The sequence below is a fragment of the Brassica rapa genome, chromosome A02 (assembly GCF_000309985.2).
Source record: "Brassica rapa cultivar Chiifu-401-42 chromosome A02, CAAS_Brap_v3.01, whole genome shotgun sequence".
Classification (NCBI taxonomy): Eukaryota; Viridiplantae; Streptophyta; class Magnoliopsida; order Brassicales; family Brassicaceae; genus Brassica; species Brassica rapa.
Window position 1 is genome coordinate 2,788,378 of NC_024796.2, and position 263,788 is coordinate 3,052,165.

General features: G+C 36.1%; 57 protein-coding genes, 2 long non-coding RNA genes, 5 other non-coding genes and 2 pseudogenes across 88 annotated transcripts in view; 36 read left to right on the plus strand and 30 right to left on the minus strand.

The window, feature by feature from the left end:
* Positions 1-3,940: 3,940 nt before the first annotated feature.
* Positions 3,941-6,600, minus strand: LOC103850971. 2 transcript variants are annotated; one of them, XR_629726.3, is made up of 4 exons: positions 5,250-6,596; positions 5,038-5,170; positions 4,386-4,760; positions 3,941-4,132 (listed from the first exon to the last, which is right to left on the minus strand). It is a non-coding gene; the product is annotated as an uncharacterized LOC103850971 (long non-coding RNA). The 2 variants fall into 2 exon arrangements; XR_004455635.1 differs by having other exon boundaries at positions 4,386-5,170; positions 5,250-6,600.
* A 4,778-nt stretch (positions 6,601-11,378) lies between these two features.
* On the minus strand, positions 11,379-12,737 carry LOC103850972 (transcription factor PRE2). The gene is made up of 2 exons (XM_009127787.3): positions 12,424-12,737; positions 11,379-11,758 (listed from the first exon to the last, which is right to left on the minus strand). The coding sequence occupies exons 1-2, from the start codon at positions 12,547-12,549 to the stop codon at positions 11,603-11,605; spliced, it is 282 nt and encodes a 93-aa protein (XP_009126035.1). The 5' UTR covers positions 12,550-12,737; the 3' UTR covers positions 11,379-11,602.
* Positions 12,738-15,769: 3,032 nt separating this feature from the next.
* TRNAV-CAC lies at positions 15,770-15,843 on the plus strand. Its single transcript has one exon. It is a non-coding gene; the product is annotated as a tRNA-Val (tRNA).
* Positions 15,844-19,907: 4,064 nt separating this feature from the next.
* LOC103850973 (peroxidase 56) lies at positions 19,908-22,221 on the plus strand. Its single transcript, XM_009127788.3, has 4 exons — positions 19,908-20,725; positions 20,811-20,996; positions 21,134-21,299; positions 21,633-22,221. Exons 1-4 carry the CDS (start codon positions 20,492-20,494, stop codon positions 22,037-22,039), a joined length of 993 nt encoding a protein of 330 aa, XP_009126036.1. The 5' UTR covers positions 19,908-20,491; the 3' UTR covers positions 22,040-22,221.
* Positions 22,222-22,780: 559 nt separating this feature from the next.
* Positions 22,781-23,255, minus strand: LOC103850974. The gene is made up of 2 exons (XM_009127789.2): positions 22,897-23,255; positions 22,781-22,784 (listed from the first exon to the last, which is right to left on the minus strand). The coding sequence occupies exons 1-2, from the start codon at positions 23,253-23,255 to the stop codon at positions 22,781-22,783; spliced, it is 363 nt and encodes a 120-aa protein (XP_009126037.2).
* Positions 23,256-24,819: 1,564 nt separating this feature from the next.
* Positions 24,820-26,078, minus strand: LOC103850975 (40S ribosomal protein S9-1). Its single transcript, XM_009127790.3, has 3 exons — positions 25,872-26,078; positions 25,265-25,646; positions 24,820-25,177 (listed from the first exon to the last, which is right to left on the minus strand). Exons 1-3 carry the CDS (start codon positions 25,897-25,899, stop codon positions 24,994-24,996), a joined length of 594 nt encoding a protein of 197 aa, XP_009126038.2. The 5' UTR covers positions 25,900-26,078; the 3' UTR covers positions 24,820-24,993.
* A 2,144-nt stretch (positions 26,079-28,222) lies between these two features.
* Positions 28,223-31,516, minus strand: LOC103850976 (50S ribosomal protein L27). 2 transcript variants are annotated; one of them, XM_033285777.1, is made up of 4 exons: positions 29,049-31,516; positions 28,870-28,981; positions 28,660-28,784; positions 28,223-28,590 (listed from the first exon to the last, which is right to left on the minus strand). In XM_033285777.1, the coding sequence occupies exons 2-4, from the start codon at positions 28,964-28,966 to the stop codon at positions 28,342-28,344; spliced, it is 471 nt and encodes a 156-aa protein (XP_033141668.1). In that variant the 5' UTR covers positions 28,967-28,981; positions 29,049-31,516; the 3' UTR covers positions 28,223-28,341. The 2 variants fall into 2 exon arrangements, with proteins under 2 accessions (XP_033141668.1, XP_009126039.1); XM_009127791.3 differs by having other exon boundaries at positions 28,870-31,516.
* A 224-nt stretch (positions 31,517-31,740) lies between these two features.
* On the plus strand, positions 31,741-33,120 carry LOC103850977 (gibberellin-regulated protein 4). Its single transcript, XM_009127792.3, has 4 exons — positions 31,741-31,991; positions 32,161-32,199; positions 32,297-32,330; positions 32,710-33,120. Exons 1-4 carry the CDS (start codon positions 31,926-31,928, stop codon positions 32,889-32,891), a joined length of 321 nt encoding a protein of 106 aa, XP_009126040.1. The 5' UTR covers positions 31,741-31,925; the 3' UTR covers positions 32,892-33,120.
* Positions 33,121-34,346: 1,226 nt separating this feature from the next.
* Positions 34,347-38,813, plus strand: LOC103850978 (amino acid transporter AVT1J). Its single transcript, XM_009127794.3, has 3 exons — positions 34,347-36,265; positions 37,354-37,964; positions 38,179-38,813. The coding sequence occupies exons 1-3, from the start codon at positions 36,106-36,108 to the stop codon at positions 38,698-38,700; spliced, it is 1,293 nt and encodes a 430-aa protein (XP_009126042.1). The 5' UTR covers positions 34,347-36,105; the 3' UTR covers positions 38,701-38,813.
* A 714-nt stretch (positions 38,814-39,527) lies between these two features.
* LOC103850979 (pentatricopeptide repeat-containing protein At5g15280, mitochondrial) lies at positions 39,528-43,238 on the plus strand. The gene has a single exon (XM_009127795.3). The coding sequence runs from the start codon at positions 39,528-39,530 to the stop codon at positions 43,017-43,019; it is 3,492 nt and encodes a 1,163-aa protein (XP_009126043.1). The 3' UTR covers positions 43,020-43,238.
* Positions 43,239-45,591: 2,353 nt separating this feature from the next.
* LOC103850980 (transcription factor MYB16) lies at positions 45,592-47,528 on the plus strand. Its single transcript, XM_009127796.3, has 4 exons — positions 45,592-46,146; positions 46,228-46,357; positions 46,437-46,744; positions 47,003-47,528. Exons 1-4 carry the CDS (start codon positions 46,014-46,016, stop codon positions 47,362-47,364), a joined length of 933 nt encoding a protein of 310 aa, XP_009126044.1. The 5' UTR covers positions 45,592-46,013; the 3' UTR covers positions 47,365-47,528.
* A 523-nt stretch (positions 47,529-48,051) lies between these two features.
* LOC103850982 (probable ubiquitin conjugation factor E4) lies at positions 48,052-53,364 on the minus strand. The gene is made up of 15 exons (XM_009127798.3): positions 52,321-53,364; positions 51,688-51,892; positions 51,391-51,542; positions 51,032-51,299; positions 50,655-50,807; positions 50,352-50,555; positions 50,159-50,271; positions 49,943-50,057; positions 49,738-49,827; positions 49,445-49,648; positions 49,149-49,367; positions 48,972-49,064; positions 48,727-48,891; positions 48,554-48,643; positions 48,052-48,450 (listed from the first exon to the last, which is right to left on the minus strand). The coding sequence occupies exons 1-15, from the start codon at positions 53,190-53,192 to the stop codon at positions 48,271-48,273; spliced, it is 3,123 nt and encodes a 1,040-aa protein (XP_009126046.1). The 5' UTR covers positions 53,193-53,364; the 3' UTR covers positions 48,052-48,270.
* Positions 53,365-53,607: 243 nt separating this feature from the next.
* LOC103850981 lies at positions 53,608-55,818 on the plus strand. Of its 2 annotated transcripts, XM_009127797.3 has the most exons (3): positions 53,608-53,811; positions 54,079-54,125; positions 54,213-55,818. In XM_009127797.3, exon 3 carries the CDS (start codon positions 54,220-54,222, stop codon positions 55,483-55,485), a length of 1,266 nt encoding a protein of 421 aa, XP_009126045.1. In that variant the 5' UTR covers positions 53,608-53,811; positions 54,079-54,125; positions 54,213-54,219; the 3' UTR covers positions 55,486-55,818. The 2 variants fall into 2 exon arrangements, with proteins under 2 accessions (XP_009126045.1, XP_033141670.1); XM_033285779.1 differs by having other exon boundaries at positions 54,079-55,818.
* A 1,086-nt stretch (positions 55,819-56,904) lies between these two features.
* LOC103850983 (chaperone protein ClpB3, chloroplastic) lies at positions 56,905-61,286 on the minus strand. 2 transcript variants are annotated; one of them, XM_033285778.1, is made up of 9 exons: positions 61,043-61,286; positions 60,763-61,011; positions 60,473-60,691; positions 60,167-60,404; positions 59,902-60,097; positions 59,780-59,834; positions 59,555-59,705; positions 59,169-59,477; positions 56,905-58,649 (listed from the first exon to the last, which is right to left on the minus strand). In XM_033285778.1, exons 2-9 carry the CDS (start codon positions 60,976-60,978, stop codon positions 57,142-57,144), a joined length of 2,892 nt encoding a protein of 963 aa, XP_033141669.1. In that variant the 5' UTR covers positions 60,979-61,011; positions 61,043-61,286; the 3' UTR covers positions 56,905-57,141. The 2 variants fall into 2 exon arrangements, with proteins under 2 accessions (XP_033141669.1, XP_009126047.1); XM_009127799.3 differs by having other exon boundaries at positions 60,763-61,232.
* A 3,205-nt stretch (positions 61,287-64,491) lies between these two features.
* On the minus strand, positions 64,492-68,454 carry LOC103850984 (probable galacturonosyltransferase 14). 4 transcript variants are annotated; one of them, XM_033284193.1, is made up of 6 exons: positions 67,523-67,808; positions 67,149-67,204; positions 66,918-67,073; positions 66,241-66,831; positions 65,423-65,725; positions 64,492-65,350 (listed from the first exon to the last, which is right to left on the minus strand). In XM_033284193.1, exons 1-6 carry the CDS (start codon positions 67,554-67,556, stop codon positions 65,069-65,071), a joined length of 1,422 nt encoding a protein of 473 aa, XP_033140084.1. In that variant the 5' UTR covers positions 67,557-67,808; the 3' UTR covers positions 64,492-65,068. The 4 variants fall into 4 exon arrangements, with proteins under 4 accessions (XP_033140084.1, XP_033140083.1, XP_009126049.1 ...); XM_033284192.1 differs by lacking the exon at positions 67,523-67,808 and adding an exon at positions 67,366-67,504; XM_009127801.3 differs by lacking the exon at positions 67,523-67,808 and adding an exon at positions 67,855-68,454 and having other exon boundaries at positions 64,508-65,350.
* Positions 68,455-69,690: 1,236 nt separating this feature from the next.
* On the minus strand, positions 69,691-72,250 carry LOC103850986 (UDP-glucose 6-dehydrogenase 3). Of its 3 annotated transcripts, XM_018656903.2 has the most exons (3): positions 72,028-72,186; positions 71,849-71,917; positions 69,691-71,386 (listed from the first exon to the last, which is right to left on the minus strand). In XM_018656903.2, the coding sequence occupies exon 3, from the start codon at positions 71,363-71,365 to the stop codon at positions 69,923-69,925; it is 1,443 nt and encodes a 480-aa protein (XP_018512419.2). In that variant the 5' UTR covers positions 71,366-71,386; positions 71,849-71,917; positions 72,028-72,186; the 3' UTR covers positions 69,691-69,922. The 3 variants fall into 3 exon arrangements, with proteins under 3 accessions (XP_018512419.2, XP_009126050.2, XP_009126051.2); XM_009127802.3 differs by lacking the exon at positions 71,849-71,917 and having other exon boundaries at positions 72,028-72,250; XM_009127803.3 differs by lacking the exon at positions 71,849-71,917 and having other exon boundaries at positions 69,691-71,396; positions 72,028-72,197.
* A 245-nt stretch (positions 72,251-72,495) lies between these two features.
* LOC103850987 lies at positions 72,496-77,563 on the plus strand. Its single transcript, XM_009127804.3, has 8 exons — positions 72,496-75,881; positions 75,963-76,008; positions 76,091-76,183; positions 76,269-76,388; positions 76,626-76,724; positions 76,924-76,983; positions 77,068-77,162; positions 77,295-77,563. The coding sequence occupies exons 1-8, from the start codon at positions 75,064-75,066 to the stop codon at positions 77,428-77,430; spliced, it is 1,467 nt and encodes a 488-aa protein (XP_009126052.1). The 5' UTR covers positions 72,496-75,063; the 3' UTR covers positions 77,431-77,563.
* A 405-nt stretch (positions 77,564-77,968) lies between these two features.
* Positions 77,969-87,806, minus strand: LOC103850988 (sister chromatid cohesion protein SCC2). The gene is made up of 28 exons (XM_009127806.3): positions 87,314-87,806; positions 86,691-86,800; positions 86,147-86,397; positions 85,976-86,072; positions 85,640-85,893; positions 85,255-85,362; positions 85,022-85,133; positions 84,733-84,829; positions 84,470-84,656; positions 83,927-84,358; positions 83,346-83,851; positions 83,064-83,274; positions 82,939-82,989; positions 82,670-82,828; positions 82,411-82,578; positions 82,000-82,299; positions 81,774-81,923; positions 81,405-81,574; positions 81,117-81,225; positions 80,665-80,826; positions 80,477-80,581; positions 80,154-80,387; positions 79,939-80,072; positions 79,568-79,852; positions 79,079-79,490; positions 78,864-78,956; positions 78,640-78,765; positions 77,969-78,543 (listed from the first exon to the last, which is right to left on the minus strand). Exons 1-28 carry the CDS (start codon positions 87,580-87,582, stop codon positions 78,310-78,312), a joined length of 5,526 nt encoding a protein of 1,841 aa, XP_009126054.1. The 5' UTR covers positions 87,583-87,806; the 3' UTR covers positions 77,969-78,309.
* Positions 87,807-89,225: 1,419 nt separating this feature from the next.
* Positions 89,226-90,017, plus strand: LOC103851241. The gene has a single exon (XM_033284105.1). It carries the CDS (start codon positions 89,226-89,228, stop codon positions 90,015-90,017), a length of 792 nt encoding a protein of 263 aa, XP_033139996.1.
* Positions 90,018-90,741: 724 nt separating this feature from the next.
* LOC103850989 (expansin-A23) lies at positions 90,742-93,088 on the plus strand. The gene is made up of 2 exons (XM_009127807.2): positions 90,742-91,809; positions 92,283-93,088. The coding sequence occupies exons 1-2, from the start codon at positions 91,662-91,664 to the stop codon at positions 92,894-92,896; spliced, it is 762 nt and encodes a 253-aa protein (XP_009126055.1). The 5' UTR covers positions 90,742-91,661; the 3' UTR covers positions 92,897-93,088.
* A 252-nt stretch (positions 93,089-93,340) lies between these two features.
* On the minus strand, positions 93,341-96,661 carry LOC103850990 (ribosome biogenesis protein WDR12 homolog). 2 transcript variants are annotated; one of them, XM_009127808.3, is made up of 13 exons: positions 96,414-96,661; positions 96,215-96,303; positions 96,009-96,115; positions 95,682-95,717; positions 95,516-95,601; positions 95,352-95,410; positions 95,159-95,269; positions 94,938-95,060; positions 94,246-94,498; positions 94,020-94,156; positions 93,891-93,926; positions 93,709-93,807; positions 93,349-93,572 (listed from the first exon to the last, which is right to left on the minus strand). In XM_009127808.3, the coding sequence occupies exons 1-12, from the start codon at positions 96,568-96,570 to the stop codon at positions 93,715-93,717; spliced, it is 1,287 nt and encodes a 428-aa protein (XP_009126056.1). In that variant the 5' UTR covers positions 96,571-96,661; the 3' UTR covers positions 93,349-93,572; positions 93,709-93,714. The 2 variants fall into 2 exon arrangements, with proteins under 2 accessions (XP_033140086.1, XP_009126056.1); XM_033284195.1 differs by having other exon boundaries at positions 93,341-93,807.
* Positions 96,662-96,885: 224 nt separating this feature from the next.
* LOC103850993 (transcription initiation factor TFIID subunit 8) lies at positions 96,886-98,880 on the plus strand. Its single transcript, XM_009127810.3, has 2 exons — positions 96,886-97,238; positions 97,438-98,880. Exon 2 carries the CDS (start codon positions 97,549-97,551, stop codon positions 98,680-98,682), a length of 1,134 nt encoding a protein of 377 aa, XP_009126058.1. The 5' UTR covers positions 96,886-97,238; positions 97,438-97,548; the 3' UTR covers positions 98,683-98,880.
* Positions 98,881-98,997: 117 nt separating this feature from the next.
* Positions 98,998-108,205, minus strand: LOC103850992 (protein LONGIFOLIA 1). The gene is given in 6 exon segments (XM_009127809.3): positions 98,998-99,914; positions 99,993-100,134; positions 100,216-100,710; positions 100,713-101,726; positions 101,809-101,861; positions 102,088-108,205. Coding segments are annotated over 6 exon segments (2,649 nt in total). The 5' UTR covers positions 102,245-108,205; the 3' UTR covers positions 98,998-99,126.
* Positions 108,206-109,695: 1,490 nt separating this feature from the next.
* LOC103850994 (protein SPIRAL1-like 4) lies at positions 109,696-110,623 on the plus strand. The gene is made up of 3 exons (XM_009127811.3): positions 109,696-109,872; positions 109,969-110,243; positions 110,349-110,623. Exons 2-3 carry the CDS (start codon positions 110,007-110,009, stop codon positions 110,430-110,432), a joined length of 321 nt encoding a protein of 106 aa, XP_009126059.1. The 5' UTR covers positions 109,696-109,872; positions 109,969-110,006; the 3' UTR covers positions 110,433-110,623.
* Positions 110,624-111,307: 684 nt separating this feature from the next.
* Positions 111,308-113,830, plus strand: LOC103850996 (COBRA-like protein 4). Its single transcript, XM_009127812.3, has 6 exons — positions 111,308-111,594; positions 111,669-111,748; positions 111,830-112,286; positions 112,756-112,903; positions 112,995-113,272; positions 113,367-113,830. Exons 1-6 carry the CDS (start codon positions 111,540-111,542, stop codon positions 113,651-113,653), a joined length of 1,305 nt encoding a protein of 434 aa, XP_009126060.1. The 5' UTR covers positions 111,308-111,539; the 3' UTR covers positions 113,654-113,830.
* Positions 113,831-117,584: 3,754 nt separating this feature from the next.
* Positions 117,585-119,876, plus strand: LOC103850997 (solute carrier family 25 member 44). Its single transcript, XM_009127813.3, has 6 exons — positions 117,585-117,864; positions 118,243-118,624; positions 118,700-118,896; positions 119,024-119,171; positions 119,303-119,459; positions 119,568-119,876. Exons 1-6 carry the CDS (start codon positions 117,803-117,805, stop codon positions 119,591-119,593), a joined length of 972 nt encoding a protein of 323 aa, XP_009126061.1. The 5' UTR covers positions 117,585-117,802; the 3' UTR covers positions 119,594-119,876.
* Positions 119,877-122,234: 2,358 nt separating this feature from the next.
* On the plus strand, positions 122,235-124,380 carry LOC103850998 (UDP-arabinopyranose mutase 2). The gene is made up of 3 exons (XM_018656977.2): positions 122,235-122,672; positions 123,350-123,769; positions 123,842-124,380. The coding sequence occupies exons 1-3, from the start codon at positions 122,331-122,333 to the stop codon at positions 124,169-124,171; spliced, it is 1,092 nt and encodes a 363-aa protein (XP_018512493.2). The 5' UTR covers positions 122,235-122,330; the 3' UTR covers positions 124,172-124,380.
* A 2,843-nt stretch (positions 124,381-127,223) lies between these two features.
* Positions 127,224-136,748, minus strand: LOC103850999 (protein furry homolog). The gene is made up of 17 exons (XM_009127815.3): positions 136,236-136,748; positions 136,049-136,167; positions 135,620-135,665; positions 135,365-135,437; positions 135,217-135,274; positions 135,029-135,124; positions 134,793-134,910; positions 134,461-134,727; positions 134,282-134,383; positions 133,764-134,121; positions 133,562-133,675; positions 132,805-133,436; positions 132,478-132,674; positions 131,839-132,061; positions 131,563-131,682; positions 130,590-131,366; positions 127,224-130,439 (listed from the first exon to the last, which is right to left on the minus strand). Exons 1-17 carry the CDS (start codon positions 136,329-136,331, stop codon positions 127,380-127,382), a joined length of 6,456 nt encoding a protein of 2,151 aa, XP_009126063.1. The 5' UTR covers positions 136,332-136,748; the 3' UTR covers positions 127,224-127,379.
* A 438-nt stretch (positions 136,749-137,186) lies between these two features.
* On the minus strand, positions 137,187-142,879 carry LOC103851000 (DNA-directed RNA polymerase 2, chloroplastic/mitochondrial). Its single transcript, XM_009127816.2, has 19 exons — positions 141,782-142,879; positions 141,462-141,677; positions 141,243-141,376; positions 141,092-141,158; positions 140,840-140,898; positions 140,487-140,604; positions 140,292-140,405; positions 140,097-140,228; positions 139,589-140,005; positions 139,435-139,485; positions 139,264-139,334; positions 139,100-139,184; positions 138,806-138,958; positions 138,564-138,638; positions 138,379-138,468; positions 138,243-138,290; positions 138,009-138,123; positions 137,814-137,917; positions 137,187-137,730 (listed from the first exon to the last, which is right to left on the minus strand). The coding sequence occupies exons 1-19, from the start codon at positions 142,652-142,654 to the stop codon at positions 137,620-137,622; spliced, it is 3,033 nt and encodes a 1,010-aa protein (XP_009126064.1). The 5' UTR covers positions 142,655-142,879; the 3' UTR covers positions 137,187-137,619.
* A 1,111-nt stretch (positions 142,880-143,990) lies between these two features.
* LOC103851001 (GDSL esterase/lipase 7) lies at positions 143,991-152,447 on the minus strand. 2 transcript variants are annotated; one of them, XM_033284196.1, is made up of 6 exons: positions 151,045-152,447; positions 145,137-145,264; positions 144,807-145,055; positions 144,468-144,729; positions 144,153-144,380; positions 143,991-144,103 (listed from the first exon to the last, which is right to left on the minus strand). In XM_033284196.1, exons 1-5 carry the CDS (start codon positions 151,430-151,432, stop codon positions 144,160-144,162), a joined length of 1,248 nt encoding a protein of 415 aa, XP_033140087.1. In that variant the 5' UTR covers positions 151,433-152,447; the 3' UTR covers positions 143,991-144,103; positions 144,153-144,159. The 2 variants fall into 2 exon arrangements, with proteins under 2 accessions (XP_033140087.1, XP_009126065.3); XM_009127817.3 differs by having other exon boundaries at positions 143,991-144,380.
* Positions 152,448-152,667: 220 nt separating this feature from the next.
* LOC103851003 (U3 small nucleolar ribonucleoprotein protein IMP3) lies at positions 152,668-154,165 on the plus strand. Its single transcript, XM_009127819.3, has 4 exons — positions 152,668-152,939; positions 153,030-153,137; positions 153,624-153,698; positions 153,788-154,165. Exons 1-4 carry the CDS (start codon positions 152,806-152,808, stop codon positions 154,017-154,019), a joined length of 549 nt encoding a protein of 182 aa, XP_009126067.1. The 5' UTR covers positions 152,668-152,805; the 3' UTR covers positions 154,020-154,165.
* Positions 154,058-154,976, minus strand: LOC103851002 (glucosamine 6-phosphate N-acetyltransferase-like). The gene has a single exon (XM_009127818.3). It carries the CDS (start codon positions 154,626-154,628, stop codon positions 154,149-154,151), a length of 480 nt encoding a protein of 159 aa, XP_009126066.1. The 5' UTR covers positions 154,629-154,976; the 3' UTR covers positions 154,058-154,148.
* A 241-nt stretch (positions 154,977-155,217) lies between these two features.
* On the minus strand, positions 155,218-156,693 carry LOC103851004 (proline-rich extensin-like protein EPR1). Of its 2 annotated transcripts, none has more exons than XM_033284199.1 (2): positions 156,252-156,693; positions 155,218-156,144 (listed from the first exon to the last, which is right to left on the minus strand). In XM_033284199.1, the coding sequence occupies exons 1-2, from the start codon at positions 156,445-156,447 to the stop codon at positions 155,315-155,317; spliced, it is 1,026 nt and encodes a 341-aa protein (XP_033140090.1). In that variant the 5' UTR covers positions 156,448-156,693; the 3' UTR covers positions 155,218-155,314. The 2 variants fall into 2 exon arrangements, with proteins under 2 accessions (XP_033140090.1, XP_009126068.1); XM_009127820.3 differs by having other exon boundaries at positions 155,218-156,132; positions 156,252-156,613.
* Positions 156,694-157,427: 734 nt separating this feature from the next.
* On the plus strand, positions 157,428-157,501 carry TRNAI-AAU. Its single transcript has one exon. It is a non-coding gene; the product is annotated as a tRNA-Ile (tRNA).
* Positions 157,502-157,578: 77 nt separating this feature from the next.
* On the plus strand, positions 157,579-157,652 carry TRNAI-AAU. The gene has a single exon. It is a non-coding gene; the product is annotated as a tRNA-Ile (tRNA).
* A 646-nt stretch (positions 157,653-158,298) lies between these two features.
* Positions 158,299-158,370, plus strand: TRNAD-GUC. Its single transcript has one exon. It is a non-coding gene; the product is annotated as a tRNA-Asp (tRNA).
* LOC103851005 (E3 ubiquitin-protein ligase RNF12) lies at positions 158,303-159,978 on the plus strand. 2 transcript variants are annotated; one of them, XM_033284197.1, is made up of 2 exons: positions 158,303-159,128; positions 159,213-159,978. In XM_033284197.1, exons 1-2 carry the CDS (start codon positions 158,570-158,572, stop codon positions 159,782-159,784), a joined length of 1,131 nt encoding a protein of 376 aa, XP_033140088.1. In that variant the 5' UTR covers positions 158,303-158,569; the 3' UTR covers positions 159,785-159,978. The 2 variants fall into 2 exon arrangements, with proteins under 2 accessions (XP_033140088.1, XP_009126069.2); XM_009127821.3 differs by having other exon boundaries at positions 158,303-159,978.
* Positions 159,979-163,086: 3,108 nt separating this feature from the next.
* LOC103851007 (transcription factor TGA3) lies at positions 163,087-172,662 on the plus strand. Its single transcript, XM_033284201.1, has one exon. It carries the CDS (start codon positions 171,652-171,654, stop codon positions 172,378-172,380), a length of 729 nt encoding a protein of 242 aa, XP_033140092.1. The 5' UTR covers positions 163,087-171,651; the 3' UTR covers positions 172,381-172,662.
* Positions 172,663-174,871: 2,209 nt separating this feature from the next.
* Positions 174,872-176,635, minus strand: LOC103851008 (zinc finger protein CONSTANS-LIKE 1). The gene has a single exon (XM_009127823.3). It carries the CDS (start codon positions 175,951-175,953, stop codon positions 175,006-175,008), a length of 948 nt encoding a protein of 315 aa, XP_009126071.1. The 5' UTR covers positions 175,954-176,635; the 3' UTR covers positions 174,872-175,005.
* A 266-nt stretch (positions 176,636-176,901) lies between these two features.
* LOC103851010 (isoprenylcysteine alpha-carbonyl methylesterase ICME) lies at positions 176,902-180,223 on the minus strand. The gene is made up of 11 exons (XM_009127825.3): positions 179,559-180,223; positions 179,133-179,209; positions 178,939-179,008; positions 178,719-178,799; positions 178,376-178,450; positions 178,088-178,189; positions 177,864-178,001; positions 177,727-177,792; positions 177,516-177,659; positions 177,343-177,433; positions 176,902-177,250 (listed from the first exon to the last, which is right to left on the minus strand). Exons 1-11 carry the CDS (start codon positions 179,846-179,848, stop codon positions 177,089-177,091), a joined length of 1,296 nt encoding a protein of 431 aa, XP_009126073.2. The 5' UTR covers positions 179,849-180,223; the 3' UTR covers positions 176,902-177,088.
* Positions 179,833-180,441, plus strand: LOC103851009. Its single transcript, XR_629730.2, has 2 exons — positions 179,833-179,973; positions 180,223-180,441. It is a non-coding gene; the product is annotated as an uncharacterized LOC103851009 (long non-coding RNA).
* Positions 180,442-180,861: 420 nt separating this feature from the next.
* Positions 180,862-183,413, minus strand: LOC103851011 (annotated as a pseudogene).
* Positions 183,414-183,668: 255 nt separating this feature from the next.
* LOC103851012 (probable endo-1,3(4)-beta-glucanase ARB_01444) lies at positions 183,669-187,223 on the minus strand. Its single transcript, XM_009127826.3, has 2 exons — positions 184,796-187,223; positions 183,669-184,235 (listed from the first exon to the last, which is right to left on the minus strand). The coding sequence occupies exons 1-2, from the start codon at positions 186,401-186,403 to the stop codon at positions 183,837-183,839; spliced, it is 2,007 nt and encodes a 668-aa protein (XP_009126074.2). The 5' UTR covers positions 186,404-187,223; the 3' UTR covers positions 183,669-183,836.
* A 247-nt stretch (positions 187,224-187,470) lies between these two features.
* Positions 187,471-189,581, plus strand: LOC103851013 (uncharacterized protein At1g32220, chloroplastic). Its single transcript, XM_009127827.3, has 10 exons — positions 187,471-187,725; positions 187,968-188,034; positions 188,120-188,208; positions 188,284-188,339; positions 188,443-188,498; positions 188,578-188,671; positions 188,764-188,843; positions 188,927-188,969; positions 189,070-189,161; positions 189,243-189,581. Exons 1-10 carry the CDS (start codon positions 187,667-187,669, stop codon positions 189,420-189,422), a joined length of 816 nt encoding a protein of 271 aa, XP_009126075.1. The 5' UTR covers positions 187,471-187,666; the 3' UTR covers positions 189,423-189,581.
* Positions 189,582-189,727: 146 nt separating this feature from the next.
* On the plus strand, positions 189,728-192,375 carry LOC103851015 (TBC1 domain family member 10B). The gene is made up of 8 exons (XM_033284198.1): positions 189,728-189,818; positions 189,860-189,988; positions 190,368-190,513; positions 190,573-190,768; positions 190,847-191,134; positions 191,428-191,625; positions 191,764-191,922; positions 192,034-192,375. The coding sequence occupies exons 3-8, from the start codon at positions 190,377-190,379 to the stop codon at positions 192,118-192,120; spliced, it is 1,065 nt and encodes a 354-aa protein (XP_033140089.1). The 5' UTR covers positions 189,728-189,818; positions 189,860-189,988; positions 190,368-190,376; the 3' UTR covers positions 192,121-192,375.
* A 245-nt stretch (positions 192,376-192,620) lies between these two features.
* Positions 192,621-194,850, plus strand: LOC103851014 (dehydrogenase/reductase SDR family member on chromosome X). Its single transcript, XM_018656983.2, has 10 exons — positions 192,621-192,694; positions 192,785-192,985; positions 193,098-193,164; positions 193,249-193,277; positions 193,350-193,558; positions 193,638-193,756; positions 193,837-193,932; positions 194,010-194,085; positions 194,205-194,358; positions 194,596-194,850. Exons 2-10 carry the CDS (start codon positions 192,788-192,790, stop codon positions 194,734-194,736), a joined length of 1,089 nt encoding a protein of 362 aa, XP_018512499.1. The 5' UTR covers positions 192,621-192,694; positions 192,785-192,787; the 3' UTR covers positions 194,737-194,850.
* Positions 194,851-195,889: 1,039 nt separating this feature from the next.
* Positions 195,890-196,715, plus strand: LOC103851016 (stress-induced protein KIN2). The gene is made up of 3 exons (XM_009127831.3): positions 195,890-196,054; positions 196,241-196,309; positions 196,423-196,715. The coding sequence occupies exons 1-3, from the start codon at positions 196,001-196,003 to the stop codon at positions 196,495-196,497; spliced, it is 198 nt and encodes a 65-aa protein (XP_009126079.1). The 5' UTR covers positions 195,890-196,000; the 3' UTR covers positions 196,498-196,715.
* Positions 196,716-197,456: 741 nt separating this feature from the next.
* Positions 197,457-199,382, plus strand: LOC103851018 (steroid 5-alpha-reductase DET2). Of its 4 annotated transcripts, none has more exons than XM_009127835.3 (4): positions 197,457-197,585; positions 197,940-198,099; positions 198,187-198,623; positions 198,687-199,382. In XM_009127835.3, exons 3-4 carry the CDS (start codon positions 198,282-198,284, stop codon positions 199,167-199,169), a joined length of 825 nt encoding a protein of 274 aa, XP_009126083.1. In that variant the 5' UTR covers positions 197,457-197,585; positions 197,940-198,099; positions 198,187-198,281; the 3' UTR covers positions 199,170-199,382. The 4 variants fall into 4 exon arrangements, with proteins under 4 accessions (XP_009126083.1, XP_018511760.1, XP_018511761.1 ...); XM_018656244.2 differs by having other exon boundaries at positions 197,940-198,088; XM_033284200.1 differs by having other exon boundaries at positions 197,503-197,585; positions 197,990-198,088.
* LOC103851019 lies at positions 199,115-206,873 on the minus strand. The gene has a single exon (XM_033284204.1). It carries the CDS (start codon positions 200,361-200,363, stop codon positions 200,211-200,213), a length of 153 nt encoding a protein of 50 aa, XP_033140095.1. The 5' UTR covers positions 200,364-206,873; the 3' UTR covers positions 199,115-200,210.
* Positions 206,874-207,110: 237 nt separating this feature from the next.
* LOC103851020 (mental retardation GTPase activating protein homolog 4) lies at positions 207,111-210,512 on the plus strand. 3 transcript variants are annotated; one of them, XM_009127841.3, is made up of 5 exons: positions 207,111-207,523; positions 207,612-207,653; positions 207,742-208,059; positions 208,185-208,366; positions 210,001-210,512. In XM_009127841.3, the coding sequence occupies exons 1-5, from the start codon at positions 207,319-207,321 to the stop codon at positions 210,280-210,282; spliced, it is 1,029 nt and encodes a 342-aa protein (XP_009126089.1). In that variant the 5' UTR covers positions 207,111-207,318; the 3' UTR covers positions 210,283-210,512. The 3 variants fall into 3 exon arrangements, with proteins under 3 accessions (XP_009126089.1, XP_009126087.1, XP_009126088.1); XM_009127839.3 differs by having other exon boundaries at positions 207,129-207,523; positions 207,609-207,653; XM_009127840.3 differs by having other exon boundaries at positions 207,142-207,523; positions 207,609-207,653; positions 208,188-208,366.
* Positions 210,513-211,259: 747 nt separating this feature from the next.
* LOC103851022 (E3 ubiquitin-protein ligase RING1-like) lies at positions 211,260-212,688 on the plus strand. The gene has a single exon (XM_009127842.3). The coding sequence runs from the start codon at positions 211,956-211,958 to the stop codon at positions 212,199-212,201; it is 246 nt and encodes an 81-aa protein (XP_009126090.1). The 5' UTR covers positions 211,260-211,955; the 3' UTR covers positions 212,202-212,688.
* A 298-nt stretch (positions 212,689-212,986) lies between these two features.
* On the minus strand, positions 212,987-217,989 carry LOC103851025. Its single transcript, XM_009127843.2, has 6 exons — positions 217,770-217,989; positions 217,609-217,675; positions 215,670-217,473; positions 215,210-215,586; positions 214,772-214,921; positions 212,987-214,666 (listed from the first exon to the last, which is right to left on the minus strand). The coding sequence occupies exons 3-6, from the start codon at positions 216,214-216,216 to the stop codon at positions 214,526-214,528; spliced, it is 1,215 nt and encodes a 404-aa protein (XP_009126091.1). The 5' UTR covers positions 216,217-217,473; positions 217,609-217,675; positions 217,770-217,989; the 3' UTR covers positions 212,987-214,525.
* A 158-nt stretch (positions 217,990-218,147) lies between these two features.
* On the minus strand, positions 218,148-221,511 carry LOC117131758. Its single transcript, XM_033284203.1, has 6 exons — positions 221,230-221,511; positions 220,757-220,953; positions 220,559-220,675; positions 220,413-220,469; positions 218,849-219,092; positions 218,148-218,438 (listed from the first exon to the last, which is right to left on the minus strand). The coding sequence occupies exons 2-5, from the start codon at positions 220,943-220,945 to the stop codon at positions 219,066-219,068; spliced, it is 390 nt and encodes a 129-aa protein (XP_033140094.1). The 5' UTR covers positions 220,946-220,953; positions 221,230-221,511; the 3' UTR covers positions 218,148-218,438; positions 218,849-219,065.
* Positions 221,512-221,734: 223 nt separating this feature from the next.
* On the plus strand, positions 221,735-223,879 carry LOC103851027 (caffeoylshikimate esterase). Of its 2 annotated transcripts, none has more exons than XM_009127845.3 (9): positions 221,735-221,958; positions 222,056-222,240; positions 222,378-222,407; positions 222,500-222,626; positions 222,700-222,846; positions 222,917-223,047; positions 223,122-223,259; positions 223,340-223,438; positions 223,527-223,873. In XM_009127845.3, exons 1-9 carry the CDS (start codon positions 221,877-221,879, stop codon positions 223,770-223,772), a joined length of 1,185 nt encoding a protein of 394 aa, XP_009126093.2. In that variant the 5' UTR covers positions 221,735-221,876; the 3' UTR covers positions 223,773-223,873. The 2 variants fall into 2 exon arrangements, with proteins under 2 accessions (XP_009126093.2, XP_009126094.2); XM_009127846.3 differs by having other exon boundaries at positions 221,861-221,928; positions 223,527-223,879.
* A 77-nt stretch (positions 223,880-223,956) lies between these two features.
* LOC103851029 (40S ribosomal protein S7-3) lies at positions 223,957-225,385 on the plus strand. Of its 2 annotated transcripts, none has more exons than XM_009127849.3 (4): positions 223,957-224,140; positions 224,442-224,601; positions 224,691-224,814; positions 224,889-225,372. In XM_009127849.3, the coding sequence occupies exons 2-4, from the start codon at positions 224,453-224,455 to the stop codon at positions 225,186-225,188; spliced, it is 573 nt and encodes a 190-aa protein (XP_009126097.1). In that variant the 5' UTR covers positions 223,957-224,140; positions 224,442-224,452; the 3' UTR covers positions 225,189-225,372. The 2 variants fall into 2 exon arrangements, with proteins under 2 accessions (XP_009126097.1, XP_033140093.1); XM_033284202.1 differs by lacking the exon at positions 223,957-224,140 and adding an exon at positions 224,298-224,319 and having other exon boundaries at positions 224,889-225,385.
* On the minus strand, positions 225,376-226,963 carry LOC103851028. The gene is made up of 3 exons (XM_009127848.2): positions 226,001-226,963; positions 225,667-225,860; positions 225,376-225,579 (listed from the first exon to the last, which is right to left on the minus strand). Exons 1-3 carry the CDS (start codon positions 226,163-226,165, stop codon positions 225,537-225,539), a joined length of 402 nt encoding a protein of 133 aa, XP_009126096.1. The 5' UTR covers positions 226,166-226,963; the 3' UTR covers positions 225,376-225,536.
* Positions 226,964-227,037: 74 nt separating this feature from the next.
* LOC103851030 (glycosyltransferase BC10) lies at positions 227,038-229,305 on the plus strand. Its single transcript, XM_009127850.3, has 2 exons — positions 227,038-227,598; positions 228,507-229,305. The coding sequence occupies exons 1-2, from the start codon at positions 227,038-227,040 to the stop codon at positions 229,164-229,166; spliced, it is 1,221 nt and encodes a 406-aa protein (XP_009126098.2). The 3' UTR covers positions 229,167-229,305.
* Positions 229,306-229,986: 681 nt separating this feature from the next.
* On the plus strand, positions 229,987-233,179 carry LOC103851031 (chloroplastic group IIA intron splicing facilitator CRS1, chloroplastic). Its single transcript, XM_009127851.3, has 6 exons — positions 229,987-230,934; positions 231,009-231,354; positions 231,438-231,568; positions 231,652-231,996; positions 232,315-232,767; positions 232,852-233,179. Exons 1-6 carry the CDS (start codon positions 230,242-230,244, stop codon positions 232,945-232,947), a joined length of 2,064 nt encoding a protein of 687 aa, XP_009126099.1. The 5' UTR covers positions 229,987-230,241; the 3' UTR covers positions 232,948-233,179.
* A 22-nt stretch (positions 233,180-233,201) lies between these two features.
* Positions 233,202-239,329, minus strand: LOC103851032 (RAB11-binding protein RELCH homolog). Of its 3 annotated transcripts, none has more exons than XM_009127852.3 (19): positions 239,131-239,329; positions 238,854-239,006; positions 238,308-238,486; positions 238,092-238,199; positions 237,575-237,745; positions 236,956-237,483; positions 236,642-236,716; positions 236,432-236,560; positions 236,267-236,341; positions 235,964-236,173; positions 235,605-235,757; positions 235,305-235,519; positions 235,079-235,196; positions 234,851-234,986; positions 234,570-234,771; positions 234,382-234,487; positions 234,164-234,304; positions 233,843-234,083; positions 233,202-233,753 (listed from the first exon to the last, which is right to left on the minus strand). In XM_009127852.3, exons 1-19 carry the CDS (start codon positions 239,327-239,329, stop codon positions 233,344-233,346), a joined length of 3,549 nt encoding a protein of 1,182 aa, XP_009126100.1. In that variant the 3' UTR covers positions 233,202-233,343. The 3 variants fall into 3 exon arrangements, with proteins under 3 accessions (XP_009126100.1, XP_033140085.1, XP_009126101.1); XM_033284194.1 differs by having other exon boundaries at positions 239,079-239,301; XM_009127853.2 differs by lacking the exons at positions 238,854-239,006; positions 239,131-239,329 and having other exon boundaries at positions 236,956-237,490; positions 238,308-238,458.
* Positions 239,330-242,318: 2,989 nt separating this feature from the next.
* LOC103851033 (sister chromatid cohesion 1 protein 4) lies at positions 242,319-248,322 on the plus strand. Of its 3 annotated transcripts, XM_009127856.3 has the most exons (17): positions 242,319-242,517; positions 243,169-243,245; positions 243,427-243,576; positions 243,655-243,916; positions 243,988-244,088; positions 244,179-244,228; positions 244,442-244,494; positions 244,599-244,698; positions 244,776-245,250; positions 245,349-245,741; positions 245,856-245,997; positions 246,211-246,347; positions 246,427-247,190; positions 247,276-247,309; positions 247,471-247,585; positions 247,669-247,801; positions 247,910-248,306. In XM_009127856.3, exons 3-17 carry the CDS (start codon positions 243,453-243,455, stop codon positions 248,006-248,008), a joined length of 2,982 nt encoding a protein of 993 aa, XP_009126104.1. In that variant the 5' UTR covers positions 242,319-242,517; positions 243,169-243,245; positions 243,427-243,452; the 3' UTR covers positions 248,009-248,306. The 3 variants fall into 3 exon arrangements, with proteins under 3 accessions (XP_009126104.1, XP_009126102.1, XP_009126105.1); XM_009127854.3 differs by lacking the exon at positions 242,319-242,517 and having other exon boundaries at positions 242,728-243,245; positions 247,910-248,322; XM_009127857.3 differs by lacking the exon at positions 242,319-242,517 and having other exon boundaries at positions 242,734-243,245; positions 243,991-244,088; positions 247,910-248,322.
* A 1,715-nt stretch (positions 248,323-250,037) lies between these two features.
* Positions 250,038-254,095, plus strand: LOC103851035 (acetolactate synthase small subunit 1, chloroplastic). Its single transcript, XM_009127858.3, has 13 exons — positions 250,038-250,364; positions 250,677-250,890; positions 250,970-251,053; positions 251,379-251,447; positions 251,511-251,594; positions 251,994-252,149; positions 252,237-252,317; positions 252,386-252,490; positions 252,580-252,702; positions 253,304-253,456; positions 253,531-253,596; positions 253,687-253,778; positions 253,864-254,095. Exons 1-12 carry the CDS (start codon positions 250,156-250,158, stop codon positions 253,768-253,770), a joined length of 1,428 nt encoding a protein of 475 aa, XP_009126106.1. The 5' UTR covers positions 250,038-250,155; the 3' UTR covers positions 253,771-253,778; positions 253,864-254,095.
* Positions 254,096-254,189: 94 nt separating this feature from the next.
* Positions 254,190-255,437, minus strand: LOC103851036. Its single transcript, XM_009127859.3, has 2 exons — positions 255,195-255,437; positions 254,190-255,094 (listed from the first exon to the last, which is right to left on the minus strand). The coding sequence occupies exons 1-2, from the start codon at positions 255,283-255,285 to the stop codon at positions 254,313-254,315; spliced, it is 873 nt and encodes a 290-aa protein (XP_009126107.1). The 5' UTR covers positions 255,286-255,437; the 3' UTR covers positions 254,190-254,312.
* Positions 255,438-255,755: 318 nt separating this feature from the next.
* LOC103851037 lies at positions 255,756-256,939 on the minus strand. The gene is made up of 2 exons (XM_009127860.3): positions 256,543-256,939; positions 255,756-256,455 (listed from the first exon to the last, which is right to left on the minus strand). Exons 1-2 carry the CDS (start codon positions 256,637-256,639, stop codon positions 255,767-255,769), a joined length of 786 nt encoding a protein of 261 aa, XP_009126108.1. The 5' UTR covers positions 256,640-256,939; the 3' UTR covers positions 255,756-255,766.
* A 223-nt stretch (positions 256,940-257,162) lies between these two features.
* Positions 257,163-259,467, minus strand: LOC103851038 (annotated as a pseudogene).
* A 2,748-nt stretch (positions 259,468-262,215) lies between these two features.
* TRNAS-AGA lies at positions 262,216-262,297 on the plus strand. The gene has a single exon. It is a non-coding gene; the product is annotated as a tRNA-Ser (tRNA).
* A 410-nt stretch (positions 262,298-262,707) lies between these two features.
* LOC103851039 (biotin carboxyl carrier protein of acetyl-CoA carboxylase 1, chloroplastic) overlaps positions 262,708-263,788 on the minus strand; it is a 2,160-nt gene continuing 1,079 nt past the window's right edge. Inside the window, exons 4-7 of the mRNA XM_009127861.3 lie at positions 263,713-263,788; positions 263,313-263,384; positions 263,135-263,200; positions 262,708-263,007 (exon numbers count right to left, since the gene is read on the minus strand). The exon at positions 263,713-263,788 is cut by the window's right edge and continues 237 nt beyond it. Coding sequence (XP_009126109.1) covers positions 262,984-263,007; positions 263,135-263,200; positions 263,313-263,384; positions 263,713-263,788 — 238 coding nt within the window. The 3' untranslated portion in view covers positions 262,708-262,983. The remainder of the gene's footprint in view (positions 263,008-263,134; positions 263,201-263,312; positions 263,385-263,712) is intronic.

Sequence of the window (263,788 nt, forward strand, 5' to 3'; positions counted from 1 at the left end):
AGGAGAGGTTGCCTCAGATGTGTTCAATCTAGGATGCACCGATAGAGGAGGAGAGATTGCCTCAGATGAGTTCAACCTATCTTGTGAAGAAGATTGGGTTGAAGCTATGGAAGACGAGTTGGAGTCTATCACAAGAAACAAGATATGGGAGCTTGTAGATAGACCGACTGGTTATGAGAAGAAAAGAGAAGAGGATCGAGTGTGTGTGTTACACAAGACGTTGCATGTGTTACGCCAGGCATCCAGAGCATGGAGTGTGAAACTTGATCAGGTTCTCAAGGAGATGAGATTTGAGAAGTGCACGAAGGAACCATCAGTGTACTGCAAGACTGAAGGAGGAGACGTCTTGATCATAGCCATCTACGTTGATGATCTATTTGTGACAGGAACTTCGCTTAAGATGATTAGGCAATTCAAGGAGGAGATGTCTAAGAAGTTCGAGATGTCAGATTTAGGTAAGCTGACGTACTACCTTGGCATAGAGGTGATTCAAGGAGCAGACAGAATCAGAATAAAGCAAGAGAGGTATGCTCAAGGAATCCTGTGTGACACAAAGATGGAAGTGTGTAACACGACTCACGTAGGAGTGTGCAACACGACTCAAGGAATCCTGTGTGACACAAAGATGGAAGTGTGTAACACGACTCACGTAGGAGTGTGGAACACGACTCACGGAGGAGTGTGTGACACAAAGGTGGAAGCGTGTGACACAACGCACGTACCAATGGAGTCAAGGTTCTCAAAGGCTGAAGATGAACCAGAGATAAATCAGTTGGGTGTTGAGCAGAAGGCCGACATCCTTTCCAGAGCTCACGTACGCAAGATGGCGGATGTGACCAGAGTTATCATTGCAGTGAACTTCAGCCACAAGACTCATCGCAACTTAAGTGAAGAGGTCATGAGAAGGTTCTACAAGAACTGGGCCGATTCTAAGAAGGAGCGGTACGGAAGCAAGGAGAGCATCCGGTCTAACCTTGAGAAAGATGTGAATTCTATGGGTGGATTCACACACCATGGTGTGGTGGAGGATGATTACTTGATGATTGAGTTCAAGCAAATGAGGAGCTTAATCGGAGTTCAAGAAATTGATCTCCCTAATTCAAGTTGGAATTAAGGGGGTGAATGTTGGATAATTCCAAGCTTGTGGAAACTTAACATATTATTAGATGTTTAATATATTAAGATAAACACAATAAGGAAACCTAGAAATAGGAAAAGGAAGTTTCTATTTAGGTTAGGTTTGTGTTTTCCATATCCCACATGTTAAAGGGAATTGTCTTTCATATAAATATAGGTCTAATGGAGAGGTGTTCCATATGATCTAAGTGAAACATATTGAGAGCTTTAGTTTTGAGTAGTTTCTAAAGCTAATAAGAAAAGTTGTTCTTATAACTCTTTGTGTTTCTAAGAGATCTGAATTATTGGGGTGCTCTTTCTTTGTCAAGATAGTATCCTCTTATATGATTTGGACTTGTGATTGGCAAAATGATGATTGAGATGCTCTTTCTTTCACTCTACTATATTTTGTTGGTAAGAGTTTTATGAGTATCCAAGGTAGATGTGAAAGATAGAGAGACCCACCACTAGTGTTTCCCAATTGTCATATCTATGTGGTGGCTTTCTCAGTATCAAACATATAAACAAATACTAATACATATGCTTTTTAATTTGTTAGTATATGGAATACTATATTATAATATAGCATTTTGAATATACAATTTAAGAATGGGTCCTACATTATAGTGCCACAGACCTGTCCTACAACAAGGTCTTTCACATGCTTGTATTGGGAAGATTTGAAAGAGTATTAACACCTATCTATCTATCCTCTTTGGCAATATGCTTTTGTTGCAGAAAATTATTGAATGTTTCTAGATATAATATACAGAAATATAAATACATGATCTGAACCTTCTCCAACTAGCTCCACTGCTCCCATGTGCTCTGCTTCCTTTCCTTCTCTCTGCCTGTTTCTTGGGATACTTCAACTCTTCACTCTTTTTTATTTTTAAAATATTTAATATTTAATGGGTTCATTTATTTTCTTATATAGAAGTATAGAACGTTTAATCCTCTTTTCTTTTATGTTATACTAGAGATTTTTTCCGGGCTACGCCCGGGGTTTTCCCCTATATTGTAATTTTATTTAGTTTATTATGGAGTTTGGATTTGACTACATATTTTATACTTAGACTGAATATACTATATAAATCATTTTAAAAATTTGCAATTATTTGTATTGATTTTGTTGACTAAATTTTAAAATCATTAAAATTTAATTTTTTTCTTTCAATATTAAAATACATATAAGTTGGTAACCAAACTGAATTAAAAAAATTATTTCAAACTCAATTATTCGTTTATCTTGTTTATTTGAATTTTATGAAAATATGGTCAAAATTAGCATATAATTCGAACATTTTTTAACGTTAAAATCAACCAATATATATTTTAAAATTTTAAAATTGATTATTTATTATTTGATGATAAGAAAATCTATATTAATTTGTTATTAAGTGTTAAAGAAGTGAAGAAATGAAGAACTATTGAAATCTAAAAGTGATGTACATTAAAAGAATCCTTAAATTATGTCAAATACTTTTGTTTCCATGCAGCAAAACAACATATTAAAAAATAAAAATTATAATAATATTCTCTAAGAGCTATTTTTATGTTTTCCATAAGAAAATCAAAAGAATGTAGTTGATTTTTTTTTAAAAGATTGACAATTTATGTTTTTTTAATCGAGGTGCACTGATTGCCTTCATGCTCACTAATAAAAATTCCGGTTCTAATAATTAGTCTTGGGCTGTTGAGAGGGGGGTTCACAGTGTGCCACGTATAAACCTCAGTATAACTCATATAATCTCTATGGTTCATCATATCGAAGTATCATATTATTATCTATTTTACCTTGCAACAAAAAATCAGCGTTTCTGTACGTAGAGACTCTCTAGTAGAGAGTGAACCATCCATAAGTATTATGTTTGGTAAAATAACTGAAATCAATTATTATATGTAACTTGTACTTGCAATAGTAGAGACTTACAAAATAGAAGTAATTATTGATAACTTAGGTAGAATTCTCTAATTCTAAATCATTGAACAAAATTACACTGTTTAACTTTCAGAACTCCAAGTCTCCTACCAATTACGTACAGGAAAAAGAAAGATTAAAGACGCTTTACAAAGTTCTGAAAAACTCTCATTTGTTCTTTTCTTTCTGTAAACATCAAAATGTTTCCTTGTTGAGCCTATACAACGTCACTTCTTGCTGCTTAAGTAACAACGGATCCTCTTCGTCCACCAGACACAAGATTCAGATAATTCTTGACATTGAATTTGTTGTTGATGTTCTGAGAATCTAGTGTCTTTTCCTGCAAAAACAAAATCTAACCCGTGAACTTTGTAATCTACATCACCGAACTGCACCGGACTTCCTTCTTCACTCGTGATTAAAGCCCTCTGTTCAACTGCTTCTTGGAAAAACCCATGAATAGCAAGCATTAGATATGTGCACATAAGCACAAGTTTTGTCTAGATCCAGCTTCATCAAACACTTTACTACTCGTTCAGCCATCTCAACGTTACTAGTTTTCCTGCAAGTAGAAAGAAAAGAGCTCCATTTAATAGTGGCTTCTTCCACTGTTATATATGTTCTTTATTATTGCTCCGGCTTTCTCCAATAGCTCTGCTTCACCCAACACGTTAACCATGCAAGCGTAGTGTTTTATCGATGGTTTTATAAAATGCTTTTAACTCATCACTAAACTGATAAAAAAACCAGCTGTCTTCTCTAATTCAGGAAAAATTCAAATTTACAGTTATCAAATATCTAATCACCTTCCTAGCAAGTCACAAAATTTAAATAATGACAGAACCAATACATCATATGTGTGTATTGGTAGATGCAATATTTTTCCAATATGAGACTTGTCAATCTCCACAAACTGTTATTTTAATTATAAAAACCAACGAATAAGTTCTTCCTGCAACTCATTTACAAATTACAATATCTTCATTCACCAATACTTTCTTCCTTTTTCAGTTTACAGCTTCCCGTAACCATATGTTCTTTTCATGTTGGTTTGCAGCTTCACCGACTCTGTTTGAGCTCCTCTTCCGCACATGCCTGATCCCATACAACACAGCAACATGAATCCCATATGGAAGACCACAAATTCGAATTTTGGAATCAAACAAAGAGAAGACAGGTGATAAATTATTTCAAGACTATTGTCTAATTAAAAATGATTATATTTGAATACACTAACATCCACGGTTGAACTAAAGAGCAATTAGATTAACTGAACAACCCAGTTAGTATGGTCTAAATTTCTAGTAAGTAAGTAAAGATCAAAAGGAAGCATCACAAAAAGGCCTACCTTTTCTTTATTGCTAAGATATCAGAACATGGGCTTACCTTCCAGATGTGTCAATATTGAGGTACCTGATAACAAACCAAAGTATGAGCAACATTAGTTGAAGAAATGCACGGAAAAATCCTAAAAACTTATTCAGAGCTAAATATAGTACACCTGAACCATATAAGCAAATAAACAAACACAATACACTTTGGCATGCAAACAAAGACGTTTCAGTGAATATATATTTCTCCAGCTGCTGAGATGTAAAACACAGAACACCACCATAGTTTAGATGTATAAATCTCCGAATATCCTTTTCTACTCAAGCTATTGGAGATGGCAGTGGAGTGACCAGTTCAATAATATCGATGCAGTCATACATATACATTTCTCCTACAAAAAACAATCACAGACATGAGTGAGTGCGCCCATTTATTATATATACAGGCGCAGATGGTTTCTAACTGTCCGAAAAAGGTTTGAACAAAAGACGCAGAGACCATTTATTAACATAGAAAATTTGGTAGACGAACCAGAAAACACATACAAAATTTGATAAAAGACCTAAGTAATAGAAAAAATAAAAAAATGAAAGGAATTTTGACCAAAAAAAAAAAAAGAAAGGAATCAGAAAGTGAAAAGTAAACTAATTAGCGTTTAAGCATGCTACCATGAAATCACGTTGCTACTTCCTTGTGTTGTAAACATTTTTTTTCTTTCTCGGCGGTGCAATCTACACATCAAGCTACCGTACGTCGTTCTCAACACAAACTTTCTCACCGCAACATAGCCTCCTCGCAAAACTTACAAATGTAAACATGAAAATCAGCGTTTCTTTGACTATATACTTATATGAATCTACAATGAAGGAATAATACAAACCTGGAGTTATTTTGCTCTGAGAAGTCATAAGGATGGTTCCTAAAGTGGGACGATATGATGAGGTCTGTATGGGACCTGGATCATGCCATCGGTTTATATAGTGGTAAAATCTCTTTGGTTGTTGATTTTTTCTGTACAAATGAGTAATGAGACTTTATGACGTTAAGAGGTGGGTCGCCAACGTTAGGGAGAATCAGAAAAGGTTGCAACGGCTGGGTTATGCAGATGGGGGTGAGGAAGATGAAGAGTGTGAGTGTTAAAGTTCAAGAAATAGAAAAAGATGAACAATGGACTTCAATGGGATAAAAAAGTGTGTGGCAATGAACGATAGGGTTTTCGTTGAGATCAATTCAGGATCAGGATATGGGTTTCAATGGGATAAAAAGTCCCACTTGTTTTCTTCACTCTACGAGTAGTAAGAATGTGGCATAATAACTTCTTTTTATTGGTTGATTTAATATGCAGATGTGGAAGCCCTGAACTTTGAGCTTATTCTCTTTTTAGTGTCGCAAGATTGCAACATTTATTCTCCCACATACGCATCTTTTATTCAAGTTGGTATCAACATGATTTTGGAAAGATTTTACCTACTTCCATTGAATATCAGATCTCTTATAAATATATGATCCATCCATCCTATAGATTTTTCAAAACTAAAATCGCCAAAAGATTTGTGTTTTTTTTTTCAATTACCTTTATTTATGTTTTTTTTTCCTCTTCCTGAACGGTCACATTAGATTATCAATATTTCAAAAGGGGCTGGATGAGGATATGTGATTATTTTGTGGATCATGAGAGCTCAACTTAATTCACAATTTTTTTGGGCTTCACCGTGTAATATAACTGGCTGATATCAAAGCCTAATTTAATTTCCTTTCAAAACCACTTTAATTAGTATGTTTTATGTAATTATGTGTCAAAAATGTGATGTAGTTCTATAACACCAAACGAACATCAAACATACAGCATAGATAAGAAATACTGAATTTTGTATTTTTGTTTTGCTAATTATATTAAAAAATCTGAACATCAAACATATTATATGTTTATTCTAAATTTATTGATAAGAAAATTTATCCTACTTAGCTAAATTTAAGTCTTGCATCAATTCCAAGTTCAGCTTTACAAACACTATTCAATATACTAGAGATTTTTTCCGCGCTTCGCGCGGATTGTGTCTTATAAATTTATTTTATTTATAATATTATTTGTCGGTTTGTTTCTTTTACATTAATTTTTTGTTTTTCCAATGTTAGTTTTTCTTAATTTAAATTTATATGTTTATAGTTTTTCTTTTTTCTGGTTGTAGATGGAGAATTATATTTTTTATTGATAGTTTTTGAATGTGACATAAACTTTTTGAAATTTTAAAATAATGTTATATATAGTACAATTAACACATTAAAGAAGAGAAACATATTTAAGCACATTTTATACAGGTTTTATATACATAATTTTAAACATTATATATGTATATATTATAAGTTTGAAACATGTAAATGCTTTCTAAAGTTAAATACTTGTTCTGAGTTTACATAACTTATCGAAAATTTTATTTTTTTTTAAATTTAAATCACAGAAAAAAATCAAAAAGTCAGTATAGCTGGGTTTTCTTGGGCTTTTAAATCAACACTGAAAATTTACATGAATCATATAACAACAGTTTTATAAACAACTCGATAAAATTTGACCGAGCCAAAGATTTTCACACAATATGTTCTTTCTTCTTCAAATTGCGAAGAGCCTATAGGCACAAGAAAAAAATCATAATTTTTGTTTTCACTTATTTAACATTTTTTTTCCTTTACACACGGAATTTATTACACTGCTATAAGCAATTGAGAACTCTATTCATATAAGATTCACATCTATGCATTTTGACAAAGAAGAATTTTAGCCATTTTTAGTTTCAGAATGAATCAACTTCAGTCATATACACTATATTTTCTCTATGATTCAAATCTTACAATTTTAATATATGTGCAGATTTCCATGTGAAAAAACACGCACGCCATCTATCGTTCAACCTATTACTTTTTCCAAAGTAAACACTATAATCCTCGTTTGGTTAGCTCCACAAACTAATCTCTTTGGATCAGTGTAACCTTTCAGAAAATGATAATCTTAACATCTTACAAAGAAAAAACAACAAATATTGACTTATTTATATGAATATATATTATTTTAAATCATTATAGTGGACGAAGAAAGCACCATAATTTGTACAACAAATTTTTTTAGATTCACTTCATCATATTCACCATTTTACCATTTTAATTACATAATTTTATATGAGCTTCTTCACCTTTCCCGGTTATTTTCTCTTTATTTATAACTACAATATAAAGTTATAAACTATATATATATTATAAATTAATAATTTATTTACTCTTAAAGTAACGATTAAAAATAGAACATAATTCAATATAGATATATGATTCTATTAATAAATTAGCAGTTACAAATTTAAAATTTTTAGAAATATCAAAAGTTTTATATTAGTTAATTATCTTCTAAATGACATTTATTTTTAATTCTTTTTGGATGAGAATATTTTGGCTGAGGTGGATAGCCTCAAAAGCCTTGAATTTAGTCCCTTTTATATAGTAGGATATTGACCCAGTCATGTAGGAATTTTATATTTATACCTATTAAAACTGTAGTAACATAATTAATAGTATCATAATTATTAGTTATAGATATAGTAAAGGTTTTTTAGGAAAAATATATAATAAGAGTTTTATGGGCCTACCACAAAACATAAGCAGCAGCAATAAACAAGGCCACGAACCGATGCAGTAGAAGAATTGGAGATGGGATGAGTGCAAGTCTACGGAGGGTTGAGTGGTTGATCAGATTTTGATGAAAAGAAAGATATGAGAACTTTATCGGAGCATCTACGGTGATGTTGCAAGTTGTCGTTAGCCACATTCAAAGAGAAGATGGTTTCGGCTTTCACAGGAGGACCTTCGGGCCGGTTCGATTCACCGTAGTGTAATCAATCATCTTGTTTCTCATCTTAACTAAACAAGCCAAATGTATGCATAAGTTCTTCACAAATACATGATTATCAGGCGGTTTTTTAAACTCATGAAGCTAAAGATAGGGGAAGAGAAAATTTTAAAATTCATGAAGCTAAAGTAATTTAACTAATGGGCTCACTTGTTTGCGGATATGGGCCGCCACTTTCGGTACCTCCGTGCTTTAGCTGCAAGACCCATAGAATTTGTTTAGTGTTTACCCTCACTCCTCAGTTATGCGCGTCAAGGGATAATACTCTGTGATGCGCGCGTTTTCTTTTTGCTCGCAAGTACTTTTGAATTTACGCGCGTGAAGCTTTGTGGGCCTAATTATTTGGGTCCTTAAAACCCATACAACTATTTTAACCGTATTAAATTAACCGGCTTCCCATTCTTTGTGGGCCTAATTATTTGAGCCCTTAAAACCCCTAGAACTATTTGCATTTGCTGTTTTCGGGAAAAGTTAATAATTTACCTGGACGATTTGTCCAAACAATTTTTTCTTTATTTAACTATTTTATTTTAAATTATTTATACTTATAAGAACGAGAATGAACCAATAGTCTCTAGATTAAATGATAATCTGTATGTTTTAACATATTGATTTCCTAGCTCTTTCACACAAATTGGAGTATTTCTAATGCAGTATATCAAAATTAAATTGTAGAGGTAGATTTGTAAAAACTAATTAGGTTTTAAAATGTCAATAACGCGGGATGAAAATGCTGGAAAGAACAAATACAAATAGGTTATAGGGACGACATTGACTGGTCTTTTTACAACACCTTTAAACAGTGATAACGACCTTAACCGTGATGTAAAATTCTATTCATCTCTTTTTTCTTGTCTACTTCAGAGTTTTCACTTTTATTTATTTTATCTAAATCAAAGGGGAAATCACAAAAAAGAAACAAGTGGCAAATTATATGTTTCCTACGTCCAACGGTGAGAACAGTTATGTCGGTAGTTACAATAAAAATGTAGGGCAAAGCAATATTCACTGACGTATACATTTGTTTTGGAATTTTCTTGCCCAGGTTTTTAATCTAAATACCCTCGTAATTTTCCTTGTTGCTTGACCAGAATAAGGAAAGTAGTTCCGAGTTAATCTGAGACTGGAGTTGGCCTACCATAGTATATATTAGAATTTGTTTGGACAAAAGTTTTTTTTTGCTAAGAATGTAAATATTCATAAAATGAAAGAGTCAGATTTACAATAATTAAGAAAACCTAAAAGCAGGATCACTTTTGGCAAAAAAAAAGAATTAAAAACAAAGCAGGCCTAAGATATAATCAAACTGGGCAAACCTATTACAACCAAAGAGACATGAGAGCAGAGAAATGCTTTCTCTGCCTTCGGGATGTGATGATGGATCTAATGTCACTCTATGAGTCTAAAAACTTCAGCTGCAGTGATGGATCATGGTTATGGAGAATATTGTTCCTCATATCTTATGACAAAAGTCTTATTTATATCTTTAGCTCCAAATTAATATTCAAATTGTGTAGTCGCCAATCGCCATCTTATATATTAAAACAGAAGTCACAATTTTGATTCATGTGTGATTTTTTTTAAAAATGGACCTAATAGATATATTCTTAGAAAGTCATGTTACGTTTAATATTTAATCTTATCATTTAAATTTTAGACTTAACATAAATTTTTATTGGTCTATCAATAATTGGATTTAAAAAATAGATGATAAATATAATTTAATGTTGTAATACTATACCTCCATATGTTAAATATTTAAATATCTATCGATGTTTACTTTTAAAATTATAAAAAAAATTACAATAATAAAATCATATTATCTAACAATGATTAATCTTTACTACCTTAAATCAATGAAAACAAATTTTAAACTATATAGTTTATTTTAAAAATTAAACAAAAACTAAATGTTTAATTATTTACTCGATAATATAAATCTATGAAGCGAAAAGTTTAATTTTTTAAAAACTTTCTAAATTTGTGAAATGTTACAATATCTTTGAATATGACAATAAAATAATATTTTACTAATCTTTATATATATAGTTACGATTTTAATAATGAAATAATTATCCAAAAATATATATATAGAAGAAAATACAAATACATGTGAAAGTTTAAAACAATCTATTCAATGAAAAAAGTATACCGTAAACTTATTATGTTTTAAAAATTAATAGATACATACATTATAATATATACCAATTTAGAATTGAAAATAAAATATTTATATAAAAATAAATGAAAATAAAAATCTGCGCGGTTGCGCGGATCGAGATCTAGTTGTAAGTTAAATGTGATCATTCTCGACCTTCTACCGGCCTATTCTAAATCAAGTGTTCATACATTTATAAGTTATATATATATATATATAACTTATAAATGTTCTTATTAATATACGTATATATAGGTATGGAATTTAATGTAGGTTTCAGTTGAAAGTGACCATATAGGAATCCATCCCTATTTCCTACGAACCACCAACTTCACTGTAGGAATTTATAATTTTGGTTCGAATATCAGTTACGACGATTGCAAATATATTCACTGTCTTTTACATGCATATAACAAACCATATTTACAATAAATACAAATAGAAAGATAAAAACAAGTAATACGAAATATAGAGTAAAGAGCAATCGAATCGATATTAGTATATTGCTTTTTGTGAACAGTAGGAAATCGTTTTAGGTTTAGCTACTTCGAACTATTAAGTTTAGTTCGACTACATTGTGACGATTGAGGAACTATTAGTGTGATCAAAAAGTTGATATATACAGAATACATAATATATTATATATCAGTGGCCAGTGGGTAGTACGTACTCTCAACTTTAGGTCGAAATCCATAACTTTTTAGATGATAAAATTTGCAATTTATCTCTTTACAAATAATTAAACAAAATTAACTTTAGCCATAACTTTCTGGAGTAGTTTTCACTAACCTAAAAAGTCAAAAGTTCATTCTCATCAGAAGCTCTTCATTTACAATATTATCTTGGTGAAGTTTCTCGTTATCTACATACTACTTTAACTACTTTATTTACAGTTGCATATCCCGTAAATTACCATAAATTAACTTCAACTACGAGTCTAAGACTGATACGCATAAATGTAATATAAAAGGATCTCAACTTAATAAGCTGAAATATAATTTATTGTAATTAAAGCTTATTAGTTGCATAGCAAAAGATTATCGAATATGAACCCTATCTAGCTCAACTTGTAATCAATATATAAGAAACATGAATGATAATTAAGTAGAAACCCTGATGGATCAACCTCTCGCAGGAGATTGTAAATGATATATAAAGCACAACTAGCCAACATATATCTTAGTTATTCATTAATCAAGCTCCTAATAATGGCTGCTTGTGGGCTATTAGGATCAATGGTCTCCAGAAGCTGAGACAACCGATCACTAAGGTCATCGGCTTCTTTGTGCAAGTTTCTTATGTAGTTGCAAGTCTCTTGTAACACTTTCGATGCTGATACCTATACATTTTAAAGAATGTACATTTTATAGTCAGACCCCAAATTATATATCCAAACAGTATTAGCATGGAATAATTATGTGACTTATGTAATATGTCAAAAAGATCGAGATGCATACTGCTATAGACATATACACTACAATATTATGCATTGTTATGATTTATGAATATAAAGCTTAAGATTAGTGCTCGTTACTTGCAAAATTAAAGAAACCGGCATATTTCTTATTTTTGTGAAGCTCGTCCTTTTCTTGTTTCATACTAGAAACTAAGATAACTAAATCCAAATACGAAAAGATTAAGTCGGTGTTGTACATAAATGTATTGAATTGATAGTCCGTGAAGCAACATAGTCATCTCACATTCGATGCAATTAATCAATTATATAAGTGAAATTAGTTATAATTAGCTTAATGCTGAAGTTAGGGGAAATATGTTCCCCTCTCCTCAAAGTCCGGTTAATGGTCAAACGTCTTTTAGAAACTTTAAACTGCAATCTCCCATACATAATTACTATATGACTATAACGCATTATGCTCCAACATGTTGTATATGTGAATTTTTCATCAAACATAGTAACTAACCCTGAGTAAATATCTTATCATAAAATTCAAACTTAAGTATACATAGAAGCTTATACATATATGTATTTTTAAAAACATTTACCGTGCTGGAACGACGGTTCTGACGAATCTCTGGAATGGACTGTCGGAGCTTAGAGATAAGATCAGTGATCTGATCATCGCTAATCCTTGACGATGAGCTTGCTTGTCTCGACCTTCTGCTAGACATTTTTTGAATTTTTTATATAGAGATTGTATATATATCCAGTAGAGTACTCTCTCTTTTTTTGTTATCTCTTGTGGGTTAGAAAAGAAGTAAAATTGTTTGTGCTTGTCGAAAGAAAGAGAGAATTAAGAAGAAAATGGTGTAATTATATAGAGGGCAAGGACCACTTCTAGAGAGAGATACATAGAATACAATAAATTTAAATATGGATGTTGGATATGGCGAAGACAAGTGCATAAGAGAGAGCAGTGGTTTGGCATTGGAGTTCTGGATACAAGACACGTGAATTACCATAAATCAGATTGTGATGTATATATATATATATATATGATAATACATGTGTGTAACTAGGATTAAAATATTTGTCGTACATGAAAAGGTTAAATAGAACCATTGCTTTGAGCAACGGTTAAATAGAACCAATTCTGAATTCCCCTCTTGGTAATGACATATATGAGGATGTACTATTAAATTTTAAGACCTAACGAAACGACCACAAGATCCAAAAATAAGGAGATTAATTTCCACAATTTGTAAATTGTTATCTGAAATATGTTATATAAGCATAGAAAACAAATATTTGCATTGGGGATCCATTTCTGATTTCAACCAATAAAACAAAGAACATTAAAATATTGTCACTTGACTTTATAATATAAGGATATAATACTAGTGTAAAGTTTGTCATCTAGAGTATGGGAGAGGGAGAGAATCAATTATATATCCGATCGATGATACGTAAAACCAAGAAGATTTTGTGTATCAGTTATAGTCATATGGGTAAATAAAAACAATGACTTCACTTAGGTCATTTGAGACCACTAGGGAGCATACACTATCCTATAATAAATCACAGGGGAGGGGCCGGTTTTTGTCCAATCGATATCACGTGTATGTGTAACTCGATAGATTGTGTATGCTTACGATATTTATTTGCATATAATATATACCAATATAAACTATATCATATCACCAAACCCAGTTACTTCGACCATTTTCTAAGAGAGGTAAAATTTAAACTCGTATTCCTCATATGATTCTGCTAAATATATATACGCCATGGTGATGATATGCAAACATATAAATGAAAGATTATGATAATAAGTAGATGCATGTATATATTTAGAAAACAAGGAGATGGTGTGATGAAGTGTGCATCAAAGAAAAATGTTTGTTGATGAGCACACAAAGGTGGGACTATTTATGTTTTTTAAATTTCGAAGTTAATTTTGTTGTAAACAAAAAAAATTTTTAACCTCCCATGTGATGATATGACACTCATTTCTCCCTCTAATCAGGGAGCATCCATATACTTTAAGCTCCTCCTCCCACATGACATTTTTTGTGTCTCTATACTTCTATCTAACTGTAGCAAGTTAAACCTTTGGTTTAAGAAGTTTAAGAAGTTTGTTGTGCTACAAATTATACATAATTAGTTATATATTACAAAACTGTTATAGTATTTATACTGAATATTTACATCTGAAATGTGTAAATACTGTAGAACTTTTATACAATTTCAACATCTCAATTCCTTTTATCCAATAGGAGAGTAGGGGGAGTCAGAGTCACGACCCCCCACTATATATCCACAACTTACCGCAATAGTTTTTGTTTTGGGGGTACAATAAACCTGTAAATGTCTATGTTGTTACTGTAAAAAGAAGAAAATCAGAATGATGCATGCTAGGAATCTCGTGTATGAATTACGATAGATCTGGATGTAATTTATAACTAAATGTATGACTAATCCACTTATCATTGAGTAATTTAAAATTGAATATTTATATATTTAGCGTTGTATTAAGGTTTAAATATTGTTGATTTGGATTTTTTTTTTAAATTGATATATATTGTTCATCTTGGAGTGTGGTTAGATGAGCCTCAAATTCTCTATTATCATTTTTTTTTCTTACAAATAAGACAAAGGAAAACATTTGAAATTATAACATTATTTCATGTCTTCTACTGTAGAGAGATGAATTTTTTCATTCCTTGCATTGACAAGGTGTATATGCCCGGAATATGAGAATTAATTCAAGCTATGAAATGTGAAGACAACTTACACTTTAAAAATATTTGGTGATACTGTATCATTTTTCTAGACACTACCGATATCCTAAGGCTCAAGGCACTCTACAAAATTATCCAAACTTCTGGAAATTGACATGGCAAGCTGTGAATGGCCCGAACATAGCAGAAGGGTCTTATTCTTAACCAATATATAAATTACGATTAGCTTTTATCAAAATCGGAGGACTAATTTAGCATGTCAAATAGCAATTGACTTATGAATCTTATTATCCTAACTAATTATGCCTTTTTGTCTTACATTTTTGATAGATATGATATAAGCAAATCATCGAGGAGAGGGACGGGTGTTGTTGGAAATGTAGACATTGATTGTGAATGCTTGTCTTCGTCTATTTGTATTATAAATGTCTATCGAATATGTACCACAATAATGTTGTCTCGAATTTAAATCTTAGGTTTCTTGTAACCAACGACACACTTCTGTCATAATAATATGAAATACTTACGACTCCATTTTCCCTGTCGATATTTGGTGTTTGTAGTTCGTAGAGATCACCCTATGCTAATTAATCGTGTCTGAATTCTATAAATGTATATAGATGTATATAAGTTTTTGTGTTGCTCAAAAAAAAAGTATATAAGTTTAAGGGTTTTTCATTAAAAAAAGAAAGAGTTTAAGGGTTTTAATGGGCTTGCTAGGTTAAGCTACCACTTGCTCTATCAGGAGTTCTTTACTTTGAAAAATTTACTCAAAGCAAAATAGGATAACAAATGAATTACAAATTACCAAGAATAGCCGTGTCTGCTTTAAGGCTACTAAACTAATGATGTATAGCTTGCAAACTGAACAAATAGATTAGAATATATGCCCAAGAATGACGCGTACAAATCTAAAAACAGTCTAAATTTCTATTGTAAGTATTTTGTTTACATCCGAACAAACAATACATTAAGAATTCCGACATAAAGAATGACTAACACTTTAATCCAAATATAGCATCAATGAATCACAGTATATGATTTCTTTATCTATATTTCGATACAATTTTTATCCAAATTATGCAATGAAGTGCACTGAGGAAGAAGAAGATAAACGTAACGCGGCATGTGGGGGAACTCTCACCACCACATCAGCAATAGCATTTAACATTTTGATATGTAGCGTGACGCAGACATTTTTACCATGAAAGTCTGGGTGGTGTAGTCGGTTATCACGCTTGTCTCACACACTAGAGGTCCCCGGTTCGAACCCGGGCTCAGACAATTTTAATTTTCTTATTTTCGTAATTTTTAAAGTACTCTCACATTGACACGTTTCTTCAACAAATTAGTTTGGCCATAGCAGGACTAGGAATGCCTTTGCGTCATCTGTATGTGGTTTTATTGGGCTTTATATATTATCAGCCTAGATATGACCACTCTAATGGACCATTCATTCCCGTCTAATATAACTGCATTAATATTTGGATCAAAGACTTCAAAGCATTACGTTGATATGTTACTATCAAGTGTGACTGGACACTATAGTTGAGTCCAAATAGTTCGTCAAATCTCTACTAATAAAAGGGAGCTTTTGAGGCTCCATAGGGCGTCCACATCAGCGGAAAAAATTCCTCCCGAAAGATGACACGTGGCATAAAATATAGTTTTACATTTTAATATTACTTATTTTCGAAAATTGTAAAAAAATATGTAAACATACAGCATAAAAAAATGGAAAAACTACATTAAACATATGTAAGATTACTATTTTTCACTTAAAAAAAAGATGGCTTATCTCCATAATGTAACATTACCGTTTTATAAAAAACATTATATATAATTTCGAAAATAATATATATATGTAAAACATACAACATAAAAATGGAAATACTACATTAAACATATGTAGACGCCATTTTACATTTAAAAATAAAAATAATATGTAAATATACAACATAAAAAAATGGAAAATTTACATTTAACATATGTAAGATTACCATTGTTCACTAAAAAACGGTTTATCTTCATAATGTAACATTACCATTTTATATAAAAAAAGAAAAAAAAAACATAATATAACTATTTGACTATTTGTCCAAGTTCTTCTATTAAACATTGCCGTTTTACATTAAAAATGAAAAAATACGTAAAGATTTAAACATCTATCTTAAAATATAAAATATAGACATTAACTAAATATAAAGTATAAGAAAGCAAAATACTCAATCTCTACTAATAAAAGGGAGCTTTTGAGGCTCCATAGGGCGTCCACATCAGCGGAAAAAATTCCTCCCGAAAGATGACACGTGGCATAAAATATAGTTTTACATTTTAATATTACTTATTTTCGAAAATTGTAAAAAAATATGTAAACATACAGCATAAAAAAATGGAAAAACTACATTAAACATATGTAAGATTACTATTTTTCACTTAAAAAAAAGATGGTTTATCTCCATAATGTAACATTACCGTTTTATAAAAAACATTATATATAATTTCGAAAATAATATATATATGTAAAACATACAACATAAAAATGGAAATACTACATTAAACATATGTAGACGCCATTTTACATTTAAAAATAAAAATAATATGTAAATATACAACATAAAAAAATGGAAAATTTACATTTAACATATGTAAGATTACCATTGTTCACTAAAAAACGGTTTATCTTCATAATGTAACATTACCATTTTATATAAAAAAAAGAAAAAAAAACATAATATAACTATTTGACTATTTGTCCAAGTTCTTCTATTAAACATTGCCGTTTTACATTAAAAATGAAAAAATACGTAAAGATTTAAACATCTATCTTAAAATATAAAATATAGACATTAACTAAATATAAAGTATAAGAAAGCAAAATACTCAATATATAGAAAAATAAATAATAATTAAATATTATAAATATATAAATATACGAATTATATATACAATAATAAGTAAATGCATAATTTTTAAAAAATGGAAAGAGTACATTAAATATTAAACATCTATCTTAAAATGTAAAATATAGATATTAAGTAAATAGAAAGTATAAGAAAAAGTACATTAGTATTTAAACATCTATCTTAAAATGTAAATCAATCTTAAAATATAAAATTATTAGTAAATAGAAAGTATAAGAAATAGAAATACACAATATAAAGAAAAATAAATAATAGGTAAATATATAATATAAGTAAATACCAAATTTAAAAAATGGGAAATTACATTAAGATTTAAAATATATATATTAAAATTTAAAATATAGATATTACGTAAATAGAAAGTATAACAAATGGAAATATACAATTTAAAAAAAAAATGGAAAACGTACATTAAGATTTAAACATCTATCTTAAAATGTAAAATAGAGATATTAAGTAAATGAAAGTACAATAAATGGAAATACATATACACGAAAATAAATAATAAGTAAATAATGTAAATATATAATATATGAATTATATATGTAATAATAAGTAAATACACAATTTTTTAAAAATGGAAAAAGTTCATCAAGCATTAAGCATCTATCTTAAAATGTAAAATATATAATATAAGTAAATACACAATTTAAAAAATGGAAAAAAGTACATTAATATTTAAATATCTATTTTCAAATATAAAATATAGATATTACGTAAATAAAAATATAAGAAATAGAAATAAACATTTTAAAAAATGAAAAAAGTATATTAAGATTTAAGCATCTATCTTAAAATGTACTTCTATCTTAAAATGGTAGTAAATTATATAAAAAATGGAAATACCACATTAAACAAAAAAAATGTATAGTGTTACATCAAGAAAGTCCCTATAAAATTTATTATTCCATCCACATCAACCTCACACTATTAAGGAAAATTTCAAAGCACTCGAGCAAAAAAATGGTTTCACCATCAACTCTTGCCGTCCCAGAAACCTTTAATGACCTTGAATGATATTTTTTTATAACAACAAACTTTTTGTAAGGTGGATTCATTGTTGGGAAACCCGCAACTTCCAAAAGTCAAACTTATTCATGGGAATTGAATTGCTTTTCATAGACTCAAAGGTATTCTTACAAATTTAAATTAATCTAATCCATAATTTTATTGTTAATACTCATACTAACTCTTTCATGATCAAACCATTTCAGTTAATAACCATTCAAGCGTTTATCCCGAAACACTTCCTTCCTCGCCGAATCAGGTATTGGTTCATGTTGGTTTAATATCGTTTTTGGTTTACTAACCGGTTTAGGATGGTCCTATTGTAAATATAATTTAAGTTGGTTTAGCATATATTATGTTTAAAATAACTTAAATTAAATAATAATAATATTATGCTTAAAATATAATTTTAGAGAGTTTTCAAATATAGTTTACAGAACATTATAGGTGATGAATTTAATTTATTAAATTCGTTTATTACTTAAAACTAAGTTTTTTAAAAAACATACTGAGTTATAAATATCAATGATGGATTGGTGAGTATAACATGAAAACAAAAATATAAATATCTGATTTTCAAGATAAGAAATTTAGTTTTTATTCAGATACTCAATATATAATATCTTAAACTATTTTTTGAAAAATATACATAATTTATATATATAGATTAATCTTCCAAACTTAAACTATTATATTATATATGAATAATGTTTTTAAATAAAAATAATATCTGATTTAAAATAAAAATAAAAACAACAAATGGTTATTTTCAAATAATGGATGTAATTTACATTATACTATCATTTAACAAGTATTCGATGCGTTTTGATATATCATTATTTTATATTTTCAGAAAACAATAAATTGTTAAACATCAATATCATCTAGGTTAAGTATACGAACAACACAAATTCAAACATCACAAAAAATATTTACATAACCATTATAATACAATAATTTAATCAAAAAATACAATAAAAAAAATATTAAAAAGAATAGTTATATACTTAATATTTGAAAATAAAAGATATTTTTGCTAAAACTGTACTTACCTGGCCAAGGAGATCGACCATCCTTTTAAGGATCGATCGAATGTTGAGCATGTGGTCGATCCGAAAATACTCTGCAGTTTAATAAAATCTCTAAAACATTTATTCCAACACTCAAAAGATAGTTTTGCTAAATATGATAACTAGATAGCCAATAAAATTACAAAAAAAATATTTAAATAGTAAAAAATATGTTAATTTAACGTGTTAAAATTTAAAAATAAATTTTAATTATGACAGGCATTTTAACATTTATATAAATATATATCATAGCCTAAATATAAATAATTTAACAACTTAAATTAGAAAAAAATAAAAATCCCGGGCGTAGCCCGGGTTAATCCCTAGTATTGTCAAAAGGATATTAATTAACTACGTCAAGACTCAAAACTGTTAAGCTGTATATTTTATACTCCTACCGTATTATTGTCGGCTTAGAAGTTCAATTTCACAAGCAAAAGTTGTTTCATTTTTAGTCCTCTTACCTACCAGCCATCGTATACAACTCGGGACGGCTCATGTTGCATTTACTAAACATAATATATCTTTTTGTGGTTTACTTGTCAGTTTCAAGTTAGTTATCGACAAAATCAAGCAACTCATATTCATTTTGAACACCTAATGGACGAAAAGGTCTGAAATTATCAGTTGTCCGAAACTCCAGTCTCTGTTTGTTAGCTTCTTTTTTTTAATATTGCATTAGGCCGCCTTTATATTGTGTACATGAAGCAACCCAATAAACCCATAAACAAACGAAAACTAGATATATTCCACAAACAATTATTGATAACTGAACAAAATAACAAAACATTATACTCGGTCACATCTGTTAATAACGTAAAATATAGTATTCAGAACCACACCTCCCGTGTTAGTATAAATAACAACATTAGTCTTTATCAAAATTATTGTCATCGATCATTGATCAAAAGAGAAGTTAATTAGTAACAAATGGCTGATTTGAAGATGAATATCTCTTGTTTCTTCTTCATTCAAGTACTATTGTTGTTGTTGCTCTCTTCCTTTCCTCCAACCAATGCTCAAGGGTTGAAAGTTGGGTTCTACGACAAGACATGCCCCAAAGCCGAGGCTATTGTTAAGAAGTCCGTCTCCGATGCCATGAAGAATGACCCGACAATTGGAGCTCCTTTGCTCCGAATGTTCTTCCACGACTGTTTCGTTCGGGTAACGTTCTTTCTTGACAACCCTAATGTAGAAATCGTTTTTTTTTTGTACTTTATCGATCTAATGAACGTACCATGATGTTTAGGGTTGTGATGGGTCGGTCTTGCTAGAGCTAAAGAACAAAAAGGACGAGAAGAATGCGCCTCCTAACCTCAGCCTTCGAGGGTTTGAGGTCATAGATAATGTCAAGGCAGCTGTAGAAGAAGAGTGTCCGGGAGTTGTTTCTTGCTCTGATGTCTTGGCCCTTGTAGCTAGAGACGCAGTTGTTGAGGTACGTATAAAATTTATTTAAGTTATATATAGTGGTCTAGTATATATTTGCTCGGCTTCACGGAATCTTCGTCTATTACAAGTATCACTTGACTACGATCTGAAGAGACCATGAATATACTAATCAATACATTTCAGCTCGATGGACTGTCGTGGGGAGTTGAAACGGGAAGAAGAGACGGTAGGGTTACAAACATCAACGAGGCCAGATCGAACTTACCATCACCTTTGAATAATATTACAAGCCTTATCACCCAGTTTAGTTCTAAAGGCCTCGACAAGAAAGACCTCGCCGTGCTCTCAGGTATGTTATAGAGTCAAATATTCATAAAAACTATATTAGAACAACGTATCAAATAATTAATATTGCATATTAAACAAGAAAAATATTTGTCATCAAGTCTTACTTAATTTTCTAAAAGACCACCAGAAAATCTCAAAACTATATTTTCATTCTCAATTTACTTTTGTTCAACTATGGTTGGTTATTCTATACAATTTTTGTCTTCTAGAAGGCTCTGAAGATTAGTCTTAACTTCGGTCTAATATCTCTCATATAAAATGAGTTCCAAAAAAAAAAAAAAAATCTCCCATATAAAATAAAATCAGGCTGAATATATATAATACATTTTGATAGGTGGACACACGGTCGGGCAGGGACATTGTCCTTTAATCCTAAACCGGCTGTACAATTTCACCGGGAAAGGAGACAGCGATCCGGACTTAGACACGGAATATGCAGCCACCCTCAGAAAAAAATGCAAGCCCACGGATACCACGACGGCTCTAGAAATGGATCCAGGAAGCTTTAAAACATTCGATGAAAGCTACTTCAAGCTCGTGTCTCAAAGAAGAGGGTTCTTTCAATCTGATGCAGCTCTTTTAAACAATAAAGAAACTAAGTCTTACGTTCTCAAGCAAATGAACAGTCAGGGATCTACTTTCTCTGGGGATTTTGGTGTCTCTATGGTGAAGATGGGTCGGATTGGAGTTTTAACCGGTAAGGCCGGGGAAGTTCGGAAGAAGTGCAGAATGGTTAACTAAGTATAGATCTTCTTGTGAGATTGTGATTATTTGCATTGTGATTGTTTGTGTATTTTCTCTTGAAGAATTATGAGTGAAATAAACGTATCAATTGTCTAAAATGGAAAGTAAAATTGTAAAACAAACTATGTCAAGTTTTTTTTGCACAAAAATTAATATGGAGGATGTATTTTTCTTTCAAATGAACTAGTATCATATAAATTCCCACAGGATGTTATTTTATATTTTGATTTTTAAGGCATTCATCTTAATTAGACGGTATATGATACATATCAAACTTAAAAAAATTGGTGTTTCTGAATATGCTAAAGATTTAGAAAACACTCAATATACTATTTTTCGTCTTGTAGTTAACGTTGTTGTTTTGTATCATTAGTGGCAAACTATAATATTAATTTGCTTTATAAGGAGGAGTCTACTTTTTGACTAGTATTTTTGCATTAATCAGATGATTCAGATCTTATCTTTAATTCAAAGTATATTTTGAATTTTAACTCTAGCATATGGCGATATACATACGTATTACATAATTAATAGTTTTACATGCATATATAGAGAAACAGAGATTATATATGTAAGAAAAAGTCGAGCATAAAATTTCATGAGCTCATGTATATATACATTGACGGTTTATATACACATGACATTATGACAAGAAAAAAGACTCTCTAAAGAGTTCTTCCAGAAATAAAACCAACAAGAAAAACAGAAACATTAGAAGAGAAAACGCAGAGGACCAAATCACCTGCACAATACAAAAACGATCAACCAAAGTTAATATCATCATCAGATGCACACAGTTTGATTGATCGATCGAGAAACAGAGAGATAAACCTTTGATCGATGAGAATCATCACTGGACAGCGTTAACGGATCTCACTTTTCCACTAAGAGGTGAACATGGCAGACTCGGCCTCGAGATCAGGAACAGACCGAGACGAGGTGGATGATGAACGTATCGTCTATTCTCTAGACTCGCAGCTCTGGCTTCCACGAGAACACAGAGATCTTCCTCCCTGATCTTCAAAACCTGGCTGTGTACTCGCTCCTTAGCCGTCTTCCCCGTGACCGTAGGAGCTGCTCCCCAACGTCCGACAGATCTTGGAGACTCAGTCTCAGCTTCAGATGATCCGCTGCTCTCTGTTTCAACCTCTTCCACCATCTTCCTAGCTACTGCCTCCATCTCCGACCAAGCTTCAGCTTCTCGTCTCGTCATCGTTTAAAAAAAAAAGATTTGAATCTTCGGAAGTTAAAATTTATTGTGAACTGTGACAGACATGTGAAACAGAGCTTCTTAATTTATATACACGGGATGAAAAACGGTTATTGTTGACGTGTCGGTATTGATGACGTCATTTGATATGTGTACCATAGAGGTTTTGACACGTGGATAATTAGCTGAGCCTGTCGGAAAGAGAAATCGTGTGGACCGGATCTCTCTGTTGTGTTGTTTGACCAGATGAAATGAGACGTGTGGAAGAAGTGGAAATCGGATCTGAAAACGACCAGATCCGAAACCGTTTTGTTCGGCATTTTTCCAACACTAGTTCGATAACTTACAATTTTACAAAGACTATAGGCCATGTCATCTCCATAATAATCCCTCTTAGATTTGGTTTTAAGAGCTACTCCCTCCGTTTTTTATTATAAGTCGTTTTGAAGCTATGCACATAGATTAAGAAAATCATTAATTTCTTATATTTTCGAAACAAAAACATCATTAATTATTTACCTAACCACAATTTAACCAATAGAAAAATAGAAGATATATTATCATTGGTCAGACAACATTAATTACTAATAAATATTACATAAAAAACCGAAAACGACATATAATTTGAAACAAAAAAGTTTCTCTAAAACGACTTATATTAAAAAACGGAGGGAGTAACATTTTCTAAGCTATGTTTTTATTTTGGGGACAGATGTAGGTTATTTTTCATATTTTATTTATTGATATCAGTTTTTTGCATCTCGTATCATATCATTAAATTGCGTATTATTGTCAATAGATTTTTGAAAGAAAAAAGTAATTAGCAGATATATATATATATATATATATATATATACATAAATTATAACAGTTGCGTTAATGTGATAGTAGATGGAATCCAATTGGAACATTTAACATTTTTGAAAATGTTTTAACATATACTACTAAAGTTATGTGGTTATTGTAGATATATTTTCTTAATATTAACAACAATAAAATTATAATGGTCGCATGATTGGTAATGGAAAGGCAGGGTAGGGTCATATCCATCGGCAGATATTCAAAATTATAAAAAATCAGAGTATCTCATTTCCAAAATTATAAAAAAATTAGAGTATCTCATTTTCTTAACTACGTGGAGAAATGGGATTTGTATCATGGCTTACATCGAGTGATAAGTCATACTACTATCTTCATTTACGTGTCTGACTAACCTACAGCAGCTTGAATCTTTCAAGCATAAAAACAATTATTAGTATGATGAGATGGTTTCCACGTAATCCGCATGTAACGCGTGTGCTAAGTAAACACCAAGTGTTAGTAAGCAACTGTACTGTGCATTATATAATCACGGACGGCGATATCACTAAGAATTTTTTTTTTTTTTTGATCAACAATATCACTAAGAATTTAAGAATAATAAAATAGGACTTAAATAAAATAAACTAGTGTTAACAAGGCCGAAGGAAAACAACTAATGTTATATACTTATAGGGTGCTAAAGATAAGGACATAGCATGAGCATCCATTAGAGCCAAGAAATTATTTTCGGGTTTAAGCTTTTGCAAAAAGATGAGTATAATTTTTGTGGGTCTGAAAATAAAAATATAACTCAAAGAAAGGTTCTGACACACAAAGAAACCACGAAACAATCGTCTGAAAATGAAGAACAAAGTTCAAGACTAAAAATATCAAAAAGCAGATCGCTTCATAGCTAAAAAGCTGCGGTAAGAGTTAAGATTTACTCTTCGTCATCACCGTCTGCGTCGCCACCAGAAGCTTTCTTGGAGGCAGACTTCTCATTCCTTCTCTTCACTCTTCCTGGACGGCCACCACCGAAGGGACTGGTCAACGCAAAGTCGATATGCTTCTGCGAGTCAAGTCTCACCATGAACGAAGGAATGTTCACCAATTGCTTCCCAACCCTTAGACAAAAAAAACAAATCAATATGAGTAACAAAGCCCATTAAGACATTTAAGCCCATTACGACATTTAAGCCCATTAGTAATACCTGATATGCCTCTGCCTGATGAGGACACGGGAGTGATGGATAGACTTAGCCATACCAGACTTGAACACAATGGTCTGAAGACGACGCTCGAGGAAGTTCTCAACGGTCAAGGCCAAGACGTAATCGAGCTTGTTCTGGCTCTCATCCAAAAGCCCGTAACGGTTCATCTTACGGAGAAGGGCTTCACCTTCGAAGATCCTCTTGGGATTCTTCTCATCAAGAGTAAGAAGATCTCTAGCCGCGTTACGGATGCGGCTAAGAGAGTATTGGACTCTCCAGAGCTCACGCTTGTTGCGGAGACCGTACTCGCCGACTAGCTTCAGCTCGGAGTCGAGACGCTCCTTCTCGAAAGGACGTCGTGGGCCCTTGAAGGTCTTTCCATCTAATTAAACACAACACAGATTATCAGCAATAAGACACGATCTTCGGACAGGATCTATGTCAATGTCTCTAAAATGGATTCCATCTTAGAAGCTACCGAATCACAAACGCAATGATATAGAACATAAGTTTTCTTATTCTAAATCTAAGTATACAGTAATCCTAGGTAGTTTGAATTGAAGATGATTGATAAGATAAATGGCAATGGAAGGAGGGAGAGACTTACAGTTACGGTAGTAGCAAACGTGCACCATGTTTTGGTCTTCTTAGTGAGAAGCGGCGGTCTTGAGAGCTAAGGCACGTAGAGAGGTTAAGAAGGAGACGAGTTCCTGCTTTATATGATTGTTTAAAACCCTAAGTCTCGTGGATTTAATGGGCCTTTCTGGATATAGTGGCCCGTTTTAATTGGAATGTAACTCTATTGGGCCTTTCCCTTGGGTTCACTATATGCTTCATTTTTCAGCTTACTATATATAGTATATTAACTTGTTTGAACCCAAAAAAATTGTGATTTTACTTTTTCATTTGTGGATTAGTTTTGTACCAAAGGATGTTATTTTGCACATGTCTTAATGTTAGATCAATATAAAAAGAAAAATTTACATTGAGGGACACATTTTGTCTTTTCAATTACAGTATAAGACACAATGCACATGTGACACACTTATTATGGTTGATTTGTCCATTTTATCCTTCTATATATATTATACAGTTATATGTGTTTTAATTTATTTATCTTTATTGTTCTTTTATGTTCAATTTCTTCACCGACAACAAGTACTAAATTAAAACACAATTGAAACAAAGAATATCTCACCTCGATATAATTTCACTTTACCATCTAAATGTAATTATCAACAGTTTCAATCAAGTTATGGATCCATCATTCCAACTTGTCCACAATCCATGTTTCTTATTTTTTTATTCATGCCGTTTAACCCTCCACCGTTTCCGACTTCTTCCTCAGCCCAGAAAATGATGTCTGTCACAGTCCTTCCATCAACTTCACCAGATTTGAAGGTTCAAAGACCATCAGATTCGGATCTCCGCCGAACACGTTAACGAAGCTTGTATTTAAGTTTATGATTACCAAAAAATCGAAAAAAGTCCCAAATATACTTCAATTCACGAACCCTAATTCCACCTTTTTCTAGATTTTTCTGGTTGCAATTCCTTGTCATGTTTTACTCAAATCCATTTCAGTCCCCTTCTCCATGAATCAGAATCATTTTCTTTTATTTCGTGGCCATCATCTCTTCTGAGTCACCATTGAACAAGATCCACAAATGTTCCTGCTCCCCGTAAGCAGGTCCGAGCTCCGGTGTGGAGGGGACGACGCGACAGCGAGCAGGTCCGAGCTTCGTTGTGGAGAAGAAAATGGCAAGCTCTCGTGGTCTCATCCACATCGACAAAATTACATTGTCTGCAATTCATTTTCTTTGAGATCCAGATTTCTTGAAGCAACAAAATTATACCATCCACAATTCATTTGTCTAAGTTTTGTCTAAGTTTTGTTGTCCATATTCATATCATCCATATTTTAGTGTCTATATCCACTTTTTTTTTCTGTATGTATGTTAAAATATATGAAAATGGATGTTGAAAAATAGAGAATTTTATATATAAATTAATGTAGCAATTATTTTTTGTTTTATATATTTTAGAAATTAAGATAGATCTAAATGAAATCATAAAGTAAGGTAAGAAAAGAATAACATAAAATATAGATAGAATAACCAGAAAAATAACTAGACCAAAACTAAAGTTACGATTTGTAATTACCCCAAAGACACTAAACGACAATTTTGTTTCTTGTCTCACTAAGGGTATATATGTCAAGAAAGAGCTAGCTGTTCAGAGAAAGTGTCTCACCATCACAAAGTGTCGTAAGGTGTAAAAAAAAATAAAAAAGTGTCCCAGTAGGTAATGCGCTCATATAAAAAATGATAATTGCAATATTAAAGATGACATACTGTATAATTTATTTTCTACCAAACGAAATAACTTTTGTTTAAAAATGAGGTTTGCACTAATGAAAAGAAAATGCAAAATAGAGGGAAATAATTCAAAAATTGATGTGGGTGACAAGTGACAACTTGAGAAGAAATGGGAGGAAACTGCTTTTAATGAGTAAAACAAGTTGGCTCTTGATTGCACATTATGCCCGAAAACAAAGCTGGCTCGCCATACTCATATACTGTATATGATTACTACTAAAATTGAAAGCGATAAGGTATCGTTGTCTTACTTTCGGATATACATACAGCCGCAGACTAACGTATCTAACATAGAAAAATAAGATAAGGTCAGTAACCAGTTTTCTTACTGGAGTTCTATTAACAACCTTTGATTGGGTACACTCCGGTTCTTGTAACGAGGATTGTTTTGTCTTTAGTTTTGAACTGAGAGAGTGGAGCTCCTATTAAGTTTCAATCTATTACAATATGTTAGTAGATAGTGTTGTGCTTCTTGTTTAGCTCGCATTGGAGGTAGAGTCAGGGACGTATACAAGAGCCTGATGCTTGTACTTTTATGGGGTCAATATTTGATAATCTTTTGGACAATTGAGCTTATGCATTGGCGTAAACAGCATATGTTATTGAATTGAGTATTGTTATACCATCGTCTTTTTTGTCAAGAGATAGTATTATCTAACAAAAGAAAGGCACATTTAGATTGTTGAATCAATGTCTTTTTCACGACGACGAAGAAGCTGTCTCCAATTCCATCTTAGTCGAAGCAGCTTTTGTGTAGATAGGGTGAAGAACATGACCTCCCTTAGGATCAACGTGGATCCATTTGCGACCAGTGATCTTGTTTTTCTCGAACCTGACTCGTCCTTCCTTCAAAGCAAACAGAGTATGGTCCTTCCCGATGCCAACATAGTCTCCAGGATGAAACCGAGTTCCACGTTGTCGGATTATTATGTTTCCCGGTATCACATTCTGCAAAAACCACACACACATATTGATTTGGTTCTCTTCATCCTAATTAGCTCACTGTTGTAAAGTTACCTCTCCTCCGAACTTCTTGACACCGAGATTCTTGGGTTTAGAGTCACGACCGTTCTTGGTGGAACCAGCGGTTTTCTTAGTAGCCCAACGCTTAAACACCAAACTCAACCCACTTGATGAACCATCTTAAACAAACAACAACAACAACACAAGTTAGTTAACCAGGAAAGCTGATCAAACACACACAGAGAGATTGATAAGTATATATACCGGAGATGCCACTGCCATTGTAAGCAGGGACCTCTGTGATTAGTTCCCTCAAACTAACTCTTCTGCATATGGATGCTGCTGAGTTCAAGAAATTCATTTTTTTTAGCAGAATCTGCTAGCAACAAAGAGCATAAAAAGTACCCAAAAGAGAATCAAATTCAATACTAAGTTACAAATACCTTAACTCGAAAGCGCGAGTGAGAAGACGGCCAAGGAGAGAAAAGCCTTAACTCGAAAGCTCTATTTTGCAAGTTGTCGATTATACACACATAGGGTCTTCACGTTTCAGTTTTTTACATTATGACCCCTACATTTTCATTTGGATCAAAGATAATAATTTTTTTTTCGAAATTAAATTTGCCTTTGTCGTTTCCGATTTAATATTTCACAAGATCATAATTATTTTTGACAACATTGTAACACAGAATGTTTCATTCCGTTTTCAAATTTGAGTTTTTTTGGAAGGAAACCAACAGTACTCCCTAGGTATGAAAATTATCTCAAATGTCTTGCAACTTTGGTTTGTATGTGTGAACAAGTTGACATGAGGATCACTATCTCTTATTTCTTGTTAACACAAATTGGTATGAAAAGTTATATTTTCATCATCTGTACTGTATGCATCCATGTGTTTGAACAACTTGACATGATCTATAAACTTTTTTCGACAGTAATCAATATCCATGTGATCCATCACATGCTTTGAAGTCCTTACTATACAATTTTTTTGAAATGTATATCCAAATGGTTTCTTTTAAAGGGTCCTACGGTCCGTGCTTTGCCGTGCCGTTCCCCGACCCTACATGTTTCTTATAATAACCCTCGTAATAATTTTTTTGCCACACCAATTATTTTCATTAGTTATTTATTTATTTTCTAAATGTATACAGTGTAAGTCAAAATATGAAAGAAAATAGCTGAAAATATCTTCCATGTAATATATATATATATACATTTTGTAGCCATATTGCAAAACCAACCTGGTAATTTTCTCATATGTTCTCTATTTAACCGGATCCAAAAAAAACTGAAAACTTATTAACAAAACCAAATTTTCTATTCATTTCATAGTTTACAAATCAATATACTAAAAAATTGAGCAGACCTACGTTATAAAGTTATCCTCGGTGAGGTTAATATCCGTTGTCATTTCTTACAAGTTTTTAATTTTTTGTACACTTTGGGTATATTCATTTTTCATTTACTATTTTTTTTCGGTCATGTATCATTAAGTATATTTATTTCTGGTAAATAATGATTTCATACGTTATTACTAAAAAGATAATATATCCTAAAATCAAAAATATCCCCTATGTTCCCTCCTTTTCTCCGAGCACAGTGGCTTAAAACAATAATTGGCGAGAGAGCATGTGGAACTGAGTGAATGCACATGCCTTCTCTTTATCTTCTTTTTCAATTTTTTTAGTATTTTTACGGAAAAACAACTTTACATGAATTGATATTTTACGCAGTACACAAGTCGGTATGTGCGTGCATGTGTATTTACGGTTTTGTTGTTGCATATGTCTTTCAAGTTGCATAAATCGTAATGTTCTTGCATTTACGAACAGGTATATCTAGTGGTGGAATTAGTACTACTACTACCTATGTGTTTAAGGTTCACTTTTATAAGATCTCAAAACAGATTTAAGAAGAAGAAAAAGTGTTATCGAGGTAGTTTAGCAAAAAAAAAAAAGCAGTAACTCTAAAGGAATAATCATTCTCCTACCAGTTCACTCTACCAAGAATTTGTTCATCTATAGATTTTTTTTTTTTTGGTAGGTTTGAATGCCTTGAATGAAATCTGCTAAGCAATCAACCTGACAATCCTGATTATATCAGGTGATCTAGATCCGGTTTATCTTTTAAAAACATAACAATAATTAGTGTTAACTTATACGATTGAGTAACGAATTTATCTTCACTATATACTAAAATATTTAATTAATCATCATTCCTCAACAAGCAATGATATTACTAGTGTTGTAAGATTTTAGTTACATTTTACAGTTGGGACCGTTGGTCAGATACTCCAGATCTAACTCCCTTTTCCTTCTTCAATGCACCGTCCCTTTTTTCTTTGTTTTTTAAAACAAGATAAACAATATATTTCTTCCCAAAAATATCATATAACATCAATACAAAGTTACAAACTAAGGATTCATACTGTATCTCTTCAAAAATGAAGTTTGAATTGAAAATTCAAACGTATATCCCTGATATCATAGTTTAAAACATCAGAAACCACATAATGTGCTTTACTCTTTACCAAACAACTATAAGGGATCTAAATACAATACTAAAGAAGTTTTAAACTAACTACATGAGCGATAGAATCTTTAAACCAAACTAATTTATCCCGATATGTGGAACCAAAATTTTGATCCCCACATTTTTCTTCATACATACACATGCAGTGAAATGAAACTGGAGAAAGCTCATCCACACGTGAGAGCTTACACAAATGACTATCCAGGGTTTGAAATTACTCAACCCAGTTGAAAAATAGAGATGAAATTCAATAGCGATGCAAAATAAGTTTTAGTTTGGTTTTCTTTAATTAAAATGAATGTAAAAATATGTAGTCACTGAAAAAGTGAAAAGTATACTACAATCCGTGAGAGTGAAAACATATGAGTAATAGCAAAAAAAAAAATACAATGTATAGTATCTTTCTTAGATTTTAAAAACTTTAGTTCATAAGATATTACAAAAGTATCGAATTCAAGATATATTTAACCTTTCTGGCGTCATTAAAAAAAAAGCTTTTCTTAAACCATGTGCAACCATCAACCACAGTTACCAATAGCAAGTGACTAACACCGTAGGAAAACGTGGCCGACTATAATTGGAAGGATGCGGTATTTACGATACGTATTGCCGCATGGAATAATTTAATGGTAACCACTGAGTGTATATATAGCTTATATGCAACATCAGAGGGTCCTCAACCAATACTCCTCTCTCAGGACACATCTTTTAAAAGCTCAAACAAAAAGAGACCAACCTAATTTGAGTAGATCTAGAGGAGTGTTTGGTTCTTTAACAAAACAAAAATGGCTAAGTCATGTGGAGCTCTCTTCCTCTTGGCCCTCGTTGTCTTCTCCTTGCTTCAAACCATGGTAACATCTCATGTCTAAACTTCTTACATTGTTTCTTATTAACGATTAAAAACCCATATATTTAATCTGTCCTCTATAGCAGAAGATAATGTTGTTCTATCATTGTACCTTTGGTTATAATATTTAAGACTACCTTAGCTAAATGTACTTGTACTGTTTTGGTCTTTAGGTAATGGCCTCAAGTGGATCTGGAGGGAAGTATAACCCAGTAAGTTTTCTTGATAAATGATTTTTTACATATTAATCTATTAACAAGTGTTTTTGATTATTTACTAATGATTTTTAACCTTTGGGTTAATTTTCAGAAACGTTATGGACCAGGAAGCCTGAAACGTTCCCGTAAGTGTTTTCTTCACTACTATCTTGTTATATAATCTGGTTTAAATTTTATATATTGATCCCCAAAAAGCCAAATCCATGATTAAGTAAAGGAACTGTGAAGTAAAGAAGTTCAGCAAAACTGTTGAACAAGTTGAGAGTGGAGGAGTGTTGAGTGGACTGTTTGGTCAGATCCGTAGACTATCAATTAATTAAAATATTGACTAATTTACCCCTAAATAATGGTCAAAGTAACCAACTGTCTTGGGACACACAGACGGTCAAAACACATGATTATGTCCTTTCTTTTTCATCATTTTACCTTTCTTTTCCCTAGATTCAGTCATTTAAATATCTAAAATGTCGACTAATTTCAAATTTGATTATGTGAAATGGCCAGAATGCCCAAAGGAGTGTGATAGGAGGTGTAGCCAGACACAGTACCACAACGCCTGCATTTTGTTCTGCAACAAATGCTGCAGAAAGTGTTTGTGTGTGCCTCCGGGTTACTATGGGAACAAACAAGTTTGCTCTTGCTACAACAACTGGAAAACTCAACAGGGTGGACCAAAATGCCCTTGAAAATCTCCCAACCGTTTTAACATTATCGTTCCTTTTTTATAATAAAAGTTTTCGATGATGGTTATGTTTCACTTTGATCAACTGTTATTTCTCTTTTTGTTTCTCGTTATTTTATTCCTAAGGTTGTAATGTTATGTCACTCCTTTGGGATTTTGTTTGTTTTAAATCCTTAAAAGAATATGAGAGTGGCCTATGAATTAATGATATTTTCATAAATATTTTGTGTGTTTAAAGTATGTTTTCGAAAAAGAAAATACACAATTACCGACATTTTCAAAAGTAGAAAATAAAAGAAAGAGAGCATACGAAATGGGAGACGTACTTAGCATTGACCCCTTAGCCTAATCCTTAAGGCCCATCATTGGTTTATAGAGCCTAATATTGAGAAGCCCATTATTGTTCTTTTGCACGATGCCAAAAGCTACGCGGTTGCGTTTGTCGCTATCATCTCCATGACGACGAAGCGGGCAGAACGTCCTTGATACTCTTTTTAAAGAGAGTCGCAATAAATTAGGACAACAATCGGTGCGTTCATATGAACCACAAACTTACCAACAGTCTATCAGCTTTGTGCTTTCATCATCACCCCACGTTACAATAAGTACTTTTTTTGTTCAAAACAACAAGTACTTCAAGGGATAAATTTAAAGAGCAGGTAGGCTTATTGCTATTTAAATACGACAATAATGTTAAATACTTAATTGAGATATGTAACTGCTTTTGGTACTTGCATAATAAACAATTAGATATAAACAAAAGCAACTAAGCAAGTACTGTTGTGTGGACAAATGAAACGAGTTTGATGTTGTGGTTTGCACATAATAAAGTAACTAATCAAAGGCCAAAACTTAAACTGTCGTTGCGACAAATGAAACGGCTTCGCGAAATTCTATATCGTACTAAGCAATAACCATAAATATTCTAGGAATACTATAAATTACTCCATTCTTCTATTGGTAATAATTTAACATTTCTTTCAGCCCACGCGTCACTTTAATTTGGGGTCTACCACTCACGAACGCAACTTTTGTGACTATGGTAGCGGTTAACAATGTTTCGAAATAATCATACAAACTTTTACAAATCATTTTAAACCATTTCAAACTTCTTAAAATAAAAAACTGATTCCAGCTAGTGTTTACGTTGCAAACGGTTCCATGTAGATAAATAAATATAAAAATTAAAATTTTAAAATAGAAATATTATAAAAAATATACACACATTTTATATAATTAATTTAAATTCACAAACAGTATCCTAAATAAACATAATATTATTATAAATTATATTATATTAATAATCATTATATTTTATCACAATAGTATACTTTATATTTTTATAATATTATAATATGTTAATATTAGTAATTTATTATTAAATTGCTGCAATATTTCATAATCAACCAGTCACAAATATTTTGCAAACGTAAAATTTTCAAACGTTATGCCAGTCTATAAAACGTTTAATAACACTTAGAACCGCAACCATCTGCATCCGTAACTACAACCGATGCGTTTGAACCATTCGAACTTTTAGTGTAGAGCTAGAAACATCTCCATCGCTCAATTATCTCGTGGATTTTTAAAACCAAATAAAATATATTTTAATTATTAAGTTAAATTAAATTATTTAAAATTTAATCCATTTATAAACTAAAAAGTGTAAGAAATATGTTAGTTAAACATGAGAAACTATTTTCTGTCACTACCCCCTTTTTCTATATTGGTAAAATACTCTTTCTCCAGTCAATCGCACTTACGTTATTTTATTGTGATATTTTCCCGTACAGTTGTTAACAATCTTTTTTTTTTCATTTGACTGAACTATTAATAAATTATTTTCTTGATTAGCATACCAAACTCACTCTGAATTTAGCTTATATTAATTTGGTCCTCGTTTATATTCTACATTTGTACGATATATTAACTTGATAAAATATAATAGTTTCGTCATATCCTAAAGATGATTCGACACAAATGTAGATAATAGATAGACGACTGATAGGTGTATTTGGTTAGAGTCTCTAATACAAATTGCATATTTTTTTAGTTGAATTTGAAGTTTAATTATTATTGGAAATGATTAGGAACATTCTTAAATTTTAAACATGAAAATTTAATACTTGAAACAAATAGAAACTTGCATTGAAGATTTCATATAAGTAAGAGTTAAAAAAGTGATATTCTCAAATCGGACGCATTATATACACCTGCTGTATTATGATCCTAGAAATATAAGTTTAGATTAAAAAGATCTAGAAAAACGATAAAACAACGAAATTGTTTATTTTTAAGTTATATTTGTTATTTTATACATTTGTATACATGATTACATACGACTATTTATACCAAGCAAAAAATGACTGACATTTTCTAGATTTATAAATATAAAAGATCTCAAATATACGAACTAATATGCAAAAATGACGGTTTGGGTAACACAAGATTTTGTTGAGAACTATATATAACTCACTATCAGAACATTCTTTATAAGAGAACTAATTAAACCATTCATTTTAAAAGTACATTAATATTTTGCCTTTCATTTTCAAAATGTTTTCAGATTTGTTGCTATGAAAAGCATGACATTTTGTGGACACTAACTCAAAATAAAGAGAAAGAATAGGAAAGTAATCCGGATTGTCATTTATATATGTTAAGAAATCACAGAAAATACAAACGAGTGATCTATGATAAAACAACAAACATGTAGGAGTAATTAGGTAAGTTTCCATATTAAAAAGAGAGAAAAAAATGATTTGGGAAAGCATGAATTTAAAGAGAGATGAAATGTGGTCATCAAGTCACTTACGCTGAAAATAACTGGGGGCAATTTTAAATACGTAACGTGAGAAAAGCATAGGTTTGTAAATTTTACCGGGGACCTCTTAATCATAAGAATCCCATATAGAAGTTGCGGTCAATGTATTGTGAAAATTAAATAGAACCCCCCACTTCTCACACATCTTGTATACATCACAAGATAACATATTGAAGTTAGATTAATAATGTTTATTATTTAAAGCTAAAAATATTGTCGACCAAAGAGTAAAATTAATGAAAAATATTAGGCATTAACGTCGGCTCTACCAGTACTATATATTGCCTTTTGAGTTTATATTCATTGCAAATTCTCTATCTCCTTCCTCTCTCGACCTCTTTCTCTTTATTTGTCACGCCGACATCGAAGGACCAGAGTGTCGAAGATTAAACAAATGATGAACGAGAAGGAAGATATCATGTCGGAGCCATTCATCGTCAAGACGATTAATGATGAAGAAGCGACGCTTCATGATTATGAACGCTACAATAATAATCCACAGGGCAATACCTCTTTCTCCAAAACTTGTTTCCATGGCATTAACGCTTTATCAGGTTTGTTTTTTACTTTTTTCTAAATTTAATTTTTCACGTTGATTTATTCAACACGTTTTATTCTTATCTCCAAATTCTATAACTCACGGCCAAGGTTCCAACACTTAGCTTATCAAGTTATCCACATGTGTGGATATATGGTCTGTTTTCATTATAACCATCTTATTCTTTTGATAATTTGATACAAAAAAAACTAAATTTAGCTACATCCCAGATGCTCTTATTACTCAAGCATTTGACTTTATCTACATCCCAGATGCTCTTATAACTCAAGCTTTTGACTTTATCTTGTATTTAGATTTAGATTGCTGCGTAGAAGTTCAATCTTATTTTTGCCTCATATTTTAAAATTCATTAACTAGCCTTGGTTTATATCATTTGAACCAAATTTAAACCAAATGTAAATCAATCCGAACTTTTGTTTCGTCAAGATTCAGTATTATAATTTTTGATAACTATATATAGGAAGAATAAAGCAAACAAACCAAACATTTGTTTGACTTCCAGTCATGTTTTGATTAGGTTATTTCGGTTTAAAATAAAAATAGAAAGCGTCTAAACCATTCGGCTGAGTTTTCAATGGAGTATTGCATGTTATTAGCAGTGTGGTTATGTGCCTATCAAACAGGTCGTTATCACAGTATCATTGTGCGTTTAATGATTATAGATCAAACTAGGTTTTGGTTTTACACATGTTTGGCCAGACAATAATAAAGCCATCTTTGCTATCTCTATCCATATATGAATATGCATACAAACAAAAAAACACCAACAAGTGATTAAAAAGAAAGCAGTAGTCCCACTTCTCTTCCAATATCTTAACACAACGTGTCCCTTAGCAAGCCTAACACACTAACAACACTTCTTCCTTATTCCATTTGTGTTCTTCTTCCTCTACAAGGTTCTTAAATCCTATCATATCTTGAAGATAACGATCTTGTTTCTTTGAGTGACGTCTATTTTACGTTTAAAAACAAAACATCTAAAAGATTACAATATTTTTTGACATATGAACACAAACAAAATAACATTTTCATTTGCACTTTGAACAATCAGTTCTTTATTAAACTTTTTGTCTTTGTTTTTAGGTGTTGGTATATTATCAGTCCCATATGCACTAGCATCCGGAGGGTGGCTAAGTTTGATCATACTCTTCATCATAGCCATCACAACTTTCTATTGTGCCATTCTTATTAAAAGATGCATGGACATGGATCCACTTCTCAGAACTTACCCGGACATTGGCCACAAAGCCTTTGGAAACACAGGACGTGTCATCGTCTCAATCTTCATGAACCTTGAGCTTTACCTTGTGGCTACTAGTTTCTTGATCTTAGAAGGTGACAACCTTAATAAACTCTTCTCAAACGTTGGATTCGACTTCATGGGTATAGAATTTGGAGGGAAGCAAATGTTCATCGTCCTTGTAGCTCTTATTATACTTCCCTCGGTTTGGTTAGATGATATGAGGATTCTTTCTTATATTTCGGCGAGTGGTGTCTTTGCTTCCGGGTTGATTCTTGCTTCTATCTGTTGGGTTGGTGCATTTGATGGAGTAGGATTCAAGAACAATGACTCAAAGATGTTTCGTACTAATGGAGTCACTACCTCCGTGAGCTTATACATGTTTTGTTACTGCGCTCATCCGGTTTTCCCAACTCTATATACTTCCATGAAGAACAAACACCAATTCTCTAACGTAAGTTTTATCAAAACATATCGTTTAATTCGAGTTTATTATGTGTTCCAATTTAAAACTAATTGACGATAAATGGATTGATTCAAATCTTTTTTATATATTATCTACTCCCGATGTTCTGGAGCTTTATATTCTCACACGTGCCATCTTTTTTTTTGGTTCGAAGCTTAAACTAATGAGTTTGCATGTTTTATTGTTGGTTTCATTTTTGTAGGTTATGGTTATATGTTTCACAATATGCACATTCATATACGCATCGGTGGCGATATTGGGCTACTTAATGTATGGATCAAATGTTGACTCACAAATAACACTTAATCTCCCAACTGATAAGCTTAGTTCAAAAGTGGCGATATGCACTACATTGGTGAATCCGATTGCTAAGTTCGCCCTCATGGTTATGCCTATTCTCGACGCATTGAGAAGCCGGTTTATGCGTAACAAAAAAGCAGGCGGCCTAGTCCTTGGTACGATGTTGGTTGCTAGCAATGTGGTTGTGGCAATGCTTCTTCCGTTTTTTGGTGAACTAATGAGTTTGGTCGGAGCATTCTTGAGTGCAACTGCTTCGGTTATATTGCCTTGTTTGTGTTATCTAAAGATCTCTGGCAAATACCGAAGACTCGGGCCGGAGACACTGGTTCTCATTGGTATTGTACTAATCGGTATCGTGGTTATGATAACCGGAACATACAAGGCGGTCAAGGACATTTTTGGCCAGGTTTTGAAGTCTCAATAGGTGAAAATCTAGCTAGTTTCTTGAGTTTATTGTGTAGAAGAAAATTTGTAATACCAATACAATAGACCATAGTATTATTCTTTAATGAAAGAAGCAGTTCTTAAACTTTTAAACATAATAGTCAAAGTGTATTCATCATCATCATTCATCATAACATGTGCTCCTTGTTTGTGATGACTGATGAGAATGATATGATGGGTTGGACATGATCGGAGATTGACTTGAAACATACTATCACTGGACTTGTCTTTCTCTAGGCTTCATACTCTTATATTGTTAGAGCATCCTGATTCTCTCGTGTATCGAAAAAATATAAAATTATTATTTTATCACAATCTTACTATAAATTTTAAGAAAATAGAAAAATCAAGTAAATTATAATAAGATAAATGTACAATAGTCAGATTTACTTGGATTAATAGAGGTGCAAATAGCGTGGCTGACAAGTTAGCGAAGCAAAGGATATTGAATGACAATTTTTTTTATGTTTCACCACTTTGATTATGTAACTTTTAAACTTTTTTCAAGGTGAGAGTTTCGTGAAAAAAAATAATAATATAGATTAATAAGTTCGAACAAGCCACTATAAAAAGGCCCAAAACTAATTATAGAAGCCCAATCGTAAGCCCACTTTTGTATTATTTCGTTAAACACTAGGCCTTTTTACGAGCAAGTATACGACGAAACGCTGCCGTTTCAATGGAATTCGATCCTTCACTGATTTTACTCGACCTTCCTCTTCGTGCGTGGTGGAATGTTCGAAAGCTCAAATTGCAGCAGATGATTAAGAAGAAGACCAACAAACGTCTACCACTTTCCTCAATCGCATGCTTAATCTCCTCTCCTCCAGATACTCTACTCGGCTTAAGGCTTCTCTTCTCTCACGCCGTCACTCTTTCGCGTCGTCCTCCTCCACTACCTCACCAGCTTCGTCCTCTCCAAGAAAGTATGTATCTTCCTCACTCTCCGGAGGTATACTGGATCGATACTCGCTTTCTCTTGGTGGGTCAGCGAAGGCTTCATCTTCTCCTCTAAAGGGCTTGCTTTTGGACCTGTCCGATGCGGTTCCCGACATCACCCGCAGATTCAGAAGATTCCACGGCCTAAAACCCGAACAAGTCCTCGAACTGCTTCTGGGTTTCGAATCCGAGCTTCAGAGATGCGGAAAGGTCCAACCTTTATGGAATATTTTCAGATGGGCTAGTAAGCAGCACAAAGGGTTTAAGCACCATCCCAAGTCTTACGAGATCATGGCGTCGTTGCTTATCAGAGAAGGAATGGTTAAGGAAGCTGAGCTCTTGCTGTTGGAAATGGAGAAGGACGGAGAGACGTTGGATAACGAGGTGGTTTTCTGCGATTTGATTCAGAAGTATTTAGATGGTTTTGATTCGAGGAAGGCGGTTATGTTGTTTGATTGGATGAGGGGTAAGGGTTTAGTGCCTTTGAGTTCGTGTTATGAGTCTCTGATTGATCATTTGGTTGGAGTTTGTAAAACGGAATCAGCTTATAGAGTTTGTTTAGATTGGGTTGAGGCAAAGGATGAATCATTTGATAGATTTGATAAAGTTATTGAGTTACTCTGCTTGGATCAGAGGGTTCAGGAAGCTAGAGTTCTGGCGAGTAAGCTTAGTAACCAAACTAGCTCTATATATAGTAAGATTTGTTTAGGGTATAACGAGAAGCAGGACTTTGAGGATCTGCTGAGTTTCATCCGTGAGGTTAAGTACAAACCTGATGTGTTCGTTGGGAACAGGATAGTGCATTCTCTCTGCAAGAGGTTTGGCTCGGAGAGAGCTTATGTATACACGGAGGAGCTTCAAAGCTTGGGGTTCAAACCCGATGAGGCCACGTTCGGGATCTTGATCGGCTGGTGCTGTCACGAAGGAGATCTCAAAAGAGCGTTTCTTTACTTATCCGAGATTGCGTCAAAGGGTTTAAAGCCTGATGTGTATAGCTACAACGCTGTCTTAAGCGGGCTTTTTAGAAAAGGACTGTGGGAGCATACCGGTTGTATTGTGGAGGAGATGAAGGAGAACGGAGTGTTGCTGGGGTCGTCGACGGTTAAGGTAATGGTGGCTGGATACTGCAAAGCGAGACGGTTTGAAGAAGCTAAGAAGATTGTTAAGGAAGCATCTAAAGTTGAAGAAGCTTTTAGTTTAGTGGGGTTTGATCCTTTAGCCGTTAGATTGAAGAGAGACAATGGTAATGGACTCTCAAAAGCAGAGTTCTTCGATGAGCTTGGGAATGGACTATACTTGGATACTGACTTGGATGCTTACGAGGAGAAGGTGAACATGGTTCTTGACAGATCCGTCTTACCTGAGTTTAACTTGCTTATCGTTGGAGCTTGTGAAGACGGTGATTTACACAGAGCGTTGAGTCTTCTTGATGAGATGCCTTGTTGGGGTCAGAAGCTATCTCGTAGAGGCTTCACTGTTTTGATGAAGAGTCTCTGCGTGTCCCGTTCTTATGTGAGAGTGAGTGTTAGCCTAATGAGGAAATGGCCGAAGCTGGCTAATCAGTTAGACGGAGAGACTCTCAACTTTCTTGTCCGAGAGTATTGCAAGAAGGGACTTAGTCGCCAGAGCAAACTCATTTTCCATAGAATGTCTCATCAAACGCATCTTCCTATCGATAACGAAACTTACACATCTCTGATAAGTTGTTTCTGCAAGAAAGAATCACTCAAGGATCTACTCAATGTGTTGGACGCTGCAAAAAAGGCTAACTGGTTACCTGATTTGGAAACTTGCGGAACTCTATGGGAATGTCTCCTCCAGAAAGGACTTGTGAAGGAAGCGGTTAAGCTCTTTGACCGTGTATTCACATCGCAGTCAGAAGCTTGTAGGATTTTTATGGAGAAGCTCACTGTTTTAGGGTATTCTCGTGTGGCTTACTCTGTTGTGGAGAGACTTGAAGGAGAAGGTTACGTTGTGGAGGAAGAGGTTTACAACCTTCTCATCAAGGGACTATGTAAAGATAGGAATGATTCAGCTGCATTTGCTGTACTAGACAAAATGCTAGAGAAGAAACACGTTCCTAGCTTGTTAGATTCATATGCTTTGATAGAAGGACTATGCTTAGCTGGGAAGATGTCTGACGCAGAGAATCAGTTAAGAACAAGATTATCAAATGGTGTTTCCTTAGATAACGATATCTACAGTTTGATGTTTGGAGGTTACTGTAAAGGTAACAACTTGAGGAGAGTTGAGGAAGTACTAGGAATCATTGTGAGGAAGAACGTGATCGTTTCTGTGAAGAGTTACAGAGAATACATTCAGAGAATGTGTTCAGAGCGGAAGTTTCTTTTTGCAATGAGTCTGTTGTTGCTAGGAGAAAGCAATCCTCACGGTGTAATCATCTACAATCTATTAATTTTCTATCTGTTTAGGGATAAGAATCATAAGGAGGTTGAGAAAGTTTTGCTTGGAATGCAAGGAAGAGGATTGTTGCCTGATGAAGCAACGTTTAACTTTCTTGTTTACGGATACTATTCCTGTGGAGACTATTTGAATTCTCTGAGATATCTCTCGGCTATGATCTCTGAAGGGATGAAACCGAATAAGCGGAGCTTAAGAGTGGTTATCAGTTCTCTGTGTGAGAGTGGAGATGTGAAGAAAGCTATGGACTTGTGGGAGGTGATGGAGTCAAAAGGATGGAGCTTTGTTTCTTCTGTTGTTCAAACCAAGATTGCTGAATCCTTAATTTCGAGAGGTGATGTGGCAAAAGCTGAAGACTTTCTGACTTGTGCGACACGCAATGGTTGCATGATGGCTCCCAGCTACGATAACGTCATCAAGAAGCTATCTGGTTTAGGGAGTCTCGGCGTAGCGGTTCAACTCTTGAACATAATGCTAAAGAACCGGAAGATTCCGGATTCTTCGAGCTATGATTCAGTCATCAATGGGTTGTTGAGATGCAGCAGCAACAAGTTGGATGAAGCTAGGGACTTTCATACGGAGATGTTGGAGCTAGGTCTGAGTCCAAGCGTAAGTACGTGGAGTGGTCTTGTTCATAAGTATTGCGAAGCGTGTCAAGTGTTGGAATCAGAGAGACTTATCAAATCAATGTTTGCGTTAGGTGAAACGCCGAGTCAGGAGATGTTTAAGGTTGTGATTGATCGGTTTAGAGTTGAGAATAATACGGTGAAAGCTTCGGAGATGGTGGAGATGATGCAGAAGTGTGGCTATGAAGTTGATTTTGAGACTCATTGGTCTTTGATAAGTAACATGAGCTCTTGTAAGGAGAAGAAGACAGAAGCTGGCCAAGGGTTCTTGTCTAGGCTTCTCTCTGGGAATGGGTTTTCTTGGAAGCGATAACAAATTTTGAAACTCAAGTTAAGATCTTGTACAGTAGCTGCTCTTTGTTGGTGATGGAACATTAATGTATGTTTTATCTTAGTTACTACTACTTGTCGTCTTTGGTTCAAGTTGTCTCAATTGTTAATTTACTCTTTTGAAGGTGACTTTTCAAGGGATTTGATCCGTCACTCACTACTCAACCTCATATATTAAGTTTATAGTCCTTTTGACAATTGATTGATCTGTTTGTACAAAGTTTGCTTGATTGTTTCTCTCTACGTACTTCTTCTAGTGAGATTTTCTTAGTTGATTGTTTGATGCCAAATTAACTTCTCACAAGTAATGCTTGTGTTTTGGCTTTTGTGGGTTAACAGGATTGTTATGTTGTTTGGTCTCTTTTTTGTTTGTTTGTTTCTTGACTTTGTAGCTGTATGGTTTATTGGTCATGATTAAAGACAATGGATGAGAGGTTAATTACTAAGAGATGATGTGACTGAGACCAGCACGATTAGGCTTATAAAAGACAGTTTTTATCAAGAAACCAAGAAGTTCACTGGTTATTGGTTTTTATTTTCAAAGAAGCAGACGTAGAGAGTTTGAAATGATTGGATATAATATAACTTTCATGAATTTCAAGATTAGACTTATAAAGAGAGTTCTTATCAAGAAACCAAGAAGTTCTGTAGTTAGTGATTTTTCTTTTCAAAGAGGGAGAGAAAGTTGGAAATAATTGGATATAAGTTATAACTATCATGAAGTTCAGTATTAAAGGAAGCAAGTTTGTTATCTGGTTCTTTTCCATTGAAAGAGTTGCTTAAGATAGTTGATTAAAGACTTGTTTTCCACTCCTTAATTGCTATTATTTTTATCAGGGTGATACCATTGTTTAACATCAATCTAAGCAGATTTGACTATTCTAATGCTTCTTCTCTGATTATGTCGAAAGTGAACCTTGTTTATATCCGAGTTTTTGTATTATATATCTTCTATTTTTGTCAGCTTGTATTATATATCTATATATGATAGTTTTTAATGTAAATGTGTTCTTATGTACAACCTGAAAAAGCTTCAGGAACCAAGCTAGAAGTGTTAAGACTTTTTTCAGTCTGATGAATCAGATTGAGCTTGATGCAGAGTAGCGTCTTCTCACATGACATGATTTTAAAAGCTCAGTTGATGACTTTCTTGATTATTGCAATGTCTGATCAAGTACACTAATTGCAGGAGATTTGTAGCATTCATCAAATGTGGGAAGCGGTGGTGGATCGACAGAATACCAACAAGTGGCATCATTTATGAATAGGCAAATATTGAAGTAATGTTAGGAGTTAGGACCATAACAGAGTGTCAATATGGAGTCAGCAATGTCATTTATAGAGGTTTGTCCCCATTGTCCTTTACATCATTTGTAGCAGCCATTTAAAATTTTTCTTTGATCCATGCAGATTTCATATTCACATTTATTCATTTTCCTTTTTATTTTCTTAATAAATCTGATTTCTTTTTGTTTTTATTTGTGCAAATCTTTATGGTTTTGTCTTCTCTGATTCGATGAAGATACGTCTTATATTATACCCCACAAGTTGAAGTTGGGATCCCACCTCAATAAATCCCATTTTTTTGCCTTTATGCATGGAACACATCAAGCTACTCTTCTTTGTTTGGTCTTGTAAAAATCTCTTTAATGTCACCGTTTGCCTCCATAAATCATCTACCTTTCTTGGCAGCAAAATTATACCTTGCTGATTATTACATTTGTACACCTGCAAGATACCATAACCTTATAAGATCAGGTCAAGGTAAGACAGACCAGCTTCCGTACCAGTGCTTAAAATGAATCCAAGCAGATTTGGATGAGAATGTCTAAACTGTAAACTGAATTGATTAAAATTTATGATAGTATTGTGTTCTGTTCCCCTAGGATTCCCAAATGATTCTGAATATATTGTTTGTTTTTGTTTTGTATAAAGTAAAATTTTTTATACTCAATGACTCACTGAGTTGACACCAAGAACAGTGTAGCAGCCAATCATTCAATGTAGTTACAAAAAGTACTTTATCTCTCCACAACCACAAAATGTATCCTAAACCTTGTTTAAGGTTAGAGAGTTATCCTTAACTTCTTGCTAAACAAATAGTTCCATGTGTTGTGGAAGATATATATCTTTCAACGCAGCTACATTTAAACCAAGACCATTATTGTACATGCTAGAGTAGGGATTATATAGAGCTTTCCTTAAAAAATATTGTTGCTTGGGAGTTCCATTGTATTTGTAGTCATCATGTTTGTAAACATGATAGAAATTTTACCGCTTTCAGAGAAATGAAACACTGGAGTAAAGAAGAAAGTCTTTGCGCAATTATGATCTATGTCTCACTGATATGCAACTGTAGTGCCAGTTTCCTACTAGTCATCGCCTTTTAACAGCATTTACTATCTACTCTTTTAACTGAAGGTTACTGAGAGAAAAAAATAAAGTGAATTTCAAAGTGATGAGGGAATTTATTATATATCTAAGATCAACAAAGTGATGAGGGCTAATAGGATAGATAGTAGCTAGTGACCTAAATTTACTTCTAGCACAAGAAATAACCGCTTTAATATTGTGATCTAAAGAAGTAGCAGGTAATAAAAGATCACCGTTTTTCTTTTTGCTGTTGTGTGTGTTATCTCTCTCTGTCTCTCGCCTCTCTTAGAGGGAGACTTGCTTTTCCAGGTCTTTAAGCCACAAAAAGGTAATAAATTCTCGAGACCCCATTGTTAATAAATGCTCTCATCCATGTGAGAGAGCCGGGAAAAAAGGGGATTCATTTCATTTTCTTGTTGTCTGTCTTTCTCTAATCGCTCTATATATCATCTTTCATCACTCATACATGCTTCACTTGTTAATATTTCTACAACTGGTAGCCAAAAACACCATTCCTTTGTTCCTCTGATGATGACCATGTGATGAATGATATATTCTCTTACTAGCTTCTCCTTCATTCTGTAATAAGATTTTAGAGAGAAAAATGGGTAGATCACCGTGCTATGACAAGATGGGTTTGAAGAAAGGGCCATGGACATCAGAAGAAGATCAGAAACTTTTGGCTTATATTGACGAACATGGTCATGGAAGTTGGCGTTCATTGCCTGAGAAAGCTGGTGAACCTCTATCATCTTTGTGCTCTTAAATATTTAAAAACATTCTTCTCATCTATCTTCCTTCTTCTCAAATCTCTTCAGGTCTCCATAGATGCGGCAAAAGCTGCAGACTAAGATGGACTAACTACCTAAGACCAGACATCAAAAGAGGCAAATTCAACTTGCAAGAAGAACAAACCATTATTCAACTCCACGCTCTCTTAGGAAACAGGTCTTCAAACAAACAAACTAACTAACTAACAATCAATCTTGGCCTTTATCTGAAGCTCTTGTTGTTGTTATTCTACTAGGTGGTCGGCGATAGCGACTCATTTGCCAAAGAGAACAGATAACGAGATCAAGAACTACTGGAACACTCATTTGAAGAAACGGTTAGTTAAAATGGGGATAGATCCAGTGACTCATAAACCCAAAAACGAGACTCCTCTGTCCTCTCTTGGTGGTTTATCAAAGAACGCAGCCACACTTAGCCACATGGCTCAATGGGAAAGTGCTAGGCTTGAAGCTGAAGCAAGGCTAGCTAGAGAATCAAAGCTTCTTCATTACCAAACCAAAGTTTCATCATCTCATCATGATCATCTAAACATCATCTCTTCAGGTAAACAAAATACTTGTCTAAAGCCAAACCGATACTTGCTGTTCGGGTAGTTCGGATAATTTGGTTTGGGTAATTCGGTTCAACTAAAATCTCGCCAAATTGACCCGTAAAATTGGTTCGGTATTCGGGTAGTTCGTTTTTAAAGTTTTTTTACCAAAACTAACGGAAGTTTTTTGTTTCAATTACATTTCGGTTAAAAATTTGGATAGAATCGGTTAATTTCGGTTCGAAATTTTGGTTAATTCGGTTTAAATGCAGATAAACAAAAACAACAACAGCTTGAATCTCCGACATCTACAGTGTCATTCTCGGAAGGAAAGACAGAGTTTGTAGGATCATCATCAACGTGTCTAAATATGATCAAAGAAACAGAAAACGATTGGATCAGTTCAACGATTCACGAGTTTGAAGGAGTCGAAGAAGGGCTCACGGGTCTCTTGCTAGGTGGTGGCGGTTCACTAGGCCTGAGTTTCTCCGCTGATAAAAACGAGACGGCCGGCGAAAGTAGTGGTGGTGGTGGTGGTGAGTGCAACGATTACTACGAGGATAACAAGAACTATTTGGAAAGCATTTTCAGCTTTGTTGATCCTTCGCCGTCCGATTCAACGCCTATGTTCTGAATCAAGGGCCGATATCTCTCGGGGAATGTTTTTGATTCTTTTAGTTTCTACTTTATATTAGACTTGATCCGATTTTTGCACTTTTACCTTAAATTACTGTTTAATTACTATTATTATTAATTTATTACTATGGTCTTATGGCATTTATTTGGATGAATGTTCCATGAAATGAACAGTAAATAAGGCATGTGACTACTGCTACTACTACCACTTAGACCAATATCACTGGACAAACTATGCAAGCGATATGAAAGATTAATAGTAGTGATAATGTGAGTGTTATAATTACCTAATACGTTGACATGTCGATTACTATAAGATTAAAAATTAAATGTTGGTGGTTTCATGTCATTTTCTGCCTTTGTTTTTGAACATCTTGAATTCATTTTCCATTTTTCCAATTAAATGTAAGAAACAGTGAAACACCAAAGCCGAAAAAGACCAAACCAATCTATAACGTAATGAAATCATAAATATGATCGTGTTCATGATTGGATTCTATTTATTTGGATAGGACCCCATGAATGTGGACCTAGAAAAATATCCGAGGACCCAAAGTTTCAGAAAGATATTAATTATTGTATTGTCACTAAAACAATAATGTGATGGTTTTACAATAAAATTTAAATAATTCTGGATATGTTTACTTTGTCCAAACTAAATTTGATTACTTTTATGCTGATATAATAATAAATTTGGAAATCATTTGAAGTGAAAAAAATACAGGACCTCAGATATGAGGATAAACCAAGTCTTCTTTCCATGACATCAAATCAAATGGCATTTGGAAACAATCATCCCTAAATAAACATATTTAAGAGCGCAAAATAAGTCACAATCCTAAGAATAAGGAAAGGCCTAACCAAAAGTAATAAAAGAGGGTTGTTATTTTTGTTTGATACATGACTAATCGATTAACATATCACTACTCGTAGTCTGTATCCTCTCCTTGTTGCTGCTGCCATCTTCACCACTCGCCCGTTTCTTAGACTGATGCGACCTCACAAACTCATCTATTCTCGCTTTCAACTCCACGTCCGGTATTAACATATCCGATGTCAAATGTGCCCGGTTAAACGGATCGTGCTGCCGCCACAAGCAACATTCATCAGATCAACTGTGAATATATATATATATATATATATATATATATATATAAATGAATAATCAATGTGTTAGATTTGCTTACATTGTCACTGAGAAGATGACGTTGAATAATGGCACGATCAACAGTGGTTTTTGAGCTTGGAAGTATCACTGGATCTCTCATTAGCGTGTACTGCAAAAAGAAACAAGAACATACATTAGGGTATGTTACTGAAACAAGATAATGTTTTCTGTTAGATAAAGACAGAAAAATACCTGAATTGGGTCGAGGAACTCTTCTGGTATTTCACCAAGTGCAGCTTCAGCATCCATAGCTTCGGAAGCAGCAGCTTTGGCCTTTGTTCCCAACTCCATAAACTCCTGAATGATTCTTCCATCTTCGCCTATTCTCCTAAGCACATCTGCTCCTGCGTTGAACAGCTGCAAACACAAGCACTTGTTTTGTTCAGTAGAGAGAGAGAGAGACGTATAAAATACGATGAAAGAAGATCCGGTTTGACCTGTTCGTTATACGATCGTCCATCACTGGATATGGCACCGGGGAATATGTTTTCCGAGTCTCCTCTTGCGAGATTAACATATATACGAACAATCTTCAAAGTTCAACAAAAGGTTCGGTCAGTTTCTTTTTTTAACACATTTGGCGAGGAGGCCGAGTAAGAATAGTAATCACTAACCTGTTTAAGTAACTGTCGTGGACGGAACTCATACTTCTCAGGATCTTTCAAGCTTAAAGACTTACGTTGTGGACCCACGAGTTGTAGCAAGAAGTAATTAAGCATATTCGCAACCCTCTCAACCATCTCAGGGAGTAGAAAAGGGGCTGTGATCTCTTCGGATGTAAACGCAAGCATAGTCACATCTTCATTAGCCAGCTTCATGTCGATTCTAACAATCTGCAGAGCAAAATAAAATTCTTTGAGGCGTCATGAATCGAGTTGGAAACATGGTATAGGAAGTGTAGTCCACTAACGTTCTCCTGAGAATGGAAGAGTCTCGTTCTATCCTGTCTCTCTTGCGCTGGTCTCTGCTCCCACTCTGCAGTATTCGACATCTCTGCCTCGATTTTTTTAATCTCAAGAATTTTGTTAAGACTTTCGTCCAGAAGATAGATGCTATCATTGACTAAGAAGTTTAAGAAGTTCAAGTACACGCCCTTCTCTTCCTCTTTTGCAATCTGTAACCCATCAAATTTGATAATAACATTTTACAACAGGCAAATGATGGTGGAAACTCAAAGCCATGGTAAGGTCACTAAGAATTTACCCGTCTCCACGCATTTCGGTGACTAGGTACTTGCCAGAGATACTCTAGAAGCTCGGCAATGTTGTGGCGAATGTTGAACTTGTCATAAAACTGCATTTGGATCACTCGATTTCAGTCACGTAAAAAGCAAGAGAAAATGACCATTAAGTCTTCCAAAGTTACTCCACGAACATTATAGCCCCTAAACAAAGTTTCTAACAATCACCTGAGTATGAGAACCCGTGAACTCAATGTCAACATATAGTTTCAGTAAATTCCTGACAAGATACTCGAGTGATAACTGATGGCCTTCAAAGAGAGTTGATGTAGCAGAAGAACCACTACAAAAAAAATTTGAAATACCGCGTTAATGCAATTATTATTACACACTAGCAGCACAAAGTGAGGATTTTAAAGCTTTCTACCATGGGAAGGAAAATACCTTGAACGAGGCATCCAGCAGTTCAGAACTTCAACCATCTTTGCTCTGAGATACGGGTTTCTAACATATTCAGGACTTGCCATGAACATTATTATGAAGTTCATAAAATCGTCCTTCAGAAAAGAGAACAACCATCATCAATGCATGTACAAAAGCAAATTTCTACAGACATATGAGATAAGACTAAGCATACCAGCTGCACCCCATCCAAAGCTTTGGGGATTCTTGAAGCAAATATCAGTAACTCCATTGCATCTTCAACAAAATGCTCAGGCATACAGGAGAATTCCATAGGACAAGTTGATGGTAAAGGCATCTTAAAGCCACCAACAAGTCCAACTAACCAAACAACCACTAATCGATAGAAAGAGAGGGCTCGCTGAATAAAATCTCCATCCTTCAAAACAATTTAAAGATAAAATAGCTATTACTATCAAGTCCTCGGTCCAGAGAAAACGGGAAAGATGTTATAAGAGCAGAGAATATGATTACAAACCCTTAATAGTTGAGCCTCATGACAAAGCTTTTCTTGGGAATACAGCTCTAATTCCTTTTCCATTCTGGTTATGTCAAGTTCTAACTGTGGGGAAGGTGACTGGTCTCTCATGGCTTTTAATGTTGCAAGATTGTCTTCACCTCTCGAGATGTCCTACGTCATGCGAAAAAAGAAGAGAAAAGTAAAGAACATTACAATAACTATCTTCCACATCCAGGCATCAAGGACTCCTACACAATCTAACTGCAATGCCTTGTTGGAATTACTGACAAATGCTTTGTCCATCTGTCAGCAATCAAGGTTAAATATATGCAAGACAATTAAACATAATCATTCCTCCTAATATTTCAAATTCGGGAAAAAATAATGATGATTACCTGAGCAAGATGTTTAAAGTCCGAGAGTGCTTTTAGGAGACCCAAATTGAGGACCCTTGCAGTCATAAAAAAGCATTCAGAAATGAACGTGTATTTAGTTGTTGACTTTGCATTTTGCCCAGAAGCATTACTACTTGAACTTGTCGCTTCTTTCGATTGTAACAAGCGACTTTCGTTCTCGTTTCTAGCGTCAGTTGCTTTTGCCGTATTATCCTTGTCAATCCACTCAGAAACTTCCTCGGATGATGCATGGAGAGCAGTCAAGTCGCTGTTGTAGATCATTAAAAATTATTATCACGCATCATGAATATATAGAATCCAGTAAGGAGATACCCTTGCAATTATTTCGAGGCCCATACCTTAATTTCAAGCGATGTCCATAGAACACATATTTTGGATCAATCTTATCTCTTTTGGTTAAATGCGGGTCCAAAAATGGTTCACAGAGCCGGAGCATGACTGCACTGAGGTTACAGAACATGCCTGAGCTAGCACAAGAAACTGGATCAACCTGTCATACAAGATATACATGTTAGTATATTATAGAATGGCGGATTGAGCAGAAAAGGCAAATACCAACTTAACGAAACCGAGAGGAGAAATATAATAAGGCATAAAGATCTGAAGCAAATATCCATCTTATTGGGAATGATCACCTGTATATGACCTCTTGACGCATTTGCATTGATCACCTCAGCAAGAAACTGCAGAACACACTCACGTGTATCGGTACTTTTAAGTAAAATCATCAGTACATCATGCAGCCCACTGTACAAAATGTTCATAAAGTTTTTGATCGTAGAGAAAGATGATAACAAATCTGCAGGACGACGTTCCGATGCTTGAGAGAAACACTGCTGCCTGACATTCACAAAAACAATATAGACATATATTAGCATCCTCTTACCAGGTTAAGAATATGATCTGATGTGTACCAGGAGAACCCTTTCATTTTACACAATTTGTCCTTTTCAAACAATGTCAGTGTTCAATAAACAGTCAAGATTCTTCAGTACATACAAGAAGAAAATCTTCAGAATAGACAACTTCATCAATAGTATTCTAAACCTAAAGAGAGCTAACTATTATTTCTGTAACTATGCTGGATTTGTCTAATCATGCTTAAAAAGACATCACCTAACAGTGTAGTCTTATCTGCTACTTTCCTTTTTTGATCAAGTCTATACTTCGAGTAGAGCTAAACAACACTTCTTTTATCTTAATTATCTCAATAAATACACAACCGCAGAAGTCTCAGCAACAGAAACTCCCCAAATAAATTCACTCACCCAACATCAGGTTGACTCTTGAAGAGCGTGTTATCAGGCAATGCACTAATATGAAAGAAAGGTCCAAGAATACTCGTCAACTCCATAGCACGACCGTTCATATAAGCCCCACGCGGAACCCACCACTCATGACTAACCAAAGACTTAGCTCCCACAGGTAAGCTAACAAGATACTTAAGCGCCCTCAACGGCGGCTGGAAATCACCAAGCACCGACACGTTAATAACCGTAGACCTCAAATCCTCATACAACTCCTTGAGAATCACATCCAAGTTATCAAAATCCGAATCCTTAAAAAACTCATCCAAAAAACCAGGAGGATACTGAACGCCACCGCCGCTACTACTCCCACCGAACATATCCAACGAGCCAGAACCAACCTCCGAGAAAATCAACGGAAGCAAAGGAGAGACGCTCCTCTTCTTCATCCCCACTCCAATTGGCTTATCATCCGAGCTCCCAAACATATCGGGATTCGCCAGGTGGATCCTGCAGTACGAAACGGCGAGCCTCTTCGCCTCTCTGGTGACGATCTCCATCTCCGATCTGAGATTCTTATCCTTCATCGACTGGATCTTCCTCGACTCGTCGTGCGCGCGGCGGTAGCAGCCGACGAGGTAAGGGAAAGGCTGTTCGGCGGCGGGGAAGGTGCCGGAGAGGCGGTCGATGAGGACTCTCTCCATCAAGTCGCGGGAGAGGAGGAGGTCTTTGCCTTCGCTGAGAATCTCCGCGGCTGTCATCTCCAAGTAGACGACTCGAGGATCGGGAGGAGCGGCGGTGGTGGTGGAGTCCGTTAGGGTTACGTGGAGTATCTTGCGGAGGATTATGTCCTCGATTTCCGCCGGCGATCTCTGGGGCTTGCTCGTCGACATCGGAGCAGAAACGGTTAGGTAACTATCAATTGAGTTTAATCGAATTAAAGTATTTAATTAAAATTCACGAAGCCATCGGTGAGTGATAAGAAGAAACTTCTGGAGAGAGTTCTCTAAGACAAAACTCCGATGACACGATACTCGATCTGTGCAGCGCCGTGTACGTGGTGTCAAACGACGTCGTTCGTGATTTTATATCTAGTTGGGCTTTGGGCCTTTGGCCCGATTATCATTATTCCTGGCAGTTATCCATGAACGTTACAATAATTTGCTAGCATTGTTCAGAATAATGATTGATTTACATATGGTTTTGTCATTTTGAATCAGGCCCATTAAATAAGTGGTCACACCATAACACCTATATATGAATTTACCCGCGTGTTTTCAAATGATTTTTTTTGTTATTTTCTCTCATCCGAAAGTTTTAACAAAAAGGATTTACTCAAAAAGCAAAAAAAAACGGATAACCCCTTTCCCAAGAAATCTGCTAAAAATGCGGGCGAATAGGAAAGAAACTGGTTTCTTCTCATTCTTGCCTTGGTGGTATGAAACAGAAACCTCAGAGAAATAATGAATGGCTTCTTTTACTTCCTCAAAGCTCTCTGCAGAAACCAAACAGGTTAGAGTTTTTCTTCTAGCTTTACGTGTGGAATGCTTTATCCTGAAACGCTTATTATGTCTTTCAATGTCTCTTGCACTGGTAAATAAAGAAAATATTTTTATTTGTATATATGATGATGATGAATTGATGATGATGGTGGTGGGTATAAGGCTCTTGATTATTTTTGATTGAATCTAAAATAGGTTTGGTTAATGTTCAAAATATTCGTAATCACAATCACATTAGCAATGTTCTCACCTAATTAAGATTAAATCTCTTAATCAGGTCGAGGATCGTCTCTAGCATAGATGTGTAGTTAACAACATCAAAAGGTTAGAGTTCTTTTACTTTCCTGAATCAAACATTCTCCTCTTCCTTTGTGTCTGCTTATACATCTGTATGATCCTTGAACTCTCTAGATTACTAATGGCTGAAGAGACCGTACATCTGCCTGATTCACCATATGTAAACAGATCATGGAGAAGGATTTCTACTAGAAAACTGAGTTTCTTATACACTGAAGAGAAGATTCTCCCTAACTATCTCAAATCTACTGGTTCTTGTCATGACGTCTGCAAGTACGGAACACAACAACATGAGCCTAAAGACAAGCCTAGTAAAGTTTCACCTCTCAAAAGAGTTAACAGAAGCTTTTCTGGAACCCTAAGCTTTGATAATTCACCTTTAAAGAAGAAGAAGAAGGCATTGACCAAATCGGTGTTGAATCCTTCTCTTGGCTCTGGTAAGAGAAAGAAGACGGTTTCACACACTTTCAAAACGGTTGTTGTGTCAAGGAGAAGAGAGTTAGAGAGGGTTGAACATAACAAGCGCGTCACTGCTCTGAAGCTGAAGTCTGTTGCAATAACAGCAGCCATGGCTCTTCGTCGCAGTACCGTGAATAGAAAGAAGACTAATGGTGGAACTAAAGCTGAAGAACCAAAGAAATCAGTTGTGCCTTTAAGAGCTACAATGTCTTTAAAGAAGGAGAGTAATGTTTGTCTAGCGGATGAGACGTGTGAAGACTTGGCAGAGGAGAAAACTCTCTATGTTATCAAGATGGGAACAGGGAATGAGACTGTTGAATCTGATGATCAGAACCAAAGGTGTGTCGTGGATTCGCCAATTGATTATCCAAAGAGCCAAGAGGAAGGTGAGTGTATTGTGACTGAAACTGATGATGAATCTTCTCAAGAAGAGGAAGAACAAGAGGAAGATGAGAACACACCAAGGCAAGGAAAAAGCAAAGCCCTCTCTGTAAATAGCAAGTCAATGAAGCTGAGATTCAAAAGAGGAAAGTATAGTGATGTTGGATCACAAGACAACACTCCAAGAAAACTCAAGTTCAAGAGAGGAAAAATCATTACTGGAGTTGACACAAACACAAAATCTGGTGGTCCAAGAAGGTTAAAGACCAAAGGAACCAACTTAAGCAACGACAAGGAACAAGAACATAAAGCTAGATCGTTCAAAGTTGTCCTAAAACACCAAGAGACACAGAAGAAGGGAGACTCAAGAGTGTTGTTGTTCAACAAGGTGATCAAGAAAACAGCTATCAAGCTTGTGGAGACTCGCAAGAGTAAAGTCAAGGCTTTAGTGGGTGCTTTTGAGTCTGTCATATCTCTCCAAGAAAAAGAAAAACTCTTATCCAACAGCATAACACTCAAAAGTGATTATTCTCAGACCATTCACTAACTACTATATAATCTGTTTTTCTTTATGTATGTATGTAAACATTGGTATATATGTATAAGATTGTAATTACTCACATAATGTTATATACAATTTATGAGTGTTATAAAGAGTTTTCACAAATCTTTTGATTGCATACATGATAAAAGTTAGAAAAAGGGTTATGTATAAATATTCTGTAACTAGGTACTGAAAAAGATAATACAAAACCGAGCCCCACGCCATGCCTTTCTTTAAAACCATTGACCATCCAGATTCTATAGCAAACATGTCACATTCCTATTGGTTAACTGTCTTGGTTCTGATGTGCAGTAGCAAGCCTATTGCCTCCGCAGTGTAGAGCCGATGTGCTTTATGTGAGCGATCCGTGTGAGCATCTTGATCAGGGAGAAGAAGGCGATGACGGGTTTGTTCCGCGGGATTCTCAAGGCGTTTCCGACGTCTAGAGTGAGGAAAGTTATTATCAGCAAGGGTGTTCCGTTTCATCCGTCTGAGGTTTGTCCGTATTGTAAAGCTAGAGTGTGGAGTATGCTCCAAGCTAAGATATAGCTCATAGTGCTTGCGTTCGTTTGGAAGCTTATGAAGATTGCATTGAGTATTCTTTTTGCCTTAATGGTCGTTTGGTTGGTATATGTACTTTGGCGCCTTTGTCTGATTCTGAGGACGCTGTTCCAAGCGAGGATAGCAATCTCATAGAGAAGAAACAAGGTATTCTACAAAACCTACTACTCTCTTACTTAGGCCTAGGGGTAGTTCGGTTTTCGGTTAGTTCAGTTCAACTTCAACATATAAATCTTACCGAATTAATCCGAAATAAAGTTTGGTTCAGTATTTAGTTATTTCGGTTTTTGAAAATACCACCAAATTTTTTATTTAATTTTGTTAAAAGTTTTGCTTAAATTCGGTTAGTTCATTTTAAAATTTGATTAGTTCGGTTTGTATTTTTGGTAAGGTTCGGTTATAATTTTTTTCTTTCCGAAAACCGAATTCCTAACCAAAATATCCGGTTTAGTTCGGTTCAAATCCCAGCCCTATTCTTACTGGTATACAACAAGACAAGCTTCTTTCACCTGACAAAATATTTTTGATTTAATTTTTTCAAAACTTTCGGATAAATTCGGTTAATTAATTCCATTTAATTTCGGTTAGTTCAGTTGGACTTTTGGTATAGTTTGGTTATAGTTTTTTTCTTTACGAAAACCAAACTCCTAACCAAAATTTTGGTTCGGTATTTAGGTTCAGTTCAAAATTTGAGTCCTACTCTTACAACAAGACAAGCTTCTTTCACCTGACAACAGCCGTAAAACTTTTTTTTTTTTTTGTGTGCAGACAATGGCATTGCTAAAGAAAACGTATTGAAAAGGAGACATTCTTTGTTTGGTGGAAGTGAAAATGGAATTTCCTCTCAAAAACTACTAACAAATTCGAATCAATGTAACATTGATGTGTGAAAACATCTGTAAATTTGACAATTTGTGTAATTCTGCCAAGTGTACCGCATCTCTAGAGATTCATTCATATACAGGATTTTGAGACATCAGCACTTATATAACTCACATTGACATAAAAAAAACTGTTTTAACATTGTGTTCTGTCACAAGTGACTCACTAAAAGTTCTGTACTAAAAAGTAAGAAACTTGTTGAGCTTCAAAAGGTATCTATTTTGAGAAAGCTTCTTCTTTTCCAGCATCAGCTGTTTCCGACTCGATCTTCTTGAAAATGAGCTTCTGCTGAGGTAACTGACCATTGGAGAACGCAGTGACCTCCGTATCAATCAAAATGCCATCTTCTTCCTTGAAATCTCCTCTCAAGATACCTTTAGCCAGCTCGTTCTCAATGTTCTGCTGTATCACACGCTTCACAGGTCTAGCTCCATAGTTAGGATCATACCCAAGGCTCCCAAGAAGATCCACCGCCGCATCTGTGACCTCTATCTTCATCTTCCTGTCCGCAATCCTCTTCTGCACACGAGCAAGCTGTAACCGGACAATGCTGTTGATCTGGTCGCGGTCGAGAGGCTGGAAGACTATATACTCATCAACCCTGTTCATAAACTCGGGACGAAAAATCGATCTAGCAGCATCCATCACTCTCTGTTTAATCGTCTCGTACGCGAGCTCCTTCGCATCATCATCAGTGTTGTTCAGGATAAACTGCGAGCCGACGTTCGATGTCATGATAATCACCGTATTGGTGAAACTCACCGTACGTCCCTGAGAGTCGGTGACCCTCCCATCGTCCAGGATCTGGAGAAACACATTGAACACGTCTCCGTGAGCCTTCTCAATCTCGTCGAAGAGGATCACCGAGTAAGGCCTTCTCCTAACCGTCTCAGTTAACTGCCCTCCTTCCTCGTACCCGACGTATCCAGGAGGAGCTCCGATGAGTCTGGAAACAGCGTGTTTCTCCATGTACTCGCTCATGTCGATTCTCACCAAAGCTTCCTCCGTGTTGAAGAGGTAAGACGCGAGGGCCTTAGCCAGCTCGGTTTTACCGACACCGGTCGGTCCCATGAACATGAAGGAAGCTATCGGACGGCCAGGATCAGATAGCCCGGCTCTCGACCGTTGGATCGCTTCAGCTACTGCAGTCACTGCAGGGTTCTGACCCACTACACGCTTATGCAACTCTTCTTCCAAATGTAAGAGTTTATCTCTCTCTGACTGTTGGAGCTTCGAGACAGGTATGCCAGTCCATTTACTCACAATCTCAGCTATGTCGCTTCCCAACACCTCTTCTCTAAACATCGACTTGCCCGAGCTTAAGTACTCGTCAAGCTCCTTCTCAGCTTCGTTTAGCTGACGCTGGAGCGAGTTCAAGCTTCCGTATTTGAGCTCTGCCGCGCGGTTTAGATCGTACTCGCGCTCAGCCTGCTGGATCTCGAGGTTTACTCTGTCGATCTCTTCTTTGATGGACTGGAGACGGGACATGACGGACCTCTCGTGCTCCCACTGTTGTGTTAACTCGGCTTGCTTCTCTTTTAGTGATAATAGCTCGGTTTCGATACGGCTCAGCCTTTCTCTGGAAGCTTTGTCTGTGTCGTTGGTTAGTGACAGCCTCTCCATTTCGAGCTTTATCACTGCACGGTCGAGCTCGTCGAGAGCTGTGGGTTTTGAGGTGATTTCCATTTTTAGTTTGGCTGCTGCTTCATCGACCAAGTCAATTGCTGGAAAAACAGTTAACCAAATCAGTTAGTAACACTGTCTGTTAATGAAGACATATGATAAGATTAGGCATGGGGACATTTATCCAGAATCTAAAAAAGAGGTTTGGTTTGGGTTTAGATCCTATCAGTTGCCCAAGCGGATCCTATATCTCTAGATATTAACTATATTTAGTTTTAAATTAATCAGATAATTTAAAAATATTATTTGCGGAAAAAAAATTAAAAATATTATTTAGAAACCAAAATACCAAAAAAATTGAATTACTAGAGTATTTTTCATCCAAAATTTTATCCGAAAACCCAAAAAAATCTGATATATAATTCGAAAATTTTGAATTTTCTGACATTTAACCCTAGTTAACCAAACAACCAGAACTGAACTACGAATACTAACCGGTTCCTAACTTTGTTAACCAAACCAAAACCGAACCAAACTTTCTAAATACTCAAACAGATCCTAAACCTCGAGGAACAAAAAATGCCCATGGCTAGATAAGATTGTAGCAACAAAGTACCAACCTTTGTCAGGTAGAAACCGGCCACTGATATAACGGTCAGAGAGGATAGCAGCTTCCACTAGAGCACTGTCCGAGATGCGAACTCCATGATGAAGCTCATACCTTTCCCGCAAACCACGGAGAATTGAAATAGTGTCTTCAACGGTGGGCTGATCTACATAAACCTGTTGAAACCTACGTTCCAAGGCTGGATCTTTCTCTATGTACTTCCTGTACTCATCAAGCGTTGTTGCACCTATACATCTTAGCTCGCCTCGACCAAGCATTGGCTTTAGTAGATTACCAGCATCCATTGCCCCATTAGTTGCACCTAAAAGAATGAAAAACAAAACAAACTTACTTCAAAACCATTGCAAGAAAAAAAAAAAGTAAAATTGCTTTGCATACCTGCACCAACAACTGTGTGGATCTCATCGATGAACAAAATGATTTGGCCTTCCGAGTCTGTGACTTCCTTGAGAACAGCCTTTAGTCTATCTTCGAACTCTCCTCTATACTTTGCTCCAGCTATAAGTGCACCCATGTCTAGAGATATCAACTGAAAAGAAACCAAAGGACTATTGAGACACCTGTAAGAAAAAAAGTTTGGTTTTTATTGTTGAATTTGAATACCTTTCTATTCATCAAAGCTTGAGGTACATCTCCTTGCACAATCCTCTGAGCAAGTCTGTTTCAAAAATTTGAATCAGCATTACATAGACATAAGCTTAAGTATTTGATAACTTAGTGTTTACCCTTCTGAAATTGCGGTTTTACCAACACCAGGTTCACCAATCAACACAGGGTTGTTCTTTGTCCTCCTGGACAGAATCTGAATGCATCTACGGATCTCATCATCTCTTCCAATCACAGGATCAAGCTTTCCTTCTCTCGCCATTGCTGTCAAGTCTTTACCATACTTCTCCAACGCCTCATACTTCCCTTCCGGATCTGTGTCAACATAAAACATTAAAGTCTCTTACCCCATTAAAACACATTGCTAGTGAGATTACCACCAACCTTGGTCAATGACTGATTGTTTCCCTCTAATGGACTCAATAGCAGTTTTCAAACTCTTCTCAGATATCTGAAAATCCTTAAACAACTGTTTACCAAACCGCTTGTCCTGAGCAAAAGCAAGAACCAAATGCTCCACTGAGACGTAAGAGTCTCCCAAGTCTTTCTTATACTTTCTAGCTCTCTCAAACAGACCTTCAAGGTCACGTCCCAACATCGAACCAGCAGATTCTCCATACACCTGGAAGTCGCTAACTAAATTCACACTAGCCTCCAAAAACATTTAAAGAGACATTCATTGTTTGTTACCTTTGGTTGGCGTTGAATGAACTTCTCTGTTGCTTCTAGAACCTTAGTGTTATCCACACCGATCTTAGAGAAGATCCTCCTCGCTAAACCGTTCTTCTGCTCCAAGAGAGCTTTCATTAAATGCTCTGTCTCCACAATCTGTTGCTTATTCTCTTTAGCCACGTCTGGTGAAGAAACTATCGATTGCCACGCCATCTCTGTGAACTCTTGCTGTGTCAGCTGTAAACAACCAAACAAACAGAGTGTTCACCTTCACAGTAGAATTAAAACTCAAAGTTTGAAACTTTTACCCTTCCGTTGGAAGAAGCTTCGCATCGGACGACGAAGGGCCGATGCTCGAGCCTCCGCGTGAGCCTCGCGCTGTGCTTTAGTTTCAGCGATTTGAAGGAACTGGGCTTCGCCGGAAAAGCTACAGATGGTTGGAGATGAGAGAAAGTAGAAACCTTTCGGGACTCCGATCCTACGCCGATCACGCCACTAAACGCCGACGTAGCAGTCGTCGCCATTTGGTCGGAGAATTTTAAAAACGGCAAACTGTTCAGATAGGAGGATGTGAGACGACAGGCGGTTTAGTACGAATTCGCCGAAACGGCGAGGTGTTTACTTGAGAATTCAGCAAAGGTTAACGCTTTTTGTTATTTTTTCTTCCGTCTTCGCGTGGTTTAGCGAGAAGTAGGAGAAGGCGAAGGAAGGTGATGATAAGAAGGGTGGAAGGTGCTAAACGACGCCGGAGGCTTCGTGAACCCGCGGGATGAGGTGCTCAACTACGCACGTAGATCTTCTTCTGACACGTGTTTCCTCACGGGAACATATGATTTTTCCATGTAGACATAATATAAAGTTGGGCTAAAAAGAAAAAAAAGGTTGGCTTAAGATGTCGGCCCAGTAACACTGTAGGGAGAAACTAAACAATGTAAAGCACTTGCAGTTATAGAGCGTGGTTTGTACTTTCCAATAGAAAAGACACTTTTAGTTTTTTTTTTTTTGTGCAACATACACTTTTAGTTTTACTCACGGATAAGTAGCTCATGGAGCGCGTTATATAACTGTACATTTATTTGTAATTTTTTGTTTACTTAAAGATATGATTATTTGAACTAATTGGAAGACATATTGTAAAACATAATACATTACAGCTATAAATCTTAGTTGCAACACATTTTTTTCAAAAAAAAGTTACAACTCATATACATTTTGCCCCTTTAAACTCCTTCCAATTGTACTCGAAATAGTACAATTAAGCTAATTTTATTATGTTCACGTAATTGGTTGTAATCGATCCATATATGCTAACTTATTTTTCAACGTATAGAGATATTTATATAATAAACTAATTTGAGAAACCATAGTTAAATATAATATATGAGTTGATGAAAACTTCCTTTTCCATTATCATAAGTTTGAAAGGCCTATAATCTTGGTGTGGAGACAAAGTTTAATATTCAAATGTCAATTATAAGTTTTCCTAATATGTGTATTATCATAAATAAGAAGACATTAATGCAATGATTTATGCAGTCACTCTAATGAAAATAAAAGCAGTGTTAAGACCTAAGACTTAAGACCTCTGAATACAATTTGTCGCATAAACCAAATATATTACAAACTGTAAGACATTACTTGAGAAAAAGTAAAATTCAATAGTTGCTTATCTTCTTGAAAATGTATAATAATGATTTTTTGTTGATAATCAAAAAATTAGGAGGTTTCATTTTTTCCTAATCTAAAATTAGGAAGTTTCTAGATAATAAATCACTATCATAATCTAATTTTGATAATCAATTAATAACTGAATCTTTCATAGCCTTCAAATCCACAATTTTTCTTCTAAAATACTTTTTTTTCTTTAGGTTTGCTTTTATTTTGCTTTTGTTTTGTTTTGTTTTTACTTCTACTAGATTCTTTCTCCGCGCTACGCGCGGATAATATATTTAAATTTGTTACATTTATCATTTTTATTTGTATGTGAATTTTGTATATTAAATTATATATAACTAATTTTTAAATTGGATTTTTAATATATTTTTAGTTTGAAGTAAGTATTTCTATTATATGTAACACAATTAACTAATAAAATATGAAGAATCAAGTCCGAGATTTTAGAGTTATGTAAAAAAAATATAATTATGTATAGAACATAAATTATCTTAGTTTAAAAGATCGGAAACTCATCTCGAATAAATTCACGAAAAGAAATAGTAAAATATTTTTTTACGTGTAATAGTTGAAAACTGACAATTGAATATCAATCTAGAATATTATTTTAATATGTCTAATGGTAAAATATTAATTGTAATAAACAAATTTTAGAATTTTGTAATATTACATGAATTAGAAGTCTTTAAAATCTAAAATCTATTTTATTAACATAATATATTTTAATTCATTTATTATTTTGACGTTACAAAATATTGCTTTAATTTTATTTGTATATTAATTTTTTATAATTTAGTTTCTTTTTAAGTAATTTTAAAATTAGCAAGAATATAATATATTTAAAATTATTTATTTAAATATATCCAAATATGATGTCTCATTTTTATGTGTGTTTGCGTTGAGCATATTTAATTTGTAGTTTGTATATTTAATAACACATTGTTGCATGTCGTTCTATGGTTTTAATATGTGTTGTCATTTCATTTCTATTACTATTAACATGATTTTTTAGTGATCAGTGATAATGCATTTTTAAGGTTATGTATTATATTTTATCGTATATTTTTGAACTCTTCATGCTGGCACTTTTTTTAGAATCATTTTAATTAGATAATAGGTTTAAAGATGTAAATAAAACTGTGTATGTTGTAAATTTAGACTTTTAGTGTAATTGAGCAATATCAGTATATAAATTTAATCAATTACACAATAATTTACATAATTTAATTAGCCACACAATATCCAATAAGTATAAAGTTACATTGATATATAAAAAATAATTTATATAGTGAAACAAAAAATACTTTTTAACCATTATATTATAAAGCAAAGAGAATATTCAAATTATATTGAAACATTAAAATGTAAGAATCAGAAAAGCTGAAATCTCAACGTCGATCATTTACGTCGGCCATGCCTTAGACCATCTCCAATGTATTTCTCTATTTTTTTCTCTAAAATAGAGAAATTTCATAATAGAGATGAATTTGTCTCCGATGTATTTTTTTATTTTCTCTCCTGAAAAATAATATTCTTGATATATTCTTTTCTAAGTTTACAAATAATACTTTTTATTTGTGAAACTTGGAAACTAACCCAATTTATTTTAGTATTTTATAAAATTATGATATTATTACACTAAATATTTCTTTACAAACTATTATGTAAATAAATAATATAATTATATAAATAATATATTTCACTAAAAAATATTTTTGGTTATAATTGTTTAAGTAAAAAGTTAAAGGATCATTTTGTAAAAACAAATAGAGGAGGTGACATGGCAAAAATATAGTTTCTCATTGGCCGATTATTTTCGCCTACGTGGACACTCTATCTAGGGCTTATATCCTCCTTTTATTACTTGTTTGATTTATCAAAATATTTGTTTTGATCAAAGTTGTTAGAATGTTTTTTTATACATTATTATTATGAGATTTGTTGCACCATGCACATAAATAATAATATTATTTTATTTTAAAATTATAATTTACATCTGAATATTATCTTTTATATACTAAGTACAAGTCAATTTACCAATTAAATGCTGCCACATTCATGTTTACAAAATTAAAAAAAAAACAATTAAAATAAAACAATGTTGAAAAATAACTGTAGCCACCGGCTTCTTAAAACAATCCACTAGGACAACTACCCATGTGCTGAGGTGACTAGCCTAAGAATAGAACAAAATTCTACTATTATAATATAGATTTCTTCATAACTCACTCTTGTCTGCAAGTTTGAAATGTTATCTAATGATTCCACTGTGTGATACGAATAAGAACTACATTTGAAACCAAACCTCAAGCTATCAAAAAGCCAATCTTGTCAAAAAAACTACAGGAGTTAAAGAAAGAAGATACATTTCTAAATTTATCTTGTATAACCTCCACAGATTACATTGCAAATCATAGCTTCACATCACTATGAAGCTAGCTAAGAAAGAAGATACATCTCTAAAGAGAAAATCTATGAACCCATACGAACCCAAATGATAAATAAAAAGAAATGTAGAGCAAATACAACAAGTGTATAAATGTTCTTCAGTTATCAACAACTGTTCTTTCTGGTCATGACACCTTAATAACCAAAAACAAATCCAATCTTTTATATTCTTATAAAAAGATTCAAGAACTGGATTCTCCAATTGAAACCCAAACAATTTCAAAAAGGCTACCTTCTATTTTACAGAAAGAATGAATCTTTATCTCTCTCTTCTCTTTCTCTCTCTTTTTCTTATGTAGCATGCAGCAGCTTCCCTTTTAGCTGCAACAAGTTTCTTATGTATATGGGCAAACTAATACTTCTGAATCTTTAAAGTGAGTAAAAACCTGCAGTGCTTGTGTTTTTTTATCTCCATTTCTACTTCCTAATATCTTCCCTCTGTCTTCTACACCCGCAGTACCTTTAATATATATCTGAAAGTGTCGTTGTTTGCTACTCCAATATGTGACAGTTCCTGATGAAATCATTGGAGTAGTTAACATATTTTGTCCAGAACGGCCGGAGATGCTCAAAGCCAATCTCCAGCCACGGCTTCGATTGCCCATTGTAGTGTATCACCGCAGCTTTCCTCACAGTCTCTACGTTGGTCTTGTTCTGATATCCTAATCCTAGCATATGCCATGACGAGTCTATTACGTGAACATGACCCTTAAACGCGATTAGAGCAGGAGGCAAGGTTCCAAGCTTCCACATTGCCAGATTCAACCTTAGATTCTGCACAAAAACCAAACAGAGTATGAGAGTGAGGTAATAATATAAAGAGTGTAGGCTTCTTTAATAGTTTACCTCTCTAAGCCAAGAGTGATACGTTTCTCTGATATTTGTCTTCCTCCAAGCTTTTAGATCGAAGACATTCATACCATACGCCCAAGCGCATTCTTCAGGGTTTAAATGCTTTGCAATGAGCGGGTGAGAGAAGTTGAAGTAGTTCCTTAGACGCTTTGACATCACCCACTCATCTTCACCCCGGCAGGTTTCTACTGCTCCATTGACCTTACCACCAAGGTCAAGGTCCCAAAGTGGAGCCAAGTCTCTCTGTACAACTATATCATCGTCTAAGAAGACCACCTTGTCCAAGTTTGGGAAAAGCTATAACAAAAAGATAAGAGAGAGGACATTAGCATATGATTTTAAGAGAAGATTAGCATATAGCACTAGTCCTGGGCATATTATCCGAAACTCGAAAACCAAACCGGAACCGAACCCGATCCAAATTTACAAAATCCTGAATGGTTCTTATTTTCCTAAACCCGAAAAACCGAAACCGAAAACCAAACGGATGCTCAAATATTCAAAATATAATAAAAATATTTATTTTATTTTATATATTAAATTATCATTTTTAAATAAAAGATATGAAAAAACCCCGATTTTTTTTTGTTTTTTCGGGTTTAACTCGGGTTTTTGTGTTTTTTTGGCTTTAGACCCGAACCAACCCTGAACTATTTCTCATTCGGTTCCATTTCTGGTTTTATATAAAAATAGAAACCAGACCCAAACCGATCCGAACAACCCAACCCGAATAACCCAAAAACCGAACCGACCAAATGGCCACCACTATATAGCACAGGTGAAAGTTGAACAATGGGGAGGTATAAGATTACCTCCGGTATATATATCCTAAGATGATTGAGCAAAGATATATATTTTGGACTTCTAGACTGCAACTTCGAAGCAAATCTCCTCGGAGTTGTCTCAGTAAGGTTCGCCCCAGCGACATGATTCCCATGGTAATAGTTCCTGACACCATTATGGCTCTCAGCAGCTTCCAGAACCGGAACATTCTCTTTTGTCAGCCAGTCAAACTGATGAACACCTTTAACTTCCACAATAGCAGGCGCAACACTATTGAGAGCAAACCAAGAATGCATACCCGCGTACGTTTTCTTGTCTGTGATGATGTGAAAGACGATTTTCTCCGGGTTCGAAGATGACTGCACGGCGGACGAGACCACGACGGATGCAGCGAGTATATTGTCTGTGGAGAGAATGAAATGGTGGTAAGAGTTGTTTAAGAGAAGAGGGAGAAGCTCTGGCGATGGGAGCTGACGGCGAGCGTGAGCGTTGGAGGAGTATTCGTCTGTGAGTTTTAGAGAGAGACAGTGGATGCCTTTGGGGATGGAGCTCGCTGCGAAGTGCTTGTTCGTGAGTTCGGCGAATTTGGATTCTCTGATGTCTTGTTCGAACTTCTCCATCTGATTTTAAGACAAGAGATAAACAAATCACATTAAGATAACGTTCTTAGTTTAGATGGATAACTTTAGTGAAAGAACATACGTACCATGGCTCGTAAGACAAGAGCAAAGGTTTTTGCATCGTAGTGGTTGTTCTTTATATCGGAAACAAGATGGCGAAATGAATCTGGAAGTTTTAAACCATGTGGAATCTCTTGAGTGCTTGCTTCGTTTAGGATTGTATAGAAGTCTCTAGCTAGTCTCTGCAGTAAGAGAACACACAAAGGAAATATTATTTAAGGACATGAAAAGTAGTGAAAAATTAGCAAACAACTCACCTCTGAATCATCTACTCTACCAAGAAGACGTGGACCTAACCGCCTCCCTAAACAATCTGAAAGTAAGAAAAAATAAAAGAGAAACTTAAACAAGAGCATCACAAGTACATAAAACGAAATCATCATATCATTGCAAAAAAAAAAAACACCAATCTAGAATGGAGAAACTCAGGCAATGAAATGAACATCCTAAACCATAACATATGAATGTCTAAACCTAGTAAGGAGGGATGAATCTGTAGATTCAACTCCATACAAATAAAAGATCCTACAAAATTAATGTGAGAAAATAGATAGTGGCATTATATCTAACCACTAACATGTAAAAGATCATTAGTGGGGGACCTAACAAGAAAAATCCAAAAATGCTCAACTGAACACTAAAAGTCCCATGCTCAAATGCCACATGCTAGAGACACTGAACACCAAAAAGATGCTAACTTTTTTGTCAACCTGCCAAAGTCCAGCTGATAAAGAATATCACAATCATTGCACGAAACTAAAAATATAATCCTAAATTAATCTTTTTTTTTTGTTCAAATATAATCCTAAATTAATCTAATCCAGATAAAAAAAACCAGTAAAGACAAAGAACACAACACAATCAGAAACTAAAGATTCAGTGAAGACAAAGGAAGGAACAAAAGAGGTTTGTTTTTTGTTTTTTCTTTTTTTTGTTTACCAATGGAGGAGCACTTGTTGGCACCTTCGAGGGTAACAAGAGCGGTTAAGATGAAAACAAAAGGCAACAAGAAGGCGAGGATCAAGATGGTGTGGAAGAGAGTGCGGTAAGAGATGTGGCGAGCTGCGAGTTTGATCTTCATCAAGTCAGAAGTAGTGAACTCATTGCTGCTGCTCGATATCGTGATGCTTCTCATGCTAGGCGATACGTGAAGCTGCATCCTTTTTTGTAAACCCCCAATCCCAACATCAGATCCGCCGATCAGGTTCTCGAACTATCCTCCAAACCCGTCTCTGTTTGGCTCCTTGTCCTTTATTCTTTGTGGTCTTCTCGTAGACCGCCGCATTGGTGTTTTCCGACCACCAGATCCGAATTTGAGATTCCCGCCACCTCCTCCTCTGGAGATTGCTTTAAACCGAAATTGGATACGGGAATTCAAATGGGTTTGCCGCAAAATCACGTCTTGAGCAGACCTTGACAGAGATCAAGATTCCAAATCAAAGAGCTGAGGATGAGGAAGAAGAAATGAATAATTGAGAGCTCAGTGAGTTTTGCCGGTGGATCCCAAATAAAAAGAAAAAGAATATCCCCGAAAACAAAAAGAAAAATGATAATTAATTGAAGATTTAAAATTATATAATGGGAGTTAATTGGGTGACTTGAGCTTGAGTTTAGGGATTGTTTTATAGAGAGCTATAATTAAGCAATTGTCTCCTCCTACCTATTTTCATGGCTAAGCCAATAGTTTTGCTTTCTCATCATCTGTCCTTCCTCCTCTTTAATGATTTGATATAGTACTATAAACTAATCGTAATCAATTAAAATTGACAATTTAGTTGATATAAAACATTATAAATTTCATTCAGGATAATTAGACATTAATTTACTCCATCTTCCTAACCTCTTAGTTAGATGCTAATATTTATTCATAATCGTTAGATTAAGGCCACCAGCAAGAGTAAATTGGCATCGTCCACATGAAAACTGGGTGGATCATTACACTAATGATTTTGAAGTTTTTGTTTTTTTTTTTTTAACTTGAGATGATTTTGAAGTTGTTCTAGCTGGTAGGGATTTTCTCAAATTTATTACAAGAACTCGTACAATTCTCTGTCGTTTTCGTTTAGCATGTTACCAAAAAAGTAGTTTATTTAATTTCATTTATTATATGTTCAAAAGTTTTGTTGTTGAATACCATAGGCATAGACCAACCGACACATTCAATTATGACTTTTCTAATCTAAAAGAACAGAGCAAAAAAGTCTTAAAATTTGACTACCATATTCAAATTCTACTCGAGAAAACAGAGTTTCAGTAAAACTTGACCCCAACAGTAAAAGGAACAGCACTGAGAAGCCCCAAACCCTCATCATTGCTCTGTTTACGAGTAATCAGTAGATGCTCAACATTCCTCTTATCACATTCAGTAACAAACTCAGTGTCCCCAGATTCAAGTTCACACTTGAGTCCCAAGAAACTCGCTGATTCTTCATCACTACTAATATCTTGTTCCACAAGTATCAGCTCATTCATCAAAACCCTAGATTCAGATTCACCAGCTCTTCTTCGTTTCTGCTGATCGAATTTATCCTTGTCTCCCAAAAAACTAGCTGGTTCGTTCGATGTTTCACATCTACTAACCCATTCTTCCTCAAGATTTTGATCACTACTCACAAACCCAAACTCAAACTCAGCAGCTTTTCTCACTTTCTTGTGTCTCAGGAAACCGCTAGGCCTTTCATGCACAGCATCCATTGCTTCACCAGCAAGTTTCACTCCGTCTACTACAAACTTGGGACTACTCTTATACAAAAGAATCAAACTGGAGAAAACTTTATTTATTTTTTTTGGTCAAACAACTAGAGAAAACTTTTATATTAAGAAAATAATACTTGAAAAGAGCTTACAATATATGATAACCCAAAGATACATAATTACCAACAAAAACCAAAGCTAAACATCTCTGTTGGACTTTCATAAAAGCGACAATTATTGATCAAAGCAGAGTAAAAAGGAACAAAAGTATATGATAATTCGAGAAAAAAACATGAAATTAAAAAGCTAAAGGAAGAGGTTTGTTTGGTTTAACCGTTTAGGCAAGAGCAGGCATGTCCTTGAGCCACTGGTCCAACGGCTTACCAATAGAGTAAACAATAAACCCAATCTTCCTCAGCTTCTCAGCATCCACCACGTTCCTCCCGTCAAAAACAAACGCCGGCTTCTGCATATTCTCAAAGATCTTCTCGTAATCCAGCTTCTTGAACTCATCCCACTCCGTCAAGATACAGATACCGTGAGCGTCCTTGGTCGCGGCGTACGCGTCCCAAGCCACCGAGACTTGCTTCACAGTAGTGGGGCTCATTGGCTGGAGGTGAAGCGGGTGGTCCCAGTCGAATTTGTTCATGGTCAAGTCTCTCTGGATCTGCTCCTCGGTGACCTGCGGGTCGTAGATGCTGATACGAGCCTTGTCACCTATAAGGCCTTTGCAGACATCGATGGCGGGTGTCTCTCTAGTGTCTCCAGTGTCTTTCTTGAAGGCGAAACCGAGAACCGCGATCTTTTTGTTGGAGACGGTGTTGAACATCGAGGAGACGATGCGGTTGACGAATCTTGTTTTCTGGTAGTCGTTGATCTTGATGACTTGTTTCCAGTACTCGGCCACTTCTGGTAAGCCGTTGCATTCACAGATGTAGACTAAGTTGAGAATGTCCTTCTGGAAACATGACCCGCCGAAGCCTACGCTCGAGTTCAAGAACTTAGGACCGATTCTTGAGTCTTTACCCACGGCGTAGGACACCTCAGTGACGTTTGCGCCTGTTGCTTCGCAGAGAGCTGACATAGCGTTCACCGAAGAGATCCTCTGAGCTAAGAAGGCGTTAGCCGCGAGCTTCGAAAGCTCTGCGGACCAGAGATTAGTGGTGAGGATCCTCTCCTCGGGTACCCACTGGGAATAAATGTCTTTCAAGGCTTTCACGGCCGCGAACCCTTCTGGGGTTTCGCGGCCGCCGATGAGCACACGGTCCGGTTTGAAAAGGTCCTCGATGGCGGTTCCTTCGGCGAGGAACTCGGGGTTGGAGAGGATCTGGAACTTGATCCCTTTGCTGTTGTGGGTGAGGATCTTCTCGATGGCCTCAGCAGTTTTGACAGGGACGGTCGATTTCTCGACCACGATCTTGTCGGAAACCGAGACGTCAGCGATCATGCGCGCCGCGCTCTCCCAGTAAGTCAAGTCCGCGGCCTTGCCTGCTCCAAGGCCGCGGGTCTTGGTGGGGGTGTTGACGGAGACGAAGACAATGTCGGCCTCTCTGACGTGTTTCTCAACGTCGGTGCTGAAGAAGAGGTTTTTTCCGCGGCACTGTTTGACGACGTCGTCGAGACCGGGCTCGTAGATGGGGAGCTGGTCGCTGTTCCAGGCGGTGATTCTTGGGACGGAGATGTCGACGACAGCTACTTCAACGGATGGGCATTTTAGTGCAATGACGGCCATGGTTGGACCACCGACGTATCCAGCTCCAATGCAGCATATCTTCACCATTTTTTTTTTTGCTTGTAAAATCTGAATTTACCTCAAAGAAAAAAGGTTAGATCCATAAGTAATCAATGCCATAAATAAATCACCAATATTAAGAGATGAAGTTCAGTATGAACAGCACACAAGTTCTTAAATATTCGATTATAACAACTAAAAAGAACACTGGAGCAAAAGAAAACATAAATAAAGAACTAAACTTTGACAGTTATTTTTTTGTTTTTTTTTTAAATCAGATCAGGTTCGGTAAGAATTAGAAGATGTCCATAGAATGCATTTACGTAAAACACTAAACATTAACAGAATATTATGTGCAGCTACCACCAATTCATATCAACCCATATTCGTGATAATGATTAACAATGAGCAGCTTCAAAGCTAAATTCAATGGAAAAAAAATACAAATTCAAATCAAAATATCAGATCTGATACATGCAAAAGTACATGGTGAAAAAAAAACGTAAAATGAGAAATGAGAAATGAAATTACGTGAATTTTCTGCGGATCACCGACACGGATCGAACGTGAATGCACAAAATTCTCAACACTCAACAGAAACTAAGAAGATTCAAAACCAAATAGATGTGAAAAAAGCAGCTAATTAGATCAAAATCGAAACGAGATTGGATCTCGAAAACAGAGAGGGAGAAGATACAATTGATTCATACCTTTGTGCAAGCCTCTGGTGTCTACACACTAACGAAGAAGATGGAGCTGAGATTGGTGGGGGAAAGCTAAATCAGATGACGATGGAGGAAGAAGAGCGGGTGTGTAGCGGAGTTTATATAGGTGATGCGATCACCCCCTTGAAACCGTCAAAGCTAAACTCCGGTTTAATTATTAAACTTTCAGTTAAAGAAAAAACATTAAATGCGAAAAACGATGGGCCTCACAATGTTTGGCAGGTTTTAATTAACTCACGTTAAAACATTTTAGTTTTTACCATACCTCGAAGGATTGAATTTGGACCAGCTTCAATAGACTGTGTCGTATAAGTCAACAAAACAATTGTCGTGTTATGTGTTCAGTTAGTTAAATAAATATGCATCTACTTTTTTTTTCTTATTGCTGGATTTGGTTACCTATTTTAGAGATAGATATTTGATATATGTAAGAAACAAAATAAATCATTTATCGTTCTGCCTAACCTTTTTTCCTATAAATTTAGTGTTTGGACCAACATAAATGCAAATACTTAATCCAAAGTATATTTTATATTCAGAAATTATGGAAACAAATTGAAAAATGTATGACTGCTTGCCTAATCTCCACAATATATATAGAATGCTGAATAACTTCCTATTACTTTGATGTTTTACTTTTGAAACACGACCCGATATATTTGTAAAATCAGATATATACATCAAATTTGGTGTAAAGATTTATTCAAAAAAAGTGGTATATGCATATTGTTATTTTTAGAGAAAATAGTAGTATATGTATATTGCTCTCAGTTTACACTTACATTTAATGATCCCCTTATATTTTCTATATTTTTTTCTTTGGCCAATTAATATATTTCTTTCAAAGTAATAGTATTACACCTTTTTTTTATAGTATTACACTATTACATCGTGTATATATGTATATATTACAAACTAATGTTGTTATTTTAATTTGAGAAATATGAAGATGAAGACAAAAACTATATAACGAAGTTTGTTAATATGTTGTTAGTAAAAGAAATGTTAATGAAGTGTTATGAAAACATATTTTGAGTAACTTAAAATTCCATAATACATCATTGGTTTTCAATACTTTAATGTGCGTCACTGCCCAGTTTTCAGTCTAGAATATACTTCCCAAAGGTTGGTGTTTAGTTTCAATAATGTACATCTTAATCTATTATTATTAAAACCAATTTGTAACAGTAGTTAAGAGATTGTGCGGTGGAGTCTGCAGGACAAACTTGAAATAGAAGACTAATTGCACTTTGCTTAAAAACTCAGTCACACTTTCTGAAGTGCATCTCAAGCTATAAATGAATAGTTTTATAAATAAAATAAACAAGAAGAGTGTGGTTGAAAATATATAATTTTAAATTAATCAATACTGAAACCAAATCTTTTGGAAAAATGCGAATATATAACATGGTTTGTATACGTTGACCACCCAAAAAGATGATTCGAATACAACTCGATTTGGTTTGCCATGTTACTTAAACTGGATGACTATATACCCCCAAAATCATAATTTATATATTATATTACTATATAGTTTATCTTTGAATTCGAATGCGGTTATAGGGTCACTTTTCACTTTCAGCAATATATACTCCAGTTAAAATATAGTTGTTAAATACGGTAATATACTACTTAATTACGTGTCATCTTTATTCTTCACATATTTTACAATATTTTTTTATTCGACCATACATATTTTACAATTGATATATATTTTTGTTTCGTATAATATTGTCGTATCGTTAAAACAAAGTTAAAGCATATATACATAAAAAAAATATTTCATATTATTTAAATCAAAAATTTATTTATGATAATTTACATAATAAAGATCAATATATTTTTCACATTGTTTTTCGAGCGTATGTATATTTTTTTTCATATAATATATATGATTATTTTTCGAGCGTATATATATTTTTTGTCAATATTTTCCGGTGTATACATATATATTTTTGAATGACCATAAAGAATTATATGCAAAAGTCCGTACATTAATCTAAGGTGAATCTCAAGCTATTTTAAATTTTTGTTCCGTATTCTTTTTCTAACAAAAATAAAAAAAATTAACCTATTGAACTTATATTCAATGAAGAAAATACTTATATTCATTAAACCAAATTTTCGTTGGTGTATATTTACAGAACTTAGTAAAAATATTAGACAAAAATAAAATCATTATATGCATGCTCTTTAGGCGCAACACCTCTAGCTGTGATCCAACGAAGTGAAACATTCCCACACAATGGTTAGTTTTTTTTTTGATAAGTCTTATCGACTGATCCAGTCAGTCTCGGAAAAAAATACACTTAATAGTACAGACTAATCCAAAAACGTACCACATTGCATGACTCAAATTTGAAATATTTTCCGATTAGTATCAGGAGCGAATCAAAAATCAATCATCTGTTATGTTTCACCATGTAAATCACTTAGATCGAAGCCCAAGCCTAGACTAGACAAACAGTGATGTCACACGATGGTTGTTACAAAAAAAAAACTTCTTACACCAGTCTACTCTTTGCTCCACGCACCTTGGCTTACCATATGATAGACTGCAGCCACTCCCAAAACCGGACCATTAAACCGCAAACACACATGATTTTAACCTTACACCAACTGTATGCATCATCTAATAATTATTTTTCTTCTGCTACATCCACTGGCATTTACACCAATGCATCTGACCAAAAGTTTGATCCGACGGCTAATATTACATGGAGTAAAACTATTTGCTGGAAAATTTGAAATGACGTGGCATTAAAACTCATCATTATTATTCAACGGACAAGATTATAGATTATAGAAATAAATAATTTATTTCTATAAACTTATTTTAAAAAACAGCAACAAGAGAAGAAGACTAGCCGTTATCAAGAGCGTCCAAAAGAGCGCCGCAACGGTCACATTATTTTCCCCCGATCTATCTATCTATCTATCTTCTACACAACTCCATTACCAACACAAAACTCAATAACGAATCGCTCTTATTCGATTCCAGATCTGTACTTATCATCTCCCATGGAATCGTTAATTTCGAAGAATGTTAAACCGGGGACTCCGGTTAAGGATCGGAGCAAGTCGTCTCATCTGGAGAACGCCAACCCTAACCTCTCTCACGCTAAGTCCCCCCTCGCGAAATCGTCATCATCATCGCCGATCGTGAAGAGATCGGCGCCGAAGAAGAATCAGAGTCCGAATCCGAATCCGAAGCCTAGCCAGGCGGTTTTCTCGCCGCGGAATCGGATCAGGGAGAGGAGGTTCGTGGTGGTGGCGAAGAAGAACTCGAGGAAAGGGAAGAAGGATCCGTCGTCGCCAGCCGCGGAGACTAGTACTGTTCGTGAGATCGATTGTAGATGCGGAGAGAGGAAGAGAGGGAACATGAAGTGCGTTTGCGTCGCGTACGAGACGCTGCGTGCTTCTCAGGAGGAGTTTCTCAAGAAACGAAGCGAGTCCGAGGAGAAGGAGAAGGAGGAAGGATGTGATCTTGAAGAGGGAGAAGGTGGAGGAGAGTCCTTGGAGCCGGAGGTGATAGGCGCTTTGAAGAGGACGAGGGGTAAAGTGGTGGAGGAGTCGAGGAGGAGCGTGCCTGAATCTGGTAAAGTGATGAATCTTGTTGAAGCATTTGAGAAACTCACTTGCTTCAGTACCAAAAAGGACGAAGAGGAGCAAACCGTTGGGGATGTGAGAGAGCAATCTAAGTTGTGGGAGGGAGAGAAAGAGACACACAACACATGGAGTTCTGCGTTTTGTCCAAATGAATTGGTCTTGACGGCTAAGAATCTTGGGTTAGACCCCAAGGCCTCGGTCTCGTCGTCCTGGGACAGTAGCCACAAGAGGTTAGCTCGTTGGTGGCTTAGTCTCTGTTAGTTTTATAATATTGCCACGTTCTGACTTGTTTGATCTGAGTGATGTTTCAGTGTTTTGAGTGGGATGTCAAATGCTGGGAGGAGAAGCAGAAGAAATGTATGTGTCTTGGATAGTATATGCTAATAACGCTTAGGGATTGTGAGAATTGACATACATTTGATGTTTTTGTGTGTGGCAGAGCTTGGACTCGTCGACTACAATGGGAAGCAGAAAATCGAAGAAGAAGCAGGTTAAGGTTACTTCATTGAAGCCTTTCAAACTTAGAACTGAGGTATGAGCTTCTTAGATTTATAAATATTGCAAGTTTCTGGATTTATGGTAGAAACTGAGTCTTTGACTGTTTTGTTTATCTGCAGCAAAGAGGTAAGGTGAAAGAGGAAGAGTTTGCCAAGAAGCTCCAAGAGATAACAATGGTGGAAGAAAAGATGAGAATCCCCATTGCTCAAGGTCTTCCATGGACAACTGATGAACCTGAGGTAAGATCTTGCAAGCTCTAGTGAGAACCAGTAACATGGTATTTTGCAGTGTTTTAGAGGCCAAACTATAACTGTCTTTTTATGGATCTTACCTCCCAGAGAATTCAAATTTAAAATTGTGTAGTTGAATATGATTGTACAATGTCTTGATGAAGAGATAGGCGAGCTTAAGTGCGAAGTGAAAGCAGGTGATATCTTGATGAAGCAGCATTCTAATGTTGTTGTTTGCTGTTGCAGTGTCTGGTTAAGCCTCATGTGAAAGATATTACAATACCAGTTGACTTGACGCTCCACTCAGATGTTCGGGCAGTAGAACGCGCAGAATTTGATCAGCAGGTAAACCTAATGCATTGATTAAATCTACATTTTGTAAAGTTTGAAGTCAACACCATAGAGAGTTGTTCCCTCACTTTTTCAAGATACCGTAAATGTTGATAATGCCATTCCATTGTCGGCATATTTGCTTATCATCCTTGAGTTGTTTGCATCATTTCAATAAACTTCTCCATGTTAAAGTGTGAATATGCTGTTCTAGGTTGCAGTGAAGATGAGTTTCATCGAGCAATACAAAATGGAAAGAGAGAGAGAACAGAAGGTAAAATTTTATTGGGGGCCGTATCCAATATAAGAGGAGTGTCTTGCTTGAGTTGATTTCGATAATCCTTTTTCTTTTTTTCAGCTGGCGGAGGAAGAAGAGATAAGAAGGCTGAGGAAAGAATTGGTCCCAAAGGCGCAACCAATGCCATACTTTGATCGACCATTCATTCCAAGAAGGTAAAAGAGACTTCTGTTCTCTTCAAATTCCCTTCTTGCATATATACATCACAGAAAGAGATAGTTCTTGTCTGCAATAAGCTGACACAGAGTTTTGCTTATTGATGTTTTCCTTATTTTACCATTAAACAGGTCGAACAAACATCCAACTGCGCCAAGAGATCCCAAGTTTCACATACCGCAACACAAGAAGATCAGATGCTGCAGTTCATCTTCTTGCAGTGAAACTGGCTCTTACCTGAGCGATTTCAATTATCAATTTCTCTAGTTTTTGGTTACACTTGCGTTGGTTTTGGTTCTTTCTTTAGAACTGTCACAATATGTATGTTTTTAAAAATAAAGTCTCCAAAAATATTCTTTTGTGTACGCTTATATAAACATTCACCAATCCTTACTAGCTACATTAATTACAGTGTAATACATCAGTGTAACTCATGGTTGTAAATGCTTTTTCTTATAAACTATCTCGACCCTGTTCAATTGACAGTCACTGGGACCTTGCAACTGCTATCACAAGTCACAGTTTATGTGCGAGTGGTTATTAATTAACTACAAGTCGTTAATTCAGATCACTAAGCGATTAACCCTTTTAATTTGTGCAAGCTCAGATTGATTGTTGCAATAAAGTCGCAAAATGATGAAAAATGGTTGCAGGTCGATTAGTTACAAACATGGTCTACGTTTTAACCTTTTCTCACAAAAAACCATGTTATATATACTCTTCACCACCAACAGATTGCAACACCTCAATTCGTAGTAGTATCTCAATACAGTTCTCAAACAATAACAAACAAATAAATTTTATAAAAACAATATATGGGGTGGGCATCCTAAAAATTGTGAGGAATAAAAAAAGACCAGTGTGTGTGAACAAAACAATAGCAACAAGTGAATGAATACCAACCAAAGATCAAAACATCCATTACTCCCCAATTCTGGTCTTCTTCTCTACTTAGATTTTTTTTCTTCTTTTCATTCTAACAAAAGGTTACATATAACGGTTCCAATTCGTTCGTGGTCTTCCTAAACCATACTGTACATTGGTTAAGATATCCTAAAAAAAACAGCGGTTTTGAATTTTCTTTTTGTTTGCTGCTTTATGTACACAGTAATAATGTATGACATGAGCAAAAGTGCCATCTGACTTTTACCTTCTGTTGCTATTTCTGGTGCTGTAATTTAGTCTCCGAGCAGTCATACCCCTTCCTCCTCCTCCATTCCAACCTCTGTCATCATCATCCTCGTCATCATCATCATCATTGTAGGCCACTGCTTTTTTTGCAGATCTTGAGCTTTTTCTTGGCGTTGGGCGTTTTCTCTTGACGTTTGATGAGTAAATGGTGTAGTCAAGTGTATCTTCTCTCATCGCGTTCTTAAACTCCTGCAAAGAGTTTATTAACGGATATGGTTATTTATGGATTTAGATTTTAGAGACATGAATAAAAATATAACGGTGAAATCTTAGTAGGGTTTTGACCTGATATCTCAGAACCAAGTCTTGATAGGTTGAAGGTAAGTCAGTGCGCGTATCGCTGAGGTCAAAGGCAACGTTTTGTCTGGACAGAGGATCTCCTGGCTTCAAGGGTTCCGTTGGAGAATAGGCCTGAGATATATTTTTTTAATCACGTTTTAGGTGAACAAGTTGAAGGAGAAAAAGAGAGTTATATCTAAAAAGGAGGAGAGGAGAGACAGAATTTGTACTTGGCACCGTTCATCATTTAAGCTGTACGTGACTTTTAAGTATCTCTTGAGCTTCAAAAGTAGTTGTAAAGCTATTGCTGATAAGCAATCAACCTGAAAGTGTACCAAAAGAAAGACTTTCATTAGAACACAAAACGCCATATGTAAAATTCAAACAAAAAGAACCCGAATTTTAGCACTCTAAGCATCAATAGCGAAAGAGATATGAAGGCTACCTTAATTTTCTGCAAATCATCGGTGGATAATTCAGGAGGATCAGATGAGGTCATCTTGTGCACATTTGCTTCGCCATAATGGGTTTGATATGAAATAAACTGATCCCTGGGATCTTGGTACACTACTCCATTAAGATCAATTGGAGTCGAATGGCCATAGGAATTCCAATGCGTATGTTCTTCTTGAATTCTTGTGTTCAAATCCATCATGTGAATATTTGCAGGAGTCGAATCTTGTTGGTACGTTCCATTTCCATGCTGAGTCTTTGCGGAATCTTTATGTAACAGAGCCTTCAAATTTGACTCGATTGCACCAGCCCTGACTTGTATAACTCGGTTTATGGAATACACGAGATAGAGCGGCTCATCAGGTGTTGTGAATGGAAGTAAAGCAAGGGTTTCAGTGCAATACCTGTATAGAGAGACAGACAATTTTAGTGTTTATTTACCACAGAGACGGTGAAGTTTTTCATAGCAGCGTATACTTACATCAGGAAGGATATAACCGAGCCGCTCCAGGTTGGATTATCAAACTTGCGAACGATAGAAGTCATAAATTTGTTTCGAGAAATCCTGTTGCCACGGATAAGCTTGTAGATCCTAGAGACTCCAAGTCTAGCTTGTGTGAGAGAGCTACTAGTATGATCATTCTTCCCCGAACACTTCTGCTGAGGATTTTGATTTGATTCTGAATAGACCTGGCTGATGGATTGCATGAAGATAAACGACATTTGAAGTCCGTCACCGAGACGGCTTTCGAAAAAAGCCGGATACCTGATGGAAATGTCTAGAGGTGTTAGTGCGCCAACACTTGATGAACGAAAAATGTAAAAAATGCTAATATCTAGTCAGAGGATTACTTCTCATGCATATTCATTAGTAAATGATGGGCCAGCTTTTGGTTGGCCTCGAGCGGATCTGTCTCGAGGGCAATCAAATAAGGAACACATGTAATAGGATGAACAAGACCTTGACGTAGCACGACTTCCACTATCTGCGGGACATATATATCTCATTACTTCACACAATAGCTAAGAGAGACAAGCAAATATTACCTAATGTAAAAAAGGCAAACCTTGAGAGCAATCTGGCGAATTTGATCATCACAGTCCAAGCATCTACCTAATATCTTATCCCAATACAACTGCACAATACCTCCGCAAATGTTGGTGTCACCTGCACCAGCGGCCACGGGTACAGTATGTCCACCTTGCTCAACTGGGTTAACCGTGATATCAACAGATTTATCTGATCCCAATTGTTTTTCCGCATCGATAAGGTAATCATACATGTTCTGTAATCCTTGCATCTGGATCATGAGCATCAAAAAAAGATGTAACCATATGCAAGCGTAGAACAAAACATGTAGACAAACGCAAATATATGGGCCACGTTTACCTTCATACGTCCGTTTGCTTCATCTGATAATGTATTCTCGATTATTTTTCCAATGTCTTCTTCCAACATGTATTCAGGCCGTGCAATCAGAATGAAACCTAAAGCCTGCAGGAAGTTTCAGGTCACCATTATTCTAGCAAAATAAAATACTGAGAATGTGCAACAGACTAGCACTGTATGTACTATACCTGCAGGGACCTGACTTTCAAAGCAAAATCTTCCATGCGGAGGTGTCGTTTGAATAAATTGAGACAGCCAGAGAGATTGAAACTCCTACTACCGGAGGTGCTAATAAGAGAGTTACCATGGCGAATAAGCAACCCAAGACAAAAAAGGGACCGCCCAGCAATCTGAAATAGACAAGAAATTGTAAAAAATATTTAGCTTAAGGATAATCTGTCGCTAGATGCATCTTGTAAAGAATAACAGATATCTGAACTCGTTCAACACTCACTCTCAAGTGAAATATATGTGAAATCTAAATATTACTATCAGTAAGCAGTAAAACCACAACGGAGACCAGTGTCAGTAGAGAATAATGATCTTATAAGTACGAGGAAAATGACAGTCAGTTTTGTATCTAATTAACGATAAGCAATAACAAAATTTCTGATGCATGATCTTTTCAAAGAAAAGCCACCTGGTTGTTATCAGCCCCCTGGGACTCCAACCGCTTAAAAAAGAACTGAAGAAGATGCTCGACCACGCTAACACCTTTTCCCATCAATTTACTCACAGAACAGAGACACCTGAGAATTTGAAGAGTTGCACTAATCAAATAGAAGGCAGTTTCATAAAAAAATGAGTGATGTTTTTGACTGCATCTTCCATCAAGACATGTGATCATCCAAATAAAAATGAACGTATGTGAAAGCTAAGACGCTGTATAGAGCAATGAATGATGTTAAATGAGTAATATATATGGTACCTAACGCAAGCATGGACAACAGTTAGAAATGAATGCCGAACAATCATATGCTTTAGATCTTGCTCCAGGTCTTCAGTGACACTAATAGGCAGCTTGCGGATCAAGGGCAGGACAGAATCGATTATGAATATAATACTCTCTAGTAACTGTGCTCCTATTCTACTATCAACCTGCAACAAATACAAGATGAATGGAGGTTAGCAACAGTGAAAAGTTTGAGATACTATTGCGAACACACCTCTCATTCAGATGATTTCTTCTCAGGATTAGTACCACAATTTTTCAAAAAAAAATAAAGCATAGCTCCTAACAGAATCTTTCCTTTACAAAACTTAAGAGAATCTTGAGCAGATTAGCTATATATATAACCTGACTCTTCAGATATGGTTGTAGGGTGATAACAAACTTAGTAGGGTCTGAAGACGGTGTACACAGCCCAGGATCCACCAGACAGAAAGCATGCAAAAGAAGTACATAAGGAAGCACTTGAACCTCTCCTTCACGGCTCATTTCTTCTACCTGACAGAACAAAGGATGGTATATATTGGTATTCGACCAGCCAATCAATGCACAGACATAAAACATTAATGTTGACCTGCAATATTTTTTCCAGTAAGCACTTGCACATCAGCTCACAGCGCCTGCGTACTGATGCAAGGGCAACTGGGTTGATACCAGCAGCTTTGGTTGCTTGAGGGAAAAAATCAAGGGCCAGGGCACGCTTAATAATTGTTACAAGAAGCTGGTGATTTGGAGTCGTCCTTAACAACCCAACCATTTGCTTAGTTTTCTTTTCCACTTCCACTGGAATGGAGCTAGCATCACTGGTAAATTGAGTATGATGCCCTGGAGGTTCCTCAAACCAAAATTCATAGAAAGTTTTGCATACAAGATCCTGCGAGTGACAAAACATCGAATATAGACCGTGTATTTAAGTATAATATCACACTAAATAATAAGCACAAGACAGATCAAAGAGCAATGCAAATTGAAGTACAAGGATTACCTGGATGCTAGATTCATCATCACTGATTCGAGATAATATCTCGGCACATGCACTTGTAAATTCAGAGAAGTTGGGATTTGAAGTACACATGTCACGTATGATCTTTATGGCTCGTTTTCGAACACTCACTCCAGTATCTTTAATCCTCTCGGCGACCTTCTCAAAATACTGCAAAAATAAATTACTTGGGTCAGCGAAGAAACAGCATGAGTAGGGAATGTGATAATGTCAATAATGATATGGGGAAAGGTAAATTTACCTTTGAACCAACATCAGGATGTGAGGCAATATGCCTACCAACAAGTTCAAGTGCTGCTTCTCTAACAGATATAGCAGAATCACAAAACCTTCCTTCAACAGCCAACTGAACACGCTTATCGCACAGTACCTCTGGATCAGCTTCAACAATTGTACTAACCTGTTATGATCAATACCAGAATGTATTATCATCGCTAGAATAGCATATCTGTATTCTGATTTTACCCACAAACAGTAATGATTATGTGTAATAACACTTTGCTCACTTACTGCTCGCATAGCTTTAGCCCTAATAATGGGAGAGTTCTCTCTTAAACTAGCCTGAAAAAAACACACAGTTAGAAAACGAGGGAAACTCGAATAAAGGTAAAATGCGTATAAAACCTTTCACTAACCAGGAGCATGTGTAGAATCTTATCAAATCCTCTGGAAAAGGAACTATTTCGTCCAAGAGCTAAAGTAATCTTCTTTATAGCATCTCTTGTCAAGAACGACGTAGTTGCTCCAGAGTTACGGATTATTGACTTTGCTTTCAATCTAGCAATGTAATATTTGAATTTTTCCTGAGATTTTGGAACATCTTTATACGAAAGGCACAGATGAAACCTGCACAAAGTTCCTTCCATATAAAACCCACATATATTACAAAATTAGTGTGAAAGGAGTCAGGAACAAACCAGCAAATGAAAGTATGCGCATCATCAGCAGATCCAGCATCCTGAAGATAATTCAGGAGCATCTGTTGCACAACTTCTGTCTGTGTAATCATATTTGGATCTTCTTCTGACTCAACCTTACCACTCTTGGTGTCCGTCTTACAGTAAGACTGCAGTACAAGAAGTTGCCTCTTGTATACGCAAAACGGACAGTGCCAATTTCGACTTGGGATGTCTACTTCCTTTAAACCCAAACAGCCAGCATGAAACCGCCTTGGACAAATTTGACAGATCAATAAGTTCCCAGCCCTTTTACCTAAACAAAGAGCGCAATCTTTTGTGCCAACTTGGTCAACTCTACCTTCACTTTCTGATTCTAGTAATGTCCAAAATCTGTCTTCACTGCAGAGGACAGCATCTTGTTTCAACCTGGTAGCAATTATACCTAGTAAGTCAATGGCCATTGACCGGGCAGAGACATCTTTTGATTTCAACCCTGCATTGTGCAGCAGTATGACACAGAGAACCTGCAAGAGTTTACCTGTCAGAGTGGAAATATGCACCGACTAACTAAAGCAAACAAAGTAACACAATACATTTACCTCAAGAATAAGAGAAACTGATGGATATTCAGGAAGATTCAATGCAGTCAGTAGATCATTAACAATGTTCTCAGTCATCACTTTTATCTCAGAAGCATCCTGAGCCTTTAAACTGGCAAGTCGTCCAAGGACACGAGTCCAGAAAAGGCAACATGTTTCTGTAGCCGCCTCATGACATTTAGTTAGGTAGCCGACATCAACTGGATTCTCCAGTATGGCGTTTGCACTGGAAGCCTGTCTCAGGGTTTCAGGAAGGCTTGTGCTGTTGTGAACCAACTGAATGAGCAAAGCAGTGACCATTTGAATCTGCTTTTGTTCTTCATCAGGTAGATGGTAGGCTCTCAACACTCGTTTTGAGGAAGGTAGCTTCCAGAGCAATTGAGATAACTCATCTATCACATATGTTCGGTGTTGAGGATATGAATTATATATCTGCAATAAAGTTGACATTTAACAACATTCAAAGACCATTCCTGACGTGAAGACGCCGATCTTTTAAAACAAAATACACAGCAAAGATGTGGAGTACGTGGAAAGTCTTACACCACCGATTAAGCTAATTGCTTTAAGCTGCAGAAGTTGGATATTTTCCACCATAAATGTTGTCACACTTGTCTTCAACAGTTGTAAAATGCAACTGTCAGACAACCTTTCTACCAACAACAGCTCCTTGAGTAAGCCAAGAATAGTGCAAAGTTTCTGTAGTGCGGTATTCACTGTTCCAGTGATCCTACGAAACAAAGATATCAGATGTGAACATGCGTGCAACTAATATACAAAAAATGGTGGGGTATTAATCAGTAAACCTGTTCACTGCCGACTTCTTCACTTTGCCACTTTTTCCTGTGCGCCGCCTTTTACTGGCTGAGCCCATGTCAGGATCAAGATCATCATCATCATCCCCTAGAAAAGCATGTGGCATATACTTCTATGTCAAGATTGTGTAATTAGAATAACCTGTGCAGTCGCAATGGACAATCTTTATGCTAACAAACCAGGATGATACTAAAGTTTCAGATATTGTGAATGACATGCCATGCATTCGAACAGAATAAGCACAGAAAATCCAACTTCCAAAGTAATTCGGAAAACAACCTTCAAATGCAACATTATCTGCGGGTTTACTTGCGCTGCGGTATGATGGATCATAAGCAGACATAACAGCCATCATTTGATGCCTAGAAAACTCCAGAATTCTCTCAATCACCTGATTGAAAAGAATACAGAAATAGAAATTGAGTCACTTAAAATGGTGAAACGTAGCAGTGTCCAGAGAAGCATAAAGATAAACAGATTCCCGCGAAAAAAAACACTTAAGAAGCAATCACCTCTTCCTTGTAGAGCTGCTTTGGCATATCACTGTTGGCCATCACTGCAAGCGATACATGGATCGACTCAAGGGCACCAAGAACCAACTCCAATGAATCTGAATCTGACTGAAATGTTTTTGCACCAGGAAATGTTAGCTAAAAAGAAAAATACATATTTGCCACTTTCATAAAACTAAACGTGATAACTTAACAGAGAAAAAGAGCTAGACATTAATGCATTCTTGCAAGTCCAAGAAAATATACTTCAAACACAGAAAGAACACCTTTGATTGAAAGCTAAATTGTTCGATAAAATAGTCCATGCGTCGAGCGCAACATGAAATCGATCCCATGTAAAGCAAGAGAGGCGCATATAGAGAGATCCGAACAGAAAATTACTCACATGCTCACTATTAATGGACAAGCCTTCGGCCCTATGTATCTGATGATCCAGAGTGTGCAATAACCTCGATAGAATATCAACAGGTACCACATGCAAAAGCATTTTTGACCTTATAGTCATCAATTCAGTTACAAGAACACGAATTTCATCAACAGGCACTGACGACCACTCTGCTTCATTCCTATCATCACCAGGGACTTCAGCTTTGCCACAGAAGTCCTCCAGCATCTCACAAAAGCTATTTACGATGGACTCTAAACAAGCATTAGAAAACTATTATTATTTAGTTGGTAGGGGTAACTGCAAAGAAAACAAGGAAAAAGGGACAAAACAGACCTTGAAGCACAGATGAATCTGGCTGAACTGAAGACGCACCAGGGCCAGCGCCATCTTTACGTTTCTTCTTGCCCGTTGACTTTTTGGAAGCAGAATCCTGCAAGTTAATTCAGTTATGTCCACGGCACAGAAGAAACCCACTATAGAGGAAGATTGTGATGACGATCTTACATTCATGGTGATCGTTTCAGGTCGAGAGTCATGAGTTGCAATATCATCTCGTGGTGACTGGTTTATCAAAGGTTCAGGATGCCAACTATGATTTTCAACATGTTTTGATCGTAATACCCTTTTCACAGGTTCAGGCTGGATACTCCTAGGTAAATGATGATCTGCCTGTCGTTGAATCTTGACAGGAACACTTGGCTCGGAAGTTCTCTGTTGAGGCTCTTCACTGGTACAGACTGGATCACAGGTCGGACCTGATAAACTTGAAAGTTAGAGCAAATAATAAACACAAACATATTAATTCTATCAAACACTGGCGCAATAACAAGTTTTCCCAGAGCAACCAAACAACTATTAAAGCTCAGTACAAGTTAAGCCTAGCATAGAGGTTCACTACCAGCTGAATGGGGTGGAAAAGGAAGGAAGATACTGCTAGCATCAAGCACTAAAGGTATCTTTCCCAAAACATTTTCAATATTTTTTCTCAAAATCTGTAACACCCTACAGTTCAGACAAAAAAGGGAAAAAATGAGAAGATTTCATTTACCAGGGATAGCATACTCAAATGCTCCAGGATTGCATCGTAAAACTTGGTCATATAACTGAAAAGGCTCCTCAGAATTACAGTTGAGCTCCCTAGCCTCGTTCCTAAGATCCCTGCAAAATTAAATCACAGAGAAATACGTTGGTGAGCTCTACTACAATCATGAAAAGAACTTTACCTTGGCAGAATTCTCCACAAACCTAAAATAAGCACATTTTCTCCACACAACTACTCTACCACATTTGAGGGAAAGATACTTAAATCAAGTTTAGCCGTGAATTTAACCCGCACATAACCAAATGTTACTGCTCGCTTCACTAGAAAAATTGCCAAAACCTGTAGATGCAAACTTATCCAATTCATCAAAGCAACAAGGGCCAACGAAACAACAAGATGATTCATTGCAGTCACAATTACTTTTCATAAATTATCTGATCTAATACCTTCTAAATCCAGATGCGAACACACAAGACAGTCTACTTACAATATCAGCAACGAATCATTACTTTCACATCTAAGATTCCCAGCCAAATCGCACATGATTTCACCAATCCAATCGAGGAATCGCTCTAACTAGTTTCCGATTTTCGAGTCTGAAGGAATGAAGACGAGATAGATTCACTTACAGGTAAGAAACGTCAGTTTCTTCAAGCATCTTCGCGATTCTCCTAGATTGCGAGAGAATCTCAGCGCGATTCAACGACCTGTAGCCACTACCTTCGGCAACCTCATCGAAGAGCTTGAGCTCGCCAGGTTGAGCCGCGCCGCAGAATATGGGGAGGGAAGGTAGCGGCAAGTGAGAAGCAACATCCGACTGCGCCGTATTAGCCAAACCGATCCCGAACTGAGTCAAACTCGAAGTTGAACCCAATCCGGAGCTGCTGGGATTGCTCATCTTCGGATCGAGGTGGATTCGAAAATTAGGGTTTGTAGATATCAGATTTCGAGGACGTTGCGAGGATGAACGGTGGATTTTGAGGGGATTTGGAGGAAGTTTTATCAGTCATAAGAGAGATTTTGAGCCCTAGATTGTATTAAAAAAAAGAATTAGGGGAGATAGAGAGAGAGAGAGAGAGAGAGAGAGATGCAATTGGCGGGGAAAGTAAGAAGACATCTTCGCACTGTAATTTTTCCTGATTTAATAAATTACTAAATTTTGATCCGCATTTTTAAAAAGCGGGATTATCTTTTTTTACAAAACTTAGTTTATTATAAATTATAATTTCTATCTATAGTTATATATTTTAAGTTTTTATATAATTTTATTTAAATAAGCATTGACATATCTTTCATTTGTTTTAGTTTATTTTAAAAAGTTAAAAACTGAAACAAAGTAATACATTGTCTATGTCTTGCTTTGGTCAAATTTTGTTTTTACAATTTTTTTTATCATAAATGATAGAGCAGAGCAAAATATTAAGATCCAAAAAACCGAATCGAACCTGATCGGAAGAGTATTACTGAAGCTAAACCAAAATTGATCAATATGTGATTAGATATACAATTTAATATAGGAAGAAGTAGATTCAAACCCGACTCGAACCAAATATTTCGGATACCCTAAAATACTCAAAACACCGGAAATATTTAAAAACATGTTTTCTGTCATAATTTCCAAATAAATCCAATTTTCTTTTATTTTAGTTTTAAATATTTATTTTTGCATTATTTAAATATAAATTTTTATATTATTTAAGTTTTGGATTTTTAGAATTTAAGATATATTTTAAATTTTCGATTGCTTACATAATTTAAATGGATATCCAAACCAAACCCGCAATGTTAAGAATAAGGTTTAAATTTATAAGCTTTAAAATCTGAAATTTGAATAGACTCAAATCAAAGTCGAACGAATCCCGATTAAGATATATAAGATTATGTGTTTTATTTATTTAATAATAATATAAGATTATGTGTTTAGTTTTTCTCCTAGTATATTTAAAGTTTATATTGGTTTATATATGAACTGCTTTTTTAACAAACCAACATAGTAGGATAGAGTTGCTATCCTAAATATTTCATCTTCCGATCAAAACTTGGTTTGATTATATGAATAGTTGACTAAATTTTTTTTTTGCAAAATAGCATTCGTTAAAATTTAAAAGATATGTATACAATTTAGCTTAATGTTAAGTGGTTAAATTTTGGGTCTATTATCTATGGGTCAGGATTGAAATTTGGAATATATGATAATTTATTAATAAAAACTATTTTAAAAAATTTCTTTGAATGCTATCTTTTGACAGAAACTAAAAATAAAATATTTATGAGATTTGCCATGTAATATTTGAAAGATAATTAGTTCCATTTACTTTCCTGAATTAGGCTTTATGTGAAAGATGATGAATTGCCAATAGAGATCCTACATGTAATATGTGTAATTTACGAGTTTTATAATGGTATGGACTTGCTACTTCTTTTTGCCCTGATACATTTCATAATATAATATATATATAAGAAAGATATAATGTTTAAAACTCATAGCATATAACAAAAGATCAGTGTGATTAAACTGGCTGGTTTGATGATTGGCTGCAGATGGGCAGGCTTATTGATATTACTGGCGCTGTAGGTACTTGTTACCTTGGAGTAGCTCGGAATGCTCGAGTTATTGATGCAGTTGCTCAATCTCGCTGGAACATTCGAGGCCAGCGTAGTCGTCACTTTCATGCTTTATATGAGAGTATCCAGAATATTCAGGTGCCGCAGGAAGATCAGGGGAGGGATAAGGTTCTTTGGAAACATGCAGAGGACACTTATAAAGCGCAGTTCTCATCGGTTCGAACATGGGATCAGATACGTGTGAGAAAGGCCACTGTACCTTGGAGTAAATGTGTCTGGTTCACTCAAGGAGTCCCTAGATACTCCTTCATTGTCTGGCTGGCTGTTAAGAACATACTTTCTACAGGAGACCGTATGCGGACGTGGGGCATTCAGCAAGGGTGTGTGATGTGTGGTGAGTGGGATGAGACAAGGGATCACGTCTTCTTTGCTTGCCCTTACACATACTCTGTTTGGGATAGACTAGCAGGCAGTTTGTGTGGCAGAAGGATCAATCCAGACTGGTCGCTTACTCTGCAGTTTGTTACTAACAATAATCTTCAGCTTATGGATAAGATCCTACTGAAAATGGTGTTCCAGACTTGTGTTTACTATATGTGGAAGGAGAGTAATGAGCGCAGACACCAGAGAGGCTTTCGTACGGTGGACCAAGCTATCCGGATCGTTGATAAAGCCATACGGAACAGGATCAGCTCTCTTCGTTATGGGCCGGTTCACCGGTTTGCTGGACTGCTTCAACATTGGCTTGAAGTATTTGACAGGACATAGGTTTTTTCATAAAGTATTGCTTATTTGTATAGCCTACTCATATAGTTTCCATATTCTTTTGTAAATGCCTATTATTTTACTCTTATCAATAAATTTCACATTTCATCAAAAAAAAACTGATTATGCAACCCAGCGTTATGTTTTATAGTGGCTATGATAAGATTAGTCCATTATAGGCTGATTTTGATTACCTGTTTTAGGGAATGTCTCAGATTTGAGGAAAAACAGTTATTTACACCTCTACTTTTCATTTAACGTCCAAACTAGGTGTTTAGTGCACCATGTGCAGTGATAAATAAACAAGTTTAAATTATATTAATAGATAACAAAATTTTCTTATTATTTTATATTTTATTATGTTCTTTTTAATATTTTGATTTAAGTAAACATAAAATTATGATAAAATAAAAATGTTTAAAAAATTTATATTTAAAAATAGATATGTATATATTTCAAATTATAATCTTAGATAGAATTTTTATCTATTTCTATTGGATAAAATATATTAAATCAAGTTGGATAAAATTAATAAAAAAAATTGATATAAAAGTTGTAAATTTTTTAAAGAGTATAACCAAACAATATTTCTAAAATTTATAGATATATAAGAGAATCTAATAATATTGCGTTTAAAAAAATTCTTTAAAAAAATTGTAACAAAAAAATGAAAATCCTTTTCTAGTAATAAAATTGTATAATTGTAAAAATAGAAATAAATAATATTTCCAATGATGAATAGATTTATTATTATGTTATTTAATGTCATATTTGAATAGATTTACTTTAATGATGATCTATAATTAATACTATATTCTAAAGAGTTTACCATAAATATAAATAATCATTAAATGTGTCCATGTCACATTTAGTTATAAGTCATGTAATCAATTTTAGTATGTTATGTTATATTTATCTAGCGAAAGTGATTGTAAAAATAACATGTGTTAAAATCACTTGGCAAATAATGTTTAGGGGATGGAAAAAAAAGTTGAGGTTTTGCAAGCCAAATTGTTCAAGGAAAGCAAAAATAAGAAACTAGGAAATTGGTTTGTGAAAAAGTACTCCTTAATTAGAAGTAATCAGCAGTAATATTAAGTAGATCTTTGCATGTCCACGTGTACAAAATCTAAATTTAGAACATTCTATTTTTATATATTATATACTTTTGAGATTTTCTAAAACAATACATATTTTTTCTTAAACGAGCTAGATATAATTAAATGGTTTCTACGTTATCATCTTTACATTAGACCATTTCTAACTCACCTCTATTTTTATCTCTATATTTTATTTCAAAATAGAAAAACTCTATTATAAAGTTGGATTTGCTCCAATGTATGCATTTATAATAGAGTTCTTCTATTTATAGAGGAAAATATAAATATATGTTATTTTCACCTTTAGATTTAGAGATAAAAAGTTACTTTCTTCCATATTTTCTCTAAAATAGAGAAATTTTATTATAAAGACATACATTGAATTAATTTTAATTCTAGAATAAAGATGTCTAGTGTAGAGAAAAATATAGAGATATACATTGGAGATGCTCTAAAACACTTCTTTTTACTTTGACATTTTCACATATCTAATATCTTCTCTGTTTGATCGTCTCCTCTATTATACTAGTTACGTTGGCCTACATAAATGGCTCGTAGTTTTACGGTGGTTATAGTGTTATTGACCATCGTGTGTCACCAACTCATGAGCACCAGTGCTGCCACTAATGCCGAAAACGGATGGGTCGATGCTCATGCCACTTTTTACGGGGGCAGGAAGGGTGAAGAAACTATGCGTATGTCTTTTTTATTTATCGAAATTTCTTTACTTCAGTTTCTTTTCACTTGTTAGAAATGCTAGTGAGTAATTCAAAATTAAAATATATGGTTTAGAAGAAGAAAAACTGAATTTGTTGAAGGGGTATGTTTTATAAATCAAGCAACTTAAGAGCATATACAATGTATCATTTCATTTTTCGCATTTAAAAGAATAGTTCCATAATGGAACTGATAAGAATAAAATAGAGTAAAAATAAAATAATTATTTCATTTTTTGAGTAATTTCATTTTTTACCACATTATGAAATGGAGAATGGAGTAGGATTGTAAGAGATTTTGTTCAAAATTTTATTTTAGAGTAAAAATAGAATATAGTTGGAGATACAATCATTCGTGATTTGTGTGTGTGCATGCAGTTATTTTATTATTAATATAACATATGGTATTTCATTGGTCATTGGTCTGTTTATGTATCAACCAACGTAACCAGAAGGAGCGTGTGGATACGGCAGTCTCTTCGAGCAATCCTACGGCTTAGCGACAGCGGCTCTAAGCACAGCTTTGTTCAACAACGGAACCACGTGCGGTGCATGCTATGAGATCATATGCGTCAACGCTCCACAGTCATGCATCAAAGGAGCAAGACCTATACGCGTTACAGCTACTAACTGGTGCCCACCGAACTACAGAGATGGTAGTTGGTGCAATCCACCACGGAAACATTTCGATCTTTCGCTACCGATCTTTCTCAAGATCGCTAAGTACAAAGCAGGGATCGTTCCGGTGAAGTACAGGCGAGTTATGTGTCCGAAAAAGAGTGGTGTCAAGTTTCAGTTAGCTGGAAATCCTTATTTCTTGATGGTTACTGTTTTCAACGTTGGACGTGTGGGTGTTGTGGTTGAGGTTAAGGTGAAAGGTTCGAAGACTGGTTGGATTCAGATGACGAGGAATTGGGGACAGGTTTGGGATACGAATACGGTGTTAACCGGACAGAGTTTGTCGTTTTTGGTTGCTACAAGTGATGGGAAACGTTTAAAGTTTAATAATGTTGCTCCATCTAATTGGCAGTTTGATAAAACTTATGATGGCAAGATTAATTTTTAGTTGGAAAACTCCTTTGTTTTTAGTGTCTATCTTTAGGAAAAAATATTGTATCTTTAATGGTTTTAAATAGTGACTAAAATAATTAATAAGAATAATTAATTTATTTCCAGTCTTTACAATGTACACCATTCACAAAGAATATTTTATACATACGGTTCCTTACAATAAGATTTTACTAGTCCATTATATGTTAATTAATTATTAATTATGACTACATGCTTGAAAAAGTTTTAAATGATATTTAAAATGGTTGTTTTGTATTTTGTTTTTTTCCCGAAACGTCAAAATGAAATAAAAGTCTTTTATGCAACAAATTGGTGCCAATTTGTCCAAGAATAAAAAGTTATAAATAGTAAATAGATGTCGCATGGACAAGTATTCCTTACAATAAGATTAGTAGTCCTAATTTTCTTCTTCTTTCTCGTCTTATATTCAGCTGATGCATCAATTTATAACTTAACTGCTATTCATATGGCATACAAAACAAGTAAATTCAATTTAAAAAATAATAATAATCAGTACTCTTAAACAATACAAAATAACATTAATTCCCACCAGAATCAAACATTTCAAAACATGAAAAGAGTATACAAAATCTTCAGTAAGCTTTCTCTAGCAGAACTTACAACAGTCTCATTCCAGGATCGGAATCCTTTGATCCATCATCTTGCTCTTTCTTTACCACATTAGATATAAGAAAACAAATAGTCGAAAGCTTTTAGAATTCACACCTTTATAAGAAACTGAGTACAGTTTTGTTTCAACAACATTCCATGTAAGAAAATAGTCGAAAGATTTCGGGGTTTTCAGACCTTTTATTAAGAAATTGAGATTCCGGAAGAGATTCGAAGGTTAGAGTCAGCTCCTCCGCTCACTACACTGTCTCCTTTCCACCAGTCCGCACATAAAACCTTAACAAAACCAATATTTTGCACTGTTTGAGTAACGAAAAAGAAGTTAGGAGAGAGAAGAAAAGATCGTGTGCTGCTTTTACCTTATCCTTATGTGTGTCGATCACTGACAAAGGCCACTGCAAAATCAAGGAAGAATATTAGTTTCAAAGAAGGAAAACATCACATTATTAGGGAAAGGAGTGTATGCGTGTGTGTGTGTGTGTTATTACAGCGGTTCTGAGATCCCAGAGCATGATTTTGCCATCATAGGAAGCTGAGAGCAAGTGAAACCAAGAGCTTTCGTGCCATTTACAGGCGGATATCCACGACGAATGTGAAGAGAACTGAAACACGGGAGCAGATGTTCCTACAGAAACGCAGAGAGTTAAATCAACCGTGTAATTAAATTGTTAGAGTTTATGAATCTTGTGTATGTTCTTATTATAGATTTCTCACCAGGCTTACGAGGATCCCATACTCTAAGAACTGGATCTGAACCACCACCAGCTACAAGTGCAGAACCTTCACCGCCAACATCAACCGTGTTGAGCGCTTTTCCACAGTACAAGTTCAGAGTATCTTTCCCTGTTGGAACATCCCATCTCCTTACAGAATGGTCCCATGAACAGGAATAAATCACATCTTCCTCTGGCCAAACAACTGATGAGACACACTGTGTGTGTCCAATAAATGTAGTCACCGCCTCTCCCTGTAACAAAATTTCAATATCCAAAATTGCAATTAGATACTTCAACTGAGAGAAACACACAACAGTTTCTTCCTCTTGATCTGAAGAGGAGACAAAAGAGTGCATAATTAGGCCTGCGGTTTGGTTTATTCGGTTAGTTCAGATCGATCGAAATCTCACCAAAGTGAACCAAAAAGAAATTTGGTTCTGTTTTTGGGTTAGTTTGGTTTCACAAAATTTTACCCAAGTTTTTGGCTGTGCGGTTAGTTTTGGTTAATTTGGGTTATTTCATTTCGGATTTCTGTTAGTTCACTTCCGAATTTCGGTTAGGATTGGTACTGTTTGGAATTTTTTTTTCAAACCAAACTAACCGACTACCGAAAACCGAACCGAACTGTTCGGGTCAGTTCCGCAGTTCTGCAGGCCTAATGCATATCATCCAGAATTTTATTGAGGGTACCTCTAATTGAGCCTCCTCGGCCTGATTATTCCCTTTTCTTTTCTTCCCTGATACTGACAACTCTGACTCAGACTCATCAGTGTTCCATAAATTGATCGTGCAATCCCATGAACTTGAGCAAACCTAAATTACAATATACAGCAGGTGAGTATGATAAAAATAAAAAAGTACTTTCACTATCAAGAAAACACAAGTTAAGCGCAAGGGGGGAAAGAGCAAACCATGTTCCCGTGTTTCTCCGCTACAACACTTTGCACTGACGCCTTGTGCCCACGCAATATCTTGTAAGCCCTGACTCTTGTAGTAGAGTCACCAGATTCAGCTGTATCAACCTTTATTTATACAAAAAGAAGAGACGACTTCAGTTAACCGGAACATTTACATTTGGTTATATATTTATCATCCATGTTATACCTTAAACAATCTCAATGTCCGATCTTTAGAGGCGGTTGCTACAGTAACACTTTCTCCACCTGGATGGGACAAATAATAAGATAAACTATTAAATGCAAGGAAGTGATATTATATGAGCGATTAAGGTGAACTCAAAGTATAGATTTCTAATGCTGTGCTCATACCTTGGGAGTTAACAAAAGCAACAGAGGAGATTGCACCAGTGTGGCCTTCTAAAATGTGTGTACACGATCCAGGAGAGCTCCATATCCTTATCAGAAGAAAAGCTTAAAAATATAAGATTCTTGCAAATGTTGACAGCAATATGAAAAGACATAAGCAGATGCATACCTTCCTAAACCATCATAGCATCCAGTCAAAATGAACCTACAAAATGACAAGAACAGAGGTCAGGACATCCACTTACATAATGTTTACAGACAATAACAAATGATTAATATCCTTTAAATTCATAACAATTAATGGATGACCCTAATTTATTTAATTTTAAGCAAAAAAAAATAAGCAGCAGGTGAATAATAATCCCAACAACAGCGATATGGCATTCTAAACTAAATTATTGATATAAAAGAGAGAGGAAAAAAATCGTAAAACATGTAGGAGGACCCTCCTACATCACATTAGTAATTGCAGTAGACACATAGCAAAAGAAGTTACCTGGGAGAAGAACCATCAACGGCACTGACCCAATCATCATGCAATGAAGGTTTCTCCTCCTTGCGTGGTGCAACAGCCCTTATGTACTCGATTTCAAGAGTTCGTTCCTGCAAGAACAACCCACGTTTAAATCAAGTACGAAAGATTATCAAACACCAACTCGCTGTGTTTAGTGGCTACGTGATTAGGAATTAAAAATACATTACCGCTGAGATTCCCTTGGCGAGAAGAAACTGTTCAAGCGACATTCGAATAAGCTCCCCATCGATCAAGAAGTCAAATGCCTCAGGTTTCTCTGTTCATACCACAAACCAAATTTGGATTTGATTAAACAAAGTTTAAAAGACAAGACCAACGAACCACAAGTAATCAACAAAGTGCATAGAGAGAGAGAGAGAAGTCTACCGAGAGTGAGGAGAGAGTTGACGATGGAAGAGAGACCGAGACGAGTGACATTTGAAGGGATGACGACGGAGCTAACCGGAGCTTTGAACGGAGGGTAAAGCTTCGTCACGAACTTCACGTGAATTACTTTCGATGCATCTTCTCCTTCTCCATCCATCTTCGCCTCTAAAATTCTACAGTAGCAGACAAGGAAGAAGAAGGGAGACAAAACTAGTGTTTCTAATTCGACAAGGGTTTAAGCAAACTGACTAAAATTCCGAAACTAACCTCTGTTCGACGAGTATCGATTTTGGGCCTTGGATATTTAAAATGGGCCTTACTCAGGCTTCTGTATTTTCAATTTAGATCTTTAACGTGGGCCCACTCTTCTTATTTTGGTTGGTTTCATTTACATTGGATCTGGTTTAATATAACTAGACCAAAAGAATGTTAAGAAAAAAATTAAAAAGACACGTGTCAAGGTACTGGAGAGTTGTGACGGGATCTTTACGTGCTCGGCCGTGACTTTATCACTCCCTCTTTCCTTTATTCATCTGCTTCCGCTTATAAAAAGCTAGGACGAAACTCTCTCACACTCCCAATACATCTCTCTCTCTCTCTCTCTCTCTCTCTGGATCGTGAGGTTTAAGCTGGGTTTAATCGCATTCGTAGCCCTACAATTTGGCGCCTTCCCCTCTTCAATTGAGTTTCTTGGTATCTCCATAATCCACAAATCTCCCCCAATTTCGCTAATTCGCTCAGGTTTTGTTCCGAGTCCGTCTGGTGCTTCGTCCTAGTCGATTCTGCTACTCCGGAGGTTTAACGGCGGGGAAGGCTTCTTCTCCGGTAAGTATTTCAATTTCTATTCTTCGAATTCGTTTTTAATCGGCGCCCTTTTCGTGAATTGGACTCGCTCAGTTTCTAGGGTTTTGATTGGTTCTGGTTGGGAAAGAATCGATTTTTATCCTAATTAATGTATTGGGTAGACGGGTTCGTATTCAATTTGAAATCTTTGCTGAAATTTTCTCTCTTTTTATCGTTTAAGGTACCGAGAGGAGAAGTCGTGTGTTTGTGGGGGAATGAGTTAAACAACTTTGACTCAAGAGGATGGTTCTACATGTTACTACTCTGTGCAAAGCTATAAGAAAGGTTGAATATGACCAATGGAGGAGGCGGGGAGGGTGGAGGAAGTGGGAAAGGCAATCTTTTTCGCGGCAATGATTTCGCCTACGCACTCGCTAGGATGGCCGTGGCGCAGATATGCGAGGGGGTCGAGATCACCTCTTATCAGGAGTCGCATGCACGCGAAGGTGCGAGGTTCAGTTCTTTTCATGAGACAGCTCTCGAGACGCTAACAGAGGTGGTGATTCAGTACATTCAGAGCGTTGGGAAGACGACGCAGTTCTATGCTAATATGGCTGGGAGAGTAGAAGGTAATGCGCTGGATATTGTTCAAGCGCTGGAGGATTTGGGGTCTGGTTTGGGTTTCAGCGGTGCTCCTGATGTTGAGCGTTGTCTTGCTGAGTCCGGTGTGGTTAAGGATATTATACGTTATACAGCGGAAGCGGAGGAGGTGCCTTTTGTTTACTCTCTTCCTCGGTTCCCTTTTAACAGAGGGAAAAGACCAGCTCCTAGCTTTGCTGAGGTTGGAGCTGAGCTGCCAGATGAGCATATTCCGGTTTGGCTTCCTGCTTTTCCCCAAACCAAAGTGTCTAACGAGTTGGAGGAAGATACTAGTGTTGAAAAAATACAAGGAGAGGTGCAGAGTAATGAAAACGGATCGTCTTTGCCGAGATTGCAGCAGTCTGTTGAGGTTGATAGGCTAAAAGTTCAGAAATCGATGGATCAAAAGGAAGTTGAGAAACCATCAGAGGAACAACCGGAGTGTAACCCGTTCCTTGCTGCACCAGTTTGGGTTGGAGAAAAGAACGTGCCACGTGTGTTTCGCCCGTCACTGCTTACAAATGAAGAAGTTAGCGCTGGCCACGTTCCTGAAAAACAAACCAACAAGAGCCATCACATGCCGCCCCTTGAGGCGTTTGCTCCATCTGGTATAATCAAAGACAAGAGCAGATTAGGTGAAACCGAGGGAGGAGAGAGAAATGACGATGGGAGAACTCAACGCGCGTTGCTACGTTTCAAGATTGGGACTCGAAAGGCGGCCCCTGTGCGTTGGACGAGAAAGGAGAGCTTAGAGGAAAAGGGTTGGTTTCTAGAGGATGGAGACAAGAGGGAGAAAAATGTAGAACTCGAAGAAGAGCCAGTAACCATTGACACAAATGTAAAATAGGTATTTTGTCATTTTAGAATCTGTAGACGGAATATCATTGTTGCCTCTTGAGTTTAGTGATAGTTTGCAATTGAATACGTGACTCGTTAAGGAAAAGAGATTCTTACTGACTCAAACTGGTGTATGGTCCTTAGCATCATTTGCTGTTGAAACATTCTTTTTCAAAAGGATATATATATCCTATTTTAAGTGAGAACTGATGTTCCTTTAGGTGTGGCAGAGTTGATAGTTCAAACTTAATTCAGAATTGTTGGAAGAAGTGTGGTGTTTGGTCTTCACATCATTGAGCTTTATCTTGAGTTGAGTCTTTTTACATAAACAGTTAAGAAGAGAATACAAGAAAGGATTATACAAGGGTTCACAGAACCAAGAAATCAAATATTTTCTACTCTGTAAAATGGATTATTTAGATCCTTCATTTACAGTTCTAAGTAATTAGGCATATTAGCAATTGAAAAGCTGTCTGGGTTTCCCACTGAGCATTCCTGGAGAAGCAGCAACCTCGCTTGTCACAACTTCACTGATCAAGTCCTTGAAGATTAGCCTCTCAATGTCTAACACCAACCCTGGCGTCTCTCCTTCAATCTCCTTCCAGTTCATGCCTTGACCTTGCAAGTCCTCCCAAATGAGGTCTTCGTCGTCCTCATCCAAGATGCATTTTGAGTTATCTTGTAATCTATCAATCTCTGAACACACAGTTTCCAGAAGTTCATTCCCTTTTGAACTCTTGTTTGTCCTCCTTAGCTGGCTGATTGATGATGTTATGTATGGTTGCTTTGTACACCCTTCTGCTGCGAATTTGCGAGCTAAGATCTCGTTTATGGTGTCAAATACAAGCTTCCTCCTGCTTCGCTCTATCAGGTTCGCCGTCTGTTGTTGTCCGAATCCTATGCCTCTGTGCTTTTTGTCATGTTGAGTCACATTACTGGTCTTGCTCTGTTCCAGGACAAAGAAAAGGCTAGGATTGATTGGTAGGTGTGCTTGGTGCAGCTGAATGCTTAGCATGCTGTAGTCGATATCTCTTAGAAGACCGGATGCTAACAGTATCTCTGAGATGTACTTGTGGTGGTCACCATTGTTGTTTAGTTTCCCACCTTCTTCCATGATACCCTCATTAAGTTCAGCATCTGACTGATCTAGACTCCCGTTACTCTCAGGCCACACGATCGATCTACGTAAGGCTTTGTGCTTGTTCATCCACTGGGACTCTTCAGAACGTAGATGATCATCGTCTGTGGCAATAGAAACAGTAAAGGTGAGAACTATAAACAAATCAATGAAGCTGCAGTTTTAGTTTCTCAGTAACTCACCTTTAAAGACAACGGATATCTTCCTCACAGGGGATGGTGACTCATCTTCGTCAAAGGCTACATCAAGAACTGAAACGGGGCTTGGCTGCTCCACCGTAACTTTCAGAGGTTTTGGCAACGACCTCATTCCCAATTCTGGACTCTGCATTGATAAAACAGATGAAACATGTATTAGTGAATAATTTGAGAAGTGAATTTACGTTAGGGAGAGTAAAGTCTATACCCTTTGTTTTGGTGTGTGCTGCTGCTCCGTGAAGTCGCTGTTCCTTTCGTATCTATATCTGCTTGTAACCTCACTGTCAAGGTTAGAAGCTGAGCTTACGTTGCTGTCAGATCTTAGACTTCTCAAGTCACTGCTTTCGTCACTTAAACGGTCTTCCGATTGCTGCATGCTCCGAGATTTTATTCTTCTTGGGGAGGCTGATTCCTTCTGTTGCCTACTGAGTTGTTGTCTTTGGATCTTGTTCTGTTCTGGTTTTGGAGACGTTGGTCTAGACTGCTTCTCGAACCCCAGCTCCTTCGGCTGTGTTCTTGGGCTGACACTAGGCTTCTGGCTCTTTCCCGACTTGGCCAACGGTCTAGAACCAGTGTTTTTTGTTGGTGAATCTGTCTTGACCTTGTAAACTCCTGGCCTTGGAGTCACATCCATGGCGCTTTGCTTCCTTTGAGAGACTTTCTGGCTTTGCCGCAGGTTTGTAACCTTGACATTTGGTAAAGTATAACACACCGTGGCGAGGAAGAGGCTGAACCATAGTTGCCCGTCTCTTTGAAAACTGGAGCAGATGCTTTCATAACCACGATAGACGAAGATCTGAAACTCTTGGACGAGGGGCTTGTTGCTGCAGATGGAACTAGGCTATTGTTGTCATCATCTTTGCTTATCAACTTCTGTTTCGTCTCCATTGCTTCGAGTATCTGCTTTAGAGCTGTGAGATCTTTCTCGGAGTTTTTGAACTCAAGCTGCGAAAGCCTCTTCTGTATCTCACCATAAACCGTTAGCGTAGTAGCAGCATCAACTCCTTTGACTTGGTTCTTAGCACCATCCACTTGCGTGCGTGCAGCTGCTTTCATAGGAAACTTAGCAGGCATCACATTTTTGATCGGATCAGGACTCCTTGATCTTTGTAGAGTTGGCCTTGGAGAGTCGCAGAAACGGTTCTCTCTGACCTGATCAGTAACACACTCGTCTTGAATGACTTCAAGACCCATCAGCTTGGCAACAACGCTCGAAGTTGTTCTTCTGTGATGGCCCGTGACAAGCTCCTGCGGCTCTGGTGAAGAGCTAGATCTTGCACTCTTAAAGGAATTCGATCTACTGTCTAATGACAACCTCGGCGTCTCCTTGAACTTGGCGCCTGTCTTTCTTGTCTCCCTCTCATCGTAAGAGAACCGAGGACTGTCTTTCAGCTTCACTACTCTCCGAGCTGGTGATGATTCTTTGAGGAGAGACACGTTAGCTCTCTCTGGTTTAGATTCTTCTTCATCTCTGGCTCTGGTCTCCTTGTGAATGGAGTTTCTCACAAGCTCCCTTAAATCACTCGACATCATTAAACCACCTCTTGCCGGATTCTCACCGTTACTCGTTTGCATCAAACCGGGTTGTTCAAACTGAGATTCAGACGAGAAGCTTGAGGAGCTTGGTGAAGAAGAAAAGGACAGCCTAGAGGATGACTCAGAGGAAACTCCTCCCCTTTGTCTCTCCTTTGCAGCCTTCTTCTTCTTCTTACTCTTCTCCTGCAATTCAGGTAGAATTCACTTTTTTAGATCCATTTTTTTCCAGGGAATTATCATTTCTCTACAGGTTACAGACTCTTACCGTTTCCTTGGCCGTTGTAACGTTGGTACCACCGACATTTTCAATTGTTCTCCCTGCAAAATATCAAGTAAAGAGAGTTTAGACATAATGGCCACGTCTATAGATAAGTCAGCTTTGGTTTCTTTCATCATTGTGGTCCTGAATCTTTAGATGTAAGATCTTAGTTAGAAACTAGAATACAAAAACAGTGTTGAGTAACTTTTCTCTGTAACTGTTTTTCAAAAGGTTTTGAGTTGAGAGAACATTGCAAGCAAAGACTTAAAGAGAGAAAAATGTTACCTGAAGGCAGAGACCTGAGTTCATCTCCGGCTACAACAACACGTCTCGCAGGATAATGTTGCCGGTAAAAAACCTGGAAGATCCCATTCATACATCCAAACTGTTTATTTAGATTTGGATTCTCATCTGACAAGTTATACAAAAGCTTTGCCGACATCTTCTTAGCTCTGGTTCGTATAAGGTTTCGTCTTCTTTATTTTCTCATGTACAGTTCTTGAAAATCTTCAGTTTCAGGATTCTCCTTTGTTATGTGTCTCATTGAAAGTAGAAGAAGAGAGAGGAGGACAACGTAGAACCCAGCATTTAGACAACGGTAAAGCTACTTTGTGAAGTTATGACCAGACAAGATATTAGGTTTCTCTGTGTTTGTTCTCTTGGATGGTTTCCTTGAAGAAGAAAGAAGAGGAGGAGAAAATAAAAGTTTTTTTTTTCTTTTCTCCTTTGTGTTGTTTTGAGAGAAATGAATCTGTAAAAGGCTAAAGTACTCTCTACAATTATATGGAGAAGCTCGTGAAAGCTCGTGAAGCATATATAACATCGGTTGTGTGATTTGTATACACATGCGTGTACATGTATACGTGTGTATCCGTAGATTTATACATTGTAAGAGAATGTAATTGAATTTTTTAATATTTAAAATAAAATTTTATGACAAAGCACTGAAAAAAATCTGCTTGGGAATAATGAGGTATGTATTTTCTATGCATCTCTGATGAAAGTGAGGCACATGAAAGCACACAGACCTTTGCTCCAAAAAAAAAAAAGACCAAACTAAGTTCTTTATTTTCTTTTATTTAACAAGACACATGATATTGGATAAATCCACTTATTTTTGAAGATTTATCTGATTATTCAGTTACAGAATTAATATATAAATTTATAGTATTAAATTTATCTTTTTTGTATCAATGGTGAATGTGTATACTCTTATTAATTTTTAAAAGACAAATTAGATGGTCCAGTCACTAACATTATAAATGATAATTAATGGTACAATTACATGACATTATAAATAATAATTAATGAACAGAGAAAGGAAATAGTAAATGAAAAAGAGGTTCCCTTACACATCCATGTGGACAAAATAATGTGGGTGGGTCTCATAAGTCTTTGGTGCCCTTTTACATCTGCATGTGGAGTTTGTCAGAGAGACAGCAGAATTTTTATTTTAAATAAAATGAATAAATATATTTTTTAGTTACAACAACAAATAAATACATTTTTATCAACAACAAATAAATACATAAATTGAAAAGCCTATAGGAAAAAGAAAAAGATAATAGGAAACTACTGGTCAAAGACAAAATTTTATCTAATTGTTTAGCAAGAAGGTGGATTGGTGCACTGGAAGAAAGCTTGCATGGTCTGAGATTGGTGGGTCTTATGAAAGAATAATCTTTTTTTCTTTGCTTTTCTTCGGGCTTCCCAAACAATATAATTTGATTCTTGAAGATGAAAATACTTATTTTAAAGCTGTTAATTTCTCGGGCTATTTTATAATCCTAACTATTTGGAATTACATATAATTATATTTATTTGAATTATCATTTATACAACATAATTATTCTGTATTTCTTGTTCATGGTGTATCATAAATTTTGTTCAAACTTGAAAATGTATGTGTATGACTGTATGCGACAAAGCATGTATTCATGTGTATCCAATGTATCATGATATTATGTAACAACTTTTATATGTGAACTTTGGTGAACATAGCATCTTGATTTTCAAACATTCAACTACTGGCACACCATATAATGAATTCTTACGGCAATGTTATTATTCTTGTTACTTACAACGGGTAATATACTATCGTATTTCCGATTAAACGAAACTTTTATTTATTGACCAAACAGAAAAAAAAACTTTTTTATAAGCAAACACTAGTATAAAAATCTCTGAATAAAATATATACATTTGCACTAGATTGCTTGTTTCTGAAAGGTGTAATAAGTCAATAACTTTGTTCATTTTTTTTTTGGTCAAGTCAATAACTTTGTTCATAAGAATACTAATGTTTGAGGAATTTAAGCTTTGTATTATGAGGTAGAATAACGTCTTTAATTATTGGTTTTTGTTTTATTTAGATTCTATATATTGATGTGAGAGTATACGTCATGAGATGTACTAGTTAAACACCTTTTGGGAGGATCACGTGCCTTTGTTCAACTATGTGCTGTGAATAAGGTGGGGTTTGTTAACTTACTTATTTATTTTATATTTGAAATTTGATTTAGTTTATATAATCATTTTCTAAGAAACTAGCTTGTGGCCTTGGAAGTAACCAAGGAATATGCTTCACATGGGCAATTAGTGAGAGTTTGGAACGAAGAATCATCACATATCTAGAGTTTCGTTAGTCGTTGTCAAGCGTGTTTATGATTCTTCTTCTTGTTTATAGTGATTTTATCGGTTATTTGGAACGCAGAATATCAAATACATATCCAAATACGTACAGCTTCTAATTAAAATAATTAGGTATACATTACTTAAACACATGGAAGACATTTCTTTCTTTTCTTGTATGAAATATACTTTTCGTTTTAGTCAAAAAAAAATATATATATATATACTTATTCGTTTTTCTTGAGGTGTTTTAGAAACTTGAGAAAATGTAGTATGAATTAAGAAGTTGAACATGTACCTTATTTTGTCTTTGTAATAATGCTTTTCCAGGCTGGTTTGTTTGCGCTGGCCGTCAAATCGGTACATTTATCGCACGTTAACCACGCCATGCATCATCTATGACTATGACATAATGTAAAATTATAAACTAAACCATTTAACGAATCAATTATATTAAATAAAAGGACATATGTCAATATATGGCATGACCAACAAAATACAACAATTAAATAACATCCATTACCCAATTTGAAACAAAACAAAGGTAGTGTTGTAATTGGTTATTAAACAAATAATTGGCAAATGCAGTCGAGGATAGAAGGTAAATAAAATCAACTTTAATTGAAAATAGTATACTAATATATAAATTGTGAGTACTTGATTTCAAATAAAAATCAAACCTCATAGTGTGGTTTCTTTTATGATAGGATCAATGTATCCATTTTAATTTTATTTCCACTATCGCCACAGGATTTCACTTACCTAACTTTCCAAAATTTGTATAGTTTTTTTTTTTTTTGAAAAAGGGCATAATTTATATAGTTTCACTATTGATTTAAACTTTAAAGTGTAGGTTTCTTCCCCTTCGATTTTGACGAGCAACATTACATGCACGTATCATTTATGACTTTATGTAATGTGTACTCACATGCACTATACATTTATACTCTTTGTAATGTTGCCTACACATGTATTCACACTCGTGAGACTTTTCTGTAATTAAGTATATCCCTTAGCACAAATTTAATATTTGTTGATCAATCTTAATATTTTTATTCTTTAGAAATAAAATAAGAAAAATAGATTTTGAGGCATGGTATATTTAGTTACTAAGGTGAAGGTGAAAATGGATTAATATTCACATTTTTAATCGATTTATCAAAAAAAAAAAAGATTCTTGATCTAAAATTCAATTAGGATATAATCGTTCATGACGTCTTCATATATTGTAAAGAGCTAACCACACACATACACATATAATACTGCGTATGATCCCTTTATTTCATATGTTATCGAAAGTCCGAGTTTTGTTTTTAATTCTTTCTCCGTCTCTAAAATCTATGTTTTAGAGAATTTTGTTTTAACAAAAAATGACATAACCCTGTTCAATATTCACATGTCATTTCTTGATTAATCTTTAGACTCTAGACTGGGATATCATAGTATTGTATAAGGTTTATTCAAATTAAAACTGGTGAAAACGAAATCCATTTAGATGTGGGTATTAACGTGCGTATGAAAAATGCAACACATCAACTTTAATGAATAGAAAGTGTACTTACTAGGAAAAAAATAGTGGATATGACTTGAATTAAACATAGCTAAATACAAGGGAAAAGTGATACTTGCGTCCTATATGTGTGTGCAAATAGGCAGACAAAGTCATAAATTCTGTCATAGAAATGCATTTGGTGAGACCGTTTTAAAATATTTATCTCTAACTTTTTCGGCATGACTTAGTGATTACTGATTCGATTAAATTTTAACTATATACATATATTTTTCGTTACACAACAATTAGGTCAACCCGTATAAATACTGTGATGAACATCGCCAAGAGGACTTTATGTTCCCAAACAAAACGGAAGGCTAATGTTGGCAAGTAACAACAAAAAAGACGATAAGCTAATTAGTTAATTAACGATTCAAGACAATGCTAGTTCATTTCTTCCTATTCTAACTAAATAGTTTATAACTTCACTTGGCTGGATCTCAGATTATCTTCAATGTTATAAATCTTGACATGGTATATAACAATATAATTTGTTGTTTTTGGCTAGTGTCCATTTGATAAAGGAAATAATACTGGAAATGAAGTATTTACTTACAGATGTTATCAATGTGCATTGGTTGGAAGTTGAACCAAGCCATTACTATTATTATGCACATTATTAATGTTATGGTGCATGGATTAAAAAGGAAACTAAGAAACAAAGTTACCAAATCAATGCATGCAACTTTGGCAACTAGGTTAAAATTTAATGTATAATAGTTCTCATCATATGCATGCACATGGCAATATGATGCTTCCTTCATATATACTCAAAAAGCTTATACTATAAAAAGTTGGTTAAGATATGAGCCAGCATTGAAGTTTTTTGGTGAGCGGGTCTAATGTTCAATTAAAAATATAACCACTTTGGTATTCCCTAAACATATGTCTAATCCACTAGCACCAAACTCTTTTTACGAAGAATGCCTTATTGGAAAGTACTAAAAACAAATCATGATATTTTGCTCGTAACTAACTAAGATTAGATTAAATATTTTAAACCAAACCAGCGATGTGTATCTACATTTTTCGGTCTATGAGATTACGAGGGATTCTATAATGATGTGAAAGCAATCTTTTCCTCTCTTTGTTTTTTTTTTTGCTAAAACAATCTTTTCCACTTTTACGATCTGATTTTGTTTGCTGGGATTTGATCTGCTGAAAATGGATGTCGTATGTGTTTTAATCCACATCACAAGTATTTAATTATATAAAATATATCACATACATCTGTTATTCGTCGTGTGTACAATTGATGTAAAACTACAACTAGTTTTATTCCATAAAATCAACTTTTAATAGTAACTCTATAGAGTGAGTACCAATTAAGATAAGGGTTAGGAATTTATTTGCGTGTCTAGTTGTTAATGAATAAGCTAATTAGCAAATAAGTTACTTTTGTTAATGAATAAATCGTCAAGTTGTTCCAATCATATGGGCTTTCCCTTTTTATCTGCATCTATAAGCAAATTAGAAAGCGCACAAGTTGCTGTTCTTGGGAACTTCTTTAATTAATTAATTAATTAATTAATCTCCTTTGGTTTTCAGTTAATTAATTCATTTAGTTACTTAAGTATTTTTCCCAAAACATGTGAGGAAATGGAACCATACATTAGTAACAAAAAAAAAGTAATCTATATAGTAATACACAATGATGCAATCTAAGCAATATCTAAGCCAACATGATGCAACTCTTCTCTTCTCTTTCTTTTATTATTTTTATTTTTCACTTTGTAGTTTATATTTATATGTAGTTATTAAAATTGATACAAAGATTCAGATTCTTATTTTGTTAAACTTGAGCCATTTGGAAAGTTAAAATCGTTTACTCACTAAAAGGATATTAAATACATCATTCAAATAATGATTGTAACTTGTAAGTTTAAATGATAAAACCATAATTAGCTAGTATCAAGATGCCATTTTCTTATTATTTTCGATTTATCTTAAACTCATTCGATTTGTTCCTAAAAAAGTGTCATCTTTGATTCATTTATCCATAGAGTTAAACAAAAATATAATATCCGAAACGTTAATAAAATAGTATCAATACTATTAAAAGGGGAGGAGTCTTAAAAAATCTACCTATCAAAGTTGTTTGGACTCTTTATTTAATTCATTATTTTTTAGTCTTACCTTAAACTTAGACTAACAATATGTTACCATATATTTCTCTTACAATAATTTATTCAATTCTTTTATTTATTCAAATATTACTCCTAAATCTTAATCATTACTATTATTATATTTACCATTTTGACTTTTAATCGTAAAAACATTGAAACTAATGTTTTATATTATCATTTTCATCATATAATATATAATCCAAAAAATTCGCGCTTTCCAAGCGCGGGTCAAAATCTAGTATTTCTTTTATAAGTGTAGCAAGGAAATTCAGATGTAAAAGTGAGGGTTCCATCAAGTATTTCACATGTCTATTGCCATGCTTCAACGTCACTTAGAGATAGATCTAAGTCAACGAGAAAATCTTGTCCGTATAGGATGATGATGTTCATTATCAAGATCATGATGATTATCGTACACTGTGATGGTCCCTGAAGTCATGGGCTCTCGCAGCCCCTTTCGAGTCCTGTGGCTGGTTACCTTCTTTGTCAGAGTTTTGGGAAACTTTTTTCTCTTTTTGGGTTTATTTATCCGAAACTAAAATGGAATAAAAGTAAGAAATTGAGGAAAAGTTGACAACAACATAAACTTTATCAACTTCAAATTTTATATTCCCTAATTCCTTAAGGTATATATATAGACAAAAACATAAAGAAAGAATAATGAGAAATGTAAGGAATAGCAGGCCAATAAAGTTAAAGAAGCTCAAAAGACCGTTGGGCTTACTTTTGTATGTTTTTAGTGTAGATGCCTGTCACTTTCTCTAGAGCCTTTAGCCCATTCCAACACTTCCAACATTTTTAGTAAATGCGTTCCAAAAAAAGTATTGAGAGGGAAGAAACCATGAGACCATTGTGAGATAAAATGACTGAGGGAGAAGATAACCAGTGAAGAAAATGGTGTTGGTGGGTTTATGGGGTATTCAAACAGATCCATTTGACCGTCCATCAGTGAGCAAAGTCGTTGAAATGTTAGAGGGGAGTGACTCTAGAGGCTTTGCATGTTCATCCTAAGCCTCTCTTGGGTTCACCCACAATAACTGGTTTAAGAATCTATTGAAGAGATTTAAGAGACTTTAAGCTTCTAAACATCAAGCCAATTAGAGAGAGGAACTCTTTCACCTAGCCAAGATACTCTAAGCCTTTTCCAATATATTCTAGATGAAAGTCAATCTCCTTAAACTCATATTTGATATTTTTGATCTTTACCACTGTATACTTACCAATAAGACCTCACTGAACAACTTTTCAAATTTTCATTGCTAAAAATATTCGGAAGATGTCTATTTAGTTGTTGTTGTTTTGTTGGTCAACGTAGAATACATAATCACCACTTGCACATTCTGCTTCTTAGCTGTAAACTTCCATTAAGATATGCAAATAATGTGATGGACACAGAGATGTTAAAGGATAGACTAGCATAAGAAAATATACATGTTGCCTCTATAAGCTACCTAAAACGTAGACAACGTGGGTTGTCATTGTTATTCTGGAGATTCAAGCCTCTTTATATTCATATAAATCAATTAAATATTTAAACATAAACAAAAAAAAGGGTTAATAAACGGCTTTACGTGATGCACCAACGACCCCACACGTGCCTACCATAACTTCATGTCTTCCTCACCACCACACAATGTCTTACACGTGTTTATAAATACATATGTACATGTACGTATCTGTATCTCCTTGTTCCTCTGTTTCTCCCTCTGCCTTGACTTCCGCCTAATCGCAGAAGAAGAGGAAACAAAAACCAGAACACAGGTAAAACTAATGAAACGAATCTACTCTTGAGTGTTTCACAAGTATCCAAATATATTAAAGGTCTCTTTTTTTTAACCTAATGTTACGCATTGCTAGATCTTCGAGTATCGGCGCCGGAATTAGCTCGCCGGGAAATGGGGAAAGCTAGAGGAGTTAACAGCGGCGCTGGAGAGAGCTCGCTAGGTTACCTTTTTGGATCCGTTGAGTCTGTTTCCAAACCGAACATGCCCACCACCACAACACCAACCACCACCACCGGAGATAAAGCCAAGACGGAGGAGGCGGACAAGAAACAGATGTCGGCAGGTGTGAGAGGAAGCCCTAATAATTACATTAGAACAGAGGGACAAAACTGTGGCAACTTCCTCACGGTAATAATAATAGTAAAAAAATCTTTTGTGTTTTGTAAGAATTAGAATTCGAAAACTTAATTAAACAAGAAAATGTGTTTTTTTTATGTTGATTTTGAGAAACAGGAACGACCATCGACGAAGGTTCATGCAGCACCAGGTGGAGGATCTTCTCTTGGTTACTTGTTTGGATCTGGATCTGGCAAATGATTTGTTTCTGCAGCGTTGAAGAAAGTGTAAAAAAATTGTAACTTTATTTCATATCGTGGTGATCAATGTTATGTTCATGAGGATTGTTTTGGATTTGACCATTTTCTTATGTTCTTGCAAAAAGGATTTGTCTATCAATGGTTCAAAGCTAGAAACTTTCTTTAATTTAGACATCTGGAGAATGCGTTTCTATTGTTGCTAGTTAAAACATTCATTGGTTTAGACCTTTTGCTGCTGGATCTGAATCTTTTTTATCCAATATATGGTCTATGATAGAGTAAAGCTTTAGGATTGACCCTCTCATTGACTTATTTAACAGCTTTATGAAACTCACCTCTTTTTGGTTCTCTGTCTGGGACTACTTTAATACTTGTCTTGTCTGAACATGGTTGTTCTTCAAGTCAATAAAAAGTTGAATGAAAAGTTGGTAGATTCATCATAACCAGCTTCTTGGAAAGTTTCTGCTCCTTACAGTACAGAGTCTAGTGATCATAGATAAATTGAGAGCATTAGATCTTCTCATTTGTGAGACAATGATCAGTCTTCACTCTTGCAAAGAGAACTGTGGGTTGTATGCATATGCAACCAAAACAAGAACAGAATGAAAGATTAAGGATGATTCAAAAACGTCTAAAAGGTATTTATGAAGGAAGTTGAATAATTAGTAACATTTGGACAAATGAAATAATTGCTTAGAAAGATAGTTATGGTGAAGTTGGGAGATATGTTTATGTCAGAAGATGACTCATTACCACTTTCTTTTTTGTCTTCAACCCCAAGTTACCTTCTCACTTCTCATCTCTGAATCATTAGAGTTCAGTATCTTAAGATTTTAAAGTCAGTTGAGATGTTGTGTTCGGACAAGAACACGTCACTTTCTGTTGCTGTTATACTATCATTCACCATAAACATTGCTTAAAGTTATGGGAAAACAAGAAAGTATAAATTTGTGGAATTGCAACAACAAGTAGGTAAACAAGCCAATCTTCAGACCCAAAAGACTAATCAATTAGCTTCTGTTTAAATCTACAAACACATCAATTTTCATATTCCTGAAGAAGAAACTGGGGTAAAGAAACACTACCAATAACCAAAAATTTACAGAAGATGAACCTCTTCTTCTGCTCCTGCTTCTTCTTCATGATCATATTTAGCACATCATGTAAGTTCTAGATATTTTATTTTTACCCACATCAACTTATTTCTCTGATCCTCTGATCTTTTCTTTTCCACCAGCTGCTTATGATCCATTGGATCCTAATGGGAACATCACATTAAAATGGGACATCATGTCCTGGACAGCAGATGGTTATGTGGTAAGAACCCTCTCCGCGCTTGTGCACACTGTGTTTGAAACTTCACACAATCTCTCACCATCTCTATACATGCATTTGCAGGCAACTGTAACCATGAACAACTTCCAAATCTACAGACACATACAAAACCCAGGCTGGACATTAGGCTGGGCATGGGCCAAGAAAGAAGTGATTTGGTCAATGGTCGGTGCACAGACAACAGAACAAGGAGACTGTTCCAAGTTCAAAGGAAACGTACCTCATTGCTGTAAGAAAATCCCTACAGTCGTTGATCTCTTGCCGGGTGTTCCTTACAATCAACAGTTCTCAAACTGTTGCAAAGGCGGTGTGGTTGGAGCTTGGGGTCAAGATCCATCATCTGCTGTATCGCAGTTTCAAGTTAGTGTTGGTTTGGCTGGAACTACGAACAAGACTGTTAAGCTTCCTAAGAACTTCACGTTGCTTGGTCCTGGGCCTGGTTACTCTTGCGGTCCTGCCAAAATAGTGCCGTCTACCGTTTTTCTCACTACTGACAAAAGGCGGAAGACACAAGCTTTGAGTAAGTAAAATTAAAAGAGTAAATCCAATGTTCAAAAATTTGTTAGAAATGTAGTTAATGAATTATTTTTGTTTATTATATATATTTATTTAACATATTTTAAGTTTTCTTTGTGTTTGACTAATAAATTTAAATTTGAAAAAGTATTTTGATGTACAAAAAATAATAAAAATAGAGAGAAAATATTCTTCACTTATTTATATACACACTAATGGTAAAGATTTTTTCTTTTGCACTAATGGTAAAGATATAATTAAATTAGTCATAATTGACTTTGAATTTACTTGATTTAACCAATTTAGACCAATTTAGATCGATTTAAAATGATTCAAATAGTCTAGACTGATTTAAACTGATTTGAACAACTTAAATTTAGTTTTTTTTAAGAATTGTTTATTTTACAATATTAGGTAAATAAAAAAAACATCACTGATCTGTAAACATCATCTCAATCTTATTGCCTATGCAGTGACATGGAATGTAACCTGCACATACTCACAGTTTCTAGCCAGAAAGCATCCAAGCTGTTGCGTCTCCTTCTCTTCTTTCTACAACGACACCATAACTCCTTGCCCTTCTTGTGCCTGTGGTTGCGAGAACAAAAAGAGCTGCGTCAAGTGAGCAGAAAGATAACACAAATCACTTTAAATACATACTCCTTTCTTAATCTTCTAAACTGATAAAAATCATCAATAACTTTGCTTGCAGGGCTGATTCTAAGATTCTAACCAAGAAAGGTCTCAACACACCGAGAAAAGACAACGCTCCTTTGCTACAATGCACACACCACATGTGCCCCGTTAGAGTTCACTGGCACGTTAAAACTAACTACAAAGACTATTGGCGTGTGAAGATAGCCATCACAAATTTCAATTACCGGATGAACCATACACTATGGACTTTAGCAGTTCAGCACCCAAATCTCAACAACGTGACTCAAGTTTTCAGCTTCGATTACAAATCAGTTGCTCCTTATGGATCCATAAGTAACTCTTCCTCTTTCTCTCTCTCTCTCTCGAACACTACAACTATTCAGCCAAACATTGAAAGACTGACACGTTATGATATCTGTTTGTGCAGATGATACAGGAATGTTCTTTGGAACTAAGTTTTACAATGATCTTTTGATGGAAGCTGGACCTTCGGGGAATGTTCAGTCAGAGGTGTTGCTGCAGAAAGATGAAAAGACATTTACTTTCAAGCAAGGATGGGCTTTTCCGAGGAAAGTTTACTTCAATGGCGATGAGTGTATGTTGCCTCCACCAGATGCGTACCCTTTTCTTCCTAACTCTGCACGAGGGAACTTGGCTTCTCTCTGGACACTGTCACTCACGGTTCTTCTTGTTGTGTTCATCTCAAGCTTGTGATTTGATCTGATCCTTCTCAGAAACTGTATTTTTGGTTGGTATATTGGGTTTTCAGACAAAGATTTTTTTTAACATTCAGACAAAGATCAAAGACAGAGTTTTGTAAGTGAAAAAAAAATGATAAAAGATGACGCCATCTATTTTAATGGTCAGTACTTGAAAGAAACATTTGACTGAGAAGAAGCGAAGAACGAGAGGTTATAATAGTAATCCAATAACGTTTTCAACAGGGCCACGAAAAGCACACTGTACCATTGGCCCAAATTAGGCCCATCCTAGTTTATATTCGCACGTGTATATTTTCCGCTGGTCCGAAAAGGCGAAAGGTCAAGAACGGCGTTTTGTTTGGGGGTCACTTTTTGTTGGAAGATTTTTTTTTTTTTTTGATAATCCAGATATCCAGATCTTTCACTTAGTTTGACTATCCCACCGCATTCAACCGGAACTGGCGATGAAGGTTCTGAAAGCCAAACGGAAGCCATGTTAAATCCGCTGTAACCGGATCTCGAACTCGTGATAGCGGACACCTCAACCGAGGTTTATTTACTACCGAAGCCTGGTTGTTGGAAGATATTTTATCGAAAAGGCTGTATCAAAGTAATAGTCTAATATAGTTATTTTAAAAAATATATTTTTTTAACATATGTTAATTTAAAAAAAAATTCACGTTAGGAAAAGGTAATTTTAAGGGCTTATTGGCCTGATAGCCATATTTCAAAGACAAATGAAGAGAGTAACAATGATTTTGACGTAATTCATTGTCAGACTTTTTGGCTTGATTCCATCCGGTTATACCCTTCGCCATAACAAGTTGTCGGTTCGTTGTTATAAAGTAAACGACGTGGAGGGTTTGTCTGCCACAGTAACAATCACATGTAATAGGGATCATTGTGCGCAGCTGTCTTGAGCACGTATGAAGGAGGATATAAATCAAGAGTAGTGACGAACAGATGAGAGGGAGATAGAGTCTCTGTTAACATAACGGCGATTTGAAGATGATGACATAAATCCTATTCCGATTGTATTGCTTTCCATACTACGTCACGTACGTGAAATGGTTTATTGTAAGCTCATTTACAATGGAGTGATGGTGTTCTCAATTTTAGAACCGTGATAAGGTGCATGGTGAAAGTAAAATATGAAATGGTTTACATAAAGTCAAGCCGAGTTCAGTAAAACCGTCCAATTTAGACGACGAAACTTTCCGTTTGACATGAGTCAGATGGAATGTAATATATATTATGAACGTAACTAGATACATGTGAAGAATCTTCTTTCCATTCCACATGAACTACATAAAGTAGAATATGTGTATGCACATGACCTAAAATAACCACTTACATAGACGCTAATGTATACGGTTGTGCAGAGATGATGATGTATTTTCTGCAGTAAATGACCACTAATGGATTGCAGCTATTCCATATAAAAGATTAGGAGGAAGCCACGTAAATAGACGGAGTTATTAGAGATGTTTTACTGTGCAGAGTTAAACAAGTGGTGTAAATTAGAACGTGTACCAATAAGTGTTGTATTCCATCTAATTACTACTGTAAGTCCATCTGAAGGAATTGAAAAGCAAGAAGGTGAAGAAAGCAAGGATTACCTAATTTGAGGGAACGACCAAGTAATTTCCATTGCTATTATTCTAATAAATCGAGTTTCCCAATTACACCTCAACCCTTAAATACTAAACCGTAAACTCTAATTAATAAATCTTAAACCCAAATATAAATCATAAATCCAAATATAAAACCAAAACCCAAATAAAATGGAAAAAAAATAAATAACATAGTACATATCAAAAATATTATGATATATCTATAATTACATGAAAGAAGTTAATGCTGACCCCAAACATACTCCTTCACATTCTAAATGCTTAACCAATGTTAACCCCATTTTTTTATAAACTAAACCCAAATTTTTAAAGGCCTGTAAAATGCATTACCATTCTACATGAGGGCATATAGAATAGAAATGACAAAAATGTATTTGCAATGTAAAGATCATCTTAACATATTTTTCAAATGCTAATATAGTCATGCCTTCATGGAAGGTGGTAATGCTTGTCCCAATGCCAACTCTAATCGTACATAAACTAAACCCTATCAACTATCACTAAATCCTACATAAAAATATAAACCCTAATCCAATGTCAACTCCAATGTTCCATAAATTAAACCATATCCACTAATCACTAAACCCTATATGGAAATATAAACCCTAATCCAATGTCAAATCCAATCTTTCATAAACTAAACCCCCAAGTATATGCATTTCCATACTACATGAGCTATAGAATATAAAATGTTACAAACGATATAGCACAGTACATATATATATTGTTCAAATTTTGAAGTGTCTATGATTGTAGGGATAGAGGTAATGCTTACACCAAATTTAGATTGTTGTGGGGAAAGAAACGAAGATTAACGGTATTAGAAAAAAGAGGTGGAAGAGACAACATCATTTATGTATCATTCCCATTCAACATCACATTGTATTTTGTTTTATTTGATGTCATAATAAATATTATTCTATTTACGTTCAATATATTATTTCTCTTTACAAAATCATATACAGACTAATATAAACCACATATAAACACTCTTCCAATTCATCCATGACAAACCTAAAGAACAAAATGAAAATGAAGACACATGTTAGTTTATAAGTTTGAAGGAAATGGCATCATATGAGATATGCTACTAGTATATGCATTACTTTATGCTTAAGTTAAATGTTTAGTTGTGTCAATTCCAAATAGCCTATGCAAGTAAAGAAGTAACATGTGCAACTAGAATTGAACCATCTGATATAATATATAATTTATAGATATGGAATGTAACAGTTGGTCTGATGGAATGAAAAGCGAATAGTATATTACTTCTGATATGATTCTTCAGAAATAGCAGAGGAATGGAATGACACATAACGAGTCTGTAAAACTAAATTTTCCATTTCAAATAGCACATGCTCCATAAGATATTCCATTTCACACAGAACTAAACTTGTTTTATCGCAAAAGAGACTTTTCATTCCAAAATCACTATCCCCCCTTCGTAGTGAGAAAATTTTAACCCTAAATCAATTGTTTTACCTCAGTTTACCAGATCGGGTATGCAACAGAAACAATAAGCTAGATTTATCAACTTAGAATACAGTAGGCCCGAATCTATTCCAACTAGGAGAGCTAACATAGAAATAATAGAATCTATGGCACAAACAGAGAACTTACATAGAAATAATAGAATCTATGGCACAATGATACAGCGTTGTGAAAGATCTGAGAAAGCAGATACTCTGTGAAGTTGGAGATGCCGGCGGTGTTAGTCCTCTCCGCCGAAACTGTCGCGCAAAACCGAACCACGGACGTCCGTAAAGCCGAAGTCGATTAAAAGGGAAGACGACGAAGATGAAAGGTTGATTGCTGTGAGAAGGGAGCCGTATGAGGAGATAAGCACCAGGGTCCTTTGGAATTCCTGAAACAACCGATGAAGAAAGGGAGAAGGAGAAGACACGATTCACTTTGGGCAATAATTTTTTTTATTTTTTTATTTATCTTGTAGCAGGTTACCCGGTTAATTGGAAAGGGCATCATAGTATTATTATGTATATATGACGCCGTCTATACATCCGTTAGGTAAAAACGTTAGTGTGTGAATTACTCTTTTTTTCATAGCTATAGCCCCCAATTTCCCTAATTTTAACATAAGATCAGAAACCTATTTATTAATTAGTCCATTGACTGAACAAAATTTTGTTGATATATTAAAAAGTTGCTCTGCTACAGCAAGTAAAACTGTAAAAAAATGTGTTTTGTAAAACATAAATAGACAGTTGTGACAGTTCGTACGGTGGCCCTTTGATTGGAATCTGAGGGAAGTTCGCGGTTTGACCAAACGCTGAAGTTGGGTTAAAACCGCGTCTGCGTTTTAAAATTCTCCTATGCGCGTGGAAAGTCCTGACGAATCCCAAAGTTAGTTGAATTTGCCTCCACGCAACAAATCTCTGATTAGAAATTACATTTCCGCCGTCATCGTCGTCGTCGTCGTTCACAGATGTCTTCCTGAGTCGTAGGGGAGAGATCGGTTAATTTCGCCTCGCGCTCATTCATCCTCGCCGCCCCCCGCATCGGAGAAAGTCATGAACACGCCGCCGAGTCCTCGCGTCGCGCCTTTTGTACAGACGGAGATTAACTGGGACAAGTACGTTTCCCTCTTTCCCCGTATAAATCGATCCGAAATTGTGTAATTGTCTCGATCCAGATTCTCTCGTGTGATTGCTGGATTTGCTTAGAAACGAATATCGCAATAACATTTGGTGAAAAATGCAATCGAGAAGCTCTATTTCAGATTCTTCACCTATTCATTCACATACAAAGAAGTTGTTAGTAGAACAAATCATTAGTTCTTATTCCATCCGTTTCGATTTAATTGTAGTCGTAGGAAAAAACATTCGTTTCAAAATAAGTGTTTTCGATGCAAAATTTATTAATAAGATTCTCCGCTTCATCTTTCTATTGATTGAAATATGGTTAGGTGTATACGACAATTAAATATTGGTGCTGTTCCATTTACTTTCAGGCTTGACAAGAAGAGGTTTTACGTGGTTGGAGCTGGACTCTTCACTGGCGTTACAGTAGCTCTCTACCCTGTCTCTGTTGTCAAAACACGCCTTCAAGTCGCTTCCAAAGACGTTGCTGAGAGAAGCGCTTTCTCTGTGGTCAAAGGGATTCTCAAGAACGACGGTGTTCCTGGTCTCTACCGAGGCTTCGGCACTGTTATCACAGGTGCAGTACCTGCGAGGATCATATTCCTAACTGCTCTGGAGACCACGAAGATCTCGGCTTTTAAGTTGGTTGCGCCTTTCGAGTTTAGTGAACCTACGCAAGCTGCTATTGCTAATGGCATGGCGGGGATGACCGCGTCTCTTTTCTCGCAGGCCGTGTTTGTTCCTATTGATGTTGTAAGTATTGGGACACCCCACAAGTACTGCTTTTGTGGTAAATGTTAAAGCTAATGTTTTTATGTTTTGCTGCAGGTTAGCCAGAAGTTGATGGTGCAAGGATACTCAGGTCATGCTACGTATACTGGTGGTATTGATGTTGCCACGAAAATCATCAAGTCGTATGGCGTGAGGGGGTTATACAGAGGGTTTGGTCTCTCTGTTATGACTTATTCTCCTTCGAGTGCGGCTTGGTGGGCCAGCTATGGATCAAGCCAGCGTGTTATCTGGAGGTTAGACACTAACTTTGTAGTATATTGATGATGGTTTTCATTTTAGTTTGACTGCAAGAAGTTGGTTTTCGATTTGCTACAAAAGCTACTTGTTTAACTGATCCAATATCTGCTACTGTTTGTGCAGACTCTTAGGCTATGGTAGTGACTCAGAGGCTACTGTTCCTCCTAGCCAGTCAAAAATAGTTCTTGTCCAGGCTTTGGGAGGAATCATCGCCGGTGCAACAGCCTCCTCAATCACAACGCCATTGGATACAATCAAAACGCGGCTACAGGTACCAACTATTCACATTCATAATCAAAAACATCTTTCATGTTGAACAAGCTCTGTGGGTTTCAATTAGAGAACTGCGGGTACATTACATATGTGGGAACTAGAATAATCAAACTGTAAATCTATATTCAGGTAATGGGACACCAAGAAAACAGACCTTCAGCGAAACAAGTGGTGAAGGATCTGATCGCACAAGATGGGTGGAAAGGATTCTATAGGGGTTTGGGTCCAAGATTCTTCAGCATGTCCGCTTGGGGAACGTCCATGATATTGACTTACGAATATCTAAGTAATATACCTTTCCTTTATACCCAAGTATATCATTCGAGATTCTTCTTTTGACAATGCTTACTGCTGCTTCTCTGACATATTCATTCTTGCTTGAATTTTTTTCCAGAGCGTCTGTGTGCAGTAGAAGATTAGAGAAAGCCTCACTACTGTTCGTTGGTTCTTCTCCTTAAGACTAACTCGAATAGTACGCATAAACCCGATTCAATTCTCGGTTATTTGGGAGCTTCCGTGTTCGACAATCGGACCATTCTTTCAGTCTGAGTTCCGTTATTGTAATCATTCTTTCAACTCTGCGTATTTGAGTTCTTTCTTACAGCAGAAGAAATTCTAGATCATGGTCTTCTGCTTTGAGTTAAGAAGCTTCACAACTTTGAATATAGCACTATAATAATAAAATCCCATTTGCGAACAGTTTCAACCAAATATTATAATAATCATTAACATAGTATGTGTGTGTGTGTGGCTGTGTTGTCATACCATCCAAAACTGAGTCTCGTTTTGCTTATAATTGCTTCTCGTTTACACCACCGTCGTCACAATCGTTATCATTATCAAGCACATTTTACCATAACCATTCTTTTGCTGCTACATCGTCCTGATTCATGAGTTATCAATTACTACATTCGTTCTGGAAAATAAGACGTTTAGAGCATTTCACATAGATTAAAAAACAATAAATACATTTTCTTTCTAAGCATTTGTGATTAATGTTTTCTTTATTTATACACCTAGAATGATCGGAATATTTGTTTTTCTTTTTTTTTAGTAGTTGCACTTAATTATTTTGCATATTTCTTCTTAACTGTTCACATTCTTTGAAAAATGAATGTAATTTACTAGAAACCATTGCACTTAATATGATTCGAACATGGAGACAAAATTAATTTCTTTGCAAAACAAAAGTTTTAGAGTGAAACCAAAACTAATTCTTTTGCAAAACAATTTTTTTGGAATTGAGCCAAAACTATTTCTTTGGTTTTCTATTTGTGCTTTTGAAACAACAAAAAAAGCTTAAAAATAAAAAGAAGTTACCAAAAATATTTTTATTTTTTTTTTTTGGTAAAAAAAAAAGGTGTTTTCACTTCTTTGCCGGGAACCCAAGCAATGTAAATAGTCCCTCCCAGCACGAATCGAACCCGGGTGGCGGAAGTTACAGCCGCAACCCCTTTACCAAAAATATTTGTCTTTACCAAAAAAACGTTTAAGTAAGTCATCCTCAATATCAAATGCAAATTAACTGAATTAATTTTTTATAGAAAATATCATTAATGATATTACACAAAATCTTTCTTGGTGGAACAAAGAAAAAATTCAAAATGTCATACTTTCCAGAACGGATGTAGTATCATTAATGTTGTTTTTTTAATAAAAATTAACTCATTTAATTTGCAATTGATATGTAGGATGACTTTCTAAAACAAAAGCAAATCAGAATAGAATCAAATATATAAGAATGCATAATTAATATTAAACTAAAAATTATACACGGCATCACCTACGTGCATGTACTCTCGTTTATAATTGTTACGTGAATTATGCAATAATCATAGACACGAGTCCACGACGTGCATCGACGAGCGGTCCACAACCACAACGTAAGGATTACGGTACACGTCGTTAGGATTACGCTTCAACTTTTATCAAAAAAATGTTTTTTAATTATATATGTTTAGAATGAATGAGAATATGTTTGACAAATTAAAAATTACGGGAAATTTATGATTCGAATCTAAATCAAACCAATAAAGAATTATTGATTATGTACCTTTTCGTTGACAATTTTGATTTATGTCCCTGTACTTGTTACACTACACTTGTACATTATGAATATATACGAACTTTAACTCAAATGGAAGTTAAAATGTTGAACAATTTAAGATGGCACGCCACCATATATATCGCCACACTCGCCCCACATGCAGTCATGCACTATTCCTTCGTTACATAGCAAAGTAAAGCAGAGCATTTATCAAGTTGTCAGTTTACATTTTCATTTTAATTGTTTTTAGTTGTGTACTTGTGTTATAAGACTGAAACCTTCTTTTGCAACCTAAATACAGTCATTACATTGAAGTCAACAAATTTTTTTTATTGTTCAGCTTCTTAGAGCTACGTTCATTTGATTAGCGCAAACGTTTGTAATTCTAAACAAAATACACTTACATACGAATTAATTTGGTAGCAAATGTAGTTCAACTTTTCAATGCATTATATTAAATGCTTCACGGCCCTTCACCGTTTTAATTTTCAACAATAAGTTTCTAAATATTAAAACCCAAATTAAACTGAAACAACAATTCAAATCTGAAATTAAATGACGGAAAAATTAAATGAAACCAAATTTTGTACTAGCCTTGATTAATTTTACAAGTTAATAATATACTGAAATTTAATTTCAGTTTAGAAAACTAAAAATTGTGATTTAACACTAAACTACAATGGATTAAACACACATACATACATTCACCCTTGAAATCTGATAATTAACCTTTTTTGTCAACTAGGAAATAAAATTTCTCAGATTCTCTTCTAATTGTTCTTGATATCATAACATATTAGCTTAATAATTATCTATAAATAATTTATGATAATACCAATATAGTTGACAAAAAAAAACTTAATCACCAAGATTATTACAAAACCGAACTTTAAGGTCATCAAAAGACGGAACAGGAACTTTACAACCCTATCGCTTTTATGACTGGGACACTACGAAACGAGTCTTAATCCAACACGTGTCGAATAGATCTGTATAAATCACAGACACCAGTTTCATTCAATCTATAGTTTCAAAATCTCAAAAAATAAAAACAAAACACATCTAAAATCCACCGACGCGATCCGATCTCATCTCTCTCCCCTTTGAACCATGGTTGACCCGGCGAACACCGTCGGACTCCCGGTGAACCCGACGCCGCTGCTGAAAGACGAGCTCGACATCGTCATTCCCACCATCCGAAACCTCGATTTCCTCGAGATGTGGAGGCCGTTTCTTCAGCCGTACCATCTGATCATCGTCCAGGACGGAGATCCAACGAAGAAGATTCACGTTCCCGAAGGCTACGACTACGAGCTCTACAACAGGAACGACATTAACCGAATCCTCGGACCTAAAGCCTCTTGCATCTCGTTTAAGGACTCTGCTTGTAGGTGCTTTGGGTACATGATGTCTAAGAAGAAGTATATCTTCACCATTGATGATGATTGCTTTGTAAGTTTTCGACTCTTTTTTGGTGTAGATCTTAAAGTAATTAATTTACTAATGTTGACGGATCTTAGGTTTAGTCGATGGCCCTTGTCTGATTAGTTAGGTTGATTGTGCAATTCATTGTTTTATTGCAATGTAGCTACTAGCCAGTTGGTTAATTGGGTTAACGAATTATTGATTTATTTTTATATATTTTATATTTATATTAGATATTTTAGTGTTTTTGTTTAATTGTTAAATCATTTTAATGAATTATAAAATTTAGATATACAAAAAGAAAGAAATTAGACCAGTTTTTGGATTTGATTTAAGATATCTAGATTAATTTATATTGTTTTAAACGGATTTAAATTGTTTTTAACCGATATAGAACGGTTTAAACCGATTTAATCGCATAAATTTGCGCCAAGCTGTCTAGACCAATATTTTTAGAACATTGTTAGTGTATCCCATTGATAAATCTTCATCTGTTTCCAATTGTATTACCAAACATGATCTCTGATGAGTTGACTACATTGCTGTCGATATGATCTCTGTGTCTGAAACTTTTTACTTTCTCACACTGTTTTTTTTTTGTCTTTTTTTTTGAGGTCTTGTGGAGAATTAATGGCTAGAGATGTAGTTGTTTGCCACTTGTCTCGTTCATGCATTTTCATTGATGTGTGTGTATTGTATTATAGGTTGCTAAGGACCCATCAGGGAAAGCAGTGAACGCACTTGAGCAACACATCAAGAACCTTCTCTGTCCATCGACTCCTTTGTTCTTCAACACCTTGTACGATCCTTACCGCGAAGGAGCTGACTTCGTCCGTGGATACCCTTTCAGTCTACGTGAAGGTGTAACCACTGCTGTTTCCCATGGTCTCTGGCTCAACATCCCTGACTACGATGCTCCCACCCAACTCGTCAAGCCTAAGGAGAGGAACACTAGGTATGTGGATGCTGTCATGACCATCCCAAAGGGAACACTCTTCCCAATGTGCGGTATGAACTTGGCTTTCGACCGTGACTTGATTGGACCAGCTATGTACTTTGGTCTCATGGGTGATGGTCAGCCTATTGGTCGCTACGACGATATGTGGGCTGGTTGGTGCATCAAGGTAACTAACTCACTACTAGAACTCAAACCATCTTAATGAATGTTAATGAAGCACATGATCTTTTTGTAATAGGTGATCTGTGACCACTTGGGCTTGGGAGTGAAGACCGGTTTGCCATACATTTACCACAGCAAAGCGAGCAACCCGTTTGTGAACCTGAAGAAGGAATACAAGGGAATCTTCTGGCAGGAGGAGATTATTCCTTTCTTCCAGAACGCAAAGCTATCTAAGGAAGCAACCACTGTTCAGCAGTGCTACATTGAGCTCTCAAAGATGGTCAAGGAGAAGCTGAGTTCCTTAGACCCGTACTTTGACAAGCTTGCAGATGCCATGGTGACATGGATTGAAGCTTGGGATGAGCTTAACCCAACAGCTGCTGCTGCAGCTAATGGCAAAGCTTGAGCAAACTAAAGAAACCGCCACAGTTTTGGTTACTTATTTCTTTAGCTCAAGTTATCTTTTACGTTTCAGTTTCGGATTTAAGAACTCACTTATGAGTAGTTGACACTTATCATTATCATTGCCTTCTCATGTCCACTAAGTTTATTTATAAACCAGTGGTGGATTTTATGTTTTCTTTGTTTCATTAATAAAAGGCTTTTCCCATTACAGATAGTCTCCTATTTATTTAACCAGAGAAATTTTATAATTGAGATATGTTTATTTCTAATGTGTTCCTCTTTTTTTATAGAAATTTTCTTATTAAGCATTTTTTTAATATATCCAAATTTTATTTAAAACTAACATTTTTTGTTCATGAAATTTGAAAATTAGTTTATTAATTTTAGTTTTTGCGATATTTTCACAAAGTTATGATATTATTTAAATTAGATATTTTAGATTATCATGTAATTAAAAATGTGTCTATATGTATTAAAGTTGTATTTCTCTAAATATATATTTATTTAATATAATTTTAAAAAGTAAAAGAATTGAGGAACGATTTTGAAGATATATTTTATCATAATTATAAAATGCAACTGAAATATAAAATATATATTTTTAGAAACAAATGTTTTTTATATAACAATACCGTGGGCATGTTTAGGGTTTCTTTCAAAACGTTTGCCTCCCTATTTATAGTTTTACCACTCCTTGGGAAAGAGCAAAGAGAGTAGACAGACATTTAGGGTTTGGAGACAGTCATGATGGTCACATGCAGCAAAAAGAAGAAATTGAAGAAGTGTAGAAAGAGTAACTCTGATGAAATCCCTCAACACGGAGATTATCAGGAGATTGCCTGCGAAATCGGTAGCTAGGTTTCTTCTAGTATCCAAGTCATGGGCAAATCTCATCACCAATAGAGATTTCATCAAATCATTCGAGACCAGGTCTTGTTCGTCTCAGCCTCGTCTCCTAGTCTGTTTCATTGGTCGAACGAAACCATGCAAACGCCAATATTGCTACTTCTTCTCGTCGTCTTCGTCATCAACGACTTTTCTGTCACGTGTTAAATGTCCCCGTGAAGATCCTGAATGCTTTCCCTGCCTTCCTCATTATGCTAACGGCTTGATAAGGCTTGGATATGGCGAAAAGAAACTCATATGTAACCCTAGCACCGGTAAGTCCATAGATTTACCAAAGGTCAAAAACATCATGAGCGTCTCCAAAAGTTTGTTCGGGTATGATCCAGTTAATGATGAGTACAAAATATTATGCATGACGAAAAAATCGCCTGACGGTATTATAAACCCCATTCACGATATGAATATCAAGTACTCACATTGGGAGCTGATGAACAGTCTTCATGGAGAACAATAGAATGTAGCATTCCACACCGTTATTGCTGTAACGCTTATGTGTGCATAGATGGTGTTGTTTACTTTGTTGCTAAAACAGGCGCTGAGTACTTGTGCTTGATGAAATTCGATTTGAGGTATGAAAAGTGGGATCTTCTTACTAGGTTATCCTCAGACATGTCACGTCTAGGTGAAGATTGCACTCTGATAAACTATGAGGGGAAAGTAGCCATAACCACTACTAATACCACCGGAGATACCTTTAATGTGTGGGTTATAGATCAGGCTGCCCGAGAACCTGGATGGTTGAAGAAAAGTTTTAGTATTGAATCTTGGAAATTTTTATCTAAGTTAAGCATATATGGCTCTACTCACACGGGTGAGTTTATTTTGGCACCAAGGTACTATTCGCATGACTTTAGTGGTATACTTTACAATCCCAACACAAATGGTTTGAGGAAAATTAAGGTTGACGTAAAGGGAAGCGATGAGTTCAAGCATGGTCGGCGTATGAGAACAATGGTTTTTTGGGAGTACTTTCAGAGTATTAGGCTGTTGTAGGAGAGACAGTTTTCATAGTTTGCGTTTATTAGACTTTTTCTGAATATGTTATACTCTTTTTTTAATTCCATAAACTAGTTTGATTCGTCTGCCTGCTAGTCTCCTAAATCTCGAGTTTTTATATATAGTTTTATATAAACATACAATATATATTCTATGAACATTATTCGATACTTTATACTGTTTAGTGCTTTTCTTAAATAATTTATGTTTATTTAAATAAACTGTAGTAATATGTTTTTAACATTAACTGTAGCAATATGTTATAGTAGTAAAAAAACATTTTGTAGTAATTTGTAATACTGCTTCAATGAAAATAGAACTTGAGAAGTACATGAGCCAATAAAACAACAACCACAGTTCATATGTTAACGGTTTCATAAGCATCGATCATGGTCAAAATTAAGATTTCATAAGTAATCCCACTACTGGTCGAGAAAAGTTTGGTCGGATATGATTCAGTTAATGATCAGTATAAATATTATACATTACGAAATTCTATTTGAGGTGTGAAACTTTTTTTTCTTTGTCACGGCGAGGTATGACATTAAGACATACCAAGTGGACCAGTTGGCTCATTAATAAACTACGAGGGTAGAGTAGCCGTATCCTTTCAACTTTAACACACACTACATTTAAAGTGTGATGGATCATGGGTGGTTGAAGAAGTTTTGGTATTGAACATTGTAAGAGTTACCATCATTTGCTGATGGCTGAGAAAAAAAAAGTTTCAAAAAAAAAAAACATTGTAAGAGTTCACTTTAGCACCATCTTATAGACATATAAGAGGTTATACTCAAGCGGGTGAGTTATTTTGGCACCAAGGTTTTGTTCTCCTGGCTATACTCTTGTCCTTTTTTAACAATCCCAACAACACGAATGGTTTTAGAACCATTAAAGTTGAACTAAGCAAAGACAATGAGTTCAAGCGTTGGTGTTTAAGGAGAGTATTTGTTTTTCCGGATTATGTAGTGTTAGCTAGGTTGAACAAAATGTTTGCGTTGATTAAAATTTACTCGAAATAATATATCTTTTATCTTGGCTGCTTTGTCTCCTATCTAGACTATTAAAATTTTCATCTTTTAAACTTCATCTGTCTATGAAATATTATTTGAAAAGATAAATATATGTTACGTTTTGTGATGACTAGAAAATAAACACCAACATATAAAGTAGTAGCATAAAACTCTCGTGGTAATAATGTCTGGAATACACTCAAAGTCTCTATAACACCAAACTATTCACAAACAAAAACATTTTTGCTTCTTAATAAAACTTCCGAAAAACATACAAATACAATTAAAAAAACCTTACATGTTTGCTATCGTTGTGACAAAAGGCACCAATCTTCTGTAATCTCTTCTTCCCAGAGCACAGCTATCAAGAACTCGTCCCAATATCAGCCTTGTGTTCTGCAAAGCCACATCTCTCGGAGGTATCCCTGATTCTCCTGCAGCCGCTCCGAGAGGAAAAGCTTGCGACATTGTTGCCGCCATCATTGTGTACTGGAGAGGTCCGCTTCGAGCTTTGAATGAAGTCTGAGGTACAAGCGTTTTCTCATGATCAGCCCCGTTCTCAAAGTAACCGGAATCCTGAGGATGGCTACCGCCTTGCACCGGGCTACAGCTTTGAAGAAGAGCTTCGAGAACGCTTAACGCTTCCCAGCACAGAGTGCTTTCAACTAGCTGCGAGACGATGGTGTACATGTGGGGACTCTGTGAAGCATCCATGGGAGTGTGTTGGAGCAAAGCCTTGAGCATAAGTAGGATGACTCGTTGGTAGTCCACTGGTCCTTTCTTTAGCAGTCTCAACAAGTGGCCGAAAGCTAAAGCTGAGTGTTTAGGGAACCATTTGTTGCACAGCAGAGGAGAGACGCACGCGAGGAGATTATCAACTCGTTTAATCTCGCCTCGAGAATAAGCAACAAAAACTGTAGCCAGTTCATCTAGTGACTTCGCCCGGCACCAGGTAGCGATGTTAGCCGCTACGGAACATGCCTTTTGGTACTGCTGCTGGAGCGGTAACGCTGAAGCCATGACTTGGTCTTGGCTAAGCTGCAAGCAAAGCCAAGGGAGTAGACCTGTGATGTGCATTAAGAGTCTCGTCTCGGTGTCGCCGAATATAGAATCACATGAAGGCACTGTGATCCTTGATAGGACCTCGATGGAGAACTCGTGGCTAACAGTAGACATCAGTCCTTTAAGGACGAGAGGTTGCACGCCTTCGAACTTGGGCAGAGTTCCACTTGACGGTGGCATCTCGTACCCTCTAGACTCTGTTCTTTGGAAGTCTCCCAAGTCATTAGTGTTGAACTCGTCCCGGGGCATACTCGACAAGAGAACGTTCTCAGTTGTTTTGTCACGGAACGATAGACGGTCGATAATACGTGAGAAGAGCTCGAGGACCTGGCAGTAGACATGGATGAAGTCTGTGTGCATCATGGCTACACAGCCCCAGAAGAGTTGTGGGTAGAGTATGACTTTCTCTGGCTCCATGTTCTCTACCATGACCTGTAGCGTCAGGAGGATTTCCATTATAAAACCCAAAACTGGAGGAATGGGATTGCTAAGACATCGGTGAAGACAGCGTAGAAGTGCGACACATGCATCACTTGTCACGCTTGGACGTAGCGCACGGTATATTTGGTGTGACCGACACGCTAGATGTCTTGAAGTGCATTCCATAGCCCATTTGAGAGCTTCGGTTCCCCAAGTTTCCCGAAGATCTCCTTGAAAGAATATAGCATCGACCATGCTTTGAACAAGCGCAGATAAAAGAGCAGCACTAGGAAGATCTGTTCTCACTACCGTTGGATCTTCATTCTCCCACATCATGCTCCCTCGTTTTGATTGCACATACTTGATTAAACTCACGACCTGTTGTTTGTTCTCTCCATCGCTGTTTTCCACCTCGTATAGCTCCAAGTGGCGACCCGCAAGCGAGTACAGTAAATTCACAAGCAAATGTTGGCAATGCTCTAGCACAATGTCTTCAGAACTATCCATCGAAACAAAAGTGACATGGAAAAGCAACGGCAAATGTTCCCTGAAGTCTTCATCATTCTCATATGCGATCTCTGCAAGTAGAATCAGAGCTATATCGGCATGTGTGAGTGAGTGCTGTTGATGTCCCTGCAAGGCTGATTGGAGTTCCTTTGCATTGACACCGTGCATTGCCATCCCAGAATGCAACAAATCTTCCCCAGAATTTGGTGTATCAATGAGATAATCTCCACTATCACGTGACATATGGCGACTCCTCACAGTTCCTGTTGAACTCCTAACTCCCATTAACGGTCCTGATGAATTCACCAGTGACGGTAGGAGCTGACCAGAACGACCAGTAGCTACGGGAACAATGTTCAACTCAGGAGGCATTGGACTTAAAGGTCCAGAAGCACTTCTCCCACCCACGCCTCCTGTTCTCCAGCTTAGGCTTCCACTTGTATTCCTAAGGGGACCATCAAGGGATCCTCGGACAAGAAGTGGTGACATGTGTGGCTGATTGTCTGCAACTGAAGCAACTTGAGGTGCTGTGGCAGGTCCCTGAGAGAACTCGAGCACAAAATTTCCACTGGAATCACCCCGGTTTACACCATAACCAATGGGTTCTATACTGTCTTCCAGCATCCGTTGTGAAAGTTGGTAAACCAGGTGATCAATAGTACGCTGAGGACATATACGCGCGAGGTACAAACTTACACGTTTAGCAACTGAGAAATATGTAGCAAACGCACCAGTTATTTCGGCAGATGCATTTGAATCACAGTCCTCAATGCCCTTTGTGATCAAAAAATCCAATACAGGGCTAATGTTTCTGGGCTTACTAGCAATAGTACTCCAAAGTTTTTCGATTTCATCAGGGAACTGATCCCCATGTCGCCATGTGACATAGTACAGACTTTTTAGTAATCTTTCACTCCAACCCGAATCCTTGAGTTTCCAGAAATTAAGATTCTCAATCCATGGAGCCATGCATGTCAAGACCTGATGCTGAGCAATTATATCAACAGCATCAAGCTGACGCTGCATAATTTCTTCACAAAGGAGCTGGCTTAACTCGGGATGATCCTTGGCGAGCTTGCAGGAGAGCTTGTACTGGAACTGTTGATAAGAATCCGGAAGATTACCTACAACCGCTGCTCTATAGCCTCCTGAACCTTCTATACCGTCTTCAGCCCACTCACGCATTGAAAGTGTCTCAAGCATTTGAAGAGCATCATCACGAATTTGTCTAGATGGATCGACTACCTTGTACAGAATTAGACTCAAGAGCCTCTGGATTTCACATTTTGGTATTTCTTGTCGCATGTAGACCTCAGCCAACACACTGAAGTACCCATCAGCTATAGCCGCATCAGAGTAGTAACACTAGAAAAAGTACAGCTGTATTAGTTCATCTAGTTTTAAAAGAGTCCAATCAAACCATCGTTGCATGATATATCAGACATTTTATCTAGTACTTACCACACAAAAATTAATGAACACAGCTTCCATACATTCAGTTAGAGAGAACTTTACCTGATCAATGCAGGCAGGGAAGAGATCCAAGTTTGTTAGTAGAAGATTCTTCAAAGCCAATTTGGCCAAAGCGACACGTTGATGACCACCTATATGCCTATCACGGCCTGTAGTCCCTCGTCCACCTTCTCCTGCGTATTTGGAGTACGATGGAGTTCTCGGATCAGCAGGCGAGTAACCAAAAGGGACCCTGGGAGCAGGCTCGATGAACAAACTATTTATCCAAGATATCACACGGCCACTCATTTTCCTTGCATTGTCATCAAAACAAGGTCCATACAGAAGGGAAGCCATTGCGTTCAACGAGGCCCACTGGATGGCTTCAATTTGCTCATTCAGTTCCTTGTCAAAAGAAATCTTGTCTATCGAATCTTTCGACCGGTTATGCTGCGAGGTCTTATAGCGCTCAACTTCCCGGCGATAATCACTAACAACATCCTGTCCCCACGTACTTCCTGTATCATCAGACCAAGAAAGGAGCAGATCGAATAGACGTTTCCTACTTCTAACATCAAATTTCTCTGATTTTGAATCAACAAATTCAGGGGCAAGGAATCTTAGAACAGACGCAAGTGCATAGCGCAGAGGCTGCATTTCCTGAAAGCTTTCAGGAGGTGCCGACAATATGTGTCTTGTTGAATCGTCAATGAACCTCAGATAATGGAGGCGGAAAACTGGTTTACGAGCAAGCATTCCAGGCCAGACATTCTCAGACACTGTTCGATATATATTAGCAACATGAACACGGAGGTCCTCTCTTCGACCTCCTTTTTGGATCTGCATTCATTTCACAAGCATACATTTTTTAACACCTGTAGCAGCCCTTACTGAGACAATACTGAATACTTCCGTTCCCTCAACTCTAATTCAAGATGAAGGGATTACCACAAGCAACTAAACCAACCTAAGGAAATCATTTTGCTTAGCTAGTTTTAGTTCATTCAGCCAAATTACAAACTTCCAATACCCATACCTTCCACTTTGGCTTCGTCTCCGTCTCTAATGAAATGTCGTCCATGAAAGATGCTAGCTCGCTAAACATGATTTCACATGCTTCCAGATGCGAGCGCCCGAGGGCCATAGTTGCAGCATGCTACATGAGAGCAAATATAAAGAAAACATTGTTGAAAATTTTACCTAGGAGAAAAGATTCAACGAAAACCACAGAGAGCGAACAAGACAAGTAAGTTTTAAATAGTGACAAAACAACCCATTTCAAATTTTAAACGCAAGGACAAAAAACACTTACGTTGTGAGTCTCTGACCCAAATCTTAGATAAGGGAAAATAAGGTGGTACATCTCTCTGGTTGACGCAATGCTACCCGCATCTTTTCCATCAGGTGGACACGAACACACAAACATAGCATACAGAAGCCATTGATCCAGTTTGTTATCAGTATCTTGTGACTGACTAGCCTTTCCGCCTAACTCAATCGGTGTAATATAGGCGAGGCGGTGCATAATTTCAGACCTAAGATGAGAAGGGAACCTTAGTTTTCGTCATGTCTATTGATAATAGCAAAAGAGGTATGTCAATAAAATGAAACAAACAGGTTTTATGCGAAAAGCAATAGTGCTTTGCATAAATACTGTCACTAATGTTTTCCTTTCATAGGAGAAAACTCTTAAAATTCCCACACCAAAGTAAAATTTTATCTGCATGTTAAACTAGGACATATCATTGTTTTTTGAGGCCTGTTTTCACGAAGCTTACTCTAGCACTTATAGACTTTACCTGTTTTGAATGATTTAGGTGACAGTTGACGGTCAGAGAAGGTATCAAAAAAACTCCATACAGGAGACAAGAAAACACACTACGGATGATGTAGTTCAAAAAGAGACTAGTAGAAACACACAGAAGATAATTCAGCTAAGAAATATACTTACTTGGCTTCTTGAACAGAGCGTGGGCAGAGCTCAGCAGCATATTTAACAAGCTCGCTGAGACACCGACCCCATCTGTTCTTATCAGGGCTCTCAAATATTATGGATTGAAGAGTCACATCGGGAGGAATCGCATCGGAATCTCGCCTCAAATCAAATGGACGGGCAGAATCCCAGTAGCAGCTTTGAACTATATCATCCTATTATATGAAAAAAGAGAGGATACAATCTCAAATTTCCATAGAGCCATAACATAATATACCATAGCCCGCCTAAAGACTAAAAATGTAAAGCCTCTTAAAGAGTGAGATATACACAGAAGATACTTACCCCATGTTCTTCCAAAACATCGATCATGTATATGGGTTCAGCTTCAAATTTCATAACATGGTCTGGGTGCTCTTGAATCATGAGATCTCGAATATCATTTCTCAATGCACGTACACATCGCAACAATTCTAGGGCAGTATGCCGAATCTGGCTATCGACTGAGCTAAGAAAATGTAGGCCAACAGCATCAATATCAGCGGCACGAAACTCAATTGCATCTGCTGCTTGATGAAAAGATAATTTCTTGAACCTATCATTTCCCTTGTCCGTTTTCTTTTCCTCTTCAGCCTCAGAATCTTGCCTGTCGTCTACTAAACAAGCCCTCCAGAAACGCATGAGTTCCAACAAGCGTCCTAGTGATGTTTGAATGAGGAGTGGGAACTCATCAGGAAGCTTTAAGATGAAGTTCGCCATCCCTCTCATAACTGCAAAACGGCGGTGAGGAAGGTATCTAACAATCCGGTTCAGGACTTGCACTGCTTCCTCTCGAACTCCAGGATCAATACTTATACCATGCTGAGGTATTATTTCCGTGATCTTATCACTCCGTCCAACTTCCTCTATCAGATAAGGTATGCATTTCAGCACAGATCGGAAGAGAGATCCTTGAGACTTTTCTTTATTAATAGCATCTGCATATGTTTTGAAGGTTAGCAATAAATGTTTTCAGGAGGAAGTATTAGCCAGAGAATCCCAGCTAGAAATGAGAAAAAGCAAACACACAAGATTTGCAGTAAGCTTTTTGCTAAAAGTTTACCTATTGTAGTCCTAGATGATGTTAGAAGAGCTTGACTATAGGTCCTGTGGCAGGATCTCAAAATTGACTCAATTGCTGCTTTCACCTTTGGTATGTAATGGCCAATTCCGTGGCCTGTTAAGGAACATTAAGACAAGTTACGTGTACGAAAATACGAGTTTATTGAGACCAACTAACGACCTAATTCAGGTTAACAGGTTACCGTTGAATATTTCCAAGCCAACATACTGGCTTGAAGGTGACATAACGAGGGCAAGCAAAGCACGAATACCAATTATCTTTGCTTCACTTGGACTATCTTGCTTTAACAGTTCTAGCAACATGTGATTCATGGCGAAGTCAAGGTTATGATCAGCTATGGTCACACAAAACTCCACGAGTTTATCTTGTTGGACATCCTGAGTGAGCATTCCTTTTCTCAGAACTGTTAACAGTTGTGATGTCACGCTATCCAAGTAATCCCATATACGATTTGGTGGCTGGGTAGCAGCATAGACACTCAAATAGAACCTCAACACCCGGTGAAGACAATCAAGTGCCATATAACGATGGTTCTTATCCTGCAAAATGTGAAGTATGTAGTATAATGAGTGAAACCAAGACATAGATACTACCAAGAACAGGCTTGGTAGTAATTACAACTGCATCAGGGTGTGTGGACATGAAAATTGCTCTCGTGCATTCTTACTTAATTTAAATTCTGAGTGCAGGCAAACTTACTCTCAGAAGCTTGTACAATTGTTCCATGTGAGAGCTTAAATTATGATGAAATATAAGAGGGTCTCCGAGACAGAGAAGAAGAGTCACAAGCGGATAGCCAACCTATTTGCCAATTGTACGTATTAAGGACTGCATTCACAAGGAAAACATGATAAACTGATATAAAATCAAATACGTACACCAAGATGCTTGCTCTGTTTCTCCATCCAATGAATTAGCTGCACTCTGATGCGTCCAACAGCCTCATACCAAAGTGTCAGCGCAGGCTCTGCAACTGAAGGAGGCCACTGGCTTTTGCCACCATCGGAAAGTGGCGCCAGGATGTTAGAAAGCATATTGCAAAGCGCATGATGAAGCTCACTTTTACGCTTGTGGGGAGCACGGTTAAGAGGGTTTGCTTTAGCTACAAAGGAGGCAGACGCATTTAGCCCACCCTCACTCTTAACCTGGAAATAAACATAATGTCACGTTCGCTTCCTGAACCTGCATTTCCTAGAAAACAGAAACATACCCCAAGCTTTAGGTATCGCATCCCATTAATGATGCTGAGAGTTTCACTTCTTGCAACACTTGTGTCAATCCGGCGGGTATTGAGTTCCATGAAAAACCGTTCAGTGACAGAGCTGAATCTGTTAGTGAAAAATCACATTAATAAAGGATTAGAATGGTCGAGGTTCCAACTTTTTTTCATTTATACTTTAGCATGCTTGGAGGACCGTTAACAACTAACATTACAAAATGAAATACCTAATACGGGATAGTGCACCCAAGAGCTGAGCAACCAAGTCAAGAAGAAGACCCCTCAAATCGACCAGCGATGGGTACTCTACTTGGCTAACAACCCTGCAACAGAGGAGCACCCAGAACTTAACCAAATTAGCTTTTCTTGTGTCAATCATATAAATTTTAGCAGGTCGAGATTCTGAAACCACTACCTGTCAGCGTTAATTAGCCAATCAAAAACAAAATTCTCAAGTCCAGACCATAGCTTCTCTGCCATTCACGCAAAAAAAAAAATTCGTTTAGCAACACGCATTACACACATTTTGTTAGAAATAAACAGAAAAGGAGAAACTAACAAACCGGTGAGCCCTTCCTGCGGGCAACACTCCACAAAGCGAATACAAGCTGAGCAGAAGATGCACTCAACAGCCAGCTGATTCAAGTAACGTAACAAACCATATATCAGAAGAAAAAAAATGAAAACCGAATTTGATAAACTGAATAATCAAAAACCAATGGATAATAGCGTTCTTAAAGAGAAGTAAGAGTACTAAGAAACAGAGAGTTACGAAAACTCGAGAAATTTTTGTCTTGTGAAAGGTCAAAAGAGAATACCTTTCTTTGGAAAGTCGATGCATTATTTGCACCTTTAGGTGATTCACTGCAAGGCAGATAAAAATCCACAAAAAAAAAAAAATAGAAACATTAATAATAGTCCAGAGATCAACGATTCAAGCTAAAAATAATGCAAGAAGAAGATCAAAATGGAACATTGGAATGTATTAGAGATAATCCCACATTGAATTTGGGACATTAACTAATATATAAAGGATTAGGTCAATCCACTAATTACTAATTGGTTTTAAGTTGGAATCCCAAGAAACTTATCATGGCCAGATTCCGAATAAGTAATCCCACATCAGGAATTCAATGTGACATTAACTAATATATAAAGAGTTATGGACAATCCACTAATTGCCAATTGATTTTAAGTTGGAAGCGCATAATTAAACATGAATCTAGCAGAATGAGATGTACACACACCTTTCCCTCCATTTGAGAAGAGCTTCTAAAAGAGGGACAGGAGTGTGACGCGCAATCATAGCCAATGAATCGAGGACCTGCTCATAAGCAGGATCTGACGGGCGAAGGTACTGTCCATCCTGCAAACATATCACCACCAACCAATAAGATATGGAAGGAAGCTTATTGAGAAAGGGAGGAAACGAACCTGAGCTTGAGCTGTCTCGATTCGGCGTCTAGCGAGAGGGAGGAACCGCTGAAGCAGCGCTTCTACTATCAATTTCGCCGCACTCCCGGACTTCATCACTTTTCAACAATGAGTAGATCTGAATCAAATTGAATCTCTCAGTATCACAAAGAAGAGGAGCACAAATCAAGAAACCATTCTAGGGGGACTTGTTAGTTCGATCCAGCGCGCAAAAGAATCGCTTAGCTGATCGATGAGCTGCTTCGTTCCTTTCTTCTTTTTTTGGAAAAATCATTTATTTCTAACGACAACAACAACACCTGGGATCAAATAAAACAAGTTCTTTAAATTAGGAAATATTTAATCAGTCTTTCGATCTTTAATTTGTCTTATAACTATCAGACTTAATTTACCAATTATGAAAACTCCTGATTATTATCGGATGTGGGATTCTATTTAATATTTTTTTATTGTTTGTAATAACATAATTAAAAAATAATAATAATATTTAAAAAATGTTAGACAGTAATTGAACATGAAAATTTTTCTAAGATATTTTTTTTTTAAGTTTTGCACAAAAATAGTTTTCAATGAGAAAATGACCAAATGTTTTTTTATTAAAGAGTAAAAATATATTTATATCATAGATTACTAATCTAAATTTATGTTTAGAGTTAAAGGATAAAGTTTTGAGAATATAGTTTTAAATTTAAAAAAAAAATAAAAAATACTATTTTATTATTTTTTATATTAAAATTATTTTTGTGACAAAACTTTAAAAAGGTTATTCGAGAGAATTGATCATTAAACATTTTGTGATGTAGAAAGAAAAATAAAACATTTTATACAAAATTACTGGTTATTCGAGTATCTGAACTGATTCTTTGACTGAACCTATTTTTCAAAAGATTATTCAAAAAATCCATCTATTTTTATTTTTCATCCAAACTAAACCAATTTTTAGAACACTGATATTAAATATACTTTGTATCTTCTATATCCTGAAAAATTAACTTCCAAATCTGTTTCTCAGTTAATCCATCTCTTATACAAACCCACCCCCATACAAGTGTACCGTAGGAGTACCGACCGGTTTACAACACAGCATCAAATAGAACCTAACCAAGTTACGGTACCCTCAGAAGCTACTACTCTTTATATCTTATGAGTAAAAGCTTCGTCGGCACATTGTGGAAACAAAAGTAACAAACCTTTTTTCTGTTATCTATCTTTCTCTGCGTCTCTGTAAACAAACGCATGAGCTTTTCTCCAGATCTGGTCCTCGCAAGAAGTTTGTCTCCTTTTTACACACAAAGCTCAAGCCTTGGGATGATACTTTGTTCTCTCTCTATCTTGTTTCTTGGAAGATCTCTCAGAGGATCTAGTGAAGCCATTGACTTCTTTATCAGTTGAAAAAATAAGTCGACTCTAACACCACTTTTAAATCCAAATCTCCTCTCTCAGGCAGAGGAGGAAACTCTAAATGAGGAAATGATTTCTCAAAGCTCTCCAGCAACTGTTGATAAAAACAAAACAAAAAACAGCTATGTCATGATCAGACTTCCCCAGGTGAAGATGGAGACGGATGGTGAAGCTTACATTCTCTAGTATCGGTTGTGAATACAGCTCAACAAACTTTTCCCGTAATATCTTGTTTAACTTATCAACGTCGCACGCATGTGTCCAAAACGAGTCATGAACTCCTGTTAGAATAGTTTTTTTTATACAAGTAATGTATTAGTTGACACAAGATCAACGTTTCGAGAGAAAGATCAGGATCCAAAATGATTTTACCTGCAAAACACACGCCTACTCTTTTGCAGGCAACTGCAGTCATCATCATATGAGACCCGTCGAGGGAGTGGATAAAATTTGGAGGAAAAGCTGTCCTTTGTCGCCTGACAATGACCTGCAGAAAAAAAACAATACCCACAAAACTCTCTCTGAGAATAAGCCAGCACCAGACCCTGTTTCTGTACAGTATCTTTTGTTCATAAGCAAAAACCAAGGTAAAAGCTGAGGCCAGACCTTATCAGTTTCACGCTGAAGCGATAAGGTTTGAAGGGATGTCTTTACCTGCATTCATTTCGATTAAAGAGAAAGGCATCCATTACATTTATATTCAACAGACAAGAGCAATGGGATTCGCAAAATGTGGACTTACGAGTTTCGTTCCCATTTGGAGGTAAGGTTGCACAACAGGAAGACCCAATGGTGTTGTCCATCGAACTGTTTCGTTTTCTGACGCAATAATCTGCTTACAGAAAGATAATTAACCCTTGTTTTCATAAAGAAATCTTCAAAGTACAAAAGTAAATATGATAGACGCTGTGAAAAATGGATACACACCTTTGCACATTCACCAAACCAATGCATGATGGCTCGTGCAGCTTCAAACATTTCATCCATAGCAGCCAATGTTACCTACCCAAACATGATAAACCAAAATATTATCCCCTAATAGCATTTTTACTTTCGATAGGTTTCCAAAGTACATGTGAAGTTGAAAGTAGTTTAAACATTTTAAGCACACATTCTTTGAAGAGTAGATGAATCTAATTTCCAAATCAATATCAGCCGCGCTAATATACCTTTGCTGCATAGCAAGCCGCCCCAAAAATTTCTTTGTCATCACTAAATGCACTGCGCTCCTTCAACCTTCTCTTTATTTGATCCCTCGCACCAATGTAAGTGACACCATAGACTGATGTCATAACCGTCTGCTTTACAAGCTTCCGATCCACCTAACAACCATCAAGTAATAACAGCCGATCAAGTTATGTGACTGAGTAAACAATGCCCCCAAAAAAAAAACAAATATCAGGCTACTTGCTCACACGCCTAAACTATATCTATATCAAAACAATGAAAATTAAGAGATGGACCTGGTTGATTAATTTTCTTGCACGCAATGCATCTGGATAAATTTCAGGATCTTTGTCTGCATCTCGGCGCATGATATCAAGAACCCTGTAGCGCATACGCATACGAAATTTAGAGTGCACATTTTAAAATTAAGTCAGCTTTAAGCAGCAGATGCAGAGCTTACCTCGTAGCTATTTCTGAATAAACATCTGCCGGCTTCTCACCTGCAACTAGATTAACAGCTTCTGCTCCTATCTGATAATCATTTAAAGAAAAAAATTAGACAAAAAAAAAGATGACAGGCGGCCAGAGAAAATAAGAACTCCATAGAATATAAAATAACAAAGAGAATTACTGTGTCTCTCCCAAGCGCGGCATAATGCTGTAAGCCATTGCAGGAACCATCCTGGACAGAACCAAAGTGAAAGAAAAGAAATTCGTTTTCAGGCACACACATATTGTAAGAGACATTACAACAAGTCATTAGAAATTTTCAATACTGAAGGTACCTGATGTATAGGAATATGTGAGAGAACTGTCTCCGGGGATGGACTTCTGAGAGCTTCAGTGAGATTTATGCACACAGCCAAGCACTGAAACGGGTCTTCAGCTTGCAGCCACCATCTGTTTCCTTCAAGTGGTCTGTCTGCAGAATCAAATATGTCGTCCAAGTGACTTTCGGTGAAAGCTAGACGTCCCTCATATGATAACTTATCTACACCACCAGCATACAAGTTTGCTAAGTGTATCTTCAGCCATCGCAATCCTGGACTTCCCAGAGGCCTTCCCTCAGCAAACTCCAAAACACCCCGACACAGATCAGAGCCGAGATGATTTAAGTGTGGGGGCATGGGATATGCACGTCCCCGGAAGTCAACATTGTGGGGATAGTAAAAACCTTCCTCATCTTTCATTTTTCGTGCTACCTGTCACATTTTTAATATTTCAATACTTACCAACAGAAACTCTCAAAATGGCACGTTACTTCGATGCCAAGGGGAGGGGAAGAAAGCTCACAGAAAGCTTGAGTTCTATGTCACAGCGCAGAGAATGTCTCTCGCTGTTCTCCTTTTTAGCAGATTTCATTTCCCACTTCCATTTCTTGAGAATGCTCTCATCTTCAGTGTCCGGCTTTTCCGGTAAAGGAACCTGCAGTTTGAAATTCAGGAATAAATAATGCTCTCATCTTATAAGATCAATGTAGTAACTCACATCGCTGCGATCCACCAGATCAGCAGTACAGCCTCCACTGCTCCATATTCTATCTACAACCGTTAAGACTCGCTTATTTACTCTCCATCTAGTACTTCCAAGCGTATCCAGGGCCTAGAAAATATCCATAAGATATATAACAACTGTAACTGATTCCCCTTATTTAAAGCACGTGAAGAAACAGTATTGTCTGACCTCAAAGACTGGTTTTAGTTGTCCTTTGGGAGCACTCTTAATTGCCTCTCGCTGTTGTTTAGCTCCATGAGTTTTCATGATATAAGACGCTAAGAACAAGTAAGCACCTTTATCGTATCTGCAAAATAACACAAAATGAAAATACTTAAGAAAAACTTACTACAATAAAATTCTTCGAAGATCACTATGAAGATATGTTAAACTTTCTCCAAGCTGTGCAAATCGAAATTTTCCTTTTTAGCTTTAACGTTTCTATGTTACTGAAGAATTCATTTTGGAAATGAGTTCTGAAATGCCATGCAAATGCAAGTACTTCACTTAGGGTAAGCATACAGCAAAGAAAGCTCACTTACCCCGACCAATTGAGAGGGGGAACCAGCATTGGCATGTATGGCATCACTGCATATCTCCCCTAAAATAGAAATTAGATGTCTTAGTTATACATTAATCTTTAAATTCCACATATATTCTTCCTATTTACAGGTGGCACCCAAGTCAAACCCTCTTAGATATAACAGTTCTGAAAGATTTTCACAAATTTCTTTTTGTTGATTTTGGGTAAAACTTAATCTGACTAACAAATCAAACGAGAGTCGGTCACCTACAGTTTTCTCCAAGCCTTTGCGGACCAAAGGGTCACACTCGATTACACCATACTTTCTCCCAGATTTCCTGTTGTACAAGAAAGGCCAAAACATGAGCCTATGACAAGAAGTTACAAACTACTTGAAAACCATAGATCAAAAAGTTCCTCACATGCTTCCCTGCGCTACTGTCTTGAAGGTATGCTTAAATGCAGGTCGGACATCAGGCAGATCATTATCCTGCTGATTAGTTGGGGATTGTATATAAGCTGTTCTTACCAACAACTCTATAAGATGACTTCCAACCTGGGATATGAGTTCAAGAAAATATTAAAACTTAAGCAGCCAACAGAAGCTTTCTTTACTAAGCAGTATCGTAGCATACACAAACCTTAGCTCTAGCATCTGCAGACCATGGTTTTGTATAGTCATGTGACTGCAAGATCTTTCTAACTGCTGACAGCTTCTGTTTCTTTATCAAGTCATTGACCTTTTTCCTTAACTTATCTTGTTCTCTCATTGGATTTCCATTTTCAACTTCTCCGCTCTCCTCATTGTCATCCTCTTCTTTCTTCCTGGTCTTATCGAGGAATGTGCATATTCTTATCTATCCAATCAAGAAAAAATAGAACACTATTAGAAGACAAGACATACAAACATCATTTCGCAGATCAATCGTAAGGGAACCAGAGAGAGATCAACTTAACCAACCTCTTGTTCAATGGCATCACCTACAGAACAAGCAGCCTGAACAACCTTAACACAGCCATTATCACCACCGGTCATCAAATGCCCCATCAACTTATGCATTGTGATAACCGCCACCATATCAGCAGGCAACTGATCAATATAATGCGCATAAACCGCTTTACTCTTCCCTAATCTAAACAACTCCTGCTCCTTACTAATAACATCTCTTAACGGTTCAAACCAACCTAAAAACAAAGACTTCACATAAGGCAAATTAGGAGCAAGCTTCTGCTCACACATATCCGCCAGAAGCTCCCTATACTCATTAGCAGCTCTCTCCCATTCCTCCGTCTCGATCTTAACTTGCCTCCTCCACAGATTCCGGTACTTGCTCCGACCCATTCCAACGCTCTCTTGGTTCCTCATCCGCCACGAGCGGTGATCCTCTCTCTTCTTCTCTTTCTTCATCTCCTTCAAGAGCTCCTCAACCTCATCGGCAAGCGAAGGATCTTCCTCCACATCCGTTGACGAGACCTCCTCGGCTACACTCGTGTAGCCTCTAGCAAGAAACCCATTAAGGCAGCTACCGTTATTGGATAATCCAGACCCGACCCGATTAGAAAAACCCAATTCGTGACATTTTGGATCCGGGATGGATCCGAAGAGAGGAAACCGAAAGCTCGAACCTTTCACGATGGGTTCGTGTGAAAACGCGAGAAAGCCACGACCTTTGGAACCGAATCTAGCTTGTGACCTTGTAATGGCGTGTTTAGCGATGTTTCTCCACATAGGGAAGGATTCTGAAACTGGGTCACGACGATAAATCAAGGGTTTACGATGATTGAATACGTTTGTTTGATTTGCCGAGAACAGAGGGGTTTGGGCACTGGACATCAATCGAGCTTACACTGAGTAGAAATCGACGAAGCGGAGCATGAACGATACGGGATTGGAGAGATTCGATCGCGTGAGGAAGTTAACATGGATCGAAATGGGCAAATTGAGGAAGGAGAAGAAAAACAACTGGTGCGTAAAGAGTACACGACGAAGCCGCCTTAAACCCTTTGTTAAAAACCCTTGCTTTCTTACTTCAAAGGATCTCTGTGCTATTCGACCCGAGTAGAAGAATCATGCCCGACCCGGGGAATATCTTACAAAGGCCTTTAATAAGGCCCATACCATAGCCTCTTTACTAAGCAAGAAGGCTTGAGAAAATTTATGGAGGCCAATTAATTAAAATTAAGACAACCTTTTAGTGGAACTAGAATTTAGAGATTAGAGGTTGTTCAGGGTTTAGAGATTAGTTACTGGTTACTTAGGCTTAGAAGGTAGGGGTGGGCACTTTACCCGATATCCGAAGTGGCACCCGAACCCGATCCGAAAAAACCGAACCGAAATCCGAACCGAAGTAGCAAAATACCCGAACGGGTATTGAATAAGGAGAGATTGGATACCCGAACCCGAACGGATAATACCCGAACCCGAATGGATATCCGAAGATAACCGAACATATGTATAATTAACCTTATGTTTCTAGTTTATATCTCTCATTTTATATAAAATATTTATATTGATACTACACATAATTTAAGTTCATATGATATACATACAATTACGGAAAAAATGATTTGCTACTCACTTAAAATGCATGTCAAGTTTTTTATTTCAAAAATTAACAAAAGTTATATCCAAAATTAAAAAAAAATAACTAAATTAGTGTCTTTTTAGTTTTAAAATGTTATGCCCAAATCTATTAACCATTCAATCTATTAAAAATAAAAAATTAGTTAACTAAAAGTTATATTTTTAAATACAATAAACTTGAGAAATGAAAATTTTAATTTTTTTTTTCAAAATCTAAATATCCGAACCCGATCCGAAATAACCGAATCCGAACTAAAAATACCCGAACCCGACCTGAAGTACAGAAATACCCGAACGGGTTCTAGACCTCTATACCGAAATACCCGAAAATCCGAAATACCCGACCCGAGCCCGAACGGGTACCCGAACGCCCACCCCTATTAGAAGGTATTAGGTTTTTTTTTTGAATGAATGTTAAATTTATTCAAGACAAAAAAAAACACTTTTGTAGAATAAATGAGTCTTTGTTTACCGGAATTATAGAAAAGAAAAATTTGGAGGTAAATAAACTTATTTCTAGATGTAATAAGCAGCCACTGGATAAGAAAAATTTATGTATGCCACTTTGTGGCCTTGTTGGCTAACATTTTTAGAAATAAATGCTTACCTTATAACATTGGAATATAGATTATGATCTTGAAGATTTGGGCAATTGTTACATACAAATCTCATATTTAAAGTCTTCTAATTAACTAGAAACTAGAAAACCAAGGTAACCTGATAATGAGAGGAAATCCAGATTTGAGACACATTCCTCACAGCTTAACCAACTCATATAAACTGATAGGGTAAGAGTATTTGGCAGAGTTGCTGAAGGTTTCTCCAGCTATAATTTTGTTGGCAGTTTCTGTTGGATGAAATGCATCCCAAAAGACGTATTGATTCCTTTCCAAGCATGGTTGCTGCAAAGGAAGGCATGTTGAGGCTCCTCCATATCTCCCGCTACCGCAGCATGCTTTGTCTGGTATAACAAGGCCTGCCAAAAAAAATAACGAATACTAAGTTTTGATATTAAAACTAAGGGCAAACCCCTTGTTGAATAGATAGGTTGGTGTCATTTTACCATATCTAGAGGGATTCACAACCATATTATGGAAGAGATCGTAGATGTTTTGATAGATAAAGAAAGATCCTGGAAGAGTTGTGTTGAGAGTGTTTGGTAGATCTTTCAATCGGCTATTGAACAATGAAACCAAGTTATTGATCTTTGTCACACACTTGCTGGTGTTGTTGGTGCCGTTTACCATATATAACTGACTCGGTATGCAACCTAGTGGTCCTGTTCCACCTAACACCATTTTTCTTGCACCTAAGTTGTATAGTCTCTGAAAAAAATATATGTAGAAAAACACACTTTATGCTTTCTGAGTATGAGCTGAGATTATGGGAGAGTTTGATTTACTGTTATTTGAGCTGAGAGAGTCTTGATAAGGAGATTTGCATAGTCTTCTCCACTGTAGGTTTTGCTGCTCGAGTATCTATCCGGCATAAGGTAATTGTTGATGTAATCATTGCTTCCTATATTGATCCCAATAATGGATTTGGCAAGATACTTTCTCAGATCATCAGGGGTTTGAAAGAATGGCCGGAGCTTTAACTCAATTGTCATCTCAAACTGTGATATCTGTTCACTGAATGAAGTTCTTGCTCCCTGGAAAAGAAAAAAATAACAAAGATGAATATATCTGAAAACAATACTTAATTAGAAGGGTATAATATTCTTGATCCTCACAAAATGTTGACCAGTTTCTTCTAAGATCCCAGCTGCTGCAGATGCATAGTTAAGCCCTCTCAAGACGTTTTGCACAATTGATACAGGAGATAAAAATGGTGGCACCAATGGCAAACCGAGGTACATTGCTACATCACAACAAAAATGGTTTTTGAAAATGTAGAAGATTCGACTGGGCTTTGCTTGACTTTAACACGATCTCTCTCCTCGTTGGCTCTCTCTATCTCTCTTGATTCCACAGATACACTCTCGAATGTCTAGATCGCGACTCCTATCACTCGTGTGTTTGCGAAAGCTCAGAAGAAAGAGAAAGAAAGAAAGCGTAAGACACAAGCAAGTTTTAGAGTTCCCTGTCAATAGACTAGGTACATCTCCTTCAGGATCGGGACCTGGTAATCTACTATCTCTCTCAGTGTTTATGTGTTTACAGAAGATCAACTTTCTCTGCTAACAATGGAGATTCCCTTTTGTTGCAGAGTAAAAATCGACTCAAGGAAGAAGGAGAAGGTTGTTACAAAACAACCTTATCCGTTAGCCTATAACGAGTAAGCTTTCTCCTTCTGGGCCCAACTTCATATCACCGAGGCCCATCTGTTGATCACTTCTGCTTTACTGAATTAGGCTGCAGTTCGGGCTTGAGCCCATACAGTATTGTCGAGCTGGATTACTCACCACTTTCTCACAATCTCCACCTTGGTGAGTGACTCCACCGACGACTGCTGATCTAATTCCCTCGGAAACATCAGCTCTGTCTTTCATCTCCGACAAGCTGCTTCAATGACTTCCGATCTTCCCGATCCTGGTACTAGCTACGTTTTGTCCTCACTCCGAGCTAGACTTCTCTCTCCTCTAAAGATTCTGATTCCCTTCAGTTCTGTCTCTCTGACTTCCGAGACCTGTTTCGCCCTCCTCCGTCGTCTTCTCAGTTCCGAAGAACGACCGGCGACTTCCTTCTTATCAAGCTTCCAATACCTTCAGCCGAGTGAGACACCCGCTGAACTTCTCTACTGGTAAGGTTTTAGTCAACATATCTGCTGGATTGATTGACGTATGAATCTTTAGAACCTCTGCTACTCCATCTGCTATTATCTCCCGTATAAAGTTATACTTTACCGCCATGTGCTTTGACCTCTCTCTGTAGATAAAGTTCTTTGATAGATAGATCGCACTCTGAGAATCACAGTGTACCTCAATCTTTCCTGTGCTCAGCTTTAACTCTTCGCAGATGCCTTTTAACCATATACCTTCTCTGATTGCTTCAGATAAGGACATGTACTCAGCTTCAGTAGTTGACAACGCAATGATCTTGAGCAAAGATGATCTCCAGCTTACCGTATTTCCTCCTACGGTGAAGACGTAACCTGCAATTGACCTCCTCTTGTCCAAGTCCGCTGCGTAATCCGAGTCGCAGTATCCTCTGACTTCAAACTTCTCCTCCTTTGTGAAAGTTAAGTTCAAGTCTAATGCCCCTTTTATATATCGCATTATCCACTTGACTGCTAACCAGTGATCCTTTCCAGGTTTGCTCATAAACCGACACACCATTCCGACTGCGTAAGCGAGGTCTGGTCTAGAACCAACCATAGCGTACATTAGACTCCCTACTGCGCTGGTGTAAGGTATGTCCTCCATCCCTCTAGTCTGCTCTGCTTCGTTGTCTCTTGTTAGGGATTTTAGTTTGAACTGTGACCCGAGTGGTGTACTCACCGCTCTACATTCTTCCATCTCAAACGTCTTCAATACTTTCCTCAAGTAGTCATTCTGTGATAGAACTAGGGATGAGTTTTTCCTATCTCTTAGAATGTCCATTCCTAGTATTTTCCTCGCATGACCTAGATCCTTCATCTCGAATTCCGTGCTAAGCTGATCCTTTAGTTTCTGAATCTTGTCCATCTGCTTCGATGCTATCAACATGTCGTCAACGTAAATCAGTAGATAGACCATATCTTTCACTGCTGACCCCTTCAAGTAAACGCAAGGATCATACTCGCTCCTTCTATAATCCTGCTTCATCATGAAGTTATCAAATCTATGATTCCACTCTCTCGGGGATTGCTTGAGTCCGTAGAGTGACTTCTTAAGCAGACATACCATATCCTCCTTTCCCTTTAGGACGTAACCCTCTGGCTGCTCCATATAGATCCTCTCCTTAAGTATGCCGTGTAGAAAAGCTGTCTTTACATCAAGTTGTTCTAGCTCTAGGTCGTAATTGACTACCGCTGAGAGGAGTATTCGAATAGATACGTGTTTCACCACTGGTGCAAACACATCGTTGTAGTCTATTCCCTCTATTTGTGCATAACCTTTAGCCACCAGTCTCCCTTTGTATCTTGGTGGTTCAAGCCCTGGAATCTCAGGTTTCAACTTATAGATCCACTTACATCCAATGACCTTCTGATCCTTTGGTCTCTTTACATATTCCCATGTCTCATTCTTCTCAAGAGATGTCATTTCTTCATCTGAAGCTCCTATCCAGAGTCTCCAATCTTTGCTCTGTCTAGCTTCAGCATAGCTTCTCGGCTCCTCTAGCTCCAAGTCTTCGGCACTTGACAGTGCATATGCTAGATAATCTGCATCTTCAAATTTTGAGGGAGGTTTTATTGTTCTCCTCTCTCTGTCTCTTGCCAATAAGTAGTTGTCTAGCTCCTGCGTTTGTGGATCTTCTGTCTCAGAGTCAGTTTCTGATCTTGTTTCTTCTTCAGTAGTTTCATGAGTCTGTGATGGCTGTGTTTGAACAGCTCCACCTGAATTTGAACTTTCTCCTTCAAATTTCTCTAAGTTGCTGCTGAACGTGACTTTCTTCTTTGTTATCTTCGGCTCTACCTCCTTCTGTAGTGATTCTTGATCTTCCTCCTTCTTAAGGTCTTTGAAGAACCTCTCCTCGTTGAACACTACATCTTTAGAGATGACAACTTTCTCTTCTTCTAAGAGCCATACTCGATAACCCTTTGTTCCTTGTGCATATCCCAAGAAAATTCCTCTCGCAGCTCTGGGATTTATCTTTTCTTTCACTTGATGCACATATGCAATGCATCCAAAACTTCTCAGGTGTCCATACTCTGGATCACTCCCCATCCATCTTGCCTCAGGTACTTCGAACTTTATGGATGCGTTTGGTGACCTGTTGATTATGTACACTGCCGTCGAGGCCGCTTCAGCCCAGTAGCTCTCATCTAAACCTGTCTCGCTCAGCATAGCTCTCACTTTATCCATGATTGACCGATTCATTCTTTCTGACACACCGTTCTGTTGTGGGGTATATGGGCATGTCTTGTGGCGTTTGATTCCTGACTTCTTGCACAATGTATCCATCCTTTGGTTGCAGAACTCCAACCCGTTGTCTGTTCTAACACATTTTATGCTCTTTCCTGTCTGGTTTTCCACTAGCACCTTCCATTCTGCAAAACAATTGAACACTTCGTCTTTAGTTTTAAGGAAAAATATCCAAACCTTTTTAGAATAATCATCAGTTAGAGTTAGGAAGTAATGAGCCCCTGATAAGCTCTCTGTTGTTGTTGGAGATCCCCAAAGGTCTGTGTGAATGTAATCCAACACTCCTTTAGAGATATGCTTTGCCTTCGGGAATCTTTGCTTGTGTGATTTTCCCATTGCACAAGCTTCGCAGAATCCCAACTCTCCAATCTCTTCCTTCTTTACATATCCCTTTTTGGCTAACGTTTCCATCGATCTGTGGTTCATGTGAGCCAGTCTTGTGTGCCATCTTCTGGTGAGATCCACTGTTTCTTTTACCGAGTTCACTTCTGCCTTCCTGACGTTCCCTTGAAGGTAATACAACCCACTTGTATACTTCCCTGATAGAACCTTCTTATCTCCTTTGTAAAAGTGGATCATGAAGCCTTGTCCACTGTAGCGGCACCCTGATTGCTCTAGCTGCCCGTAGGAGATTAGGTTTCTACCCATCTCAGGAATGTATCTCACGTTGCTTAGCGTCACCATCGTTCCATCTAGATTGTCAATTGTTATCTTTCCCATGCCACGAACCATACAGTGAGTATTATTTCCCATCATGACTTTGTTGCCTTCAAACTCTTCAAAGTCTGATAATAGTTCCTTCCTGGGTGTGATGTGAAAAGTGCACCCCGAGTCCAACACCCACTCCTCTTGTGAGACTGTTAGACTTGCAGTGAGAGCAACTGGTCCAGGCAGGTTTGTGGCAACGTTTGCTGAGCTTTGTGATCGGTTGTTCTGTGGGAACTTCTTTCTCTCTGGACAATCCCTCTTCCAGTGACCTTCGCTTCCACAAACCCAACATGTCTTGTCTGTCTTGTTTGCAGTTCTTCCTCTGGATTTAGACCTGAAACTATTCTTCGACTTGTTGTGCCATGGTTTGTTTCCTCCTGACTCGTTTCTTGTTGTTGACCTTCCTCTAGATTCTGTGAATAGTCCTTCTGATGGTCTTCCCTTTGGAGTTATCCCTTTCTGTTTTAACTCCACCTCCTTTGAGTAAGCCGCTGTCATCACTTCATTTACAGTTAGCGTATCTTTTCCTGTCCCGTACTGTAATGTGTGCACTAGCGGTTCGAAAGCTGATGGTAGTCCTGATAGCAGTTGAATTGCTTGATCCTCATCTGAGATGTCAATCTTAATGCTCGCTAGATCCGCAACAAGCTTCAAGAACTGGTCAAAATTTTCTTCCATAGGCTTCTCTTCCTCCATCTTGAAGCATGAGAACTTCTTCTTCAAGTATATCCTATTTGGTAGTGACTTGGTCTGGTAGTCTCTTTCTAGTGCTCTCCACATACCAAGAGCTGTTGGTTCATTCATGATCTTCCTCAAGATCACATCGCTCAGGCAGATGCTGAGCAGGCTACGAACTCGCAAATCCTTCTCTGCCCTCTTAGGTTCTTTCTTGATCTCCTCATCGTCTTCCTGTTTCTCTTCTTTAGGTGTAGACGAATCCTCCTCCTTTAACACTGACAGCAGACCCTGAATCTCGAGCTGTGCTTGCATCTTGAATTTCCAAAGTCCAAAATCTCCTTTTCCATCAAACTTTTCGATCTCAAATTTTCCCCGCGTTGGATCCATCTTGACTTCTGTGGACTTCCTGGTCTCCTGTTACCTGCAGATAACAAGAAGAAACACTCCCACAGCAAACCACGAACAGATCACAGTGACTACGCTTTATTATTATATTGAAAAATTCAAGTTTGAATTAGAGACTTCCTTTATCGCAAACGATCTTGTGATTCTCGATCAAGACTTGTTTCGATCTTGATCTCACTGATGTCGATCACGTTTCCCTTCACCTTCCCGATCTCAGATCTCCTCGGATCTTCTTCTTTCTCGCTCTCACCGAGCTCTGATACCAATTGTAGAAGATTCGACTGGGCTTTGCTTGACTTTAACACGATCTCTCTCCTCATTGGCTCTCTCTATCTCTCTTGATTCCACAGATACACTCTCGAATGTCTAGATCGCGACTCCTATCACTCGTGTGTTTGCGAAAGCTCAGAAGAAAGAGAAAGAAAGAAAGCGTAAGACACAAGCAAGTTTTAGAGTTCCCTGTCAATAGACTAGGTACATCTCCTTCAGGATCGGGACCTGGTAATCTACTATCTCTCTCAGTGTTTATGTGTTTACAGAAGATCAACTTTCTCTGCTAACAATGGAGATTCCCTTTTGTTGCAGAGTAAAAATCGACTCAAGGAAGAAGGAGAAGGTTGTTACAAAACAACCTTATCCGTTAGCCTATAACGAGTAAGCTTTCTCCTTCTGGGCCCAACTTCATATCACCGAGGCCCATCTGTTGATCACTTCTGCTTTACTGAATTAGGCTGCAGTTCGGGCTTGAGCCCATACAGTATTGTCGAGCTGGATTACTCACCACTTTCTCACAGAAAAAGAAGTAAAACTATATCTTATTATCTTTTTATTAGTCTTTAGTTACCTCCATAATCAGCAACTGTACGGCCATTACAGAAACGGCCAGTGGGGAAGCCAAAATCAATTCCATAAGGGAGATAGTTAGCTCGTGCAAGTGTGGGAATGTAGTTGTTGTTTCCACAATCAACCAAGGAATCTCCAAAGACGAAGAAAGCTGGAGCAAGAGGCTGATGATTACTAGATTGTCCATAACCAAACCAGAGAAGCTCTAAGAACACAAGATAAAACAACAAACACTTCATGCTTTTAGTTACTATCTTTCTCTTTCTATTATATGTATGTAGAGGTAAGTAAACTCGTATATGTATGGGGGTATGGATAATGGATGGAAACATGATAAAGTGACATGGTGAGATTGGTTCAGAAGAACTGGTCGTGGTAAATGATGTCATGGAGTGTGGTGGTTAACTGTTACTGTTCTGAAATTTGTTTTTATGTTTTCATTTACTGCATCTTTAAATTTCTTACTATTTTCTTCTTGTTTTCTATAGAGACAGCTTTTAGGACGAGCCAGCAGCTACATCTCCCCAGTTTTGTAAACCTGTTTTCTAGTCATTGATAGCTCCTGATAGAAATAATGTACTTACGTGACGACTTTGTTACTAACGTACAGGATAGGTATAGCTAGCATAATGGGCTTTAAGTTTGTTTGGACCTGAGTCCTTTGGTATGTAGTGAGATTTAATGTCTTATCACACAAAGAAGCGACCACAAAGGGTGTGGATAGTATGTAACATGTGATGTTAGTTAAATGCATAGTAGACGTTTGTGTAGTGCGTACAAGTTCAAGAAGCGATCACAAGGGTGGATAGCATGCATATACATGTTCAAAACTCAAAGGCAAACCAAGCTGGATTTGGTCAAGCCACCAATTGTGAACTTTTGACTAAGCAAATGTCCTTTATATATGATTCTGCGCCACCAACTTGAAGTACAACTTTGAGTTTTATCTTTTACAAATGCCTTTGGGTCATATGCTTCAAGTGCTAAAAGCATTCACCCCAATGAATTAAGGAAAAATAATATATTAAAGTTCAAAGTTTACTGAATATGTCTCGCAAGAACTCTCTAAACTGCATCAAATCTAAAATAAATACTAGATGGACTTACAATGGCACAACAACATTTCTCTCTAACCATGTGGTATTGTGGTAGTAGTCTAGTGGTAATTTATAGGGCTTGGTGTGTATCCACATTATCATACATTTGATTTCTCCTAGAAATAAAATTATCACTACTTGATCAGTTTGGACATGGGTTTAGGTTTATATGATTTACATATTTGGCTGTAATAGATGATCAGTCCATTTTAACGTTAGTCGAAAAGTATTTTAAATTAAGGTCTGACACAGAGTAGTACACTCTTGAACCAATCCACTCTGTATATTATGTACGTTTCTCTCGGGAAAGACCGAATCAGCCGATATGACGTATAATAAAAAAAACATCTCTCTGTAAGATTTTCTTCCAACTTATCAAAATGAGAAAACTGAAAACATTTATGGGCTTATTTGTAACAGAAAGATAAAGGAACTAAAAGCCCAATTTATAAGGATTTGGGCCCTGGAGGGCCTTACAAATTAATCAACGAATGAGAACCGTAGGATTAATCCGCCTTCTTCTTCTTCCTTGATTTTAATCCTCTTTGCGACTTAGGGTTTTAGCATAAACCTCGCCGCACCCTCTCTCTGTTTAAGCCGTCTTACATCTGCGACGAAGAACCCTTAATTTCGCGCTCTTTGCATCACCTTGAGAAGGGTCAGCGATGAGGAAGCTCAAGAACCATGAGAAGAAGGTTCTGAAGAAAGTAAATTTCCTGGAATGGAAAAGAGAAGGCGGCCATCGCGAAACCCTGATCACGGGTCGTTACCACATGGGTGGTCGTGACGACTACAAAAAGTTTGTAACTTTCTCTTCTTTTTGTTCCCTCTCAATGGTTTTTTTTTTTCTGATTCTTATTGAGTCTGTTTTTGTTTGTTTGGGGGTCAGATATTCAGGATTGTGTAGGATGGTGCAGAAGCTGACGAACGTGTTGAAACAGATGGATGCGACTGATCCTTTTAGGATTCAGATGACTGATATGCTCCTCGAGAAGCTGTGAGTTTTACTTACTAGTGTACACAGTTTACGAGTCTTTGTTTCCTCTAGATCTTAGTTAGGTCTTTGAACAAGCTAGTTATCGCGTTTCTGCAGCTGTTACATTTATAATAGGAGCTCTGGTAGGTTATGTTAGAGATCAATGGTGGTTTTTTTCTGGTTACCTTATAATGATTTATCTAACTAGATGACTTCCGAAATTGCGAGATAATATCATTTAAATATTACTTGCTGTAATATATTTGAAATTGTTATAATTTCGATAAATTAAATTTGCTGATAAAAATCGATTGAGTTCGGATTCTTACAAAATCTGTTTTTTTTTTTTAATTTCATTAGCTTCACTGCTGAGCTAAGCTGGTGTATATGGAACTATACCATAGATATAGAATCTGCTTTGGTTCATGTTGCAACGAGAAAGACTTGTTTTTGTATTGTGTTAGTAGTGGCTTATGTGTGTTTCCATGTATTTCAAAATAATGGCAGATACAACATGGGAGTTATACCGACAAGGAAAAGCTTGGCTTTAACTGATCGGTTATCAGTTTCCTCCTTCTGCAGGTACTGGTTTAAATATATATATATATAGGCCGATCCTTTGAGAGCCACCAATGATCTGATTTTGATGTGGTTTTATTAATTATTTGCAGGCGTAGGTTATCGACAGTCCTGGTTCACCTGAAGTACGCAGAGCACTTGACAGAAGCAGTGACATACATAGAGCAAGGACACATTCGTGTAGGACCAGACACGATCACCGATCCAGCCTTCTTAGTAACTCGGAACATGGAAGATTTCATCACCTGGGTGGACTCTTCCAAGATTAAACGCAAGGTGCTTCAGTACAACGACAAATTGGATGACTACGACATGCTTGCTTAAAAGATTTATCTCACTTCTCAAAGTGTAAACCTTTTCTATTACCAAACTATATGTTTCTCATTAATCATCAAACCTTTTGCAATAGATTCAGACCAAAGCTTAGAGTAAGACAAGAAAACAAAGATTCAATCAAAAGTACTTTGACATCTGAATCCCTTTATTAACCAACCCACATTTCTCGTAGAACTCTTTCTTCTCCACGCCACAATCAAGAATCACCTTGTAGCAACCCATCCCTCGACAATGATCCGTTAGAAACTCAACCACTCGCTTCCCGAGACGTTTCCCGCGGAACTCTGTATCCACGACGACGTCCTCTACATGCCCGACTTTGCCGCAGTTTCTCAGGAACTTCTTCTCTATCATCACGCTCCCCGTCGCCGCGATCTTACCTGATGACTCTTCTTCGATGACGCAGATCAAATGGTCGTCTCCGTAGGAGGTGATCTCCTTGAAACGCTGATCGAATTCGTCGTCGGTGACTGATCCTGTGACGGTGAGTTGGCTGAGAAGCTCCATGTATCCATTTCTCTTGTCGGTGATCTCTAGCCTTCGGATCTTGAATGTCTGTTTCTCTCCGGTGATGTCGGAACTAGACGCGTCCGCCATTGCAGATCGGAGAAGACTTGAGTTCGTTGGAACTGATAAAATAATAAAGTACAAAGAAAGTTATATTTACGTTTTAGTATTCGAAGTTTCCGATAATTACAAAAGTAACCCATTCTCTCAATCAAGCTAATCTAGTCCATTTGAGTTTTTTTACCAGATTGGTACTAAACTTACCAGACTTAATGGGTTGATTAAGAAAGTTGACTAAGAGTAACTCCAACGGTGTATATTGAAATGAGCTTTAAGAATTAAAAGTAAAACAAAAAATAAAAAAATACTAAAGAAAAACATGAGAAGTTCTTGTTTCACTATTTTAAAAACTCGGTTCCACCATAGAGTAACAGATGCCACTTTTAAAACATTTTAACTACTTAAAAAAGATAAATACATTATAATATTAATTTTTGTTTATCTTTTAGAAACATTCCTTAGTTTTACCGATGGAGCTGCTCTAAGTTCTTAATCAAACCAAACTATAGTCCATTAAAATTGCATTTGATGTAATTATTTATGTGTAAACTGTTTTATTGGTGTTGTTTTATCTAGTTGAGAATTAGACAATGAATTGAAAATTGAAAAAATAAGATAAAAGTCCTTAGTAAAAATATTTATTGAAATTACAACAAACCAACAAGGGGGAAAAATAACACAGATGATAATGATACATATAGAAATACATTTTAAATCTAGGGTTGAGGGTGACTAGAGAAGGAAGATGAAGCCGGAGGGATTCCAATGAAGATGGGAGGGAGAGAAACTGAGAAAGAAGGTGACGGTTGTGAAGGCGGAGTTATGACCGGAACAGGTGGAAGAGACTTTAGCGGTGGAAGACTTGGGGGAGAAGAAACTAGAGGGATTGGAGGGAGGAGAGGCGTAACCGGGTTTGGAGGGATGATAGATGGCGGGTTTAGCGGATTTGGAGGAAGGAGAGCCTTAACCGGGTTTGGAGGTAAGACGGAATCAGGTTTTAGTACTTTGGTTTTCTTGTCTTCCAAGTAACTGTCTTTCTTGTGATGCAAGGAAGCTGATTTTTGCGATGGTCCTGGAAGAAGAGGAGGAAGTGTTGGAAGCAAGTCCGGAAGAGGAGGAAGGATTGGGAGAATAGGAAGAGGATTATCCGGAACCGGGTCTTGGATCGGTGGAGGGAAAGTAGGATCCGGAAAAAGAGGTTTGGATCCACGGAGATTGATAGGTTTTTGACTACATATCTCTGGTTGGTTCTCAGGTTTGAAAGTGAAGAACCCTGCTGAGAAGACTCGAGTATTTTCTCCGTGTTTGCTCGATCTAAGGCGTTTGAGAGAAGATGAAGTTGCGGAAGCTGCTATAGAACAGTAAGGCTGTGAGCTGCTTAGCAACTTCACGGAGCATCTCTTGATCTTCTTCACATGTTTGCTCACGGAGAACGGTAGATTAGCTTTGAATTCGCCGTGCTCGTCTGTTTTCACTTCTTGTCTGAAACTCGGGTTTGAGTTCTCGTCGATACATTCCACTGCAACTACAGCACCTGTGTAAAGATCCAGCAAAGTGTTAATCAATATTACTTCTAAGATTTTAGTCCACACTGGTACAAATCTTGAATAAGAACCGGTAAAACAAAACCAAGAAAGAGAAAATAAAACAAACCTGAGATCAAGTGGTTGGGTGATTTCGAAAAGGCGCTGTTGAAACAAGTGTCACAGTAGACAGTTCCGACCACAACCGCAACAGAACGTGTCTTCTTCATAAGATGTTGTTGTCCTTGAGACAAACCTCCATTTATAGAGATTCCTAAGAGAGTCATAAGAATAAACCAAACCGAGAAGGTCGTTGTTATCTCCATAGTTATGGATCAACTCAGTCTCCTTATCTCTGTCATGAAACAGATGGATTTATATAGGAGTTATGAAGATGAGTGAGCCAGGAAAAAAAAGGAGATTGTAACAAAAGCTTATCTCTTCACTCTGTTAATGGTAGTCATGGGAAGTATACAAGTCTAGCTTCCAAACTATAAAGCTGCTGTTAATACCTCGTGACTTATATTTCTTCTCTTTGTACAGCTCAAAAAGCTCAAATTATTGTAGTAAAATAGTAAGAGGTGAGAAAAATACACCAAAAATATTTGGATTCACAGTAAAAATAGTTGGTGAATACTTTGACAAAATTAAGTTATCAGGTTCAATGGTAAAACAAGTTGCACACTTAAAATAGCAAGGTTTCCCAAAAGAGACAAATGTCCCCAAGATCATCATGACATTATATATAGCCACACTTATGTCTACGAATCAAAATCTTGTGTCTTTATTTCTTATTTTACATATAACATGCCATTTGTTGGTGAGGTTGATCACATCATTAAAATGATCACATGACTATCAGAGCATCCAGCCTGGGATGTAACCGTTTCCATGCTGCGCCTGAGCTAGTGTTGTTATAGTTATCTGCTCACCACCGTAAGATTTAACAATTAATTTACATTGATGATCCTATTAATACAAAGCTAACCAAATTAATGATCATCCATCATCCGGTTCAGCTAACCAAACTGCCAATCTGGTTGAACTAGCAATTGATCAAGATCTGGAATAAGAGACTTCTCAAAAAGATTTTGACTAGACATGCTTCAACATTACCATTGGACAGATTATGAGAGCGTCAACTTTTGGAGCAGCGATGGTAGCACCAAGAAGTAACAATGTTAAGCTCTGTATCCTCTCTTCTTCCCTTTCTCAGCTCCTTCTCTCCCTCTTCGTAGTTTCATAACGATGTCCTGCACTCAAACTGGTTTTGACAAGTAAGTTTATAATCACTAAATAGCAACTTGGCCTATTAGCTCAGTTGGTTAGAGCGTCGTGCTAATAACGCGAAGGTCACAGGTTCGATCCCTGTATAGGCCATTTCTTTTGATCTTTGATTCTTTTCCTTTTAAGTTTACGTACAGTCATTTTATACAAAGATAAAACCACAAGCACGAGGCCTATTAGCTCAGTTGGTTAGAGCGTCGTGCTAATAACGCGAAGGTCACAGGTTCGATCCCTGTATAGGCCATTTTTTTCTTCTTTTGTTTTATATTTGTCTCTACTTCTCAACCTTTGTGATTTGCCGTTTGGAATACGAATTCACGTTCCTGATTCTGTTGGAATCTTATGCCCCTAAAGAAAAAATCTGAGGTCAGCAATAGAGGTGGTAGATCTAAATGATTATACAGTTATTAAGGAAGGATAAGCTGAGATTCTAATGCACAAAAAGAACCAAGTCTTCTTCAACAAAGCTCCGGACCTCAGGTTTCATGTTTTTGCCTTCTTTTTATTTTAGTTGCTTATTGGATTTAATTTTGCTGCAATGGTTCTTCCTTTTATTAACATTTGGGACAACCATATGACTTGTCAAGTTTAGTGTTTTTACTTCTAATGAAATACCAGTTAACTGTTATGGGTTAGTTTCTAATTCTATGATAGTGTTTTCGTTTGTGAGCTAGACAATTTGATTATTGTTGTATGCTTTAGGTCAACAACAGGACATGTCTCTTGCTGTGTCCTAAGGGAGTTTATATCCAAACGCAAGCAAAAGCATAAGGCTATGCTATCTAAAAGAGCTAGATCATCTGGTAAAGTTGATGAGAAGGATATCTTTGAAGTTATAATGACAGGAACTTATAAAAGCAATTTACAGATAATACAAACACAAGCATCAAGTCGTTGTAGTATAGTGGTAAGTATTCCCGCCTGTCACGCGGGTGACCCGGGTTCGATCCCCGGCAACGGCGTTTTTTAAATTTAAATAACTTTTTTTTTCCCTTTTATAGTTATTACGTGGCACAACCTTCCCCAACAAGGTTTCTAACTTCTAACCACATATATATATATACACCGTCGAATCCCTTGTGTATAAGATACGAATCTTTTTTATTTTCCTTGACAATTTCTATTGATTTTCTCGCCAATTTTCTCAGAAACTCCTCAGCAATGGCGAAACTCTTCGGCTACCCAATCAACGTGAAAGCAGAGGAAGAAGACGACGACGGTGGTAGCTCAATCGCCGCAGAGTTTTACCGATCTGGTAACCAGCCGGACTACGAAGCTATAAGGGAAACCAATCCGTACATCCGTTTCCTGGAGTCGATTTCAGATCCCGGATCGGTTTCGATGGAATCAGAACCCGATCGGCATCACTCCTTCATCGATTTCTTCGGTCGAGAGTCGTACGTAGGCTCGAATCAGAGGCTAAGCACTTCGCGTGCTTTCGATATCTGGGGGATTCAAGACATGGAGGAGGAGGAGGTAGAATTAGGGCTCCGAATCGGGTCCGGATCCGGGTCGGATCATTCAGGCGAGTTAGGGCTTCAAGTTACCAGGAGTTTTGAAATCGATACGCGTATGATCGAAATCGGGTCGAGTCGGGTCGAAATCGGGTCGGGTCGGGTCGAGATTGGTTCGGGTCGGGTCGAAATTAATACGGGTCGGGTCGGAAATAATACGGGTCGGGTCGAAATTGGTACGGGTCTGGTCGAAATTGGTACGGGTCTGGTAGAAATTGGTACGGGTCTGGTAGAAATTGGTACGGGTCTGGTAGAAATTGGTACGGGTATTGCTTTTGTTGGGGACGATATCTTGGTTGGTCACGTGGAGCCGCAGAACGAGATCACGTGGGTTGTTCCGGAACCTGTCGAACCCCAAGAAGAAGTAGGAGGAGTAAGCTTATCTCAAGAGCCCATGGAGGAATATAATCAAGAATGGCATGGTGGTTTATTTGATGGGTTCTTTGAAGAATCTGTAGATTTAGTGATGGAGGATTTTTTCGACACCCTTTTTCCGGATATAGATGTATACGCTGCGAACAACAGAGACTACGAGGATGTTATAGCACGAACGTTCCATGAGTCTGGAACCAAAGGAAGTCCACCAGCTTCCAAGAGGATGGTGGATGAGCTTCCTGATGTGGGAATCACCTCTGAAGAGTTGAGCATTGGCTGCGCGATCTGCAAAGATGAGATTGTGGTGGAGGAGAAAGTTAAGAGGCTTCCTTGTAGGCATTACTATCATAAAGAGTGCATTGTGCCTTGGTTAGGGATAAGGAATACATGTCCGGTTTGTCGGTATGAGCTGCCTACTGATGATCTTGAGTACGAAAGGAATAAGAGATCACGAAGGGGTTTGGGGAGAGACTTGATGTCAGAGTAGGTGAAGTTAATGTTTGCTGATTGGTTTGATGTACATATTTGGCTGGAAACAGATTAAAGGGGGAAATAAAATTTTTGCAGCTATATTTTGGTGTTCAAGTTATTTAGGTTCATTAATCTTTTAGGTTTTGCTGAGAATTGTTGTTCATTAGTTCTAAATATGATTTTTTGGAATGTGAGTTTTTGCTTGCTCAAGTCTTCTTTTTAAACGATCAAGATTATAGAAGTACCACTGCAAGTTTACATATAGTTTAGATTTTTGTTAGAGATGCTGGTCCGGTCATGACTCTACGGCCAGCTAGTGGTTAACCAAATATAATATGAAAAATGATGGATTTGGTCCGGTTTAACGTCGTCTTAGTGGACCAGATCTAATTCAGCAGTTGGGCTTTTTAATCCACTAGAGAATCCATGATTATTTTTTTTATTTTTTTTCGCCGTAATCTGGATTTAGATTCACATGGAAGTAGGGCCGTTCAATATGGTAAAACCGAACTGTATCGAACCGAACCGAACCGAAATAGACAATATGGTTTGGATTTGGTATATACCATATAAATCGAATGTATATAATTTTATAAAAACCGTAGGATTTGGATATGGTTTGGTATATAACCGATTAAACCGAATAAACCGAACAAAACCGATTAAAAGTAGAAACATGTAAATATGTATCTATTTTATAACAATACATGAAAATCTATTTGTTTTATAAGTTAAATTTGTGTTAAATTACTATAAACCTTATATAATTTGTAAAACACTTGAACTATAATTAAATAACAATACATCGCAATTCAGACATCTTATTTTCTAAGTCTTTTTTTTTATCTTTTTGCTTTATTTTAGTATTCACTAAATTAATATGAAAATGATAAATTTGATGGAAAATAATTAATGAAAAAATTTCACAACTTTTTTCTTATCTATAAACAAAAAGAGTTTCGTGTTCAATCGAAAAAGCATGACTTTAATGAACACTAAATATGGAAGAGTAGAAAAACTTTTCTTTCATGTTTCTGTTTTGTTTCATATTTTTATTTTCAAAATTTCAAGCTCTCATTTTAATTATAGACTAGAGCTTGACCCGCGCGCCCGCGCGGATGTTGGTTTTGTTTTTTATATATTGATTATTGCTTTTCATGTGACCATTATATACTTTAGATATGTTTCCATTATATAATGCAGTTGTAGCTAAATAATTTTTGGTATGCGTTTTGTGTATGGAGACATTTGGCACTAACATGTATATAATTTTTTAAAAAGTAATTTGAAATACAATTTAATTATTTTTACAAATTTTATTTAATTTAACAAATAATATGTACACTAATATTTTAGTATTTGTATTACCAGATCAATATAATATAAGTGAATTTTATGGAACTACTGAAATAATAAAGAATACAGTTTTATAACATTTAAATATATATATTTGTAATTCTGTTTTTTTTTTGTTAAAATTAATAAAAAAACCATCATTATCAAATGGGTAATTCTCATAAATAGACAATTTTCAAGTTTTGATCACAAGAAGGAAAATGACCAAAATGTTTTATTTAATAGGTAAAATGACACTAATACCCTAGATATATATAAAAAAAATATAATAATAATAATATTTTAAAATTCGAACTTTTTTATAAATATTTTTTTGAATTTTTGAATTTTCTTTTCAATTTATTTTTTGTAATTCGAAAATATTTTTGAAACTATTTTTAAAATTTTTATTTTCAAATTTCTAATATTTATTTTATATTTTATAAAATTTTAAACCTCAAACCCAAGTCTCCACCCCTTAACTCTAAATCCTAAGGTTTGGATTAGTTAACCCTAAGAATATAAATGTATATTTACCTTTTTAATAAAATATTTTGGTTATTTTGATTATTAGAATCTATATTTGTGATAGAAACTTTTTCATTGTTCTGATTCTCAAGAAAGAGAGCGGAAGGGTGATTTTTATATATAGGGTCATGCATATCAATACAAACTATTATGATTTTGTATTTAATAGCTAGATTTTGTGGAGTCAATCTTAAGATCTACATTGTAGGCACACATATGTAAATTAGTTAATATATATGAAAATATTCCCTTTTTATACCCCAAGATCATTTGAAATATTGATAGAATTTATTGGATAAAGAAGGTGAAAATATGAGTGAATCACGTAAAACTTTAATAAATTCATTTCTTTTGTTAGTTCTATTTTTTTTTAGAAATAAGCTTTGTATATAAGTGGATTGCGTGATATGTGGGAGATACGTTTGTAAATTAGGATATGTTAAGTTTAGATTTTGTCAACTAATTAGGATTAGTTTAGATTTGTTAATGTACAATTCAAAAATGATGGAATACTGAAAGAGATGGTATAATGAAACCGGTTTATACATTTTGGTAATCACGAAATCTATAACCTTATAAGAGCAAACCAAAACTATCGTCTGCTAATTCTGGTGTAATCAAAAAATGCAATTAAACTGTGTATAAACATCTTTTGAACACTGAAAACTATGTAAATCTGGATTAATAATCGGTACTTGAGGTGTTCTTCATCGATATTAAATTTGCCTAAAACAGAACTTTAAAAAATGTGTATTAACATCTTTTAAAAAATACAGAACTGAATTAATAATTAGTACTCGATTACTGAAGCTTAATCAAGCATTGTGTTTGTTTTTGTACTTTGATGATCAACCTGTATTAATCTTGAATTTTGTGAGAATTTTTATGGAACTTTTGATCAAGCTCGGTCTTTCATTGTTGCAGGTAATGAAACAGAGTAATGTTCTTAGGGTAGATGTTGAGTGAGAAATCAAAAGAAGCTTGATCAAGCAATGTGTTTGTTGCTGCACTTTGATGATTAAACTGGATTGATTAATCTTATACTTTTAGAAATTTTGACAGAAAAACGTGAGCAAGCTTTGTGTTTTGTTGTTGCACTTTTGATGATCAAGTAATGTTCTTCGGGTAAAAGTAAAGTGAAAAATTGAAAGCATCGTTGTGCAGGTAAATAGCATTGAATATCTGTAACAGACTAACCCTTTATAAATAATGATTAATTTTCTATAAAAATAGTTAATATTAATTCAATGGCATTGAGCTGTAAATATTGTGTAAGTTTAAGGGTTAGTTTTAATTTGTACTTCAGTTTTAATAGTTTAGATTTGATGATTTTATTCGATGGTAGAAGCATTTTTACGCTTTTGTTCATTTATTTGAACATGTAATATATTTTTAATAAATGACTGTGTTGACAATATGACTCTAAAATTCATTTTATATGATCTCAAACTAAATAATTATGTTTTTTGGTATAAAACCGAATAAACCGAAAACCGACGGTATATAAACCGAACCGAACCGAAGTAAATATGGATTTAGAATGGTAGTTATATTTTACTAACCGAAATACCAAAAACCGAAAAAAACCGAACCGAAACCGAACCGATATCCGGATTGAACACACCTACATGGAAGTTATAAAATTTTGCATTCCATCTTGTCATGTTCAATCTTGCTTTTGTCAGTTTTTATCATTTTTTTCAACCTCTAAACAAGCAGTAAAATGTTACAAAAAAAAACAAGCAGTAAAACTTTTCTTAATAGCTCTGTGCATGTATATAAAACTATCACTGAAAAGATATCCAAGAGATGATGGGATGTTAGGTTGGACTTTGGATCGGTAAAATCACTATCCAAACTTTCAATAAAGCATATGAACTTTGGCTTGTGTTTAGTTACATTGTGTAAATTGGTTAATCCATTTGGTATAAATATTAATACTTTTTTGTGTAACATACGATTATATTAAAATAAAAGCTTAACATGGTTAACCGATTACAACTGAAACCATGTTCAACTAATTAACGGTAAAAAAAATAATAACTGAAAGTTTACTCCAATGTAAGATGAACAATAAAAACAGTACAATAAAACAAGCAATATAAATGTTAAAGAGAGGGACATGATGAAAGTAAAAAATCCATAGATATTCTTCACTTGTAATCTTGAAATGGTCATTCCAACAAGTTTGCAATGGTCGGAAACGACGATAAAATATCCAACTAAAGAAGTTTTGAAGAGACAAGAAATGTTCTTTGATAACTTAGATTTGGCTAAACAACCATTAAACAAACACAATCAGCTCTAAGACTGACAAGGTTAACCAAAAAAACTAGGCGAATCTCAAAAACATCGGTTTATTGTTCGATGAGAAGGCCGAAGAAACGGCTGAGGGCCTGAGGCTAATGACAACTCTAAATACATAATATAATTATATAAATATGAATACATAAGTGCGTCGTCCTTTTTTTTTTTGCTAAATGCATTTTAATCAAGTTGAGTGTATGTAGAGATATTTTTCTATTTTTCTTCATCACAATTTCTCTTAACTTCCATGAATTTTTTAAAATAGTAATATGTTATTAAAGCAAAAGAAAAATCGAGCTTCAATCATTTTCCACTTCATTTGGTTCCATGATTCAATTGATTGTTATTGACTGATTACTCTTCATCTTCTTAGTTTGACGACTCAAGTTTGAATTTCAACAAATCATCTTCACCGAACCTCATAAAGATTGTATTCCAGTTTGGATATTTCAAGTAGTTTCATATACTTTTTGATATTTTGGTTATTTTGTTCTTGTGGCAATTTCCAAAAATTGAATTATTTAGAGTACACAGACGGCTATACTTATTATACACATTCGTAATTGCTATGTGTATCCAATTTTCAAGATGGATAAGTTACTACAACAGGTTTGAACACGGATCCAATATCTAAGGTCGGATATGAATTAGATCAGGTAAATCATTTGGAAATGAACGTTTTTCATTAGAACTCTTAAAAATGTTTAAACTTCTAGTTGCCTATTTAATATTTCCATGTTCTTTCAATTAACTACTTCACTGTGTATGAACCCCAAAGCCCATTACATTTAAGATTGCTAAAAAAAACACTAAAGTTAACAGTCATTTTCACATGGGAGTGGCCGGCTCCTTTCTCTATAGTGACTCTACATATCCAAAGAGCCAAACTTGAAACATTGAGTGTCGATTTTATTTTCATTTCTTTTTGTGATCATGGAAAATCCTTTTTCTGGCTCTTGGATACCCAATTGGCTCAACACTATTTTCTATCCTCAAATACAATAATTATGCCCCTTGTCTCATTCCATGTAACATATACTCCACATGTAAATTTAATATAATTTTTTGAGAAATATAAGCTCCTCTATGAACTCTAAAGTTTTAACCACTTGCATCAGTTGTTCACATCAACCACGTATATATATATATATATATATATATATATATATATATTTTTTTTTTTTTTTAAGGTGAAATTTATTGAAGAATGTTTGGATATTCAAATTATGGAAACAAAACTACATGAAGATTAAGTAAATGAGAACAATAACCTCACCAGCATCTGAATTAGAAGTACATCTCGAAGCTTTGAGTTGGATGACTTTGGCAGCATTGAATTCGCCAAGTGACTACTGTTGCAAGCTCTACTTGAAATATGACAGAATTCGCCAAGCATTCAAATTTTCACTATATTTACTTGAAAATGACCTTCTTCTTGTCATGCATCTTTGCGAAAATAATATATAACAAACTATTCAACTATGAACGACGAGTAGTGTTTAACTGTTCTGAAGCATGTTCATTTCATGAGTGATCAGACGATATATTTCTGTTATAAAAAACTCGTTATATCTTGAGTACTCTTTCATTGATTTATGTCTTGATGGTCATCTTCTATATTATCTAAAAATCATTTTCTTGTTATCTTTGATTTTTTTTCTTTTTTGGAATTTATTTGTGTGGATCTGCTTCAATTAAAGCGGTTTAAAGAAGTGTATCAAGATATTTGTAAAACCACGAATATAAAACGTATTGTATTTTAGTTGGGGTGGGTGAATAACAACACATCAAAAAATAATTCATCACACCATTTCAAAATTTTCATTTGATAATTATTACTTCAATCATTTTGGGATTGAAATTTGAGCTCAAGTTTTCCATGACGTTCTCCCACTTTGTCTTCTTGTCTCTTAGGATTCTCTCTTTTCTCCTTAAGGGACATATTAAGCTTTATAGACCAAAATGCATATCAACTACTCTCAAGCAAATATTATAATAGTAATTATTTTTTTAACATTTAGAAGTCAATGGTAGAGTGGAATATAATGTTATTAATCGTAACTAAAATTACTAAAAACGAAGTAGTTATATGTTATTGACAACAAAACTAATACTTGAATAATCAGAAATACAATCTTTTTTTTTTTTTTTTGAAACACCAGAAATACAATCTATATATACAACTTGTTAGTAAAAAAAACCCTATATATACAACTTCAATGCATACCAATCAAAAATCATTTGACCATTTCCAAACGTGAGAAAAAAGTTAGACACTGCAACTCATATTGATTAATACATCTATCAGTAGCACAGGAAAATTTCATATACAACTTGGCTAGGATCCAGACTCATTATAAACTACAATGTAACATAATGTATGGATGCATTTTACCTCAAAAATTGTATGCATGAAAAGAAAATGTATGCATGCACTTGAACATGAATGCATATAGAAGGATAAATGATTCATGTCATCATCACCAATGTAAGAATATAAGCTCCCATATCGGAAATTTAACTAACTGGAACATAAATAATATATAAAAGGTTATGACCAATCGATTTATCACCAATTTGTTTTCAGTTAAAATTTTGTGATAAGCCGGAATTTAACAACCAATATGGCAATATCTATTGACACATAGATGCATTGTGCATGCATGTATATATGTGCATGTGTATGCACGCACTTGGTCTTAATCGGATACCAATGCTTGTGATTGTGTTAGGTATTTAAACTTTCATGTGTCAAGTTGCTATCTGAGTTTGTTGTATCCGTACCCTCCGAATAATTTTTTTTGTTAGGAATCGAATAATTAATTTATCTGCCTTTGATACGAAACCTAATTAACATAATACGTCAAAAGACTAAAATGATCTCAAAACCTAAAATAAATTACCGAAAAAAATAATTAGGCAATGATAAGAGGTGTTTGAACTTTTTTACTCTTTGCTGGTCATTGTAAAATTAATAGCACAATAATATAACTTTCTGATAATGACTGACGAGAATGATATTATGATACAAATTGGCACTGATAGTGGATGCAAGCCCTTAATAAAAGCTAATTACAAGGACACATTATTTTGGCCTTTATCAACTAGAAGAAAACTGGACTACGTATCCGTGATTAAACTATGTATTGTTAATTAACTAATAAAGTAAGAAATTTGTTTTTATTGTGTGTTTATAGTTTTCTTGGTAAAATAAAACATAAAAATGGATCAATTTTTCCAACAAAAGAGAAGAGAAAATATGGATCGGTTTTACAGACCCTGAACGCAGAGATTAAAAGAAGCTAGGCACATATAAACATTTATTAAAATATATTTGTGAGTATTATCCATTTGGGAAATTGGATAGAATGATTAAAGGTATGAGCAGAAAAATATCAAGTATAAAATGGGTATGTAATTATAAAGTTTTCATAAGAACAAAAGACGTGGAATTAAAAAATGTATCGGAAAAGGTGTGATGATATAATAGGCTTCGCTTTAGTGATTGGCTTATCCTTAATTCACCAATCAGTCGGACCATTATGACATCATCCATTTTCAATAATAAATTAATATATATTGATGATTGCTTAACGAAGAAGATCAATGGAATTTCGAACTCTCGTATGGTATTTAAGAGGCCAATTAATGAATGTCAGAATTAAAAAAATTAAGAAATCTATTTATCAGTCAGTCAAAACACACAACTTTGCAACAACGTAGAACTCAAAAAATGGTATGAATTTTAACATTTACACCCAAAAAACACACACACAACTTTTTAGTTTCTTTGTGTTTTGTTGGGGCAAATGTAGGTCTATATACATATTTAGTTTTAGCTAAAAAGCATATTTCCATACCAAAAAGTCGCATGGTAGTTACTAATTACATCATATTTCAGTTTGGATTTTTTCTAATTTTCTTTACAAATTAATACAATATAAGGAATTCTTTGGTAAAGAATAGAAAATGGATTTTTAGCAAAAAGAAGAAGAAGAATAGAATAGAAAATTGAAGGTAGGCCAATATCAGGTGGTAGTGTTACTGATGGGACCAAAACAATGAAACATTCAAAACATTTTAATAGTTTATGACCCAATAAAAATAAGATTAAAGGAATAATAGATAAAGGAAACACTAAAGAAAAAAAGCAAATTGGAGAAAAAAAGTAAAAGAAAAAATAGAGATGGGGAAAAAAGATTTGAGGCTGTGGAAGAAGAACAAACCGTGCAAAAGAACATGAGGCTGAAATAAAGAAGAAATAGACTTTGTCTGAATGATATGACTTGATGGTGTGTGTGTATTTGCCTTTTGTTTGACCAACACAGTCGCACTCTCTTTCGTTCAATAGTCATTAGATTTGGCAAATTATGCAATTTCAGGGTTTAAATCAGTCGGCAAAGTTTACTGTGTCGTGAATTTCACAATAAAGAAGAGTATTGATGGATATAATTTCCTCAAATGGTAAGGTATGCATCACTAAACAGTAGAACCTGAAATTAACTTTTGGAAAAGAATAAAAGCAACTACTATTACTGTATTATATAACTTTCTGTGAACACCCAAAATGCTATGACCAATATCAATATGCATATACATTAGTTAACACTAGATTATAATAACCCATGCATGCCTAAGTTTTTGGTTATTTAAAGAAAGATACATGCTAAATTTATAATAATGACAAGAAAGAAAAAAGAGACCAACGAAGATTTGTTCATTTTCCAATTATTGAATAGTTTTTAATTTACTTATTAGCAAATTTATGGCAGGAAACTAAAGGACAACCTCAAATGATTTTCTATGACGTTAATAAAAAGTTAAAACAGTTCTACAACGAAATGATCAAATATGCACTCGGTTATATTAGTTAGTTAAGCCAAAATTTTGGTCTTAAACCATACTCATTTTGCAAGTGTTGTTGAGTCTTCAGCTTCTCACATCACACTTATTATAGCCTTTGCTTTTAGAAATAGAGATCTCTATAATACGTGTGATGTGAGAAGCTGAAGCCTTAGCCTTTGTAATGAACACTATAAAACGACAAACCAACCCTACCGCCAGAGTCGGCCATGACCATGCTAAGTACCATGCTAAGTGAAACATTCGCAGCAGGTACTCAATTTTATTTTTAAAAATACATATAAATAGATTTTCAAAAAAAAAATTAGATTCCTACATTTGTAAAAAAAATCTTTTTACGTAGATACAGCTATAGATCCCTAAAATCTCAGAGCCGGCCCTGCCTACACATATCTTGCTTTCCTAGTGCAACTAAAGAGTTCGTTTGGTTATTGTTAATAATGCTCTTTGACCATACAAAGAAGAGTTATAAGTTAAGTTCTTGTATAGACGTGATCTTCTCTAGATGACTTGATTTAATGAGATTAAATACGTAATGAAAAGAAAATCAATTATAGACTGTAGACCTGAGATTTATTATCCGGAATCCGGATATGATCTGAGATCTGCTCCGGATTGGCGTTGAAAATAGAATACATGGGGCGTCCAAATCCAAATACGGATAATAAAATTTCGGATATGTCAAGACCGAGTCCGAATCTGGATATCTTGATTTTTAGGTCCATATCCGGATCCAGATCCGTAATTTTTAAAGGTTTTAAATTTTTTAATCTTATTAATAATTATACTTGATATATTAATATATACATAAAATTAATTTTATAATATTATATATAATTTTTAATATTATATACATATATATAAAATTTATATATATTTAATTTATGTATTATTTTTAGAATTTTAATATTTTAAAAAATATAGATTTATTTTTTTAATTATTTTTATGAATCCAAATTCGGATCTGACGAATCCGCATGTGTATCCGGATACCTTAAATTTTCTGGATATCTGGATTCGTTCCACTTCTGTGTGACTGTATTATTTATTACCTTAAATTGAAAGACCAAAGTTCGAGAGTCATTCTATTGCAATTTTTTAATGATTTTCCACAGTATTTTTATAAGTGTAAAAATCAGTTATTTGGCAAGTATTGAAGACTATGTAGTACTCCCTCCGTTTCAAAAATATCCATATTTTAGAAAAAAATTGTTTCAAAAAGATATATGTTTTACATTTTCAATGTATAAATTAATTACAAATTTCAAAAAACATAATGGTGTTTATAAAGATTTTATTGGTTAAAAGTTGTGGAGAATATTTGATAACAGAAATAATGCTTGTAATTATAATTTGATATGTTTTTTTAATTAGTATAAAAAACCTAAAACATACATATGGAGGGAGTATAAAGTAATATGCTTTAGTCTGGAATTTTCCTTATCGAGAAAAAACACTAACATTTATAAATGGTTAAGATATTATGCACAATCAATGGCTTATTAGTGTTTATGGAATGTACATGTATAATATATGGGTGAAGTTCAGTATGACATGGTTGTGTTTGAGGCGCGTAAACGTGTAAACAACTGTTTAACTCGGCGGGAACGTATTAACAATAAAATTCAGAGGTTAAAACCATGTTGAGAAAAATAAAGTTCAGAGGTTGCAAGATCAAGGGGGGCCTGCGACGAATGTTATGATCTCATGTTTGGATTATGCATGGGTTTCGACCTAAACCTTCTAATAAAAAAAAACAATATGGATCAAATATTTAAATTTCTTGGTAAAATTCTAGTTTAGTAATTATTATATTAGTAATTACCTTTTGTGATACTAAGAAATTAGTTAACACCACGTTGTTTTATATATGATCTAGGACCTCTTATTAAAATTTTACGCAGGAAACCATATAATAATTGATGCTATTAGGGAAGAGAAGCAAATCTCAAGAGTCCAAGAGATAATCTTCTTATTTTTTTCCATCGAAAAAGAAGAAGCGAGATGTGAGTTGTGTAGATGTTGAAATTAAATAAAGTATGTATATATGTATATTTATAAGCTCTATAAATTGACTTATTTGGCATCATTACCACTTTATATGTTGGCTAGCAAAAGCATTGTGACTAAACTCAAATAATTTTGAAACCCCACAACTAGAAACTATAAATTTTCTCTCTGATGTAAGCACAAAACACTGATCCAAACTTGATTTTATCCACAATATATACATAACGTGCCCAACTCCTCATTTGTCATTATCATCATAATGCATGGGCATGATATATAACCCTTTGTCAGTTCAATTATGCGCGAACATCATTATCATGCATCATGTATGTTCACCTGTTTAATGCCACTAGATGGCCATGGTACCCTCCTATACTCGCATTGCACCGGCTACAAAAACTTTCCGGCCACTTGGTTATTAAACTAATCATATCATATGGAGGTGGTGTGTGTGATGACACATGGAGGTGGTACATCAATCGATCATACGATATGATTGGTGTTTAATGGTTACGATATAGCACAAGGCATGCTTCCCAAGTATCACCGATCGATGAATAAACAATACTGTCAATGGAAACAACTCATTTTAATTCATGAGAAACCAGTTATCAATGTCGTAATTTATCTTTAATATTACCTACAAAACATTATGTTTAGTATCAACTTTATATATTTGGAGATTTATATGGCAACCTGCAAATAAATAAATAGTCTTCTCAATAATTTAAGGAGAACAAAACATGCCAATGGGTCATGTAGAAGACATAATCTTTTTTTTTTTGAACACGTAGAAGACATAATCTAAATTATTTTATTTCAAAAGCTAAACCCTTAAGCATGTGTCACGAAAGCCACCAATTTGCAAAAAAAAATGTGGTCCACTTCTATGCCTTTATCTGCTGTATAAACACTCCTTCTCATTCAATCTCCACCATTAACTCACTCTCGTTGAGCTCTAACAACATCAGTGAGAGAGCGAGAGAGAGAGAGAAACTGACCATGCAGCCAAATTATGATAGCTCAAGTCTTAACAGCATGCAACAACAAGATTACTTCCACTTAAACCACTATTACAACAACCTAAACCCTTCAACCAATATCAACAATCTCAATCTTATCCCATACCCTCAAATTCATCAAGAATTCAATCTACAATCACCAGGCAACAACTCCACCACGTCCGATGAAGCAACTGAAGATATCTTCGTCATCAACGACAGAAAGCAAAGACGTATGGTATCTAACAGAGAATCAGCAAGAAGGTCAAGAATGAGAAAGCAAAGACACTTAGATGAGCTTCTCTCTCAGGTTGCTTGGCTAAGAAGCGAGAACCAACAGCTTTTAGATAAGCTTAACCAAGCCTCGGATAGCAATGATCTTGTTCTTCAAGAGAACTTGAGGCTTAAAGAGGAAAATGTAGAACTTCGTCAAGTTATCACATCCATGAAGAAGCTTGGAGGAAGCACAAGCATCCAAGGAAGATACTGCTCTTCTTCATTGGATCATGAGTTGGATCAAGACTTCTCTTGTATTACAAATGATCCAAGGACTCATCATCCATCATGAGTTGTTCGTTCTGATCGAACTTTAAGTTTCTACCTCTAATTAATCTATCTCCTTTTTTTGTATCCACAAAACTCTGGCTCCTATATATCTTTATGAGCCGAGAACAAAGTGGATTTTTATGTATTTTTTTCTCTGGGCTAGGCTTAGGTCTAGCACCGTTGAAACGTTACTTTTATAACGGTTTAACTACGTACCAAAGTTTGAGTTTTCTTTTCCAGCTACTTGTGATCATGAATAATGATTTGGAAGATTGCTTCTATATGTTATAATCTTGATTTTGTATAAACATAAAAGAAGATCATTTGGAGATGATGGATGTATCTTCTTGAACTTGAAGAAGATGATATACAAATTATTATTAGGATATAATTTTAAAGTTGAAAACGATAAACTAAAAGAAAAGGACAAGAATTATTAGTCGAAAAGAGAAATGCATATTTTAAGTATACGTGCATAAGAAAGACAAACAAGAACTACCAACTCTCCTAACCCAGGACGACAGAGTAGCCAATTAATGTCAAGAACAATAAATTACTCAAAAAGGTCTTTGATAATTATATATTGTTTCTTCGTGAGGATCATTCGAGGAGAATCATTTATCGAATTCTTTTCGCATGGCATTGAAACATATGAGGTGAAAGTGGATTTGTGAAATTAACGTATCGTATATCAAATAAAAGTGATCCTCTCATATGTGCGCATGCATTATTGCCTTTAATCTCGTCGGTGAATAGCATGCCTATCACTCGATATAACCATCGCGTTTTTGAACATGTCACTCCTTCGATTATTTTCCTAACATGTTTGATCGCTACCGATTATGATAAAGTTTTTTTTTTCTTTTTGGCTAGAATTGTGATGAAAAACTCTCGCCCCTAGCTCTAGAGCTGGGTTGCGGGTCAAACCCGCCCCGCTGATCCGCCAACCCACGGGTAAACTGATTTTTTTTATTCAAAAAATTTGATCCGCTTGACCCGCAAGAAGAAAATATGAAATCCGCACCCGCCCCGCTTAAACCCGCGGGTGATCCGCTAGACCCGCGGATAATATTAATAATATTAAAAATTATTAATTTAAATATTTTTATTAAAAATAACAATAAAATTTAATATTTTAAATAATTTTTATTAAAAATAATAAATATTAATCTATTTATAATTAAAATTAAATTATTTTTTAAAAGATTTCCATTTAAAAATAATATTTTTTTAAAAAAAAAATTTTTTAGTTTTTGCGGGTTGGCGGGTACCCGCACTGAATTTTGGCTGACCCGCACCCGCCCTGCATAAAAGTCACTCAACCCGCACCCGCATCCGCGAACCAAAATTTTCAAATCACTCAATCCGCACCCGCTCTGCAGCGAATCAAATGGAGCGGGACCCGCGGATAATGATTCATATTCCCAGTACTACCTAGTTCCCTTTAAATATAAAAACAATGTATAATGCATGGATCTAAACAGGGTAAATTCCCGAAACCTAAATAGTACTCCCGTACTCCCTGTCGTTTTAAGTTTGTGCATACAGATTAAGAAAACAACTAATTTTGTATATTTTCTATTTAAAAACACAATTATTTATACACTTAATCATATTTCAACCAATAGAAAAATAAATTGCTGAATAAAATTAATAAATTTTGTATTAAAAATTGAAAACGATACTTATTTTATAATGAAAAAATTATTTACAACAACAGTTAATATGAAACGGAAGGAGTATAGGATAACATGTTTTCATGAGCTGATGCGTGAGGCTAACTTAATTTGGACACTTTTTCTCTATATTGGATCCTTGGTTTTGTAGACGGGCTTAAATGAGCTTTTCTTTTTCATTTGCTTAGTAAGGTCCATAAAGTTGAACGGTGTTGATGTGTGGATCGTGGTCAAATTCTTGGCCTATTTCTCAATTCTCACTAGTGAGGTCACAATGCAAACTCAAACCAATCACAATAAATATGCGAAGTTGATGATCATTCCATGGACCACTCGACTGAAAACAGAATTACCATAGGCGTATTTGCCACACGTGATACAGAGATTCTCAAGAGGTTGTGATCCGGAAAATAACATGTGGTGTTACTATTTTTCATATCACCTTTTACTATTTTCATTTTTTGAGTAAACTAGATACGTTATTCCTCTGGCTTCAGGCAAAATGTATATAATTGAATATTCTTCTTTTACCTTGTGGTAACTGTCCATGTATATCTCTGAGTAAGGCTAAGGCTTCGAGTCCTAGAGTCATCAACCAACTGTTACCTGAGCCACAAGTTGTAAGAAAGTTTGGAGTCCAAAAGGAGCAAGCAAGGTTAGTTTATTATGATATTATCACATGTCTCAGGTTGTCTTCACGTCTCTGTACATTTAGAGAATCTGTGGAGTATCAACATACATATTTGGCATCTTATTTCTGAAATGAAAAAATTAACGCACCATCCTTAGATGGGTTGTCGGGGCGTTATCTACCGATGGATAATATTCTATTCTATGTGGTGGTATCATTTCACATAACACAGTATTCATATTTGGTTTTTAACTAAAGTTACAGTGATGATAACTTCTAAGGAACTCAAACAAGTAAAACATTTACAAGCATGCAAGCTAGTTTTGCCTTACGCATCATATCATAACGAAGGAACAACTCCATATCCTGTGTTGAACATTGTCATTGTGGAGAAACCTTGGTCTGCCTCTGCATCCACTTCTTCTCTCTTTACAAACCGGCCTTTGATCCGTGGTCTTGTCTCTGCATATGCTTTCCTTGAAGCATATCTTACCCTCTTCTCAAACTTCCTTGTCTTCTTCTTCTCTCTGTATCTCATAACCCTAGCCTCTCTTTCCCCTGGACTAAGTATCTGAGTTGAAGGGTCAGGTAGTTGGTCTGTTGCCGCTTTGGGGGATGGTGAATGTAATAATACTGTTGTGTCACTTGTCGTTGACTCTGGCACAAGACTGACCATATGACATCCTGAGGACACATTAGTGAAACCAAACTGAAAGTTGTGTTGCTCATGGTGCATGTGGGCCTTTGATTCTTCAACTTGAAGTGGAACAACTCCATCTCTAGCATATCTACTTCGAGGTACGTTGTAGTCTTGTTGATAATCAACAAGGTCCAGACTATTGTTATTGTTACCACTGTTTTTCTCTGAACTAGGCAACAACCAAGAAGCCACCTCTGTTTCATCCTCTTCTTCTTGTCCCATCACCACTATGTTCTCTGGACCTGTCATCGCTGTTGTCTCACTTGAATGGTTAGTGGCCATGGAGGAGATTGGCAGAATAGGAACACGTTGGTGGCGTCTAGCAAGTGGGTTTACTAAATGAATCTGTGAGTCACAGGCTATGCATAGTGATGCAGCATCTGCCTTGCAGAAGAAGGCAGCTGGTGCACGCTCACATGCCTCACAGACTCGAACACGTTCGTGGCGGGAAGCAAGAAGATTGGCAGCGTGAACTTGAGCATCACAGGTGGCGCACAAGTAGGCAGAATCAGCTCGGCAGTACACGGTGCATGCGGCTGAACGGCATGTGTTGCAAACTTGTGTCCAGTTACGGTCTTGTTTCAACATAATAACTTCAGATGTAGTTAGTTTGATGATAAGGTAGATTTATGTTTTGAAAGGCAGAGACTAAGAAGGCAAATGAAGGATAGAATCTGGAGGGGAAGACAGGTGGCGAGAAGTTAGTGGCTTTAAAAAGTTGTTTGAATATCTTGTGGCTGGCTGAGTTTCTGTGTAGGGTTTGTGTATTGGGTCCAGTCCTCAGATGCTGACATTGGCTTTTGGATTCATCAACCATCATCAGGACCAAGTGAAGACAACTAGGTTGCAACTTCTGAACTATTTTCGTATTATCCCACTACTATTTTGGTAAAGCTGGTTATCAACATCACCTATGCAAGTCGGTCAAGCTGACTTGGCAAACGAGGGAGATCCGAGCAGCCAATTAGAATCTACCAAGTGGCTTCAAGTCTTAAAGATTGGGAAGAACATGAGCCACAAGTTGCAGCAAATGGTGGGTCCAAAGGTGAATAATAAGGTAGGTAATATCAACATCACCTTATGCTGTGTATGTTTATACAATCCAATTTGCATATGATCACCATTATATTCATAGTAATAAAAACATGCACGAGTCCATGCGAGTTGTTACATCTCTCTATCACCTTTTGAGTATATGATAAAACTGGATAATATCAATTTAGCCTTTCCTAGAAAATTTTCAAACTTGCGGAAGTAATCATATTGATATGTGTTCAAACCTACATGACTGAATCCACAAAACTTATACTACCTCCGTTCCTTAACAACAGATTTTCTAAGGTTTTCACACGTTAAGATAACACATTAATTCACTATTGTAAATGCATCATTTTACAACTATCAATTTCCAATAACTTTCAAACAATACCAATTCAATAAACTCAATTAGTAATTTACAATTTCTACATGGAAAACATAAAAAATATATCTTTGTGAAACAAATGTTTTCTTCTAAAACATCTATCGAAACTAAGGGAGTATTTTGAATCTTAAACATATTCTAGTGTTTCTAATCAAACTGACACTTTAAGTTAGATTGTGCAGAGTTTTGAGTTAAAAGGTAATAGCTTTAAGCTTCAACACCATAACAAACGAGAGTTTCTATTTATATTTTAAGATACAAATCGAATAACACAAAATTTAAAATACAGAGGCTTCTCTGTCAGAAGGGGCTAACCTCACGAGCTAGTTTCAGCAACAACTCTGGAACAAGACGCTTTCTCGGAGGAGCCAACGAGTCTTTGGCCAGCGCGTCATCATCCTCGGCGTGTATCACAGAGACTATGTCATCAAAGAGTTCATCTTTACCGCCTCTTAACGGATCCTACAACAAAACACTCTCATGCATTTATTACAATTACCAACCACTGAGCTGAATCCGTGTCCGTACGTGTTACATAGTTTATGTGGCCTTACCTGAAGAAACAAATCTGTATGTGTTTTTCCACTGTATAAAATAAGCTCCACTTTGGCTCCAACAGCTTGAAGAGCGTCTGCAAAAGTTTTGCTGCAAAAAAAAAAGAGAGATGGTTTAAGTAAAAGCAAAGCATTGATTAGTAAAGTATATCTTCAAGAGAATGATCATGTACCTTGCATCACATGGTATTGAGTAATCTGAGGATCCATGGAAAAGCATAATTGGAGGCAACATAGACGCAGCTTTACCAACAATTGGGTCTTTCAATCTTACTTCTGGTGAGAATTTATCAAATGACTCTTCTCCTTCCATTATGCTACAAGATGAAGTTGGTTCATTATAATCAAACTACGTTTTAGGATTTGGTTAAAATTAGAATTTACCTTAGGAAAATGGAGCGATACAGTCCCCGGTTATGGAAGTGATCAACCAAGTTGTATAGATTGTACCTGTTCAAGTTCAAAATGATAATCAGATTGATATGTTACTAAAACGCACATTAAAACTTAGGGAATAGTACCCTCCAGATAATCCGAAATAAGCTTTTATTTGGGAAACCCTCCAAGAGATGCTCTCTCCTTTTGATTCTTTGGTAGCTTGTTCTAGTAGAGCACAAGCGGCTATGTGTGCACCAGCTGATTGTCCCATCAGGTAGATCCTACAGAAACGCAGTTCAGTACTCGAGACCAAGTTGGAAGATCTAATGGTTTAGATAAAAGTTAAAGTCAATGAGTTGATGGAAACCTGTTGGGGTCACCTCCAAAGGCAGCGATGTTATTGCAGACAAATGAGATTCCTTGAGAAGCATCCGTCACCATATCACTAATTGTTCCCTGAGGAAAGTTTCTGGACCAAAAAAGGAAGGGATTGGTTTATAAATGCATGAAACAAATATACATTTTCAAGTCCCTAAAAGCTCCAAACAGAGCTATAATAATTTCGGTTCTGTGTGGAATATACCACCTTAGTAGAATCTAGAGTAAGGAATATATTTAAAAGAACACTAGGTTTTAGATTGTGTACTTTAGTTACCTGTAGTCAACGCATGCTACAATGATATCCCTTTCTGCCAGCTGCATTCCTAGGAGCGAGCCCCAGGCTTTGTACCTATAAACAGCACAAGAGTAGCAAACATGAACTCATTAACACACGACTCAATCTAGTGCAAGATTCAAGTGAAACTTGGGTGAGATAAGAATGCAGGGTACATCGATGGATCTTTAACGTTTTTTAACCCAAGTATCAAAAATAACAGTGAGAGGAACTAGGACACGATATATATTTTACTACACCAGACTACATTTACAGAATTGTAAAACAAATGAACTTCAAACTTATGCATAGGAGAATGCTGTAACTCTAATGTGCTACTCACCCAATAATCCAAGCTCCACCAGTCACAAAAACAACAACCGGCTTCATACCATCGCTGTTGCTTGGTAAGTACAGATCCAGCCTACCAAAACGTCATTCATAAATGCAATACATCAACAGTCTCAGACATAGGTGATACAATAAGAACAGAGGTATTCAACAAAACTCTTTAGGCCAAGGTGAAAGGAGAAAGTAAGATTCTGGTCCATTCACACACAAACCTATTCCTTGGTTGATCTCCATACACCACACTCCTCCTTACTTGCGATGAGAAAAAATACATATAAGCAACTGCACAATACACAAAAACAAACTTGAGATGAGAAATACAAAAGACTAGTTTCCCGGAAAAACAAAAAAAAAATCTTAATTTAAAGAAAACATATCCTTCCAACAAAAGAAAAAAAAAACAAACCTTGAAGAAAGCCAGGCATAAGCAGCATAGCATAACATGTAAGCGCAAGTAACTTCATGATCCATCGATAGCCTACCCTGAACATTACTCAACAAATTAAATAAATCCTTCCCCAACTCTCTCAGAAAAAAAAACACCAAAACAAGACATACATTACGAGTAAGCTGTCACACGTTCAATAAATCAAGAATGGAATCAAAAAGCACATGGGGGTAGCTTTCCTTACTAGACCTAAGTTCCTAAACCTCACGCAACTTGCAAATAAGACAGAACAGAGTTCCATTGATTCATTACAGAACAAGCAACAGATACAAGTATAATAAAATATACTAAAGTTAATGATACCGTGCACACAATGGTTAGAGCCAGCTAATATCATCTATAAACCAATCATTAAAACGGGGGAAAATTCGAGATCAGTAGTACCCGAGGTATCGAAGAAGCTTGAAGCTAAGACGAGTAACCAGATACGTCTCCTTCGCCGCGTGTCCGATGTCGCGGCCGAACGACGGCTGCCGGCAAATCCGACGAGATCCTCCGTCCGCCGGAGACTTACCGGACACTCGACGACGCACCGGTTCGGGCGAAGACAAACCGTTGGAGCCGTTGAGAAGAGTCGTTCTCTCGGAGTCAATAACCTCCTCGATCTCCGATACCGTCGAGGTCATCGGACGGCATCGCTCCGGCTGGTGAGTCTCCAGAGGCGGATGATGCATCTTTCGCCGTTGAATTAGTGAATCAGATACGTCTTCTTCCTCCTCGTGCTCGTCTCGGTGAAAGCTCTCTCTCGCAAATTTTTCAAACTCTTTGCGCCCTCTGTTGTTTCTCCCTTCACCAGAAGGTAATAGTTATATCATATAACCAAGAGAAGACTGAGACGGTGTCGTTTTTTGATCCCTTCCTTAATTCACTCAAGTTAATTAATTATCTTCTCCTAACCAAACCAATATAATCATGTAAATAGACACAAAAAAAGCTAATTATCCCCATAAGACTTTTGTCGTTTGTATTTTTAGGGAAATAAATTTATTTTTTGTTAGTAATTTTTTGATTGGATGGAGTAGACTGACGACTTCGTAGCTATTGGCAGAAAGGTTAAACTCGTGGGACCCAGACATGACGAATATTTCAGAATGTGTGAGAAGAGAACCCATCACTTTCAGAAGCTCTAGATATTCATGTGGCAGTGCCCACCAACCACTAGAAAGAACATCCCACGAATATTTTTTTTCTTTTCGTAATTTGTAAATTACTAATAATCATGTATGGACACCACAATCAAAGTAATAATGTTTTTTTCTTTTCGTAATTCTAGTAAATCTTCGTGTTCTATATATTTTAGCTTATAGTAATAGATTTACTATAATATGCTAATATCTTTAAATATAAATTGCTTAGTTGATGAAGCCAGAATTTATTAATAGGTTTCAAGGTTTTAAATAAATCTTTTGCAGAAATTAGATTTCTTCCCAGGCTTTAGATTTGACGAAGGAGATTTGTTGATTCTCGAAACTTAAGCTTTTTATCTCATGAGTTCTTCCATTCTTCTACTAGTTAATTAAAGAATAGAAAGTCTATTTGTTCAACAAGACTGAGAAAAGAGGGAGACTTGGCTTATGTGCCTATGGAAAGCTTGATGTTGTAACATGTCTTTTATGTCTTGTCTAATGGTTTAAAACCTGGTTTGGACTTTGGCCTTTAGGGGTTTTAGTATTTTCAGATCAACTACATTGTGTTTCTCATGTATTAAGTTTTTTTTGTTTTGTACAAAAATGATTAGCAGCTTGTTTCATGTTTAATGTCTTGCTGTTTATGTTACCAGTAATGGTTATTCAAGTCGAAATGATAAGATATATCTCACTTAATATTAAACTAAGACCGTCAAATGTCCAAAGTCAAAAGCATGAAAACAGAAAAAAGTTTCCGAATTAAAGAAACAAGAGAAACATGGTAGCTCTTGTAAAAAGGGTGGACAATGGGTTTAGTATCAACTTAGGAGGCTTGACAATCATTGACTTTTTGTTTCTTCCTTTGGCTTCTTCGAAGTTGGGTCTGACAAAGTGGTTCCTTCCTTGGCTTCTTTGCAATAAAATCACCTAAAGCACTGCTTAAAGCACATGAAGTCAACAATGAAGCTCTCAACAAATCCACAGCCTGATTCATAAACACAGAATTTTCATCAAGTTCTTCCAACAAGTGCAAGATAATCAAATAACCGGGAAAACTAAGCATACATACATACCTCTGCTTTGCTGATGTCGATTTTTTGAACATCAATATCTTCTGCGTTGGTCTGCAACTTCTTAAGTAAGCAAACAGTAGAACAGGAGCTCATCGGTGTAATGACCAGATCATCTGACACCGTGAACTGTGTCTCTTTCTTCAAAAACCCGGAACAATGGGTTTGGTGATCGTTCCCATGGGATTTTGGATCCACCAAAGTCACAGGCACAAGTTTGTCATTACGATAATACGTAATCTTATTAGAGTCTCTAGTCAAGGCAAATATTGGAACTGGTTTGTTGACAAAGGAATATATGAACCGGTAGTAAACCGGTGGTTCAAGAGTGATGATACCAGGCAACTGCACCTGAAAACTATAAAAACAAGGGAGGACACCTTTGGAATCTGCTGATGCTGCTTTTGTTTCTTCATTAACAACACTCAAGTCCTTGAAGCTTCTGCACAAGTTTGCTAAGCAACCAAAAGTGATACTGTTTCCAGATATCTCCAATACAGATTCCAGTGAGACGGCAAGAAATGACAAGAGAAGCTCAACAAAATCTTCTCCGCACTCAACAAATAAAATCTTCATATCTTGATTCCTAACGACTGCGTTTATAGTTAAAACCTTCTCTGGTTCAGCCTCATCCTTCTTCTCCTCCATACATGGCCTTGACGTTTCATAAGACTTTGTCAAACCTTGTGGGCTTCCGTTGTTCAAGAAAGTCTCCGTCAAGGGAGCATTTGAGGAGAATACACACTGCAGCAAAGTCACGACCTGGTAGATCCAGATCAAAGACAAACTGTGAGGTAAGTAAAGCAAGTTAGGCAAGGCCGGTTGGCCCCAATGTTTTTTGAAAAAACTAACATAATTTGTAAAAACAAATTCTATTAAAATTCTTACTAAATCTTAGAACCGGCTCTTGTTAGAAGTATAATAAATAAATAAACGTAGAATTTTTTTTTTGTTTTTAGAGTCTAAAATTTTAACAGAGCCGCATGCATTGTAAAGCAGTTTTTTTATTTAAATCTAATTTACATTCTTTAAAAAAAACATAGAGAGAAGGGAGTGAGATTACCTCTTTGGAACCAATACCAACAAACTTCTCCCCGAGCTTACTAACATCAGCACACCCTAAGGATTTAAGCCTTTCCAAGACAAGACCAGTGGACTTAACTGCCACTTCCAAGTCATCAGTTATGATGAACGTAGTAGAGGCACCACCACCGCTGATAAATACTCCATTTTGCATGTTATCTGCAACTTTTAGTTGTGAATAATGAATCTCTTCCTTCATCAAGTTTCCACATCGACATCGAGTAGTGCTAAAGTTACTACACAACCTACAGTGCGAGAAGCTAGGACACTTAAAGTACTTCTCGCCCTCCGTAGGATTTATGTTGACCTTTAGCCTTTGGCACTGGACATCGCTGACACTCCTCGGACAAAGGAGCATCCGCTTACAGGCTTCGGTCTGAAAATTATCAATGCCCATATCCACAACACTTGTATAGAGGTTGTTAAAACAGCCAACACTCACGGGATGATCTTTATTATGCTTCTTAAACAACCTGGCGATTGTACCCATTGGCAGTGTTAAGAAACTGAAGAGAACGTCGAGAAAATCTTTACCGGCCTCAGCCAAAACAACCTTGTTCTTCTCTTCATCAATGACAAGTCTCAAATACACCTTTGCTTCTCCAGAACTTTCAGCCATTGTCGCGATTTTGGGGTAAGAATAAGGAAAGAGAGAAGAAAATATTTAAAAAGAACAAAGAGGCAAGAGTCAATATATAAACAAAGTGTCTGAAAATGAATAAAACAATTTAATACCAAGAAGCAACCCTTTAAGCTTCCCCATGAGCGCAGACTCGTAAACCAATACGTACTAACTAGAGTAGGATTGTTTTGTAGCCTGCACTTTAAATTTAGAAACCCCAAAAGCTACACTCGAAGACGACCCTTTGAGCTTCCACTTCACTGGAAGGCTAACATCTAGCTTCTTTTTAGCCATCGTTTATATAAGTGAAAACAGAAAAAAATCAAAAGGAGGAGCAACAATATAGAAAAAAACCAAGTCAGTCTGGTGACCAGATGTAGCAAGCAGCTGAGGTTTTGGGTTGAACAATGTGAATCTTTGCAGAATTTAAAATCAAGATGAACCATCAATAATATTAGTAGCTCTCTCCACTGTTCATATCTCTATCTTTGGTTTCTTTGAAATAGGGTTCAATATATCTTCCTTTACAAGCAAACTCCGAAAAACAGAGCTCAAAGCATTACATTTTATATTGACTGCGACCTCTATCCAGGATTAAACCAAGTTTTATTTTATAAATCAAGTTGCATTACATTTTGTTGTATTTAATTAACGGAAAAGCGAACAACTCCAAAGTGTGATTACAATAATAATCGAAGGAACAATACTTCCCGCCACCGCTATGGCCACCGTACCAACATGCAACGTCTTCATCATCTTTTCATTCATCACCAGAGTTTCTACTGTGAATCCACCACAATAGATTACTCAGAGAGTTCCCATCATCATGCCCTTTCAATCCTTTAACCTTCTCCATCGCTCCATCTTTGTCGTACATACTTTCCAAAGCATACAAAAATCCTTTCCACCCTTCTCCGACGCCGCCTTCTCTATCCAACGCAGGCAAAGTCCAATCCACGAGCTGCTTCGCGAATTTCACATCCGAGAACAGAATCTCCGACACAGGAAGTATCGGTAATAACTGGATTCCGAGGCGACATTCTTTCCATTCTTTTGGCGCGAACCATAAGCCACTGTCTCTCTTCGTCGACCATAATACCCCAACCACACGATTCTCCGCCGTGAAATCGCTCGGGTACAAAGTGTCGTCTTCTTTCACCTGCCACCACCACCAAGAAGAAAAATTAGTAAAGAAAATGGAATGGTTTTGGTTAGTTCGAACTTGGTAGACAATTTCTCAATCGAACCGAAGATAACCAATCAAATCCTAACCAAAAGAAAATTTGAACCGAATAGTATTCAATTTTCATTTTGGTTTATTTGTTTTATAGTGTAAATTTATAATAACTCATTATATATTTGTCTGTATTAAACATTTAGAGGCAAAACTACTCAAATTTATTTTTATTTTTCTTCTAAAATAAATTTATTATTCTTATATCTCTATATATGTAGGAGAAGATATAACATTTTTCTTCTATTGAGAAATTGTTATCTTAGAAAAATATATTTTAGTAAATTTTTTATCTATATTTTATTTTAAAGGAAAAATATCAAAATATATTAGAGATGGTTTGATCCAGTAAAATTGTAAACCAAATTAAAACCGAAGACACTAGTACACAATTAGGTTTTCATATCGAAATTCTCGGTTCGTTCGGTTCAAACCAACTTATCCAGTTCAATTCAATTCTACTCAGATATTCAAACATCCGTTACCTGCCACCACATCTTCGCGGCGTGAATCTCGAACGCCAAAACCGTCGAAGCAACCGCCGCCAGCTCTATATCACCATACGCCAACCCCAACAAAGCAGCAGAGTAATAACCGTTAACAGCCTCACTAGTACTCTCCTGATTCCTCCCGTCAGTAAACTCCGTCAACCCACCAGCCCATGAATGAAGCTTGAAAAAATCAAAACATCTCAAACGCGTATAAACCGAACTCGAACCCTTCTTCTTCCCAAGCGTCATGTAATCCGCCGCCAGAGCATAAACCTGAGGCCTATATTTCTTGCCCCACAAGTTATCGATTTTAACGAGCACAGCGATCGCGTACAGAAAGTAACCTAGATGATAGTGGTGGTCGTTGTAAATCCCGAACCCGAAGTCTCCTCCCGAGTCTCTAGAACCGAGCTTCGTGATCAGACCGCCATCGTAGAGGAACCCGTTCGGTCCGAAACTCCCGTCCAGCCACGGCTCGATCATGCTCTTTAAATAGTTTCGAATCTTCGGGATCACGTCGAGGTGGCAAACCTCTTCCGCGATTAAAACAAACCTCGCGGCACGCGCGATTAGTTTCCCGTAGAAGTACGACGCGCTCGTGACGTCAGCGGACGAGTCCAATGCGTCGACGTTTTGGACGAGGGCCGATATTATCTCCTCGCGGTGGTGATCTTCTTTGATTCCTTTGAGTGAGTGCCACGTCACTGGGATAGCGTCTGGTTTTAGAAGCCACGTGTCTCCTACGACGCCTACAAGATCTCCGTCGAGGCTTTTGTAACGGAAGTTGTCGAGAACGGTGGTTGATGATGAGGTTGATAAGAGCTTGAGGTGGAGAGGGTGAGCGAGCATGAGGAGGTCTCCGTAGCCTCTCTTCTGCCACGTGTACTCCATTTCAAACGGTTTCGTGAAGTCAGCGTCTCCTGAGACTGGGTAACAGACGCTGAACCGGTCGAGTATTGGTTCGGAGTCTTGATTTGAATCCGGTAAGACGACGAACCGGATTATACCGGAAAATCCACCGGTTGAGTTAATTTCGGAACCGGTTTTGACCAGGTTGATCGGGGAGGAGGAGTATATGAGCCATGTCTGGTTGTTGTTGAGCTTTACGGTGTACTTGGTTGATGACCTGTTACCGGAGAAGGATGAAACCGCGTGGGTTGTTGAGATTGTGATGGAGGAGTTGTTGGAGACGGAGCAGGTGACGAAGGGGCTTCCTCTGACGAGGAAGAATCTGAGGTTGGAGGAAAGGAAGTCTAGAGTGACGCCGAGGTCGCTGAAGGAAGAGATTAAGTGTGTTTTTCTTGAGTGCGGGTCGGGTCCATCCGACCCGGTGATGGTGATGTCGGAGGTGAAGGCTTTGTAGACGACAGCGGGGTTGTGAGTGAGAGATGGGTATGAGATGGAGAGAGACGAAGGGGAGGTTTTGATGAGGTAAGGGTGGAAGTTTTCGGGTTGGTCGCCGTTTTTGAGGGTGAAGTTTTGGAAGAATGAGTTTGTAGGGAGAGGGGAGGAGAGGAGTTCGTGGCTGAAGAAGCGAGATGGGTCGGGTAACACGGTTGAGTCGGATCTTGGGAAGAGATAAGGAGCGTTCGAGGAATCCATTTCTTGAAGAAGCAGAGATGTTGTAGGAGCCTAGGAGGAGTGGTGGTTCTGGTGGTGATTAAGGTTTGCTCTTGGGGGGGTTTTTAAAGGGTTTAGTGAGAAAGACTTTTGACTTTTCGCCTCACTAGTCAATAGGAGAGAGAGAGAGAAAGAGATAAATGAGGGATTTGGAAATTGGATTACCAAACAACAACATGGGTTATTTAATTAATAATGACACGGTCTTGACTCATAAGGTTTGTTTTTTTAGAAGAAAAATATAGAGGAGACTTTGTAAAATTATAAGACTAGATTACTTCCAGTTACAAGTTGGCTTAGATGAACAAAGTTAGTTTTACAAGCTAAGGTTTTGGGAACGTGCAGGAGAGTCTTGCTAGATGCTAATCCTACAGAATATACTGATTGATAGATGCCGAAATGAACCAAAAATTCACATCAATGAATGTGGTTTTGATAGGCAGTAGTTTGAAGAAATGTTATTTATATTTGTAACAAAAAAATGTTACCTTTAGTATCTTCAGTCGTATATGTGCTCGGTATTACAATGTTTGGTTTGGATTAGTTATCTAATAAAATTCCAAATTTTGGGAGATACCTGAGATTTTTTACTTGATGTTTGCTTAGTGAATGATTAAGAGGGGTTGCAAGCAAAGCATATTACAATGATGAAGAGGATTGTGTGTCGTATTTTAAGGTTCCTATTGAGTATGAAATGGATAAAAATCGTTTATTTGTTTATTTTTATACCACATGTGTATATTTTAATAAATGTTGCTTTCATTTTATATATTAATAACTATCACATTTCTTAATTGATAATTTAGATCTAGTTGTTATTTATTAATTTAACAATTTCCTCAAAGGAAAAAACAAAAAAAATATATAAAGGATTTATGGTTTTCCTAGTACGAACTCTACATTTTAAAATTCTGATTTGACAGAGAATAAGGAACGTATAATAAATAATATCCCATCATAAATTTCCTTCTATGTTTTGAAAGGCCTTTTAAAGGCCCATATATCATATATACGACGTCATTTTTCTTGTTCAGACCAAATTTAATACTGTACAAAACCGAACCAATGTGATAGTCTACGTGGAAGCTGTTACGCCACAAATATAGTGTACAGTTTGTTAATTTTTTAGTTAAAGGTCCCTTATTTAATTTTTGATTGTGTTAAGGCAATTTATAATTCTTTTGATCGATTGATTGCTTACACAAAGCTCCGTCGGTAACTCACTCATCTGTAGCCAGGGTTACTATGTTTAGGTCTCTGATTCGGGCACGATCACAGTCATCCTCTTCTCTGGTCACCATGTCGTGAGTTTCTCTTCTTCTAAGGCTCTTGAATTCCCTTTATTACATGATGTTCGTCGAATAAAGCATTGATCTTTGCGGGTTTACTTTTATCTCTATCGATAAAACGCTTTGATCAGTTGTATTGATTTTCATTTCTTTTTGGGGCATTGGCTGAGTGAGGCTCTGTCCCAGTTGTTTTTTGGGCATAGCTACTTTGTGATTTGATTGATTATGATGATCCTTATTGGGTCTCTCTGTGACAGTTCAATCACTCAGAGAGGAAATTCAAGGCCTTTGACTGAAGCTGCTGGTTCACATTCTAGAGATAAGGTGAAAAGATCATACCTTTTGATACACTATCTACTCTCTCTGCTCTCTGAATTTTGAGATTGTTACTTTTTGTCTTGAAATGCAGATATTGGTTTTGGGAGGAAATGGTTATGTAGGTTCACATATATGCAAGGAGGCACTCAGACAAGGTTTCTCTGTATCCAGTCTTAGCAGGTAATCCTTCTTGTTGTTTTAAACCTGATTGTTGCTCATAGACCTTCTCTACATAACTCTCTTCATTGTTATTAGGTCAGGAAGATCTTCCCTGCATGATTCATGGGCCAATGATGTTACCTGGCATCAAGGTATTCTCTCTCAAAACACATTTCACTTTGTTCATCATTTTAGAAGCAAAAAGACATCAATGAATGACATGATTTTCTGATTTTTTCCTACTGAAACAAATAGGTGATTTGCTTGCACCGGAGTCTCTGAAGCCTGCATTAGAGGGAATAACATCTGTGGTAATTAATTAATTAATAAATCTTGTTAAAAAGTGACTATCCTTTTCAACCAGCATCTCATAATGGAAGAGTTGTGCAGATCTCATGCGTTGGTGGTTTCGGTTCCAACTCACAAATGGTCCGAATCAACGGAACTGCAAACATCAATGCTGTTAAAGCTGCTGCTGAGGGAGGTCAGATGTTTTCTTTGTTTGAATTATTTAGTTGTCCACAACAACAATATAGATACTGACAAGAGAAAGAAGCTTGCCATGTTATGTTTCAGGTGTGAAGAGGTTTGTGTATATATCAGCTGCTGATTATGGTGTAATAAATAACTTGATTCGAGGCTATTTCCAAGGGAAGGTACTATCTTCTTCTTCAGTCTTCTTGGCTTAGTTCTTAGTTAAATCATATGTCATTGAATACATCTATCAATCTATTTGTAGAGAGCAACTGAAGCTGAGATTTTGGATAAATTCGGAAACAGAGGTGTGCATATCTTGTCACTTTAATTTTAAAACTCATTTGCTATATAATGTGTATTCTTCACTGATTAAGCCTGTGTTTTGTTTTCCTCTTGGTTTCTTAGGAACGGTTCTGAGGCCAGGATTCATACACGGGACACGTCAGGTTGGTAGCATAAAGCTGCCACTTAGTCTCATTGGAGCTCCTCTCGAAATGGTAGAAGAATATTTTTTTGTTGCATCAATCTTTGATTGTTCTGTGACAATATTTTGACCAAAACATATTTTATTATTACAGGTTTTGAAGCTGTTCCCAAAAGAAGTGACGAAAATTCCTCTGATCGGACCGCTTTTAATACCCCCGGTTAGTGTCAAGTCCGTGGCGGGAACTGCGGTGAAAGCTGCAGTTGATCCAGAGTTTGCGTCTGGAGTCGTTGATGTTTACCAGATTCTTCAACACAAGACGACTCCATCTTAAACAAATGTTTTGTCCTAGTTTATGTTTCTACGGAATTGGTTTAACTGTTTGGAAACATTGAATCAAATGTAACAAACCACGTACGGTCTTATGTTCTGCCACCAATAAACTATGTACGACTTTTGGGATATTATTACAAAAGGGGAATTTTTTTTTTTTTTTTGAAAATGAGGCAGCTTGAAACATCATGCTATTAAACCAACCGGTTAAACCAGATTGAACTATAACCGGTATTCAATTTCTGGTTTACGTTTTCTCGGGGGAGAAAAGTAAAAGGAAGCTAATTTGCTTTTCCCTGGGATAAAGTCTGTAGCTTTGGGTAACATCTCTCGAACGTCTTGTCTTCTTAAAAAAACGCGTATGAGCTAGCGCTATCGATTGTGATGTGATCTCCAACGTCTTCGTTCTCTCTCTCTCTTCCTTTGAAGTCTTCTCTTCATCGTTTCTTCAGATATCAATTTTCATTGCCTAAAAATTGAGAAACTTGGAGTTCGTAAAACTCCTTTGATCCTCCCGAAAATCGAGGTTTTGGATACGACCCTTTTGAATCTGACATCGGAATGTTGGTGGGTTTCGTTCAAGTTTCTGTCTTTCTGTCTGAATCGTCTTTTTGTCGTCTCCTAGTATGAATAACTGATATAAGCTAATCTCTTGTTCAGCATTTTTGCGTATATTTGCATTATGTATATATATCATCACTATTGATTGAAATTCTAACTACGAATACCCTTTAGAATGATATTGAGATCAAAGCTTCAACGATCTTAAATAATTATAATCTGGATTTTGAGTAGAGCTTTTAGGGTCTGATTGATCTGTGTTTGTGTTTACTTCTTTTCTGCATAATGATTTGCAGCTTTGGTTGCTTGGTCTCACAATGTTGTAAATGGGGAGATTATTTTTGAGTTTGTGATTTAACTTTAACCAATATTTGGTCTTTTCCAGCTTAGTTAAATGGAAAAGAAGAAAACAGATGACAGTGAACCTGTCCCTGTCATTGCACCGGTTGATAGATTTGGGTTTCTGAAGCAAGAACAAGGCAACTCTCCTCATCGTTTCATTAAAACCAGATCATCTACCAACTATGAAAAGTATGTCTCAATTGGTATTTGTTTGATAAATCAGTATATTTGACCTTTAATTGTTTTAGGGAGGAGAGAAGGGTGACGAAATGGAGGAAGATGATAGGAGCTGGAGGCAGTGACTGGAAGCATTACCTCAGAAGAAAACCTCACGTTGTCAAAAGGCGGATTCGAAAAGGCATCCCTGACTGCTTAAGGGGCCTAGTCTGGCAGCTGATCTCCGGAAGCAGAGACCTTTTGCTCATGAACCCCGGTGTTTATGAGGTTAGTCTCATAATCTCCTGTGTGTTGTATTAATACTTGTTTTTGATTCTGATATCTTTCTTTGGCTTTTATTGTTAGCAACTGGTGGTCTATGAGACGTCTGCATCAGAACTAGATATCATTAGGGACATATCTCGCACCTTCCCATCACATGTTTTCTTCCAGAAGAGACATGGACCAGGCCAAAGATCATTATACAATGTTTTAAAAGCTTACTCTGTCTATGACAGAGATGTTGGATACGTTCAGGGAATGGGGTTTGTAGCTGGTTTGTTGCTTCTGTATATGAGCGAAGAAGATGCGTTTTGGTTATTAGTTGCGTTGCTCAAAGGAGCTGTTCACTCTCCAATGGAAGGATTGTATCAGGTGAGAGACTCTTTCTTTACTTAGCTACTTGCCTCTTTAATTACTCTAGTTTGAAAGTGATAGAGCTGCTTTAGTTCATTGAAGGATAGTAAGAAAATGAACATAAAGTCAAATATATATAAAACAAAATACTTTCCTTCATGAATTAGTTTATGACTGCTTTTTATAAAATTCTCTGCCGATTATTCTGCAGACTTTTTTTTTATTCTGATTAGTGTCTTCAAGAGTAGTGATTAATTCTCTGTGATTAAATATGATTATTAATGATGTATTTGAGTTGTGTGTAAATGTAGGCAGGGCTTCCTCTTGTACAGAAGTATCTGTTACAGTTTGATCAGTTGGTAAGAGAGCTAATGCCGAAGCTAGGAGAACATTTCACTCAAGAAATGATCAATCCCAGTATGTATGCAAGCCAATGGTTCATAACAGTCTTCTCCTACTCGTTTCCTTTCCACTCAGCTCTAAGAATCTGGGATGTGTTTCTAGCTGAGGTAAAATCAACATCTTTATAATCTTTTTTTTTTCAGTTTTGGTTTTGGATTATTTATTTTTCAGTTTTGGATTATTTATGTGTTTTATTTTCTCCAGTTTTGTTGCATCATTTCTTTGTTTTTTATTGGTGGGTGTAGGGTATAAATATTGTGTTCAAAGTGGGGTTAGCATTGTTGAAGCACTGCCATGATGATTTGGTGAAGTTGCCATTTGAGGAACTTATGCATGCTTTGAGGAACTTTCCTGAAGATGCCATGGATCCTGATACTTTGCTTCCTTTGGCTTACTCCATCAAGGTTCTTGTCTTTTCTCTTTTATGAATCAACAAGCTAATGAAGTTAATGGGTTGTGACTTGTGGACACAAAAAAAAGATGCTTGAATCTTTATTCTTGTTATGAATCTCCAGGTAGCAAAGCGTTTGGAAGAGATGAAACAGGATGGTGAGAAGGCTGTAGCTAAACCGGCTCAAACGGTCAACCCGGTTCAGCAATAGTGTTTGAGCCCCCAGGGTCTGTTAATTGTGGATTTCATTCAGTTTCATTCTCTTTTTGCAACTCACGTGTGAAGAAAGTATAGTTGTTTTTTATTTATTTCTTCTCTACTAGAATTTATATTCCAAGAAAATCAAACTTTCTTGTTTCTCCTTTCTTTTTTTGACATGATTTTTTTGTGTGTGTAACATGCTTCTGTAACGTCTAAATGTATTTCATATTTTAAAAGTTTAAATGTAATTGTGAAAACAGATCTATGAGAAACTCTTATATGATTTCAGTTTGGTTAAACCCGTTTGTTAGGATCCGCAAAACAAGGTTTCTCGATGTTGAATTCAAATTTGAATCTTACTCTTCTTTCTATCCATCTAAAGTCCTACCTCAATGGAACATGGGCAGGTGATTCACTGATTTGCTCGAGGCAAAGATAACTTTTACGTCAAGTAACAAAATATCTAATTGTTATCTACATTAACACTGCAACAACCTTTCACTCCTAATCTCTTCTTTCTTCAACGTCTGGATAAGGTTTTGTTTCAAGCTTTTTTTGGTTACCTGAATCATTTTGGATCTCTGGTGAGTTACTTCTGTTACTATGTAAGCATCTATTGATGACAATTGCTCAATTGAATCCTAACAAACAGTTTTTTTTTTGTTTTTTTTCAGAAAATGATTAAAGACGTGATGGAGGCTTTACGTTTTGCATGGTCACCTAGTTCTTGGGACATGTTTCTTTGGAGTATCGGTCTCTTTTCTTCCTACTTGAAATTGCTTAGAGCAAGTATCTTTGGCTCAAAATCTATTCCCATTTCTAGCTCCATCGTACAAAAGATTGGATCTTCAAGACCTATTTGTGTTGTTACTGGTGTAAGTAAATAATCAGTGTCTCATTAGACCATTTCCTAATTAATGGATATTTTTTATGTTTTGCGTTTTGGTTCTATATGAGTATGAACTAGTGTTGTTTTTTTAATTGAAGGTTACTTCTGGGATTGGTAAGGCCACTGCATTTGCTCTTGCAGAGAAGGGCTACCATGTTGTTCTTGGTAATGCATTGCTTCCTAAAGTGTTTAATGTATCTGTATTCTTCTTCATTTAATGTGGTGGCATCTTTCTTAATTTATTTTCAGTTGGAAGGTCTCCTCAGCTTCTTTCAGAGGTTATTTAACATTCTTTTTTTTGTTTTTTTTTCTTTCTTTTGATGCACGAATCATTTTTTGACTTATGACAGACTTTAAAAGAAATAAAGAGCAAGAACAAAGATGCACAACTCAAATCTTTCGTAGTTGACATGTCTTGTTTTTCATCAATCTTCAATTTTAAAGACTCTCTAGAGAAATGGCTCTCGGACGCAGAGTTACATCCTTCAATTCAGCTTTTAGTGAACAATGCTGGGATCATGGCAATTTCTAGTCGACCAACCAATGAAGGTTATGACAGGTAAGTCTTATTTTCATCAGACATGGATATGCTCAAAATATATATGGAACTATGATTTGAATATCTAAAACTGTTTCAGGGTGATGGCTACAAACTATATTGGTCCATTTACTATGACCAAACTCCTTTTGCCACTTCTGGAAAACAGCTCTGTGCCTTCACGGGTCGTGAACGTTGTATCTTTCACACATCGCTATGGTGAATATATAGCGTCATAATTCACCTATCATGAGAGTCCAGCTAAGTGAAACTGATAATCTTGTTTCATGGCTATGTAGCTTCTATTGGTAAGGTTGACAAGGATTATGTAACTGGAAAACATTTTACGACATACAATCAATATCCTCATGCTCATGTCTACGAGTATTCTAAATGTAAGTTCAAAACAATATTCATTTATATAGTTTTGTATTCTTCCTTGCGAACTGATGAGTTTATGTTTCTTGAATAGTATGCCTTCTACTTTTCTCATATGAGTTGCACAGACAGCTTCGCCTCAAAGATGATTCACACCATGTCTCTGTTATGTATGCATCCTTCCTATATTGTCTTAATCTGTTACTCTTTTTTTTTGAAACACAATCTGTTACTCTCTTTCTCTCTCTTTTTCGCTGTTTAAAGATTATGTTTTCCTTGATAAATGCAGAGCTGCAGATCCTGGATTTGTGAAAACAAATCTAATGCGCGAGTATCCTAAATATGTATCTGCTTTTGCGTTTCTCTCCTTCAAACTTGTTGGCCTCCTCCAAACCCCTGATGAAGGAGCTCGATCTTCCGTTGATGCAGCTTTAGCTCCATCAGTTAAGAAAACACGTTAAATTTGTCTTATAATTATATGATTGGCCAATAAAGTTAAACCACTAATAATAAGTTTAAATAGTTTTAAAAAAATAAAAATTATAATTATTAAATAAAAGAAAATTTATAGAGAAAATATTTTGCGAACAAATTTTGCCAAAACATTTATTTATGAGGAATGAAAGTAGTATATATCAATATGGAACTGTTCTAAGTGTCTTCATCTTCTACTTATGTAGGAAACATCAGGTGTTTACTATTTTGGAGGAAAAGGAAGGACCATTAAATCGTCAAAAGCTTCTAGAGATCCCAAACTTGGTAAACAACTTTGGGAAACTTCTTGTGGTTTGTTCGATCAGTTGCAATCATACAACGACTAAGTCAAAGACTCGCTTCAAGATCATTAACATCTTATTATATAGTGGCCTAAATTATCTCTGTTTTTATTGTTATTTCTACTCAACTAGTAATAATAAGCAGCACATTTTAAGATTCATGTGTTAAATACAGTAAATGGTGATACGCATGGTTCATAAAATGCTAGCTCTTTTAAAGTTTACATAAACTAAAATTCTTGATGTATCAGTACTTTCTCCCAAAATGTTAATTCTTTTAAAGTTTACATAAACTAAAATTCTTGATGTATCAGTACTTTCTCCCAAAATGTTAGCTCTTTTAGTATAGCCTCAGGACTGGAGGGGATAAAAGTGAATATATTCAATATAGTTTTTCGTAAAGCCGTCTACGTTTATTCTAACCGAACAAACAGAACAATTAACGTGTTTTCGAGTGTGAATGGTACTTATCGTAAATCTATACTTAAGTTTAGTCATGATATTCTTGTGATCTATATCAATATGTCTCTTGTAAGAGAGCTTCTACACTTGTATACGTTGATATTCGGTGTAATTTGTCTTTTTCTTTCTCAGTGTTTTATACGTTTTTTTTAGAACTTGTTTTCTCAAAGACATATACTTAATGCAACACAGTTGAACGTGGGTGTTTTTGCTTCCCAATAGTTCATTCTACTTAATAAAAGTTCGTTCTATAAAGGATTTTGTTGCCGTGGACACTTTTTGTTCTGAACATCTCATTTTTTGCTTGAAATATTTTACTTTCTCTTAACACATTTGTTTTAAAATAGTTAAATCATGTGTTTAACATGGTTCCTATTCGTTCTCTTTTGATAAAGATTCGATGAGTTTTTTAATTTAGTAATAAAAACGAAATATTTGGCAAACGCATATGCAAAATTAACAAACCCCACGTTACATATTTCTATTTACAGCCATAGACTTGGCCCTAATATCTCTATATCTATCAGAGATATTTTTTAAAGACTTGTCTTATTCTCTTTAAAGATAATAACTAAAAAAGAAACAGAGGCGAGAGAACCACACACAAAGAGTTATAATATCCTCAATCTCTCTCAAAATTGACACGTGAAGTCCTAGATGACCAATTAAAAGCTACCGACATAAGGCAAAACTGATCGTACCACTACCGGTTGCCCACGTGATTTGAGTGTACAAGTAATAAGCACCACAGAAGTATCCGTGTAGCCTATAAATACAAACCCTAAGCTGACATCTCCTCTCACCAATCAAAACACAAAAAACACAACAAAACTCAATAAATAAACAAATGGCAGACAACAAGCAGAGCTTCCAAGCCGGTCAAGCCGCTGGTCGTGCTGAGGTCTCTTTCTCTCTTTAACTCTCTGATCAAATGCAGTTGCTGCGGTTAAACAATCACACTTTATAAAATAAAGAGAAGTTATTTATATTTTCTTGAACCAAGTAAATGAATGTATTTTGACCAAAAAAAAAAGAAGTAAATGAATGTATTAATTGATTTCGTGTGGACAATGGTGTGTAAATATAGGAGAAGGGTAATGTGCTGATGGACAAGGTCAAGGATGCTGCTACCGCAGCTGGAGCGTCTGCGCAAACCGTAAGCGATCTACCCCATGATATATAAATAAACATACGTCTCTACTCTCTACTGTACATGTTCGTAGATCTCATATCTTTTTATGCTGTTCTAACATGTATTTACGTTTATAGGCGGGACAGAAGATAACGGAGGCGGCAGGGGGAGCCGTTAATCTCGTGAAGGAGAAGACCGGCATGAACAAGTAGCCCCATTGGAAACAAAATTGGGAGTTATAGTTTCCCTTTTTAATATTAATCGTTGTGGTTTTAAATAAAAATTGGGTGTTCTAATTGATCTTCACCGTAGTTCTTGTTGTTGTTGTTTTTAGTGTTTGAAGTAATGTTTTCAACCTTCAGGTGTATGTCTTGATGTTTATGTACTTAGTTTCCCGTTAATGAACATCTAATTTAAGCTTCAAGTCCAACAATGTATCTTATTTTTATTCTTTTTCTTTAACGCTGAATAATATTAGCAAGTTTCAGTTTCTGATTAAATCGAATTATTCCGTAAACACACAAGCTAAAGAAACCGGTGGAAGCACCGTAGCCTACTGGTTAAGGTTTAAAGGTTTCTACACCCAGATCTGGGGTTCGAATCCCAGACTATGCAATTTATTGCAGATTACAAGAAATCCAGGTTTCAAGTCCCGGAGAGAACGGTTTATTAAACAATTATGCAGACTACAGAGGAAAGGCTTGCAAGAGATCTTCAACATGGTGCAAGTAAAATCTCGTCAGGCGTGGATCTTCATAGGACGGCTCAGGTGATGCAGTTAGGCGTAGGTCTTCATAAGGCAGGTAGTATTGCCGGTTGTCGAATCGTCTATGTAATCTTTCCTATATCATAATTGTAAAATCATAATAAATCAGCGTTAAAAAAAAAAAAAAAACCGTACTTCAAATTAGAGAAAACAATTCTTAAAAAATTTCCAAGGCATTGCGGACATGTGAAATACTGATCTAAGTAACTTTTTTTTCTTTTGTCAACGATCTAAGTAACATTTAGAAATTGACAGCCAAAAAAACAAAAGAGACTTTTTTTTTTTTTTTGAACATATTTTTTTGAACATACAAAAGAGACTTCTAATTTACCGTAATGTTATAAAGTTGGCGGCCACGTGGACTATCAATTGCTAACCAAAAATTACATATTTACCCTTAATATTTTAACTTAAAAGTCGCGTTTTATTTATTTTATTTCGTCTCCACTCTCCTCCACTCGCGCGTTGTCATATCCTCGTTGCCTCGTCTCTGCCCGCCGCCGCGGTTCAACACTCTCCGGCCAACTTTAACGGGTAAGTCTCCGTCAATTTCGCTGCGTCTCCCACCGATTCCTCGTTCTAGTCAATTAGTTGCGTTCGTTAGGCTATCTATAATGAAAAAAAACCATATCGATTTGCTACTTATGGGGAAACTGCTAATTCGAGTACAATGCACTTTGCCTCTTTCTTATTGTGATTAGTTTTTGTTAGTTTTTGAATTGTGCATTGCCTTTAGACAACTCATCTTATTGGCCATGGATAACTCTTACAATCTTATAAGGAGAGGCTTATTCCTACAAACTGTTTAAGCTTCTTCGTTTGGTGGATTATTACAATTTTGCTTAGATCGTAGTTTATTGATTGAAAAAAAAATGTTGAAATATTTAGAGAGATAGTGCAACTTTCCATGCACACACAATACTGACCGATGGATAAAGGCGACACGTAAGTACATCGTATATTGCTTGCTTGGAGAAACAGTGCGAAGAGAAGATGAGCTTTGTCCACGCACTTGCGCAGCCACAAGTGGAGGTTTGGTGAGGTTTAGGTTTGGTTTGTTTACACATTTTTTATATTTCCACTACATCTGATAGAAACAAGAGCTAATTAATATCTTACATTGACTGCATCTTAGTTATGTGTCGGTGTCTCGTTTGATCAAAAAGTGCGGCTATAAACGTAAGATAATTGGAGAGGACAACAATCATCCAAAACCAAAAAAAAAACTAAATGGAAATGGCGACAAGTTTTCTGTTTCCACCTCCTCCGTCGATATTGGTCAATACTATGACCGTCGTTGGTTTAGCCGCTCTGCCGATCATGGTTTGGTCGGAAGTGAGAGGAAACAATCTGAAATACTCCAAATTCAACAACAACAACGCATCATCACCATCATCATCATCACAAAAACAGCGATTCAGCAGCGTATCGAGCAGAACCGGAATGCTTTGTCTATACACGCCAGCGTTTCTAGCCGCATCAGCCTCTTTCTTCCTCTCACCTTCTCAAGATCTCAGATTCCTTCTCCTCAAATCAGCACTCTCCCTCCATTTCTTCAAAAGGATCTTCGAGGTAAAAAAAACCTATGATTATATCCATAAAAGCTTTCTTTGACTGACGCATTTCGTCGAACAGGTTCTGTTCATTCACAAGTACAGCGGAGAGATGGCCTCAGACGCAGCTTTCACCATATCCAGCGGCTATTTCTCATCAGCTGCGTTGGTGTTGTACAGCCAAAGCTTCACTCTGGGACTACCCGGGCCGGGTTTGGATCTGAAATTCTATGGAGTTGTTATGTTTGTGGTGGGGATTGTTGGGAATATGTATCACCATGTTCTGCTAGCTAAGCTGAGGAAGGAAGGTGAAGGTGGTGGGAAGAAAGAGTACAAGATACCAAAAGGTGGTCTGTTTGGTGCAGTCATATGTCCTCATTACATGTTCGAGATACTTGTGTTTTGGGGCTTCTTTATGATTTCTCAGACCATTTACTCGCTTTCTTTGGCCATGTCAACTACTTTCTATCTTGTGGGTCGGAGTTATGCTACGAGAAGATGGTATCTTTCTAAGTTTGATGACTTCCCTAAGCATATCAAGGCTCTCATTCCCTTTGTTTTCTAGAGATTATTCTACTACCAGATATTTGTTTATTTCTCTCGACTGGTTTGTTACATTAGTGGGGAAATAACATAGTAATACATTGTGATTTATTATGACATTAATAGAAGTTTCGTATAGGACTCTCATTGTAAACTTAAAGTTGTTTCTTTGACAAGTTTTAGTTTTTTATATAATTTTAAAATTAATAAATCTGTGTCTTTTTTTGTCGTTAAATAAATTTGTGTTAAAAACTCGCAATATCTACCTTTCATTCCACAATTTAGACTTTGTTATCCAAGCAAAAAAAAGGAAGTAGTAAATATCGTGAAATTTATAAACGTTATTAAAATTTAAAAAGATATAAAAGATTATGTTCTTCCCTTGTACGGAGAGAGGTTCTATTTGCTTTTCTTTCAGAAATAGGGATGACGAGAGTATCACGATTTTTCAAACACCAGGCTTTGAGACCTCCTCACAAGAGAGGTATAGGGACAAACAATACGATGATGGTGTTGCAGATGACTTAAAGCGCAAGCGAAAGGCTTGCTCATTCAGAGAGTTCTTCCAATGATGATGAAGAATCATGCGGTATTGCAACTTTGCAAGTAGTAGAAGAAGCACTTATCTGAAGTAGTGGTCATTATTTTTGACTAACTATGGGATTGAAAATTTGTGTTCTGCGTATTTGTAGTTATATAACTAAAGGTCAATGAAACTCGAGTCCAAAACATTGTTATTCTGTATCTCTTGATAAATCAATCTGATGAACTATCACAACTTATTCATACGATATAATTCTTAAATTATGAAAAAGTATGAAATTATTGCACAATGTAAAATATTAGTTTAAGAACAACCAACGATGGATTGAGGTCACACACTATATACAATTCGGTAGAACTCACAAAATTAAACCAAGCAGACCGGTTTTTACCCTACTCTAACACGATCTTCCCTCACTTAACTAGTTACCCACATGCACACATAAACACACATACACACGCATGTAACATGCATACATACATTTGAACTTGGCCATTGTTTATACACTTTTTTAATGGTTCAGTCATGCGAACAAAGGAGCATGACCACACACCTTCTGATGATGTAAATCCTTCCCTTTTGTTCTTTCATATACTTTCCCAATCTTCTACTTATTGATCTCTTCTTCTGCTTTGATCTCTCTGGGCTCATCATCTCCCTCTTCGTTTCCATTTTTAGGCTTCCAAATAACTTATCTGTTGAACAGAAGTAGCAGAACTGAAACTTTGTTTCTGTCTTTTTTTAGGGTAAGCTAATAAGCAGAAGTGATTTGAAGGAGAATACACTTGTGGAGGGTGTGTATATGTAGAGAACTTGTGGATTCATGCATGCATGGTTAAATTTTCAGTTAATACAATACAGTATATGTTTAAAATATTACACACTTATGATAAAAACCGATAAAATGCATATTAATGACTTCATCACACCCAAGAAATTGGAATATTACTTTCTAAGTTTCGACAATCGAACAAAACTAATACAATTATCAATTATCACACTAAGAGGATGTAAAACACAATCCCACATGTCTTTTCTCGTGTTCCACCATGCAAATGCAATCAAACATAACTTGAACCTGGCCTTGCTTCAAAGTCTCCACTAAATTAACCATACAACTTAACATGTTTAATGTAGTAGACATATCTCTTTGCTTAATTAATCACATTTCAAAATACAAAATCATAAAATACGGGGAACTGTTGAATCAGTAGTCAAGATTAAAAATTATGATTTACAGATGAAACAATTTTTAATTAGATTTTATTTTATCTGTACGAATTCGCAGTTATATTTTTCTTTTAATGTACAAATGAAAATTATGTGGTCATTTTTTGTTGAGAAATCAAAATCTACGTTCAAATACCCTAAGAAGTAAGAAGTATAAAAAAATACAACGTGCAAGAAGTATCAATAATCAAGAGCATTTGAATTTTCCGAAGAAACTAATTAACTCAACAAACATATTAATCCTAGTAAGTTACAATGAATTGTCGATAATGATATGTTTTATGTTACAAAAAAATGCAATGTTATTTGAAGCAAAAAGTATATGAACAGACAAGTCTTTTTAGAACATTTTCAGAGACGAGTCTTGAAATTGTGCTTTCTCCAAAGTTCATGTTCCCTCAGTTTTCCTGTCCACTGAAATAACTTTATTTTATTTTTGTCAAATCCACTTGTTATAAACATTTTCCAAATACACGTAGGTATTAGACAAATTAAAATTTCGAAAAGAAAAAAGAAAAGGAGTAGCAAACGAGGATGTGGAGCGACCTACGCGACTACGCATGACTGCATGCTAACTGTCTGGCATAATCCAGACAACTTTGTTTATCTTGTCTCCTGACTAATATTGATGTGATTAATTTTCTTATGGATATTTTGCTACACTATTGATTACATGTAACATTGAATTTGAACATGATTTAAGTATCACTAGACCGTATCTTTGCCTTGGACTAATCAAAGATTATGTACGTAACTGAAAACACTGTACGGTTCAACGCATCAATTACTAGTTTCGTCTTTGTAATACAAGTTTGATTAACTAATCATTGATTAGTAGACTTAATAGAGGGTGATTAGTTTCTGTTTTATGAAGCATCCGATATCTTGAATTTAGTGATTTTATTATGGACCCCCTCATATATAAATATTGATACAAAATACAGCTGTTACAAAATTGAATTTATTTATCTCGATGTATCAAATACATGACTTTCTATGTGATCTGTTAGATACTCCCTCAGTTTTTTTATATAATTCGTTATAGAAGAATTTTTATATTCCAAATTATATGAAGTTTTCGGTTTTCTATATAAAATTTATTAATACTTAATGTTATATGACCAAAGATAATATACTTTCTATTTTATTATTGATTGATTTGTGGTTAGGTAAATAATTAATGATGTTTTTATTTAGAAAATATAAAAAATTAATGATTTCTTAATCTATGTGTACAATTCTAAAACGACTTATATTAAAAAAACGGAGGGAGTATGTTTTACATTTACAATTTTAAACAGAAACTTAATCTTTTGTTTAGAGTGTTCTCTTTTTTTTTTGGACAAAATTTAGAGTGTTCTTTTTTTTTTTTTTTTTTGTTCAAAAATTTAGAGTGTTCTCATACAACAAAATGTTTGTATTTTCATGGGCCCTTCAGAAAACTATTGTCCATTGGTTCAACGTTTCGATTAGTTTCACAAATACAGAGAAATAAAGTTACAAAGTCACTAATAGCCAACGTCTAATCTCACAAAACTACTAGCTCATTGACCCATTGGGTTCCCTAGTCATGCTATCGAAATCATCGATACTCAAATTCTAATCTACAACACACCTCTATGTGGCTATTGATCTTTTACTTATTGGCCTTGTGGGCTAACCTTTTTTGTTTGGACTTATTTTTTGTTTATAAACGTACATTATCAAGTCTAAAGTGGATGATTGTTATGATAATGAAATGATGATAGCGCGAACAAAAATCGTTGTGTTAAAAAAAGAGTACATGTGAAAACACTGTGGTCTAATGGTCAAATATTAAAAGTTTTTACACCAGTATAGAGTTCGATTTCCAGAAAATTCGGAATTTCTTGTGCATTTGAAAAATGGTTCGCAACTATCATAATGTATAGTTAAAAGAGAAACTGGCATGATTAATAATGGGGAATTAGGCTGTATAGCAAAGAAAAAAAGCATAATTCACCAAACAACCAATTTCCCTAACTTTTCTATACACACCGTCATAGATATATAATAATACAGTATTGTCCCTTCTTGCAACCGGCGTAACCTGTAGAGAAAAAAAATTAAAATTAATAATTATTATATGTAAAAATAAATTATGGCTTAATTGTCTTCACATCTTAGAAAACGCTTGTGAGACGACGTGTTACAGTTGAAGTAGAGAAGGAGCAATCCGAGCCTCTTTTCCTTCTCAAAATTTTGGAATTATTGATGAAATTGTATTGTCTATATTGATGGTGAAGGGTTGTAGTGGATAATAGAGTTTCAAAGACTCGTGTGGTGTCTGTACAAAATATGAACTGTGTATATTTTTCTACTATACTATTTTATTATGTTCCATTCCATTTAATTGTTACTAAAATATGTTTTATTTTGTTTAGAAATATAGTTTTTAATTTTTTTAAAGTTCTTGTTACATGTTTTTGAACATGTAAAAATCCCACTATGATATATATTGTATAGTTTAATATTACATAATATAATGTATTTTTTATATTTTGATATTTGAGTTTAGATTTTATATTTAGGTTAGGGTTTAGTGATTATAGTTTAGGGTTTAGTATTTAGAAGGTGAAGGGGTATTGTTGAAGTTAGCATTAACTTCTTCCATGTAATTATATACATCATAACTTCACCACTATGTCATTTATTTTTGTTCCGTTCTATTTGAGTTTAGGGTTATATTTGAGTTAGGATTTATATTTGGGTAAGGGTTTAGTGATTAGAGTTGGTTTATATTTGGCTTTAGGGTTTAGTGATTAGGGTTTTGGTTTTGGTATTTAGTAGGTGAGGGGTATGGTTGGGATCAACATTAACTTATTCCATGCAATCATACATGTTTCATAATTTCACCAATATATGTACTGTGCTATGTATTTTGTTCTATCCTATTTGGTTTTAGAGTTTATTTTTGGGTTTATGGTTTAGTGATTAGGATTTTGGATTTAGTATTTAGTAGGTGAAGGATATGATTGGGGTCAACATTAATTTATTCCATGAAATCATATATGTTTCATAATTTCACTAATATACTATGTTATGTATTTTGTTCCATTCTATTTGGGTTTAGGATTTATACTTAGGTTTATAATTTATATTTGGGTTTAGAGTTTAATAATTAGAGTTTAGTAATTTGGGTTTAGAGTTTCGTATTTATGAATTGAGGGTAGTGTTTAGTATTTAAGGATTGTGGATGTTGTTGCGTCCTTCTATACTATTTAAGTGACATGGAATAGAACAATACGTGCATATGTATATTACCATATATTTTTTTTAGATGTTGGGGTTTGGGTAATGTTTAGTACTTAGGTGTTGCATAGTGATTGAGATTTATGGTTCAGTATATAGGGATTGAGATAATGTTTAGTATTTAGGGTTATGAGTGGAGTTATAATTTTATACTATTTCGGCGATATGGAATAGAACAATCGATGTATATATGTGGTTAATGAACATGTGGCGTGGATGTTTGATATGTGATTATAAATACGCTACAAAAAGAAAGACGTCGCCTATTTTTCACTTGCAACTGGAAACCTGTTATGAAAAAGGACAGAACCGGCTGAAATGTGTTCAAAGAGTCTGACATTAAATTATGTCAAAATCAATGCTACTCATTTTATTTATCACTCAAATATAGCTATTTGGCCAATAAGCCCATTAATAATGCAAAGTACAAAAAAAACCGGCTCAAATTTGAATTTTGTGGATAAACGTTTTTCGAGACGAACAGAAAACTAGACAAAGAGATAATAAATGGCAATAACAATGTGACCGAGTAGCTATTCAGAGTATTTGATATTGCGAAATGAATAATAAGAAAACTGAAAAATTCATCTGCAAAAAAAAAGAAAAAAAAAAGAGACAAATAGTATTAATGAATAATTTTCTTCCCTATTTCACCTGTCACAAGTGATGCCTACATTTGCCTGCCTCTTCTGCTCCCACCACAATCATTAGTTTCTATTGTGGCCCCCTCGTTATTTAACCGGTTCAATCCGAATAGCTTTACTCGGTCGTTATTTTTATCCTTAAACCAAAGTTTTTCAAACAGCTCTTGTATATATATCTACAAGTCTACAACATGCCAGTATTCTGAACGCTTGATTGCTTTAGCCTATATGTTGAAATTTGAGTTTTAATTTGGTTTTGGTTGTTACAAAAAATGGTTTTGGTTTGAACTAAACTAAATTTAGTGACATAGACTAACTAAATTTAACTGGTACATAGCTTAGTTACATAGACAAACTAAATTTAACTTGCTACATAGTTTAGTGCAGTTTAAACTTATTTTGTTTTTTATTTGAATTTATTGAAATTATTTATGCTTGGCTTGAACACTCTCAAGATGTCTTAAAGTCCAAAGGATTTCCCAACTCCAAATTTCATATTCGATTCTTTCATCACATTTATAAGATCATTTCCAATGTATTTTGCTATTTTCACTTTTAAAATAGAGTTAAAATAAAAGAACTCTATAATAGAGGTGATATATGTTCTAATGTATTTCTTTAAAATAGCAATCTCTAAATGTAGAATAAAAAATAGCAAAAAATAGAAAATGCTATTTTTTCCTCTATAGATAGATGAATAAATAGAGATCTCTATTATAGAAAAAAAAATAGAGGTGGGTTGGAGCAATTTAATCTCTAAATGCTATTATAAAAGTGGAAATAGCAATGTTTGAAAATGCTCTAACTTAAATGATGAAAAATATACTCTCAAAAAGCATATGAATGAAAGTTCTATTCGGATTAAGCATTATGATCCAAGAGATTCACTTATTCTCGGAAGAGTAGATAAATAGTTGATAGTTAGTCATCTTCATCACATGTACAACTATGATGAATGTGACGTTCACATGGACATGGATATTGATATGTGTACGACCACAAAACCACTATTTATAGAGTCCATTCGATCACACATCAAATTAATTTGCTCGCTATAACCAAACAAAAGATGACCATGTTATTGAAAACAACTCTACTCTATACACACACAAACACCATTATTCTACATTTCAAATAATCAAAATATACCTTATTATACGTAACTCCATATCACCCTATCCATTCTTCACATTCTTCCAACCCCCTCACCATGTGCCATCATCTCTCCTTTGGTCCATCTCAATCAGACGTTGGCCAACAACATTTTTTGTTGGTCCATCATTCTTTTAAAAACTGACTATTTAAATACATATACATAGATGGGAGGAATACTCTGTTAATACTTCATTATTTTGTAGACAGAAATGCAGTCAAAAGGGAATCAAGTCTCTTATAAATTGTTATGAAAATACTAATTTGCAACTGCTTGATATTGTAAAACATTTATAGTTTGTGATAAATTAATGAACCGTTTTTAAGAAAAAACTTTTTTTGTTTGGACTTATTTTTGTTTATAAACGCACATTATCAAGTCTAAAGTGGATTTTTATGATAATGAAATGTTTTATTTACTATCATGCTTTCAACATTTAATTTGATGTGAACACTATTGTATTCGGTGAAATGTCATGTGGTCATTAACCACTGATAAGAGATCATGTCACCTTTCCAATAATCTGGGCTAATTTTTCCAACTCATAAATATATAGTGTATACCAGTAATACTACTGTCTCACTTCAAGAAGAGAACTACTGCGAGCTAAGTTTTAATAAATAAATTAATGGAAACAGTAAACAAAAATATACTTCGAACAACCATTCCAAGATGACTATATAAATTATATATGATATATGACCAATACCTAACATTCCAATCATTTATTTTGCGTTTAGTAACGATCATTAAAGACTAAATTCAATCAAAAGTTGCAATAGGCGAATCAACAATATAAACTTATTTGTGGCTTATATACACATATATATATATATATGTATATTTATATATTTAAATTATATATTAAAGGCAAATTGAAAAATATATAAAAATTTGAATTCAAAACACTGAAAAGAAAGAAGGACCATATTTTAAATTTAAAATAAAAACTACAACAAAATAGCAGAAAATGCCAAGTGAGTTTGATTCGTATAAATTGATTACACCCACGAAAAAACAAAACTGCTATATTGCAAGACTTTTTCAGTACATGGCAAGCAGTCAATATAATTAATTAACAACCTCAGACGCATCTCTCTGCATTTTTTAAAAATAACTATTTTCAATCTGTCAAGAGACACAAAAGAATTTTAATATTAATACCCAATATGATTTTTGTAATAGATAAGCAAATCAAATAATTCACTTATAGAAAAAAAGAGAGTATATATCTTTTCATAGGTGCTGCCTGATTGCTTCATTCCTCCCTCGTTAGCTTTTTTCTTTCTTAAAAAAAAAAAAAAGAAGAGGAGGAAATATTTCGGTTCTAATGGCTCTGCCCGGGGAAGAGCCTGAGTTTATGAACCTAAGAGAATGGGATCGAAGAGCTCGGTTCATCCGCGAAAACCCGACTTCTAGAAGGTTCTCTGCTTCTTACGTTGGCAGCTTCAGAGAAGATTATCACAAGTCTTCTTCAAGAATCAACGTTAACAACATCTCTAGTACTGCCTCATCTCCTGGATACAGTCTCAAAGGTGGTTAAGACTTTACCACTCTTTCTCTTTATCTTACTGTGTTGACGAGTTATTTCTTCTGAAAATGTATAAATTTTTATAACAGAAGAGATTGACCCATCAACATATTCCTTCACAAATGCACTCAAATGTAAGTTTCTAACGAGCAATCAAATTGTTATATTGAATCAAAACGAAATTCAAAACAAAGGAGGAATGTTTTTCTTTTTGGGTTGCAGCGTTACAAGCAAAGTCAATGTTCAATAAGAGAGACTGGTTAACACAAGAAGGGTTTGCGTTGAATTCAAAGTGGAACGAAGCAGAGAAATATATATGCAACCCATTGTCTGGAGAAGTTCCGATGGAGTGTTTGTCTTCTAAAACACTACGTGCAAGATCTTTTAGAAACTTGACCACCATGTCTGCTCCTCTTCACTGCCCTATTCCCAATCCTTTGACGAAGATTGGTCAAAATAAAACCAATAATAATAATAATAATCCTAACGTCAGAGTCATTCACGAGGATCTTTATGCTCTTGACCCTGTTCTTGTTCGAGGTGATTAAATTTTAAATATGTCCCCCGTTTGTTTGTTGATAAGTTTAGTTTTCTTGAAGTTTATTTTCTTCTTTATTAATTTTTTTGTCTTCTGATAAAAATAAAATTGTGGGGTGTTCTTTTAGCAGAAGAGAAAGTTGTGGGGCTGAAACGAGATGTAGGCATCAAGAGTACGTGGGTGGATAGTAGCTCCGGTAGCCCTAGTCCGGCAGAGACGCCTCCGATCATGGAACGGTCGCTGAAACGATACGTGGAAGCTAATGATTTGCTGGTGGATTTCAATCTCAAACTGGAATGTCAACCAGAGGTATTTTTTTTTTTGTGGACAACATTGCAAACTCATATAGACTGTAAACCACACCGGGAGAAATATTTATATTATAACGTTCTTGAACAATTCTTCCAATTTTTTTTTACTTTATTCATTAATGAGCTACTTTTTTTTCTCTTTTAGCATGGGTTCTTAATTCATTATTTGATACTTTTTTTTTCTTTTTAAAAATATTTTTAGTTAATAGACGGCTCTTATATCTCTTATTTAAGAGACGGTTCTTAACTTTTCTTAGTTAAAATCTAAGAAAAATTAAGAATCGTCTCTTAGCCGGAGCTAAGAACTCAATTAAGAGACCGAGGTTAATCATGGTCTTATATATATGGTATAGTTCTTGAATGTAATTGTTGTTTTTTAAAACATAAAAAAATGGTTTGTAATTCAATAAAAAAAAGAACAAGCAAAATATGATTTCAGACACATGTATCATATATCATTTTCGAGGTGATTTATTTTAAAATTTCCTGTATCATTTAAAAAAAATGGTTTACAAATAATTTGTGTTGATTTCAAATCTTTTTTTTCAAAAGAAATACTATACTCTCTCTGTATTATTTTAAGTGGTGCTTAAAAAAAAAATTTGTTACAAAATAATTCATGTTTTCGCTATTCTATATATAATTTAATAACATTTAAATTTTGTGACCAATTACAAAATACTGTCATTTTCTACTCTTAAACTAATTTTATTTAATAATATTTTATGTAACCGAAATAAATCGTATAAAAATTTGTATTTCCTTAATCCATGTTAAAAACCTTAAAAACCATGATACAGAGGGAGTATCTAAGAAAACATGCATTCAATCTTTACCCAAAAACGTGCATTCAATTGAAAATTGTATTAAATGCTAACAAAGGCAGAAAAAACAAATCTCAACTACTAAAGTATTCGAAAAACTACATAATTCCCTACCATGAGGTCCATGAATGTGGTAGGGAAATTAATAATTGCACAACATTTTGAAATGCTCGTGCGTCAATAATTAGATTATTTCGCAAAATAAGAAAAAAACACACCAAACAAATAATTATAGTCCCAATGTTTCAGTCACAGAATAGACAACGATATAACACTCTTCCACTTTAGTGTTTTCTATACATTATGCTACAGGATTCATTTTAAGATTCGAATTCATTCACAGTATATGAAACATGGTACACATGAGTATAGTCAGAGAAAGCACAAAAATGTATAATCAATCATATGCTATCAATATTTCATGAAAAAATCTTTCATTAGACCCCATTCCTAGATTTTGTGTCCCAACTCACGTGACTACCATCAAGATCATTGAATACGTTATCTATCTATATATATACATAGTATATGCGTGCATGCATTTATGTATCTATACACTTATAGTCTCAGACTCAATGTGTAACTAAATATGGTTTTGTAATTGTAACTCGAGAGGGCACAAATTATACTATAAACATAATAATCTCATTTTATTTTAAATCGTCATTTACACTTTGGACATGAAACTATAAAAGTAGCCCAAAAGACCAATAACTTCTGAACTGTAAAAATAAACCTCATCTTAGGAGCAACGTACGTAAGTTAGTTCTTGAAATATATGTTGATAGTGAGCAATTTGGTTTTTCAGGATTTGAAGTTGGCAGAGGATGAGAAGGAAGAAGAGAAGCACGAGATGAGTAAAAAAGAAGAAGAGAAGCAGGAGATGAGTAAAGAAGAAGAAGACAAGCAAGAGATGACTAAAGAAAAAGGAGAAGAAGAGCAAAAGAAGAGTGAAGAAGAACAGCAAATGGAGAAGAACAAGAAGAGAGGCAGTGGATGTTTCCCATGGGTGAGATCAAGACAAAGACAAGCAAGAAAATCAAAGTACATTTCCCCGATTTGTATTCCTCATCTTGTCAAAGGTTGTTAAAAACACCTTAAACACACACAAGAGAATCAACAAACAACAAGAAAGAATTAAAAGTGTTGACAAGATTTTTCCCATTTTCTTCTTTGTTTTGTCTTTCACCACCTATAATCTTAATGAGGTTATATATTATTAGTCTTTTCTCTTCTTATATTTTCATCATTCAATGGGAATGTCAAAATAGCTTAACAATTATTTTGCTCCCCTTTTCTCTATAACAAAATGCTTCAGTTTTCTCTAGTGTCTCTTTTCTGTTTTGTGGCTTTCTCTTTCTTCTTCATGGTTGTTCTGTTTCTTCTGTGTTAGTGCAAAAAATTGTGTTCATTGTTTTGGTAGTATTAGACTATTAGTGTAAAGAGATGGGAAAAAACGATGTTCTCTAATGGTGTAGTACAGTTCAAAATCCGAGTTTGTTCTTGGCTCACAAGTTCTTTTTTTTAGCAACTCCCTGATGAAAGTATCCTGAGTTCATGCCGATGCTAAAAACAAACTTGTCCGATCATGGAACTTTTCCGTTGATTCTGCAGCACCGAGGACGATGTTTTGGAGGAAATGAAGAAAGAGTACAAGAAGAGGGTAACTCTGACCAATATAAGGTCCTTGTTATAGATGCTTTTGTAAGATCTGAATCTTTAACCATGGCGTTTTTACAATAAGGGTCAGCTCACTATAAGAACAGTTATAGATTTTGTTTGTTTTTCCATTTCCTCAGTTTCCAAAAATCTACCAAATCTAAGAGATCAGATTGGAAGATGTTTCTCATAACCAAAAAAAAGACAGGTCTGGAAAATTTAGAACGAAGAAAGCTTAAGGACTTTAAGCAGTAGGCTTCCTCATGTTTCTTCCTGCACGAATCACTTCGTCCACCAAAAGCAACTGCGATGCAATCACTGGCCTGCAACACAAACAAATATCTAAATGGCTTGAAACAAAAACCCATAACCATGTTAAAATTGGCTGGTGGTTTCTCCAGCGTTACCCTGAGTTGATAAGTTGGCGTTTCACTGAGTAATTGTCAAAGATACCACATAATTTAAGGGTTTTAATCAATCAAAATGAAAATTCTATATTCCTACCACCTGAAATTACAATAATTAATTTATAATTGTCCTCGACCTATAAAAACCAAAAAAGGAAATTTTATACCAAAACAGAAAGAGAAAAAGGGAAGTGATCGATGCCGACGCGCTTATATTAGTTATGTATATTCTCTAAAAAAAAATAGTTATCTCTTTCTTCTCTGTGTTCAGAACATGATTCGTCCCCATGTGGAGCTGAGCGACTTCAAACATGAGAGACGTTCAAGAAGCTACCCAAACTCAATCATCATCGTCGTCGACACAATATCTGATGAGATTCAAGTTTCTCCAAGCGTTCGCGTAGATATAAGTCTCCCTAGTTACTTAGGTCGTCACCACATCCGAAGGCTCATCCAAGATCAACTCATCAACCGCCGTTGGTTATCACCGAAGATCTGAAGGACTGCAACCAAGTTAGGGTTTAGCCGCAGAGAGGTTCTCCAAAATCAGTTCGCTAGCCACCGTTGGTTGTCTGATAAATTAGCCCCAGAGATCTCAGAGATTGCAGCAACGTTAGGTTTTGGTTGTAACGGTTTAGGTGTGACCATCACTGTCAAGATAACCCCTTCTCCATCGAAGGAAGAGGTGTTAACGAGGATGGTTCAACTAGGGAAGATGAGCAAAGAGGAGTTGAAGACTTCTAAGATGGAAACAGAACCGTGTTCTATTTGTCTGGATAGTTTTGTCTCCGGTAAACACGGTGTCTCTACACGCATGACCTGTTCTCATGTCTTCCATGAAAAATGCCTCTTGGTGTGGTTTCAACGCAGAAACACTTGCCCCTTGTGTCGGACTGTGCTGTACGATCGATTGATGATTGGGAACAAAGGGAGTAGAAATTAGGGTTTCATCTATTGATTCAAAACTTGGGTCACACGGTTTATATATTGTTATATGTTATAATTTCCCTAACTGATTTGTAAATTTTGTGTGTTTGAATCAGTTCAAGATGTTTAAATTTTGAATAACATTATTACTTCTTATTACATAAATCTACAGTCATTCACAATTCAATGGTTTTATGCTAACAAACAGCTCTTAAAGTCTTAATACAAAATAGTCTTAATCAACGCTCAAAGGAACTCGCCTTTCTCTTTCTCTAACTGGTCTCGAGACTCTACTTTAACGTGAATTGCATAGATTACCCACGGCCCACGATATAGTATAAGTTACACTTTAAATCAGATAACTGTTAATTATTTGTTTGTATTATCAGAATTCACCACCTCCAGCAAGGCAGCAACTATAAAATAACATACAAATTACAATGTGTAATTCTTTATACAAACTCATTTGTTTTCGTCAAAACTAATAACTATGACTTAAAGCTAAAAACTAAAACTAATTCAAACTCTTAGAGCAAGTCCATTGGTAAGAGACCCTAATGGGCTCTCATGAATAAATTAGTAGTTTTTTTGGTGATTTGTAAAGTTAAGAACCTTTGTTAGACTAATTAATTTTCTTATCCTCCAATGGGAGAACCTCATTGAGGTTCTTAATTTTTTTTTTTTAAGTTGCACAAAACATTTTCTAAGAAAGATGAAAGATATGTTAAAGATATGAACTCTATGGTGACTCACCACTCGATACATTATGAAAGATATGAAACATGAGCAGACAGTGAGAAAGATCACAATGTTATTACATAGAAGACAAAACAATTTCATATAAAACTTAATGAGAAAGATCACAATGTTACAGACTCGACAAAGCATTAACTCAGACACGATACAAACTAATGGCAATCACTTCACCGCAACTCAAACTAATGCCAATCACTTCACCGCAACTAACACAAACCATAACACTAAATTCCATTTTAATTCCAAACCTAATCGATCCCTACATTCTCTTAAAAGAAAAGTATACTAACCTCTTCCCAAATGAAATGAAACAGGGATGCTTTGATGATGGTGAATCCGTTTCTGACAGAGAGTGGGTTCCCTGGCTAATGAACCTTTGAGTGATTCCTTTGAGTGAACCTTTGAGTGATTCCTACCAATGCTAAGATCCAGAGCTAAGTCGAGCTCTGCTACTCTCACTGACTTGTTGGGAGAATAAAAATCCTCCGACGATAGAGCGGCGGCGGCGGCGTTGTCGTCTCCTTCTTCAGCTGGTGATGATACTCCGATCATCACAATCACAGACCCACTCGAAGAATAACATCTCGGAAACCACTCGTCGTTTCCAAAATCAATCAACAGAGAATGGAGGAGGAAGAAGCCGACTGATTTCGTGAGGCCAAGGAGAGAGAGACACTAAGGGGTGGGCGAATAGGAGACTGCCACGTTAGGGTTCCTTACCAATCCTAGAAATCCCATTTAAAGACCCGGTTCTCTCTTTTTTTCCCTTTTTTCATTTATTTTTTTTTTCCTTTTGCTTGAAACTCTCCTTAAGAGACCCCCGATGGAGGTGGTCTTATCACCTAAGATGCGTAAATATTTAAGCTACACACAAGCCAGCCAAATAGGAAACAGGGTGGAATGAAGTGACAAGTGAGTTGCCATATTGGCAAAAGTATCTGATTTGTCAAAGTTGTTCCCTCGTTTCGTGCTCTGGTTAATTGTGTTTTACATTTACAGTGCATTTTGGGAGAGTGTCATAGATGAAGGATTTAATCAGGTCGATATGTAATATTGATGTGAACCAACCTCTCCCACAACTTCATTTTTTTATTTTAATTTTTCAGAATAGTAGTTCATCAATATCATTTCAGGATTTTTCAAGCAGTGGTCAAACACGGCTTATAACCTATTCCCTTTCTAGAAATTTTATATTCCCTCAATATTTCCTTTCATCCAAATATCATTTTCACATTCCAAGTAATTTGGATGAAATTGACAATATTAATATATTAGCGTGATTGCAAATATTTATAATTTTTCGTTTAATATCATAACTTTCCAAAAAGAGGAAAGAGTGAATGAAGGCAACAAAAGTTTATATCATGTAGAGATAAGTGACATAAATCGTTCAATAACGTATAGTTTTCAAAAGAAAAGTGATGACAAACCAAATGTATATCTCATGTCGAGACAAGAGGCATAAACTGTAGTACAAACATTCCATCAAAACCAACTGGTAATGGTGACAATACTTAAAGATGACCAAAGGAAGTAGTAATCAATGCAAGTAGTCTATGATTATCTGAAACTCTCTTCAGCGTTTTAGCGTGCTTTACTATAGATAGCATCAATCTGTTTTTCAAAATTCTCGATCTTCACTTCAGCTCGAGCACGTACTCCTGCATCGGTTGATTGGCTTACAACAATCTTTAGTGCCGCGACTTTCTCCCGCAGACTTGCAAGCTACACATCAGTTTACCAAAAGTAAGTAAAAAAAGAAAAGCAGATGAATAAAGAAACCTAAAAGCAGATTTTCATAGTGGTCTGGTCCGGTTCGATAATATTTACCTTCCGGCGTGGCCATCGAAATACCTCTCCCCTCCGGCATATCTTTTTGACCGCTGTGGTACAAATCCTCAACTTTCTGGCCGCTTCTTCAATGGGAAGATCCCAAAGCTCGCTCATGTCTTTCACTGTTAAGCTCCTAGTCCGCTTCCTCTGTTCTTGTCCTCGGCACATAGAGATCAACCACAAAACCAAACATCAGTGAGATCACTAAAATTAATGTTCATGAGGCAAAAAAAAACATGTTCTTAATCCACATGCAAACCCATGCAGACTCACTATCTTCCATGCAGACCAGTAATTACTATATACAATAAAAGCGTAAATAACATATTATAAAACCTAATATCTAACCATATGGTAGACGGATTCTTGTGGCTCGAGTAACAAATTCTCCTATGATGATAAATGGTTATAGTTTGAGAAATTAGAGAAAAGAACCTGTGCAGAGAGATTGGTTTGTCTCCTTGGCTTTCCTTTCACAGCAGGGGGCACAGATGCAACATTTAGAGATTCATTAGGCACAGCCAAAGACATTGGAATATCAACACGTGGTGGCAATGTCGACATAAGTAACTGGCTGCTTGTGGTACAAGCATTCATAGCTTGATAGAAATCAGCATTAGTGTCTTGCATTATTACAAAACCTCCTGCTGCCCTAGCCGCACAATAATCTTCAATAAATTTCTTCACATCCTCCATCTTTAAATTCATTTGGTATCGAAGTTCGTTTGAACCATCGAAACGTCGAGTCTCGATAACCGCATGGCAGAAGTATCCAATCCCTCCAAAGAGATCAAGTCTCATCATCTCCTGACCTGTGTAACCAAATAACACGTACAACCACTCAAATAAAGATCAGTATAACAATAAAATGTAAGAGATAGAGATATATATATACCATTAGCATGGACTAGTTGTCGAAGAAGGTTGCAATAGGTGCATAAGAAAAGTCCTTGAGAAATGGTCGGTGTTGGTGTAATCACCGGGACAGGCATCGCCGATGCACCACCGGTTTCAAAGTTCATAGTATTTTCCGCAAAAACGTGAGCATTCGCCTGAAGAATACCGCTCTCTCCGACATTTTCATTACCAATCTCTCCTAGGTCAGTATAATCGATGTATTCGTTGATATCATCACTAAGTGCATCCGACGTGTTCACAGTAAGTGAACCATCATCGATTCTAAGTGATTTAAGATACTCTTTGATGGTGTCCCCATGAGGGTTTGAAACCGAAGGATCTCCCAACAACGCGGTTCTGTTAATCTCCAAGGCTGGCGCTGGAGGAGGGGCAAGAAGAGTATTTTTGCTGAAGGGTAAATCCATCAGATTAGGATTTGGGTTAGACATGAGGCTCATAAGATATTCTTCAGAGTAAGCGTCATAGAAAATATCCTCATCTTCGTTGTCTTGAAGAGCAATTGGTTTTGGATCACCACCAGCCATTTTGTTTTGCCCTCTTCTTCTAATTGCTTTCTCTTTTTCTTCTTTAGGATGAGACCAAAAAAGGAGAAGAGAAAAACTCTCTCAAGCAGAGTACGATACTTGAGAGTTGAAGAACAAAGAGTGAGAGGAGAGAATTGAAGAAACGAAAAGAAAGGTTTATGTAGACAGGAGAGATATTATGGCGGTTAATGGTCGTTGTAGTTAGTTATTTTTTTAATCCAACAGATGTGTCTGTTCGGTTAATTGTCTTCCCGCGAGAAATAACTGTCTGATTTTTTTTCTTCCTTGATAAGCAATTGTGATGAGAAAATTTGATATAAAAATGTAAATAGAGAATTTTTTTCAAAGTGTATGCATTGCATCTGTATCGTTGATGTGAAAATATTATTTTTAACAATACTTTTGTATTTAAGCTGTTTTCACACGTGATAATATAAGAATTAAGAACAAGAACAATACGATTAGGCATTAATATACAGATTTGTTGAATCACTAAAGTACATATACAAAGGCATTGTGAGAGAACTTAAACCCACCATAAGTTAACAAATGCATTACTATACACTAAAAAAAATGATGATGTTCTCTGAGTAAGAAGATAATCTAAATCGATTATCTCTATATAAATTACAACCGAACAAGAGTTATCGCCCAACAAAACTTTATACATTCTTATAATCTTCCTATTAATGAGAATAAAGATCCGCCTGACTCAGAAAAAACACCCAATATGTACTACATATACTTATATACAAAGTACTAACCTGAATAACAGGTTAGGTAACGGTGACTGGAAGATTAGAAGAATGTATAAAAAAAACGCTAAAAGATTTGACACATTCATTTGCTTCAAAAATGGTAGTGGTGATCAAACTCCTCTGTTAGGCATTGGTGAAAGAACGATCACGGAATCTCTATGTACACTTGTTTTATGTTCTTGTCTACTAAGCCATGGCAGGGATGCTGGAATTTTGGTGGTCACGGCTCAAGCAATCGAACCCTTCTACTCTAACTGCAGGTGGTGCGAGTCCAAACTTCATTCTGCCGCATCCACGAGATGAAGATGGAGATGGAAAACCGGTTGATGATGAATTGGGATGAAGGAAAGGAGAGTTTGGTGAGACTGGAGTGAGTTTCTCATCTCGAAAGCGAGCATCTTGAGCTAATGGGTTCACCGCTCTGCTTGGAGGTGAACCAGGAAAATAGGGTGGGGGGGGATGATGATAGTAACTGCCCTATTGTTCCTTTATCCTCCTCCTGTATAGATATAGAGATAATAACAAACCACATGACTAATGAGTTTAAGGAAAGGTTTGGAGGGAGACCAAAAGATTGTAATAAGAATACAAACTAGACTACTAGACTAACATCAAGTTGAATAGAGAGTCATACCTTTCTACAAATAATGTCGAGAAGCTCAGCACCACCTTTAGAATCACACAAATCAGTAGCGGTTTGACTAGAAAACAGAGAAACCAAAACAAAGTTAGTTATAATCAGAAGAGAATCTGAGAAAGAAGAAAAAAAAAAAGGAGGATGCTTTTTGTGTGTACCTCATGTGAAATCTGAGAGGGCGAATGATGTTGTTGGAGAGTAAGCCAACACGTCGAGGCTTAGGACAAACGACAAGATCCTCGCGAGACATGAAGAAGGCGTTCTGCTGAATGTTGCAATGGTTCATCTTCTTTTTTTCACCTGAAGGTTGCAAAGGTAAACGCCCTGAATTGAAATTTGGTTCCAAGCAAAAGGAAGCAAATCAAGTTAGCTCACAACACTCACTAAATCTACAGACTTTATGACTTTAAAACGGATTGATTTATATAGGGTAGTAAATCAGTAGTGTGATATATATTTTGTGGACAGCTTAATATTCCGGTTTCTATGCATTTATAATTGGCCTTGTGCTTACTAAATTATCTTCCAATTTTTTATTTATATACAGTACTGGTATGTTTCAAAAAAATAAAAAAAATACAGTACTGGTCAAACAATGAACACGTATTATCGTCCTCTTTTTCATATATAGTAGTATATAAGAGCATCTCCAATGGTGTTACCCACCATTGGAGTCCTTAGCCATATTTTAATGTTTTTTTTTTTTTTTTTGAATAGTTAAGGACTCTGATCCAAATTGTCTGTCCAATGGTGTTACCACTACGAAGTCCTTAGAAAGCCGCTTCGAATCTTTGATCGAATTCATCTCCCATATTTGACTATAATTCCTTCAAAATTGATTTATAAAGGGAAAATTGTAAGTAATATAACAAAATATTATCGTGACTTTTGATTTGACTTGCGAACCAAGTAATATAACAAGATCATCGTATTAAAGTAGATGAGTATACACGTTCATGCATGCTTCTACTTTGTAACTCACTGAGTATACACGTTCTATGCTTAAGTTATGTCATTCAAATAACACTCATTTTCAATTTGATAATAGCGATATCATATATCTATAACACTCATTTTCAATTTAGTCTTAGATGAAATGTCTAGAAATTTGAATAAAATTATAATAAAGTGTGAATCAACTGGTTTGTTACCATGAGACTATTGAAAAACTGAATAAAATAGTAGAACAATAGCTAAACAAAGACTTTGGAACAATAGTAAGAAACAGAGAGCTTACAGTAGAGTTACAAAGTAGATGAGTTTTACACGTTCAAGAGATACAAGGTTCGAAAGTAGTAGAAGAAGAAGCAAATGAGTTACAAAGCCGAGAGAAGAAACATAGTTATAAAGCCAAGAAATGGCAACAGAGAACCCGTGACTCGGTTCACATGAAAACACTAGCATAAACAGACAAAGCAGTAAGGCAACAGAGAACCCGTGACTTATACAGCAACCTACTTGTCTTCAGTACTCACATGGACCTGAAACAGAGAAATAAAATATGCGTTAGCAAAGTTACAAGCATAAACAAACAAAGCATACACAAAAAAGACCCGTGACTTATACAACATCACTAAACTAGCGTTAACCAACCATCAATAATCACAACATCTCAGACAGTAATTTCATTTTCAGGGCTTCTTCCATAACAGAGAGTGGCTCTGTCTTTGCAAACAAACTTGCAAGCAAACTCTGATTTGAGATTTGCTTTTTGGTCTCCATCATTTCTTTAAGTTGTCCTAGTTCTTCTTCTTTTCCAAGTTTCTTCCTCTTGCCAGCAGCCTTAGCTGCCTTAACTCCCATGGGTCTCTCTTGTGGCTCTGTCACTGACCCTTGAGCATCAGAATCAACAGTTTTGCGCTTCTCCTTACCACTGTCCTTCTCGAGGTAAGTGGAGGACCATTTGACATCATGCCTAAGCTCCCTCCACGCATGTTCCAAGTTAAACTTAATGCCCTTGTCATTGTAGAGGATATCCAAGGCAGCCTTCATCACATCGTCGTCATTTTGGCCGCTTCTCTGCTCCCTCAGAGCCATCTCGTAGCAGCCTGAAAACTTACACACCAAGTCATTGATCCTAGCCCATCTTTGCTTGCATTGCCCGAGTTCTCTTGGGATTGTCCCAACCAGTTGAGGATTGGAGTTGTAATACTCTACAATCCTCTTCCAGAAGTGACCAGCTTTCTGTTCATTACCGACAATTGGATCTTTGCTGGTGTTGAGCCAAGCACCGATGAGGATTATATCCTCCTTCGGTGTCCATTTTCTCCTCTCTTTTACCCTAGACTCATCGGAAAATTGGCTGCTGAAGGGAGGTTCGGGTGAGTCAAGGTCAACTACCCCTTGACTAGCTAAAAGGTTTATAAAACTTGTGGAGTTTGCCATTTAGGAAGAAGACTCTGGTTCACTAAACTACCTAAGGGAGGCGAGTAAATAAGGGATTATTTACGCAAATCTATTGAATTCTAGTAGGAAACAGTCCTATCATTACAGCTAATAAAAATTTAATGAAGCTTTTCCCCCCATATAAACAGTTAGGCACAATTTAATGGTTAACTTCGCATTCAAAGTACAAGTGGTTTACTTCGTATTTAAAACCTATCATTTCACTTTCAAATTCACACCAGAAACTTAACTACTTCAAAGGACAGAAGTTATTGTTCTCAAACTACAAACTTACGTTTGAACTAGAAAGTTTTAAAGTTCAAACAAGGAAGAGATTTAGTGTTATTATCTACAACTAGAACCTTAAGTTTAATAAATGATGGTTTCTAAAACTACAACTAAGTGTAGACACTAACCTCGGAATGGGCTCTCTCAAGTTCAGTCACACGCTTAAGCAGCATCCTCACCTGCTCCTGAACATATATCACAGAAACCAATCATTATGTTCGAAAGGTTGTACAAACAACTATCAATTTCATGTTACAATTTCTATTGAACTCACCTTAAGCGACTGGCACTCTCTTAGAAGCTTCTCCTGCTCGTAGAATTTTTTTTTAAGCCTCTCAACCTCTTGTTGCATTCCCATAACCCATGGTTGCCTGAAATGCAACCCGTCATTCTGCCCAAACATAATAACCATTGTTAAACCGCTAATTCATTTCGAAAAATAATAATGTGAAGAACAGACTACACTATATACCTCGAAATCTTTGCAAATGAAATATCTTTTCCCCGGTAGGTAGTCGTACGTGTCCTCTTCATCAACGACTTCCTTCGTGATTGATCCACAAGGACAGAGTTGAGGAATACCCTGTTGCGCATCTGCAACGTAATGAAGCATGTTGTAGTAATCTTTCCGTGCTTTCATATCTCTTAATTCTTCTTCCATTTCAACACCTGCAAGAACAAATACTACTCGATTTATAACTCAATACCCAACCCTATGACGATATATAACTCAATCTGAACCTTAATAACGACCAAAACAACAAAAAAGGGAATCGCGAAGAAGAAAATAACAAAACCAGATGAAAATCCTAATTCGAAAAAAATCCCCAAATCGATTTGCAACCCTAAATCGATTTAAACCTCTCAATAGAACCCTAAAACCATATGAAATCAACATGCAACAACTCCAAATGCACAAATATTGACGTGAAATCTCCGATTTACCTTAAGCTTTCTCCTGTCGCCGTATCGCCTTCGATGTCGCGGAGAGTTTTTTTTTTCGAGAAGTAGAAAGAAACTGACTCGGTTTTTTTCCCCACGCGAAAACATCCCAATCCCCCTAGCCTATCAGGTGTTGCCACGCACGTAAGGATTAAGTCCTTAAACTCCTTGTTTACGGACCCTTTCTTAGCTAAAGAAAAAATTAAACTATTATAATACTCGGATTTACATAGGTCTTCGCGCTAAGTTACTCGGACGTACCCGCGTTGCGGATGGTCTAACAACACTAATTAGTTTACTTTTGGTAAGAAATTTTTTTAAAAAAACGAATTCTATTATACTATTTGCATACTCCGTATACACGTTGCATCGCATTAATCGGTTGTCGTCCATCAAACAACACAGACCCGTCAGCATATCCCCGTAGGATCTTTCCTGGATCCAGTCCTCATAATACTACTCCCGACAGCATTAGTTCACACGCTGAAAGCATCACAAAAGATAGAGACAAGACATGAACCACATAAACTCAATAATAATAATAATAATTGCGTAATCCTCACGATCTCTTTAGAAATCACCTTGCTCACTTTCGTGTCACCTTATCCTTCTAAATACATTCTTTTTTAACGATTCTTCTTATATATTTGATGTTAATGGCTCTGAGATCAGCAAAGCTTTTGCTTTTCAGTCCTTTACACGATAACCATTGGCCGCCACTAACTTTCATCCGTAAATTAATTATCCGCATTTACATTTACCTAAGGTTAAAAAATGTTTTTCACTCAAGTCATTTTCTAAATAACATTTGTTTAATTTGTTACCATAGGGTTTGTAGATAAGGGAAGAAGAACAGAGTGGCCAAGGAAGAGATCGATGGCCACGACGGCGAAGGTAGACACCGACGATCTCCGGCGATTCAAGGACGTTAATCTCGACGAAGCTCCGTCTCGCCGTCACGTTCGCGATTCCTTGAAAGATACTCAGCTTAATCTCGATCATATCCTCTTCAAGGTTAAAAAAAAAAATCGAATCTGGTTCCGTCTAAAATCGATCGCTGGACCAACCAACCAACCAAACAGCTTCAGCTTTTGTCTGAATAGCTTTGTGTGTTTTTTTATTAAAAGTTTTGATTTTTCGTTATATTGCAGACACCAGGAGATGGAATTAAGACAAAGGAGGTAAACACAAGACAAGGGTTTGGTTTCTATTACTTGATTAAGGAAGTAACTTTGTTTTTTGGGGTTTTTAATAATGTTTGATTAATGTATAGTCTTATGAGGTGAATTCAAGAGGAGTTGAGATCTTCTCCAAAAGCTGGCTTCCTCAAGCTTCTATCCCCAGAGCTTTGGTTTGTTTCTGCCATGGTTATGGAGATACTTGCACGTTCTTCTTCGAAGGCATGTCTTTTGATTCTCTTTCTAAACAAAGATAGCTCAATGTTTGGTTGCTTATTAGATCCATTTCTAGCAGGGATTGCAAGGAGATTAGCTTTGTCTGGATATGGAGTTTTCGCTATGGACTATCCAGGGTTTGGTTTATCAGAAGGCTTGCACGGATTCATCCCCAGCTTTGATCTTCTTGTTGAAGATGTCATTGAGCATTACTCCAACGTAAAAGGTACAAACTTTCAATCACATTATGAAAGGGTACAAACTCTCAAGGTTTGATTTTTTTTTGGGGGTTGTAGAGAATCCGGAGTTTAGTTCTCTGCCGAGCTTTCTCTTTGGACAATCAATGGGTGGAGCCGTGTCGCTCAAAATACATTTCAAGCAACCAGATGCGTGGACCGGTGCAGTCTTGGTAGCACCTATGTGCAAAGTAATGACTTTTTTAAAAAATTTGCATTGTCATCATTACATTAAACATGATTGAACTATCTATGTCTATTCCAGATTGCAGATGATATGGTTCCACCACCAGTGTTAAAACAGATTCTGATCGGTTTAGCTAACGTTCTACCGAAACACAAGCTGGTTCCACAAAAGGATTTAGCAGAAGCAGCTTTTAGAGATGTCAGGAAGAGAAACATGGTAATAATAAACATGATTCACAGCTTTAAGTCAATTTCTTTTACAGAAACTAATGTTCTTGTTTTTTTGAAATTTTGCAGACGCAATACAATGTCATATGTTACAGCGGCAAACCGCGTCTACGGACCGCTGTGGAAATGCTTAGAACAACTCAGGAGATTGAGCAACAGTTGGAAAAGGTAATAAAATGTTTTGTTGGTTTTGATATTTTGAAAAAAAAGCAGAATAATAATAATAAAATGTTTTATTGGTTTTGATATTTTGAAGGTGTCTTTACCAATACTGATTCTACATGGAGAGGCGGATATAGTGACTGATCCATCAGTGAGCAGAGAGCTTTACCAGAAAGCGAAAAGTTCAGACAAGAAGATAGTTTTGTACAAAGACGCTTATCACTCTCTGCTTGAAGGCGAACCAGACGAGATGATACTCCGCGTCTTGGCTGATATCATCTCGTGGCTTGATGACCATAGCTCGCAAGCTGAGGGATCATTGGTTACTCCTCCTAAGTAGATTCTGATTATTTCTTCAGTTATATTGTTTACACTTACCTAGTGAAAATGTATTTTTTTCAGTGAATTAGCAATAAAGATATTAAATTACATGCAATACAATTTACAGTAGCAAAGAATCATAGTCATCACTTTGCAATCATATCTGCATGTTATTGAGAGAAAAGAGAAAGAGTTTGTGAATAAATAGGCCCAGGCCCAGTCCAAGGCCCATAGGCTTATAAGAATCTATTAACGGCCCAGATTTGATCAACCTTTGGAAACCCTAATCATCAAACATTAAAACCTAAAGGAGAAGCCGCAAGCTACTTCTCTTTTTGTTCTTCAATCTTGAGCTCTTCTTCGTTCCTGCAGATTTCTCGCTATACGGTACGTAATTGGTGTAAAGATGGGGGCTTTAGGTGTTTATGGGAAATGTTATCATGGTTTAGTTTAAAAGACTATCAAGCAGTGTCATTATAGAAATACAAAACATGCTCAGTGTCATGATTGAATATATAATTTACTTATCAATTAGAAAGCTAAGTTCTTTGATTTGGGAATGTATTGTAAGATTTTTTTATTTTTTTGAAAATGTTGATTAGAATCTAGAAGCTATATATAGTCCATGGTTTTGAGGATTGTTAGTTCGTATGCCTGAAGCATTTGCCTTTTTTTTGACAAAATGAAGATTCTGTGAAGATGTTCTCGGCTCAGAACAAGATCAAGAAGGACAAGAATGCCTCTCCAACAGAGTGCGAGGAGCAAGTTGCTCAGGCTCTGTTTGATTTGGAGAACACCAACCAGGAGTTGAAGAGCGAGTTGAAAGATCTTTACATCAACCAAGCTGTGTATGTTCCTTCCTTCATTTTTTTTGTGTTTCTTCCCAGGTTGCATTAGCCCTTATAGAATGAGAATAATTTTGTTTTTGTCATTACAGTAACATGGACATTGCTGGAAACCGCAAGGCTATTGTGATCTACGTCCCATTCAGATTGAGGAAAGCCTTCCGCAAGATTCATCCCCGTCTCGTGAGAGAGCTTGAGAAGAAGTTTAGTGGAAAGGTAAAACACTTGACGTAATGAGTATATATTGCAATGTCTCTTTATTAATACTCTTGACATTTTTGTATGCTCAGGATGTTATCTTTGTTGCGACAAGAAGGATCATGCGTCCACCAAAGAAGGGTGCTGCTGTGCAGAGGCCACGCAACAGAACGCTAACCTCTGTTCATGAAGCTATGCTCGAGGATGTCGCTTACCCTGCTGAGATCGTTGGGAAACGTACTCGTTACCGTCTTGATGGTTCCAAGATCATGAAGGTCTACTTGGAGGCTAAGGAGAGGAACAACACAGAGTACAAGCTCGAGTCTATGATGGGTGTGTACCGTAAACTTACCGGAAAGGATGTCACTTTTGAGTACCCTGTTGAAGCTTGAAGGTGATGCTGAAGAATCATCATCAGGATAGAGAAGAGAGAGAGAGCTTTTGATTCTGTTTTGTGGTGTTTAGGATGAAGTAAACTCTGTTTTGGTTCCTTATTCATATTACAAAGACAAGTTTATGTACTTTTCAATTTTGAGACCTATAAGTTTCAGTTTCAAGCTCAAATTCCGACAACAATTCTTTATCAAAACTGAGTCATTGCTTTTACCTCCAGATCTTGAAATTAACAAAAAGAAACCACGTCGCTTCATACATTGAACTTGTTAGTCTTGCTCTTGTAATAACTTGTACAATGGACTAAGTAATTAACTAATAACGAGAAATGGATTCAACGAATGAGATTACATGTTGGCTTTCCTTTCCCACCGTTCCTTAGTATCAAGCCTGTTACAAAACAAAACATTGCATAAGTGTAGTGTCTCGTTAAAGCTCTTAGTACAAAGAGAGAGAGAGAGAGAGAGAGGTTGTTACCCCCAATACAGCTTCTGTGGCTTCATTGGTGCTGCTGGCTGCTGTTCTAAGGTAGTAGTAGAAGAAGAAGAAGTTGTTGACTCTTTCAATATCTTAGAGCTTTCGCCATCTTCCACTGCTCTACTCTTCATGCTTAGCTTAGCTTTAGGTTTCTTTGAATTGGCTTTTATCTTCATACGTCTCTTGTGTAGCTCCTGTTATAACATTTGAAGTGATTCGGTTTACCCAAACCGCAAACTAAACCAATAAACCGATGCTTAATTTCAAAAATCAAAACCGAACCGTATTAATTTCATAAATTTCGTAACTGATGCGGAGGCTTTGAGAATCGGACCTGTAATTTCGAAATTTGTTTCTGGGTGACGTTTGATCGGTTGAAATTAGGTTGAAGAGACTGTGTTGAAGCTAACAATGCTTCTTTTCGATTCTCCTCCGCCTCTCTCTCTATTTCCTCTCTCTTCCTCGTCGTCGCCGTCATGGTTTCTCCGTCGTCGTCCATCGCTGGTTTCTTCGATAAATATTTAGAATGTTGAAAACGACGCCGGACCGGCGTTTATACCCCCCTCAGTCTTTTTATATGTTTTAACTAATTACCCGTATGTTTTGAGTTAATACATAATAAACCCAATAGTTTCTGGAATTATCAATTACACCCAAAATATAATAATGAAGCTTTTTTTGGGGTCAAAACACACCAGTTAATTTAAAACAATGATCGTGACAGAGTTGTAATACTAGTACAAATCACTAAACATATGTTCTTGTCAAACTTTTATATAATTAACTAATGGTTTCAAGATTTATTACATTAGCGAAAATACTAGTTATCGTATCACTGATCGTGCCGATACAAGTAGAATTCTCCAGCTTGGTCTTTATTTAATTACTTGTGACTTGACTAAAGCAAAATTAATTAGTCCTTGGAATCACCAGTAGAGGTGTAACTATCATGCATGCTTGATTAAGATATTTGATGTATTAATAATCGCCCTTATATTTTTTAAAACCACCTTTACTTGGACTACAATCTTTTGTACATATTACTCCGTCCTATGGGGCAAGATAAGATTTCGTCAAAACGTAAGAATGTCAAGATCTAAAACCTAAGAAGCTTCCTACAAACACACATGATCGTTATGTATGTCTTGTTCATACATAAAAAAAAACAATCGTTATATTGGAAAAGTCATCAGATCAAGTCTTCATTCCATAGCCTACCCTGTCAATTTTTTTGACTTTGTCTAATACACTCCAAATACCTTTGGTATTCTTATTACAACTTGTAATAACGCATTTATAATATAACTGTTGAAAAATCAAAAACGATCATAACCCACCTCTCTCTCCCTCTCTTCTCTCTCTCTCTGCACCATGGGCATTATTGATCAAAAGATCAAGAAGGGAGAAGAACACTTGATGATCTCAAAACCCTTGAGGTTGATTCTCTTTCAAAGTGGTAGACATGTATTACGCTCACTCTTCTTTGTCACCGGTTTCTTAATTGGTGTCTTCCTTTATCTACAACTAAAAGCCTTCCACATGTCCACGCCGAAGACAGAACAACCCTTATGGTCAACAGTGCTATTCCACCACTCAACAATGATGGAGATCAAACAAGTGCTACAAACACAAGAGCTTCAACACGACATGAGTGATCAAGAACTCTTTACCAAGGTCTCTTCATTATCATCACCATCATCCTCACCATCCTCATCATCATGGTTTGGAAGAATGCATAATAATGATGAGAAGATGGTTGTGAAAGTGGCTTTCATGTTCATGACTGGCGGCGCACTCCCATTGGCTGCTTTGTGGGACAAGTTCTTTAAAGGACATGAAGGGTTTTATTCCATATATGTTCATACTAATCCATCTTTTCAAGATTCTTACCCTGAAACTTCTGTCTTCTACTCAAGAAGAATCCCAAGCCAGGTAATTAATAATTAACAGCTATTTTACCTCGTCTTCTTTGCTTAATTACTTTCATGCAGTTACCATATGTATGATTAGTACATCTAGATGTCTTACATTACCAAATTGTATACATCTATTAATGTGGCTGACAGGTTGGTTTTTTCACGTGGCACGTGTATTGATCTTGATTTGCAACCCTTGCATAATTGTCCGTGAACCCACTTGATATTATTCTAACATATATACATTTTTAATCATGTTAATAAGATAATAACATAGATCATCTTATAATAAAAGTAGTTTTAACAAGTATATACTCAACATTACATTTCTTACTATATATAGAACAAAATATAAAATTTGTATGAATTGAAGCTTTTAACGTGTATATTACTACTACTAATCCACAAAAAAGAACTTCTAAAAATTTCCATCTAAAGAAGCTTGTGACTTGTGATTTGCAAAAAAAAAAAAAAAAATGCACTGTTGTATAGTCTGAAGTTCTAACTGTCTCACAAGTTAAAACTATAATAAAGTAATTTATGATGTTATTTCTGTCAAATAATTTATGATGTTGACAAAAAAAGATTTTTTCCTTAACTTCTCCATTATTGAGAGAACCAAGGCTATGCTAACTCTTTGTCGCTTAATTCTAAAGGAGTTAATGTAGTATTGTGTTGAACATATTTGCATCCTGTTAGAATTTGTCACAGAACGCACCGAGTGATTTTGTTGGGAAATATTAAATGAATGTATAATAAACCATGTTTTCTCATAAATTCTTAAGTAAAAACTTAAAGTGACAACAAAACTAGATTCAATAACCCTATAAACATTAAACTCGAGAACATTTTGTTTGTTATGTTAACTTTGTAATAGTAAAGCAACGATAACGTTACTTACATTCGTGAACCATTATGAAACAGCCAGTGTACTGGGGAACATCATCAATGGTAGACGCAGAGAAAAGACTCTTAGCCAACGCTCTCCTCGACGAATCAAACCAAAGATTCGTCCTCTTGTCAGATTCTTGCATCCCACTCTTTGACTTCACAACCATTTATGATTACTTAACCGGCACAAATCTCAGCTTCATCGGCTCATTCGACGATCCAAGAAAGTCCGGTCGGGGACGTTACAACCCCAAAATGTATCCACAGATAAACGTTACACATTGGCGTAAAGGATCACAATGGTTTAGTACAACCCGTGAGCTTGCTCTTCATATACTAGCAGACACTTTTTATTACAAAATATTCGACCAGCACTGCAAACCGCCTTGTTACATGGACGAGCATTACATCCCGACTCTCATTCACATGTTCCATGGAGAAATGAGTGCAAACCGGACCTTGACTTGGGTGGACTGGTCGAGAGTCGGTCCACATCCTGGCCGGTTTATTTGGCCTGATATCACCGATGAGTTTCTTAACCGTATCAGGTTTACAGAGGAGTGTGCTTATTATAGCCGTGATGGGGAGAATACTACAACTTCGAAATGTTTTTTATTTGCGAGGAAGTTCACGGAAGATACTTTAGAACCTTTGTTAAGAATCTATCCTCTAGTTCTTGGGTCTGGTCCGTAATTACTTAAATGTTTGTGAATTTTTTTCAGCCAGTAAATATTATATCAAATTTAACCATTCAATAAACCGATGGTTCGCCTAAACCGTATGTGTTTCCAGTGAACCCCAAAACTAGCTGATAAAATCCAAAAATCCGAACAGTTAAAAGAATATTTTAATGGGATCTAAGAGTTAAAAATTGTGGTTTTTGGATATAAAGGTATTATCTAAATCGAATTAAAATCTAAATTAATATTTTAAAATATTGTAAGTTGAATATTGTAAATTTTTTACATAGCTTAAGATAATTTGATAATTTAGATATCTTAAAGTGTTTCTGGAAATTGTTGTAGTTTTTATACATAAACTTCGATTAATTTGAATATTACTAGTTGGATTAAGTAATTGGTTATTTATAGTTTTTTAAAAATAATTTATATACTTGAAATGAACAAAAAATACAAAAATTAGAAACATATGATTGTGGAGTGGAATCGACATCTTTGAGGGTTTGAGTCTCGATTCTTTGTAATCGTTTTTCGTCACCGGCTGCTGAAAGAAAGAGACGATAGATTTCGAATGAGAGAAAAGATGAATCTCGATAGAAGATAATAGATGATAATAGGTTGAAGATAAGTAAATTTAGTTTAGTGTTTTACAGTAATGAATGTGGTATTTATGAAAATCTTTTTTGATTGGTGGAAAAGTCGAATAGTAGTATCAAAGAAAGTGTAAAAGTAAAAGTTTTCTATTATTTATAATTTCTGAAAAATAATTTACATACTTTAAAAACTTTTTGGTGAATTTTAGTTGTTTTCTTAATATTTTGCAAGTTATATGGACATTTTTGTATAACCTTATCCAAACCCAATCCGAAAAGAAGATTGAACCAAATCGATTCAAATATTGTTCAAATCCGAATAAAACTGGAATGGAACCGAACAGAACCAAACGCCTAATAATAACCGAAGAGACGGTTCGCCTAAACCGTATATACCATACCCATCTCATCGTTCTGTGTAAGAGCTTCTTCTAACTTCTGCCTTTGGAGTTAAAACTTTTGCGAACAGAACACTCAAAGGTGCAGACTTTACTGATGCTAACTCCTCTCTTCGTCTCGGTGCGACCATTGCCATCACTTACCACCATCTCCTCCTTAAACCCAAACCAGAACCCTCCACACACCTCCAAAGCTCCAAACTTTAATCAATTCAATGAAAACCCAAAACCCCCCGACAATGCGATTAAGGTCCCGACAGCTCCATGGATGAAAGGTCCCATCTTTCTCCCACCCGACGAGCTTATCAACACTTCACATCACCACAAGAGCACCAGGAAACAGAACGCCGAGGAGAAGACGTTCAAGGCGTTAAACCGTCGAGAGAGCGGCGTGAGAGGAAGCAAAGCCATGAAGAAGATCGTCCGCAGCGTTGAGAAGCTCGACGATTATGGAGGCGAGTTTGAGTCCTTAGGTGGGGTTGTGGAGGAGGATGAGAAGAGGAGGAGGAGGAGAATGCCTTGGGAGAGGGAGGAAGAGAAGTTCATATTGAGGAGGAGGAAGAAAGAGAGAGTCTTGACGACGGCTGATCTTATCTTAGACGAAGGGTTGTTGAAAAGACTGAGACTTGAAGGCTCGAAGATGAGAGAATGGGTGAATGTTCGAAAAGCAGGAGTTACGGAGACGGTTGTGAACGATATTAGATCGGTCTGGGAGGAGAACGAGCTTGCTATGGTGAGGTTTGATGTCCCTCTTTGTCGTAACATGGAGCGAGCTCAAGAGATCTTAGAGGTTTGTTTGTTTGTTTTAACTTATTTATACTTTCACTTAAATAAATCTCATTTTTCATGTTTTTTCAAGAATAGTTGAAGACTGGAGGGTTGGTTGTGTTGAGCAAGAAGGAGTTTCTCGTTGTTTACCGAGGACCATTGAGTGATTCATCAGTATGTGTGAAGGAGGGGGGAGATGAGATTAGCTCATCGTTGTACGTGAGAGAAGGTGAGAGGCTACTGAATGGATTGGGGCCTAGATATGTGGATTGGTGGATGAGAAGACCGTTTCCTGTTGATGCTGACTTGCTTCCTCAAGTGGTTGATGGATATAGAACTCCTTCTAGACGTTGCCCACCTAACACTAGAGCAAAGCTGAGCGACCAAGAGCTTACTTACTTGAGAAACGTTGCTCAAGCTTTACCGTTTCATTTCGTCCTTGGTAAATTTGCCTTCACTGTCTTTATAGTTGCTTGACTTTATAGTTGATTGTATTTGATATTATAATTTGCTTAACTTGTGAAGGGAGGAACCATGGGCTTCAAGGTTTAGCTTCTGCTATCTTGAAACTATGGGAGAAGTGTGTTATTGCAAAGATTGCAATCAAGTGGGGAGCTCTCAACACAAACAATGAGGAAATGGCAGATGAGTTGAAGGTAAGTTTTTTTTATTTACTGAGGTTAGTTTCTAGATATAGTTGTGGTTGATGAGAATCTTTGGGCTTTATCAAATTTTTCAGCATCTCACTGGAGGAGTTTTGATACTACGAAACAAATACTTGATAATACTATTCAGAGGGAAGGACTTTCTATCTGATGAAGTTGCGGATTTGGTTGATGACAGAGAGAGATTACTCAGAAGATACCAGCATTTTGAAGAGACCAGACGTGAGAGTGATATAGAGATCTCTGAGGTGGTAGCAGATGGTGAACAGTTGGAGGAAACAAGCAAGACCGGAACCTTATTCGAGTTTCAAGAACTTCAGAGGAAGTTTGGTGAAATGGAGATGGGAAACCTGGAGACTGAAGCTGAGAAAGTAAAACTAGATAAGGAACTCAAAAGCCAAGAACACAAGCTTTCCATTGTAAGCCTCTTAACTTACGGTTTGCATCTTTTAGTTTAGCCTAGGCATGCAGTTCGGGTAGTTCGGATAATTCGGTTCTCGGATAGTTTGGTTTTCGGTTAGTTCGGTTTAACATAAATTTACCTGAAACAAAGTTTTGTTTGGTAATCGGTTAGTCCAGTTTTTTTAAAATCCTACCGAAGTTTTTGATTTCGGTTATATTTTGATTTTGGATAATTTTGGTTAGTTCGGTTTGAAATTTAGTTAGTTCAGTTCAAAATCTCAGCGCCTAGTTCAGCTTACTGAATATAAGTCATGTGTGTTGCTCTATTTTTTCAGCTGAAATCAAAGATAGAGAAGACAACAACGGAGTTACTCAAATTGAATTCTTTATGGAAACCATCTGAGCCTGACGATGACATTGAGATACTGACTAATGAAGAAAGAGAATGCTTGAGAAGAATCGGACTGAAGATGAACAGCAGCTTGGTTCTTGGAAGAAGAGGAGTCTTTAATGGTGTAATGGAAGGTCTGCATCAGCATTGGAAGCACAGGGAGGTTGCGAAAGTGATCACTATGCAGAAGCTTTTCTCGAGAGTTGTTTACACAGCGAAATCACTTGAAGCAGAGAGCAATGGAGTACTAATCTCTATCGAAAAACTTAAAGAAGGACATGCAATACTCATGTACCGTGGCAGGAACTACAAACGTCCTTCGTCGAAACTAATGGCACAGAATCTTTTGACTAAAAGAAAAGCGTTGCAAAGATCTGTCTTGATGCAGAGACTTGGCGTAAGTAAAATGAATATCCTTTCATTGATTTGACTGAGAGAGACAGCTTGAATGAATCTTTTCTCTGTTTTGTTGTTGTTGCAGTCACTGAAGTTCTTTGCTTACCAGAGAGAAAGAGCCATTGAAGATTTGAAGTTGAGTTTGGTAAAACTTCAAGGCTCTGCTTCTGAGCTATGTTGATGCAAAGTGCTTTACAAGTAGTAGAAGCTGTAAGAAAATTACCAAGGCAGATACGTTCACTTGAAGCTGATCACAGAGTATTTTTTACATTTACTGTGGTATTTCGATGAATTATATTTATCAAGTAATTGATTGTGTAATTATCATGTAATGTCACATTTTCTGAATATAATACATGTAGTTATTCAGGTGTAATACTGTTGTAATGGCACCAACATCAGTCTTTTAGTTATTTAGGTGTAAGAAAGAACTCATAGAAAGAAAAAAAGAACTTATAGACAGTTTCCAAAGGGGAAAGGAGATAGTACAAAAGAACATGATTTTGTTTCTGCATGTATCAAGAATATACTTAGTAAAAATGTTTAAAATAAAAAAAAAACCTGGTTTATATTTAGTTTAGTGATTTTGTGGCGGTGTCTCATCTGGGTTCTTGGGTTTACTCCTTAGCATCTCAGTGAAGTTGCCTCTCATGATACGTTTGAATCTGTTGTCTTCAATGGGAGCAGCAGCCACCGCCTTTGGTGAATCAGGTCCCTGAAGTGTAGGTGATGGCGGTGCAACTGGGGTGGTTTCGGTTGCTTCTTTCTTCCCCAACAAGCCACCTTCTCCAAACAAGCTTGTCACAGATGATGCAATTCCCAAGTGCGCACCCATGGCTTTGCTGAATGCTTCAAGTGTCCCACCTGATCTCTCCTTCATTGTGATCTCTAAAGCTTCCTTGTGAGCTGGATCAAGCGCGTCTGGATCTTTCAGTAGGTTTTGGATCGCTGGAATGAGGTATTCTCGGACACTCGTTTGAGACAGATCTTGAGAATTTAAACAAAAACGAGTTAATATTGGAACATTAAGATATGTAAGAAGCTAAAGAAGAAAGTTTTGATTTTGATACTCTTACCGGTTGCATCGAGTGCACGAATGGCTTCGCAGAAAGCGTTAGCTCTCTCTCGGCGACGTGTTACGTCTGTTGAAGAACTTGGACTTGATGAAAGCTGGAAAATCTTGGACAAAAGATAATCTCGAAGCCGTTCTGTTGTGTGCGGAATAGCAACTAAGAGTGCACGAATGACTGCGATTATAGCTTCATGAGAACCATCTTCGAGAAAAGCATCCATCTGGACTAGGATTTTATCAACAATCTGCATTATATATGAATTGATTAGCCATAGATATCAGATCTTCAGATAATTCAAGAGTTCATTTTGCAATAGTGCGATACCATGTCAACTTTGAAATGCTGTGCTACAGATCCAAATGCATCTATGCTTGCGTACTTCACATTTAGGTTTTGGTCTGAGCCAAGAGTGATCAATGCAGGTAAAACATTGCTAGAAGCAACCTTTGCATCAATATATGGAACCTGTTGCACAATTTAATATCTATAAGTACATAATCGAGGGGGAAAACATTGGAAATGTGTGTTGTGGAAAAGCTTACGATGGTCTTCAACAACTTAGCAGCGTTGATTTTGAGCTCTGCAGTGGAATCAACGACCATTTCCCACAAAATGCCGAATATCATGTTATGATGTTCCTCAAATGTGCTGCGATGTTTGAGGAGCTCATTGGTAAGAAGACGCGGTTCCAGGAAACTATAGTAAATAACTAAAGCTTAGAAAAACGCACCAAAGGAAGCGAACAGCATCCAAAACCTCGTTGTTGTGCTTTGAGGACTGGTTTTCCTTTGTTTTGCTCTCGACTAAGAGTTGTCGTAAGAAGATTGTTAACTCTTCACGTTTACTTGGTGCACCAAGAACTCCTGCCAAGAGAAGCGGTAGAATACATAGAGTGGCGAGTCTATTGGCTACAGCAGTTCTGGGTTTCAGGCCTGAAGAAAATAAACAAGAATCTATGTCAGACACTGTTTAAGAAATTTCCGTGTCGCTATAATCCAGAAATTAAGTAACCTTTTATCCTTGGATGGATTGCAGAAGGCAAGAAACGAAGATCAGCTGAATCATCTCCAACGGCCACCAAGAACACGGGTAACTCAATGTGGGTTAGGTAGGAATTTCCGAAACGTTCAGACACAGCTAAGAGAAACTGCAGATCAATGCAGAGTTTTTCTGTAAGTTAGTGTTGACACTCTCAAGATCAATAGCAGATAAGAGAACAAGTGCAAACACAATCCAGACCTTTGTTATCCGATTTCTCAAATGATCTTCTTTCTGGGGCAACATGCATGCCAACTGTAACAGGTTAGCAAAGCAATCAACATGCATCCATTCAAACATAGGCCACTCAGAACGTCCCCTGGTCAGAAATTTCATTCAGACAAGACACAGTAGATTATGTACAAGAAGACGTCAAAAACTAGAAAAAAAAATTGTGTCAAGAGTTGTTGAGGGTGAAGAAGCTTACTCGGCATAGGTCTCAAGCAAGGAAACAGAGACTGCCGATTCCTCTGACTTTGGGATAGAAGAGAAAGGGCATGTTTCCATCGCCTTCTGGTGTACAGCTGGAAGCAACTCCATGAGCATTCTTAGTAGGACATCAATGTTCCATCGCTCCCGTTCACCGAGGACTCGTAGATGAGACTCCAATGACCCTTCAACTCCAGAAAGGGGTGGACAGTGCTGCAAGTGAAAATGACTTAAATAGATATAGCAAGCAACCACTCTCAATCACAATCTTAAAATGGGAAATGCATCGAGTTTGTACCTGAGCAGAGCTCAATGTGTGGGAAAGAAGAACCCTCAAGATATGATCCAACCTGTTACCCCACTTTATCACCGCAGGAAGTAGTTCTTTCAATGTGGTTTCAACTACCAGGCCAGATGGATCGCATATCAACTGAAACATCATCTCCTCAACCTAATAATCAAACAGAAAAGTTAGTCTTGTAGCATTTCGGTTTTATTAATATTAACGGAACTTCTGTGCTTATAGTCTCATGCCAACGTAAAAATACCATCTTCTCCTATAAATTTAGTAATTGGCTTGTTTTAGAGTTTATACTGTAGCCATGTCAGTCAGAGTTCTTTTCCACAGTGCTACGAAGCAAATTTAGTGAAGCTGACCTTAAAATATTTGTCTGTGTTCAGGAATAAAGGAAGCAACAACGCAAGATTATGAGCGGCAGCCTCTCGAACAACAGTTGCAGAATCTTCTATGAGTTGTTGTATGATTGACAAAATAAGAGAGTCGCGTATCTCAGGGCGGACATACTCTGCAAGCTCCCCACATGATTGAGCAACTAGTAGCCTGCGTTCTTCATATGTATGATTTATCTGAAATAGACCACAGCCAGCATGTTACCATTCTTACCAAAATTTTAGTTAAAGCAGAGACATACAACTCGTAAAATCAAGAGTAGCATTAACCTGTTCCCAGCACTGTGGAAGTAATTCTGTTTCTGTTCTCATGTCCCCAACATTCCTTGATAGGCTAACACATGCCTGAGATAAACAGTAAAAGGCCTCAACCTCAAAACCTTACCAGTCTTAATCATGCACAAAGAAGGCTTCTAAGTTAAAACAGTAACATACATCCATAATAATCCGTCTCTGCTGCTCATCTGGACGTTTGATCAGGTTGAATAATGTATGGGTCAAGGAGTCTCTTGTATTGCTATCTGGATGCCGCTCGATTGCACACATCATCAGGGGGAGGAGTTCCTATAGGTCAAACAAACCAAATCAGTAACATTCCATCCACCGTTTTGAACGGTAAAATTGAAAGAAAAAAAACACTCGAACCTCTCGATGGTTTATCAGAACATATGGAACAATATTCGGCAAAGCATCTGCAAGTATCTGAATTGTTCCTAATCCCTGTAACGGAATGAAAAAAAAAATATTCAAACAGCCCATATTACGTTATGTTGACACAAAATAGCATTAGCATTAGCATTAGCATAGCGTAAGGAAAACAGACAGCTACATGGACCTCTACCAATTTTGCTAACTACAAAGGTGCCTTTCAAAAATATTCTAGATCCCTAAAAGAATATGAAAATAACAGAGTATTCACGATGGAAAAGTAGACTCTTAAAAGTATAGTCAGGACTCACCGTTTCCTCAGAAGCAGTATCCACAATTGCATTTTCCGATTTTGAACGACCAATTCCAGAATCCAGTTTCAAGATGCTTTCAAGGTCACTGGGTGAATAATTACCATTTGATGGACTTAACAGATGGTTTGAGACTTCTTTCTGGTTCTCCAAAGTACTATCCAAGGATTTATTAGATATACTGCTGGCGTCTGCTGCCACCTCTCTTTGATCAGGAACTATATTCTTTATCTCTTCCTTCACAAGACCGTCTTCTGTTTGCGTATGCCCTTTCTCATTAGATATAGAACTCTCAGTAATCAACCCACCATCCTTTTCGATTGTTGGTTTCTCAACTTCCACTGGCAGAGCGCTTTTCTGTTTCTCGACATTTTCCACGGATTGGGATTGCACAGCGTCACTTTCACTAGCTGACACATATTGACCAGCCCGAGACCCTTCAATATGCATTTTAAGAGATGTGATCTCTGCTCTGCAGTCATTGAGATTCCTCCTCTGATGCTCTAATGATTGCTTCAAACTTTGCACCTGAATACTATCAGTGTCATTTCAGGCATTTATATTTCCAGATATGAAAGTGCCCGCTTCTTTAAATTATCCAGTCTAAAAAAAAGACTACCTGCTTTTCTCTCTCCCTAAGATCCTTCTGAAGTGATTCAGTAGACTTGTTAAAAGCACTGATTTGCTCTTCGAATATATCTTTGCTCTTAAGTAGCCCATCCTTTTCTTTGTTTAGCCTCTCAATCTCTTTTTTCAATGATTCATTCTCCTGAAGCATGGCTATTTTCTCCTGCATCCAAAAATTATGAACAATGAGAATTCAAATTCATATCCTCAAAGTGGATTTTAATCCTCGTAAATCCTCAAAGTGCAACTTTAATGGTTAGTACGATTCTCAACTACAAAAGGTTACATTTAAAATCAAGATCCTGTTCTACATATTCACTCCACAATCAGAATAGCATCTAAATATATAGAAATGGCCAAGAAAAAAATGCAGAGGGAAAAAGAGAGAGAGAAGTGAGTTTTGTATAAGACAATGATATAAAAGATCTAAGTTTCTAGGTAGTGATATTTCTAACAGCATCAGTTCAATTCAAAGTGTGTGCATGAAAATTATGATATCAGGATATAACCTCAGCAGCTTCTGAAGTAGATGAAAGGTACTGATAGTAATAATAGCGCAAGGCATCAGGCACGCACGCTGGACTGTCCTGCCAAACGTCCAAGTTCTGGTCCGTCACCTGATAAACAGATCATACACAATGACGCCAAAAATCTAATATTATTCAAGGTAGATCTCAGTAAACACGAAAAGGTATAAACAAATTGACATACGATTAATAAGATACCTCCTCATAAAAAGTCATTGCTGTAAGTCTGTAACCTGCCAGAAGAAGATACTCTTTCACTGCACAATTTAAATCCCGACGTTCATTGTTCTTCAAAGGCCCTATATCAGTAAAGGAAAAATCTTTCTTTTTCCGTTGAATTTCTGGTCTGTTGTCTCCAAACTCATCTGCCTCCAACTCTGAGAAATAACAAACAATACAGGAGGATTTGGTGATTTTCTTGCTACCATTCTAACGAGAGATGAAACAGCAACAAAAAAAACAAACATGCATTATAAATGATGCTTACGCAGAATATACCTATGCCAAAGAAAACAGCTAACAGGAGATAGCTAACGCACAGAAACTGAAAGCTACATTAGCAACAACTACTTATTCCAGAAGAAACTTTAAGATACATTCAAATGTCTGCACGTGATGGATCAATTTACTTAAGCTCGATTCGATCATCACTTAAATTTCTGCAATCCTAGTTAAAAAATTCATTGCACACCGCACGAACTGATTGTTTATGCACACACATACACATTCATCTAAGTAAAGTACCTTTTAACTTGTCAATAGAACAATCAGATTTCTTCTGTCCTTCAGCTTTCAATCTTGCAATATCCTCCTGTGCTAGACGAAGTTCGTATTCACTAATAGCTACCTTCTCCGATAACGCTTCTTTCTCCTCCAATAAGCTTTGCGGATCCGCAACTGCATGGCATAGTTAACAATTACTACCTACCAACCATATAGCTCAACACTACTTGACAACGACGATCTAACCATTTTCAAGCGAGTGACAAATAAACAATGCGAGGCGAAGGAATCGGCGAACCTCGAATCGAATTATACCGAGAAATCTGATCGGCAGGGAAACGAGAAGGATCGGAGAAGAACTCCTTGAGGCGAATCGTTTGGGCGTCGCGGCCGTCGTCTAGAAGCTCGTGGAGAAGCTCGAACGCCGTTAGGAGGTAGTTCTCTTCCATCAGGAAGTTCACAACGAAGTTGCACAGCGACGATCGCTCCGCGTCCATGTTTATGTTTCTTCTTCTTTCACGGGAAGCTCTAGAACTCAATCAGAGGGAAGCTCTCCTCCTTCGTTCCGATGTCACAGTGCATTTCCGATAAAGGAATTCGAAAATATCTCTCTCGCTCGATTCGATCTGATGCGCGATCGTGGTCCGTGCTCTCACCGGAAGGGAGTGACGGTGGTAGGAATCAGGTGCGACGATGCACTAGTACACAGCGTGGATTTAGTTGAATCAGCGATTGCGATTGAGTAGACTGTGAGTTATGAGACACGTGGACGGTTATGATTCTACGTTCGTGTGCTTACGTGTCTTGGCGATTTCGTATATGCTTAAGAAAAGTCAACGTTATTCAAGCCCAAAACAATAAAATTGAAACTTCAAAAGTGTTTAGTCTTTAATTAAAGTTGAATGCTGCCTTAAGAAAGGAGAAAATGCTAAATTACTACTACTGTATAACATCAATAAATTTTTTTTTTGACAGCAAAAAACATTTACAGACTCATATTGACTCTGTAAACCAATTCGGTAACTCCGCATCCATGTGAACGACGAAAGACGGTTGTTTCCTACCACTGCGTGCTAAGCTATCCGCCCTTAGGTTCTCCGTCCGTGGTACATGAACGATGTCTGACAAGCATTGCAACATTTTTTGTAGCCATGTGTCATCACTAGAATGATTCTTAGAATCTTTAGAGAAATATGTTGGTTCATCTAAATATATAATAAGCTTTTTATTAAACCCCAATAAATACATTATTAATGTGCTTCATTATTTCCTTAAATAAGATTACGGAATTGCCTAATGTGGCTAAAGTATATATGACAATTAATGATTTTGAATAATAAAGATTTGATAAAAATAAGTGTGTATTATAATTATATTTGTTTAATTTTAAGCTATTAAAATAAATTAAACAATCATAGTAACTATATAATAAAAATTAAAAAATTATTTATATATTATATTTTGAATTTTTAAAAACGAGTATAAATTACTAAAATTGTTAAAAGTTTCACATTCAAATTTTGTGATCTATGATTTAAAACTTTTGTTATGACATGATACAAATAATTAAAAAATAATATAAGTTGAAAGTCTCATTTAATAAGTATCAAAAATAAAAGATATATAAATATATGTATCATTTTAAATTAAACTATATGACATATAAAAATACATAAATATCTTAATTTTAAAATTTACTTTGAACATTTTTTTGATAAAAAAATTTGAAAAAATATTGACAACTTAATTTCTTAAGATATTATAAATTATTTAAACCTTTAATCCCACAGTGAAAATTTTGTTATCACTAATTTAGACTTTTTGCTATAACAGATACAAATGATAAAAAACAAATATGAGCAAAAAACATCATCTAATAAATATTAATATTAAAATATACAATATATATGTTACTATCATTTAAATTTAATTATATATCATATCAAATAGAAAATTTTTTTTTTCGATTTATAAAATTTATTTTTATGTTCGCACCAATTTAATTATATAAGTAGTAGATAATGACTTTTTAATTATTCAATATATATTTATTATTTCATAATATGTTATAAACATATAATATATAAAATAATTTTTATATATAATGTTCATCCCGCGCAAGGCGTGGATCTTAACCTAGTATAATCTATTCATGCCAAAAAGTAATCATATTACAACATTTATAACTATATGGCTAGTTTGTTTAGATCTCCTAGCTATTATCTAATAAAAACTTCACCTACGTTTGGTACAAAAACCTTTATTGTAGACCAACCCTGAAAATTGTGTAACCGGTCTTCTGGAGCAAGATCTGACACGTCAAACTTTTGTCTCTTTGGTTCTCGTTGTTCAGGTAGAGGCATTGGTGGAGGAAGAGACATTACGCCCAGTTTTGGTGGTGCAGGTTGCATCATCCCCATCAAAGGGTGACCGTAAGCACCAAGATGAACTTGGGATCCTGGTGGAGTAAGGTGCTGCTGGTACAATACATGATCCATGGAAGCAAAACAGTCAACAACATCCACAAAACCATGCAAAGCGACACCCGATGCCTCCTCCTCCTCTTGCTGGAGACGATCCAAACAACTGAAAAAATCCTCAAGAACAGTGTTCATACAAGCATCACGCTTTTTTTCTTGATTAAAAGCATCGCCTTTTTTGTAAGGCCTTAATACTTCAGCTAACCTCTCAACATACCATGTATAGAAACGGGACCTGCCACTAGTCGGGTTCATAAACTCAAACTGAGTTGTCTTAGCCACTCTCCTCGCCAAAGCCCCCGTAAACTTCGTCCCGTACCGCGCCACAAACTGAGCAGTGACCTTCATAATACAATCCTCCCGGAGTGTGTACCTCCTAGCAGGAGATGCAAGATCGTGAGGTCTTCTTTGAGAAGAGGTAGTGGCCCCCATAAATTTGATAGGAGTCGGTCACAAAAGGCTTGAGTTAAGAACCGACTTTGGAAGGTGGCTTGTTGAGGGAGTACAATTATTTGAGGGTCGTTTCGTAGAATCTACCTTACCCTATTTAGTGAAGCAGTTTGACATATGTTTTTTTTTGGTTGAAAATTATATCTTTCATTACATCATTCATGTAGCAAACCATTTATGTCGCTATTGATATATAAATTGAACATTAGTGTATTATCTTGGGGGAAGTTAGGTTACTAGAGCTTTATACTATGTTATGAAACTGGGTTTGTGATGTTCATAACGTAGACAAGACTAGGCATCCGAGCCAGACCAACACATATCGGTTTACTTCATGTATCCGGTTTGCTGTATTTGGTATCAGATTGGTCACTGTTAGGTTGAGATTATACCCCTCAATAAAGCCCATCAAATGTTGAGCCCAATCCTAATTTAACAAGTAAAATAAAAGTAGTTCAGCCCGGTCCAGTCAATTAGGTCAATCTGAATTGAGGGTAAAAAGGAACTCAGTATAAAAAGAGAAGAGAGAACACACAAGAGGTATTCAGAAACAAAAGAAATTACATGAGCGGCTAGAACTAGGGTTCATCTTTGATTCTTTGATCTGCCGAAAATCTTGTTATTTTCTTTTGCTTATTATCAAACACTCTTATAATCTGTCACTTGATTGATCAATAAAACATTTCTTAGATAACTCATCATCATATTCACATATACTCTAAATACTCACCGGACACAGATTCAACAGCCACCTTGTAAGTTTGTGTAACCAAAATGGCGAAGAAGTCGTTTATCTTAAAGTGATATTTTTTAATCATGTATTAATAGAGTTTAAATCTAAGGAAAATCTATTCGAATGATGATTCTAAAATCTATTTCAAAATCTAGTATTACTGGGGATATGATTTATAAATCTAATTTAAAATCTGGTAAAATTTTTAAATTCTTTATATATATAATTGATTTCAAATCATTTGTGATGGAATTTCATGAACAAATGATTGAAATCAAAATTCAAGTCATACTCCATAGATTTTAGAATTCATCATTTAAAACTATTCTTGAATTTTAATTTTTAATTGATTACAAACATTATAAGCCATTGGTTGAATAACACTCTTGTTTTGAATAAAAGAATTTTATTTTAATCAAAGCTAATAATATAGTTTGAGATAAATGATCTAAAAACTATGTCGGGGCCACCCGTGTCCTAACCAGTAGGAGCATGACGTATGTCATTGAACTCGTGTTCCTCTTACCGCACCAAATCCTTCGGTTCTAATCAGAAAAACCAAAACCAAAAGATCCAAATTTTCGAACCTTTTTGCATATTGCAATTATTACTTTCACGGGCGAGTTTCGCTCTTCTTGTGTCTGATCTTGTCTGAAAATTTCTACTTCTCCAGAAATTGAAGTCTCCGCTGCGTATTAGGGTTTCCTCAGAGCAAGGACTCTGTTCAATCGAGCTTGGAATCAGTGAAAGGTAATTGATCCACCCTTTTCTCTTATTCCACTCTATGTGAAGTAGTCTTAGGACCTTCGAGAGCGCAGCAAGTTCGAGGCTTTGTTATCGGGTTTAGCTCATTTTTGGGTTCTGTTATCGAAAGGTGGAAACTTTAAATGTTTCTCTTACATATGGTTCCTTTGTTTTGTTGAAATGCTAGGTTGAGTGAGGTGTTGAAGAAGAGGAATGTTTTATTCACAGTTTATATTAGCTAAGAAAGGACCACTTGGGACTATATGGATCGCTGCCCATTTGGAGAGGAAGCTTCGTAAGAATCAGATCACTGATACTGACATTGGTGTCTCCGTTGGTGAGTGCCTTTAGGTCTCTCGTATTAGCGTTTAGCAGAAGCAAAGTTTTAATCTTTTTTACTTTCCCAATGTGGCAGATTCTATTCTCTTTCCGGAAGCTCCTATTGCACTGCGTTTGTCTAGCCATCTTCTCCTTGGTGTGGTGCGTATATATTCCAAAAAGGTGAACTACCTATTCGACGATTGCAGCGAGGCGTTGCTTAAGGTGAAACAAGCCTTTCGCTCTGCTGCTGTTGACTTGCCCCCTGAAGAGTCCACTGCACCGTATCACTCGATTACTTTGCCTGAGACTTTTGATCTTGATGATTTTGAGCTCCCTGACAGTGAGATCTTTCAAGGGTTAGTTTCTTCATATTTAATTTTACTCTGGTATTTGGAGTCTTGAATTGATCTCCCTTTTGTTTTTGTAGCAGTAATTACGTTGACCATCATGTTAGTACAAGAGAGCAGATCACTCTTCAGGATACCATGGATGGTGTTGTATACTCTACATCGCAATTTGGGTTAGATGGTCAGTGGTTGTTTCATGCTTACTTGTCTTTAGATACTTATAGCTGTGCGTGTCTTAAATACTAGAACTAATTTTTATAATTTTTGACAGAGAGATTTGGTGATGGCGACACTTCTCAAGCTGCGTTGGAGCTTGACGAGGTATATTTTGCATTGGAACATAAATAAATATATAATATTCATGCCATTTAGGGGAAAGAAATAGAGTAAATCATATTGAAAGATGACAAAAAAATCAGAGAATCTTTTGGTTTATTTGCTTCTAGCTTTTGCATATCTGAAATAGGAATGTCTCCTCTCTTATTATTACATTTTGCGTATGATCTCTTCTCTCATTCATGTATTCTTCTGCAGGAAGTATTCCAGGACAAGGAAGTTATTGGATCCGACGATGAGGGAGTTCAAGGGTAAGTTTTCTTTTTCATTAACTTTGTAGCGTTATTGTATTTTTGCTTCCCTATGGCTTCTCTTGATTTTATTCTCATATACTGGATATTGTATTTATTAATAGCACTGATCACAATGCATATATGGATGCGGCAACTCCGGAGATAAAGGGTGACATGGTAGGAGCTTCTGATGCCATTCCCAGAGATTTCAATCAAGAGCAGGTGCGTACCAACATAGATGTAATGCATGAGGGCTTATTGGTATTTATTGTTTCTTATGAATGTCTCTCTTTTGATAGGTTGAAGATCTAGCTTTGCGTAATGAGATCATTGAAGATGCTCAAGCTCCTCAAACCCCTGGATTGGTTGAGGTGCCAAACTCGTCCAGCGTCAGGGAGCAGCTGGCAAGCGATGATCACATGGAGGTAGAGGATCTGAATGCAGAAGAACGTAGCAAGGCCTCTGGAGAGCCGGTTGCTAATGAGATGCTTAATGACCTGACCTCTGAATATAATGAAGGAGAATCAGCAGTTACTCCCATGGAGGTGGATAAGTCGCTGATTGATGAAAATGCCAACACGCAAAATGAGCCGGAGGAAGAGAGGGCAGGGCATGTACATGTAACCTCGCCATGTTGTTCTCACACCAGGGCAGAGATGGAGGAGGATCCTGGTCAAGCAATCACTGAGGCAGGAACCAATGTTGTGGCGAATAAGTCAGATGCTGAGCCTTGTTTAACTCAAGACCCTAAAGATCCTGAAGAAGAGAACCAAGGTTTGTCAAACAAACTGCAATCACTAGAGTTATGTATGTAACCTAATGCAAAGTCTTAGTGCCTACCGTATTCTTATAACTTTCATTGTTTCTGCCAGATCATTTTGCCATTGCGTCAGCCACTGAGGTCAATCATGAAACAGATTCTAGGCCAGAGGAGCAGCTGAATAACGCAGACGCAACTGATGAGCAATTGGTGAATCTGACTGGATCTACTGATTCTGATGTGCCTGCACCTGAAAAGGTATTAGCTGCACCACCTAACAGACTGGGAGATGAAAACGGTTTCATGGTTGAATCTACTACACCAGATGGCACATGTAACGAGGATGCAGGAAACAATAACATTACTGGAAAAAAACGCACGTTTACTGAGAGCACCCTAACTGCAGAGAGTCTGAACTCTGTTGAGTCAGTTGGACTGGTTCAGTCCAAGAGAACTGCAGATTCTGTTGTTCCTGATGATGATGACTTGTTGTCTTCCATCTTAGGTATCAGTTTCTTTCTTGTTGTGTTTTACGTTCTTTTACACAATTATTACCTCTTGCCTTATATAAGGCAGGGCAAAAGGGTTTATGAATCAATGTTCATTTTCTTATTTACAGTTGGAAAGTCATCTTTTCTGAGGATGAGGTCTACACCTGTAGTTGAAAAAGCAACTACAAAACGGTTAAGAGCTTCTGCTCCTCGTTCTACTGCCACAAAGAGGAAGGTTCTAATGGATGACCCTATGGTCTTGCCTGGCGAGTATGTTTTCCTTTTTTTATCTTTGCTTTTTTATACCTTTAAGCTTTTTTTTCATTGCTCCTAGAGCACTTAGGCGCAAGACACCTAGATTCAGTACTTAAAATAGTGTGTGTCTTTCTCCTTTTAGGTCTCACACTTGTAGCAATTAATATCTGTTATTTTTTACTTGTTTTATCATTTTATTCTGATTATGTCTACTTTTTCTATTTTTAGTGTTATACGGGAACAGCTGACAAACACTGAAAGTATACGCCGTGTGCGAAAGAAGGCGCCTTGCACTGTTTCTGAGATCTTAATGCTTCAAAGGCAGGCTTTGGAGGATGGACTCTTGAAAGAGCCTATATTCACTGGTAAGTTCATTAGACCGTTCTGTAAAAGTTCTCTCAATTGTTCTTGTAAACTGCAGTGACACATGTAATATTTTAACAGGTATGTCAGTGGAGTTAGTATCTCTACACAATGAGCCGTATGATCTTAGAGGAATCATTGTAATCGAGAACGATGAGCGTCATACTTCTGTTGGAGTGGTGGAAGGTAATGAATGTTCTGTTAGGGCTGTGGAAGATAATGCGACTGAAGAAAGCTCTGATCCTCAACCTGCTGAGTTTGATGCTACCCAGCCACATGACCAACAGGAAGAAGTGAAAGACGATAATGAGCTTGGTGAAACAAGATCTGACTTGGAAGTTTCAAAAGAAGGCAATGGAGATGCAGCAGCTGTTGAAGTCGATCTTGTAGTGAATAGCGAGATCAGTCAACCATCTGAGGACAAACTCGATCATGTGGAGGTGGAAGGATGCCATGGGAACCATGATGGAGGGCTAGAGGGTCAAGATGTTATCGAAATTGCTGAAGGCGATGTAGAAAACAACGCCGTTCTCAATGAAACAGACTTTAAAGCTGAAGATGAGCTTCCAAGTGAAGATAAGAAGACGGATGCATCAGCTGCAGCCAGCGAGTTTTGGATAGACGACCAAACTCCATGCGATATCACAGTTGGTTCTATTGAAACTGGATGCTTAGCAGCTGGTGATTTTAGTGATCCGGCTTTGGAAACTTGCAACGAACCTCTAGTGGAAGCAAATAATGATGGGGTGAATCCGCATAATGAGATGTTTAATGAGGAGGCTTATATGCAAAGTGCAGCAGATGCAGAACTTCCTTCTGGTGATGGTCTTATGGGAGACAATGGTGTAAGTTTCTTTGTGGCTTCATGTCCTTTATTCAAGTAAAGAAATGCCTCTTGATTCTTCTTTTTGTTGGTATCTTATGCTGTAGGAAACGGATACCGTGGAAGTGGCACATGACACAGGTTTCTAAACTTATTTTCGAATTTGAATTTAATCTATCCAAATTGTCTGTATGCTCAGTTTGATAAATGTGACTAATACGTGCTCATCATAACCTGGTTAAAACTGGACTAAACAAGCTTGTGAGATGCTGCTTATAGTTTATTTTACTGTGACTATTTAGGATTTTTGAACGTGGATGATGATGAAGTAGATGAAGATCATGAGGAGGACGATGGTATACAAGATGGTGATGAAGCTCGTCTTCTAGAGAATAGTGGATGGTCTTCTCGTACCAGGTCTGTAACAGAATAGTTTTTGTCCACATTCTATAAGCTAAAGCTTCCACAAACTATCAAACTGATTCTTCTTTACCTTATAGGGCTGTGGGGAAGTATCTCCAGACGATTTTTGATAAAGAAGCTGAGAATGGGAAGAATGTTGTTGTTGTAGCAGACAAACTTTTAGCTGGGAAAACCCGTAAAGAAGCATCTAGAATGTTTTTTGAAACCCTGGTATGTGTGCACAATACCATCATAGAAGAACAAGTTTGGTCTTGTAGTCATTTTCTTCAGACACTTGATCAAAATCTTGTTTCATTCCTCTTGCCAAATTTTTTGCAGGTATTGAAAACAAGAGATTACATCCAAGTTGAACAAGCTAAGCCTTACGAAAGCATAATCATAAAACCGCGACCAAAACTCACCAAATCCATCTTCTAAATTGGAGAAAGATGATGATCAGAGTCTCGAAGGTGCAGATAGGTAGTTTGGTTCGAATCATCTAAAATGATTTGTCATTCTCTAAAGTTATAGGTTTTCCTGGTGTTGTAGCCTTAACCATTCAAGTAGCTGGAGGATCTCATTTATTTTATCTTTATACATATATATATATATGAGTTGTGTATATATATTGGTGCCACCATGATCATTGATCATCACCAGTTTACATTTGAGAGATGCTAATTTTATTTTATTTGGATAACCCAACTTCTCCGGTTTGTGATATTGAACTTGAGAATGTTGAGTATAGTTTTCATAATATTGTTTTATATATAGCTCTGTTCGTTTGGTTGCCGCAGGTTTCGGCGTTAGCGGTAGCGGCAGAGGCGGCGACAGCGTCAATGAGGACAGTTGTTGTTCGTTTCGCAGATGCTGACGATGCTGTTGACGCTGCCGCATATTATATCGCGACCGCAGATTTTATCGGCGTCAGCCGCAGGACGCGGCATTCGGACGCGGCGTCAGACGCAGCTTCCTGCGTCAACGAAACAAACAAGAGTTGATGCAGAATGTTGACGCTGTCGTTGGTACCTGCGGCAACCAAACGAACATGGCTATATATAAAACAATATTATGAAAACCTGAGCTTCTCTATATATATATGATGTGACCAGGAGAGTGTGCTTGAGCTTCTAATATTATTATTGAACAACAATGGATTTGAAGTAGGAAAATGAAGTAACGTTGGAGATATTTTAATCTAGTGATGATAGATGGGAGGATTTAGAAAAGATAAGTCAATGTAGAGACTAATGGCCAAGCATGGCCTCCACAAGAAGATAAGTTGCATCAAATGGAGAGAGAGTACATTCCTGTATGGCATTTACGATTATCTCTTAAATTCTAAGTACACAATATGGTGGATAATAGACTCAATCTTTCGATTCTGAGCTTCATGATACTCATGAACATATCGTTTTTAGCAGATAATATATGATTTTGACAGTAAAAAGTTTCCAGGGAATGAGAATAACCTTTTTACATGTTCTTTCCATGCAACTTTTGAGGTTGTTTTTATCTTTATACAGAATATCCTCCGGAAGACATCTCTAGGACCCGCATAGGAGGTCGCACATCATAGTATACAAAACACATGCTTTGTGTTTGCTCTCTATTCCACCAACCATAATCATTTTGCTAATCTGTTATCAATCATGTTTATCTTTTCTATTTTCCGGTGTGTAAAACCCGTTAGTTTCTCATTATTTGCCGTATTTTTCATGTAATATGTTCCAAATCAATTTTAATAAACAGCGTTAAAAAAAACAAGTCGTTACAAAAGACACAACCTTGTTAACTTGCTCACTATCTCGTTCGTTCTCTTGATTCCAGTAGTGGACCGGTGAAGAAGACGATTATTTTAGGCACTAAACTGATTAACCATTTACTTTTGGTAAACAAAGACAAAGAAATATTTACTTTAGTAAACAAAGACTATTAGGAATAAAAAACACGTGATATATATAAAAATAATAATGATGAAGGAAGACACGTTACAATAACGACAAAAATAATGTAAGTGACTTGTGAAAGCTTTTAGATATTTTGTTGTTTGGGAATTATAACCCACTAACTTGTAAACAAAGACTGATAAGTTGTTTAGTACTAAACAAAGACTACAGACACTTAGTTACAAAAAAAAAACGATAAAGCTGCTTTTTAAAATAACAAAGGTGAATGAAATGGTAATCACTAAACCTCGTTGATATTTGCCCAACATAGTGTTGAAAATTAGTTATAGTTTCCCGCAAATCGTATACTAATTCAACGGTGCGGTGTCACATGTGAATGTCATGTTTGTTGGTTATTACGATTAGAGACATTGTACAACAAACCAGTAAACCGGATTGTCCAAAACCATATAATAAAAACAAAACAAGACCAGTAATATTACTACAATTATTAAATGTTTTGGTCTGTGGCGAATAGAAAATAAAACTGAATTTATTTAAAATGCCATTGTGCACTCACATCTCCTCCACTCGCAGCCCACCAAAAAAACAGTGTGAGCCCTTTTATTCAACCCAAAGTCCCTCTCTCTCTCTTCATCAGCTGTTTTCCGCCTCACACCGAACCATCTCCAAGCAATGGCGGCGGCTACGACCACTGCTGCTTCACTAGCCTGTGCCCACTTCTTAAATCAGACCAAGGTCCACGCGTTTCCGTCCAAAACCTCCGTGCAAGTCTCCCAAATCATCGATGGGAGGAAGATGAGAAGTGCCACTCTCTTCTCAGCCGCTTCAACCGATAAAGCCATCACCACTGCTCAGTCTGTCTCGTCCACTGCATGTGATAGGTACTACTCTTCTTACACAAGTCATAAAGACTGTTCATTTCGTTACTGGGTCGATTAAAAATCGAGTCTTTTTAGCTTATTCGAACTTGGGTTGCTTCCAATTTATACATTTGCAGCCAAAAGCTTTTACCTTTATGTGTTCTATCTTACACAAGTCATAAAGACTGTTACTTTCGTTAATGGGTCGATTAAAAATCGAGTCTTTTTAGCTGCTTCGAACTTGGGTTGCTTCCAATTTATACATTTGCAACCGAAAGCTTTTACCTTTATGCTATCTCTTACTGAAAAGTGTTAACCTTTTGTTTTTTGTAGAGTGAGGAGGCATACGATCTCGGTGTTCGTGGGTGACGAGAGCGGTATAATCAACCGTATAGCTGGAGTGTTTGCTAGAAGAGGGTACAACATTGAGTCTCTCGCTGTGGGATTGAACGAAGACAAAGCTATGTTTACTATTGTTGTTCTTGGCACTGACAAAGTCTTGCAGCAAGTTGTTGAACAGCTTAACAAACTCGTCAACGTCATCAAGGTTTGTTTTAAGTTTGTTCTCTTACTAGTGTAGTGTTATTGATAATGACTAATCTTATGCTTGTTATGGTTTTGTTAAGGTTGAAGATCTCTCCAAGGAACCGCATGTGGAACGTGAGTTAATGCTGATTAAGCTTAACGCTGATCCAACCACTCGCTCTGAGGTAAAAACTATAGTTGATATTGCACAAATGAACTAATCTCTGAACTTAGTTTTTCAGTATTGGTTGGGTGATATGATAAATTCAATCACATTGGAAAAAACTTTTTAAGGATATGAATGAAAGGAGGCTTTAAATTGAGTCACACTAGAGAGCTTTATCTTTTTTTCATCTAATGATTAGTCGAATCTTATTAAAATCACAATTGATGTAGATGAATATGGATGGGGAGAGGCTTTCTTCCTTTTTGTATTAACTGAGTCTTGAGTCACACACTCACACTAAGGAGCCTTTTTTTTTCCTTCTAATGTTTCTGTGGTCTATACAGATCATGTGGTTGGTGGATATCTTTAGAGCAAAAGTGGTGGATACTTCGGATCACACTCTAACGATCGAGGTCAGTCCTATTCTTCACGTTATCAAATGGTCAAGGATGGTTCTAATAATTTTAATTCTTTAGGTAACTGGAGACCCGGGAAAGATGGTTGCACTAACAGCGAACTTAGAGAAGTTTGGAATAAAAGAAGTCGCTAGAACTGGGAAGGTAATCTTTATTTTCTCCATGCTTCTTAACTGTCAACAACCTCAGCTTGTAGCCACTTGTAGCCTTTTATTTTAGTTTCGTCTTGAAAAGCTTTATTGAACGGTTGGAGTCACAAGTATCAATACTTGTAGCCACTTGTTAAGTTTCATTTTATTTATTTTTATCTGCAATGTCACACTTGGAAGACTTCAACCCAGATGTCATGGTAGAGCCAATCGTACGTGAAACTTCCAATCTAACTTTTTAAATGACTTGTTAACGTCTTACAAGACAACTCATTAGTTTAATTACTCTCAAATATCAGTAATTGCTCCATGTAGTCAGTTTATGTGTTTAAGTGACTGTAATCAACACTTTTGTCATTACTAACCGTTGTTGTATACTTTTGTTTGACTCTAGATTGCTCTGAGACGGGAAAAGATGGGAGAAACTGCTCCATTCTGGAGATTTTCAGCTGCATCATACCCACACCTCGTAAACCAATCATCTCATGAGACTGTTGCAGCGAACACAAAGCGAGCGTTGACTGGTGGAAATGGCACTGCATCATCTGGGGTATAGATTAACATTATTAGCTCATTGTTTTTTTTTTTTTCTTTCTGCTCTACATATCTAAGCTCCTGTGGTATATTGTTATTTTAGGGTGACGTTTATCCAGTGGAGCCTTATAATGATTTCAAACCGGTCCTTGATGCTCATTGGGGAGTGGTCTACGATGAAGATGTAAGATACATTGCTATACTTTTCATTTTGAGGTTATAGTGAACGTGAAACTGTTTAAATGATTGCAGTCGGATGGTCTGCGGTCCCACACGCTATCTATACTTGTAGCCAACGTTCCTGGAGTTCTCAATCTAATAACAGGAGCTATCTCCAGGAGAGGTTATAACATCCAGGTTATTATGCAGGACACTCTTACTCTTAGTTTCACTGATTACTATTCTTTCAACAATATGTGAAAGTTATTGCTTTTTTATTGCTCCAGAGTCTAGCGGTTGGTCCTGCTGAGAAAGAGGGCTTGTCTCGGATCACTACAGTTATCCCTGGAACTGATGAAAACATCGACAAGTTGGTGAGGCAGCTTCAGAAGCTGATTGATCTTCATGAGGTGAGACAATGGTTTGAAAAACTTAATAATGTAGTAAATACTCTATAAAAAAATATTAATGTTGGGACTTTGATTTTTGTAGAGTTACTACTTATACAAAATTCTTTTTAGAAAAATTATATAATCTAATGTATGTTTTTATGTTAAAATAAGGAATACTTGATTTTATAGCATATGCATTGATTAAATTTTATACATACAATTTTATGCTGTTCTTATTCAATCATTTGGTGTATAGAAAATGTATAACATTAATATATTCAGAAATATTGAGAAAAGTTAAAGATGGATTTCACTGTGAATAAAAAAAAACAAACTATACATATATATGGTTTATGTTTATATAAATTTTACATATATTAATTTATTTTTATATTGGAACCATACATATTTACATAAGGTTTTTCAAAAGGTATTATATTATTATCTTATTGAATTATGTCAAATTTTATACTAATCCAGTTTGGTAAAAAATTATTAATTTATTGTGCTTATTAATTTATTAAATATTAAGTTATGGAGTTTCTAGTGTACATTTGTTTTTTTTTTGGTTTTTATGGGGTCTAATAAGATGTTTCCTTGTCATTGTGTCTGTTTCCAGGTTCAAAATATAACCCACATGCCATTTGCGGAGCGAGAACTGATGCTCATCAAAGTAGCTGCTCATACTTCTGCAAGGAGAGATGTTCTCGATATCGCTCAAGTGTTCCGAGCCAAAGCCATTGATGTCTCTGATCATACTATCACTCTTGAGGTAATTGCCACAAACAAACAAAAAAAAAAGACTTAGAATTTGATAATAGCTGATGAGAAATCTTCGGTTTGCAGGTTACAGGAGATATCAGAAAGATGGCTGCATTACAAACGCAGTTAGAGGTCTACGGAATCTGCGAGGTAATAATATAAATTCCTGCTTCCTTTTTATAATCTCATCTCTTCACAAGTTTTGGTGATTCTAATGGTTTTGTATTTGGAGAAATGAAGGTGGCTAGGACAGGAAGAGTGGCATTGGTCAGAGAATCGGGAGTGGATTCGACTTACCTTCGTGGATACTCTCTTCCTTTGTAGTTCCAAAGGTTAGTAACAATCAGTTCAACAAACTAAAATGCATCATGCATTGTTGTCGTTTGAGTAATAAAATAAAACGATCTTCTTGTGCAGAGGACTTGCCACCTGTTACTGGACTTGCACGTTGTTTCACCATTGTGTGAATGGATTATCTCCTCATGGTCATGGCATTTCGAGTTGTTGTTGTTGTAGGACTTATATTAGAGAATGTGGAAGAATATATGTTTGTTTAGTCAATTAGTCATCACTACTTTTCGAAAATGTAAAAACACTCTCTATCTCTAGTTTATCCAATAATCATAAGCTTTCGAAGGCTTGTAATAAACTTGGTGGTTAAAAAATGGCGGGGTTATGAACGAACATATATCTTTAACTAAACCAATAAAATTACAACCGCTCTGAAGAAGGAGCTTGTGGTATTTACTCTCAATTTCTCTCATTTAATATATTTTTACTGTATGTTCCACTTTCATAAATAGTCAAAAACACAGTTTACACAATACATTACAAATTAGTCACCAACTCATTAACCAAAACAAATGCTAATTAAGTTTAGACTCGATCTTGTTGTTGTTGTTGTCTGATTCAGATTTCCCTTGTATAACTGCCATAAGTGCAACCAGCTCTTCCACAGGGACCTTGCGAACATCTTTCCTCACACCAACATCATAAGCCAGACGACCAATACAGTAGTTACCATACCCCGTCAAAGCAATAGCTCCAACACCAGTAGCCACAGCTCCAAGCGTCGTAGAAAGAGCACTCGTTGAAGCAGAAACCGTCAAAGCTGGAGACGACGCGGTCGCCAAGGAACCACTCGTTCCCACCCCTAAAGCCCTGAGTGTCAAAGTAACAACACCACCCGCTGCACACACCGAATTCACCTGGCTACTACTCCCCGACTTGGTCACGGACAACACGAGCAAACCAGTTTTGCAATAGATGGCGAAATCTTCGCAGTTGTTGTCCAAGAGATGGTACTCACCAAACCCATTTCTCAATAAGAGGAACTTCGCGCGTGCAACGACGTCTTCAGGAGGATCCGAAGCTGCGATAGTGCAGGTACCTCCTCGCTGTTTAGCGAGAAAGATGGCCTTGGAGACATTGTACTCGAAGAGATAGAGGTTTCCTCCGGAGAGAAAACAGTCAAGACAAGAGGAGATCACACCGTTGAGATTGGTTTGATCTCCGCAATCAGGACAAGGGTTGTCTCCATGATGAGGAACAGAACTAACGATGATCTTGTCCAGAATAGTCCCTGTTCCAATCTCTAAACCACCTCCACGTGTGAAATGAATTACTTTCCCATCTCCTACATAGATTCCTGCGAAATTGCGTACATAGAAGAAAAAAATCACGCGTTATTCATCGTATTCTCAGGTAGATGATTATAATTGAAAGAGAGAGAGAGAGGGAGATGGAACCGTGATGGGTATAGATGTAAGAACGCCATGAATAGATGTGATCGCCTGCTTTGAGTTCATCTCTGGAGATCTTGTTCGAGAGCAATCCCATCTTCTTTCTTCTTCTACGGACAAAGGACAGATCCGATTTTGCTTTTAATGAGTTGGCTTTTTTTTCTGACTTTTTCCTTGAATTTATTATTACTAAAGAAATTTATTTTATTTTTATTTTTATTACCAAACCGTGTTCCTTCTGGAGCAAGCAACACAACTCCTATTATTTTACCATAAAAAGCCCTTTCTTAAATCGCGTAACACGGTTTGGTAATAATTACTGTCACGTAGGAAACACATCACGTGTCGTGCGTGGATATGAGAAACCACGCATTAACAGATTTTCGAACTTTCCTTGTGTTTATGTTTATACCACCTCTGCCAATGGGCCCCACGTTAGATCTTTGACAACTTTACCATCTTACCGACAAGGCGACAATTGGTATGTTATTTCGAAAAGTTTGAAAGACGTGTAAATACACTTTAATGATGTGGATAGTCAAATAAAATTTTAAAATCTTTCAACATATATAATTTACTCATATCACGAATCGGAATTTTACAATATGTTTGTAAAAAGTTAAAACACTATGTTTATTTTTATGTTGCAGTCTTCTTTTCCTCGTAACAGTTGTATCGTCCTTATTCCGCCATGCAACGAGGCTCTCGACAGGCACTTTGATAGCATCCTTTCGCATACCAACGTCGGAAAAGAGACGAATAACATTTCTGACCAAAGGAGTAAGCATGCGTGCTACGCAAGCAGCTAAGCCCACCGTATTGGCTTGACCGTTTCTTCCAAGCACATAGCTTTTGCCAACCACCAAACCAGTCTTACAATAGATAGCAAAATCTTCACAGTTGTTCTTGAAAAGATGGTAGTCACCAAACCCATTTCTCAGTAAGAGGAACTTCGCACGGGAAATGACTTCATTGGAAGGGTCTGAAGGTGCTATTGTGCATGTACCTCCTCGAAGTTGGGACATGAAGGTGGCTAGAGAGACATTGTACTTGAAGAGATGGAGGTTTCCTCCGGCGAGAAAGCAATCAAGACAAGAAGAGATTACACCACGGGTATTGGATCGTTTGCCACAGTTAGGACAAGGATTGTAACCTCCGTGATTAGTCATTGAACTAACAATGATCTTGTCTACAAAAGTACCTTTTCTCATTACTGGACCATCTCCACGAGTGAAATGAATGACTTTTCCATCGCCTATGTAGATCCCTGTGAAACTAGAAACAGGGACATCGCGTTATTCAAAGACCCAGAGAACTAATATTGATCGAGAGAACAGAAGAAAAGAGATGGAACCGTGATGGGAATAGATATAAGCTTTACGCCATGCATAGATGTGGTCTCCTGGTTTCAGATCATCCCTGGAGATCTTGTTGTTGGAGAATAGTCCCATCTTCTTGAGAATAATGAGTTCCACTTAATTAAACTGGACTAAAGGGGTTTTCTGAGTTTTTTCTTTCTAGTTTTGTGATTTTTATAGTCAACTATATATGTTGCTTCATATTCAGAGTCTTCTCATATTGGATAACAACATATCTGGTTCTAAAGAAGTTTATTATTAACGTTATGTATATGATCAAGATCCAGCATATCATAACAGCAGCCGAAGCAAATTCTCTAATCAACAACAACAACAACAGCTAGGTAACTTAGTTTGCTAAGAACTCAGAAAACGCCATGAGGGTGTGTATCTTCAGCTAGAGGGTATAAGGGGAAGAAGATAAAAGAGAAAGAGGCGATACGTCAGAAACTTGATTTTTTTTTTTTTTGGGGCAATAATCAGAAACTTGTATAAATTCCATAAATTAACAAAAATGAGAAACTAAACATTTCTGTATCTTAACTAACATTGTTTAGCCAACGTTTGTTTTCACAAGTGGTGACATGGTTGTTTGATGCTTTTATACTTCAATCCATAACCATAACCAAATTATATACTAACAAATCGCATGCTTAATCGGTGTGCTCTATAAACAATTTAGTAAAGAATTTAATACAATTTTCTTTTACAAATTTTAAGACATATGTTTATGTAAATATTTCTTAAATTATAGAAACTATAGTTTGATGTTTTATTTGTTTATGCTCAACACTGGACCTGTACTCAAGCTGGTCTGACCCATCTTCTTGGCAATCTCCCTAAGCACAAACTTCATAACTTTCCCGGTCGAAGTCTTGGGCAATTCACTCCTAAATGACACCGTCTTGGGAACCATATACCTCGGCATCTTCTTCCGACAATACTCTATCATCTCCTTCTCCGTCGGTTTCATCCTCAAACCAGGTTTCAGACACACAAACGCACACGGCGTCTCTCCCCAAAACTCATCCGGTCTAGCCACCACCGCCACTTCACTCACCACCGGATTCGTGTACATCACCGCTTCGACCTCCACGCTACTCACGTTCTCTCCTCCCGTTATGATTATATCTTTCGACCTATCCTTAATCTCTAGATACCCATCCGAGTGAATCACCCCCACATCTCCCGTGAAAAACCACCCGCTCTTCAGAACACTCTCCGTTCCGACAGGATCTTTCAAGTAACCAAGCATGATCGAACTCCCTCTCATCACAATCTCCCCGACATGTTCTCCGTTTCTCTCAACGATAAGGCCCGTTACAGGATCCACCACGTCGATTTCTGTAAACCCGACGGTTCTCACTCCTTGCCTTGCCTTCAGCCTCGCTTGATCGCTCGCCGGTAACCGGTTCCACTGCGGCTTCCACGCGCATGACACGTTCAAACCGCCGGTTTCCGTTAAACCGTAACCGTGACTGATCTTAAAACCTATTGACTCTGCACGGAGGAGAACAACAACAGGCGGAGGAGCACCGGCGGTTAAAACGTTGACTGGATGGTCAAGAGGCTGAACATCCTGACTCGCCGACAAGATACTGAGCACCACGGGAGCTCCGCACATGTGTGTAACGCCGTGATCACGGATCAAACGGTAGATAAGCGGCGCGTCGAACTTCCGTAGACAGACGTTAGTTCCTCCAACGGCAGCGATCCCCCACGGAAAAGTCCAACCGTTAGCGTGGAATATCGGTAGAGTCCATAAGTAAACCGGATTTTTCGGTACGGTCCAATCGATTAGAGAATCAAGCGACATTACGAATAGTCCCCTGTGGCAGTGTACCACTCCTTTGGGAGCCGAGGTCGTACCGGAAGTATAATTAAGCACAACCGGGTCCCACTCGCTTCCGGGTCGGATCCATTTAAAACCCGGGTCGCCTCTCTCTATAAGTTCATCGTAAGTGTAACTGAACTTATTAACGTGACCTGCCACGTCAGCACCTCCACTTCCTTTTTCTTCTTTATCGGCGATGAAGACGAGAATCGGCGGAGCGGTCATCGTCGCGAGCGCTTCGACGGCGAGTTCGCGAGAGGAGACGTCGTCGACGAAGAGAAGCTTAGACTCGCAGTGGCGGAGAAGAACGGAGTGTTGATGTTGTTGAGGATCGCGCCGGACATCGGAACGGCGAACTGGAGCTCGTACATCGCCGGAGTGTTGGGAGAGAGCACGGAGACGACGTCGGACTTGCCGATTCCGATGGAAGACAGAGACGACGCGACGCGTAAGCAGCGGAGGTTTGTTTCCCGCCATGTGTAGACGGTGTTAGCGCCGTAAACGATGGAGGTGCAGTCGCCGTAAACTGTGGCGGCTCTCTCCAAGAAACTTAACGGTGTTAACGGCGGCGAGTTTGCGGCGCATGGTTTAAGTTCCTCCATCTCTTAGCGCTCTCTCGCAAAATAATTTTTTTTTATATTGGCTTAGAAGATTTACGTATAAATAGAACAAATCGGTAGATGAATGTAACATTTTTACCAAAAAAATAAGAGTCTCGTGTAGGAGACCTCGGTTACCGACAACGGAGATAAGGTTACATATCTTATCACTTTATCAGGCCATGAAGAAACCAAAACGTGAGTTACTCGTGAATCAGAGAATAAAGCCCGAATTGAAAATTACTCCTTAGGTTTAGTGAAATACTCAGATTATTGAATTGAATTCAGTTTTACTGGTTAACTAGGATAAGACCCGCGCCTTGCGCGGGATTAAGTTATTATTTTTATTATATTTTGGAGAATGAAACAATAGTTTGGTTTCATTTGGATTACGGGTGTTCAATCCGAATATCGGATTGGTTTTGGTTCGGTTCGGTTTTTTTCGGTATTTGGTTAGTAAAATATAACTAATATTCTAAATCCATATTTACTTTGACTTTAGTCTTTCACATACTTTTGAAAGATTTCAACTGGACGACTAAATTGATCAGTCAATCTTATTGCTTTAAATCATTAGTGTTTATATATATATATATATTATTTAGTTTGAATATTTATTAAATAAAAATTCATACGCGTTATATTTTATGATCATTTGTAACTTATTATAACAAAAAAAATAATCTATTGATCACAAAATTTTCAGAGTGGGAATATTCAAATTTCTAATAATATATAGACGTTTTCAAAAATTCAAATATAACATATAAGAAAAAATATAAATGTTTTTATTATATATTTAATGTGATTTTTTAATATCTTTCAATAATATAAAATTAAAAAAAGAACTAAGATACCAAAATTGTTATCAAATATTTATTATTCATAATAATTAATTTTCATATATACGTTAATCATATTAGGTAATTTCGTAGCTTCTAATTAAGGAAAGTGCAAAAAAAATTTTGGTAGATTATTTATCAATTCGATAGTTAGTTTAATAAAAAATATAATGTAAGTCGAGATGGACCAACCTATTTTTCTAAGAATAGTATATTTTATATAGTCATTTATTAAATGAGAATTTATAATCATACAGTTCTATGATCATTCATATCATTTTATAACTGAATATTTAAATCATCGATAACAAAATTTTCAATGTGAAATCTTTAATAAGTTTATAATTTATAAATGTTTTTGAAAATTCATTGAAAGTTTTAATATTAAAATATTTATGTAATCTTATGGTATATAGTATAATCTATATATATATATATATATATGTTTTATTATTAAATGATATTTTTTACTCATATGGTTTTAAAATAATGTGTAGATAATATTAAATACAAGTTCATATTAATACAATTTTATGATCATTTGTAACTTATTATGACAAAAAAATAATCTATTGATCACAAAATTTTCAGAGTGGGGATCTTCAAATTTCTAATAATTTATAGACGTTTTGAAAAATTCAAAATATAACATATAAGAAAAATTATAAATTTTTTTATTATATATTTAATGTGATTTTTAAATATATTTTAATAATATAAAATTAAAAAAAGAACTAAGATACAAAAATTGCTATCAAATATTTATTATTCATTATAATTAATTTTCACATATATGTTAATCATATTAGGTAATTTCGTAGCTTTTATTTAAGGAAAGTGCAAAACATTTTTTGGTACGTTATTTATCAATTCGATAGTTAGTTTAATAAAAAGTGTAATATAAGTTAAGATGGACCAACCTATTTTTCTAGGAATAGTATATTTTGTATAGTTATTTATTAAATAAGAATTTATAATCATACGGTTCTATGATCGTTAATATCGTTTTATAACAAAATATTTAAATCATCGATAACAAAATTTTCAATCTGAAATCTTTAATAAGTTTATAATTTATAAATGTTCTTGAAAATTCATTGAAAGTTTTAATATTAAAATATTTATGTAATCTTATGGTATATAGTGTTTAATATATATATATATTTATTTTATTATTAAATGATATTTTTTACTCATATGGTTTTAAAATCATGTGTATCTTCTTATAATAAAAATGTTAAACCATTGATCATTAATTTTTAACATAATAATTTTAATAGTTTTAGTCATTTATTGTCGTTTTTAAAAATTCAAAATATAACATATACGAAAAAATCTAAATTTTATTTTTATAGCTAATTTGATTGTTTAATTTATTTTAATAATATAAAATTAAACAAAAAATGATGGAGGAGATATACATTGTTATCAAATCTTTATTATTAAACTCATTAATTGTCATATATATATTAGTCATTTATGGTAATTCCGTAGGTTTTATTTAAGGAAAGAAAATATCATATCATATCATTATATCATATAGTTTGACCAACTTATATATCTAACAACATATAAAAATTGAATGTGGACCTACTTATTTTTTAATTGAATGTAATTGACTACCTAATTGAGTGCCACCTATGCATTGGGGCCTCTTTTAATTAATACAAAATTGAGGTTAGATCTTTTCAAATGTTCCTCAATTAATATATAAGGGATTAGATACATATTATAGGGGATTATTGATTAAGATCTAAGAGGACATTTAGACCACTTTTAGGAAGAAAAAAAAACAAAATGAAAAAATCGTTTTGTTTAAATCTTATTTTCCGCGTAGACCGATTTTATAACACTGCAGTCGACTGACCAGATGCATTTTGTCTTTCGCATGATAAATTTGAAATGTTTCATACATGTTCATGCATAGACTTGTTCCTTAGAATTATTATTTTACCAATTAAAATTTAATTTGGATAGATGGGTGGTTGATTAACAAAAAAAAAACATGAGAGAGTTTCTCAAACATGGTTTGAATTTCTTAAATAAGAAATTATCTCCTTTTCATTTTTCATGATTTATGATTGTGAGAAACTCATTGAAAAACTCAGTTACTATAGATACTACAGGATATGCTATCTAAATCAAGTCATACTACAAATTTTAAAATAACTCATTAATTCTATTTCTATATTAGAGTAAAATTAGAGGAAATGACAGAGTATTATTGGAGATGGTTTTATAGCAACAAAAAACTAGTGACTACTATATGAATAAATTCACCCGTAGCAGTTTTTTGAAAAAATTTAAAGTTCAGCATTTTGTAAGGAAGTTGATCAAACGTTACCCATTTGATATGACAATACATACCTTTTGTAGCTGTTATTTAAACAAGAAGTGGACGTGCCGGAGTGGTTATCGGGCATGACTAGAAATCATGTGGGCTTTGCCCGCGCAGGTTCGAATCCTGCCGTTCACGTTTTTAATTGTTATAAGTTGTAACATTTTGACCCTTTTGTTGACCAAAGACGGCTTAACAAGCTTTAATTGTATCTTATTAAATTTTGTTGGCTTTAATAAGATTTAAAATAATTTCAACGTTAAATCAGAACATTATAATATTAACCCCTCTTTTGCAGTATATAAATTCATTTCGATATAAAATCATATGTAAACGAGCTTAGATGGATAGCATTGATCGATCTGACTCTTGGTCTCTGTTCTACACAATGCAAATCTCATATCTCTAGTCATCTTTCCATTATCAGGTGACACAATAATTTTTTAATTGGTGAATTCAACTTCCTTATATGGTTTGGCCCTTACGTAAAATGGGCCGGGCCGAGTTTAAAGAAATAAATAGCCCACTTGATGATTATACTTTCGAAGTAGAGAAATTGCAATGTCCCATAAAACAGAACCAAGAATGCGTGTGTACTGTAATAAGAAAATAAATGAAACATAGCCTCATCTTTCTCTTTTTTTGGTTTAACCAATAGAAACTAAAAAACTCTTTCTTCCTCACCAGACCAAAAAAAAAACTAACAGAGTTTGACAGTAACAAATGAAGAAGACACATTCTTAGAGACTCAAGAAACAGTATTACCAAAGCATAGAGATCGAATTAAAGTAGCCCTCTTTTCTCCATCTCTTGTGGTGTCGATTCTACGGTTGAACCACAAACAGAGGCTATAATAAAAAAGGAAAATAATAAACATTGACGTCAGTAGAGATCTCTTTCAATGATGATGTAGTAAAAAATACAAAAATGTGGTTCTTGAATGTATTAAAGATAGAGAGAATTTAGGAAACTTACAGTGTCGAGACTAACAGGCTTGCCATCTTCTGCAACGATATCCACTACGGTTCCCGTTTGATCAGACTGCGGATAAGACATTGCAAGTTTCAGAGTTGAAAAAAGAGAAGCGATAGATATTAGATAGTTCACCGTTAGTGGACAACAATTTGGTAAGAGGTGATTTTAAGGAACTCACCTCTATTTCATTCATTAGCTTCATGGCTTCAACGATGCATAGAACTTGTCCCTTCTGCACTTTGTCTCCAACCTGAAGCATCAAAAAGCTCATATAGAACGGATCCAGACAGTGAAACACCAAAAAAAGATAGAGAATTGCTACTAATGGACAAACCCATTTCATAGGATTATCCTATATTTATCGTTTTCATTCTTCTTATTTCAAATTTACTAAGCACATAACCTCCTACATGGGTTATGAGCTAAAGAAATTAGTAAATAGAGTTTGGACTATTTACAAATGATCAGGTACTTAAAGTCTCTTTCTGAGCTAAAGAAATTAGCAACTAGGGTCCAGGTTGTTTACAAATGAACAAGTACTTAAAGTCTCTGTAGAGTTATAGGCTAAAGAAATGAACCTTGATAAAGGGTGGTTCACCAGGTCCTGGACTACGGTAAAAAGTGCCTGCCATGGGACTTTTAACCGTTGGAAGC

Excerpts from the sequence above, each read along its gene's own strand:
- LOC103851019 (XM_033284204.1), bottom strand. The coding sequence starts at position 200,363 with ATGGAAACGAAGAGGGAGATGATGAGCCCAGAGAGATCAAAGCAGAAG.
- LOC103850979 (XM_009127795.3), top strand. The coding sequence starts at position 39,528 with ATGCTTAATCTCCTCTCCTCCAGATACTCTACTCGGCTTAAGGCTTCT.
- LOC103851014 (XM_018656983.2), top strand. The coding sequence starts at position 192,788 with ATGATTAAAGACGTGATGGAGGCTTTACGTTTTGCATGGTCACCTAGT. Across the intron at positions 193,757-193,836 it reads ATCTTTCACACATCGCTATG|CTTCTATTGGTAAGGTTGAC; the intron begins GTGAATATATAG and ends ATGGCTATGTAG. Across the intron at positions 194,086-194,204 it reads TCACACCATGTCTCTGTTAT|AGCTGCAGATCCTGGATTTG; the intron begins GTATGCATCCTT and ends TGATAAATGCAG.
- LOC103850989 (XM_009127807.2), top strand. The coding sequence starts at position 91,662 with ATGGCTCGTAGTTTTACGGTGGTTATAGTGTTATTGACCATCGTGTGT. Across the intron at positions 91,810-92,282 it reads GAAGGGTGAAGAAACTATGC|AAGGAGCGTGTGGATACGGC; the intron begins GTATGTCTTTTT and ends CAACGTAACCAG.
- LOC103850988 (XM_009127806.3), bottom strand. The coding sequence starts at position 87,582 with ATGAGCAATCCCAGCAGCTCCGGATTGGGTTCAACTTCGAGTTTGACT. Across the intron at positions 85,894-85,975 it reads AGATTCATCTGTGCTTCAAG|AGTCCATCGTAAATAGCTTT; the intron begins GTCTGTTTTGTC and ends ATGCTTGTTTAG. Across the intron at positions 83,852-83,926 it reads CAGTTTCTCTTATTCTTGAG|GTTCTCTGTGTCATACTGCT; the intron begins GTAAATGTATTG and ends AAACTCTTGCAG.
- LOC103851005 (XM_009127821.3), top strand. The coding sequence starts at position 158,570 with ATGGCGAAACTCTTCGGCTACCCAATCAACGTGAAAGCAGAGGAAGAA.
- LOC103851032 (XM_009127852.3), bottom strand. The coding sequence starts at position 239,329 with ATGGACGCGGAGCGATCGTCGCTGTGCAACTTCGTTGTGAACTTCCTG. Across the intron at positions 236,717-236,955 it reads ATACTGCTTCTGAGGAAACG|GGATTAGGAACAATTCAGAT; the intron begins GTGAGTCCTGAC and ends ATTCCGTTACAG. Across the intron at positions 235,197-235,304 it reads TTGCTTGAGACCTATGCCGA|GGGACGTTCTGAGTGGCCTA; the intron begins GTAAGCTTCTTC and ends ATTTCTGACCAG.
- LOC103851030 (XM_009127850.3), top strand. The coding sequence starts at position 227,038 with ATGGGCATTATTGATCAAAAGATCAAGAAGGGAGAAGAACACTTGATG. Across the intron at positions 227,599-228,506 it reads CAAGAAGAATCCCAAGCCAG|CCAGTGTACTGGGGAACATC; the intron begins GTAATTAATAAT and ends ATTATGAAACAG.
- LOC103850976 (XM_033285777.1), bottom strand. The coding sequence starts at position 28,966 with ATGAATTTCTTGAACTCAGCAGCATCCATATGCAGAAGAGTTAGTTTG. Across the intron at positions 28,785-28,869 it reads CAATGGCAGTGGCATCTCCG|ATGGTTCATCAAGTGGGTTG; the intron begins GTATATATACTT and ends TGTTTGTTTAAG. Across the intron at positions 28,591-28,659 it reads TCAAGAAGTTCGGAGGAGAG|AATGTGATACCGGGAAACAT; the intron begins GTAACTTTACAA and ends TGGTTTTTGCAG.
- LOC103850996 (XM_009127812.3), top strand. The coding sequence starts at position 111,540 with ATGAACCTCTTCTTCTGCTCCTGCTTCTTCTTCATGATCATATTTAGC. Across the intron at positions 111,595-111,668 it reads GATCATATTTAGCACATCAT|CTGCTTATGATCCATTGGAT; the intron begins GTAAGTTCTAGA and ends CTTTTCCACCAG. Across the intron at positions 111,749-111,829 it reads GGACAGCAGATGGTTATGTG|GCAACTGTAACCATGAACAA; the intron begins GTAAGAACCCTC and ends ATGCATTTGCAG.
- LOC103851031 (XM_009127851.3), top strand. The coding sequence starts at position 230,242 with ATGCTAACTCCTCTCTTCGTCTCGGTGCGACCATTGCCATCACTTACC. Across the intron at positions 230,935-231,008 it reads GAGCTCAAGAGATCTTAGAG|TTGAAGACTGGAGGGTTGGT; the intron begins GTTTGTTTGTTT and ends TTTCAAGAATAG. Across the intron at positions 231,569-231,651 it reads AAATGGCAGATGAGTTGAAG|CATCTCACTGGAGGAGTTTT; the intron begins GTAAGTTTTTTT and ends CAAATTTTTCAG.
- LOC103851012 (XM_009127826.3), bottom strand. The coding sequence starts at position 186,403 with ATGGATTCCTCGAACGCTCCTTATCTCTTCCCAAGATCCGACTCAACC. Across the intron at positions 184,236-184,795 it reads CCGCGAAGATGTGGTGGCAG|GTGAAAGAAGACGACACTTT; the intron begins GTAACGGATGTT and ends TGGTGGTGGCAG.
- LOC103850982 (XM_009127798.3), bottom strand. The coding sequence starts at position 53,192 with ATGTCGACGAGCAAGCCCCAGAGATCGCCGGCGGAAATCGAGGACATA. Across the intron at positions 51,543-51,687 it reads CGTCAAGAGGTCATATACAG|GTTGATCCAGTTTCTTGTGC; the intron begins GTGATCATTCCC and ends CTTGTATGACAG. Across the intron at positions 50,272-50,351 it reads CTTTGGATGGGGTGCAGCTG|GACGATTTTATGAACTTCAT; the intron begins GTATGCTTAGTC and ends TCTTTTCTGAAG.
- LOC103850999 (XM_009127815.3), bottom strand. The coding sequence starts at position 136,331 with ATGAAGTCCGGGAGTGCGGCGAAATTGATAGTAGAAGCGCTGCTTCAG. Across the intron at positions 134,122-134,281 it reads AATTGTACAAGCTTCTGAGA|GATAAGAACCATCGTTATAT; the intron begins GTAAGTTTGCCT and ends CACATTTTGCAG. Across the intron at positions 133,676-133,763 it reads TGGCTTGGAAATATTCAACG|GCCACGGAATTGGCCATTAC; the intron begins GTAACCTGTTAA and ends GTTCCTTAACAG.
- LOC103851007 (XM_033284201.1), top strand. The coding sequence starts at position 171,652 with ATGTGTCACGAAAGCCACCAATTTGCAAAAAAAAATGTGGTCCACTTC.
- LOC103850998 (XM_018656977.2), top strand. The coding sequence starts at position 122,331 with ATGGTTGACCCGGCGAACACCGTCGGACTCCCGGTGAACCCGACGCCG. Across the intron at positions 122,673-123,349 it reads CCATTGATGATGATTGCTTT|GTTGCTAAGGACCCATCAGG; the intron begins GTAAGTTTTCGA and ends ATTGTATTATAG. Across the intron at positions 123,770-123,841 it reads GGGCTGGTTGGTGCATCAAG|GTGATCTGTGACCACTTGGG; the intron begins GTAACTAACTCA and ends TTTTTGTAATAG.
- LOC103851008 (XM_009127823.3), bottom strand. The coding sequence starts at position 175,953 with ATGTTGAAACAAGACCGTAACTGGACACAAGTTTGCAACACATGCCGT.
- LOC103850986 (XM_009127802.3), bottom strand. The coding sequence starts at position 71,365 with ATGGTGAAGATATGCTGCATTGGAGCTGGATACGTCGGTGGTCCAACC.
- LOC103850974 (XM_009127789.2), bottom strand. The coding sequence starts at position 23,255 with ATGACGAGACGAGAAGCTGAAGCTTGGTCGGAGATGGAGGCAGTAGCT.
- LOC103851025 (XM_009127843.2), bottom strand. The coding sequence starts at position 216,216 with ATGGCTGGTGGTGATCCAAAACCAATTGCTCTTCAAGACAACGAAGAT. Across the intron at positions 215,587-215,669 it reads ACAACTAGTCCATGCTAATG|GTCAGGAGATGATGAGACTT; the intron begins GTATATATATAT and ends TTGGTTACACAG. Across the intron at positions 214,922-215,209 it reads AAACCAATCTCTCTGCACAG|AGGAAGCGGACTAGGAGCTT; the intron begins GTTCTTTTCTCT and ends GGACAAGAACAG.
- LOC103850978 (XM_009127794.3), top strand. The coding sequence starts at position 36,106 with ATGATGAACGAGAAGGAAGATATCATGTCGGAGCCATTCATCGTCAAG. Across the intron at positions 36,266-37,353 it reads TGGCATTAACGCTTTATCAG|GTGTTGGTATATTATCAGTC; the intron begins GTTTGTTTTTTA and ends CTTTGTTTTTAG. Across the intron at positions 37,965-38,178 it reads ACAAACACCAATTCTCTAAC|GTTATGGTTATATGTTTCAC; the intron begins GTAAGTTTTATC and ends TCATTTTTGTAG.
- LOC103850990 (XM_033284195.1), bottom strand. The coding sequence starts at position 96,570 with ATGGATGGAGAAGGAGAAGATGCATCGAAAGTAATTCACGTGAAGTTC. Across the intron at positions 95,602-95,681 it reads TGCTATGATGGTTTAGGAAG|GATATGGAGCTCTCCTGGAT; the intron begins GTATGCATCTGC and ends TCTTCTGATAAG. Across the intron at positions 93,927-94,019 it reads TCTGGGATCTCAGAACCGCT|TGGCCTTTGTCAGTGATCGA; the intron begins GTAATAACACAC and ends TTGATTTTGCAG.
- LOC103850984 (XM_009127800.3), bottom strand. The coding sequence starts at position 68,050 with ATGCAGCTTCACGTATCGCCTAGCATGAGAAGCATCACGATATCGAGC. Across the intron at positions 65,726-66,240 it reads TTAGGATATATATACCGGAG|CTTTTCCCAAACTTGGACAA; the intron begins GTAATCTTATAC and ends TTTTTGTTATAG. Across the intron at positions 65,351-65,422 it reads ATCACTCTTGGCTTAGAGAG|AATCTAAGGTTGAATCTGGC; the intron begins GTAAACTATTAA and ends GTTTTTGTGCAG.
- LOC103851035 (XM_009127858.3), top strand. The coding sequence starts at position 250,156 with ATGGCGGCGGCTACGACCACTGCTGCTTCACTAGCCTGTGCCCACTTC. Across the intron at positions 252,491-252,579 it reads GGAGAGGTTATAACATCCAG|AGTCTAGCGGTTGGTCCTGC; the intron begins GTTATTATGCAG and ends TTATTGCTCCAG. Across the intron at positions 252,703-253,303 it reads AGCTGATTGATCTTCATGAG|GTTCAAAATATAACCCACAT; the intron begins GTGAGACAATGG and ends GTCTGTTTCCAG.
- LOC103851015 (XM_033284198.1), top strand. The coding sequence starts at position 190,377 with ATGGAAAAGAAGAAAACAGATGACAGTGAACCTGTCCCTGTCATTGCA. Across the intron at positions 190,514-190,572 it reads TCATCTACCAACTATGAAAA|GGAGGAGAGAAGGGTGACGA; the intron begins GTATGTCTCAAT and ends TAATTGTTTTAG. Across the intron at positions 191,923-192,033 it reads CTTTGGCTTACTCCATCAAG|GTAGCAAAGCGTTTGGAAGA; the intron begins GTTCTTGTCTTT and ends ATGAATCTCCAG.
- LOC103850997 (XM_009127813.3), top strand. The coding sequence starts at position 117,803 with ATGAACACGCCGCCGAGTCCTCGCGTCGCGCCTTTTGTACAGACGGAG. Across the intron at positions 117,865-118,242 it reads ACGGAGATTAACTGGGACAA|GCTTGACAAGAAGAGGTTTT; the intron begins GTACGTTTCCCT and ends ATTTACTTTCAG. Across the intron at positions 119,460-119,567 it reads ATTGACTTACGAATATCTAA|AGCGTCTGTGTGCAGTAGAA; the intron begins GTAATATACCTT and ends ATTTTTTTCCAG.
- LOC103850980 (XM_009127796.3), top strand. The coding sequence starts at position 46,014 with ATGGGTAGATCACCGTGCTATGACAAGATGGGTTTGAAGAAAGGGCCA. Across the intron at positions 46,358-46,436 it reads CACGCTCTCTTAGGAAACAG|GTGGTCGGCGATAGCGACTC; the intron begins GTCTTCAAACAA and ends TTATTCTACTAG. Across the intron at positions 46,745-47,002 it reads TCTAAACATCATCTCTTCAG|ATAAACAAAAACAACAACAG; the intron begins GTAAACAAAATA and ends GTTTAAATGCAG.
- LOC103851036 (XM_009127859.3), bottom strand. The coding sequence starts at position 255,285 with ATGGGATTGCTCTCGAACAAGATCTCCAGAGATGAACTCAAAGCAGGC. Across the intron at positions 255,095-255,194 it reads TTACATCTATACCCATCACG|GAATCTATGTAGGAGATGGG; the intron begins GTTCCATCTCCC and ends GCAATTTCGCAG.
- LOC103851002 (XM_009127818.3), bottom strand. The coding sequence starts at position 154,628 with ATGGCGGACGCGTCTAGTTCCGACATCACCGGAGAGAAACAGACATTC.
- LOC103850987 (XM_009127804.3), top strand. The coding sequence starts at position 75,064 with ATGGAATCGTTAATTTCGAAGAATGTTAAACCGGGGACTCCGGTTAAG. Across the intron at positions 76,184-76,268 it reads CTTTCAAACTTAGAACTGAG|CAAAGAGGTAAGGTGAAAGA; the intron begins GTATGAGCTTCT and ends GTTTATCTGCAG. Across the intron at positions 76,984-77,067 it reads AAAGAGAGAGAGAACAGAAG|CTGGCGGAGGAAGAAGAGAT; the intron begins GTAAAATTTTAT and ends TCTTTTTTTCAG.
- LOC103851000 (XM_009127816.2), bottom strand. The coding sequence starts at position 142,654 with ATGTCCAGTGCCCAAACCCCTCTGTTCTCGGCAAATCAAACAAACGTA. Across the intron at positions 140,899-141,091 it reads GCAAAGGCTTGGAGAAAACT|GGGAGATATGCAGTGATGCC; the intron begins GTAGGTGACCGA and ends TTTCTATTTTAG. Across the intron at positions 138,959-139,099 it reads CAAGAAAATTAATCAACCAG|GTGGATCGGAAGCTTGTAAA; the intron begins GTCCATCTCTTA and ends GATGGTTGTTAG.
- LOC103850981 (XM_033285779.1), top strand. The coding sequence starts at position 54,193 with ATGATCCTTGAACTCTCTAGATTACTAATGGCTGAAGAGACCGTACAT.
- LOC103851029 (XM_033284202.1), top strand. Across the intron at positions 224,602-224,690 it reads CTTTACATCAACCAAGCTGT|TAACATGGACATTGCTGGAA; the intron begins GTATGTTCCTTC and ends TTGTCATTACAG. Across the intron at positions 224,815-224,888 it reads AGAAGAAGTTTAGTGGAAAG|GATGTTATCTTTGTTGCGAC; the intron begins GTAAAACACTTG and ends TTGTATGCTCAG.
- LOC103850972 (XM_009127787.3), bottom strand. The coding sequence starts at position 12,549 with ATGTCTAGCAGAAGGTCGAGACAAGCAAGCTCATCGTCAAGGATTAGC. Across the intron at positions 11,759-12,423 it reads AGAACCGTCGTTCCAGCACG|GTATCAGCATCGAAAGTGTT; the intron begins GTAAATGTTTTT and ends TAAAATGTATAG.
- LOC103851010 (XM_009127825.3), bottom strand. The coding sequence starts at position 179,848 with ATGCATCATCCGCCTCTGGAGACTCACCAGCCGGAGCGATGCCGTCCG. Across the intron at positions 178,190-178,375 it reads GTAGCATGCGTTGACTACAG|AAACTTTCCTCAGGGAACAA; the intron begins GTAACTAAAGTA and ends TTTTTGGTCCAG. Across the intron at positions 177,434-177,515 it reads TCAATACCATGTGATGCAAG|CAAAACTTTTGCAGACGCTC; the intron begins GTACATGATCAT and ends TTTTTTTTGCAG.
- LOC103851018 (XM_009127835.3), top strand. The coding sequence starts at position 198,282 with ATGGAAATGGCGACAAGTTTTCTGTTTCCACCTCCTCCGTCGATATTG. Across the intron at positions 198,624-198,686 it reads TCTTCAAAAGGATCTTCGAG|GTTCTGTTCATTCACAAGTA; the intron begins GTAAAAAAAACC and ends TTCGTCGAACAG.
- LOC103850977 (XM_009127792.3), top strand. The coding sequence starts at position 31,926 with ATGGCTAAGTCATGTGGAGCTCTCTTCCTCTTGGCCCTCGTTGTCTTC. Across the intron at positions 31,992-32,160 it reads TCTCCTTGCTTCAAACCATG|GTAATGGCCTCAAGTGGATC; the intron begins GTAACATCTCAT and ends TTTGGTCTTTAG. Across the intron at positions 32,331-32,709 it reads AGGAAGCCTGAAACGTTCCC|AATGCCCAAAGGAGTGTGAT; the intron begins GTAAGTGTTTTC and ends TGAAATGGCCAG.
- LOC103850983 (XM_033285778.1), bottom strand. The coding sequence starts at position 60,978 with ATGGCGACGACTGCTACGTCGGCGTTTAGTGGCGTGATCGGCGTAGGA. Across the intron at positions 60,405-60,472 it reads TCATTCAACGCCAACCAAAG|GTGTATGGAGAATCTGCTGG; the intron begins GTAACAAACAAT and ends AGCGACTTCCAG. Across the intron at positions 60,098-60,166 it reads ACAATCAGTCATTGACCAAG|ATCCGGAAGGGAAGTATGAG; the intron begins GTTGGTGGTAAT and ends ATGTTGACACAG.
- LOC103850993 (XM_009127810.3), top strand. The coding sequence starts at position 97,549 with ATGACCAATGGAGGAGGCGGGGAGGGTGGAGGAAGTGGGAAAGGCAAT.
- LOC103851027 (XM_009127845.3), top strand. The coding sequence starts at position 221,877 with ATGTTAATGGCTCTGAGATCAGCAAAGCTTTTGCTTTTCAGTCCTTTA. Across the intron at positions 222,847-222,916 it reads GCATTACTCCAACGTAAAAG|AGAATCCGGAGTTTAGTTCT; the intron begins GTACAAACTTTC and ends TGGGGGTTGTAG. Across the intron at positions 223,439-223,526 it reads TTGAGCAACAGTTGGAAAAG|GTGTCTTTACCAATACTGAT; the intron begins GTAATAAAATGT and ends GATATTTTGAAG.
- LOC103851001 (XM_033284196.1), bottom strand. The coding sequence starts at position 151,432 with ATGACATCATTTACCACGACCAGTTCTTCTGAACCAATCTCACCATGT. Across the intron at positions 145,265-151,044 it reads TACAGTTGCTGATTATGGAG|CAATGTACCTCGGTTTGCCA; the intron begins GTAACTAAAGAC and ends GTTGTGATGTAG. Across the intron at positions 144,730-144,806 it reads CTCTCTCAGCTCAAATAACA|AGACTATACAACTTAGGTGC; the intron begins GTAAATCAAACT and ends TATTTTTTTCAG.
- LOC103851033 (XM_009127856.3), top strand. The coding sequence starts at position 243,453 with ATGTTTTATTCACAGTTTATATTAGCTAAGAAAGGACCACTTGGGACT. Across the intron at positions 245,998-246,210 it reads CCTATGGTCTTGCCTGGCGA|TGTTATACGGGAACAGCTGA; the intron begins GTATGTTTTCCT and ends TTCTATTTTTAG. Across the intron at positions 247,586-247,668 it reads GGATGGTCTTCTCGTACCAG|GGCTGTGGGGAAGTATCTCC; the intron begins GTCTGTAACAGA and ends TTTACCTTATAG.
- LOC103850994 (XM_009127811.3), top strand. The coding sequence starts at position 110,007 with ATGGGGAAAGCTAGAGGAGTTAACAGCGGCGCTGGAGAGAGCTCGCTA. Across the intron at positions 110,244-110,348 it reads ACTGTGGCAACTTCCTCACG|GAACGACCATCGACGAAGGT; the intron begins GTAATAATAATA and ends TTTGAGAAACAG.
- LOC103851013 (XM_009127827.3), top strand. The coding sequence starts at position 187,667 with ATGTTTAGGTCTCTGATTCGGGCACGATCACAGTCATCCTCTTCTCTG. Across the intron at positions 188,035-188,119 it reads GTTCACATTCTAGAGATAAG|ATATTGGTTTTGGGAGGAAA; the intron begins GTGAAAAGATCA and ends CTTGAAATGCAG. Across the intron at positions 188,209-188,283 it reads TCTGTATCCAGTCTTAGCAG|GTCAGGAAGATCTTCCCTGC; the intron begins GTAATCCTTCTT and ends CATTGTTATTAG.
- LOC103850975 (XM_009127790.3), bottom strand. The coding sequence starts at position 25,899 with ATGGTGCACGTTTGCTACTACCGTAACT. Across the intron at positions 25,647-25,871 it reads CGTTTGCTACTACCGTAACT|ATGGAAAGACCTTCAAGGGC; the intron begins GTAAGTCTCTCC and ends GTGTTTAATTAG. Across the intron at positions 25,178-25,264 it reads ATCAGGCAGAGGCATATCAG|GGTTGGGAAGCAATTGGTGA; the intron begins GTATTACTAATG and ends TTTTTGTCTAAG.
- LOC103851016 (XM_009127831.3), top strand. The coding sequence starts at position 196,001 with ATGGCAGACAACAAGCAGAGCTTCCAAGCCGGTCAAGCCGCTGGTCGT. Across the intron at positions 196,055-196,240 it reads AAGCCGCTGGTCGTGCTGAG|GAGAAGGGTAATGTGCTGAT; the intron begins GTCTCTTTCTCT and ends GTGTAAATATAG. Across the intron at positions 196,310-196,422 it reads CTGGAGCGTCTGCGCAAACC|GCGGGACAGAAGATAACGGA; the intron begins GTAAGCGATCTA and ends TTACGTTTATAG.
- LOC103851004 (XM_033284199.1), bottom strand. The coding sequence starts at position 156,447 with ATGGAGATAACAACGACCTTCTCGGTTTGGTTTATTCTTATGACTCTC. Across the intron at positions 156,145-156,251 it reads ACCCAACCACTTGATCTCAG|ATCTTTACACAGGTGCTGTA; the intron begins GTTTGTTTTATT and ends ACACTTTGCTGG.
- LOC103850973 (XM_009127788.3), top strand. The coding sequence starts at position 20,492 with ATGGCTGATTTGAAGATGAATATCTCTTGTTTCTTCTTCATTCAAGTA. Across the intron at positions 20,726-20,810 it reads TCCACGACTGTTTCGTTCGG|GGTTGTGATGGGTCGGTCTT; the intron begins GTAACGTTCTTT and ends CATGATGTTTAG. Across the intron at positions 21,300-21,632 it reads AGACCTCGCCGTGCTCTCAG|GTGGACACACGGTCGGGCAG; the intron begins GTATGTTATAGA and ends ACATTTTGATAG.
- LOC117131758 (XM_033284203.1), bottom strand. The coding sequence starts at position 220,945 with ATGGAAGAAGAATTAAGAGATATGAAAGCACGGAAAGATTACTACAAC. Across the intron at positions 220,676-220,756 it reads TCATTTGCAAAGATTTCGAG|AATGACGGGTTGCATTTCAG; the intron begins GTATATAGTGTA and ends ATGTTTGGGCAG. Across the intron at positions 219,093-220,412 it reads TTGAGAGAGCCCATTCCGAG|GTCCATGTGAGTACTGAAGA; the intron begins GTTAGTGTCTAC and ends TCTCTGTTTCAG.
- LOC103851003 (XM_009127819.3), top strand. The coding sequence starts at position 152,806 with ATGAGGAAGCTCAAGAACCATGAGAAGAAGGTTCTGAAGAAAGTAAAT. Across the intron at positions 152,940-153,029 it reads GGTCGTGACGACTACAAAAA|ATATTCAGGATTGTGTAGGA; the intron begins GTTTGTAACTTT and ends TTTGGGGGTCAG. Across the intron at positions 153,138-153,623 it reads GATATGCTCCTCGAGAAGCT|ATACAACATGGGAGTTATAC; the intron begins GTGAGTTTTACT and ends AAATAATGGCAG.
- LOC103851020 (XM_009127839.3), top strand. The coding sequence starts at position 207,319 with ATGGCTCTGCCCGGGGAAGAGCCTGAGTTTATGAACCTAAGAGAATGG. Across the intron at positions 207,654-207,741 it reads CTTCACAAATGCACTCAAAT|CGTTACAAGCAAAGTCAATG; the intron begins GTAAGTTTCTAA and ends TTTGGGTTGCAG. Across the intron at positions 208,367-210,000 it reads AACTGGAATGTCAACCAGAG|GATTTGAAGTTGGCAGAGGA; the intron begins GTATTTTTTTTT and ends TTGGTTTTTCAG.
- LOC103851028 (XM_009127848.2), bottom strand. The coding sequence starts at position 226,165 with ATGGACGACGACGGAGAAACCATGACGGCGACGACGAGGAAGAGAGAG. Across the intron at positions 225,861-226,000 it reads AACAAATTTCGAAATTACAG|GAGCTACACAAGAGACGTAT; the intron begins GTCCGATTCTCA and ends ATGTTATAACAG. Across the intron at positions 225,580-225,666 it reads CCACAGAAGCTGTATTGGGG|GCTTGATACTAAGGAACGGT; the intron begins GTAACAACCTCT and ends GTTTTGTAACAG.
- LOC103851241 (XM_033284105.1), top strand. The coding sequence starts at position 89,226 with ATGGGCAGGCTTATTGATATTACTGGCGCTGTAGGTACTTGTTACCTT.
- LOC103851037 (XM_009127860.3), bottom strand. The coding sequence starts at position 256,639 with ATGGGACTATTCTCCAACAACAAGATCTCCAGGGATGATCTGAAACCA. Across the intron at positions 256,456-256,542 it reads TTATATCTATTCCCATCACG|GGATCTACATAGGCGATGGA; the intron begins GTTCCATCTCTT and ends CTAGTTTCACAG.
- LOC103851022 (XM_009127842.3), top strand. The coding sequence starts at position 211,956 with ATGGTTCAACTAGGGAAGATGAGCAAAGAGGAGTTGAAGACTTCTAAG.